This window comes from Dreissena polymorpha, chromosome 11, assembly GCF_020536995.1.
Source record: "Dreissena polymorpha isolate Duluth1 chromosome 11, UMN_Dpol_1.0, whole genome shotgun sequence".
NCBI lineage: Eukaryota > Metazoa > Mollusca > Bivalvia > Myida > Dreissenidae > Dreissena > Dreissena polymorpha.
This window is the reverse complement of record NC_068365.1, coordinates 75,045,879-75,319,110: the sequence shown is the minus strand read 5'-3', so window position 1 is coordinate 75,319,110 and position 273,232 is coordinate 75,045,879. Positions and strand designations below refer to the sequence as shown.

At 35.6% G+C, this 273,232-nt stretch overlaps 7 protein-coding genes and 3 long non-coding RNA genes across 35 annotated transcripts in view; 5 read left to right on the top strand and 5 right to left on the bottom strand.

Moving 5' to 3' along the window:
- Positions 1-34,631: 34,631 nt before the first annotated feature.
- On the bottom strand, positions 34,632-43,509 carry LOC127850144 (baculoviral IAP repeat-containing protein 3-like). Of its 6 annotated transcripts, XM_052382966.1 has the most exons (11): positions 43,384-43,509; positions 41,833-42,102; positions 41,148-41,577; positions 40,655-40,791; positions 40,344-40,401; positions 40,036-40,161; positions 39,535-39,716; positions 38,971-39,109; positions 38,536-38,625; positions 37,954-38,147; positions 34,645-36,392 (listed from the first exon to the last, which is right to left on the bottom strand). In XM_052382966.1, exons 3-10 carry the CDS (start codon positions 41,563-41,565, stop codon positions 37,957-37,959), a joined length of 1,341 nt encoding a protein of 446 aa, XP_052238926.1. In that variant the 5' UTR covers positions 41,566-41,577; positions 41,833-42,102; positions 43,384-43,509; the 3' UTR covers positions 34,645-36,392; positions 37,954-37,956. The 6 variants fall into 6 exon arrangements, with proteins under 6 accessions (XP_052238927.1, XP_052238926.1, XP_052238923.1 ...); XM_052382963.1 differs by lacking the exon at positions 43,384-43,509 and having other exon boundaries at positions 41,148-41,585; positions 41,833-42,286; XM_052382965.1 differs by lacking the exon at positions 43,384-43,509 and having other exon boundaries at positions 41,148-41,574; positions 41,833-42,286.
- A 1,037-nt stretch (positions 43,510-44,546) lies between these two features.
- Positions 44,547-79,895, top strand: LOC127850141 (uncharacterized). Of its 2 annotated transcripts, none has more exons than XM_052382951.1 (12): positions 44,547-44,695; positions 50,445-50,568; positions 51,165-51,292; positions 52,469-52,588; positions 55,684-55,763; positions 62,105-62,657; positions 63,883-63,956; positions 68,495-68,578; positions 71,446-71,578; positions 73,896-74,018; positions 76,562-76,692; positions 78,030-79,895. In XM_052382951.1, exons 1-12 carry the CDS (start codon positions 44,620-44,622, stop codon positions 78,147-78,149), a joined length of 1,746 nt encoding a protein of 581 aa, XP_052238911.1. In that variant the 5' UTR covers positions 44,547-44,619; the 3' UTR covers positions 78,150-79,895. The 2 variants fall into 2 exon arrangements, with proteins under 2 accessions (XP_052238911.1, XP_052238912.1); XM_052382952.1 differs by having other exon boundaries at positions 44,551-44,695; positions 50,331-50,568.
- Positions 79,896-81,145: 1,250 nt separating this feature from the next.
- On the top strand, positions 81,146-87,419 carry LOC127850151 (uncharacterized). Of its 4 annotated transcripts, XR_008035078.1 has the most exons (6): positions 81,146-81,890; positions 82,786-82,847; positions 84,722-84,814; positions 85,176-85,217; positions 85,763-85,966; positions 87,261-87,419. It is a non-coding gene; the product is annotated as an uncharacterized LOC127850151 (long non-coding RNA). The 4 variants fall into 4 exon arrangements; XR_008035079.1 differs by lacking the exon at positions 82,786-82,847 and having other exon boundaries at positions 81,146-81,993; XR_008035080.1 differs by lacking the exon at positions 81,146-81,890 and having other exon boundaries at positions 82,002-82,847; positions 84,741-84,814.
- LOC127850138 (uncharacterized) lies at positions 84,898-191,771 on the bottom strand. Of its 4 annotated transcripts, none has more exons than XM_052382946.1 (5): positions 178,322-178,409; positions 172,363-172,557; positions 168,349-170,012; positions 156,060-156,106; positions 84,898-85,947 (listed from the first exon to the last, which is right to left on the bottom strand). In XM_052382946.1, exons 1-5 carry the CDS (start codon positions 178,375-178,377, stop codon positions 85,708-85,710), a joined length of 2,202 nt encoding a protein of 733 aa, XP_052238906.1. In that variant the 5' UTR covers positions 178,378-178,409; the 3' UTR covers positions 84,898-85,707. The 4 variants fall into 4 exon arrangements, with proteins under 4 accessions (XP_052238906.1, XP_052238903.1, XP_052238905.1 ...); XM_052382943.1 differs by lacking the exons at positions 84,898-85,947; positions 178,322-178,409 and adding exons at positions 133,005-133,448; positions 191,550-191,771; XM_052382945.1 differs by lacking the exons at positions 84,898-85,947; positions 178,322-178,409 and adding exons at positions 133,005-133,448; positions 186,699-186,773.
- On the bottom strand, positions 92,597-132,499 carry LOC127850146 (zinc finger protein 679-like). Of its 4 annotated transcripts, XR_008035076.1 has the most exons (5): positions 131,984-132,499; positions 114,181-114,539; positions 113,312-113,928; positions 103,379-103,933; positions 94,657-94,795 (listed from the first exon to the last, which is right to left on the bottom strand). XR_008035076.1 is itself a non-coding variant. In XM_052382972.1 (3 exons), the coding sequence occupies exons 1-2, from the start codon at positions 132,495-132,497 to the stop codon at positions 103,416-103,418; spliced, it is 1,032 nt and encodes a 343-aa protein (XP_052238932.1). In that variant the 5' UTR covers positions 132,498-132,499; the 3' UTR covers positions 94,672-94,795; positions 103,379-103,415. The 4 variants fall into 4 exon arrangements, 2 of the variants coding, with proteins under 2 accessions (XP_052238931.1, XP_052238932.1); XR_008035075.1 differs by having other exon boundaries at positions 113,312-114,539; XM_052382972.1 differs by lacking the exons at positions 113,312-113,928; positions 114,181-114,539 and having other exon boundaries at positions 94,672-94,795.
- On the top strand, positions 157,767-162,117 carry LOC127850145 (uncharacterized). 2 transcript variants are annotated; one of them, XM_052382969.1, is made up of 2 exons: positions 157,767-158,219; positions 160,985-162,117. In XM_052382969.1, the coding sequence occupies exons 1-2, from the start codon at positions 158,003-158,005 to the stop codon at positions 162,103-162,105; spliced, it is 1,338 nt and encodes a 445-aa protein (XP_052238929.1). In that variant the 5' UTR covers positions 157,767-158,002; the 3' UTR covers positions 162,106-162,117. The 2 variants fall into 2 exon arrangements, with proteins under 2 accessions (XP_052238929.1, XP_052238930.1); XM_052382970.1 differs by lacking the exon at positions 157,767-158,219 and adding an exon at positions 159,189-159,441.
- Positions 181,557-182,760, top strand: LOC127850156 (uncharacterized). Its single transcript, XR_008035085.1, has 3 exons — positions 181,557-181,783; positions 181,983-182,071; positions 182,678-182,760. It is a non-coding gene; the product is annotated as an uncharacterized LOC127850156 (long non-coding RNA).
- A 16,234-nt stretch (positions 191,772-208,005) lies between the features above and the next one.
- Positions 208,006-273,232, bottom strand: part of LOC127850136 (PR domain zinc finger protein 4-like) — a 134,222-nt gene continuing 68,995 nt past the window's right edge. Inside the window, exons 1-9 of one of the 5 annotated variants that reach the window (XR_008035071.1) lie at positions 246,356-246,475; positions 238,326-240,655; positions 237,849-237,937; positions 232,813-232,924; positions 222,056-222,132; positions 221,635-221,820; positions 219,489-219,654; positions 215,949-216,009; positions 213,835-213,976 (exon numbers count right to left, since the gene is read on the bottom strand). Coding sequence is in view for 1 of the 5 variants with exons in the window: in XM_052382940.1 (XP_052238900.1) it covers positions 213,345-213,976 (632 nt within the window). In the remaining 4 variants the exon portion in view is untranslated. Of the gene's footprint in view, positions 213,977-215,948; positions 216,010-219,488; positions 219,655-221,634; positions 221,821-222,055; positions 222,133-232,812; positions 232,925-237,848; positions 237,938-238,325; positions 240,656-246,355; positions 246,476-273,232 lie in introns of those variants that run through there. The other 4 variants (XR_008035072.1, XR_008035074.1, XR_008035073.1 and 1 more) reach the window with 4 other exon arrangements.
- On the bottom strand, positions 225,181-228,728 carry LOC127850155 (uncharacterized). The gene is made up of 4 exons (XR_008035084.1): positions 228,591-228,728; positions 228,010-228,222; positions 225,873-225,995; positions 225,181-225,428 (listed from the first exon to the last, which is right to left on the bottom strand). It is a non-coding gene; the product is annotated as an uncharacterized LOC127850155 (long non-coding RNA).
- Positions 270,075-273,232, top strand: part of LOC127850143 (uncharacterized) — a 341,679-nt gene continuing 338,521 nt past the window's right edge. For 3 of the 6 annotated variants that reach the window (XM_052382958.1, XM_052382959.1, XM_052382955.1), the window contains exons 1-5: positions 270,075-270,161; positions 271,062-271,215; positions 271,659-271,747; positions 272,085-272,157; positions 272,723-273,229. In XM_052382958.1, coding sequence (XP_052238918.1) covers positions 270,090-270,161; positions 271,062-271,215; positions 271,659-271,747; positions 272,085-272,157; positions 272,723-273,229 — 895 coding nt within the window. In that variant the 5' untranslated portion in view covers positions 270,075-270,089. Of the gene's footprint in view, positions 270,162-270,264; positions 270,359-271,061; positions 271,216-271,658; positions 271,748-272,084; positions 272,158-272,722; positions 273,230-273,232 lie in introns of those variants that run through there. The other 3 variants (XM_052382956.1, XM_052382957.1, XM_052382960.1) reach the window with 3 other exon arrangements.

Below are 273,232 nucleotides of genomic sequence, written 5' to 3'. Positions count from 1 at the left end.
TGGCAGCAAACTGGAATGATGACTGTATTTGTGAATATAATCAAGAATTAACATGCTTTATAGATTCTTGACATGACTCTGGTGAACTAAAATTGCTTGCAAAGCATCTGGGACATGATGTGATAGACACACAAGGAATATATCAGTTGTCTTCAGTACCATGGAAAACTCTCAAAGGGATATATTTCATTAATAAAAATCTTTAAATTTTCCATACACATATATTTGAAAAACTAAATGCTATATTGTAACTAAGAGGGACAAAAGAAGAATAATTTAACAGGCAGCCATAGTAAGACCATATCTGATGTTGACTTTGACTAGTATGCTTGCATTAATGGCCTTTTATGCCCCCGGATCGAATGAACGGGGTATATTGTTTTTGGCTGTCTTTCTTTGTATGTGTGTGCGTGTCACGGTGTGTGTGTGTCCAAAACTTTTTACCAAAACTTAAACGTTTGATCATAACTTTTGAAATATTGAAAAACGCAACTTGATATTTGGATTACATGCGTATCTCATAGTGCTGCAACAATACGCCAAAAACCGTATTGCAATATATTGTCAGTTCAAAAAAACGTATTGCAATATATTGCTTACTTGTACCAAAATTATAACTTGCCAATTACCTGATAATCCCGTATATTCCAGTTTAAAAGCAAATTCTGGTATATATTTTCTATAAATGTGCTCAAGAATAACAAGAAACACAAACATTCGCAAATTTTCTTAATTATCAAATACATTTTGGCTTTCGTTACTATTTAAAGATGTGATGAAATAACGTCCAACCGCAGTGATTTTTTTTTGCTCAAATTTACAGCCGAATTTCGGCTGCTTCCCAATCGCAAAAATACATGTTTTTTTCCCAAAATTCTGACCAAAATTTCCCAAAAAAAGCCCAACTTCCAAAAAAAAAAAAAAAAAAAAAAAAATTTTTTTTTTTTTTTTTTTTGAATGAAGTCTCATATAACTTAATTATGATTTCTTAAATCTAGTTTCAACTTTATTTTTTAAACATCTTACAAAATATATAACTTGAATTTAGTCATTTTTGTCCATAAATCATTCCCAAAATTGCCACTTTTATTGATTAAAAAAAACCAAATTGACCAGACTCTTTTCTAGAAAACAGTAGGGGGCCTTGTGTTTCTTACAAACACATCTCTTGTTGTGAGTGTGTTTTGTGCTACAACCAATGTCCATGCCAAGGTGGAAACTCTCCAGTTCATGTTATTGTTTTTGTCTATTTAGCCCTCATTGTCATACTGTTAGTGTTGTCTGCTAATTTGTTGCCATTGTTGACTATTTTATATTATTGTGGCTTTTCTTCATTTATTCAATGGGAATTTTGGTCACTGACCAGCTTTTCATTAATTAAGTTCTTTTACCGAAATGGTATCAATAAATGCAATATCTAAAGGCAGTACATCACACAAGCTAGCATTAATATAAAGCGTAATTATACCCACTTACCATTGGTAATGGGGGCTATATAGGAGTCACTTTGTCGGTCTGTCCCGAAATTTCATCCGATCTTCACCAAACTTGGTCACAAGTTGTATCTAGATGATGTCTAGGTCAAGTTTGAATACGGGTCATGCCTGGTAAAAAACTGGTCACAGGGTCACTTAGTGCTTTTAAACACAAAGTTTGTCTGGACCATAACTATTTCATTTAGTCATTCATTGTTAGATTTTTAATTGACTTGGTTTTGATTTGTTCACCATCATGGGACCGTGTGTCGCGCGAAAGAATTGCGTCGATATCTCCAAGAACTTAGGTCAAGGTCACTTTTGGAGTTCAAGGGTAAAATGCTTGTCCGGGCCATAACTTTTGTCATTCATTGTGAGATTTTAAAATCATTTGGAACATTTGTTAACCATCATTGGAGGATGTGTCGCGCAAAGAATTTCATCTTGTCCGGGCAATAACTGTGTTGTTCTTTTGAGATTTTAAAATCAGTTGGAACATTTCACCATCATTGGAAGGTGTGTTGTGCGAAAGAATTACGTCGATATCTCCAAGGTCAAGGTAACACTTATGAGTTCAAATGTCAAAAATGGCCATAAATGAGCTTTCTGGGCCATAACTACGTAGTTCATTGTGAGATTTAAAAATCATTGGCACATTTGTTCACCGTCATATGACTTGTGTGTCACGTGAAAGAGTTACGTCAATATCTCGAAGGTCAAGGTCACACTTTGTTCAAAGGTAAAAGAAGGCCATGAATGAGCTTGTCTGGGCCATAACTATGTTGTTCATTGTGAGATTTTAAAATCATGTGTTCACCGTTATGGATGGTGTGTCGCAGGAATGGGCCATAACTACGTAGTTCATTGTGAGATTTAAAATCATTGGCACATTTGTTCACCGTCATATGACTTGTGTGTCACGTGAAAGAGTTACGTCAATATCTCGAAGGTCAAGGTCACACTTTGTTCAAAGGTAAAAGAAGGCCATGAATGAGCTTGTCTGGGCCATAACTATGTTGTTCATTGTGAGATTTTAAAATCATGTGTTCACCGTTATGGATGGTGTGTCGCAGGAAAGAATTATGTCGATATCTCCAATGTCAAGGTCATGCTTTAAGTTCAAAGGTCAAAATGGCCATAAATGATAATGGCATAATAATTCTTAAAAATAGTCATTAATTAGATTCTCTTGTGTGGATGCGGCACGTGGGGGTATAGGTCACGTCTGCAACAAAGCTCTAGTTTCTTTAAGTGTTGTGGCAGATAATTGAGATTATATTATTGTAAGTCTGTGTAATTTACAAATATGGTACTGTGCAGACTTTCACAAGCTGTCAACAAAATAGCATATGGCAACGTTTGTGTTCAACTATATTGATATTGAAATAAAAAGTGAGGTCAGGGAACTATGGATTGCTACTGTTGTTATGATGGAAGTATTGTTGACACTGGAATATTATGGTCTTCTTGAAATTTTATAGGTTGCCCTGATGTTGTATGCTGTTGAAAATGGTAAAGTCAATGAGTGGAAGGGAAGGCAGATGAAGGACATAGTAGTAGAAGGTTTGATTATAAGATTTTATTAATATAATTCATTTTACTGAATTGGGATGGAGAATTTTTGATACTTTCTCTCCTATGGCTGTCAGTAAATTCGACTGAATGATCATTCTTCAGAACAAAACAGAGCGCTTGAGAACAGACAAACGATGTAAAACATTGTTTGAAAGGCGGGGCCCTTGTTTTGGCCACGTTAATTCAATAAGTCTAAAATTTACGTGGTAAAAATAGGCAAACCTATTTTATGTGCCTTGAAAATTGTTTATCCTCTCAAAGAAATGCTAATGCAACAAAATACTTTTTAACAACCTTGAAGTATTGAAAATATTTACTGTCATATCAAGAGTGACTTCTGTTATTTTTTTCTATAACTAGTTATTTCTAAAATAAAAAAATCATTTTGTACAGATTTACCTCTTCCAATGAAGACGAAGATGGCCATCAAGAAGGTAAAATAGTTATTTATACCCATAATAGATCATTGGCCACTGTTCATTTGTATTATGAAAGTGGTCCATAACAGAGTCATTGTTATGGTAGCCCATTAAAAAAAAAAAGAAGTATAGGAATACCTTAAGATTTGGACACCTTATGAAATAGTTTATATGCTCAATTAGACATTTCTGTTTCTGAGTTATTTTAATGATTTAAAGGATAAATAACTTAACTTGCAAATATGAAGATTTTCTGATTTAATTGTAAGCAGGTCTATAACATATTTTAGTGGGGGATATGGTGTTGTTATTTTGTGTACATCTCATACCTTAAACCGAAAAGCATAAAAAAACACTTTTAGAAGTGCTTTTGGAAAACAAAACATTTCCTTTGTTATTTCTGTTATCATATAATAAAGGCTCACCTATTGATGATAAAGACATGACCCAAGTGTAGACTATATATTCTAGTACAATTTTTCCATTGTCCAAGCAAATATATATTTATGCCACCCTTCGAAGAAGAGGGGGTATTTTGCTTTGCACATGTCGGTCTGTCGGTCGGTCCGTCCACCAGGTGGTTCCGGATGATAACTCAAGAACGCTTGGGGCTAGGATCATGAAACTTCATAGGTACATTGATCATGACTTGCAGATGACCCCTATTGATTTTGAGGTCACTAGGTCAAAGGTCAAGGTCACAGTGACCCGAAATAGTAAAATGGTTTCTGGATGATAACTCAAGAACGCATACGCCTAGGATCATGAAACTTCATGGGTAGATTGATCATGACTCGCAGATGACCCCTACAGATTTTGAGGTCACTAGGTCAAGGTCAAGGTCACGGTGACCAGAAATAGTAAAATGGTTTCCGGATGATAACTCAAGAACGCATACGGCTAGGATCATGAAACTTCATGGGTAGATTGATCATTACTCGCAGATGACCCCTATTGATTTTGAGGTCAAAGGTCAAGGTCACGGTGACCCGAAATAGTTAAATGGTTTTCGGATGATAACTCAAGAACGCTTTTGCCTAGGATCATGACACTTCATTAGTACATTGATCGTGACTCGCAGATAACCCCTATTGATTTTCAGGTCACTAGGGTCAAAGGTCAAGGTCACAGTGACAAAAAACGTATTCACACAATGGCTTCCACTACAACGGACAGCCCATATGGGGGGGCATGCATGTTTTCTATAGATTTCAGCAAGACCCACCAATGGATAATAGACATACAAGACCCCACTGTTGACATTATATGTTTACAGGCATTGAGGAAGCTGTTAAAGACACCCACAGTCTAGAATCTATACAGGAGTCAGAGCCTCTCATGATACAACAGGCCAGTGTTAACTGTGCTGATCATATGCAATCTACAGGTTTCACTTTGGTTCTTTCAGAGTCCATGTCAACTGCTGACAGTGAAGAGCCAGGCAGTCTGACCCATGATAGGAGGGAGCCAAGTGAAGAGCCAGCCAGTCTGACCCATGATAGGAGGGAGCCAAGTGAAGAGCCAGCCAGTCTGACCCATGGTATTTCTATTATCATATAATAAAGGCCCACCTATTGATGATAAAGACATGACCAAACTGTAGACTATATATTCTAGTACAATTTTCTGTTGTCCAAGCCAATATATATTTATGCCCCCCTTCGAAGAAGAGGGGGGATATTGCTTTGCTCATGTCAATCGGTCCGTCTGTCCACCAGGGTGGTCGTCAGACGATAACTCAAGAACGCTTGGGCCTAGGATCATGAAACTTCATAGGTACATTGATCATGACTTGCAGATGACCCCTATTGATTTTGAGGTCAAAGGTCAAGGTGACCCGAAATTGTACAATGATTCTGGATTATAACTCAAGAACGCATACGCCTAGGATCATGAACTTCATAGGTAGTTTGATCATGACTCGCAGATGACCCCTATTGATTTTGAGGTCACAAGGTCAAGGTCACGGTGACCCGAATAGTAAATGATTTTCGGATTATAACTCAAGAACGCTTTTGCCTAGGATCATGACACTTCATATGTACATTGATCGTGACTTGCAGATGACCCCTATTGATTTCAGGTCACTAGGTCAAAGGTCAAGGTCACAGTGACAAAAAACGTATTCACACAATGGCGCCACTACAACGGACAGCCCATATGGGGGGCATGCATGTTTTCTATAGATTTCAGCAAGACCCACCAATGAATAATAGACATACAAGACCCCACTGTTGACATTATATGTTTACAGTCATTGAGGCAACTGTTGAAGACACCCACAGTCTAGAATCTGTACAGGAGTCAGAGCCTCTCGTGATACAACATGCCAGTGTTGACTGTGCTTATCATATGCAATCTACAGGTTTCACTTTGGTTCTTTCAGAGTCCATGTCAACTGCTTGCCAGTGAAGGGCCAGCCAGTCTGACCCATGATGAAATGAGGCAGCCAAATCCTCAAGGTATGAACTAATTTGAAGACGGGTTTCTCTGCATTTTCTATCATTATGTGACAGAGTCTTATGTCATGACTGTATTAAAGTAAATGAGTAGTCCAAGTCAAGTGTGATGCTCTAGACGACCTCCTCTGTGATCTACAGGGTTACAAACAATGTGCTTGTAAAGTCCTTGTAAAGGTACAAAGTAGGCAGTTTGCTATGGAAGTTAATGTTAGTACTTGTTCTTCCAAGAAATGATAGTTCTGCGAACTGTCAGTTCTTATATGTGTGAAAAATTGTTTTAAACTGGTGTTAAAACAGTTTCAGTTCATTTACCTCCTAACATGTTCAGGTTTTGTGCATTTTTATCAGGAAACCTTGCTCTACAATATTCAATCATTGTATCACTTGCGGTGTTCTGCCGTGAAATTTTACTGTTGGGGACCCTTTAGGATTACAAAAGTGGGGACAAAAAGAAAAAATATGGGGACACAGAAATATTTTTGTAGCAGAATTAAATGTGTGGAAACTAATAACCTTTAACTTGATTAAACTTGCTTAAACTTCTTACAGTCAGGTTGTAACATTGTTATTAAAACTGGCACATTCAAAAAAACTTTTTAACACTGTCAAACAGTTGTCAACATATTTACAAAACATTGAACAGATTTATGGGTCATTGGACTCCGCATGGCATGTCAAAGTACTTGTTCGATAATTAGAAATACCGATAGTAAACGCGTTTTCTTTTTGCTTTATGCACAATCTGCATTTCATTTGTTGTTGTCAACAGTGGACCAAGGACATTTTTGAAGCCAATTTTCTTGGAATGTACGTTTAGGGGCAGACTTTTTCGTAATTGCTAAACAATGTAGGGACTTGGGAAGACTCTGTTGGGTTAACAACCCAACAGAGTCTTCCCATTTTCTAATTTTACTTGCCGGAGGAAAAAAAAATAAATGGATTTTTTTTTCTCTGGCCTGTCACTTTAAGCCATTTTGATAGTTTCGGAAATTTCCTTGATATCTGATTGGTTGTTATAATCTCAACTTACCAATGAAATAGAGTGTTAATATTAAATAAATTAACCATTGCTGCGAATGAGTTTGTACAATGAAATAGTTTTTTTGGTTACAATTCACTCGATTACTTTACCGACTACAAATTGAATCGATTAGTTTTTATTTCTAATTCATGTGCGCCCGCGGACCCATATACAGAAACGGGTGGGGACAAATATTGTTTTTGCGACAATAACACAAGGGCGCATCCACGGCAGAACACGATTGTTATGTGATACTTTGGTGCAAGGATCAATTACAGTAGAAAAGTCAACAAAATAAACGCTTACAGTCACTGACCAATGAGTTTGCTGAGTGTATATTTTTCCCAATATTTGATTTACCCTCTTGGAAGTGTAGTTCAATTTTATAAACCAATAAAATCAGTTCGCCAATTATTGCAGGGCGAACAGATATGAAACGTGTGTGGATGTAAAGACACAATGTATATTTGTTTGTTGAATAATTTCACAACAGTTGGACTTTTCATTAGAATGAACACTTGATATATGCTTATGTTATTGTTGTTTATGTTGACTTGTTTTCGATGACTTTACATTGTCATATAATGAACAATCATAATTTGAAAAACTGTACAACAAGTTTTATTATTTTACTGTTGATTTTTTTATGACTGTTTTGATTTCATAGGAGCAAAAGAAATGAAATGGAGTTGATAGTTATATCCAATTGTATTCTTCATGATTTTTATTGTGATTGATATGTTACCTTCTATGTTTGGTTAAGTGTTATTGTTCAATTTTTTTCAATATTACACTTTAAAAATTCTAGAAACAATGACCAGAAATGTTTATTTTATTTGAAAATATTATTCTCTTGGAGTTATTCATTTTTATTATAATTCACAGAAAAGCAAAAAATGTTGATCTTTGAACATAAACATAACATGTTGATGACAAAAAAAGTTGGAATTATGTTTTTCGCTCTGTGTATGGTGAATTATGGTGTAACAACTTGATTTTGTATGTTACTTGCTTAGAATTGAAATTTCCCCTTTATGCGTGAATTATCCCCCTCTCAGGGGACCCGACCCCTTTCCCCCAAAACTGAAAAAAACACTGACATGATACTCATTGCTATTTTATTTTTTATATCTATTCTTGTTTTAGGGACAGGGACAAGAAAAGGAATGAAACGAAAGTGGGCCAGCGAAGAGAACATATGTTTCATGAACTTTTTTAGAGATGAATAAGAGAAAAAATAATGCCATCTGGCTCAAAAATAATGGGGTCCCTAAAAATACTTACCGGAAGAACAGTGGCCCAGATAAGGGCAAGGGTCCATAACATTATTATGAAAAAACAAAAATGGAAAAAGAATTGTTGAACTTGTGGAATATGTTTATGCCCCTGGTAGGGTGGCATATAGCAGTTGAACTGTCCGTCAGTCAGTCAGTCTGTCCATCTGGCCGAAAACTTATATGGCCATAACTTTTTCAATATTGAACATAGCAACTTGATATTTATACCCCTATTACAATTGGTAATGGGGGCTATATAGGAGTCACGTTTGTCGGTCTGTCCCGATATTTCATCCGATCTTCACCAAACTTGGTCAGTAGTTGTATGTAGATAATGTCTAGGTCAGTTTGAATATGGGTCATGCCAGGTCACTTAGTATGTTTTAAACTGTAAGTTTGTACGGACCATAGCTATGTCATTTATTGTTACATTTTTAAATGACTCGGTACATTTGTTCACCATCATGGAACGGTGTGTCGCGTTAAAAAAAAATTACGTCAATATCTCAAAGGTCAAGGTCACACTTGGAGTTCAAAGGTCAAATGCTTGTCCGGGCCATAGCTTTGTTTTTTATTGTGAGATTTTAAAATCATTTGGCACATTTGTTCACCATCATTGAACAGTGTGTCGGGCGAAAGAATTACGTCGATATTTCCAAGAACAAGGGCACAATTTGAGTTTAAAGGTAAAAAATGGCCATAATTGAGCTTGTCTGGGCAATAACTATGTTGTTTATTGTGCGATTTTAAAATCGTTGGCTCTTTTGTTCACCATCATTTGGACGGTGTGTCGCGCGAAAGAATTATGTCGATATCTCCAAGGTCAAGTTCGTAGTTTTAGTTCAAAGGTCAAAAATGGCAATAAATTATCTTGTCTGGGCCATAAATATGTCATTCATTGTAAGATTTTAAAATGACTGTACATCAATTTTGTTCAAAGTCATTGGAAGGCTTGTCATGTGAAAGAATTCAAGAGTTCAAAGGTCAAAATGGCTATAAATGATAATGGCATAATGATTCTTAAAAAATCGCCATAAATTGTATTATCTTGTTTTGTGAAGACAGCATACAAAATAATCAATCAATCAATGCGGTATGTGGGGGTAACAGACAAAGCTCCAGTTGGCATGCATGTGCATCTTGTGAAGCTGCACATATTGAGTGGTGAAAAGTGAAGGTCAAGGTAATTCTTCAAGGTTAAATGTTAAATATATTGCTTTTGTCCGTCCGTCTGAAAACTTTAAAATTGTGCCATAACTTTTGAGCTCACCTGAGTGCAACATGCTCATGGTGAGCTTTTGTGATTGCCTTTTGTGCGTTGTATGTCGTCAACATTTTGCCTTGTGAACACTCTAGATTCCACATTTATTGTCTGATCTTCATGAAATTTTGCAGAACATTTGTCACATTGATACCTCGACTGAGTTCGAAACTGGGTCATGCTGGGTCAAAAATTAGGTCACTAGGTAAAAAAAACAAAAAAAAAAACTTGTGAACACTGTACAAGTCCAATCTTCATGTAACTTTGTCAAAATGTTTGTCTAAATGATATTTTGGTTGAGTTAAAAATTGGTTCCGGTCCGTTGAAAAACATGGCCGCCAGGGGCGGGGCAGTTTTCCATATATGGCTATAGAGAAACCTTGTGAACACTTTAGAAGTCAAAATGTTTGCCTTATCATCATGAAACTTAATCAAAACATTGGTTTTATTTATATTTTGGACGAGTTCGAAAATGGTCCAGATCAGTGAAAAAACATGGCCGCCAAGGGGCGGGGGAGTTTTTCTTATATGTCTTTAGTTAAACATTGCTAACACTCTAGAGGCCACATTTATTGTTCATTCCTCATGAAATTTGGTCAGAAGTTTGGTCTCAATGATATCTTAGACGAGCTGAAAATGGTTACGTTTGCTTCAAAAACATGGCTGCCAAAGGGCGGGGCATTTTTCCTTATATGGCTATAGTAAAACGTTGTGAACACTCTAGAGGCCACATTTATTGTCCAATCTTCATGAAATTTGGTCAGAATATTTGTCTCATTAATATCTTGGATGGGTTTGAAAATTATTATGTTTGCTTGAAAAACATGGCTGCCAAGGGGCGGGGCATTTTTCCTTATAAAAATGGCTATTGTAAAATCTTGTTAACACTCTTGAGGCCACATTTATTTTCCGATCTTCATGAAACTTGGTCAGAATATTCATCCCAAAAAATATCGTGGACAAGTTAAAAAATGATGCTGGTTGGTTGAAAAACATGTCCGCCAGGGGGTGGGGCATTTTACCTTATATGGCTATAGTAAAACTTTGTTAACACTCTAGAGGCCACATTTATTTTCTTATCTTCATGAAACTTGGTCAGAAGATTTGTCCTAATGATATCTTGGATTAGTTCAAAAATAGTTTTGTTTGCTTAAAAAACATGGCCACCAGGGGGCGGGGCATTTTTCCTAATATGGTTATGTATCATGCTTTACTAAAACATTGTTAACACTCTGTAGGCCACATTTATTTTCCGATTATTATGAAACTTGGTCAGATGATTTGTCCTAATGATATCTTGGATGAGTTCAAAAATGGTTCTAGTTGGTGGAAAAACATGGCCGCTAAGGGGGCGTGTCATTTTTCCTTATATGGCTAAAGTAAAACCCTGTTAAAACTCTAGAAGCCATATTTATTGTACGATCATCATGACACTTTGTCAGAAGATTTGTCCCAATAATATTTGGACAAGTTTGAAATTGGTTCCAATTGCTAAGAAAAACATGGCCACCAGTGGGCAGGGCATTTTTCCTTATATGGACTTATAAATCTTCTTGAAACTTTGTCAGTATATTAGTTTAAATGATATCTTGGATGTGTATTTCAAGTTGACATTTAAAGCTTTAACTTTGTATGATTCTAAATATGTGTCAATGCTGTCAGTTGAATTTTGAAATGTGAAGTTTTACATTTTTTGTAGATTAAATAATTTGTAAAATGTTGCAGTTTCGTCAATCAGTTTTATAAGACATTGAGCTTTAAATATGATGCAGATTGTAAGATTCTTAATATCTTTCAATATTGTGGATAAGTTTGAGATATCAAGCTTTGAATTTTATGCAAAGTGTATGATTTTAAAATGTTTTAATGGTGTTGATCCGTGTAATGAAGATTGCATAATTTTTATGTTTTAATTCTGTCTATTGGTTTTCAAAATGAAAGACTTTGATTTTGTAAGTGCACTTTTATCTCCTGAAAGATTCTTTTCTAGTGTTTAGTTTATATTTTAAGGCTGTTTGCAAACTCGAAGTGAAAACAGTTCTATTACAATTTGGTAAGGACATGACATTGCATATCTGATTTTAAAATGTACTTTGCTGGCAACGTGTAATTTTCTGAAATGTCTTAGTAAGACTGTTGTTTGCAATCAAAAGGTCTGTGCTTCATATCCAGGGTAATGCATGTTTTTTGTCCAAATTTATGTCGATTCAGACATTGTTCTATGTAAATATGGGGTTTGCTTGAAGGTTCAGTCTATTTTTATGTCCCTCACTATAGTAGTGGGGGACATATTGTTTTTGTCCTGTCTGTTGGTTGGTTGGTTGGTTGATCTGTTTACGCCAACTTTAACATTTTGCAATAACTTTTGCAATATTGAAGATAGCAACTTGATATTTGGCATGCAAATGCATCTCATGAAGCTGCACATTTTGATTGGTGAAAGGTCAAGGTCATCCTTCAAGGTCAGAGGTCAAATATATGTGGCCAAAATCGCTCATTTTATGAATACTTTTGCAATATTGAAGATAGCAACTTGATATTTGGCAAGCATGTGTATCTCATTGAGCTGCACATTTTGAGTGGTGAAAGGTCACGGTCATCCTTCAAGGTCAGAGGTCAAATATATGTGGCCCAAATCGCTTATTTTATTAATACTTTTGCAATATTGAAGATAGCAACTTGAAATTTGGCATGCATGTGTATCTCATGGAGCTGCAAATTTTGAGTGTTGAAAGGTCAAAGTCATCCTTCAAGGTCAGAGGTTAAATATATGTGGCCCAAATCGCTTATTTTATGAATACTTTTGCACTATTAAAGATAGTAACTTGATATTTGGCATGCATATGTATCTCATAGAGCTGCACATTTTGAGTGGTGAAAGGTGAAGGTCATCCTTCAAGGTCAAATATATGGGTCAAAATTGCTCATGTTATGTTACTTCTGCAATATTGAAGCTAGCAATTTTATATTTGACATGCATGTGTATCTCATGGAGCTGCACATTTTGAGTGGTGAAGGGTCAAGGTCATCCTTCAAGGTCAAACGTTATATACGGGGACATGGGTTTCACAAACGCATCTTGTTGCGTATGCAATTAATTTTGCTTAATTTTTGTGATACCCCACCAATAGCGGAGGGATATTAATTTGGCGTTGTCCGTCTTTCCGTCTGTCCGTCCGGCACTTTTGTGTCCGGAACCATATCTTGGAAGTGCTTTGGCAGATTTCATTGAAACTTGGTATGAGTATATATATGGATAAGAGGATGATGCACGCCAAATGGCATTGTACATCCTTGAATAATAGCGGAGTTATGACCCTTTGTATTTGAAAAAATGCTTTTTTTGTGTGTCCAGAGCCGTAACTTGTATCCAGAAGTATAATGGCGGGGGATATCAATTCAACGAATTTGCTTGTTAAATCAGTTTTTATTTTCATGATAATCATTTAGTTCGTACTGCAACTTATGATGGATTGTTACTACTATCTCCAGTTATTTGTTTGTCATGGGTCCGTCACCATTTATCTCTTATTAGCTCATCTATTTTTTGAAAAAAAATTATGAGCTATTGTCATCACCTTGGCGTCGGCGTTGGTGTCCGGTTAAGTTTTGCGTTTAGGTCTTACTATCATGAGGGGACTGGGCAGGCCAAGTTAGATAACTCTGGCGTGCATTTTGACATAATTATGTGCCCTTTTTATACTTAGAAAATTGAAAATTTTGGTTAAGTTTTGTGTTTAGGTCCATTTTATTCCTTAAGTATCAAAGCTATTGCTTTCATACTTGCAACACTTACTAACTATCATAAGGGGACTGTGCAGGCAAAGTTATGTAACTCTGACTGGCATTTGGACGGAATTATGGGCCCTTTATACTTAGAAAATTGAAAATTTTGTTAAGTTTTGTGTTTTGGTCCACTTTACCCCTAAACTATCATAGATATTGCTTTCGTACTTCGAACACTCGCATACTATCATAATGGTACAGTAAAAGGACAAGTTGCATAACTCTTGTTGTCATTTTTACGGAATTATGGCCCTTTTTTGACTTAGTAACTTTAAATATATGGTTAAATTTTGTGTTTTGATCCACTTTACTTCTAAAGTATCAAGGCTATTGCTTTCAAACTTCAAATACTTTCATGCTATCATGAGGTTACTGTACCTGGCAAGTTGAATTTTACCTTGACCTTTGAATGACCTTGACTCTCAAGGTCAAATTATTAAATTTTGCAAAAAATGCCATAACTTCTTTATTTATGATTAGATTTGATTGATACTTTTACAAAACTACTCTTACCTGACATACCACAATAGACTCCACCCAAACCATTCCCCGTGCCCTGCCCCCCTCCCCCCCCTTAATTTTTTTTTTTTAAGATCATCTCACAAATGACCACCACACCCTCACACTATACCCCCGACCCCACCCCCCAATTTTTTTTAAGCGGTTAAAAACACAAATATTTATTATTTTTATTATTTTATGTTTGAAATACCGTCCAACCATCGCACCCAAGAATCCCCCCCACAACCCCCCCCCCCGGAATCCCCCTTATTGTTTTTTTTTTTGTTTTTTTTTTAAGATCATCTCACAAATGACCACCATCCCCTCACACTATAACCCCCCCCCCCCCCCAATTTTTTTTGTGAAACTGTTAAAAAACAAAAATATTTATTTTTATTATTTTATGTTTGAAATACCGTCCAACCATCGCACCCAAGAATCCCCCACCCCTCCTCCCCGATTTTATTTTATTATTGCATTTTTTTTCCCGCATTTTTGGAAGATAATGTAATAAATGTCCACACCACCACACTATACACCCCTCTTCACTCCACCCCTCCCTCTTTTGTGATTGAAAATGAAAGTCCCTTCACCTTTAAAAAGAAAATAGATGAGCGGTCTGCACCCGCAAGGCGGTGCTCTTGTATAATACTTGAATTGAGCATTTCACAATCTGACAATCATGCATATCATTTATTAGTTTCATAATAAAACGTCTGACAAGGGTCAGATAATTTTAACATATATTGTTGTTATAATTTGTCATGTGTTGTATGAATAAATGACACTTCCATGATAGAGAAAATTTAAATATATTTTTAGAGACATTTGTAAAATGAAAATGAAATAACTATACATTTTACAGTGGCTTGTCGTACGGCTAGACAAGAGGCTAGCCGCACGGCCCCGTACGGATAGACAATAGGTTTGCCGTACGGCTCTGTACGTATAGCCTTTCCTATGGATATTGTCTAAGTTAAAGACAACCATTTTCAGTGAACTGATATATTGCTTGTATGAGACCATATATTTATCCATTGTCTGAACGACAATTAAATTATTTGTGTGACTCCATTTCTGAGCAGTACCTTGGCCGTCATTGAATTTCATAATATCGATGCCGCAACTAATTAAAACAGTTTTCACTCCTTACATAGGAAAGTCGTCTTATTAAAGAATCAAATTAGAAACCGATTTAAATTGTGTGTAAGTCAATTTCTAGAACGTAACTTTGACGGCTGTCGTCATTAAATTTCAAAATATCGATGCCGCAACTCTTTAATACAGGTTTTTCACGCCTTAGGAACGTCGACTAATTAATGAATCAAATAAGCAACCGTATGACATGAAAGGAAGCCGTGAAAGATGAAGAATTTTTAAAGCGAGATTATACGATTTTTTCAAATATTTATTAATTTACATAAAATGTGTATAAAAAAAAACAACTTATTAAACATATATTTGAACATAAACTTAAATAAAAGTTAAGAAGAACATGTGTCGATATATGCAAAATAAGCCAGATATTAAATTCTGAAATCGAAAATGTATGTACAGTCGAATTCGCCAGCATGTAAATCGTGCATGTACGATGTGAATCTAAATTTAGTTTAACGGTTCATTTTTAGTGTGAGCGTCAGCTAACGCTAATGTTTTTGCAAATCGGTATGTGCGTAGAAGCCTTAAATGGGCCTTTTCACAGATTTTGACATGTTTTTAAGTTTGTCATTAAATGCTTTATATTGATGAATGTAAACATTGGATTTTTAACGCTCCAGAAAAAAATCAAAAATAAAATTTAAAAATGGAAAAAAAGAAGCCCGTACAAGGGCTCGAACCAGTGACCCCCGGAATCCTGGAGTAAAAAACGCTTTAGCCTAATGAGCTATCCTGCCAAGCATACATGAGAGGTGTATTCTATACCTGATATAAGCAATCTTCGTAGTTTCACAAATTTAAACGATAACAACAGAACTCTCCAAATTATTCAATCGTTTCGCGTTGCAACGCTCTATAATTTTTAGGTTTTTAAATCGTGAAAAGATGCATATAATGGCTATATTAGACCATGGTTAATGTTCAGTAATACTGATTCCTCACAAATATCATAACTAAAACGAAAATTTGCGAATCTGAAACAACTATTTTCAATTTTGTCAATTAACCAAACCGTGAAAAGATCCCTTTAACTATGACATGGAAAGACAACCACTGTCCGTTGCAGCAGACTACACATTCTACTAGCGTCTGCTAGGAAAGATAACCACCACATTTGCCTGTTTATAGTCCACCACTCACTGGTGCACTGCAGTTGGTGTATATGAGTAATAGAGTTTAACAGCTTGTAAGACGATATTGGCCAGTCTAGTGTTTATCATTGAAAATCTGCACATACTGGCTGCTTTCAGAGAAAACAGGGCTTAATGCATGTCAAATAAGATAAGCCTGTGCATACTGATTAGCTTGTGCAATGCAAACACGCTAAACAAGGACGACATGTCGTATTTTATAATGTTTAAAGGGTCTCTTGTACTGGGATGACAATTTATGCATAAGCATTTAGCCCTGTTTTCCCAAAACGAAGCTAAAAATGTATTTTTTATTAATGATTTAAAAAAAAACATCTGAACCTGTGCTTTAAGACACACTCTTTATAATTTTGAATGGATTGTGTCCATTCAAAACTTGCAATATAAAAAGCTATAACATAATTTTTTAAACTGATGTGCGTCTAAACTTATACAACAACGAACACCTACAGTGACGTCAGCGCTTTGATAAATTCCTGCAACCATTTATTCGCCACACGAACACTAACTAAAAATACGAATGCTTCAGTTATAGGCTACTATTCCATCTGTCCGCAACCGCATATCCGCATCCGCAAAAAATAAAACAAGTAGAAATGCACTGCACTTATTCCATTCATCCGTATCCGCACGCGAATAGGCGTCCGCAATAGAACGCTCAAGTGAGCATTCTTGGGCTACTATTCCATCTATCTGTAAATGTATCCGTATCCGCAAAATATACGGACGCTATATTCCATTTATCCGCATACGTCGAACGTATCTTTATTTTTGTATATGGATAAAACTAAAAATTATAATTATTGAGATAATTATAATGAAGGACAAGCTGCTAAGCGTGAATTTAAGTAGATATAAGGTACAAATCATCGTTCTGTCCGTAAAAGGATACAAATGGTAAATACCTGAAACATCTTCTTTTAGTGCCTTGGCTATGATTTTCCATACATTTAAACTTTAAAGTATAATCAGAGTCACGATATGCAGAACTGCGTTGGTTGTATAATTCCGGGTATTTTTTCACGAATTCGATAGATTTTCAGTTTATTTTTTAGATGACAGCTACTCTCATCGTGCTAAATGCCGTCCCTATCTCGTCCGCATCCGTTTGCGGATAAATGGAATATAGCGTCCGTATAACGATTTTGCGGATACTGACGCGGATACGGATGCGGATGCGGATTGGTGGAATACTAGCCTTATTTTAGGAAAATATGTACGAAATATCTTCGTCACAATCGGCTCGGGCGCTTATTTGTCTTTGCTGCATATTACTGATTAACAGCACTAAATGACAATTCTATACTTTATAAGCCGTACGGCTAGACAATCTCAATAGGAAAGGCTATAATACGTACAGCGCCGTAAGGCTAGCCTATTGTCTAGCCGTACGGGGCCGTACGGTTAGCCTCTTGTCTAGCCGTACGGGACTGTACGACTAGCCACTGCCTTTAGTTATTGGAGGTTCTTATGTATTATACCCAGTCGCAAGTGTTATAGGCTATACTCAAATCTTTTCGTCCGTCTGTTATTGGATACTGTGATGGGTTATGTATCACATTCAATGTTTTTTTTTTGTTTATAAGACAAAATCAGATTTTTTTTCAAAATACCTTCCTTTTAACTAATTTGAAAGCATTTTTACAGGTCCATTCTTGCGAAGCAATAATGCAAGTTAAAGAACTGGTTTTACAAGTCCCTATTCGATATTTATGACATAACTATGACTAAAATCTTCAGAATAGTTCAAAGCACGAAATGAATATCTTTCTGTTGGACATGAGGAAGTGGACCGAATATCGATGACTGGATCATTTTCCACGAAGGCACATAAAACTACAGTAAAGTTCCGCTACTTTCAGCTTGGTCTTAATAGCATGTCGGACTTCATAATTAACAGGGTATTTTGTTCTTTATTCAATACTTTGGGACCACGCAATCTTGAAAAATTGCAATTTACAGTGTTCAATGTGGTCTTAATAGCGGTACTCTTCTTGTACTAGGAATCGCTGCGTGTTTTAGTCATTATCTTTGAAATCCTTTTCGAAGCTATCATAAAAAACATTTATACTCGTGTCACGCCAGGGTGACATCACGTCAGGTTTAAACACAATAAGTAAATACATATTGTTATAACGTTTAAATATTCGTTTGACTTCTATTTTTCATTTCAATTTAATAATCCTATAAATGTTTTGTTTTTGGTTGTCATATCTATTTACCATTAACGATCCGCAACTGTTTTACCTTTACGTATCTTTGCAATGAAACTGTTATAGCGACAACTGTTTCATTATAGCTGCTTGCATCACACGGACACCACTGGGACCCGGTATGTCGGTATCAAGTATCACAGAGTATACATATATAAAAAAATAATTGGGTCATGGGGACCCAGATACGAGGTTTAAAGTAAAAACATGTATATGTTATTTGTCTGCAGAAATAACTAGATATATTAAGTTTTGAGTTATATATAGGTTGTTGAAGGTAATTCGCATAAAACACGCTATTTTTCAGTTGGATACTAGCATGGGAAAGGGAAGTACCCAACACTCCGGAAATATATCACAGACCCTATAGTTAACCCAGTATGAGTATATATATATATATATATATATATATATATATATATATATATATATATATATTAAATCGATTGTAACGTTTAAGGTTTAAACAGGGTGAGTTTGTTTTCTTAAACGATCGATGTCATAAAATAGGTTGACCATGTTGACCATATATTTTAAACTTGTCATCAGCTGAAGGAATTGTATTGCCAATCAGTTGAGTTACTTTGCAAAATCGGACCGGCATACTTGAGCGTGTGAATAACTTAGAAAAGTATTTGCTGAAACGTAATGATACGAATATAAAGATGTAGGGCAGTATAAAATAACAATATGTTTAAGTCAGCAGAACGCTATTAATGGCTAATGTAACACAACAAGACCTAAATCAACTAACCGTCAAGGTTGCATAAATAAGCCTCTCATGGTGGATATAAAAAGCCACAATTGTTTTGGATTTGAGTTGGATTAAATGACAGAATTAAATGTATTAATAACATGGGAAATCCTCGTCTATCGAAACATTCCGTCATTAACAACAAGTGACGACACTTTTTATTTAATAAAATAAAAATAACTGGGAAATCGACATGGGTTGTGTAGTTTGACTTCAAACACGAAAATGACAGTATTTATGTTATAATATATTATACGTATAGTGTGAATCTCAAAGTATTATATTTAGTGGAAACGTATGTTTGTGTCTTTTTTGAATATAAAAAGATTCAATGTTGTTTGTACAAAAACAGTTCAGCTCGAGTTAAACTAGCATATACATCGGATTCATTTTAATTTTGAATCGCGGGCTAGGCCCTTAAGGATCTTGCCGCCCGCTATATTTTTAATTATTAGACAAAACTATTATACAATCTCCAAAGTTACTGAATGTACTATTAATTAGAATATTGTGTGGACTTGTTAATAAGCCGAACAAAATATCAATGAAAAGTCCATCGGACTTGTGTTCGAAGTGTCATTCCTTCAGACAAAGTTAAATTGCCATAGTGAATAATCTTTTGGTTGTTGTTATTAGGGAACAAAAATACGTTTGAAGAGGTAGAGAATAAAAAATATACAGGACTGTAAAAAAGGAAATATATAAATATATAGTTATGAAAGTGTCTATAGGAGAAAATATGCCTAATTCGACTAAACCAGTTAATTCAACATAACATCGTTCCGATATATAAAAACAGGAACGCCAGCTTGTTTGTTTAGTTTGTCGAGCATGTTTGCATGTTTTTATTATAATTCACCTTCGTATGTAGTCAGTACGTGTGTCATTGTACTCGTCTGCCTGGATTATAAGAACGTTCAATGCCAAATATTTCCATTCTCATAAGCGCTGTTCTCCGTTGAAGGCTGGGCAAAAATCTTGCTAAGAGTGTCAATAATATCAGTCGGCTTTCTGCAAACCAGAAAACATACATTAGAGGGTTGAGACAGCATGTTAAAACATTAATCGCTTGACATATTACTTCAGTTTTGTCATTTTGTTGGAGCGTAACCTGTAAGATCATTGCCACAAGACCAAACGTTTCGGTCACTAGGATTGCGAAAAGCGAGCCGCTTGTTCGACGCTGGGACCTTGTCTGCAACAAATCGCGCGACATACAGTTCACCCTCCTGCTTTTATTCCGAATTACAATTTTAACTTTAATATAACATCCTAACGACACCATGAACAGAATTGTGAATAAACCCAAGGTCTCATACTGGACTTCTGACCGCTGCTGAAACGACGCAGCCAGAACCAAAAACGTTGCAGCCAAAAGCCACAAACACACTGTAACGATTCTTATAACAAACGACCTCTTGATTACAGAGTTAATGTGTGTCGCAGTAATGAAAAGGGCCCGCTCGAAACTCATCATACACGTTGTGATGAATCCGCACATCACAACAAAATTTGATGCTTGGAGAACAAACCTACGCTCGATGGCAGGCACAAGAGCCACACGCACAAGATAGAATACGTCGATAATAAGCAAGGCTCCAGACAGCAACCGAACGTTTTGGGGTATTCGTTTCACTTTGATGATCACCACCAACGATAATATATTCCATGTTATTGCAAGAAATGAGATTATCATCAAAACGAACTGATCCAACTCCATGTCTTTTATGTCCGAATTCCGTACAAACAAAGATACTGATTTTAAATATTTTATTTCTATTATTTATCGCTCTCCTTATAATTCTTCAAGAATGTTTTGTGCTTTTATTCTAATGAATTGTATTATAATAACATATTATCATATTATAGTAACAGTCTTTGCGTTCACATCTTGAAGTGAATTGTCATTGACAATCGTCTTATTTATATGACTGGATTATTGCAGCGTTACTTCATTGGTCGTACTTGTTAATACGCGCTAATGAAATTTTGTTACCTTTGACCATAATCTGCGTGATATTGTTTCAATCGACGCCTCTGCAAGTTCTAATAATAACAGCAACTATGAAAATCGATTCAGGGAGTGATTTTTCAAAGTTTTAAGCAAAAAAACGAGACTGAAGATGATAGGGAAAAAAGCCCTTCATTCCATGTAATAATAATTAAACAACATCTGACTTTTATAAAGATTAATACAATTATTTAATTAATAATGAAGAACGGCTTGCAAACATATGGGAAGTTTAAATATCTAGTAAGTGAACATAAATAATGTTCAAGTTTTCGATCCACCTTAATGCTTTCAAATACATTTCTTTCGTTATAGCATTTATCGTAGGGAAGAAAAAGCAAACGGTTTCATCAAAATTGTGTCAGGTTTCTATTTCATTGACAGTTTTTCAGCACAAACTCGGTGCGCATTTCAGCACGGATAAAGAATATGTGCAGAAAATGCATACTTCATGGAAACGCGGCTTTTTTAACAACAAATAATTAAAAACGAAATTCTAACCGGTATACGGCACTCACTCTGTAAATATTAAATTTAAATTTGATTACAATAATAAAATAAATAAAACAAATAAAATACAAATATGATGAACAGCTTATAATATTAAAACATTGGTTAAACAAAAAATGTGTAACAAGACTAGACGACTTGAATAGAACACTTTAATTGAACAAAACTTATTCCATGGCTTGACATTATGTGAATGCTTCAAAATATTTTCGAGATGTTGACTACAATTTTCATGAAGAGTAATGAACAACTTTATAATCTTATAAACAAACGTTGCAAATAAAAATAAGGTAAATTTATTATTAATGTCTAGCTTCAAGCTATAAAACCAACTTTTATAATAACTTGACAAAAAGTGCTTAATGCAAATGTAATTCGTATATGTTCCAAATTGATATACTAGTAGACGTAGAACATTTTAAGTTTGCTGATTACAAATATTTTCATAGGAAATGTAGTATTTTCTATGTAGTTTCCAAACAGGATACACTGGTTTTTTACAGAATGTTACGTTAACCATTATGCCGTATGTAGCGCTATATTGTACATGCTAACACCAGAGTACCACGAGTTCGCTCCTTTTTAGGAATATGGCCATCCTTCAAAATCCGATTCAATACTATTATCACGCTGCTATATATATTGTTACACAAATCCGATTTAAGCGGATAATGTTGAGTACATTTAAATCACTAAAATCCGATTATATGCTACCATACCGGATTTTGGATAAAAAAAGCAATTATGGAATAATCGGATGTTGTTTTTTTGATAATTGAATAAATGCTAAATGAAAAAAAGATGAATAAGGTACAATCCAAACTGAGGCTGCACGAATATCATATTGAACGGTCTCTCTAGAAGATCTGCTCAATAAAGGTGGATGGGGGAGTAAAAGCTCAATACCTCGACACACACACACACACACATTAATTTAAATATTAAAATGATGTTAAAGAAATACGCCATACCACTTTTAATCACTCATTTCCGACACAATGGTTGTTAGAACCCAATATTCTCTTTAAAATGCAACACAAACACTTCTTTAATATATTCAAATTTATTTGTTCTATCAACTGCATCTGGAAGAATGTTTCTTTCTGATTATGTCTAAAACGCAGAATTGATCCTTTTTATTAAACGACTGATTAATATTGATTGACCCAATTGAAATCCGTTTTTTTATATGATAGACCTTCCAAAATGTTAAAGGTTATATGAGAAACATAAATATACATTTGCAAACAAATCTCTGAGAACACTTTTTAGAAAGAGCTGTAATTTAATTATGACAAAATCAGTATCTAGAAAAGTGATGTTTGGATAATTTTATAAGTATAATTACCTTATTTTTCCAGCTGAATTATTCAGGAAATCCCTTTTAAAATGTATGAAACTGTGAAAAGGCTCGTGAAATATGTATTTCTCTGATCAAAAGTAATGAACTCAAAGAAATGATATATTGAAACAAACGAATAACGTATATTTGTGCAGGTTAATGCAAGGCTGGCTGTTTCAGAGTCCATTCTGGACACCTGAACCAACAAAGGCCTATCTTACATCTGTGCCTATTATGAGTAGAACTTAGGCTTAGCTTGTCTATAAACAATATGAGCCTAAATCTTGGAAAACCAGGCCTAAAGCATGTGGGTTAAGTGTCATCCCAGAAAAGTATTGTGCGGTTGGCATAGGCTGATTAGGGACAACACTTTCTGCCTACACTGGATTTTCGTTTGGAAGACACCGCCTTCAACCGAAAATTTACATAAAAGCGGAAAGTGTTATCCGGACTGCAGACTGCACAGGCTAATCTTGAATGACACTTTACACGCATGCATTAAGCCCAGTTTTCCCAGAACCAGACTCATATCATTTGTCATTGATGTATTTATGGGTTATGCACCTGATGTCGCAGGTTAATCCTCACTCAGGAGTACATGTTTTGCCCATAAAACAGACTCAAAGGTTTCCTATTGGCCAAAGGCTTTCAATCAATAGAGCCGCGTTCTGAGAAAACTTGGTTAAATGCATGTGCGTAAAGTGTTGTCCCAGATTAGCCTGTGCAGTCCGCACAGGCTAATCAGGGACGACACTTTCCGCTCTTATGGTATTTTTAGTTTCAATGAAGTCTCTCCTTACTAAAAATCACGTTTAGGCGGAAAGTGTCGTCCCTGATTAGCTTGTGCGGACTGCGCAGGCTAATCTGGGATGACACTTTACGCACATGCATGAAGCCCAGTTTTCTCAGACCAAGGCTAAAAAAATCCATAATTAAATATTTTGAACAAATAAACAGTTAACAATTACTCACGAGATGCCTATTTTTTGACAAAATTTGACAACCTGATTTTTATTCCTTGCTTAATAGTTTTCAGCAAAAATTTTATATGGTTTTTATCTTTGCAACATAACTATAACAACATTCAGTTAGTGCCGATATTCATCAATACAATGGGAATCTCTATAGTATTGTTTTAATTATGATTTTGAAATTGATCTCATTGTGTCATCTTTTTCTTTATAAGGGCAAGATGATAGTGTTGGACCTGATAGCCGAGGGAAAGCTCGCTATACGTGAAGACCCAGTCCTTCTATGGTCAGCCCTTTATCTGGTGTATGCTGCACAAATTTTGGAGGCACCATGGAGCTGTTTGGAAACATAATGCAATAAGACTTATTAATTTCTGACTATAAATAAATAATATTTATTTTCGCGGAAACGAGCGTTGTTGTTGTTTATAGTTCCTATGGATACGATAACGGAATATTTCAGTCGTTTTCGTTATGTACGGAATACGGATTGCCTCGAATGAAATGGCTATATTATAAGCTTACGAAATTTCCGTATCATGTGAAAACACGTCATCTCCTTCTTCTGCGATCAGTGTGAACGTTCACATCGACAACAAAATTATTAAGTTAAATCGCAAATCGTCTTAAATAATGCCCCGTGGAAGAAAAAGGAAATTAACGGAAAAGGTGAGGGAGTCCAGTGGAGGACGATTCCCAGTTCCTTCAACCGGATCCAGGTCGACGTTTTATCGATTTCGAAGAGATATTACGGGCATCTAAAATTGTTCTTCTAATAGCAATACACGTAACGTTGAGAGGCACGTTGTTAGCGGGTAATCGGCGTCAACTCTAAGTTGCCCGGTAAACGAAAATGCACAAGTTCAATCTCTTGCTTCGTCTATCAATCAGGGTCAAACCATGTACGGTTGTCTGGAGTTAACGCGCTTATCAAATGATGACTTGGCTGCACACGTGCCAGCCTCATTTAAACAACAAATAGCGAGAGGCGAATATGTCAATTTGGCCATACTGTTAAAAAGTGACTTCAAATTTCTCGGCTTTTTGTAACGGTAGTGTTTTGAAACTTTCGGCCCAGGGCACACTTGAACAGCGGCAAAAGGAGTGCAAGAATAAAATCCAAAACATCGAACTTTGGTCAGACGCTTTCTTGTTTTATGCGTCTATATACCTCATCAGCCAATAAAGTGCAAGAGATTATGCTTTACATGTGGACCATTCGCGAGTGTGCGTCACGTTAGGGGGATGGGGGGGGGGGTGCATGGCGAGAGTATGACGAACAGTTTCGTCTGCGCCAGGCCTTGCACCCTACGTCTTGGGCGTCGATCAATAATGATCTTTGGTGGCCATGCGTGCAAACAAGGGCCCCATACTGAGGACAGGGGACGCCAAAAGCTAATTACTCGTGTCACTATCATAACGAGGAACACTGCACGTGGCCCTACTGTCGGTTTACACACGCATGTTCAGAATGCGGATCTCAACATCCGGTCATTAACTGTCCTTTGCGACCCCGCCATATCAGCGTCACGGGGGCGCCCCGTTTTCAAAGGGGACGGGGATTTCATCGATTTTGGTCACGGCCCCAATGGCGCAGGAAAAATCGTGGCACCCCAAATAGGTTCTAAACCTGACGCTATTTTTCCTTGTAACCATGACGTACTTAATCTCGCAACATCGCCGGTGAATATCAAAATATTGCGTGAATATTTAGCATTGCATAATTCTTAAGATCGAGTTGATCTTTAAAATGGTTTACAAATGGGTTTTCAATGCATTATAACGGCCCCAGAGTCAATAGATTTAGTAAAAACTTGAAGTCTGCAATCAAACCACCACTATCACGTTTGGCATTTTTGTTCTGGAATTGTCTTGAAAAATTATGTACAACGTAACCATTTAGTTCTACATCAGAGTCCGATTTATAACATGATTCGTACAGAAAGCAAATATCATATTTAGTCAATGTCTTACAAGTCCTCACTCTCCTTCTTACCCTGCGTCAAACCTTGAATGTTCCACGATAGTACAGACAGATAATCTCCCGCGAACCCCTACTGCTGCACCGGATGCCCATCAATAAACAGCGTGTCGCACGACGCCGCTTTTTCTGGACTTCCGGAGGAAGCATGTATCTGATATAAAAGCCCTCAAGTAATACCCATATTCCACTCATAGTTCCAAATCGGTAAACAAGTTCCGTCATACAAACAGCATGCTCAAACGATCCCCAGTGAGTCAATGCGGCGAACTTAGTTCCTAATACGTATACCTATCACTTGAATGATAAACAAGGCAATATCTTTTATTTAATTATAGTTCCTAATTTGTGTGACTTTAGAACTTTCATTAAAATAATAGCTAAACGAATTTAATCTGAAAATAATCATTGAGTTACGCAAACACACAATACAAATATTGTAACAATTTATTTAGAGGAATACAGAGAAAGAACAAAACAAAGATAAACAAAACAAAGTTAGACATATATTATAGACGTAAATACACGGCTGAGCCGGGCCGGACAGTGATAATCGGCCTACAGGGACCATAACGGCCCGAGGGCCGTTTCCGACCTGGAGCCGATTATCTTCCACAATCCTTATGAATTCAATAGATTACGCAATTTATGACGTATTTCTGTGACGTGATTTCTGTGACGAAAAACACCAGTTTTAGCTATTCGGACGTGAAAGGTTTACTGTAGATTTATTTTAAATATTTTTGAAGCATCGAACGAAAACAAAAACGTATTTCGGGTTGTACATTTGTCGTGCATAATTGGAAGCTTTGATAAAATTTTTGTAATCGCTTCGACAAGTCATTCGATTTTGTAAATCGTGATTTTGGTGACAGTGGTTAGCATTCGCTACAATCTTTTAAAAAAGTGAGATTCAAAATGAATATAGAACACGGGCAGAATAACAGAAAACGGATTGCACATCGTTGTTATTTTATCATTATAAGCATCGGATTAAAGTTGTCATTGAGGTAAGTGTGTCTTTTACTTTTTAAATTTTGCTGTTTGGTGAATCCTGTTAAAGCTCAAATAGAGGCATCAACCAACTGTTTATGACATATTTAAACACAAAACTATATTAATATGTACGAGACATGTTTGTGCAGATAAATTAGACACGCATTGCACACGGTAAACAGTTTTATGTTTTAGCCCTATATTGGTATTGAACATTATTATACTTGTACGTGCAGAAGGAAAACGAAACCAGTGTCTGCGTCGGAAATTCATGAGCGTGGTAACCAAAGTTCATAAAGTACATGTATACGAGTTGTTGAAGTCTCTAAAATAACGGCTTTGTAATAAAATAAAGGCTGGTATGAAATTTGATCAGCCTGGTCATCGGAGATTGGAAATAACAACTCAAATACTGCCTGTGCGATTTGAATTGTTCATTTAACGAAGGACTTCCGAATAACAAAGCAATATGTTATAGTTTGAATAGCGATATAATGTTGGGCAGCCCAGAATCGCATTTTATAAATTTACAACGCCTTTGATCTGATTTTCTACGGAAACATTTTGGCCGAACTTCGGCTGCGTTTTCAGTTTCCATCACAATAGTTCCTTACTATTTTCCTACTGCTTTGTAATCAATTATACAGTAAAATAAAGGCCGGCGAGCACACAATGATATATGTCCATGTACACACACAACACATTTCATCAAAATCGCCGCCCTTCCAGAATCCTAACTAGTTCAACGCCAATATCAAAGAACTACAATATAACCAATCTTTGCAGCCAAGCATTCAGCTCTCTCGCCTACAAGATGTCTCTACGCGAGAAGACGGTTCCATCTTTTAGAACGGCATGGTGCAACGCTCAATGTATTGCCCGACGCTGCGCTAGCGACAACTGGCATCATCTGTGCGAGAGCATCCAGCACTCAGCCGACTGTGGGAAAGTGCGTGGCATGTACTGCGGTATCACGATGACAGCTTGCTCCGGTTGGATTGCAACACGCAAGTCCTCCACTTGGGAGACGATCACTTGCCACGTCAAAATATGAGGAGAGCTATTAAGAGCTATACCCAAAGGTTACTGCTGTCAGTGAGACCGCAATCGAAGCTATCAGTGACCCGACGGTAACGGACGAGCTTGACGCCTTGCCAAATGTCGAAACGATTGCCAAATCATTCGACTCGCTGATATATGGCGAATCCCCAGGAAGTGACGGCATCCATCTTTATGCGGAAAAACCACTCTACTCCAGCAACTGAATAATCATCTCCTCTAGTGCTGGGAGGAAAGCCCAGAACCACAAGACATGTGAGATGCCACCAGTTACGCTATACAAGAACACGGGTGACCGGAGTGACTGTAACAACTGCAGAGGCATCTCTCTATTGAGCGTGGTTGGGAAGCTCTCATAGTCCTAAACCGACTCCGGAACCTCGCAGCAAGGATATGCCCTATGTCCCAGTGTGTCATCTGGGCCGGCAGATCTACCACCGACACTTTTGAGGTAGTACATTATAACCGTTACTATGGTTTTAACTTTGTATTTCCGGGAACCTATGTTCTCATGAGAACTATGGTTCCCAAATGAAAACCACGGTTATTGCAAGCGGTTCGACGCATAATCCCAAGAAACTAGGTTTTTCATGAGAACCTAGGTTTTCAAATAAGAACCTATGCTATCGCCGTTTGATGCACATTTCATGATAACTTGGGTTCTGGTGAAAACCTAGGATATCGAATTAAAACTTGGGTTCTGGAAGCCATGTGTAATCTTCAACCCATTACACAATTGTCGATATTTGCCAAAGGGCGAAGAATTACATTAAACAAATAAAATATATGTTGGCTTTAAAACTTATGGCGAAAATAACACATTATCATCATGATTGATAAAAATAAATAAAAAAAAAATATACAAATAACACTAAAATAAAAAAATCCTTCAAAAATAGTCGTACGTAAGTACTTCACTTCAAACAATTTCTTCGCAACCACGTTTAATTAATATATTTCTTTAATATTAATCATGTTCTATTTACCATAGTGTACCCACCGTATGCATGATTGTTCACAACCGAATCAAAAAATATTTAGCCTGAGTGTTTCTTTCCAAAGTGAATTCAATGGAATTTGAATTGAAGCAAGAAGGAAAACGCTGTTTGTTTAAATTTAATTTAAATCAAGAATATTTTTTTAGAAGAAGCACTTGCTGGATTGCAAACGTTTGAAGAAACACACATTTGCATTGGTTATTTAACTTCAATACAGATATCAAAACAGATATCGAGAAGTGTTCATGAATTATATGATAACACATAATCATTTATATAAAAGAATATTTCAAGTTTTATTATAATTATAATGATTTATTTTCAATAGTATCTTGTTTTTAGTAGTACTGGTCAATATATATAATTTCCAAAAATTCAATACATGTTAACTCATGAAAGTCCGGATTGTCTCATCAACTTTCCGGTTGCAAACAGGGCACAACTTCACGTCACGTGCACAATCGATACACATCACGTGATGCGCGCATGGCAGAAACAACGCGTTTGATTGGTTTGTTTTGCATTTGTCGCAAGTCAACATGCTCCTTAAGCGTTTATTTTCTTCGACAAATGTATCTAGAAATATAAACATAACAATCAACTAATATTAAATAAAAATGATCCATTATAGTGTAAACATATTTTGCTAGATGTTATACATTTATATTGCACAAAAACCTATGTAATGTTTGAGATAAAAAATCAAAATTCATGTGGAAATTGATAGAATTCCTTTAAAAGCATTTCGGAAAGACGAACATATTAAAAATGTTTAAAGTATCTCTTCATTGCATCAAAATGTATGCGTCTCCAAATACTATCACTCACGTGGATCAATTATTTATGTGGTGAAAATTAAGGTGGTTTAATTTAATTTATTATATCATACATGTCTATTAAATTTATTAGTTGATTGAAGAAACAGTGAAGCAAATATTTTACTTTGATGTTGAACACATAAAAACATAATAACCTGACATAGTTCGACATGATTTTTCTTCAATGTCTTACTGAATCTGATCTATTTCATTTATTATATCATCAATGCTAGGGCAGAACACAAATAAATATATATATATATATATATATATATATATATATATATATATATATATATATATATATAGGTGTGAAATCTATTTAGTTATTTTGAAAATTAAGGAATCGACCATTTAAATCCCATATATAATACCATAATGACATTTAACAGTCATTACAAATAGAACATAGTTATTCTTTCGATTTGTTTTTATCAAGGACATTTTATTACACACACATATCTTCAACGACCCCGAAGTTCAGTTCATGTATTTGGATGTATATGTAAAATGTAAACAAACTTGAACGCTAAATCTATGGTTTTACTACACATAAACATTATAGTTCACATATGTAGTTTTATTCTTTGTTGTACTTGTTAAATAGAACTGTTTCAAATACAAACCGTCCAGTTTTAAGCGTTCTACGGATGTGTCGAACAGGTCTGCGGAAAAGCCCATTTCTGTGCAAGATGTTTTCAGCGATAACAAGTCAAAGCCAATGTTGATTGCGTTAGGACTTGCCGGTGGTCCGCTGGTTGTATTCTAGATTAAGACATGCATATAGCTCAAACAAATTGTCGTATTTGCTCTTTTTGACATATTGTTACCTAAACTGTACACATGTTCAGTTCATGACGGCCAATCGCGGAATTGCGCTTTTGAATAATTACATGAATTACACAGTTATCGTTTAATGATAAACTTACATTATGTAAGTTACATATTATTATAATTGTCATATTTACTGTTAAACAATGTAAGAATATTATATATATGCAACGATCGTGTTGAACGATGTTTCTGTTTAAAAATAAAATTAACCATTCAAATTTAAGATTGAAATCGGCTGAAAAGAAATCTGAGTGCAAAAAAGGTCGCAAAGCTCCTCAAAATAAATTTATTACTGACCGTAGATGCCACTTCTTTAAAGACATGTATAAACGTTATTACTTGATGTTCGATCGTTCACATTATCATTACCAGCATTGTAGTTGCTGCATTTGTATTTCGCTTTTCTCTATCGAGGACAGTTTCCCCGTTAACTATAACTGCATATTCACAATGCGGGAACCACTTGTAGTGCTCAGTCCAGGGGTCATCACTTTCATCCCAGTTTTGTAGTCCACCGCCACAGGAAAAACAGCGAACCTCGTCTCCAATGCCTGAAGATAACAAAAACATCATGTTAGAACCAACGTATTTAACACGTTCTTGGATGCGTACGCTGGATGTTTATTCGTTAATATAAAATGATATACTTTTATTAGTTAATACATACACGTTACGTATGTTCACATAAATGAAAGATATATCACACGATAATCTACTAAATGAAAATACACTAATATTTTAAATGAATTGAACAAACAAATATATAATTTGATCATTCATATTTTTAAATTACTTATGTATTTGTTTTATCAATAACGACTGTCCAATAAATATAAATATAAAACAAAATTAAACACTACGATGGTCATAACCTGTGTAGAAAAAACCAGCTTCGGCTATTTCCTATGGAGTTTAAGTACAACGGAAGTTGTTGTTTTCGAACGTCAAAAGGCGGGTGTCCAGGGTCCTGTACCGGGGATATTTGTAGACTTGATGTCATGCGTAATAAAGAATACTTCGTGGCGTGTAAATTATCATGCACATTGTACAATGTTCTATAAAAATACATATTGCAAATTAAATTGTTATACTTTACACTATAGATGGCTTAAAAGTTCCTATTGGCGCTTTAAACGAACATAACAAAGCAAAAAGCATTTTGAATCCGCGATTCCTTACCGATTCCCTCTGGGTGACATTGAATGCCATTTTCTGCCTTTATCGCACTGATTTCTTCCTGTTAAGAGAGTTTAATCTTTTACATTAAAGTTGTTTTTAGCATTTCAATCTTATGGTAAAGAAGGAGGACATCAACACTTAATAACAATTCAATGAATGTATCGTGTATTAACAAATATAACAAAGTTGGACCATATGTTAATCATTTGGAGGGTTGACTAAGGGTACAACTTTACATATTAAATAGATATTGATCAAGTAAGTACAACAGTTTGAAAATAAAATCCCTAAGCGTGTTAGTTTACTAGCTGATGTTTCAGTCCTTCTGGACCAAGCAAATCCTTTAAATACGGACATGTCTTTGCGTTCTTAATGTGTTCAACCAGTGGGTTATCCGCTATAAAGTACATGTTTATGCACGAAACAAAATCGTAATATACATCAGACAGCGAAAACACAATCAGAAACCTGCATACGTTTAAATGAGAAATAAAAAGCATAGCTCCGTCTACATAATATTCCTATTTTTGTGTTTTATCATATCATCAATATTGGTATAATGAGATGAAGAATTGTTTTCGATTACCATAAGCTGGTACTGTATAAAAGAATCCAGCGATGGTACATTCCTCAGCAGTCGGCGTTGTGTGAGACCAGGCCGAAAATGACTGCAATCTACTCACCTCCGTGCTGTATCTAGGATATCTTGGAGGTTTCAGTGCCATTGCAACAGGTACACTTTGCCTTGGTTGCGTGTCTTGAAAGGTGCGGTTGGAAAAACATTCTGGCATGTACCTACGTTCACCTTTACTCCTTGGGTTAATTGGCTGAGCATTGTAAGAGAACCTTTCTGCCGATTAGCTTCTGGCAACGTTATTAATTGTTGAATAATTGGAGAAACTGGAACTTGAAGCACAGTCGGTTGGTGGGTTCGATATCGTAAATCCTTGATTTGTTATGCCCTCTCTGCGTGACGAAAATCTAGACCATGATGGAGCAAGTATTGCTTTATCTGAATCCAGTTTACCCAATGAAATACTAATACCATGTTTCAATGCGTAGTTTGGTCCTTCGACCGGACAATTTTAGCATGCAGTATTCATCTTATGAGATGATCTATATGCATCGATTTAATAAATCTTGTCTATTTAATCCTCAGTAAATATTTATTATATACGTTCACGATTAATTTATCTTATAGTCCAACTACATAACATTAAAACTGGTTTATTTTTAAAAACCTGTACACTCATTTGATCAAGAATTGACTATTAAACTATGGTTCATGACTTCTTTCTCCCATGTAGTAAATAAACGTATCTTCAGCGAAGGCGTCGTGGTCGTTTAAAGTTGGTTCCGTTAACGGCCGACTAAATTTACAGAGCATGTTTTGCAAATCAGTATGTGCTTAGCTACGCTCAGGACGGTAACTCACTACGCTGGGAACGATTACCGCTGTCTGTCTGCACTGCCGACGACCAATGCTTAGGAGCGTCTGCTCTACTACTGCAGTGTGTGTATTTACCAGCTTGTAAGACGACATTTGCCAGTCTAGTGTTTATCATTGAAATCTGTACATATTGGCTGCTTTCAGGGAAAACGGGGTTTAATGCATGTCAAATAACATTAGCCTGTGCACACTGATTAGCCTGTGCAATGCACACAAGCTAATCAAGGACGACAACAGCGAACAACTTCAGTGCCTTCAGCGCTTTGATTGTTACACGATTTCGGTCCTTATTCCAGTTTTTATGGCCACTGAAAGTTATGTATCGCGTAAGTTAACTTTAAACAGCAATGTTTTTGCTTTGTTTAAACACTTTGCATAACCTTTGCTGCGTGTTATGTGAATCATAATGTCGCTACCCGAAATCAAAACAGCGATAGCAAAACAAAAAAGTCCAAGTATGAATTTAAAATGGTTGATTTTTATTTTAAATAAGAATCCCCTTTAATTTGTCATACAGTTATAACGAATGAATACATTGAACAATCAAATCATGAATTGTAAAGACTCTTTCTTATCAGGACAAACCAAAATAGCACAATCAAAATAATTTTAAAAGCTGTGTTCCAATATTAACAATAGAACTATGTATTGGCTTAAGCTTGATATATCAATCATGCGCCAAGGCATGAAGCACACTTCAATGAACGAATTATAAATCCTGAAAGGTTTTCCATGTGCTTTCAAGTCAATTGGTTTGCGCATTTCAACAAAACAACTATTGAATTTTAGTAAATTGATTTTGAAATGCTAATCTCACATTATGTGTTACATAAACTATGGTAGGTTTGATCGCTTACGTTCAAAATTAACAAATGCACATGCCATTACAACTCATAATTATGCATAAAACACGTACAATGATTGGGGTTTGTTATTTTTAAAACAAATTGAATGATATACTATACTATGGAATAGATAAAATGTAAGCACTTTAGTTGGGAATGAATTTTTATTAAACATATAAGTTTCATTTAAGTGATTGTTTTTTCGTGTGAATGACTAATTCTTGCGTACCCCTGGTACTAATTTTATTTGTTTTCCAAATTACAATTCCATTGCATGTACCTGACTATTATTTGGTCATATTTAATGACTTCATAATTATAGATTTTCATGAATATATTTTAAACAACAGGTTTAACTTTCCTTTCTAATGTTCTAAATCCGGTCCGAATATTTGTTATTTAATAAAAGGATCAATATAACAGAGAAATGGTATTATATCATTTAAGATTGCTGTTTGCTTTTAATATTGATTTCATTACAACATATTGAATGATATACTATACTATGGAATAGATTAAATGTAAGCACTTTAGTTGGGAATGAACATTTATGTAACATTTAAGTTTCATTTAAATGATTATTTTTGCGTGTGAATGACTAATTCTTGCGTACCCCTGGTATTCATTGTATTTGTTTTCCAAATTACAATTCCATTGCATGTACCTGACCATTATTTGGTCATATTTAATGACTTCATAATTATAGATTTTCATGAATATATTTTAAACAACGTGTTTAAATGCTCTTTCTAATGTTCTAAATCCGGTCCGGATTTGTTTTTTAATAAAACGATCAATATAACAGAGCAATGATATTATATCATTTAAGTTTGCTGTTTGCTTTTAATATTGATTTTGTTACAACATCAATCATTGAAGGATGCAACAGTTTCTATTAAAATGGAGTTTTCCAAAAGTATTTGTCACTTAGAATTAAGTATTAATAAATAAAGAAGCCCAGTGCAAATTCTAGAGGTTCGATAACTTTGCAAGCACATTGAAACCCTTCATTTAATCTCCCTAACCCAGCGGTTTAACATTATATACAGACGATAACGGTATCTTGAATATTTATATGCACATTGATATGGAACATTAGTACACATTTTGCTCGAGTTCGATTGGGTTATGGAAGTCACGAGTTCCTATTTCTATGTCTGAAATGTACATAGGGCGATTTATTTCGTAATTACATTTCTTAAGTTATGAATCCCTCAAAATCTGCAGTCAGACATTCTTCAAAATGGTTAAATTCTTTCATTCGTTTAATAGTATATATAAAATTGGACTCAACTAATCTTCTTCTAGAAAATTACAGAGTAGCGTCTTATCTCTTCATTTCAATCAAGAAATAAGAAGCCCAATGAATATGCTGTAAGTCGCAAACTTATATATGGTTTTACTTTCATTTAACAGTTAAATGCCAATATCAACCCGAGTCAAGTCAGCATAGAGACGGTTCGTAGTTAAAATTCTTTGTTCACATGTAATGCAAGATTGTTATTGGTTCGAACATTTTCGAATTTAATAATTCAACAAATTTCAACATATTTTGCTTTTTCAAATAATAATAATCAATATACAAGGTTCTTATTTCTGTATATAGTTTACATTCAATTGCAAAGTGATTCTCATCTTCGAGCATATAACAACTATTACCATGTCTCTCTTCATACGAAATTGGAGAAGGTTTTGAACATGCAGTCTATGTAAAGATACACAAAGTCTGCTTAAGACAGTTTTAAGCTTTTTTTGTTTTAAACCTTTTAGATAAGGTTGCTTTTTAATACCACAGTAGTTACATAAGACTTAGCTCTGGACGAATTATTTAGCTCATTTTGCCGGTTTTGTAGAAATTGGTCATGTAATCGTAACTTTAACACAAACAAAACACAGTTACTGCTGTCAGTGAGACCGCAATCGAAGCAACCAATGACCTGACTGTAACGGAAGAGCTTGATGCCTTGCCAAATGTCGAAACAATTGCGAAATCCTTCGACTCGCTGAGCTGTGGCAAAAACCCAAGAAGTGACGGCATTTCATCTCATACCACTTAATGCGATAAGACCACCCTACTCCAGCCACTGCATGATCTTCTGCTCTTGTGCTGGGAGAAAGGCGCAGTACCAAAATACATGCGAGATGCCACCATAGTCACTATATACAAGAACAAGAATGACCGGAGTTACTGTAACAACTACAGAGGCAACTCTCTGCTGAGCATGGTTGGAGGGTCTTTGCTCCTGAACCGACTTCCGACCTTTGCAACAAGCATCTTCCCTAAATCCCGATGTGCCTTCTGGGCCGGCAGATCTACCACCGACATGAACTTCAAAGAACGCCAACTGCAAGAAAGTGCAGAAAAGTACTTTATGAGGTAGTACATGATAACAATAATAGATTTTAATCATTTCTGCAACGTTATCACTGTATAGAGGCGGCGGTTCGGCGTCAGCAGATCTGTCAGTCACGAAAATAATTACTTTCCGGAAACAACTAAAAGTGAAGGAAGAACAATGCGCAAATTACATATTATATGCACGCATGTATTATACGTTTAGTCATAACACACTTTATTTAGATACTAGTAATTTGTTCAGAACAGTGATTGTAGTATTGAAGATGTTGAATCTTACGAATGTGTGCCGAGTTCAAAATTAAACAATTGTGCTTTCGGAAAAGCTTGACTTTGAAATATCGAACCGTCGGAGTTTACGAATATTGGGCCTTTCGAATGCGGCGGTCATCAAATAATTCACTTAAAATTGTTTATACGAAATTCAATGTGGGAAACTGGTCAATGAGTCTATAAAGCTGTTACTCTATATTGTAGGGAATAGTAAAAGAGTCGTCAGCATTAACTGTTGTCAACTGTGAAAAATATAACTACACTTCAGATAACAAGGCAAGCTCACGAGAACAGAGACAGAATATACAAAGTTATCGGACATCATTATAAGAAACATGAATATATCCTTAGTGATTCCAATTGTGTACATAAAATTATAAAACTAAAACGGCATATCAGTACCATCTTCGCTAAAAAAAAACATAATAAAACATGGACATAGAACAACAAGAAGAAATAATTGACAGGGAACTGAGTTCAAAGAAATATCGTTCGTGCAGGCAAAGGTGTGCATGTTTGATTTGGCACAAGATTCCAATCTACAGCGAATTCAAAGCTGTCGATTGCAATAGTTGCCATGTTACTGAAATGCAAATGCATTAATGAACATCTGTTTGGATCCGTGATGTATGTGGTGGTTTATCACTTCCTTAGTAAGATGAATCCGACAGGTATTCCGGTTTGGTCTGAAACATCAGCTGACATTGATGAAATAAATTAATTTAAAAATGGTGTATGTCGATATTTGCCAAAGGGTGAAGAATTACATTAAACAAATAAAATTTATGTTATCTTTGAAACATATGGCGGAAAAAAACACATAATCATCATGTTTGATAAAAATGTATATAAGAAAAATACAAATAACACTAAAATAAAAAACAATCCATTAAAAATAGTCCTATGTAAATACTTCAGTTCACACAATTTCTTCGCAACCACGTTTAATTAATATCTTTCTTTCATATTAATTATGTTCTATTTACCATATTGCACCCACCGTTTGCATGATTGTTCACAGCCGAATTAAAACATATTTAGCCTTAGCGTTTCTTTCCAAAGCCAATTCAATGGAATTGAATTGAAGCAAGAGGTAAAACGCTGTGTGTTCAAATTGACTTTAAATCAAACATAATCATTTTTAGAAGAAGCACTTTTGAAACATTTGAAGAAAAACACATTTGCATAGGTTATTTAACTTCAATTTTATAGATATAAAATAGATATCGATAAGTGTTCAGTAATAATATAATTGTATATTTCCAAATAATTAATACCAGTTAACTCATGAAAGTCCGGATTGTCTCATCAACTTTGCAGTTGCAAACAGGACACAACGTCAAGTCACGTGCACAATCGATACACATCACGTGATGCGCGCACGGCAGAAACAACGCGTTTGATTGGTTTGTTTTGCATCTGTCGCAAGTCAACATGCTTTGTAAGCGTTTATTTTCTTCGACAAATGTATCTAGAAATATAAACATAACAATCAAGAGATATAAAATAAAATGACCCATTACATTTTAAGCATATTTTGCTAGATGTTATACATTTATATTGCACATACACCTATGTAATGTTTGAGATAAAATTTCAAAATTCATGTGGAAATTTATAGAATTCCTTTAAAAGCATGTCGGAAAGAAGAACATATTAATTTTTTTATAGTATCTATTCTAGCATAAAATGTATGCGTGTCCAAATACTATCACTCACGTGATCAATTATTTATAATCTCAAATTAAGGTGGTCTAAAAAAATATAATATCATACATGTCTACTAAATTTATAAGTTTATTGAAAAAAAGTAAAGCAAATATTTTACTTAGGTGTTGAATACATAACAAGATAATAACCTGACATAATTCGACATGATGTTTCTTCAATGTCTTTCTGAATCTGATCTATTCCATTTATTATATCATCAATGGTAGGGCAGTGGTTACCTTAAATCAGAACACAAATATATACACAGGTGTGAAATATATTTGGTTATTTTAGAATTTAATAATTCGACCATTTAAAACCAATATATTGTACCATAATAACATTTAACAGTGACTAAAAATAGAACATAGTAATTCGTTCGATTTGTTTTATCAAGGACGTTTAATTACACACACATATCTTCAACGACCCCGAAGTTCAATTCATGTATTTGTATGTATTTGTAAAATGTAAACTAACTTAAACCCTACATCTATGGTTTTACTACACATAAACATAAGAGTTCAAATATGTAGTTTTATTCTTTGTTGTACTTGTTAAATAGAACTGTTTTAAATACAAACCGTCCAGGTTTAAGCGTTCTACGGATGTGTCGAACAGGTCTGCGGAAAAGCCCATTTCTGTGCAAGATGTTTTCAGCGATGTAAGGTCAAAAACACTGTTGATTGCGTTAGGACTTGCCGGTGGTCCGCTGGTTGTATTCTAGATTAAGATATGCATAAAGCTCAAACAAATTGTCGTATTTGCTCTATTAGACATATTATTACCTAAACTGTACACATGTTCAGCTCATAAAAGCCAATCGCGTAATTGCGCATTTGCATAATTACATGAATTACACAATTATCGTTTGATGATAAACTTACATATAATTATAATTGTCATATTTACTGTAAAATGATGTAAGAATATAATGTTTATGCTTCAATCGTGTTGAACGATTTTTCTGTTTATATATAAAATTCAATATTCAAATTTAAGATTGAAATCGGCTGAACAAATCTGAGTGCAAAAAAGGTCGCAAAGCCACCCAAAATAAATGTATGACTGACCGTAGACGCCACTTCTTTTTCATTAAATAAGATAAACATTATTACTTGGTGTGCGAACGTTCACATTATCATTACCAGCATTGTAATTGCTGCATTTGTATTTCGCTTCTCTCTGTCGAGGACAGTTTTCCCGTTAACTATAACTGCATATTCACAATGCGGGAACCACTTGTAGTGCTCGGTCCAGGGGTCATCACTTTCATCCCAGTTTTGTAGTCCACCGCCACAGGAAAAACAGCGAACCTCGTCTCCAACGCCTGAAGATAACAAACATATCAGGCTAGAACCAACGTATTTAACACGTTCTTGGATGCGTACGATGGATGTTTATTCGTTAATATAAATTGATATACTTTTATAAGTAAATACATACATGTCACGTATGTTCACATAAATGAAAGATATATCAAACGATAATCTACTAAATGAAAAGATAATAATATTTTTAATGAATTGAACAAACAAATATATCATTTGATCATTCAAATTTTTAAATTACTTATGTATTTGTTTTGTCAATAAAGACTGCCCAATATTTAAATATATAACAAAATTAAACACTACGATTGTCATAACCTGTGTAGAAAAGTCCAGTTTCCGCTAGTTCCTGTGGAGTTTTAGTACAACGGAAGTTGTTATTTTCGAACGTCAACAGGCGGGATTCCAGGGTCCTGTACTGGGGATATTTTTCGACTTGATTGCCTGCATAATAAATAATAGTTCATTGCGTGTAAATTATCATGCACATTGTACAATGTTCTATAAAAATACACATTGCAAATAAAATTGTTATACTTTACACTAGAGATGATTTAAAAGTGCCTATTGGCGCTTTTAAACGCACATAACAAAGCAAAAAGCATTTTTAATCCGCGATTACTTACCGATTCCCTCTGGGTGGCGTTGATGGCCATTGTCTGGCCTAATCGCACCGATTTCGTCCTGAGAGTTTAATCTTTTACATTAAAGTTGTTTTTAGCATTTCAATCTTATGGTAAAGAATGACATCAACACTTAATAACAATTCAATTAATTTACAGTGTATTAATAAATATAACAAAATTGGACCATATGTTAATTATTTAGAGAGTTGACTAAGGGTACAAATTAACACATTAAATCGATATTGATCAAGTAAGTACAACAGTTACAAGTTAAAATCCCTAAGCGTGTTAGTTTACTTGCTGATGCTCACCGCTTTTGGACCAAGCAAAGCCTCTAAATACGGACATGTCTTTGCGTTCTTAATGTGTTCAACCAATGGGTTATCCGCCGCGCTAAAGTCTTTAAGCCCTATTCCGCAATGGAAGCATCTAATAAGGTCACATTTTCCTGCAATACAAAGTAAAAACTTCATAAAAGAATAGCTCAATATGTGTCTTTCTCGTGTGATGTACATACAGGAGACGTGCATGCAATACAAATAAGAACAACGACAAAGAATCGTGTATTAATGAATTGTCCAATACGGTTGTTTCATGTTCATGTTAGTGAGACCAAATACCTTGGCAAATACCTTGGCACACATCAGACGGCAAAAACACAATCAGAAACCGGCATAAGTTGAAATGAGGTATGACAAGCATAGTTACCTCTCCTCAATATAACTTTTTGTGTGTTTTATCATATCCTTGCTTTATGAATAACAAGATGAAGAATTGTGTTTACGTTAAACATATGCTAGCTACCTGTATAAAAGAATCCAGCGATGGCACATTCCTCAGCAGTCGGGGTTGTGTGAAACCAGGACAAATATGACTGCATCCTGCTCTCCTCCGTGCTGTATCTAGGATACCTTGGAGGTTCCAGTACCATTGCAACAGGTACATTTTGCCTTGATTGCGTGTCTTGAAAGGTGCGGTTGGTAAAACATGCTGGCATATACCCACCTGTAGTCCTTGGGTTCATTGACTGAGCATTGTGAGAGAACCTTGCTGCTGATTGGCTACTGGCAACATTGTTAACTGTTGAATAACTGGAGTAACAGGAACTGGAAGCACATTCGATTGATGGGTTCGATATCGTAAATCCTTGATTTGGTATACCCGCCCTACGTGACGAAAATCTGGACCCAGATGGAGCAAGTATTGCTTTATCTGATTCCATGGAGGGTTTCTACTGAAATACTTAGACCATGTTTCAATGCGTAGTTTTGTCCTTCGACCGGACAGTCTTTAGGTACAGTAGCCATCTCACAAATGCATCGATGTAATAATTATTGTCAATTAAATCCTTATAAGATCCTAATTATATACGTTTACGATTCATTTATCATTAATAAGTCCAAATACATAACATTGAAACTACAAGTAGTTTGTATTTAAAAACTTTAAAACATTCATTTGTTAAAGACTAAACTATGTAACTATTTACCTATATATCGATATATCTCGCAATTGTTCGCTTTAATTTGACACAATCAATATATCATGTTACGTCGATGAGTCCACAATGAACGTCAATTTTTAAAGACGGCTTAATTCCTATATACCCCGTCGGTTGTCGGCAATCAACCCACTATCTTCTTCAGAACCTTTGTGGCAACAACGAGTTCAACGGCATTGTTTTTTTAGACAACGTAAACACAAAAGATGTTTGACTTTTCAGTTTTGTGATAACCTTTGTTTCCAAGATAAATCTCTCCTGAAAGTAGTATTCATCGAAAGTAAATCTTTAGTTAAAACAGCATCGTTTCGCTTGGTTTAGCCACTAAGCTTGTACGTTACGACAACAGCACACTAATCACACTTTCGTTAATCATTCTGTCGTCAACCGAATACAAAAAACCTTAAAATACCCGTATGAATAACACATAATTGGGTGAATTGTTAACAATTATCATCGTGGCGTGGTTAAACACTCACCACTTGTGTCAATGACGAATCAATACATGTATATTGATTGTTCACATGTATAGTATTTTAAAATCTACCATATCAGGTTAAAGTATGATTCGTTATCACAAAATAAATTGTTAGGGCGTTTTGCCAATATTAATAATACATGCTTTAATATACGGTAACAGAATATATGAATTATGCGCCGAAGCACGCAGAAAACTCCAATTAACGAAAAATACATTCTGAAATATCGCAAATACATGATTAAAGCTAATCTGACTCAAAGTTAAGAAATGTATTTCCATTCATATTGACTATGCTATGCTTTTCCATACTACGCTATACTGCACTACAATGCGCTACACTACACAACACAACGCACAACTACAAAACCAACTCTACTCTACTCTACTCTACTCTACTCTACTCTACTCTACTCTACTCTACTCTACTCTACTCTACTCTACTCTACTCTACTCTACTCTACTCTACTCTACTCTACTCTACTCTACTTTCTCTACTCTACTTTTCTCTACTCTACTTTTCTCTACTCTACTCTACTCTACTCTACTCTACTCTACTCTACTCTACTCTACTCTACTCTACTCTACTCTACTCTACTCTACTCTACTCTACTCTACTCTACTCTACTCTACTCTTCTCTACTCTACTCTACTCTGCCCCTACCCTACACCGTACCCTACTCTACTCTACCCTACCCTACTCTACTCTACTCTACTCTACTCTACTCTACTCTTCTCTACTCTGCTCTACTCTACTCTACTCTACTCTACTCTACTCTACTCTACTCTACTCTACTCTACTCTACTCTACTCTACTCTACTCTACTCTACTCTACTCTACTCTACTCTACTCTACTCTACTCTACTCTACTCTACTCTACTCTACTCTACTCTACTCTACTCTACTCTCCTCTACTCTACTCTACTCTACTCTACTCTACTCTACTCTACTCTACTCTACTCTACTGTACTCTACTCTACTCTTCTCTACTCTTCTCTTCTCTATTCATCTACAAATATTTTATATTATAAGATTGTATAATATAATAGTATACACTTACTTTTGAATTTAATAAATTCCCCGTAACTTGTACATGTTTTTCAAGCACTCGGCAAGTTCGTATATGACAATAGAATACGTGTGTTTGCGCTTGACATTGCAACAAAGCAACTATCTACTTTTAGTTAAGCGAGACGGCTATTTTATATTTTAAAAGCTAATTGTAAAACCAAGTTGTTCGGATCATCGATTAAAATGGTCGTGATATCCGATTTCAATTGCTGATCTCACATAATGTTTTACGTTAAGTTGTTTGAGGTTCGATTGCTAAAGTTTATTGCTTTAAAAAAATCCGCATATAGAAAAAAACATCATAACTTATCAGGACACATAAAATGCGTACTCTCGTACAGGTTAGTTGCTTTAAAAACTTTTTTCAATGAAATATAACACAATGGAACACGTTTTAAAAAGACCTTCGGTTATTGATCATAGCATTTAGAGAATTTAAAGGGGCCTCTTAACAGATTTTGGCATGTTTTGAAGTTTGTCATTAAATGCTTTATATTTATAAATGTAAACATTGGATCTAAAAAGCTCCAGTAAAAAACATTAATACGTACAATTATCGAAAGAAAAAAGTAACCCTCAATTGGACTCGAACTACTGACCCCTGGAGTAAATGAAGTAAAAGACAATCTCTTTGACCACTCGGCCATCCGTCCTCACACAATTTTATTTTTTTATGTATGTTATACTTTATATAAGCAATCCTCATAGTATCACAAAATATAACGACAACAACAAAACTCTCCAAATTATTCAATCGTTTCGCGTTGCAACTTTGTATATTTTGCAGGTTTTTAAATCGTAAAAAGATGCATAAATTGGATATTTTAGAGCATGATAAATGTTCAGTATTACTGTTTCCTCATAAATATCATAACTGCAACCAAAATTTGCGAATCTGAAACATTTTTTTTTTCAAATTTTGTCAATTTACCAGAACGTGAAAAGGCCCCTTTAATCATGAAAAGTACTTTCTTGAGTGTGAATTACTTATTGTTGCGCATAGATTTCATTTGTAATCAAATTTACCAATCAATTTTGTATCAAATAACATTTTTTCGCATAAAGATGTAACCACTGGAAAGAGTATGGAAATTTTATAATTTGAGCGTGGTATTTAACCCACCTTTTAAACATTTGTTATTTCGGCGGGAAATTTTCTAAAACAAAAACAACAGGATAGTTTACTTCCGATGACATTAGCCATACATTTTCGCGAACTTAACAAATGGCAACGAAATGGACCAAAAGATTGACATATGTAACGATAGGCCTGTACTTTTTTATGGGAGGAATTGAATATGGTATAGTTTCTAAATTTATTTTTTTTAGACTGAATTTTGATATTTAATGTATGATGTCTTATTATATTACTATACATATGACTCACTTATTATGAGTAGTTGCAATAATGCAACTCCCAGCTATATTGACACTCCGGGTCGCTGTACGTATCAAGGAATAATTTAGAATTTACTATCTATGGGTCCCTGAACTCGCAGATTTTAGACCAATGAGTCCCAGGCCAAAATTAATGAGTCCACCTTGAAAAAGAATGGGTCCCAAATTTTGAAAGATACCAAGTGGTGAAGAAAATATGTCTAAATCACACTAGCTCAATAACTATACTTGCATTAAACTTTTAATAATCTCAAAAACTTGTTGAAACCAAAAAAAAAAAAAATTCAGAGTTATCACTATCTTGTTTGCCTTCACATATGCTATAACATTATCTGTTACATGAATGTAACCTGTTATAACATTTCAACTCGATTCAAATCTATAATAATATTATTGTTAACATCCGAATTGCTAGCTTGATAATATTATTGTTTACGTCCGAATTGCGAGCCGTTTACCTACCATTATTAAAGTTTAGATTTGTTTGTTTTGGATTATTAAGCTTCAACACCTTATTTCGGAGGCATTTTTCGGTTTCATTTATGACTAAGTTACACAAAGTTAAAGCAGGTTTTCATCCTGGGACTCGAGAAAATATCAAAACACATTCTATTTTAAAAGTTGATTCTAATTGGTTCGTATTATACATCAGCGGCTTGACAAGAGCCAATCAAAAGACTTGCTGGAGTCTTCAAGCCTCATTCGGTTAAACTAAGCGTTCATTGCTACACTTTTGACTCGTACACAAGATGATTCATACCTATCGCAATTCGCGTATGCGTTAACGGATAAAGTTTAGCAATGCGTCTGAGTGGACGCACATATTTCAAAACGATGCGTCTATTTCGATATTTGTGCGTCATAGACGCGGGACAAACATGTAGATTATTCCATGCGTATGTACTCATAAAAGCTCAGAGCATTCAAGAAGAACTATCATTATGAGGTTGAAAATCGGTAGATTACGTCTAATTATTTGGACTATAATCTGTAGATTACGTCTTATTATTTGGACTAATGTTTAGACGTAATCGGTTCTTTCGGCCCCAAGCTCTTTCTGCCCTGTATGTTTCAGGCCCATTCAGCTCCAATTTTAGGCTCATTCGGCCCTAGTACATGTACCAGGCTTTTTGTGCCCCATTTTTAATTTGAATTAATCATTGAAAATATGTTGGTCTATACTCTTTAAAACTATGGAAAATTGTTTATAAATAACAGTATTATATTATCTTTATTGAAAATTATTCCATTTGAAAAAAGATTCTCTTGTCTTTTGCTTCAGGTACAGTATGTTGTCGTGGAAATGAGGCGTTATTATAGAATAGATACAAGAGTCTGAGACGGCTTTGAAAATAATCAAACTGTAAATTTATTTTTAGCTCGACTATTATATATGAAATAAATATAGTGGAGCTATCCTACTCACCCCGGCGTCAGCGTTTAATGAGCGTGCAAATGTTAAAGTTTGCGTATCACCCCAAATATTTTCAATGGCCCTTGACATATTGCTTTCATATTTTGCATATTTCTTTACCAACATGACCCCAACCTTAAAACAAGAGCAGACATTTGTCCTTTTTTGTCTTTGTAACTTTGAATATTTTGTTAAATTTTGTGTTTAGATCCACTGTACTTCTAAAGTATCAAGGCTATTGCTTTCAAACTTCAAATACTATCTTACTATCATGATGTTACTGTACCTTGCAAGTTGAATTTGACCTTGGCCTTTGAATGGCCTTGACTCTCAAGGTCAAATTAATAAATTTTGCTTAAATTGCAATAACTTCTTCATTTGACATCAGATTTGATTCATACTTTGACAAAACAACACTTACCTGACATACCACTACGGACTCCACCCAAACTATCCCCCACGCCCCACCCCAGAATCCCCCCCACCCAAAAAAATAAATCCTTTTTAACCAGGTTTTCCGAAGGAAAAAACTGGTTATTAGATTGGTGAATGCGGGCGGGCTGGCTGGCTGGCGGGCGGGCGGAACAAGCTTGTCCGGGCCATAACTTTGTCGTTCATTGTGAGATTTTAAAATCATTTGGCACATTCGTTAACCATCATTAGACGGTGTGTCGCGCGAAAAAATTACGTCAATATCTCCAAGGTCAAGGTCACACTTTGAGTTCAAAGGTAAAAAATAGCCATAAATGAGCTTGTCTGGGCTATAACTATGTCATTCATTATGAGATTTTAAAATCATTTGGCACATTTGTTCACCATCATGGGACGGTGTGTCGCACGAAAGAATCACATCAATGTCTCCAATGTCAAGGTCGCCACGACTAAAAATAGATTTATTTTAAAACAAACTTACAAAGGGGGTTATTTTTTTTTGTTCATTTCAAAAGTTCAGTTTGAGTTGTCTCCCTTTATCAGATTTTTTTTCACAATGAAAACCTGGTTTTGTGACAATTTTGTCCCTTGTTTTCTCTTTTTTAGGAAAGATCATTTATTAAATGACCACGCACCCACATTATACCCCTCTCCATGATGGCTTAAGTTATACTGTCAAGCACTCGACAGCTCTTGTTATTAAGTATATTTGGATAACTTTAAAGAGATAACAATAAGGAATACACATAAATTGTTCATTTTATGATTAAGTTCATTTACATCAGCATAATTATTATCATCATCATAATAATCATAATCAGAATCATCATCATTATAACCATCAGCATCATAATAATCATCATCATGATAATCATCATCATAATAATCATCATTTTCTTCATAATAATCGTCAGCATCATAATAATCATCATCATCATAATCGTCATCATAATCACAATCATATACCGGTATGTTATGCAATTAACACAAGTACCAAGTATAACATAGATAGAAAAATGATTTATGATACCGATGCACACATTATTGCACTTTTATACGTTTGTTCAATAATTTCATTAAGAACTGCTAAATAACCGGGGAAAAAAAACAATTGAATATAATATCAAACAAATACTCATCATTTACACCTTTAATCAAACGCAATATTAAACAAACAAACCAACAATCGATTCAATTAAAAGCCGGCACAATTTAACAATTAAAACAGACCACTAGCTAATCTAACACCCGCTGTGATTAATTAAGTTTGAAAGAAAACGTGTAATAAAATATAGGGCCGAATAAGCCTGGTTGATTTGGGGCCGAATTAGCTTGGGGCTAAATTAGCCTGAAATTTCGGACTGGGACGAAAAAGCTTGGGTCCGAAAAAGCCTGCTACAATTTATTTTAGCTCGATTACATAGAAAGCATTAGTTCTAGTAACTGTTGTAATTCAGTTGTCCTTTATTTATTCACATTTTTGTGAATGTATTAATCGAAGTTCACTCAATTTCTCTTTTACATATGGGAATTTTTTGGCTTAACATTTCAAGTGCAAACAGCCTTAACCCTTTCCCACCCGGAAGCAAAGTGAAATGGCTATGTGCAAACAGCTTAAAACCAGAACAGTCTGCAAGTAACTCACAGTATGTTCAGGTTTAATGCTGTTTGCTGCTCATCAGTATCTAAGGGTTGGAAATGAAATAAAAGTTGAATCTAGTAAAAAAGGTCTTTAATTAAATTTGACTTTCTAAGGGACTACAAATGCATCAAAAAACGTATCTTTTCTAAGGGATTACAAATGCGTCAAAATACGTATCTAAGTGGTAAAGGGCTTATGTGTAGGGGATCAATGTGACACAATTTTGCAGAATCATGGCCCTGTCCCAGTATTTCCATTAATGATAATTATAACTAGAAATGGCGCGGCAGAGGCCGACGCGTATCCCCACGCCGCATGTTTGACCCAAGGGCGCCCCAGGGTTGATCATGGGGCCATGCATAGTTGAGATTGACTGTATTGTCATAAGAGAAGTTCAGTATCAATTAGAAGTGAATGGGTGTAAAAATAAAGAAGTTATAGTAAAAGGCAATTTTGGGAGGGTGTGGCCTATGTGGGCGGGGTGCCCCAGGGTTGGTAATGGGGCCATGCATAGTTGAGATTGACCGTATTGTCATAAGAGAGGTTCAGTATCAATTTGAAGTGAATCAGTGTATTAATGAAGAAATTATAGTAAAAGGCAATTTTGGGCGGGTGTGGTCTATGTGGGCGTGGCGCCCCAGGGTTGGCAACGGGGCCATGCATAGTTGAGTTTGACCGTTTTGTCATAAGAGAGGTTCAGTATCAATTTGAAGTGAATCAGTGTAGAAATGAAGAAGTTAATGTAAAATAACCTAAATTTTTTTTATAGTAAATGGATTTTTTTGGTGGGTGTGGCCTATGTGGGCGGGCGCCCCAGGGTTGGGATTGGGGCCATGCATAGTTGAGATTGACCCTAATGTCATAACAAAAGTTCAGTATCAATTTGAAGTGAATCCGTGTAGAAATGAAAAAATTATAGTAAATGGAAATTTTTGGTGGGTGTGGCCTATGTGGGCGGGGCGCCCCAGGGTTGGGAATGGGGCCATGCATGGTTGAGATTGACCGTATTGTCATAGGTGAGGTCCAGTATCAATTTGAAGTGAATCGGTGTAGAAATAAAGAAGTAAATGTAAAATAACCTAAAAAAATGAGTGATAATTTCTGACGCGGCCCCACCCCAACCCCTATAACTTTTGACCCAGGGGTCAGATCAAAATTCCAAATAGTGCACCGTCGCACATATGCTCATAGCTACCATGTGTGTAAATTTCAAGGTTCTAGTGCTTTTAGTGTAGGAGGAGATAGTGGCCAGGACGGACGGACAGACGGACGGACAGACGGACGGACAGACGGACGGACGGCGGAGATCACCACAATATCCCCACCTTTTTTTCAAAAAGCGTGGGGATAACAAAGAACAAATCTGTAGTAATTGCTTTATGTGCACAAAAATGTTTGTAAATATATTGTTGTTTTCTTATTTATAGGCTCATCATAAAAAAACATTGGTGTTAGACCTATGAACATTAATCTTGTTACCACAATAAAATAAAAAAAATATGTTTTTTTATTTTTTTTAACCTTCGATTTCAATTGGGAATTTTAAGGCCCCATGTGGTGTTGTGGTAAAAATTTATTGTTTTATCCATTGGGAATGGGGCCATTGCCGGGCAAGTACTTAGAAAATCTACTTGCCCTGAACGTAAAGTCACTTGTCCAAACATGAAATATCACATTAACTGTAAACCATATAGTTTTTAATGAAGATCAAAATGATACACCACAAAACCTTTTTTTATTTGTGAACATTTGACAAAATGATTACAGCAATTATAGTCTAATTAAAGTCTAAATTTAATGCTCTTTGTTCTTTTTTGCACTTGCCTGGGCGGACAACAAGATTATAAAATAACTTGCCCGGCCCCAACTTTTAGCCAGTGACTATAGGACAACTGTTAATATTGAGCCCTGCTATTTATATACACGTCCACTTCAGCTGTGATCCTGCCTACCATATGGCTGTACTTGAGAACAGACTTTAATGCAGATGAGTGGCTATAGGACAACTGTTAATATTGAGCCCTGCTATTTATATACACGTCCACTTCAGCTGTGATCCTGCCTACCATATGGCTGTACTTGAGAACAGACTTCAATGCAGAGGAGTGGCTATAGGACAACTGTTAATATTGAGCCCTGCTATTTATATACACGTCCACTTCAGCTGTGATCCTGCCTACCATATGGCTGTACTTGAGAACAGACTTCAATGCAGAGGAATACATGTTGGGACTTCTGCTGTCGGGCTACAGCTTTGCCGCCATTATGTCAGGACCTTTACTTGGAAGGTGATATGAAGCATTCACAGGATCAGATTTAGTTAACCAATACCCACTTAGAAGTTAGATATGTATTTTGACACGTTTGTTGTCCCTAGAAAGTGAAATTTAATTACCGGTAAATACCTTTCTTACTAAATTCAAGTTTTTAAGGCTTCAATACCAACCCTAAGATGAGCAGCAAACAGCATAAAACTTGAACAGACTGCGAGTTACTCGCAGGCTGTTCTGGTTTTATGCTGATTGAACATAGCCATTTTCACTTGGCTTGCAAGTTGGAAATGGTAAATGTATTGGTCGCTCTGGAATAACTTTATGGATGTGCGTTAAGTGTTTCCAAGCTAAGCCCATGCCTATCTGAGAGGACACTGAGCCTAAACTTGATTTGCGCTAGAAGAGACTTTCTTTAAATGATAAATATTATAAAAGCTGAGTCTTCCCTGATTAGACTGTGCTGATTGGTCAATTGATAGGCAGTCATAAAAAACATGTGTCTTTAATGTAAAATATTGATATGATTTGGTGGTTTTATGATAAAATTTGCATAATACGTACAATGTATACATGTAAGAACAAACTGCCATAAAATATTCTTTGTGTTTTAGATGGTCAGACAGATTTCGGAAGCCAAAGATCCTGCTTATTGTTGGCATATTGTTTGAAGTGGTTGGGAACATCATGTACTTCATGGGGATATCCGTCTGGTTTCTGTTGGCTAGTAGACTGGTGGCAGGTAAGTTATCAGTCAGGGGTGTAGCTAGCAATTTTTGAGTTGTAGGCCCGGATATGATACATGAAAACGGGGGGTTCCCCTGATTTTTTTTTAATTCAATAACGCCTATGGTGAGATTTAAAGCATATCTAGATAAATAATAAGATAAGAAAATATAAGACTTTGACCTGTTTTTCTTTGATATTTTATGTCTGTCTGTCTGGCCGTCATTCTGTCCGTCTGTCCGAACACTTTTACATTCCCCATAACTTTTGCAATATTAAAGATAGCAACTTGATATTTGGCATGCATTTGTATCTCATGGAGCTGCACATTTTGAGTGGTGAAAGGTTAAGGACAAGATCATCCTTAAAGGTCCAAGGTCAAATATATGGCATCAAAGTGGCGCAGTAGGGGGCATTGTGTTTCTGACAAACACATCTCTTGTTATTCATGTTTTTACGTGGTTTGTTGGTTAATATTAGTGATTTTAATCATTGTTACAAGCATCAAAAATAGCATTGAATATTATTGTTATTTTGCACTTTTTTTGTTTTATTGGTTCCCATATTGAAACAGTGAACGCATTTCTATGAGACTCACATTTCGGAAAATTTACTCATTATTTTGACATCTTGAACTTTTGTTAATTTTTTTTCGAACTTTTCAAGTTATACCCCTTTGAAATGTAAACAGATGGTGGAAAAGTCAAAAACACATAGATTTTTTTTGTTTTGATGGATTGTTTTCCATTTGTGATCAACAAAATAAAAATATCACTCCAAACTGTGGTAATCTTAATTTCATGATCTCACATGAATTAAAATTGATAATCTACCAAAATGAATATTGCAAATAATCTCTTCACCATGGCTACAACATGCTTCGTTTTTTTTTTGAGGGGGGGGAGTTATAAATTTCTATTGTGAAAAAGCTCGTGATATGAAATTTGGGGTGTGAACCTTGATCTGGGAAAATGGGGCTTAATGCTCAGGCTTATTAGATAATTTGGGCCTAATCTGGATTATTGCTTCAAAGAGACAAATCAATAAACAAAAACTTTTAAAGTGAAAGGGTTTAGCCTGTGCAGTTTGCACAGACTGATCTTGGACGGCACTTAACGCACATGCATTAGTTTTCCCAGAGAATTACTCATATAAATATTCTAATACACTAATAATGTCATCCCTTTGCAAGGTGTGGGAGGTGGCGCTGAGGCAGTGTTGATGGCCGAGGTGACGCGGTACAGCCCTGAGGAGAAGAGGACTGGTATCATCTCCATCCTGGTAGCCATACGACAGACTGGTCTCCTTGTTGGTAAGTATTCTACAAACAACAGACTGGTCTCCTTGTGGGTAAGTATTGTACACACAACAGACTGGTCTCCTTGTGGGTAAGGATTGTACATACAACAAACTGGTCTCCTTGTGGGTAAGGATTGTACATACAACAGACAGGTGTCTTTGTGGGAAAGTATTGTACATACAACAAACTGGTCTCCTTGTGGGTAAGTATTGTACATACCACAGTCTGGTCTCCTTGTGGGTAAGCATTGTACGTACAACAGACTGGTCTCCTTGTGGATAAGTATTGTACATACAACAGACTGGTCTCCTTGTGGATAAGCATTGTACATACAACAAACTGGTCTCCTTGTGGGTAAGTATTGTACGTACCACAGTGTGGTCTCCTTGTGGGTAAGCATTGTACGTACAACAGACTGGTCTCCTTGTGGATAAGTATTGTACATACAACAGACTGGTCTCCTTGTGGATAAGCATTGTAAATACAACAAACTGGTCTCCTTGTGGGTAAGTATTGTACGTACCACAGTGTGGTCTCCTTGTGGGTAAGTATTGTACATACGATAGACTGGTTTCCTTGTGGGTAAGTATTGTACATACCACAGACTGGTCTCCTTGTGGGTAAGTATTGTACGTACCACAGTGTGGTCTCCTTGTGGTTAAGTATTGTACATACCACAGACTGATCTCCTTGTGGGAAAGTATTCTACAAACAACATACTGGTCTCCTTGTGGGTAAGTATTGTACATACCACAGAATGGTCTCCTTGTGGGCAAGTATTGTACGTACCACAGTGTGGTCTCCTTGTGGGTAAGTATTGTACATACGACAGACTGGTTTCCTTGTGGGTAAGTATTGTACATACAAAAAACTGGTCTCCTTGTGGGTAAGTATTGTACATACAAAAAACTGGTTTCCTTGTGGGTAAGCATTGTACATACAACAAACTGGTCTCCTTGTGGGTAAGTATTGTACATACGACAGACTGGTCTCCTTGTGAGTAAGTATTCTACATACAACAAACTGGTCTCCTTGTGGGTAAGTATTCTACAAACAACAGACTGGTCTCCTTGTGGGTAAGTATTGTACATACAACAGACTGGTCTCCTTGTTGGTAAGCATTGTACACACAACAGACTGGTCTCCTTGTTGGTAAGCATTGTACATACAACAGACTGGTCTCCTTGTGGGTAAGCATTGTACATACAACAGACTGGTCTCCTTGTTGGTAAGTATTGTACAAACAACAGACTGGTCTCCTTGTGGGTAAGTATTGTACACACAACAGACTGGTCTCCTTGTTGGTAAGTATTGTACATACAACAGACTGGTCTCCTTGTTGGTAAGTATTGTACATACAACAGACTGGTCTCCTTGTGGGTAAGTATTGTACATACCACAGTGTAGTCTCCTTGTTGGTAAGTATTGTACATACAACAGACTGCTCTCCTTGTGGGTGACCATTGTATATACCACAGTCTGGTCTCCTTGTGGGTAAGCATTTTACATCATAGGATGGGTTTCAAGGTTGGAAGTATATTGAGATATTTTTATGTCCCCCACCACTATAGTGGGGGACATATTGTTTTTGCCCTGTCTGTTGGTTTATTTGTTTGTGTTTGTTTGTTTGTTTGCTCCAACTTTAACTTTTGCAATATTGAAGATAACAACTTGATATTTGGCATGCATGTGTATCTCTTGGAGCTTCACATTTTGAGTGGTGAAAGGACAAGGTCATCCTTCAAGGTCAAAGGTCAAATATATAGCTTCAAAGCGGCGCAAAAGGGGACATAGTGTTTCTGACAAACACATATCTTGTTTTTAATTTGCAATGTATAAATACTGTTTTTGTAATACAAATTGATCATATTTTTGTAACGATCTTTCAACTTACCGGTACTGGGTTGTTATATTAGAGTTGTCATTGTAAAATAAGTCAAATTGTTCAATATGTACATATACTTAATGTGTTAAAAATGTTTTCAATTATCATAAGCATGTCATAAACGAGCTGTTTTTGGTTATGTTTATGGAACAAACTTAAAATCTGTATGGCTTCCAGTTTGTATGAAAGATTTCTGTAAAACATAGCTAACTTAAGTTAAGTCTTTATATACTTATAACTGTAAACCTATCATCTTATAATTGATATATATTTCAGGTACATATGACTCGATTACACTAAAATTATGTGTGTAATATTCAATTTGGGGGTCTCATATGGCATGTAATTTTTCCTTTTTCTGTGTGTACATAGGTACACTTGTTTAAATTATTTAAGATGAGTGTTTTTTTGGAAATACATTCTGGGCTAAGTGTTAGTTCATCATGCTGTCAAACCTGTGTAGACTCATAATGATTATTGATTGACCATTGCATTAAAGATCTATCAATAAACAAAGATGTGTGCCATTGCAAGTTCTTGTCAATTCTCGCGGCCCCTGAGATTTTAGTAAAGTGAGAAAGTGAGTTGTGTAATCTTATTATGATAATCTTATAAACACCTGTGCAGGCATTTAGTGTCCAAGCATACCAGTAAACATTCTTTATCCACAATAGGGAAATGGTCTCCCTTTGAGACAATGCGTATTTGCTAATGCAGATGTGTACCCAATATATTTTTTGTCTTACTTATATTATTTATCCGATATCAGTGAAGGTTAAATCAATATATTTGTTTTCTGTTTTACATTTATCTGTGTTATTGATAGATATTTCTTTCAAGATTGTGGTGTAGTTGAAATTAGTTTTTGTTATAGTTAGTTGATATTAACTTACAAGAAGTGGACGATGACAAAAATTTCTTTCCTGATTTAGTTCCTTGAATTTCATTGTTTGCTATAATAATGTGAAAATAATAATGTGTAAAATTATGTGAATAAAAAATAGATACTTACATATCATGAAGAACATTTTTAATTTTCTCAAGTCAAATTTCTTAGAATAATATAGTTCCCTTGGGTCTCTGGCCTTTTAAAATTGTTAAAAAACATAATTACTCACTGAAATTATATTTTTGCAAATTGTAAGGATGTGTGAAAGGAAGATTAATATAGTATATTTTCCGGATATTCAGATATGAATGATCAATTTTATTATTTTTCTAGGCCCCGGATTGAACCTGTTTTTAAGGGAAATGAATTTTAAAGTTGGAAGCTTTGAAGTAACCAAGTACAACGTTCCAGGGGTATGTACAATGTAGTTAGTATTTTGATGAGTTGAATTCATTTGAATTATATGGAATAATTAAAATTGAATTGATTGTCTCATTATTTTCATTGCGTCAATGCTAGTTTACATGTTAGCTTATTGTAAATTACGGTATGTATTATGTCTATTTTTGTCTCGCCAAAACACAACAAACATATTGAGCTTCGTTAATCAACTTTTGTCTGCTGTGTGTTGTGCGTGGTCAACATTCACATTGTTAGCACTCAAGAGGCAGCATCTTTTTCCAATCTTCATGAAACTCATCAAATTATATCCTGGCCGAGTGTGAAAATAGTCTGTTGAAAAACATGGTACCAGGCTTGTGGTTGTTTTCCTTATATGGCTAAAAGGAAACCCTTTCATTGTATTAGTTACATTTTTAGCTCATCTATTTTTTGAAAAAAAAATATGAGCTATTGTCATCACCTTGGCGTCGGCGTCTGCGTCGGCGTTGGCGTCCGGTTAAGTTTTGGGTTTAGGTCCACTTTTCTCAGAAAGTATCAATGCTATTGCATTCAAACTTGGTACACTTACTTACTATCATGAGAGGACTGGGCAGGCAAAGTTAGATAACTCTGGCGTGCAATTTGACAGAATTATGTGCCCTTTTTATACTTAGAAAATTGAAAATTTTGGTTAAGTTTTGCGTTTAGGTCCACTTTTTTCATAAAGTATCAATGCTTTTGCATTCAAACTTGGTACACTTACTTACTATCATGAGGGGACTGGGCAGGCAAAGTAAGATAACTCTGGCGTGCATTTTGACAGAATTATGTGCCCTTTTTATACTTAGAAAATTGAAAATTTTGGTTAAGTTTTGTGTTTAGGTCCATTTTATTCCGTAAGTATCTAAGCTATTGCTTTCATACTTGCAACACTTACTAACTATCATAAGGGGACTGTGCAGGCAAAGTAATGTAACTCTGACTGGCATTTTGACAGAATTATGGGCCCTTTTTATACTTAGAAAATTGAAAATTTGGTTAGGTTTTGTGTTTAGGTCCACTTTATTCCTACAGTATCAAAGCTATTGCTTTCATACTTGCAACACTTATTAACTATCATAAGGGGACTGTGCAGGCAAAGTTATGTAACTCTAACTGGCATTTGGACGGAATTATGGGCCCTTTATACTTAGAAAATTGAAAATTTGGTTAAGTTTTGTGTTTTGGTCAACTTTACCCCTAAAGTATCATCAGGCTGTCAAGCGGTCATACTTTTTCCTACTTTTTCCTACTACAGTCCAACCTGTCAATAAAGACCACTCAAGGGATTTGGTCGTTGTGGTCTTTGTTCACAGGTGGTCTTTATTCGCAGGGTCGATCGAAACTTTGCAAAATATGATAGTAGTTTTTTAACAGGTACCTTATCTATGTATGTGCTCTATTGTTTAAATGTTTGAATACTTATGCATGTATAATGAAATAAAGGATTGAAACACAGTTTTGTTATACATTTGTATATTTATTACATGTTGTATTTCTATTCCTTTATGTTTTCATTATTTATTTAATTTATAGGTCCAGACACAGGCAAGAGCCTTGCACTTGTGTCAACAAACCACTTATGCACTAAGTCATTCACTGACGCGAATTCCGACTCACGCTTAGGGTGTTTACTTTCACAGTTTACGTTCTCCTTGAATTCGTCCATAATCTCATGTTTACGCTTTAAAATGCTCTGAATTTGAGTTTTTCCTACACCAAGATCACTAGCCACTCGTCTACAACTGTGTCCTTTACCTAACAAACTAATGACCTTAACGCGTTCTTCCAACGTCAAGAACTTACGCTTGGAAGCCATGATGGTTAACTTGAACTGACAGTTTACTTTTCTATTATCTATGAACGTCTTATTACGGAGAAATTTAAGAAGAGAATGACTATCAAAATGTTTGTCTTTAATAGGCATCGTAAATGATATGAAACCGTTAATTTCCTTAATGAGTTTTTGAAAGCCCCAAATTTGTCTTTGATATTTTCGGCAATTAGTACATTAATCGCGAGTCACTTAAATACAAAGGCAAATTTTTACACTTTTGACAAACTGTCAAATGCATAAAAGAAGCAGGCGACTACCAATTAGCAATGCATGTTAAATAAACAAACAACTGCTATCGAGTGCAATAAACTGTCACTTGCCAATATCTCCATAGGGACCGACGAGTCCACTGGTAAGATGTGTATCACGTGACTACGCAGCGTCCTGGCCGCCATTTTGTTTTTTGAAAGTTGCGAAATCGTTGATTTTTATGATTGCAGTGGTCGTTGTAAGCTATCAAAATGGAGATTTCGGAATGTAAAAGTGTGGTCGTTGGTCTTTGTTCACAGGTGGGCTTTATTCGCAGGTTCAATATATAGTGAAATCGTTCGGGAGGAAATCGTTGTGGTCGTTATTGACTGTTGGTCGCTATTAACAGGCGGTCGCTCGGGCAGGTTGGACTGTATTTCCTACTTTTTCATCAGGATCCTACTTTTTCCTATTTTTTTACCAAATCTTCCTACTATTCCTACTTTTTCATTTTCAATGGAGAATATTTTTTTTTAAAGAGTTTACTTAGTAAACTTGCAGGATGAATGAATCTATGGCATGACTGTATCCCTGTTAATGTGCATTCATCTAGATGAGACCTGACAACCCATGCTGACTGTCTGCTAGCACCTCTTCAGGAGCATAAATATTTATTTCTTATGTAACTTTTAAAATTATTGACAATTTTTTTTTTAAGTAACAATAGTGCCTTGTTTACTTCCTTAGCATTTGTACACTGCAGACTTCACTACCTTACACAGTTCCCAGTGATGCAAGAGCTGAGGGAACCCATTGTTTATTCCAGTTTTATTTTGTTTCCATTGACAACAATTTGACCAAACCTTATGCATGTTTACATGATATTGCTGTTTGGAATGTAGAGATATAGAGATACATGCATTGTATGAGTGGTTATGTAATATGGAATTTATTACACAAGTTATTGGAAAAAAGATAAAACTGATGCTTTGCCGAGTTTTCATCATTTACAAATATAATGTAATAAATTCTGTATTACATGACAACGGATATGATGTTCTAATGATATCATAGGTACATCATGTTTAGTAATTAAAGATAAATGCACAGAGCCTAAATGCCCTGATACATTTTTATGCTCCCGGTAGGGTGGCATATTGCAGTTGTTCTGTCAGTCCGTTTGTCTGTCTGTCTGTGTGTGTGTGTCCGTCCGAAAACTTTAATATGGGCCATAACTTTTGCAATATTGAAGATAGCAACTTGATATTTGGCATGCATGTGTATCTCATGAAGCTGCACATTTTGAGTGGTGAAAGGTGAAGGTCGTCCTTCAAGGTCAAAAGTTAAAAAATACAATCCAAGGGAAGTAATAAGCTTTAAAAGGGAGATAATTTCTAAACCTGCAAAATGATATATTGAAATTTTATTTCAAAGCTGCGCAATAGTGGGCATTGTGTTTGGGACAAACACAATTCTTGTCTAATGATGCCATAGCTAGTGAGGTAACTTCAAGGTGTTAAAGCGAAGTATTAAAATTATTAAATGGCATTATTACACTCCCGCAAAGTCATCAATAATGTAAAAGCCATTATTTGAAACTGGAATAAACAATGTAGTGCAACTGTTTCATTGCCCAATCAATGCTGTCATAAAAGATGTCAGGTGATAAGGTCCTATCTCCAGTTGCATAATCTGCTCTGCAATGACCAGTCATTTTGAATGTAACTTAAGTCATTATAACTGCACCCTATTGTCAATTTAAAGGTTTCGCAATGTAGCTGTAGCAGAGCATTTACACTGCTTTATATACTAGTATTAATCTTGTACAACAAGTTGGTGTATCACTAAATAAATTTGGTCTTCTGCTTAAGGATATAACATGCACAATATAATTACCATTTTTATATCGATACACAGAAGACCTCTAACCACTTATTTGATGATACACCAAAATGAACAGCATCTAATTACATGTATACTTCTTTATCAGGGTAGCTTTGCTTGAAACTTAATTATCATAGATACACTATAAGTGCTAAAATTCCTCGTGGGAAAACAAAGTTTAACCCTTCATGGATGGAGAAGTTGGACAACAGTGGAAAAACACTGGGATCATGGTGCAAGAGAGATACCGGCAATGAGTTTGCAAGATATTGTACTGTCTGAATGAAGTCCATCATGTTGTAATTCTGGTGCTAATCAACTTATAAGTCATGCAGATGGATAAAAACACAAGGAAAACATGAAATACATGCATGATAATTCACAAAAGCGTTTGTTTGGAAGTGCCCAAAAGCCAAGCAGCTCTCAGGGTTGTGGGGATAAATCTATCTGTATGCAAGTACATCCATCACACAAGGAACAGGTACAAAAGGCTGAAATCTTCTGGGCCCTTAAGGTAGCTTCAAGTGGGTATCCATACAGAACATGTGATGGCACTCCTGCTCTGTTTCAAGCTATGTTTCCTTGACCTGTGTCTAAAAAATAAGTATAATGTATTCCTACTTTTGAGGGAAAAGTTCCTACTTTTTCCTACTTTTTTCCTACTTTTCTTGCAAAAGTAGTTCCTATTTTTTCCTACTTTTTGAAAAAAGGTCACTTGACAGCCTGTATCATAGATATTGCTTTCATACTTGGAACATTCGCAAACTATCATAAGGGTACAGTAAAAGGACAAGTTGCATAACTCTGGTTGTCATTTTTACGGAATTATGGCCCTTTTTTGACTTAGTAACTTTGAATATATGGTTAAATTTTGTGTTTCGATCCACTTTACTTCTTAACTATCAAGGCTATTGCTTTCAAAATTCAAATACTTTCATGCTATCATGAGGTTACTGTACCTGGCAAGTTGAATTATACCTTGACCTTTGAATGACCTTGACTCTCAAGGTCAAATTATTAAATTTTGCTAAAATTGCCATTACTTCTTTATTTATGATTAGATTTGATTGATACAAAACTACTCTTACCTGACATACCACAATAGACTCCACCCAAACCATCCCCCGTGCCCCCCCCGAATCCCCCTCCTATTTTTTTTTTTTTTTTTTTTAAGATCATCTCACAAATGACCACCACACCCTCACACTATACCCCCCCCCCCCCAAATTTCATTTTTTTTAAACGGTTAAAAAACACAAATATTTATTTTTATTATTTTATGTTTGAAATATCGTCCAACCATCGCAACCAAGAATCCCCCCCACCCCCCCCACCCCCATGTTTTTTTTTGTTTTTTTTTTGCTTTTTTTTTTCGCATCTTTGGAAAATAATGTAATAAATGTCCACACTCCCACAGTATACACCCCTCTTCACTCCACCCCTCCCTCCTTTGTGATTGAAAATGAGAGTCCCTTCACCTTTAAAAAGAAAATAGATGAGCGGTCTGCACCCGCAAGGCGGTGCTCTTGTTTGGTAAATTATAATTAAAATAGCTCATGAATTATTTTTTAGGATATCTGTGCTGACTTTAAAAGTAGTTTAATTTTGTTGAAAAACATGGCCTAAGGTGAGGGGGGCGGAGATTATATATTGAAATATTTAACTCTATGTTAGATTAGCTTGTAATGTTGTGATGAAGTGCAACCTTATAAGACAGGTTGAATAAGCTGATTTCTGAACATATATACTGCCATTATAAAGATTCAATGATAGTGTGATGTTCATGTTGGTTTTTATCATGAGGATCATGTTAATTTCTAATGATATTAAATTGCTAAAATTAGATGTGTCCATTACTTCATATTTATATTTAATTTTCGAGAAAATTGCATAGTTAAAACCCCAGTGAAACAGTAAGAATATGTGAATCTAATGTAACCATATGTCCAATGTAAAAATTATGTTATGACCTGTATTTGGAAGCTTTCCATTTGATCTATAAATAATTCACAAGTTACCTATTTAACATTTCATTGAAAGCCTATTTTGACTCAAGAGACAACCAGCTACAGCCAAAATAGTCCCGCATACATTTATCTCATGTTTAACTATGTACATAACATTAAACATTAAATGTTGAAAATGATGTCAATTATATTTTTTTGTCTAACATGACAGGATTAAATAACATATTTATGCTTCATTAATTACATTTATTCTTCTGAACTCCAACTTCTCGGAATAGTTTAGTTCAATTGGTTCACCATGGGACCATGGTCCTCTTGTTGTCTTTAACTGGTTAATACATTATAAATTGTTCTTGTTCAACACATCTTTTGAGCAAAAAAAGTAGTGATCACTAATTTAAAATTGTAAAACTCATACTTGCTTATATTTGAAGTAAGATTTACACAATATTTTCAGGCTTTCATGGCTTGTGTATGGATGCTACAATTATTCATACTTGTCTTCATGTATACTGACCTTCACGAGTTAAACTCTGACGAAGTTTCAACAAAAAGCGATGTTGACCTGCCAACCCCTGAAGGTCATTTCCAAGGCAATACAACAAACATTGAGTATGACGACGACATCTACAGGGAAATTAACGGGGCAAGCAATTGCGATGCCAAGGCATTAAATGGAGTAACAAATTCAAGGTCACCAACAGCGGATGATCTGATAGAAAATGCTGAAATCTTTATGACAGAATCAGAGCAAAGTTCAAGGTCGCACACTCCAGTTTCTGTTAATGGTGAGCCTTATAGTAGGACTCTGTCTGGACAAAGCAGCTCTGTGCCAGCAGATGGACACATAGCACCAAATTCAACAACTTTGGTGGCCAAATATGGATCAGTGGACCATGTGTGTGATGACAATCAGAATAAAAATAACAGCGTGGATCATTTTGACCAAAGACAAGCAAGTTTAGAAGACTATCTTCAGGGGAAATCTAAACTGAGATTTATTTATCAAGGTAAATATATGGGTTTGCCATTTATTTACATCATTGCTATGCATTTCTTTTTGTTGGCTCTGTCATTGTGTACAATATCACCAGCATATAATTTGTCTTTGTGAGAGCTTTTTTTTCCCTCTTTGACGATTGTAAATAATCTAGAAGTCACATAAGATGTTCAATCTTAATGACACTTATTTATTTAGAACATATATTCTTAATCTATCTTGGCAGAGTTGGAAAATGGTTTTGGTCCTTAAAAAACAGTTGGCTTTGCAGTTTTTCTTATAAATGCAGCTGTGGCGAAACCTTGTGAAAACTGTAAAAGTAAAAATGTTTTCCCATATTTATAAAACTTCTAAGAACCTTTGTTCTAATGATATCTAGGTCGAGTTCAGAATTGTTTCTGGTTGAAAAATATGGACTCCCGAAAAAGGGGCAGTTTTCCTTTAAAGGCAATAGTTAAACATTGTAAACACTGTAAAAGTTCAATTTCGATCCAAACGTTATAAAACTTGCACAAAACATGTGTTGTAATTATATTTTGGTGGATATTTTAAATGGCACCTGCAGTTTGCAAAAACTAGTCAGGAACAACAATATCTGCCTATAATGGATTTTTATGCCCTGGATTGAAAGATCGGGGGCATATTGTTTTTGGCCCGTCTGTCTGCCATTCATTTATTCATTCATTGTGTGTGTCCCAAAACTTTAACCTTGGTTAAAGTTTTGCAATAACTGTTGCATTATTGAAGATAGCTTCTTGATATTTGGCATGCATGTGTATCTCATGGAGCTGCACATTTTGAGTGGTGAAAGGTCAATTTCAAGGTCATCCTTCAAGGTCAAAGGTCAAATATATGGCTTCAAAGCGGCGCAATAGGGGGCATTGTGTTTCTGACAAACATATCTCTTGTTGTTTATAAAATACTTTATTCAAACAAAAAAATCCATAAAAGCGCAATGTGTCGTCCCTGATTAGTCAGTTCCCTATAAAGCCTTAAATTTCATTGAAACATGTTGTTTCTGTTGAAATCATAGTAATGTTGATTTAAATAAAAAGACCTAAGCTGTATTTATAGCTTAGAAAAGACTTACTTCAAACAAAATGACAATAAACTCGGAAAGTGTCATCCCTTATTTGCATGTGCGGACTGCTCATGATAATCTAGGACGGCTTTTTACGTACATGCATTAAGCCCAGTTTTCCAAGAACATGATTCAGTTATCCTCAATATTTCAGAGTATGTGCGTGAGGAGATTGTGACTGTGATAGCTGTGCAGTTTAACAGCTACTTTAACCAAGTGGCTCTAGAGGTGAGACAAATGTCTGTTTTGCTGTTTTAAGTTGCAACTATTTTCTATATTTGTGTCGCAGTTTGGGACAATAGGTTTTAATGCATGAGCATAAAGTTTATTCCCAGATAAGCCTGTGCAGTTTCCATATGCTATCAGGGTAGACACTTTCTGCTTTTATGGAGTGATTTGTTTGAAGGAGGTCCTTCTAAATGACAGGCCAGTCTAGGCTGAAAGTGTTGTCCCTGTTTAGCCTGTGCAAACTGAACAGGCTCAGCAACACCCTTCTCGAAAAAGTGCACTAAATGCGCATTTAATGCGCATTAAATGCACATTAAATACGCATTTAATGCGCATGTTATTGGCACCGTATTTTTTGCTTAACAAGTGCATTTTAATCTGTTAAAAAAAAACACTTTTTACTAGTGTGTTTATACATTTAAGTGTATTTTTTTTCCACGAAATAATACACTTAAGTGCGTTTATTATGATAATAAGTGCGCTTAAGTTTATTTTTAAGTGCATTTATACACTTGAGTGTATTTTAAGACATACAAATAATACACTTCATGGTCAAAGTAAATTTTTTAAAGCGCATTAATACACTTGAGTGCATTTCCAGTCATTCAAATAATACACATTACAGAATTAAAAGCAAATTATGTATTTAAGCGCATTAATACACTTGAGTGCATTTCCAGTCATACAAATAATACACTTATCAGTAACTAAAGTAATCTTTCAAGTGCATCAATACACTTGAGTGTATTTTAACTCATACAAATAATACACTTCATGGAGTATTCAAAGTGAATTTTTTAAGCGCATTAATACACTTGAGTGCATTTCCAGACTTACAAATAAAACACTTCATTGAGTATTCAAAGTGAATTTTTGTAAGCGCATTAATACACTTGAGTGCATTTCCACTGATACAAATAATACACCTTACAAAATTGAAAGTGAATTTTTTAAAGCGCATTAATACACTTGAGTGCATTCCCAGTCATACAAATAATACACCTTACAATATTAAAAGTGAATTTTTAAGCGCATTAATACACTTGAGTGCATTTTCAGTCATACAAATGATACACTTTTTGAAGTGTTGGAAGTGAATTTTTTAAGCGCATTATACGCTCAAGTGTACTTTTCATCACTTCAAATTAATATGCTTAAAAATTAACCAAATTTAAAAAAAATCCCAGCATTTTGAAGTCAGCATTCATTCTTTAAATGAAAGGTTAGTGTAAACACATACATAAAAAACAAAAAGTACAATTCAATAGATAAATACACACTTTTATTAGAATGTTAAACCTTAAAAAACAAAAACAAATGTTACATATCTACATAAAAGAGAGGATTCAAACGGGCTATTGCCTATCTGGAATTAACAATTGAAAATATCAAGCTCATACCAGTGATTTTTCTCCCCTGTGATTACCAGTAACTGATTAACAGCCAAATACAGATGGTTTCCACTTCAAAAATATTAAAGTTTTCCCCTCCTTAAGCTGAAATGTTTTTCCTACCATTTACTAGATTTTTATATATTACATTAATTCCAAATCCCTTTTTGATATGGACAAAAGCAGCACATTTAATTCAATCATATTCTGGATCCTAATATATGATAAATGAACAGTATTCATGAAATTTATATAAATCTATACCTTATTTTTAAGATCTTTATTTTTTTGTTCATTATTGCGCTAAAACATGCCCTTCTGAGAGCCAGTACGTACAGGTTGTTTTGAATTTCCAAAGAAAATCACTGCATACATGCTGACAATATTTAACAGCTTAGCCCCTGTCACTATATTTGTTGTTATACACTGTTCCTTACAAAGAATGCATTCATAAACAACCCTTTATAGAGCACTTCACCAGCTGATCAGGTCTGAATACTACTGTCATGGTCTGTGAGGCGCTTCTCGTGCATGATCTCATTTGAGATCAGGTCCTGAAAGATATTTTATAATGTAAGTGTTAAATATTGCTGTTATGGTAATCTTGTTTAACAGTTGCTATAAATATCATAAATTTAAATCAAAACAAGTTTGTTGGCTTGTTGTTTTTGTTTGTTTTTTTTTGCAATTTTAATCTCGTGATCACATGTGACTTTACGCTTTTCCTAAATAATTTAAAGAAATTACGTTTGATAGAAAATACTGTTAATAAATGTACTAATATATGTGGTCTCCTTTGGCTGTGTGGACTGGTCGGAAGTGTGACGTCTTTGAATTGCAATAACCTTTATTATATAGTTTTACCTCTCAACAAATCCATCTTTTCTTGGTCAAGGACAAGCTACAGGGCACGGTTTCCCACTCCTGTTCCCCTCAAGTTGGCCTGCTCGTGCAGGGTAAAACCTGGTATACATGTCCATACATCAAGTTGTCCCCTTTTTGCTTCCTTTTTTGGCAGGCGATGATGCACATTCTGTCCAATGGATCTTCCGATCAATGTAAATTTCACCTTGGGGTTTAACCTTCAAATATAAAATATTAAAGTTCTGATTAAATATGGGGGAAAGACATCTGTTCATTAATGACAAGAAATAGGTATAAATAAATTTTAAGATGACAATAACCATAAAATACAGCCATAATAATTCAAATGGTGTTTTTTTCCTTAAAATTGCATTACATTTACTCATCCAGTTACATTTCCCAGTGACAATACATTAATATGATAATGATCATAATTAATTTAATTAAAAAGAGATGCAGAAATGAAAATACAAACCTGTTACAGCTGTTCCTCAGCATTCCAAAAAAACAAAAACGGCAGTTGTTGATCACTTTAACCACCCACTATGAATCTTCTTTGCAACAAACTTATTGTTGATTTACACATTGTAGTAAATACACATTGTTTTCATCACACAATAGTTCATGTGCTGAAAGAATTTCAAGACATTTGACACTATAATTAATGTTGCTGAATTATACCTAAAAATTTAGCTCAATTTAAGTTGCTGAAACCAAATTGTTTACAAAAATAACTTCCTGTCCTCCAAATAACTTGCTGTGCTCCAGCCAATCAAAAGTGGTTTGTTTTCAAATAGATGGTCCCAGAACCAATCAAAATTCTATAAACACCCCTTTGTTTTGGCTAGATGGAGCACTGATAGGGATTAGTGTTTATGATGCTAATTGATCTCTTATCTGATCCTGATCTTATCTGATATTTATTGAATAATACACAGCACACTTAGCATATTATATTTAATTGTGAATATTTCAATATAACATACTGAATGGTGTTAGGAAATAAATATAATATTATAAATATTAATTAAATTGTCTTTTATAATGTATGTTAATAGTCAATGTGGTAGACATTAATTGAATTGGAGTTAAATATCAGTGTAAGAAAGTTCAAATACTTGTTTTTTATGTTGTGGAGATATAATTGATTCTGGCAAGCCCACATAATTTTTTTGACACTTTCAATTTTTTTAATTATTTACCCACAGCCTGATTTAGTTGTACTTTTCCCTTTAAAAGCTGCTCTACTGATTCACATATTTTATGAGCAGACAAATTGCAATAATAAGACCATAAACATTATGTGAAGATAAAAAGAATTCAGTACAATCCTCCTATTAAACACTATATCTCTGTCCTTTAACTTCAGTTATTTGCTATAGTGTTGCTCTTTTTTATGAAGATGCTCTAAAACTACACTTGTACAGAAAGAATATTTTTTTTGCAAATCAGAAGATACACTAATATGCACAAAAAATGCACTTCATTAAAAAAATGCACTTATTGCATAAAAAGATGCACTTTGTCTACAGAAGATACACTTAAAGTACAGTAAAATACACTTAAAGATAATGAAAATACAGAAAAAATGCACTTTAGTGCACTTAATTATGAAAAAAATGCAGACAAAATACACTTTTCGGTAAAAATGCAGAAAAAATACACTTTATAAAGCGTATTTTGTTAAAAAGTGTATTTTATTTTGAGAAGGGCACTTTACAATCACACATTAACCCTTTCAGCGCTGGAACCGAATTTTTAAGGCCTTTGCCAACAGTTTGGATCCAGATGAGACGCCACAGAACGTGGCTTCTCATCAGGATCCAAACTGTTTGCTATTCTGATAGTATTCTTTGAAAAAAAAAATCTAAGAATATGCTAATTTTAGAAATTCAGCAGACGGCATTTTAGCAGACGACAAATTTCCCAGCATGCAAAGGGTTAAGCCCCATTTTCCCAGAGCAAGGCTTATTTCAAGACTATTGTTAATGGTTACTTCCTGAAATTGCTTCCTGTATGTTGTACATGAATATTGAACATAGAAAATGACAAGGATAGTATTATAAGAATATTATTTCCGAGTTTTTATAAGTTGTTAATTTGATAAATCTTTGTTATTAGGCTGTATATGTTTAATTTAGGTAGAAAATTTAAACTTGTATATCTTTTACAAATCAGTTTTGTAAACAAACTTTTTTTTAAAGTTCATTACCTAAAAGAATTTTATTGTATACCTTAAAGATTTTGCTCTACTGCGTAATTGTTAATACATTTCCTTCTCAGACGATGGAGACCCCATTGTCAAACAAGTTTCTAGGCTGGGGGGAGCTGGAGAACAGTATCATGTACTGCCTGGCAGGGGTTGAGGTAGGTACAGGTATATTAGTGACAAAACAAAAACCTTTTCATGTTTGCTTAGAATGAAACTAAAATAACAAGATGTATAGCTGGCCTATGGGTCGGGTTATCCAAACTGACAGCTTTGCTCAGAATAACATTCCACGTAATTAACCTTGTTGTCTACAGGGTATATTGTTATGACTTTGATTCAGAAGATGAATACCATATAATATGTCGGATGCGGCTGTTACACTAAGTTAACAAAAAAAATGAGATGAACATTTGATATCAAACCATCTTTATAAAACAATTCCACATGTAATTCGTTTCATGTGACAAATCAATAATTTATAATGTGTGTAAATTTATCAAAGAAGCTTTTGTTATAAGCAATTTGATACTTAATAATGCTGTTAAAAAACTTCACTACCGCCACCATAGAACCTACGTTCTTACCATTGATTGTATTTATTTGTTTTCTTAAATGACTATTGTTTTGTATGTAATGTTATGTTTTTATACAGTGTTGCATGACAGAGAATGTGTGGATTTAAGCATAAGGACAATGTACTTTTGTATAAGTCTGAATAAACTGTCTGTCCGTCTGTCCATCTGTCTGTCTGTCTTGTTAAATGTATAACACCCTCATTGCTTTGCATTGATTGTTCCAATTGTGTTATACCAATGGTATTATATTTGTATAGGCTTGTTGTGTCTTTTTTGTTTATATCATGGTTTTTATGTCCCCCACTATAGTAGTGGGGGACATATTGTTTTTGCCCTGTCTGTTGGTCTGTTGGTTTGTTTGCGCCATTTTTAACATTTTGCAATAACTTTTGCTATATTGAAGATAGCAACTTCATATTTGGCATGCATGTGTATCTCATGAAGCTGCTCATTTTGAGTGGTGAAAGGTCAAGATCAAGGTCATCCTTCAAGGTCAGAGGTCAAATATATGTGGCCAAAATCGCTTATTTTATGAATACTTTTGCAATATTGAAGATAACAACTTGATATTTGGCATGCATGTGTATCTCATGGAGCTGCACATTTGAGTGGTGAAAGGTCAAGGTCAAGGTCATCCTTCAAGGTCAGAGGTCAAATATATGTGGCCAAAATTGCTTATTTTATAAATACTTTTGCAATATTGAAGATAGCAACTTGATATTTGGCATGCATGTGCATTTCATGGAGCTGCACATTTTGAGTGGTAAAAAGTTAAGGTCAAGGTCATCCTTCAAGGTCAGAGGTCAAATATATGTGGCCCAAATCGCTTATTTTATGAATACTTTTGCAATATTGAAGATAGCAACTTGATATTTGGCATGCATGTGTATCTCATGGAGCTGCACATTTTGAGTGGTGAAAGGTCAAGGTCATCCTTCACAAGGTCATGGTCATCCTTCAAGGTCAAACGTCATATAGGGGGACATTGTGTTTAACAAACACATCTTGTTTTGCAATCTGTTTTAACTTAAAGACCAGCAATGATGTAAGTTCTCTTCTGATAAAGTTTCACTTGGTAATATGGGGATAACGTTCTTTGTTTATTACATGGATTCATTAAATCTGCAGAACATGTTTTAATTGCTTGAAAGTCTTTTAAAAGGATTGATGTGTCATTTAAAGCTTTTTTCGTATTAAATTGTTTTAGTCAATACACTTCATAAAGTCCTTTCGGTAGCCTATAAACCTGCTTAGTAAAACTAATGTTTGAATTAATTTTAGAAACCTAAAATTTAATTGCAGTGTTATTTATTTGCTATTAAGGCTCTTTTGGTATAAAACTCTTTTTTTACAGGACATTATGGGACAGGAGCCATTTTCTGGATTTTATAGCACAATTCCGTTTTAATCATACCATTAAAAATTCAAGTGTAAAAAAAACACAATATTTTTATATCTAGTGCTACTTAGTTTGATAATTGCTGGTTCAAAAAAAACACACATAAAAAGTTTATATATATTTTCGTGTTTGTGCAACAATGGTCACTATGCTTAAGCTGCTGTAACAAAGAAATTAAAGAGTTTTCATTTTTACCTTTTGGAAAAGGGACTTTATGCATGAGCGTGTCATCCCAGATTAGCCTGTGCAGTCTGCACAGGCTGATCAGTAATGACTTTTTCTGCATAAACTACTTTGTCACTAAGAGGTGAATTCCTTTAAACGAAAAAAAAAACAACACAATAAAAGCTTAAGGTGTCATACCTGATTAGCCTGTGAAGACTGCACATGCTAATCTGGTTCAACACCTAGTGCACATATACCTGATTAGCCTGTAAAGACTGCACATGCTAATCTGGTTCAACACCTAGTGCACATATACCTGATTAGCCTGTGAAGACTGCACATGCTAATCTGGTTCAACACCTAGTGCACATGCTAATCTGGTTCAGCACCTAGTGCACATGCTAATCTGGTTCAACACCTAGTGCACATGCTAATCTGGTTCAACACCTAGTGCACATATACTTGATGAGCCTGTAAAGACTGCACATGCTAATCTGGTTCAACACCTAGTGCACATGCTAATCTGGTTCAACACCTAGTGCACATATACCTGATTAGCCTGTAAAGACTGCACATGCTAATCTGGTTCAACACGTAGTGCACATGCTAATCTGGTTCAACACCTAGTGCACATGCTAATCTGGTTCAACACCTAGTGTACATGCTAATCTGGTTCAACACCTAGTGCACATGCTAATCTGGTTCAACACCTAGTGCACATGCTAATCTGGTTCAACACCTAGTGCACATGCTAATCTGGTTCAACACCTAGTGCACATGCTAATCTGGTTCAACACCTAGTGCACATGCTAATCTGGTTCAACACCTAGTGCACATGCGTTAAGCCACATTTTCCCAGAGTATTGCTTAAATATAATTTCAGATAATTCTGGTGTTCCTATTCGTGACATGGCTGAGTAAGCGTCTGGCCGACAGGTATCTAATTCTCATTGGGACCCTGATCCTCACTGCGGCCAATGCCTGGATGATCTACGTGATACCTATTGCAGGGAACTGTGAGTTATGCGAAAATGGGTCTTATGCCATATTTGGCCAGCGTAGCTCCAGACCAGCCTTCACATCTGCACAGTCTGGTCAGGAGCTACCCTGTCTGCTATATAGTCATGCAAGGTTTTGAGCTCTCCTTAATTCATAAGCAGAAAGGGTAGCTACTGATTTAAGGTATGCTTGCCAAAAAGATCCATTTTTGCTTGATGCAATTCATATGCAAATGTATCGAGTCAATTTATACCCTTTCTAAATATGATTAGATTTGAACTATTAATTATTGATTATAAGTTTCTCAAAGATTATTAGAATTTTCTTTTATAATACTATTTCAGTAAACTGTCTGTTGCCAAATATGCTGTGGTTGGATTGTAATATTATTGTCCCCTACCAGTGGAACCGGAGGGGACTTATGGCTTGCGCTCCATCCGATTGTCAGTCTGTCAGTCACACTTTTCTGGATTCTGCGATAACTTTAAAAGTTCTTCATATTTGTTCATGAAACTTGAAACATGGATAGATGGCAATATGGAGATTATGCACGTCATTTCATTTTGTTCCTATGTCAAGAATTCTGTTTGCTATGGCAACAAATCTATAAAAAAATACTGACAATGGTGGAGTTTCACCGGTAGGGGACAATATTGCTTGGCAATCTCTTGTTTCATTATATTACTGTAGATTAATTCTGAAAGTCACCAAGTACTAATACATATACAAACAAGCACAAAATGATTAATATAACTTTCAAATTCAATCCCAATTAGGTATTGGAATATCAGGGTGCAGAATCAACGGGGTTTTCAGGAGTTTACACAGGGGATTGACAGAGTAATATCACATCATTAAGAACTTTATTTTTGCAAATATCTCAAGTTACTGAAATACATTTGCAACAATCTATAGTGCATAAAAGACAGTTTTTCTTGCAGTTTGTTGCGTGAAACTTTATTGTGAAAAATGAATGCATTAAAATTGAAATTTTTGAACAAGAACACATGCTTATTAAAAACAGTATTTCACATTGCCATAAGCAGCATACAAATCTGTTTTTATGCCACCGGTAGGGTGGCATATAGTGCATGTAGTTGAACTGTCCGTATGTCAGTATGTGTGTATGTCAGTCAGTCTGTCTGTCCGTCCGAAAACTTTAATGGCCATAACTTTTTCAATATTGAAGATAGCAACTTGATATTTGGCATGCATGTGCATCTCACGAAGCTTCACATTTTGAGTAGTGAAAGGTGAAGGTCATCCTTTAAGGTCAAATGTCTAATATATGGCATCTGTCCGTCTGTCCAAAAACTTTAACATTGGCCATAACCTTTTCACTATTGAAGATAGCAACTTGATATTTGGCATGCATGTGTATCTCATGGAGCTGAACATTTTGAGTGGTGAAAGGTGAAGGTCAAGGTCATCCTTCAAAGTCAAATGTAGGCGTCTGTCAGTCAGAAAACTTTAACATTTGCCATACTTTTTTCAATATTGAAGATAGCAACTTTATATTTGGCATGCATTTGTATCTCATGAAGCTGCACATTTTGAGTGGTGATTTTCAAGGTCAAGGCCATCCTTCAAGGTCAAAGGTAAAAAAAATAATTCAAAGCAGCGTTTTCATGAAGCTGCTCATTTTGAGTGGTAAAAGTTTAAGGTCAAGGTCGTCCTTCAAGGTCAAAGGTAAAAAAAAAAAAATTAATTTTTTTCAAAGCGGCACAAAAGGGGGCATTGTGTTTCTGACGAACACACCTCTTGTTTATGCACTAATTGAAATTCTTAAGAAAACTTGTTAACAAAAGTTATTTGAAATAAAACTTCACTTACCGTCAAATAAATCCAATAAAGTGAAAAGGTAGAATCCCAAAAAAGTTACGTGATCCTGCACCCTGAATATGTACCTTCCTTTATATACATAAATGTGTGACTGATATAAAAGGGTGATCACACTTGAAGGCAAATGAGGCCACGAACACGCTGGTTATTTGACAAGCAATTTCAAAATGCAGTGTTTGTTTCACTATGTACAGATTGGGGTCAGGACCTTTTTCATTGGGAAATGTTTTGTAGTTTTACTGAATTTGAACATTGTTGTTGTTGTGTTTTGCAAACACATATTATGAAAATGAGAATATAAGTATTTTCAATATTAAATTTACCATGGTTCAACTTATAGATCTGGATAGGGAGATGATAAATTGTTTTGGTTAAACCTTTATTTGGGAACTTTTGACAATCATTTGGAAAAATTAAATACTTTTTGCAATTTGAAATCGGGCAAAATGTAAGTCCAATAGTTGACTAAAAAATCCACTGTGCTTTTTGCAGATGACTCCCGGACCAACCTGTGGAGGCTGATTATTGGCATTGTGTTAGACATGCTGGCCCTTCCACTGCTGGTGTCTGGGTCCATAGCCTTGTACTCAAAGATCACAAGGAGGGAAACGCAAGGTCATTGTGCCTTGTTCTTGAAAAACAGGGCTTAATGCATGTATTTAAAACATTATCCCAGATTAGCCTGTGCAGTCAAAACAGGCTTAATACTAAATAGGGCGACTCTTCAGCCTCTTGTGGAGTTTCGCTAAGAAGAGACTTATTTTAAATGGAAAATTCCATTTAAGCGGAAAGTGTCGTCGCTGATAAGCCTGTGTGGACTGTACAGGCTTATCTGGGACGTCACTACTCACATGAAAGAAACCATATATCTTAGAGCGAGGAGCTAATTATGAATACTTGTTCCTCATGGGTTGACCCTGGTCAAATGGAGACTTTGTTTTTTCCAGTTGATCAGTAGTAAATTAACTTTATTACATGTTTTAAAAGAATGCGTTAAATTAAGTTAAGGAAATCAACAAATCTAGTGTTCAAAATGATACAGTATATCTTAGTTTGGTCCTGCTTTTACGTAAATGCAGGGGAAAAGAATAATACTTGGTGTTTATTCTAATTGAATCTGGGAATTAAAAATTTATATGCACTGTAGTTGGTTGTGTCACAAAGAGCGCTATTTTTGTGAATAATGTTACGATGTTTGGCATAAGTTTATGTTTCTTTTTGTGGATATTCATAATGGGCATACCTTAAATAATCAGGTAAAAAATGTAACTTGTTCTGAGAAAACTGGGTTTAATTCATGTGCGTAAAAGTGTCGTCCCAGATAAGCCTGTGCAGTCCGCACAGGCTAATCAGGGACGACACTTTCCGCCTAAACTTGATTTTCGGTAAGGAGGTACTTCCTTGAAACTATAAATACCATGAAAGGAGAAAGTGTCGTCCCAGATTAGCCTGTGCGGACTGCACAGGCTAATCTTGGACGACACTTAACGCACATGAATTAAGCCCAGTTTTCTCAGAACGAGACACAAATAGTTTCATTCTGATTTTCAATGTTAAATTCACTGTGTATAGTAAAATATAAATTAATCAAAGTAACACGCTTATTTAAAAGCTTTAATACTTGCATTAATGTCTTTAATCAATCTCAATAGCGTAAAGCTCGATATAGAAATCCCATTGATTGAGTGCATGTTTGTATGCATCCAGACTTAGCTCGCTGGACTGTAACATTGTAATTCAGTTTGCAATTGAAAATAACTCAGCATAATTGTTCATCATCATCATAAGATGTGTGTCTTTTGAAAAGCTTGCGTCAATTTTCCCTTAGAAATGAATAGTGCAATTTTAAAACAACTTGCCACAAACATCTGCCTTAAGGAGATGGCCTGTAGTGCTAATCCCAATAGCTGCTCTGAATCAGGTTTTCCGAAGAAAAAAACTGATAATTAAATTGGTGAATGTCGGCGGGCGGATGGAACAATTCTTCCAAGCGCAACTCCTCCTTCATTTCTCAACGGATTTCAATCAAACTTTCACAAATGATTGCTCTGGCGCATATTGTCGGGTTTTTTGTATGATTCGGTCGAAATCAAGTTGGTCACGACTAAAAATAGATTGATTTTGACACAAGGGGATAGGGTAACTAGGAACAATCAGTAACAATGCACATTTTGAATATTCTTCCTTTGTCAGCTTTTTTTTTCAAATTTGAAAACCTGGTTTTGTGACAATTTTGTTCTTTGTATAGAATGTAACTTTGTCGTTCAACATGCAATTTTAAATAACTTATTTTAAATGTTCACCATGAGGAGTCAAGTCAGTAGGTCACATGTATCAGCCATCTGATAACCGTAAAGGTCAATGTTTCTCTATGAAGGTCAAAGGTTAAAATTTGCCATAAAATATTTTGTGCGCACTGTTACTGCATCTTTCATCAAGTAGTTTTAAAATACTTCATCTAAAATGTTCATCTTCATAGCTCCAAGGTCGAAGTCACACTGAGAGATAAACGTTCAATTTTGAGTATCATACAGCCTGTCAGGGCAGTGAATTTCTTATTCATAATGATATTTAAAAAACAATAACTTATAACAATTGTTTACCATGTGAAGATAGCTCTCTTAGCTAAAGGTCAGAGACTCACATAAAAGTAAAAAGTGCAACATAAACAAAATACAGTTTGTGTGACATATATGTAAATCAGTCATCATGCTCTTTTACAAACTATTTACAACAAATGTTCACCATTTGGACTAAGAATGTAATGCACTAGGCCTGTGTGCTTTTGTCCAAGGTTAAGGGAACAGGAAAGGTCAAAAGTTCAAACATGTGTATTGGGCAGCTTGTTACATAATTACATGCTTTAAAGATAATGGGCTCATGAGGCATAAAATGTGATCAAGTTTTGAACAGTATACTTAATCAGTTTAGGAACTGCATTCATTTGTTCTATACTATACCTATTCTTTAACTTACTACATGTTATTCTCATATTTGTGTACAATATTGAGTTCAGTCAGCTTTTAAAAATTTAATAAATCATGTTTGCTGGTGGGAAAACTATAACTTTTATGATTTATATTAAAAATGAGTTGAGCATTGAAAGACAGATTTAAAAGTCACCTTAAGTTCTTTACTTTTTGTCTGTGCTATTACAGGCCTTAGTATGGGTTTGCGACGCAGCGTTGTTGGCATAGCAACCATACTGGCTCCACTGTGGGCGGGCTCAACAATATCTCTGCCCTATGTGATGTTCGGCGTCATGCTGGGACTCTTACTCATGTCCTCTGTAAGTGTGCAACCAGTGCATTTCAAGTATGGAATTAGTTCCTTGAAAATATTCAACCAGTTTCTTGTAAATATTCAACCAGTGGTGCATTTTAAACATGGAACCCGTTCCTTGTGAATATGAAACCAGTGGTAGGTTTTAAGTATGGAACCAGTTCCTTGTAATTATGCAACCAGAAGAAGAATTGTAAATTTTCAAACATAAAAATGTAAACCAGATACGCATTTTGGATATCTATATTTGAAAATATTTTACATGAAGCCTGGTATATGCTATTGTTGTTTAGTCATATAGTTTTGGATATTGTGATACTTCTTGCGTTTTAAGTGTAAAACCAGTTCCTTGTAAATATGCAACAAGTGCATTTTAAGAATAGAACCAATTCCTTGTAAATATGTAACCAGCGCATTTTAAGTATAGAACTGGCTCCTTGTAAATATGTAACCAGAGCATTTTAAGTTGAGAACCAGTTCCTTGTAAATATGTAACTAGAGCATTTTAAGTACAGAACCGGTTTCTTGAAAATATGTAACCAGCCTATTTTAAGTATAGAACCGGTTCCTTGTAAATATGTAACCAGCCTATTTTAAGTATAGAACCGGTAACTTGTACATATGTAACCAGAGCATTTTATTATATAGAACAAGTTCCATGTAAATATGTAATCAGTGCATTTTAAGTATAGAGCCAGTGCATTGTAAATATGCAACAAGTGGTGCATTTAAAGTATGGAACCAGTTCCTTGTAAATATGCAACAAGTGCATTTAAAGTATGGAACCAATTCCTTGTAAATATGCAACAAGTGCATTTGAAGTATAAAACCAGTCTTTGAAAATATGCTACCAGTACATTTAAATAATATCCTTTTAAATATGCAACCAGTGCATATCAAATATAGAATCAGTTCCTTGGAAATATAGCAAGCTGTACATTTTAAATATATCCTTGTAAATATGCGACAAGTGGTGCATTTTAAATATAGAATCAGTCTTTCAAATGTGTAAAACCAGTGCATTGAAAGTAGGGAATCAGTTCCTTGTAAAGATGAAACCTGTGCACTTAAAGCACAAAAGCTGATCCACATATTCAAAGTCTATCTCTTAAAATAATGTACGTGAAGCCTGCTTTATGCTTATATTGCTTAGTCGTGTAGTTGTGCATAAGGTGAATCTGCTTAGGGGTTCTCCATGTAGCTGACATAAAGATTGCATGTTAGTGTGTATGGGTCTCTTTGTGTCTGTTAGAGACTGTCAGGACTATAACGTTTATCATTCATAATGAAATTCTTATATAAAATGTTAACCAAATAACTGTTTTGTCTCTTTGCGCTTTTTAGGTGATGCTGCTGTTTTCATTTAAGAAGTTAATACCTACCAATGAACAACCTGTCAACAAAGCTGGCCTGGTAACAGCCACTGACAGTGATGACAACATTAGAAAACCTTTGCTTTCATGACCGTGTTAAGTTGAGTTTTAAGCTTCATGTCTTTATTACTTCAATTTGGAAACAGACAAAGCTGTCAGTTTATTAAGACATTTTTTTAGTTCATGTTATTCCTGGGTAGATCAAATACTGTTTTGTTTTTGTGTTTCTGTTTTTGCTGAAGTTGTTTACAATTACTTACTTGGCCATGTTCTGTACATCAAGTATTGGTTCTATCCAGATATTACATGATGTAATAGCAGAAACAGACACCGGTGACTGCATAAGGTAAAATCAACCTCAGGTATCTACTCATATTCAAGTACTAAGATTCAGTAAATAATCATATAAAGAGCAATCTCTGTGTGACTGTCAGGGGTGCCGTGGTTTAAAGGGATTCTATTGTGTGTAGTTTCACTAGTTGTTGCTGCTTTCGACTTTCTTCCATAGTTTTCATTTTATATGCCCCGAACTTTAAGGAAATGTTTGTTTATTTTCTAGTTGATGCATTTGTTGGCTTTATCCAAACCCTATCGACCCCATGAGTATTTTAAAGATTCTTTTCTTTTTTGTCTGGAAAAGGTGTTTTATTCTGTATCACATAGATTGTATCTACAAACTATTTGCACTCATTGTACCTTTTTACATATATGCATTATACCACTCGACCATACTTATTAATTTCATTAATGAATAACTAACATACTTAGAAACATCATACAAATATTGAGCATGAAATATGTGTCATAATGACTTATGTATTTTTCTGTTTGAATTTATACTCCTATTTTCATATGTTTACATAATATTTATAACATCATATTTATAGCATCTTATACTAAAACATTATGTAGGCTTCTCACGTCGTAAAATGTATAACCTGTGATATGTCATATGGGCTGTTTTATCATTGTGTTAATGCTTCATGAATACAGTTCATCTTTATTTGACTTAATTATTTGGACCGCAAAAGTAATGATACATGATTTTGTTTGGTATAAAATTCAGTCATGCTAGTCTATAACTAAACATATTATTTTGTGTGTCTGTTAGTCCAGTTATTGTTGACCTAAATTTTCATAAATTGTATCTTTATTAGAATGATATTTATATATGCACTTTGCTTGCCGGAAATTTCTTTGTTGACTCTGCTTCTGCTTGGTACGGCGAAGGGCCAGCTACCGCGTGGTACACCGGGGAGTGCGCCTAGTGTAATGGAGGGCATACCAAAATCCCTCAACTGTCTCTGTGTGAACAACTTTATTATCCAGGTGGTTCCACTCTGATTACTATTAGTGTTTTTGATCACAAAGCCTATATCATTATTGATCACTTGTTTGTCTATTATATTTGATGCTAAAAAGTCACTATATTGTTTTGCCTTAATAAGTCTTTAAACCCGTGCTGGATTTAAGTATTCAGTTGCTGGTATGGCTGGCACCAGCCCCTCGGCCACTTTGTAGAGCATCACTAGGCGGTTGATTTTGCGCCGTTCTTTGAGCGATGGTAGTTCTATTTGTTTAAGCATGTTGGTAGCACTGGCTCGAAATTTTGGTAAGAATAAGTTTATTGTTTGTTTGCTTTTATAGCAAATACGTGCATAATTTTTAACTTAAATTCTTTAGATAGTTTTGTGTATACCTGTTATATTCGTGCTGCTTTTGAATTATTGTACTTGTGAGGATATTGTTTTTTGGTGCCATACACAACTGCAAAGTAGAACTACAGTTTTTAGTTGCTAGAGGTATATATGTTAAGAAAAATAAATTCACTATTAAAGTCTTATTTTATATCATAATGCATGTAAACACGTCGTCAGTGATGATTAAAGTGTAATGATACAGTTTCGTTTCTAAGATTGCCAAGTTCAAAATTGGCAAACATTCTCAGATGAAGTTGTGGCGTGACTGTTCAGAAATACATGGGGTGTAACTCATGCCAGGACCTGGGGTTTTACTTACCCGCGAAGGGACGTGAATACATTCTTTCTGTGTCGAGAATCTCAGTTAGTTGAACTCGGGACAGTCATTGGCAGGAGTATGTTTATGTTCACTTATTACGGGCTAGAGTGTGTTAACTGACAGTCCTGATTTTACTTAAATAATGTTGAACACGGGAAAATGCAATCAAACTCAAAAACAATTACAGTGCTGAAAAAGCATGTCCAGTCGATGATTAGATGATGCTTTTTCACAGCCGTAGTCGGTCTCTTTCTCGCCTTCAGCATTAACATTTCGCAACTACATTGTCAAATGGGTCTTTAGTTGAAAATGAGCAACTGCATGATAATCTGTTAGGCAATTTCTTACTTAACATCGCGTGCGGAAAGTGTTTGATTTTCAAAAGAAAACGTAGTAATATTTGTGATTTGTTAATGAAACTAAGGCATTGAACAATGGAAGTAGGAGTTTAAACATAACGTGGATAAATATAGACAATATACATACATACTACTCAAGACCTTTCTCGAATTGGTGTGAAACGCACGTACCAACCACTGCACTACCGGACAGCCAAATAAAACCCTGTCATCATGATGTATGTGTATACTAGTTAATAGCCCAACAATAAGGGGGGGGGGTCTTAAACTTTTCGTTTAATATAACCTCTATTACAAGCATACCATGACAAACACACAGCATACCATGACATAAACACAGCATACCATGACAATCGCACTGAATAATATGGTAAAAACACAACACAGCATCACAAACACATAGCGTAACATTACAAACACACAACATACAAAGACCAACACGTCAAGCGCTCAACATACTACTGTAAAAAAAGACGTATCATATGATTTAAACCCACATCATTTCAAGAAAATAAAAAACCCCACATAATTTCAAGAAAATAGCCGATTTATCAATAATCGACAGGAGACGGACGAAGCACTCCATAAAAAAATCCAGAAATATTGACATGATAAAAATTTGAATTACGATCCGCTTTTTATAATTCCCTATTTTAACGCACATACGTACATAAGCAGTTGCATTATCCTTTAAGCGCATTACAGGTTTGCACTAATTATATTTCATCGTGAAACAAACAAGTTGGGGATTCAGTTATTTAGACATTTTCACATGTAGCTATTAGTTTTATTTTATCTAAATAGTGGTCACTTTTATTGATGTTTTGTAATTTGAATAGCGACGTTATGAGGCTAATGTTTATTTTAAGTTATTCAAGGTACATTTGTATTTGTTGTTAACTCATATGCGTGTATTATATGTATGTTGTAGAAGTGGCTGTATGTGTTCACCTGTTTGAACTAAGTGTAGTTGCTGATGCGCCAATACTGCTGTTTATTTTTGTAATTACGGTCTTTATAAGGGTTTTTGTTTTTCTAAGATTTGACCTTGTGACTTGTTTAACACGCACGTGACATTGCAATTGTCAAGATAAACTTTCTGATTTTTTCTTCAAGCTTAAGTCATAAATGTTGACTCTATAGAGTCGTTTAATACCTCTGTTTAACAATTGTAAGCGATGAACCAGTTTTTGGACTTTGGACGCACGTGAACCAGATTCTGACAAGGCCTAAACATTGTCAATGTGAACATTCTGAATAAGTTAAATCAAGGTTGAGCTATAAAAAGGTCAATTCATCAATGGCAGATACAAAACGAAACCGCGAATTTCGGTTCTAGTGATTATGCTAGCGAGTTGATGGTCTACGTGTATCTTATCTTGTTTAAGCAGATGCATATTTCAAATGATCCGTAGTTAAATTCACGAAAAAGTCAAGCTGCGTGGGTTGCGTTAGTAAGTGACAAACTCAATTTTTAAGTGAAAAATTCCTAACGTTTATCAAAATGAATCGCGTGTAGCATATTACACGTGAATTATATCATACACAAACAAATGGGTAAGCTAAAGATTTTGTAAAAACTTAAACAAAAACATGCGCTAAAATAAGCTACACAAGATAATGACACAGTTCAAAATGTAAAAGTTTCTGTTACATAACATCTGCAGACATTACTGACGTTACTTTTGACTGACCTCATTAAATTCAAGCGCTGTTACAACAACAACACCAACAGTCGACTCTACATGTTTATCGAGCTGGCGTTTGGTATTTGGATTTAAATTTTGATGCTATAAGATTACAGTGTGCCCGCACTTAAATGTTCGTGAATAAATATCGGCCAAGTGTGAAAGAAAGCGTCCTGTTTTGTCCACTTATTTCTTGAAAATAAAGAAAAAGATAAGTTCACTGATGATCAGTCACTTAACAGCCTGTTTTGTCCGAAATATATGCAAACAGTTTAAATATCCAGGATAAAATCACATTTAGATCCATGTGTAAAGCCTTGTATGATATCTTTACGTCTTCATGTGTTGATATCGTAAGTGTTTCGTTATCAAAAGCGAATCAAATTTACAGTTGTGGTAGTAGATTCAAGTATATATATATATAAATATATATAATGCATGTATTTTATGTCAGTAGGAAAACAATTCAAAGGTCAGACATAGATATAGATCAAACTTAGAGCATTGCTACAGTGGTGTAACTGCTTATTAAGTCCATATTTGATAGACCATTGTTTCACTTAGATGGCCATTATGGATTACTGTTTTTATGAATACTCGAAATATAAAGTGTTTTTCTGAATAAGAATAAATAAACAACTTCAAGACATCCGTAATTTAGGTATAAAAAGACAAAAACGACCGTGTTTATTCATCGACTGCAAAAGACCTCCTTCTGAAAGGGTGAGTGGACTATTTTAATTTGTTATGCTTTTTATTGATGATGTATTCATTTCGATAATTTTACAGTAACCGCTTATTGTTTTTGAAAAGTTTTGAGCGCGTATTTCGGCCATGTATTAATCACTTTATTCGGTAATTGATATTTTTTTACCAGTTCTTAAGGGAATTCGGTTTTAAACAATCTCGCAAAGAAAACTTATTAACAAAAAATGTTCCTTTATGGTATTCACAGATATACAAATTGTCAGTGTGGGTACGATGCCATTTTAAAAACAAAAATCTAAAGAAAATTGACAATCTAAACGCGTTTAGACGTCACAATATTTTAATTATTATACAGTGTGTTAGTGTCACTTCGACAGACGGCTTCAAAAAATATTTTGCATTACAATATATTACATATTCATTTGTTTATGAAAATATATATATATGACAAAGAATTACATTCACTCGATTTATTATTTTACAGTCGTGCGAATCTTCAGACGAAATGTTGATAAATAAGTTGAGCTCACGTTGACCTAAATAAGTTAATTATTTGTCTGATGCACACGACGACAGAAATATGTTAATGATTAATATTTGAAAGATACTTTCACCGAACTATGCTAATGACAAGTATTTAACGAGCCTTCGGCGCGAGATTATATAAGACACATAATCAGGTAAAACAGTGTTACAAATATTTATTCAATATTGACCAATGGTATCGAAACTTTTATCTGACTGTTCATAGAACTAATGTGACTTTAATCATGCTTAACATGAACGTCATTTCCACATTGACTGCTGTATGCGCAGTGAAATCGTTCAATATTGACCGCTGTATGCGCAGTGAAATCGTTCAATATTGACCGCTGTTTGCGCAGTGAAATCGTTCAATATTGACCGCTGTATGCGCAGTGAAATCGTTCAATATTGACCGCTGTAGCAGTGAAATCCCGCTGTATGCGCAGTGAAATCGTTCAATATTGACCGCTGTATGCGCAGTGAAATCGTTCAATATTGACCGCCGTATGCGCAGTGAAATCGTTCAATATTGAGCGCTGTCTGCGCAGTGAAATCGTTCAATATTGACCACTGTATGCGCAGTGAAATCGTTCAATATTGTCCGCTGTATGCGCAGTGAAATCGTTCAATATTGACCGCTGTATGCGCAGTGAAATCGTTCAATATTGACCGCTGTATGCGCAGTGAAATCGTTCAACAACTAGCGAATATATACATTAATTAAATGATGATAATATTTGTAAATTTATTATTACATAGATTTTAAGTCCAAGCTTTACAATTTTATCATTTTGGAAAATATCAATATAATTAAGTACAAAATGGAAGCATTTTAGGTTCTCTTGTCTGCAATTCTTGTTATCGACATCTTTTACACTAAGAGATTTTTTAGATCTGCAACTGTATTTTCAGTTTCTTTATGTTTAATGTAACTGCATTTTGCCATCATCAGCGCGAGTTTGCTAAAATGTTTATCAAATGCTATTTATGAACACTCAATACAGTAATGTAAAACATAGTTATAGAGTTAATATAGTGTGTTAATGGATTTTAGTTTAGAACATTCCTTTCGAAATAGCAATCGGGTACTTAAAACAACTAATTTAATGTAATTTTATATTATTGTGGTGTTGTACTTGTATTTAAAATTAATTTCGCATTCAATATTATAAATGCTTGTTTATATAAATTAATAGCATGGTCTGTGTTGTTTCAATAGCAATACTCAATTATAACATATCCCCATATATGCAAATAAACTGATGAAAATGAAAATGACTACATGAAAAAAGATCAAAATCTTCTATACTGCTCACCTATATTCTGGCATCAATGAAGCCTTTACCCGATGGCGTTTGCATTAGTTTTTCTACCTGCATCAAGGAGCTGAACATCATCCTACATGAAGGCTACACTGATCTGCGCTTTCTTGGTCGTCTTCCTGGCCACCTCGTCCGGTAAGTCAGCATTTTCATTGTGTAAACCACAAAGCGAAAACTTATCGTCTAATCCGTATATAAAAATAAAGTGAATGCCCATATCTTTACTAACCTATGTATTCTTAAATCTGAACTACAATTTAGAATTATTAGATTGTGATAAACCTGTTTTTGTATTCAAATATTCACTAAAAATACGAATCTTCAAGCAAACCTCTTGAAAACACATAGAAACGTCAGTTGATAAACATGGATTGTTTGCTATGCAAAATACATCAATACAGAATCGTAAACACCATTCTGTTAACATCCAGCTTGTTAGATGGACGTCTTGTTTTGAGTCATTGTATTTACACTGCTTATATATATTTAATTCCAGTCTTCGGAACCCCCGTCAACAATGGCAGAGGAATGGGTGGCGGTAAGTTAATCATTCCAAGAGCAGTGTAGAGGTCAAATGGAATTCCAATTCAATGATGTAGTTTACAGTCAGTCAAATGCTTACTCTATGAAAATTATATTGTCATTTTGTGAGCATAAATTTACAACTGTATTATATTTATGTATTACACAATAATTTCAGATATTATCATTATTACATCCCAAACGAACTAAATGAGCATACAACACATATACACAGTATTTCATTATTATTATTATGCTACAGTAGAGTATATTATGCACTTGTATAAATGTATTCATGTAATAAAACTAGCCGTGGCTTCATATCGCTAAGAGTGTGAAAGCGGGGGGGGGGGGGGTCGAGGGTCGGGGTAAATTTGGCATTCGTTTGAAGATGTTACGTTATCAATTTCAGACTGTAAACCGATCCTTTACCTTTTCATTTTACAAGTGCAGTTATATGCGGCACTGTTGGTGATTTTGTCAATTGTTATTATATCACAAACGAACTAACTGAGCGTACAACACATACACACGCGCATTTTCTCTCTGTTTATTCTGCAGTCATGGGCGGTAAGGAAATGCTGTACGAATGGGATGGCGAGATAGGCGACGATGGAATGATGTACGACTATGATGGCACGAGGACCGGTGGACAAATGGGAGACCGCAACGTAAGGTGTAGGATGTGGTGCAGATTCCGCATGAACGACAGCTGGCGTATAGTGTGCTGTCTGGGACTCTAGATACTAGAGCAACACAGAACAAGTAAGATGCTGGTGATAGTGTCACAGCAAATGATACTATTTGAGCTTCGGGAAAACTGGGCTTAATGCATATGCGTCAAGTGTTGTCCTACATAAGCATGTGTAACCCGCACAGGCTAATAAGCGACGACACTTTCCGCTTTTAAAGAGTTATGTTTCGCTTAAAGGAATACTCTCCTAAACGAAAATCAAGTTAAGACGAAAAGGGTTGTCCATGACTAGCATTTGTGGATTTCACAGCTAGTCTGGAATGGCACTTAACTCAAATGCATTAAGCCCAGTTTTCACAGCACGAGGCTCATTGCGTTCTTTATTGTAAATAAGAGATGCGAGCAAGCGCATTTAAAAGGACCTTTTTCACAGATTTTGCCATGGATTGAAGTTTGTCATTAAATGCTTTCAATTAAAAAATGTAATAATTGAATTTTAATAGCTCCGGTAAAAAAAGAATAAATTAAAATAAAAAAGAAACCCTCAACTGGTTTCGAATCAGTGACCCTTGTAGTAAAAGTCTAACGCTTTGCCCACTCGGCCATTCGTGCTCATACAATACGTGTTAAATATACTTTATATAACAAATCCTCTTCGTGTCACAAAATATAACGACAACAGCAAAACTCTCAAATTTATGCAATCGTTTCGCGTTGCAACGCTTTATAATTTTCAGGTTTTTAAATCGTCAAAAGATGCATATAATGGGTATTTTAGAGCATGGTTAATGTTAAGTATTACTGTTTCATCACATATATCATAACTCAAACGAAAATTTGCGAATCTGAAGCAATATTGTTTAAATTTTGTAAATTTACCAAAACGTGAAAAGGCCCCTTTAATAGATAGCTCATACGATTAACCTTCATACTTTGGTCTTGAAAATAACACCATATTAAGAATAATAATTAACAATAAATCTTAAGCACAAGTATATAATCACATGATGTTCATTGTAAATATACATACTTGGTTATGTTAATTGCAGATTGTCAAAAGACCCGTACAGTTCAAAAGAAGAAATCAAAAACCTGAAATATCACCAATAGAGACTGTGCTTTTTATTTAACAGTTTTAAAGTAAATACAAGTAATTAAGCACGAAGGTGTTTCTTGAAAGACGTCTATTTATCTGCAGAATCATAATAATTTAATATGTTCAAAATAGATCTACACTCGAAACTTATTTTATTATATATTATGATGATTGTATATCAGTTAAATACATATATCATGCGCACGTACGTATTTTGTTAGTCAGCCATTGATTTGTAATTCATCCATTAAACTCATTTTCACTTTCAGGACGAACAACCCAGATTACGGATTGGACTGGAACTCGATATCAATGTATCACTATATATCAGTATATTATGTGCAGTAACTTGGGGTTGTGTTATGCTAGCAACATTTGATAAATATATGTATATTTACTAGAAATAAATTGGAAGTTTAGCAAGGTTGCACTGCTGTTAAATTGTTCAATATGTTATGCATAGGACATTTTAATAGCACACGCTGTTGCGCAAATTAGCGGTAGTGAAAGTAAGCGTTAATTCGCACATTTAATTTCGAAGAACATTATTTTAACACGACTTTAAGTCATGAATGAAGAAAGCTGTCGTCAACGTAACACAATAAAATGTCTTTTGTCGAATCGGTCATTTATTTTCACTTTCTCGTTTTCAAAACCTAAGGCCAAACGGATTAAGTACGTGTTCATATATGGACCACCTACTCAATTTCTAACAAGTTAATCCCAAATTACATTAGACGCTTAAAGGTTAAAGGTGCGGTTTATAGGCTGCTTCGATATATGCAACTTCAGCCGACTTCAACATTAAACCCCCGATCACTGGGATTTAAGTCGTCCGTTTACATATACATGTATACGCTTACACGCTTCGTGATATGTTGCGTAATTCTAACAATTATAATTTTGTAATATAACCCGCGTCATGCGAAAATGGGTTATATGCCGAATGTTGTATGCGACCAATGTAGCTCTGGACTGGCATGCGCATTTGCGCCAGCAGCTACCCAGTCCGCTATAGAGTCACGCAGCTACCCTGTCCGCTATAGAGTCACGCAGCTACCGTGTCCGCTGTAGAGTCACGCAGCTACTCTGTCCGCTATAGTCACCAGCAGCTACTCAGTCCGCTATAGTCACGCAGCTACTCTGTCAGCTATAGAGTCACGCAGCTACCCTGTCCGCTAAAGAGTCACGCAGCTACCCTGTCCGCTGTAGAGTCACGCAGCTACTCTGTCCGCTGTAGAGTCACCAGCAGCTACTCATTCCGCTTTAGAGTCACGCAGCTACTCTGTCCGCTATAGAGTCACGCAGCTACCCTGCCCGCTTTATAGTCACGCAGCTACTCTGTACGCTATTGAGTCACGCATCTACTCTGTCCGCTATATAGTCACGCAGCTCCCCTGTCCGTAATAGAGTCTCGCAGCTACTCTGTCCCCTATAGAGTCACGCAGCTAATCTGTCCGCTATAGAGTCTCGCAGCTACCCTGTCCGCTATAATTCTCGCAGCTACCCTGTCCGCTAAAGAGTCACGCAGCTACCCTGTCCGCTATAAAGTCACGCAGCTTCCCTGTCCGCTATAGTGTCACCAGCAGCTACCCTGTCCGCTACAGAGTCACACGCAGCTACCCTGTCCGCTATAGAATCACCAGCAGCTAACCTGTCCGCTTTATAGTCACGCAGCTACCCTGTCCGCTAAAGAGTCACGCAGCTACTCTCTCCGCTATTGAGTCACGCAGCTACTCTGTCCGCTATAGAGTCACGCAGATACCCTGTCCCCTAAAGAGTCATGCAGATACCCTGTCCGCTATAGAGTTGCGCAGCTTTCCTGTCCGCTATAGAGTCACCAGCAGCTACCCTGTCCGCTATTGAGTCACCCGCAGTGACCCTTTCCGCTATAGAGTCGCGCAGCTCCCCTGTCCGCTATAGAGTCACGCAGTTACCCTGTCCGCTATAGTCACCAGCAGCAACCCTGTCCGCTAAAGAGTCACGCAGCTACCCTGTCCGCTATATAGTCATGTAGCTACACTGTCCGCTATAGTCAGGTAGCTACCCTGTATGTTTGTGTTCAACCGGTTTAACCTCCAAATGCGGACTGTACAGGCTGATCTGGAATGACACTTTGCGCACATGCATTAAGCCTGGTTTTCCAAGAGCGAGGCTGTACTGATCGTACTTGGTTTGGATCAGCTAGTGGCAATTATTTTAACCTGAATGTGTTTTGTTTTCTTCATTTCGGCTCGAATAAAATTGTTAGGTATAAATTGAATCAATACATTGAAGTTCACCTAAAACCTGTCTTAGTAACATTCACTAAAATGGTCTTCGAAACTTTCTTCGAAATAAAGTTTCTTAGTAAAAAATGTATAAGAATTAGAAAATTATATGTTAAATATCGTTTATATATCGTCTGCCAATATTCTACATCCGGTTATTTTCACACATTTAAAACACGCACCTGACTGCGAGACTTGTTTCGAATTTGCGGTAATATAGTCTATTTGCTAAGGCTAGTAAACTAGAAAACTAGAGTACTTTGTTCCATTTGTTAATATTTTTGCGGCGTATAACAATATGTTTTGAAATTCATATTGCAGATACACTTGTTATTTAGTTTCGACCAAGAAGTATGGTCTGTGACTCGTTCTGTCATGTTTATGTCATGTTCTGCTTTTTAACGTTATTTCAGACCGTCCCGTTTGTATTAAAAAGGACTATTCTCACTTACATGTACAACTGTAGACATGTGAATATCAACGACACACGTATGGTCTGAGGTTATAACACTATCTTTCTCCTGTGGACTTGACCGTATACACCATTTCAGGGGTGGTATTCCAGAAACATCTTAAGTCATTTCTTAAATAATTTCACTTTAGTTCAAAATTACAATGTTTTGTATTACTTTATTAGATAAGGAATCACGTGTTTCCTTTGGTATCCCTAAAATAACATTGACATAATGATGTTATTTTGATGTAATTCTTGATGCCAAAATGTTGCAATATGATATGAAGCACTTAAGAAAATGTCCCAATTTAAGGATAAGAATAATATTTAACTTACGATGCTTCTGTCATACTACCCCTGTACTATTTATTTTACGATAAAAATATAAGCCATTTTCCCTGAAATCAAAATTGCCAACATATCCCATTCTGATTTGTCGATTTTCTATAAAGGCATTGTGATCGTATAGCTTCGCAATGGAATGGTTCACATATCAAATCAATAAAGTGCAATTAACATTGGCTATTTAACACTTTCAGTAAAGCATGAATAAGATTTATGCTTGTGCGTAAAGTGTAGTCCCAGATCAGCGTGTGCAGCCCGCAAAGGCTAATCAGGGTCGATACTTTCCGCCAAAACTAGTGTAACGTAACGAATATCTGGGGCTTCGTTGAATAAATATATTGATCGAAATTTTTATAAACATACAATCTTCAAAAGGGATCACGCCTAGACCATCATTTCATTGCCTTGGGTATAAAACGTCAAACATTGGTCAATTTCGTATGTATTCGTTATGTGTCCGTTACATACGTCCTATTCAGGTTGCAATGATAAACACGTGACTTTGAACACGGCCCGTCAGAATTTGCACACGTTACAATCAACTGTTTAATTGTTTATATCTGTATTATAACTTAAGTAATAAGTCAGTATCACGTTGCCGAACATATAAGGCGCACATTTGTTTTGTAGAGGCTGCGGCCGGTACGCCGCATGTGTCTTGTAAGTCAGAATACAAGTATTGTACGGGCATTGACAAGAAATAAATCACTATACAAACAGAAATCGACGTTTATGTTATTGTGTTCTCCACAAACTATGCTACAATAGAGTTTCGCTAAGAAGAGACTTAATTGAAACGAAACATACGATAAAAGCGGAAAGTGCGAATTGCACAGGCTAGTCTGAGATGACTCTGATTAACTCTGATGCATTAACCCAGTTTTCCCAGAGCGAGGCTCTTTAATAAACTCAATATCCGTAGATCGACGGGAGATGCGGGCGCGCTGTCGGCCGCTGCTGCCTGGCTATACAAGGCTACTGGAGACCAGGCCTATCTGAATGATGCCAAAGGTTTCTTCCCGGCTGGAACCGCCTGGGGGTTCGTTTGGAAAGATAGGTCAATGTCGGCGCGGCAGTAGGTGGCATTCATTTTTTTCTACCATTGAATGATACAAAGTAGTCGTTATTACGTGCATGTTTCCAATTTGGTTACTTAAGTAGTCAATATTCAACTAGAATTTTGCACAAAAGCGACTTTTTTAACGACATGTGCAATACAAGCGGAAAGTGCAGACTGCACAGGAAAATCCTGTACGACACTTTTCTTACATTAATAAATCTTTGCCTTCCCAAAACGAGGCTCGTTTATAAACTCAATATCCGTAGATCGACGGGAGATGCGGACGCGCTGTCAGCCGCTGCTGCCTGGCTACACAAGGCTACCATTGACCGGGTGTAGATGAATTTTGCCATGAGTTTCTATCCTGCTGGGACCGCCTAGGTGTTTGCCGGGGATCGGCACAGCAGTGTCTTATATGTATTCTCCCCGAGTACTTTGCAATTTACCTAAGAGTAACCGATGTATTTTAAAGTAGAACTTCAGTCAATCAACTCAAACTTTGACGTAATTACGTTCACTTCTCCATTTAAGTTTCTCGGGTAAGAACAGTCAACATTAGCTGTGTCCGTGTAATTAAAGCATTTCCTTTAGTTGTTTCTAAATCATTAATTTGATCGGTTGGACCGCGAAAATGTTAAAACTCATTTATTATCTATAATTATTGCTTTACGAGGCAAACAAAGAAGGACGATTCCGGGATGACCTGGAGAGTTTTGTGCGCCGCTATATGGCCGGTGGGAGTGTTCCGATGACCTCAAACAGATTGTCCTACATAGTTAATAGGACCATACCGTTATGCAGGTACGTATATACATCTACATACACATTCGAGAAGAACAAAAAAGTATAAGGCGGGTAAAATTGAAAGGCGCCAAAGAAGAACAGGAATATAACATAAGATATGTCTTGATATATAGCCATAGAAGGAAAAATGCCCCGCCCCTGGTGGCCATGTTTTTTAAGCAACAAAAACCATTTTCGAACTCATCCAAGATATCATTGGGACAAATCTTCAGACCAAGTATCATGATGATCGGAAAATAAATGTGACCTCTAGAGTGTTAACAAGGTCATACATTTCAATATAATTTAAAATAAAAGTTAAGAAGAACATGTGTCGAAAAATGAGAAATAAGCCAGATATTTAATTCTGAAATTGAAAATGTCTCTACGGTCGAATTCGCCAGAATGTATATCATGCATGTACAATGCGAATCTTAATTTAGTTAAATTGTTGTTTATAAATTCCTGCAACGATGTCTATTCATAAGACACACGAACACTAACTCCGATCCTAGTAAAAAGACGAATTTTTCGGTTATTGAAGGAAAATATGTACGAAATATCTTCGTCACCATCGGCTCAGGGCGCTAATTTGTCTTTGCTGCATTTTATGAAATTCGTTTTCAATGTCTTGCCTAGTTTGTGTTATTGTAACATGTATTTATCAATATATTACAATTTAACACATATACAAATCGTAGAGTCTCGCTTTAATCGTTTGACAAAAGAATGCCAAATTTTTATTGTACAGAATCATCAAACAATAAAAAAATATTCAAAAGTTTGCTATCTTTGTATAAGAATGTAAAACTTTCATTTATAATCAATTCCACTTAATCTTCATGTGCTTAAACAATATTTTTAAAAAGGGAGAAAACTCTGTCAATTCAACATAATTTTTCGAAAGCCATTGTGCAGTTACTTCCCTTGACATGCTAAACTAGAGTGTTCACAAGCTGTTTTTACTATATAAATATAAGGAAAATGACCGCCCCAGCGGCCATGCTTTTTTACCGATCAAAACCATTTTCGAAGTCAACCGTTATATCCAGAAAGCACATGTTCTAACCAAGTTTCATGAACATTGGACCCAAAATGTGACTTCTAGAGTGTTCAGATGTTTTCACTACATGTATATACATATAGAGAAAACTGCCCCGCCCCCTTGCGGCCATGTTTTTTTCCCGATTTGGACCATTTTCGGACTCTTCCGAGATATCAATGAAACCAATGTTTTGACAGAGTTTCATGATGATTGTGCAAAAATAATGACTTCTAGAGTGTTCACAAGCTTTCTCTATAGCCAAATTAGGAATACTGCCCCGCGCCCTAGCCGCCATGTTTTTCTACGGACCTATCTCAACCATCCATGTCCACATTACCCACCCCGGGGCCCCACCAACATAGGCCTTGCCCACCGAAAATTGCCTTATTATATAACATCTATGCGGCGTGGGGATTCGCGCCGGCCTCTGCCGCGCATCTTCTAGTTGATAATTTATTGTGCCACATGAAGCAAAAATGGGTTTTTGGCTATACGGCCATTATAGCTAGAGACCAGTCTGCATATTAGCAGCTAATGAGACCATGAAACATTGCCTGACTTAAAAGTTGACACGCCCTGATTAGATTGCGCAAGTCTATATCGATGATGAAATAACTGGGGCACTGCTACTGTACTGTATTTTTGATCCCAGATGCACGATTTGGAAATTTTAATTGAGGGCCAGTAGGGGATGTTACACACCAATTATAATATGAAAATCCTGACTTTGTGGTTTCAAAGATTTTTGATGTACATGTATTTATGAAATTGCATGTTAATCCCTAGTGATCGACACATGCAATAGACTGAAATCATTTGAACATTTTAAAATTAGTGTCACCCAAGGATCAGTTTAACCAACGTTTTACACAATAACATCCTTCGCCTGTTTCGCAATCTAAATGAATCCAGTTACTTATATTACACAATAGAGAGTACAATAAACTGTTTACTAAACAGATGACATATCCTTAAAATCACTAATGCCGTAAAACTGCATCAATAGCGTTGACTTCATTTTCGTTGAATCGTAAGATTGGCACTTATTATTAATCATTTTATTACCAATTGTGTGTATTGTGTTGTTCATGGATGTTGCAGATTGAACATTCTAATTAACTTACACTCTCGTTTTCATGCATATCCACACAAGTCACACTTTTAAGGTCTTTCTACTGTATGTATCCTCATGTGTATCTTCAAGTAACCACTCTGGTTACAATGATAATCACAAACCTCACATTTGTGCGGTCTTTCTCCTGTATGTATCCTCATGTGAATCTTCAATTGACCACTCGTTTTACAAGCATGATCACACACCTCACACTTGTACGGTCTTTCTTCTGTATGTATCCTCATGTGTATCTTCAAGTTACCACTCTGGTTACAAGCATAATCACAAACCTCACACCTGTACGGTCTTTCTTCTGTATGTATCCTCATGTGTCTCTTCAAGTGACCACTCGTTTTACAAGCATGATCACACACCTCACACATGTACGGTCTTTCTCCTGTATGTATCCTCATGTGTGTCTTCAAGTTACCACTCGTTTTACAAGCATGATCACACATCTCACACTTGTAAGGTCTTTCTCCTGTATGTATCCTCATGTGTGTCTTCATGCTAATTTTTTTGTTACATGCATAACCACATAATTCACACTTGAATGAACTTCCGTATGTATGCAACCCCATGTGTATCTTTAGGTTATCACTCGTTTTACATGCATATCCACACAAGTCACACTTCTTCAAGTGACCATTGTTTTTACTCGACAAGTTCTTGTCTCTGATAAGGCCAAGTTCTCTGGCAATTTCATCTCCGTGCCTGATCAGCAGTTGCTCTCCTGTAGCAATAATATAACTTTTAACAACTTACTGATACCAAATTTGCAAATGTTCACCATTTTCTAAAAAAAATTAATGCCTCCACTAGACATATGCATATGACATGTGTAAATATTATTACATAAAATTAGTGGTGATTCTTTATTATTCTCAACATAATCTAGTTTTTGTTCTGAGACTGAAATATAGGACAGGTCAAACTAAAAGTTTTGGTTATTTTTTTTTTCTTCTTAATATTGGTATTTGCTGTATGAATTAAATAGAATGGTAGTTCACAACTGTTGCGACATGACCTCATACCCAACCAGACATAATGAGAAGCAGATTGTTCAATTACTTGCATTCAACTGACATTAGTGCTGTGTATTTATTTTCGTTTATATTGTTTTTCTAGGTCTGAGATTGCATTAGGACAGACAGACAGACATTGTATTTGACTTGCACAATGTACATCGTCAACATCCCATGTGGTTAGTATTGATTTAAGTCAACATGTAAATTCACAGCAAAACAATTGTCTAACACATGAATATATACATGTACAAAACAAATGCATATTGAATTACAGAGGATGAACAATTGATAAACGATTTAACAAATCCGATCTGATACTCAATGATTCCTTAACAAATACACACAGTTTTATCAGTTCAGACCTGTTGGTTGATTGTAGCAATTGTACATTACCAACTTTCATGACTAGTGAACACACTGGCAGCCACGTTTTTCAACAGACCAGAACCATTCTCATACACATCCAGGATATCATTTAAACAAATATTCTGACAAAGTTTAATGAAGATTCATTTAGCCATATAAGGAAAAATGCTCCGCCCCTTGGTGGCCATGTATTTCAAGCAACTGGAACCATTTTCGAACTTGTCCAAGATATCATTGGGACAAATCTTCTGACAATGTTTCATGATGATCGGACATTAAGTATGGCGTCTAGAGGGTTAACATGGTTTTACTGTAGCTATATAAGGAAAAATGCCATGCCCCCTTGGCGGCCATGTTTTTCCACCAACCGGAACAATTTTCGAATTCATCCAAGATATCATTGGTGCAAATCTTCTGACCAAGTTTCATGAAGATCGGAAAATAAATGTGGCCTCTAGAGCGTTAAAAAGGTTTTACTAGAGATACATATATCGAAAATTGCCCCGCCCCCTGGTGGACATGTTTTTGAACCAACTGGTATCATTTTTGAACTCGTCTAAGATATTATTGAGATGAATCTTATGACCAAGTTTCATGAAGATCGGACAATAAATGTGGCCTCTAGAGTGTTAACAAGATTATACACTAGCCATAAAAAGCCTCATAACGAAAAATTTCCCGCCCCTTGGCAGCCATGTTTTTCAAGCAAACGTAACCATTTTCAAACACAATCAAGATATCATTGAGATCAATCTTCTGACTAAATGTCATGAAGTTTGGAAAATAAATGTGACCTCTAGAGTATTAACAAGGTTTTACTAAAGCCATATAAACATGTAGCCATTTAAGAAAAAATGCCCCGCCCCCTGGTGGCTATGTTTTTAAAGCAACCGAATCCATTTTTGAACTTATCCAATATATCATTGGGACAAATCTTCTGAATAATTTTTATGAAGATCAGAAAATAAATGTGGCCTCTAGAGTGTTAACAAGGTTTTACTATAGCCATATAAGGAAAAATGCCCCGCCCCCAGGCGGCCATGTTTCTCAACCAACCGGCATCATTTTCGAACTCGTCCAAGATGTAATTGGGATAAGACTTCTGACCAAGTTTCATGAAGATCGGACAATAAATATGGTTTCTAGAGTGTATACAAGATTTTACTATAGCAATTTAAAGCCATAAAGGAACTAGAGCTTTGTCACAGATGTGATGTATACCCCCACGTGCCGCATTAACACAGACTATTTTGCATGCTGTCGTCACAAAACAAGAGAATCAAATTTATGGCGATTTTTAAGAATTATAATGCCATTATAATTTATGGACATTTCGACATTTGAACTCTTGAATTCTTTTGCATGACATGCCGTCCAAATTTATGGCCATTTTTTTACTTTTGAACGCCAAGTGTGACCTAGAGCTTGGAGTTATCGACATAATTATTTTGCATGACACATCGTCCAATGATTGTGAACAAATGTACCAGGTATTTTTAAAATCTCAGAATAAATGACATAGTTATGGCCCGGACAAGATCATTTATGGCCATTTTTGATCTTTGAACTCACAGTGTGACCTTGACGTTGCAGATATCGACGTAATTCTTGCGTGCGACACGCCGTCCAATAATGGTAAACAAATATGCCAAATGATTTAAAAATCTCACAATAAACAACATAGTTATGGCCCGGACAAGCTCATTCATGGCCATTTTTTACCTTTGAACTCAAAGAGTGACCTTAACCTTGGAGTTATCGACGAAATTCTTTCGCGCGACACACCGTCAAATGATGGTGAACAAATATGCCACATGATTTTGAAATCTCAAAATGAATGACATAGTTATGGCCAGGAAAAGCTCATTTATGGCCATTTTTGACCTTTGAACTAAAGTGTGACCTTGACCTTGGGAGATATCGACATAATTCTTTCACGCGACACACCGTCCAATGATGGTGAACAAATGTGCCAAATGTTTTTAAAATCGCACAATGAACGACAAAGTTATTGCCCAGACAAGCTCATTTATGGCTATTTTTAATCTTTGAACTCAAAGTGTGACCTTGACCTTCGAGATATTGACGTAATTCTTTCGCGCGACACACCGTCCCATGATGGTGAAAACTTTGCCAAATAATTTTAAAATCTCACAATAAATGATAAAGTTATGGCCCGGACAAGCATTTGACCCTTGAACTCCAAGTGTGACTTTGACCTTGGAGATATGGACGTACTTTTTTCACGCGACACACCGGCCCATGATGGTGAACAAATGTACCAAGTTATTTTAAAATCTAACGATAAATGACATAGTTATGGTCGGGACAAACTTTCGGTTTAAAACACACTAAGTGGCCCCGTGACCTAGGTTTTGACCCGGCATGACGCATATTCAAACTTGACCTAAACATCATCAAGGTACAACTTGTGACCAAGTTTTGCGAAAATCGGATGAAATTTCGGGACAGACCGACAGAACGACCGACCGACAAACTGACTCCTATATAGCCCCCATTACCAATGGTAATGGGGGTATAAAAATGCCCAACCCCTTGGTGGCCATGTTTTTAAAGCAACCAAAACCATTTTCGAACTCATCCAACATATCAATGGGACAAATCATCTCACCAAGTTTCATGAAGATTGGAAAATAAATGTGGCCTATAGAGTGTTAACAAGGTTTTACTATAGCCATATAAGGAAAAATGCCCCCCCCCCCTTCTGACGGCCATGTTTTTCAACCAACCGGTATCATTTTTGAACTCATCCAAGATATTATTGGGATGAATCTTCTGACCAAGTTTCATGATGATAGGACAATAAATGTGGCCTCTAGAGTGTTAACAAGATTTTACTATAGCCATTTATAGCCATACAAGGAAAAATGCCCAGCCATTTGGCAGCCAAGTTTTTCAAGCAAACGTAACCATTTTCGAACTCATCCAAGATATCATTAAGACCAATCATCTTACCAAATTTCATGAAGATTTGACAATAAATGTGGCCTCTAGAATGTTAACAAGGCAAATGTTGACGGCAGGACGACGGACAAAATGCGATCACAAAAGCTCACCATGTGATAATAGTCAATCTGTTTTTAGCTCACCTGAGCACAACATGCTCATGGTGAGCTTTTGTGCTCAGGTGAGCTAAAACAGATTGACTATTATAGTAACATGTGTTTATGTATTTCTTTCTTATATCAACATAAGTTGAACAATTACATACAAAATAAAATGTGTCCTCAATATCCGTGGCATAACAACAAAGACAATATCTTTCTTGTCTAGCAATAGTGTTTCCATTATATCTACCAGTCTGTATAAACCGAGGACTTGGAGTCTTTTAGACAACACTCAGACTTGGGAAGAATATATTTTTTATCCGAAAGGTTTTATTTCAATATTGCATATATGTACATATAAAGTATAACATAAAGTATAATAAACAAAACCAATCAAAGATGCAAAAGGTAATTATTTACATAAATTATTATATAAATAATTAAAAAAAAATAAACAAGGGCTGTTTGTAAAACGTGCATGCTCCCCTATATGGGCTATAAGTTGTAGTAGCAGCCATTGTGTGAATACGTTTTTTGTCACTGTGAACAACGGTGGTGGTGGTGGTGGTGGTGGTGGTGGTGGTGGTGGTGGGTGGTGGGTGGAGGGTGGTGGTGGTGGTGTTGGATACAATGCATTACAAAAATGCAGTTAGCCTTACATTTGGTAAAATTCAAATATATTACAAGGGAGGCAAATGCTGTAACAAAAAAGAACATGCATAAACGGTAGTTGTTTCCCTTGTTTGAACCATGCAAATCCTTAAAATGCCTATTTCCATGTGACCTTCACCTGTGACCTTGAAATTTGACCTAGTGACCTCAAAATCAATAGGGGTTATCTGCGAGTCATGATCAATGTACCTATGAAGTTTCATGATCCTAGGCCCAAGCGTTCTTGAGTTATCGTCTGACAACCACCTGGTGGACGGACCGACCGACAGACAGACAGACAGACCGACATGAGCAAAGCAATATACCCCCTCTTCTTCGAATGGGGGCATAAATATAACTTCAGTGGCTTGTAATTTTGAGCTGGAAAAAAAAACAAATATGAATATTACATAACAAGAGGGCCTGAAAGGCCGAAAGTCGCTCACCGGAGATTCCAAGAGGGCCTGAAAGGCCAAAAGTCACTCACCTGAAATAACAAGATATTATTGGGACAAATCATCTGACCAAGTTTCATGAAGATCAAATAAAAAACCTCAAAAGTGATAACAAGATTTTACTATAGCCATATAAAGAAAAATGCCCCGCCCCCTGACAGCCATTTTTTTCAACCAACCAGCATCATTTTTGAACTCTTCCAAGATATTATCGGCAGGTTTTATCTGATTTTGGGGAAAGGGCCTGACCTTTTTTGAGGGGAAAAAAATCGCGCGAAATGCCGGATTTTGGGGGGAAAATCACTCCAAACGCCTGATTTTGGGGAAAATAAGGAAAGTCTTAAATAATCAATTCAACATATTTTGATGTTTTTTAAACAAATTCAAGGCAACAGATAATTTAATTATGCAATATGTTATATTGTCTACACTGGATGATGTTAACTTATGTATTTAAAGTTAAAAAAAAAAATATATTTTTAAGGGGAAAAAAATGAAGTTCGAGGGAAAATTTACCTGCCGAGGGGAAAAAAATCCGAGGGGAAAGGGCCGATTTTCGGCGGGTCCCAAAGAAGGAAAACAAGCCCTGTATCGGGATGAATCTTCTGACCAAGTTTCATGAAGATCAGACAGAATGTGATCTCTCGAGTGTTAACAAGGTTTTACTTAAGCCATATATAACCATATTAGGAAAAATGCCCCGCCCCTGGTGGCTATGTTTTTAAAGCAACAAAAACCATTTTCGAACTCATCCAAAATATCATTAAAACAAATCTTCAGACCAAGTTTCATGATGATCGGAAAATAAATGTGACCTGTAGAGTGTTAACAAGGCTATACGTTTCAATATAATTTAAAACAAGGGCTGTTTGTAAAACATGCATGCCCCCCATATGGGCTGTCTGTTGTAGTGGCAGCCATTGTGTGAATACGTTTTTTGTCACTGTGACCTTGACCTTTGACCTAGTGACCTGAAAATCAAAAGGGACATCTGCAAGTCATGATCAATGTACCTATGAAGATTCATGATCCTAGGCGTATGAATTCTTGAATGATCTACCTAACAATGAAGTTTCATGATCCTAGGCGTATGCGTTCTTGAGTTATCATCCAGAAACAATTTTACTATTTTAGGGTCACCTTGACCTTTGACCTTGTGACCTCAAAATCAATAGGGGTCATCTGCGATGTCATGTTCAATCTACCTATGAAGTTTCATGATCCTAGGCGTATGCGTTCTTGAGTTATCATCCGAAAATCATTTTACATTTTCGGGTCACCGTGATCTTGAACTTTGACCTTGTGACCTCAAAATCAATAGGGGTCATCTGCGAGTCATGATCAATCTACATGTACCTATGAAGTTTCATGATCCTAGGCGTATGCGTTCTTGAGTTATCAACCGAAAACCATTTTACTATTTCGGGTCACCGTGACCTTGACCTTTGACCTAATGACCTCAAAATCAATAGGGGTAAACTGCGAGTCATGATCTATCTAACGTTGAAGTTTCATGATCCTAGGCGTATGCGTTCTTGAGTTATCATCCGGAAACCATGTTACTATTTCGGGTCACCGTGACCTTGACCTTTGACCTAGTGACCTGAAAATCAATAGAGGTCATCTGCAAGTCATGATCAATCTACCTATGAAGTTTTATGACCCTAGGCGTATGCATTCTTGAGTTATCATCCGGAAACCATTTTACTATTTCGGGTCACCGTGACCTTTGACCTAGCGACCTCAAAATCAATAGGGGTCATCTGCAAGTCATGATCAATGTACCTATGAAGTTTCATGATCCTAGGCCCAAGCGTTCTTGAGTCATCATCCGGAAACCACCTGGTGGACGAACCGACCGACATGTGCAAAGCAATATACCCCCTCTTCTTCGAAGGGGGGCCTAAGTTAAGTTAAGAAGAACATGTGTCGAAAAATGAGAAATAAGCCAGATATTTAATTCTAAAATCGAAAATGTCTGAACAGTCGATTTCGCCAGAATGTATATCATGCATGTACAATGTGAATCTTAATTTAGTTAAATTATTGTTTTTAAATTCCTGCAGCGATGTCTATTCATACGACACACGAACACTAACTCCGATCCTAATAAAAAGACGAATTCTTCGGTTATTGTAGGAAAAGATGTAAGAAATATTTTCATCACCATCGGCTCGGGGCGCTAATTTGTCATTGCTGTATTTTATGAAATTTGTTTTCAATGTCTTGCCTATTTTGTTGTATTGTAACATGTATTTATCAATATATTACAATTTAACACATATAAAAATCGTAGAGTCTCGCTTTAATCGTTTGACAAAAGAATGCCATATTGTACAGAATCATCAAACAATACAAAACATATTCAAAAGTTTGCTATCTTCCAGAATGTAAAACAATCATTTATAATCAATTCCACTTAATCTTCTTGTGCTTAAAAAATATTTAAAAAAGGGAAAAAACTCTGTCAATGCAACATAATTTTTCGAAAGCCATTTTGCAGTTACTTCCCTTGACATGCTTAACTAGAGTGTTCAAAAGATGTTTTACTATATAAATATAAGGAAAAAGGACCCCCTCCCCAGCGGCCATGCTTTTTTACTGATCCAAACCATTTTCGAAGTCAACTGTTATATCCAGAAAACACACGTTCTGACCAAATTTCATGAACATTGGGACTTCTAGAGTGTTCACATGTTTTCAGTATTTACATATAGAGAAAACTGCCCCGCCCCGTTGCAGCCTTGTTTTTTCACCGCTCTGGACCATTTTCGAACTCGTCCGAGAGATATCAATGAAACCGATGTTTTGACCAAGTTTCATGATGAGTGGGCAAAAATAATTACTTCTAGAGTGTTCACGAGGTTTCTCTATAGCCATATAAGGAATACTGCCCTGCGCCATAGCCGCCATGTTTTTCAACGGACCTATCTCGACCATCCATGTCCACATTACCCACCACGGGGCACCACCAACATAGGCCTTGTCCACCCAAAATTGCCTTATTATATAACATCTATGCGGTGTGGGGATTCGCGTCGGCCTCTGCCGGGCATCTTTTAGTTGATTATTTATTACGCCACATGGAGGAAAAATGGGTTTTTTGCTATATGGCCATTATAGCAGCATTAGCTAGAGACCAGTCTGCATATGAGCAGCTAATGAGACCATGAAACATTGCCTGACTTAAAAGTTGACAGGCCCTGACTAGATTGCGCAAGTCTATATTAATGATGAAATAACTTGGGCATTGCTACTGTATTGTATTTTTTATCCCAGATGCACGATTTGGAAATTTTAGTTGAGGGCCAGAAGGCGATGTTACACACCAATTATTATACGAAAATCCTGACTTTGTGGTTTCAAAGATTTTTGATGTATTTATGAAAATGCATGTTAATCCCTAGTGATCTACACATGCAATAGACTGAATCATTTGAACATTTTAAAATTAGTGTCACCCAAGGATCAGTTTGACCAACGTAATACACAATAACATCCTTCGCCTGTTTCGCAATCTAAATGAATCAAGTTACTAATATTACACAATAGAGAGTACAGTAAACTGTTTACTGAACAGACAGATGACATATCCTGTAAATCACTAATGCCGTAAAATTGCATCAATAGCGTTGACTTCATTTTCGTTTAATCGTAAGATTAGCACTTATTATGAATCACTTTATTACCAATTGTGTGTATTGTGTTGTTCATGGATGTTGCAGATTGAACATTATGATTAACTTACACACTCGTGTTCATGCATATCCACACAAGTCACACCTTTACGGTCTTTCTTCTGTATGTATCCTCATGTGTATCTTTAAGTAACCACTCTGGTTACAAGCATAAGCACAAACCTCACACTTGTACGGTCTTTCTCCTGTATGTATCCTCATGTGTCTCTTCAGGTTACTACTATCATAACATGAATAACCACATACCTCACACTTGTACAGTCTTTCTTTTGTATGTATTCTCATGTGTTTCTTCAAGTGACCACTTGTTTTACAAGCATGATCACACACCTCACACTTGTAAGGTCTTTCTCCTGTATGTATCCTCATGTGTGTCTTCATGCTAATTTTTTGGTTACATGCATAACCACACAATTCACACTTGAATGAACTCCCGTATGTATGCATACTCATGTGTGTCTTTATGTTACCAATCGTTTTACATGCATATCCACACAAGTCACACTTCTTCAAGTGACCATTGTTTTTACTCGACAAGTTCTTGTCTCTGATAAGGCCAAGTTCTCTGGCAATTTCATCTCCGTGCCTGATCAGCAGTTGCTCTCCTGTAGCAATAATATAACTTTTCACAACTTACTGATACAAAATTTGCAAATGTTCACCATTTTCTAAGAAAAATTAATGCCTCCACTAGTCATGTGCATATGACATGTGTAAATATTATTACATAAAATGAGTGTTGATTCTTTATTATTCTCAACATAATCTAGTTTTTGTTCTGAGACTGAAATATAGGACAGGTCAAGCTAAAAGTTTTGGTTTTTTTTTCTTCTTCTTAATATTTGTATTTGCTGTATGAATTAAATAGAATGGTAGTTCACAATTGTTGCGACATGACCTCACACCCAACCAGACATAATGAGAAGCAGATTGTTCAATTACTTGGATTCACCTGACATTAGTGCTGTGTATTTATTTACGTTTTTATTGTTTTTCTAGGTCTGAGGTTGCATTAGGACAGACAGACAGACATTGTATTTGACTTGCACAATGTACATCGTCAACATCACATGTGGTTAGTATTGATTTAAGTCAACACGTATATTCACAGCAAAACTATTGTCTAACACATGAATATATACATGTACAAAACAAATGCATATTGAATTACAGAGGATGAACAATTGGTAAACGATTTAACAAATCCAATCTGATACTCAATGATTCCTTAACAAATACACACAGTTTTATCAGTTCAGACCTGTTGGTTGATTGTAGCAATTGTACATTACCAACTTTCATGACTAGTGAACACACTGGCAGCCACGTTTTTCAACAGACCAGAATCATTTTCATACACATCCAGGATTTCATTTAAACAAATATTCTGACAAAGTTTAATGAAGATTCATTTAGCCATATAAGGAAAAATGCCCCGCCCCCTGGTGGCCATGTATTTCAAGCAACTGGAACCATTTTCGAACAAGATATCATTGGGACAAATCTTCTGACAATGTTTCATGATGATCGGACATTAAGTATGGCTTCTAGAGCGTTAACATGGTTTTACTATAGCTATATCAGGAAAAATGCCATCCCCCCTTGGCGGCCATGTTTTTCCACCAACCGGAACAATTTTCGAATTCATCCAAGATATCATCGGTACAAATCTTCTGACCAAGTTTCATGAAGATCGGAAAATAAATGTGACCTCTAGAGCGTTAACAAGGTTTTACTAGAGCCATATATATGGAAAATTGCTCCGCCCCCTGGTGGACATGTTTTTCAACCAACTGGCATCATTTTTTAACTCGTCTAAGATATTATTGGGATGAATCTTATGACCAAGTTTTATGAAGATGTTACAATATATGTGGCCTCTAGAGTGTTAATAAGATTATACAATAGCCATATAAAGCCATATAATGAAAATTTCCCGCCCCTTGGCAGCCATGTTTTTCAAGTAAACGTAACCATTTTCACACTCAATCAAGATATCATTGAGATCAATCTTCTGACCAAATTTCATGAAGATTGGACAATAAATGTGACGTCTAGAGTGTTAACAAGGTTTTACTAAAGCCATATAAACATGTAGCCATTTAAGGAAAATGCCCCGCCCCCTGGTGGCTATGTTTTTAAAGCAACCGAAACCATTTTCGAACTTATCCAAGATATCATTCGGACAAATCTTCTGAATAATTTTTATGAAGATCGGAAAATAAATATGGCCTATAGAGTGTTAACAAGGTTTTACTATAGCCATATAAGGAAAAATGCCCCGCCCCCTGGCGGCCATGTTTTTCAACCAACCGGCATCATTTTCGAACTCGTCCAAGATGTTATTGGGATGAGACTTCTGACCAAGTTTCATGAAGATCGGAAAATAAATGTGGTCTCTAGAGTGTATACAAGATTTTACTATAGCAATTTATAGCCATAAAAGGAACTAAAGCTTTGTCACAGACGTGACGTATACCCCCATGGCCGCATTAACACAGACTATTTTGCATGCTGTCTTCACAAAACAAGAGAATCAAATTTATGGCGATTTTTTAGAATAATAATGCCATTATCATTTATGGCCATTTATACAACTCATCATTTTTCATAACTATTCCTCTGTTGTTCTTTTCTTTTCTCTCTTAAAAAAAAATATATATATATATATTAGCGTATCTTGTATAATATGTCTGAACTTTATTGCTTTGTACAATCACAGGCTGTCAAGTGACCTTTTTTCAAAAAGTAGGAAAAAATAGGAACTACTTTTGCAAGAAAAGTAGGAAAAAAGTAGGAAAAAGTAGGAACTTTTCCCTCAAAAGTAGGAATACATAATACTTATTTTTTAGACACAGGTCCAGGAAACATAGCTTGAAACAGAGCAGGAGTGCCATCACATGTTCTGTAACAGTATGGATACCCACTTGAAGCTACCTTAAGGGCCCAGAAGATTTCAGCCTTTTGTACCTGTTCCTTGTGTGATGGATGTACTTGCATACAGATAGATTTATCCCCACAACCCTGAGAGCTGCTTGGCTTTTGGGCACTTCCAAACAAACGCTTTTGTGAATTATCATGCATGTATTTCATGTTTTCCTTGTGTTTTTATCCATCTGCATGACTTATAAGTTGATTAGCACCAGAATTACTACAAGATGGACTTCATTCAGACAGTACAATATCTTGCAAACTCATTGCCGGTATCTCTTTTGCACCATGATCCCAGTGTTTTTCCACTGTTGTCCAACTTCTCCATCCATGAAGGGTTAAACTTTGTTTTCCCACTAGGAATTTTAGCACTTATAGTGTATCTATGATAATTAAGTTTCAAGCAAAGCTACCCTGATAAAGAAGTATACATGTAATTAGATGCTGTTCATTTTGGTGTATCATCAAATAAGTGGTTAGAGGTCTTCTGTGCATCGATATAAAAATGGTAATTATATTGTGCATGTTATATCCTTAAGCAGAAGACCAAATTTATTTAGTGATACACCAACTTGTTGTACAAGATTAATACTAGTATATAAAGCAGTGTAAATGCTCTGCTACAGCTACATTGTGAAACCTTTAAATTGACAATAGGGTGCAGTTATAATGACTTAAGTTACATTCAAAATGATTGGTCATTGCAGAGCAGATTATGCAACTGGAGATAGGACCTTATCACCTGACATCTTTTATGACAGCATTGATTGGGCAATGAAACATTGTTTATTCCAGTTTCAAATAATGGCTTTTACATTATTGATGACTTTGCGGGAGTGTAATAATGCCGTTTAATAATTTTAATACTTCGCTTTAACACCTTGAAGTTACCTCACTAGCTATGGCATTATTAGACAAAAATTGTGTTTGTCCGAAACACAATGCCCACTATTGCGCAGCTTTGAAATAAAATTTCAATATATCATTTGGCAGGTTTAGAAATTATCTCCCTTTTAAAGCTTATTACTTCCCTTGGATTGTATTTTTTAACTTTTGACCTTGAAGGATGACCTTCACCTTTCACCACTCAAAATGTGCAGCTTCATTTGATACACATGCATGCCAAATATCAAGTTGCTATCTTCAATATTGCAAAAGTTATGGCCCATATAAAAGTTTTCGGACGGACACACACACACAGACAGACAGACAAACGGACTGACAGTACAACTGTAATATGCCACCCTACCGGGAACATAAAAATGTATCAGGGCATTTAGGCTCTGTGCATTTATCTTTAATTACTAAACATGATGTACCTATGATATCAATAGAACATCATATCCGTTGTCATGTAATACAGAATTTATTACATTATATTTGTAAATGATGAAAACTCGGCAAAGCATCAGTTTTATCTTTTTTCCAATAACTTGTGTAATAAATTCCATATTACATAACCACTCATACAATACATGTATCTCTATATCTCTACATTCCAAACAGCAATATCATGTAAACATGCATAAGGTTTGGTCAAATTGTTGTCAATGGAAACAAAATAAAACTGGAATAAACAATGGGTTCCCTCTGCTCTTGCATCACTGGGAACTGTGTAAGGTAGTGAAGTCTGCAGTGTACAAATGCTAAGGAAGTAAACAAGGCACTATTGTTACTTAAAAAAAAAACTTGTCAATAATTTTAAAAGTTACATAAGAAATAAATATTTATGCTCCTGAAGAGGTGCTAGCAGACAGTCAGCATGGATTGTCAGGTCTCATCTAGATGAATGCACATTAACAGGGATACAGTCATGCCATAGATTCATTCATCCTGCAAGTTTACTAAATAAACTTAAAAAAAATAATTCTCCATTGAAAATGAAAAAGTAGGAATAGAAGGAAGATTTGGTAAAAAAATAGGAAAAAGTAGGATCCTGATGAAAAAGTAGGAAATAGTAGGAAAAAGTAGGAAAAAGTATGACCGCTTGACAGCCTGCAATCACTATGTTGTATGATCATATACATGTATACATTGTATGTATTATATTGAATAAAAAAATAATAAAATCATTTATGGCAATTTTGACCATTGAACTCTTGAATTCTTTCGCATGACATGCCGTCCAAATTTATGGCCATTTTTTTACTTTTGAACTCCAAGTGTGACCTAGACCTTGGAGTTATCGACATAATTATTTTGCATGACACATCGTCCAATGATTGTGAACAAATGTACCAGGTATTTTTAAAATCTCACAATAAATGACATAGTTATGGCCCGGACAAGATCATTTGCGGCCATTTTTGATCTTTGAACTCACAGTGTGACCTTGACGTTGCAGATATCGACGTAATTCTTTCGCGCGACACAACGTCCAATAATTGTGAGCCAATATGCCAAATGATTTTAAAATATCACAATGAACAACATAGTTATGGCCCGGACAAGCTCATTTATGGCCATTTTTGACCTTTGAACTCAAAGAGTGACCTTAACCTTGGAGTTATCGACGAAATTCTTTCGCGCGACACACCGTCAAATGATGGTGAACAAATATGTTAAATGATTTTTAAATCTCACAATGAATGACATAGTTATGGCCTGGAAAAGCTCATTTATGGCCATTTTTGACCTTTGAACTCAAAGTGTGACCTTGACCTTGGAGATATCGACGTAATTCTTTCGCGCGACACACCGTCCAATGATGGTGAACCAATGTGCCAAATGTTTTGAAAAAATCGCACAATGTACGACATAGTTATTGCCCAGACAAGCTCATTTATGGCCATTTTTAATCTTTGAACTCAAAGTGTGACCTTGACCTTCGAGATATTGACGTAATTCTTTTGCGCTACACATCGTCCCATGATGGTGAAAAACTTTTCCTAATAATTTTAAAATCTCACAATAAATGATAAAGTAATGGCCCGGACAAGCATTTGACCCTTGAACACCAAGTGTGACCTTGACCTTGGAGATATGGACGTACTTTTTTCACGCGACACACCGGCCCATGATGGTGAACAAATGTACCATGTTATTTTAAAATCTAACGATAAATGACATAGTTATGGTCCGGACAAACTTTCGGTTTAAAACACACTAAGTGACCCGGTGACCTAGGTTTTGACCCGGCATGACGCATATTCAAACCTGACCTAAACATCATCAAGGTTCAACTTGTGACCAAGTTTTGTGAAAATCGGATGAAATTTCGGGACAGACCGACAAACTGACTCCTATATAGCATCCATTACCAATGGAAATGGGGGTATAAAAATGCCCAGCCCCTTGGTGGCCATGTTTTTAAAACAAACAAAACCATTTTGGAATCATCCAACATATCAATGGGACAATTCATCTCACCAAGTTTCATGAAGATTGGAAAATAAATGTGGCCTGTAGAGTGTTAACAAGGTTTTACTATAGCCATATAAGGAAAAATGCTCCACCTCCTGACGGCCATGTTTTTCAAACAACAGGCATCATTTTCGAACTCATCCAAGATATTATTGGGATGAATCCTCTGACCAAGTTTCATGATGATCATTCAATAAATGTGGCCTCTAGAGTGTTACCATGATTTTACTATAGCCATTTATAGCCATACAAGGAAAAATGCCCAGCCATTTGGCAGCCATGTTTTTCAAGCAAACGTAACCATTTTCGAACTCAATCAAGATATCATTAAGACCAATCATCTTACCAAATTTCATGAAGATTGGACAATAAATGTGGCCTATAGAATGTTAACAAGGCAAATGTTGACAGCGGACGACAGACAAAATGCGATCACAAAAGCTCACCATGTGATAATAGTCAATCTGTTTTAGCTCACCTGAGCACAACATGCTCATGGTAAGCTTTAAATTTGTGCTCAGGTGAGCTAAAACAGATTGACTATTATAGTAATATTTGTTTATGTATTTCTTTCTTATATCAACATAAGTTGAACAATTACAAACAAAATGAAATTTGTCCTCAATATCCGTGGCATAACAACAAAGACAATAGCTTTCTTGTCTAGCAATAGTGTTTCCATTATATCTACCAGTCTGTATAAACCAAGGACTTGGAGTCTTTTAGACAACACTGACAGACTTGGGAAGAATATATTTTTTATCTGACAGGTTTTATTTCAGTATTGCATATATGTACATATAAAGTATAACATATAGTATAATAAACTAAACCAATCAAAGATGCAAAAGGTAATTATTTACATAAATTATTATCTAAATAATAAAATTAAAATTAAAATATAACTTCAGTGGCTTGTAATTTTGAGCTGGAAAAAAACAAATATGAATATTACATAACAAGAGGCTGAAAAAGGCTGAAAGTCGCTCACCGGAGATAACAAGAGGGCCTGAAAGGCCCAAAGTCACTGACCTGAAATAACAAGATATTATTGTGACAAACCTTCTGACCAAGTTTCATGAAGATCAAATAATAAACCTCCAAAGTGATAGCAAGATTTTACTATAGCCATATAAGGAAAAATGCCCCGCCCCTGGCAGCCATGTTTTTCAACCAACCAGCATAATTTTTGAACTCTTCCAAGATATTATCGGCAGGGATTTTTATCTGATTTTGGGGAAAGGGCCTGGCCTTTTTTGAGGGGAAAAAAATCGTGCGAAATGCCGGATTTTGGGGGGGGGAAAAATCACGCCAAACGCCGGATTTTGGAGGAAATAAGGAAAGTCTTAAATAATCAATTCAACATATTTTGATGTTTTTTAAACAAATTCATGGCAACAGATAATTTAATTATGCAATATGTTATATTGTCTACACTGGATGATGTTAACTTATGTATTTGAAGTTAAAAAAAATAAATATTTGTTTAAGGGGAAAAAAATGAAGTCTGAGGGATAATTTACCTGTCTAGGGGAAAAAAAATCCGAGGGGAAAGGGCCGATTTTCGGCCGGTCCCAAAGAAGGAAAACAAGCCCTGTATCGGGATGAATCTTCTGACCAAGTTTCATCAAGATCAGACAGTAAATGTGATCTCTCGAGTGTTAACAAGGTTTTACTAAAGCCATATATAACCATAAAAGAAAAAATGCTCCGCCCCTGGTGGCTATGTTTTTAAAGCAACAAAAACCATTTTCGAACTCATCCAAAATATCATTAAGACAAATCTTCAGACCAAGTTTCATGATGATCGGAAAATAAATGTGACCTCTAGAGTGTAAACAAGGTTATACATTTCAATATAATTTAAAATAAAAGTAAAGAAAAACATGTGTCGAAAAATGAGAAATAAGCCAGATATTTAATTCTAAAATCAAAATGTCTGTACAGTCGAATTCGCCAGAATGTATATCATGCATGTACAATGCGAATCTTAATTTAGTTAAATTATTCTTTTTAAATTCCTGCAGCGATGTCTATTCATACGACACACGAACACTAACTCTGATCCTAATAGAAAGACGAATTCTTAGGTTATTGTAGGAAAAGATGTAAGAAATATTTTCGTCACCATCGGCTCAGGGCGCTAATTTGTCATTGCTGCATTTTATGAAATTTGTTTTCAATGTCTTGCTTATTTTGTTGTATTGTAACATGTATTTATCAATATATTGCAATTTACAATGTAACACATATAAAAATCGTAGAGTCTCACTTTAATCGTTTGACAAAAGAATGCCATATTGTACAGAATCATCAAACAATACAAAACATATTCAAAAGTTTGCTATCTTCCAGAATGTAAAACTATCATTTATAATCAATTCCACTTAATCTTCTTGTGCTTAAAAAAATATTTTAAAAAAGGGAGAAAACTCTGTCAATGCAACATTATTTTTCAAAAGCTATTTTGCAGTTACTTCCCTTGACATGCTAAACTAGAGTGTTCACAAGATGTTTTTACTATATAAATATAAGGAAAATGGACCCCCTCCCCAGCTGCCATGCTTTTTTACTGATCCAAACCATTTTCGAAGTCAACCGTTATATCCTGAAAACACATGTTCTGACCAAATTTCATGAACATTGGGACTTCTAGAGTGTTCACATGTTTTCACTATATACATATATAGAAAACTGCCCCGCCCCCTTGCGGTCATGTTTTTTCACCAATCTGGACCATTTTCGAACTCGTCCGAGATATCAATAAAACCGAAGTTTTGACCAAGTTTCATGATGATTGGGCAAAAATGGTTGCTTCTAGAGTGTTAACAAGGTTTCTCTATAGCCATATTAGGAATACTGCCAAGTGCGCCATAGCCGCCATGTTTTTCAACGGATGTATCTCGACCATCCATCTCCACATTACCCACCACGGGGCACCACCAACATAGGCCTTGCCAACCCAAAATTGCCTTATTATATAACATCTATGCGGTGTGGGGATTCGCGTCGGCCTCTGTCGCGCATCTTCTAGTTGATAATTTATTACGCCACATGGAGGAAAAATGGGTTTTTTGCTATATGGCCATTATAGCAGCATTAGCTAGAGACCAGTCTGCATATTAGCAGCTAATGAGACCATGAAACATTGCCTGACTTAAAAGTTGACAGGCCCTGACTAGATTGCGCAAGTCTATATTAATGATGAAATAACTGAGGCACTGCTACTGTTACGTGTATTGTATTTTTTATCCCAGATGCACGATTTGGAAATTTTAGTTGAGGGCCAGAAGGCGATGTTACACACTAATTATTATACGAAAATCCTGACTTTGTGGTTTCAAAGATTCCTAGTGATCTACACATGCAATAGACTGAAATCATTTGAACATTTTAAAATTAGTGTCACCCAAGGATCAGTTTGACCAACGTAATACACAATAACACCCTTCACCTGTTTCGCAATCTAAATGAATCCAGTTACTAATATTACACAAAAGAGAGTACAATATACTGAACAGACAGATGACATATCCTGTAAATCACTAATGCCGTAAAACTGCATCAATAGTGTTGACTTCATTTTCGTAGAATCAGAAGATTAGCACTTATTATGAATCACTTTATTACCAATTGTGTGTATTGTGCTGTTCATGGATGTTGCAGATTGAACATTATAATTAACTTACACACTCGTTTTCATGCATATCCACACAAGTCAAACCTTTACGGTCTTTCTTTTGTATGTATCCTCATGTGTATCTTTAAGTAACCACTCTGGTTACAAGCATAAGCACAAACCTCACACTTGTACGGTCTTTCTCCTGTATGTATCCTCATGTGTCTCTTCAAGTTACTACTATCATAACATGCATAACCACACACCTCACACTTGTACAGTCTTTCTTTTGTATGTATTCTCATGTGTTTCTTCAAGTGACCACTTGTTTTACAAGCATGATCACACACCTCACACTTGTAAGGTCTTTCTCTTGTATGTATCCTCATGTGTGTCTTCATGCTAATTTTTTTGTTACATGCATAACCACATAATTCACACTTGAATGAACTTCCGTATGTATGCATCCCCATGTGTATCTTTAGGTTATCACTCGTTTTACATGCATATCCACACAAGTCACACTTCTTCAAGTGACCATTGTTTTTACTCGACAACAAGTTCTTGTCTCTAATAAGGCGAAGTTCGCTGGCAATTTCATCTCCGTGCCGGATCTGGTCTTTCTCCTGTATGTATCCTCATGTGAATCTTCAATTCACCACTCGTTTTACAAGCATGATCACACACCTCACACATGTACAGTCTTTCTCCTGTATGTATCCTCATGTGTGTCTTCAAGTTACCACTCGTTTTACAAGCATGATCACACACCTCACACTTGTAAGGTCTTTCTCCTGTATGTATCCTCATGTGAATCTTCAATTGACCACTCGTTTTACAAGCATGATCACACACCTCACACATGTACGGTTTTTCTTCTGTATGTATCCTCATGTGAATCTTCAATTGACCACTCGTTTTACAAGCATGATCACACACCTCACACATGTACGGTCTTTCTCCTGTATGTATCCTCATGTGTGTCTTCAAGTTACCACTCGTTTTAAAAGCATGATCACACACCTCACACTTGTAAGGTCTTTCTCCTGTATGTATCCTCATGTGTGTCTTCATTTTAAGTTTTTGGTTACATGCATAACCACACAATTCACACTTGAATGAACTCCCATATGTATGCATCCTCATGTGTGTCTTTAGGTTACCAATCGTTTTACATGCATATCCACACAAGTCACACTTCTTCAAGTGACCATTGTTTTTACTCGACAAGTTCTTGTCTCTGATGAGGCCAAGTTCTCTGGCAATTTCATCTCCGTGCCTGATCAGCAGTTGCTCTCCTGTAGCAATAATATAACTTTTCACAACTTACTGATACAAAATTTGCAAATGTTCACCATTTTCTAAGAAAAATTAATGCCTCCACTAGTCATGTGCATATGACATGTGTAAATATTATTACATAAAATGAGTGTTGATTCTTTATTATTCTCAACATAATCTAGTTTTTGTTCTGAGACTGAAATATAGGACAGGTCAAGCTAAAAGTTTTGGTTATTTTTTCTTCTTCTTAATATTTGTATTTGCTGTATGAATTAAATAGAATGGTAGTTCACAATTGTTGCGAGATGACCTCACACCCAACCAGACATAATGAGAAGCAGATTGTTCAATTACTTAGATTCACCTGACATTCAGTGCTGTGTATTTATTTACGTTTTTATGTTTTTTCTAGGCCTGAGGTTGAATAAGAACAGACAGATATTGTATTTGACTTGCACAATGTACATCGTCAACATCACATGTGGTTAGTATTGATTTAAGTCAGCATGTATATTCACAGAAAAACAATTGTCTAAACATGAATATTATTACGTACCTCTGCTTTGAGGTAAACCGCTTTACATACTTGATTGCTTATACTATGTTATAGCTTTCAAATAGCTGATAATAAAATGTTACGCTTGTTCCATCCATTTTCAAATATGACACAAGTCGAAATAAATGTTCAAACAATAATTCATTTGTGCGAAGAAAATAATGGCAATAACAACCAGTTATATAGATAGCAACACAATGAAAGTTATTCCTAACCGCCAGCTTCGCGGTAATTATACTAGGGTAGTATTTACAAAGTTAATGGCGTGTGACGCACAATCAGTCAGTTCTGCGTTCATTCAGTATTTACGTAAATAATACAATAAAAGTGTTAAAAATGCTTTCAAAATCAGTGTTACTTAATGTAAACCATCTTCACATCAGTGGATTATTACTATAAAACTTATGTGATAACAACCAAAAGGTATTTACTTCGAAAAATGAATGTCTCTCTCGACCAAAAAATATGTATATCCTAGATCTTTACTTAAGCTCAACTGTCAACTATTTTGACTTATTGTTTAATACTGATGACCAAAATTGGTCAGTGACCAAGATTCTGGGCAATGACCAAGATTCTGGGCAATGACCAAGATTCTGGTTATTAATGACCCGAATTCTGGGCACTAGTGACCAAAACTGGTCAGTCACGTGACTGACCAAAAATAATGACCAAGAAAATGGAATGTTTCATGACGTCATTTACCAAATGTCATAAAAAAATGAGACAAAATGGCGCCTTATTTAGAAAAACAATGAAACATAAAAAGTATACAAATGGATGGCTCACTTCTAGATAAAAGTTCTGGTGATGTTCAGATTATATAGACTCAGTTGTGTACATTTGTCAATTGTTTTATATCGTCACATAATGTCACCAGAGTAGAATGTACAACTTAAAGGCAGTCAATTGAACAGGTACGTGCAACTGTTTCACCTGGGGTGTATCAATACATACAAAACAAATGCATATTGAATTACAGAGGATGAACAATTGGTAAACTACGTAACTTAAACGATTTAACAAATCCGATCTGATACTCAACTATTCTTTAACAAATACACAAAGTTTTATCAGTTCAGACCTTGGTTGATTGTAGCAATTGTACATAATTTTACTTAAAAACTGATTGATTGTTATAGTAATATTTGTTTATGTATTTCTTTCTTATATCAACATATGTTGAACACTTACATACACAAAGAAATTTGTCCTCAATATCCGTTGCATAACAACAAAGACAATATCTTTCTTGTCTAGCAATAGTGTTTCCATTATATCTACCAGTCTGTATACAGCAAGGACATGAGTGTTTAGACAACACTTAGACTTGGGGAGAATATATTTTTTATCGAACAGGTTTTAATTCAATATTGCATATATGTAAATATAAAGTTTAACATATAGTATAATAAACAAAACCAATCAAAGATGCAAAAGGTAATTATTTACATAAATTATTATCTAAATAATTAAAGTAAAATTAAAATATAACTTCAGTGGCTTGTTATTTTGAGCTGGAAAAAAACAATTCTGAATATTACATAATGTAACAAGAGGGCCTGAAAGGCCCAAAGTCGCTCACCGGAGATAACAAGAGGGCCTGAAAGGCCCAAAGTCACTCACCTGAGATAACAAGATATTTTTGGGACAAATCTTCTAACCAAGTTTCATGAAGATCAAAAAATAAACCTCTAGAGTGTTAACAATATTTTACAATAGCCATATAAGGAAAAATGCCCCGCCCCCTGGCAGCCATGTTTTTCAACCAACCAGCATCATTTTTGAACTCTTCCAAGATATAATCGGGATGAATCTTCTGACCAAGTTTCATGAAGATCAGACAGTAAATGTGACCTCTAGAGTGTTAACAAGATTTTACTAAAGCCATATAAGGAAAATGCCTCGCTCCTTGGAAGCCTTGATTTTCAAGCAAACATTATTTTCGAACTCATCCAAGATATCATTGAGACCAATCTTTTGACATAATTTCATGAAGATTGGACAATAAATGTGGCCTCTAGAGTGTTAACAAGGTTTTACTATAGCCACATATAGCCATATATTATAAAAAAACAGTGGAGCGATACAGGGCACCATGGCCCTCTTGTTTACTTAGTAAACAAGAGGGCCATGGTGCCCTGTATCGCTCCACTGTTTTTTTTATGCGAAAAAGGCGTGCAATGCGCATGGGTTGAAATGTACTCAAACATGTGACTTTCTCTTTCTATCCCTCGTCCCACTGGGCGCTTAAAGTTGGAAGGGTGAGCATTTTTTATATATGGAAAACGTTACTACTGTAACTAAACAGACTGAAAAGTCCAGGTATTGTGTCACAGGTCCTTTCCTTATAACATAGGTACATTTATCTCTCCAAAAGATATTGTCGTTCTTTCTATTTCATATCTTTTTAGATGATGAAGATCAAATCTACGCATGTTCTACATGTACAAGATTAATGAAAGTTCCTTCATTCAATCATGAATCTTTTTCCAAAATTCCAAAAAGTGTTTGTAGGTTTGAAAGTTTCTGTTACTTATATAGTTCATGACATATGCAAAATACCTTAATGACATAGATCACATGAACTTTACTTCATTCTTGAGGCATTAGTGTGTGTAGCAGGATTGTTAACATGGTGAAAAAATTGTATACATGTATATTGTACAAAGAAGATATTTGCCTGAGGAAACATAAAGTTACGAGTTTTTCAGGTTCATAAGGTGCTGAAAGGCAGTAGGAATGATAACTTTGTAGAGGTTGTTTGTTAAATAAAGTAAATGTTTATGAGACAAAAAAATGAATTATAATTCATCAAGATGTTGCGATCATGGCAACACTACTTGCATATGGCGTAAGGTTTAAAGAGATATCATGACAAACAATTAGCTTGACCTAACTTTCCTTTGCTTTTCCATCTGACATTGGTTACCTGTCATGTTTGTTTTTGAAAAATACTAGGATTGCCATATATTGAAATTAGGTATCTGACCTATTCTCTGATATGTTGCTAGTAATAGACTTAGCGGACAGTCATGTTATAAACAAGGGGATTGTTCGCAGCATTAGTAGAATATACTTTTAATAGATACATCTTTTTTAAGTTGGATTCTCCTTACTTTTTTGCTACTGAATATTAAATTCACTTAATTACAATGTAACAATTTGTTGTTAAGTTTATCTTGAACAAATATTTTTTTGCAATCTGTTTATAAATCATAAAATGTCATTCAATTTTTTTTATATAAAAAAGGGCCTATAATAAAACAAGCAAATTCGTTGAATTGATATCCCCCGCCAATATGCTTATGGAGACAAAAAGTGTTATATTTGACACTCAAAAAAGCATTTTTTCAACATACAAAGGGCCATAACTCTTTTATTATCCAATGGTGTACAATGCCATTTGGCGTGCATCATCCTCTTATCCATATATATACTCATACCAAGTTTCAATGAAATCCGCCAAAGCATTTCTAAGATATGGCTCCGGACACAAAAAAGCATTTTTCCAAGATACAAAGGGTCATAACTCTGTTATTAACAGATGGTGTACAATGCCATTAGGCGTGCATCATCCTCATATTCATATATATATACTCATACCAAGTTTCATTGAAATCCGCCAAAGCGCTTCCAAGATATGGCTCTGGACACAAAAGTGCCGGCCGGCCGGAAAGACAGCCGGACGGACAACGCCAAAACAATATCCCTCCGCCTACTGCAGGGGATAACAAGAATTTTGAGAATGTTAACATAAAAGAATAATACTTACCGTTTGGTGAAAACACACAAAACAATACAAATTTTTTATAAATGTTATATACAAACAAGGTTAATGGACTAAATATAAACAAACACAATTGAGTGTTCTTCTTGTGTTAATGATGTATTAAACGGAGTTAAATTAATATAATTTTTTATAAAATTTGTTTACCTTTCAATATCTTGCATTTCACATCTTTAGTTCAATGCTATTTCAATTAACTGAACAGCGTTACAAACATAACAAGGGCTGTTTGTAAAACATGCATGCCCCCCATATGGGCTCTCCGTTGTAGTGACAGCCTTTGTGTGAATATGTTTTTTGTCACTGTGACCTTGACCTTTGACCAAGTGACCTGAAAATCTATAGGGGGTCATCTGCCAGTCATGATCAATGTACCTATGAAGTTTCATGATCCTAGCCATAAGCATTCTTGAGTTATCATCCAGAAACCATTTTACTATTTCGGGTCACCGTGACCTTGACCTTTGACCTAGTGACCTGAAAATCAATAGGGGTCATCTGCGAGTCATGATCAATCTACCTATCAAGTTTTATAATCCTAGAAATAAGCGTTCTTCAGTTATCATCCGAAAACCATTTTACTATTTTGGGTCACCGTGAACTTGACCTTTGACCTAGTGACCCCAAAATGGATAGGGGTCATCTGCGAGTCATGATCAATGTACATATGAAGTTTCATGATCCTAGGCATAAGCGTTCTTGAGTTATCATCCGGAAATTATTTTACTATTTCAGGTCACCATGACCATGACCTTTGACTTAGTGACCTCAAAATCAATAGGGGTCATCTTCGAGTCATGATCAATGTACCTATGAAGTTTTATGATCGTAGCCATTAGCGTTCTTGAGTTATCATCCGGAAACCATTTTACTATTTCAGGTCACCATGACCTTGACCTTTGATATAGTGACCTGAAAATCAATAAGGGTCAACTGCCAATCATGGTCAATCTACCTATCAAGTTTCATGATCCTAGGCATAAGCGTTCTTGAGTTATCATCCGGAAACCATTTTACTATTTCGGGTCACCGTGACCTTTGACCTTGTGACCTGAAAATCAATAGGGGTCATCTACGAGTCATGATCAATGTACCTATGAAGTTTCATGATCCTAGGCATAAGCGTTCTTGAGTTATCATCCGGAAACCATTTTACTATTTCGGGTCACCGTGAACTTGACCTTTGACCTAGTGACCTGAAAATCAATAGGGGTCATATGCCAGCCATTATCAATCTACCTACGAAGTTTCATGATTCTAGGCATAAGCGTTCTTGAGTTATCATCCGGAAACCATTTTACTATTTCGGGTCACCGTGACCTTGACCTTTGACCTAGTGACCTGAAAATCAATATGGGTCATCTGCGAGTCATGATCAATCTACCTATCAAATTTTATGATCCTAGGCCTAAGCGTTCTTGAGTTATCATCCGGAAACCATTTAACTATTTTGGGTCACTGTGACCTTGACCTTTGACCTAGTTACCTGAAAATCAATAGGGGTCATCTGCGAGTCATGATCAATCTACCTATCAAGTTTCATGATCCTAGGCCTAAGCGTTCTTGAGTTATCATCCGGAAACCATTTTACTATTTCGGGTCACCGTGACCTTGACCATTGACCTAATGACCTCAAAATCTAAAGGGGTCATCTGCGACTCATGATCAATGTACCTATGAAGTTTCATGATCCTAGGCCCAGCGTTCTTGAGTTATCATCTGGAAACAACCTGGTGGACGGACCTACAGACCGACCGACATGAGCAAAGCAATATACCCCCTCTTCTTCGAAGGGGGGCATAATAAAGCAGAATATGCACAGATCCAAAGTTATAAACAGATCCACTCTCATATAAATCAAATCATGTTTGTCTATTTCCATGTTGGAAAGATCCTCTTCTAAATTGTTTTACTTCGCGAGTAGACTGAACTCCCAATTTGCAAACAGAAACACTGGTTTCCGTGACACAAATTCACTGTGCACATTTCTTAATAAAATATGTGTTTCTTGTACCTAAAACGTTGTCTTTTTCGTTGACAAACACATTTCATTAACTCTTGTTTTTTCACTGATGTGAACCACTTTCGAACTCATCCGAGATATCAATAAAACCAATGTTTTGACCAATTCATGATGATTGGGCAAAAATTGTGACTTCTAGAGTGTTCACAAGGTTTCTCTATAGCCATATAAGGAATACTGCTCCGCGCCCTAGCCACCATGTTTTTCAACGGACCGGAAACATTTTTGAACTCAACCAACATATCATTTAGACATTTTCACAAAGTAACATGAAGATTGGGCATCAAAATTAATGTGACTTCTACAGAGTTCACAAGGTTTTTCTTTTTTTTAAACTAGTAATCTAGTTTTTGACCCAGCATGACCCAGTTTCAAACTCAGTCGAGGTATCAATGGACAAAGGTTCTGACCAAGATCAGACAATAAATGTGGCCTCTAGAGTGTTCAGAAGGCAAAATGTTGACGACGAACATCGGACAAAAGGCGATCACAAAAGCTCACCACGAACATGTTGTGCTCGGGTGAGCTAAAAGAAATAACCTGTTCTTGGCAGCCCAAGATATCAATGAAACAAATGTTCTAACCATATTTCATGAAGAATGAACAACAAATGGCCCATGGCGGCGATGTTTTTTTTTTTAAACAGATCTGAACCATTTTTTAACTCGTCCAAGATATCATCGGGACAAATCTTCTGACAAAGTTTCATGAAGATCCGAGAATAAATGTGGCTGCTACATTGTTAACAAGCGTTGAAGGAAAATATTCATGACGCACAACGGAAGACAGACAATTGACAAAAGGTGATCACAAAATTTCACCATGAGCAAACAAGAGGTGTGTTTGTCAGAAACACAATGCCCCCTTCTGCGCTGCTTTGAAGCCATATATTTGACCTTTGACCTTGAAGGATGACCTTGACCTTTCACCACTAAAAATGTCCATGAGATACATATGCATGGCAAATATCAAGTTGCTATCTGAAGCAATATAGAAGTTATGAGCATTTTTTGAAACCTAAATGCGAAACCTTAACGCAAAGTGTGAGTTTGTGACTGAAGGACAGACAGGCGGACGGATGGACGGACGGTCCGATCACTATACGCCTTCCTTCGAGGGCATAAAAATATTATGCTCATAAAGACTGTCACCATGTTTGAAGATAATATTATTAAAACTAATTGAGTAAACTAAATCAAAATATGATATAAACATTGGCACTCAGCAAGTGTCATTCAGATTGAACTAAAAATGTGACTAAAAGTATTCACAACTTTTCACTGTAAACAACTGTAGACATACAAAAAACTATCAACCCCTTGAGAGCCTTGTTTATAAACAAACATGAACTATTTTTAGACTCACCTTGAAATTATATTTCCAATTAAAAAATCAATAAATCGGTTTTAAAACACAAATCTTTGATAATGTGGGTTATTGTATTAAACAATAAAATACAGTTTATTTTAGCAGAAGTGTAGACCCTTCAAGGTATATTGAGCATACTAGTTTGTTGATGAATAAAGAGTGGTCATTATCTACTGCACTAATTATGTTAAGGTAAGCCAGTGCATTTAACTGGAGTCAAGGTTGCCATGGAAACAGTTTCATAGCACAGTAGTCGGCTGAGATTATTGATTTCCCCAATCCAATTGACACGACGCCTTATCTATGATCCCTCCGCCCACTTAATCATGTGGCTCAGCGGGTAGCAAACCTAGTCAAGCTTACACCAAAATGGTTTCATTGCCTATATACTGCATGTAGATTAACGCGATATTCCGGATTATTTTTATGGACTTTTTGACACCATATGACACTTGTATTAGGGGTTTGTGTCATTTAGTTATTCTGCGAATGCAAAAAAATATACGTTTATATAGAACATCAGCTAATTATAACGGGTTTTTCGGTACATGAATAACGCTCTCAAACGCTTGCGCGCTGACCAAAATCGAACCTGTTATTACGTGTGATGTTGGTATTAGCAATAAATTAACACTTCTTCAACGACATTTACATATGTTATTTACGAAACATTTCCACTCGTGTATTTGACACGAAATAGCGCTTTAAACTGGGATTTCTGTGAAGTTTTACACGCTTTCTGACACCGAGTGTACCAAAATCCTACATGTTATTACGTATAAAAGTGATATTAATAATATTAAACATTGCTTATGGGACATTTATAAATCATTATAATTGAAAGTGCAAGACAGCACAATAAGTTTGGTCATTGTCATATATAAAGTAGCGCTGTATGAAGGGGAATTCAGTAAAACTACCTGTATCAGACGCTGGCGCAGGTACCGACTTCTCCCAAGTTCAGCATTTATTGGTTATATCAGTAATAATAAATCTTATTATGTGGCATTTATCGATTCAATTCTATTAAAATAGAAACATATAATCAGGGATGGAAATTAACGGTTGCCCGTTCGCCCGGGGCGAGTACTTTTTACGTCGGGCGAATGAATCTCAAAAGCCGGTAGTCCGTCCTGGCGAATAGCTTTTTAAAAAGGCCGTTCTGAACAATCGATACATTGCACGGTATTTCTCAATAACATTTACCCCTCTGGCGTGAAATGGTCTCAGCCAATTAGATCGCGCCGTTCAAAACATCGAATACCCATAAAGTTGACAGCGTCTGACGTCACGATTTACTACTACTACGATGTTTTCTACAATCGATACATTGCGCGGTATTTTTCAATACATTAACCCCTCTGGCGTGAAATGGTCTCAGCCAATCAAATCGCGCCGTTCAAAACATCGAATACCCATAAAGTTGACAGCGTCTGACGTCACCATTTACTACTACTACGATGTTTACTGCGCTGTGAACTTTCTGTTCGAAATGGCTGCGTCGTAATAAATTTCAATATGTGGCAGTTCATTCAAGGCGTGTCTCAGCCTGGAAAAACCACCCTACTGAAAAACGCAAGTATAATCATGATTATGATCAAAATAAACGTAAGCGCGAATTTCAGTTAGGGTGGTTGGAAACTAGGCCTTGGTTGACAAATGATCACGAAAGCGGCATGAAATGCAAATATTGTATTGAACAAGGCATGCAAAATTCTTTTGTAACGGGTTGCTCCTCATTGAAAATCGACAGCATTAAGAAGCACGAACAATCTGATGGGCACAAGCGTGCCGAGGCTATTGCGTTAGCAAAGAGCAAGCCAAATTACAATTCTCAAGCTGCAAAAACTCTACAAACATTAAATGCTCAAGTTTTCAATAAACTTTGTAACATGTTCAGAACCTGTCATGCGTTGGTAGTGAACAACAGGCCATTATCTGACTTTGAGAAGATGTGTAAATTAGATGACATGAAAGGGATGCAGCTAGGCGAAACCTATAGAAATGGAAAATCTGCTCAAGTTTTTGTGAATGCGATTGCTACAACAGTGTTTGATAGAATCTCAACAGAAATTTCAAAAAGTAACTTCCTATGCTTAATAGGGGACTGCAGCACGGATGCTGCTATTCAGGAACAAGAACTCTGGTACTTAAGAACTGCTACTGCTGGTAAAATTGTAACATATTTTTTAGGAGTGCATAAACCAGAAAAAGCTGATGCGACAAGTCTTGTTGGTGGAATAAGGCATTTAGTAAGCACAAACATGTCGTTGGAATGGGATGATGTTTCCTCTAAGCTGGTGGCTCTATCATGCGATGGAGCAAGTGTCATGTTAGGATGCAAAGCAGGAGTTGGGGCACTTCTTCAAAAAGAACAGCCATCATTGATTAAAATCCACTGCATGGCCCATTGACTTGAACTTTCTCTCAAGGACATGGCAAAGTCTACTAAATTGTATATGAAAACTGTTGACACACTCCTGCTGGGCCTTTATTTGTTTTACCATTATAGCAGTTTAAATAGATCAATGTTGAACAGGAGTTATGAAGCTTTGAAGACAGCTGGTGATGGCCTATTGCTAATGCCTGTGCGTGTTGGAGGAACTCGATGGATAGCACACACCTTGCGAGCAGTGACTAACATAATTGCAGCTAACAAGTTTATAGTTGCACATCTTCAGCAGGTAATAAAGGAGTGAATGTAAGATAAACTCATATAAAAATGGTGATCTTTGAACCTGCAGAAAACATTATGTTAATGTTCTTTAGATACAAAATACATGTGTAATTAGTCGATGCACAATGATTATAATATACATTAAATTTTAAGCAGCACATTTTAAATATAGAATAACGAGTTTCAGTGTATTAAATTTCTCTCTTATCCAGCTGATCGAGATGTCTTTGAAAGTCAGCAGTGATGCGAAGGCTAAAGCTCGAGCTTTCCTCAAGCTTATTGCAGTCCAGAAGCGTTGCGTACCCCTTGTACTACCTGCTGGATGTCCTTACTCCCTTGAGCCGGATGTTGAAGATGCTCCAGAACAGACAGGCTGTCCTTGGGGTTCAGCATGCAGAACTCTCTTCAACTATTGATGTCATCAACAAGTACACAGACAGGTAATTTAACTTAACTTTAATTTAACTTTTTTGTGTAAACATGTAATTTAAAACGTGTTAGCATATATCTTAAATGTATTAAAACAAAGTTGATATTCACTCTTTACAGTGATGGTCCTAATTTGAGGAAGGTACAATCACAGGATCCTGTTTTCAATGATTTGAAGGGTTCTGATGATGAATTTGTATGTGCCAGAAAGCACATGAACCCACTCATTTCCAAGTGTATAGAGGAACGGTTTTCGGAATTCTCTAGTCCTGGTGTTGTTCATGCAACTAGAATAGCTGATATAAGTGAATGGCCTAAATCATGGGAGAAGCTTAAAGGTGCAATGTTTAACAAAAATGGTTTCAGTTGAGTTTAATACTTTTGAAGATAAAGTATTGTTTGTTGTTGCCGTTGTAGTTGCTCCAAATTTAAGGAGGATGAAATGTTCATTCTTTATATTGTTAACACACTATTTGCACTTTCATTTACAATTAGTATCACAAATGTTTTAAAATATTTGAGTTTACCCAATCAAATTCATTTAAAGTTATTATAATCTTATAATTTAAAAATCAATCCTGTTCCATAATAAAACATAAAACAAATTAACACAGTCACCAAACCAGTAATGATTTTCCGCATGATGCTGCCTTGCGTTTTGTAAATCTTATTTATCAATAATAAAACATATTAATTTGGATAGTGTTTTAATAATGTTCAATGTTTACCCTTTAGACTATGGTGACCAGGAGCTTCAGGTGCTATTGCAGCATTTCAGCCCTACTCTAGTCAAGGCTGGAGTAAGACCTGCTGAGGCTGAAATGGAGTGGACAATGCTCAAGAAGGAAATCCTCAGGTGCTATTGAGTTTAAATCTTGTTGTCACTGATGACTAGGCAATTAGCAATGAAACAAAAAAATATTAACCATTACTTTTGATAGTTCTGCATTATTTATTTATTTTCTTCTATATTTATTAATAAATATTTAATAAATAATTTCTTTGAAATAAACTTAATTTAAAACAAAGGTACTAAATGCTAGCCAACAGCTATTTAGCGCAATTACAGTAGTTTTTACTGAATTAATTTAGTAAATTCTGGTTTAAATACTTTTTCAGAAAGATTTTTAATTTATGAAATATGAATTGCATCATTTATGTTTAACTTCAGCAACAAGCTGGCTGACTGGATCTCTGTGAATGATGTGATGGCACAAACGTTCCCAAATACCTTACCTGTCATTGACCTCATCTTGTCCATATCACCCTCCAGTGCAGAAGCAGAGAGAGGGTTTTCACAATTAAAGCTATTGAAAACGAGACTACGAACAAGAATGACCCAGCCAGTACTGAATAATCTCTTGTGTATCAAACTCGAGGCTCCAGATGTAGAGCACTTTGACCCAACTGATGCGGTTCACAACTGGAACACTAGTGGTATTCGCATGAGGAGACCCATGTTTAAAGACAATAAGTCCAAGGAGCAAATACATGCATACAATGTGGTCAACATTGATGAAGTAGAAAATGGGACTGACAGTGAACTGGAATTTGACTTGGTGTCTAGCGACTCGTCAGATTCTGATTCGGATGAATCTGAGGTCTTTAATCGCCTGTTAAGCTTTAACGAACCTATGTAAATTATTAGTAGAGCTGCAACATTTCTTTTCATGTATTGACATATGTAACCAAATGTGTTTTCGTGAAATTCTCTTTTGATTCATGTATATCATGTGTCTGTGGCAGACTGTGAAAATTATTTACAGTGCCTCAAAATATGATGCAGTTAAAATTATTGCATTACAGCATGTATCAAGACCTTCAAATAAAAGAACTTACTTAACAAGAAAGCTTTGTGTTAATTACAGTGGTCTTGCCTAGTAGGGGTAAACATTAATCTAAAAATGTACATGTAAAAAGTGTGCGTTTGAGGTTAATGATCACATTGTAAGCTTTAACGAAATTGTCAGGTCATGAATAAGTTAAAACAATGTATACAATTTGAAAATTATGTCATTTTATTACCTAGCTGTCTGACCAAACATTGTACGTTCATTAAACAACAAACATGTATATAAAGTATTAGGAAAGTTCTGGGCTCTTAGGTTTTTCGCTGGGCAACCTAATTTCAGAAGTTGGTTGCCCGTCTGGGCAACCAGCCATATAAAGTTAGTTTCCATCCCTGATAATCGTTTTCACTTGTTTCTGACACACACAAAACTCGATTTATAACGGGGATTTCGTTAAGTTACGCAAAGTTGGTACAAATCTTCTCTATCATTCTACAAGCACACATGATATAATTCATACTTAATAATGCGTAGTTATTTCTAACATAACATTTGCAGTTTTGTAAATAAATAAATGCTCCATAAGGGTGATCTCGGTAATTCTACACATTAAAGCTTCCACTTGCTCTTGTCAAGACCGCATTTCCCCATTTGAAATGGTATATATTTAATTAATCTAACTTATGGATACCGAATGTCAGAGTTACATTAAACCTATTCACACCGTTTTTGCCTTATTTCATTTCCGCTTTTTTTCCCGAACAAATCAAATGAAACTCATTGAAAAAAATGAGAACTAGGTATTCGATCTCAAAGGTGGATAAAAAGCGTTCATTGGTGACATCACATTTCTGCACATGTGTAGATACCGTTATTAATATAATATATCACGTGTCACCTTCTAATAACATGTATAATTGCAATAAAGTGCATTACTATCAGAGTAATAAAACACAGCACAAATTAGGCTTCATGCTGGGTTTTATTTCTCTTTAAGTAATGCAGATGAACCTCGCTTCTGTATATTAATGACCTAGTAACTGATAAAACTATTTAAAAAAAACGTGAAATATTATGTGATAACATAAACTATTTAAATCTGCTAGTATATCCGATAAAAATATATTATAATTGTCATTGACAGTGTTGACGTTCAGTTGTTCGTGGTGACGACCGCATGCATTTATACATCTCTTACACTTCTCAAGATCTCTTTTCGGCTTTGGAAACGATATAAATTAAATGTCACCAACTAATCTTTCAGGATATCGATTGTCCGAGTTACATAGTCCCCATCGACACCGTTTAACCATTTTAATCTCCTTTTTTTAAAGAGGTAAACAAAAGAAACTCGCTTAAGTAAAAGTGAACCTATACATAGCTTGTCTAGAAAATGGCGGACAGTTCGTTGCTAACTAACGCGCCCGATTATTCGATCGCTGATTGGTAGATCAGTTCTTAGATAAGAACTTGATTGACAGGCGGCGTCATGTCAATTGATCTTAGAAGAAGTTCAATCAATACACCAAAACACAGTTGGTTAACTTGGCTTATCAGTAAAGATCAAAGATAAGGCTCTACAGTGCATTAGTACATGTACAGTTATTTTATGACATAGAAATAATAGGTTTATTAAGCGCATGCAAACTACTGTCTTTATGTACACCATGTTTAATGAAGGAAGTCCCAGGTTTATACAAGGGAGTTAACTATAAGAAAGTATGTACAGGTTATCTTTCTTTAACATTTTTGCATATCAGAACTAGACTGTTCACATGTTTTCACTATATACATTTCACTATATACATATAGAGAAAACTGCCCCATCCCCTGGCGGCCATGTTTTTCAACACATCATGACCATTTTCGAACTCATCCGAGAAATCTATAAAATTGATGTTTAGATTTTTTTATGATAATAAGGCAAAAAGTTTGACTTCTAGAGTGTTCAGAAGCTTTTTTTACTAAATATAAGGAAATGGTGGCCATGCTTTTTAACTGATCCAAACAATTTTCGAACTCAACCGTCATATCCAGAAAACACATGTTCTGACCAAATTTCATGAACATCGGACCAAAAATGTGACTTCTAGAGTGTTCACATGTTTTCACTATCTACATATAGAGAAAACTGCCCAACCTCCTGGCGGCCAAGTTTTTTCACAGATCTGGACAATTTTCGTACTTGTCCAAGATATCAATGAAACCAATGTTTTGACCTAGTTTCATGATGATTGGGCAAAAAAGTTTTTCAATGTACCGGAACCATTTTTGAACTCAACCAACATATCATGTACACAAACATTTTGACAAAGTAACATAAAGATTGGGCATCAAATGTGACTTCTACAGTGTTCACAAGGTTTTCTTTTTTTGACCAAGCAACCTAGTTTTTTACCAAGCATGACCCAGTTTCAAACTCAGACGAGGTATCAATGGGACAAATGGTCTGACCAAGTTTCATGAAGATCAGACAATAAATGTGGCCTCTGGAGTGTTCAAAAGGCAAATGTTGACGACGCATGACTCACAATGCACGACGGACAAAAAGCGATCACAAAAGGCAAAATATTTAGACAATATTGATCACAATGTAGATATTAAATAAAATGTCATTATACTAGAAAAATATGCATTTTGAAGTATTTACCCTTTAAGTGTTTTGAAACCAAGGGGTCTAACAAATTCTATAGCAGAACTAAAAATAGATTGGGAAACATGACTCAGCAGGTTAAACAAGGGAGATACTGCAAAATTGTGTACATGTTCTCTTTCTTTCGACTATCTCTTAGTGGATAGGCTTACCATAAGTAATAACGACTAAAACAGTTATGTTAATTATGAAAATTCTGTGTTATGAAAAATTAAATAATACAGTTAATGGTACATAATAAATTATTATTAATAATGACATAATAAAACCAAACTTTACTACACAGGAAGCAAATGTTCTGACCAAATTTCATGAAGATTGGGCAACTGAAGTAAACAAATAAGAGGTTATGAATTAATGGTGTTATTTAATTTTAAGAATCTATAGATTATTGCAAGTTTAATATGCACAATAGGAAGGATATTAACTTAACATTGTCTTCATTGTAAGAATACATTAAAGCAGCACTTTATAATATAACTAGAGTGTTAACAAGGTTTTCCTAGTGAGTCATATATGAAAAAATGCCCCGCCCCCTGGCGGCCATGTTTTTCAACCAACCGGCATCATTTTCAAACACGTCCAATATATCATTGGGATGAATGTTCTGACCAAGCTTCATGAAGATCGGACAATAAATGTGGCCTATAGAGTGTGAACAAGATTTTAAAATAGCCATATATAGCCATACATATAGATAAGGAAAAATGCCCCGCCCCTTGGCAGCCAAGTTTAACAAGCAAAGGCTATCATTTTGAAGTCATCCAATATATCATTGCGACAAATCATCTGAGCAAGTTACATGAAGATTGGACAATAAATGTGGCCTCTAGAGTGTTAACAAGGTTTTACTTAAGCCATTTAAGGCAAAATGCCCCGCCATCTGATGGCCATGTTTTTCAACCAACTGGCATCATTTTCGAATTCTTCCAAGATATTATTCGGATGAATCTTCTGACCAAGTTTTATTAGGATTGGACAATAAATATGGCCTCTAGAGTGTTAACAAGGTTTTACTATAGCCATATAAGGAAAAATGCCCCGCCCCTTGGCAGCCATGTTTTCCAATCAAACGTAACCATTTTCGAACTCATCCAAGATATCATTGAGACCATTCTTTTGACCAAATTTCATGCAGATTGGGCAATAAATGTGGCCTCTGGAGTGTTAACAAGGCAAATGTTGATGGTGCATGACCAACGACGGACAAAAAACAATCACAAAAGCTTACCATGAGCACATTATGGCTAAAAACAAATTTCTTTAGATTTGACCAAAAATTTGACTTCTAGAGTGTTCACAAGTTTCATTATATACATATAGAGAAAATTGCCCCGCCCCCGGCGGCCATGTTATTTTACCGATCTGGATCATTTTCGAACTCGTCCGAGATATCAATGAAACCAATGTTTTGACAAACTTTCATGATGATTGGGCACATATTGTGACCTCTAGAGTGTTCACAAGGGTTCTCTATAGCTCTTTAAGGAATACTGCCCCGCCCCCTGGCGGCCATGTTTTTCAAGGGTCCGGAACCATTTTTTAATTCAACCAACATAATATTTAGACAAACATTTTGAGACAGTTACATGAGGATTGGGCATCAAATGTGAGTTCAACAGTGTTCACAAAGTTTTTCTTTTTGTGACCTAGTGACCTACTTTTTGACCCAGTATGACCCAGTTTCGAACTCAGTCCAGGTATCAATATGATATATTTTCTGACCAAGTTTCATGAAAATCGGACAATAAATGTGGCCTCTATGGTGTTCACACGGCAAATGTTGACGGCGCAAGGCGCATGACGCACGACAGACGACGGACAAAAGGTGATCACAAAAGCTCACCATGTGCTCATGTGAGCTAAAAAAATGATAAAAAAGCCAAACATGAGAACAAGTTATCTTAAACTTGGGTCATAACTCTGCTTAACTAAAAAAAATCAAAACAAAAATAAATGATTCATATGGTGGTAATGTTGTGAAGATTTATCCCTCTAGTAGCAATACGTTTTGAGTTATGTGGAACACTAATTCCAACAGATGAACATAAGGAAACCCAAGAGGAAATGTATAAGCCATCCTCTTGGAAAATACAAAATATTTTCAGTTAATTTTAGAATACAAATATACTATAAAAGATGCAAATTCCTACTTAATAAATCAATAAAGCTTACCCTCATCTGTCTCATGGCTGCTAGATTGTGGTGTCTCTACTTCCATAGCTGTGTCTGTCTCTGGCACTTCAAGTTTATTCTTGAAAGCTTCAGAAGGCAATTCTCCATTCGACTTTGGACTTTCGATAGAGTTTGGCTGATTAACAGCAGGAGCATATCCTTTCTTTAGAGTTTTCGGCAAAACATCTTTAGCTTCATCAGGGGCCTTAATAGGTGGAGAAGGGGTCTCATGCTCTGCATTTGCGTCCATGTAACCTTTGTTTCGAGAACAAAATATTTTATGATATTTCCTAGAGGGTGTAGTTCTGACCTTTGTAACAATTTCGTCAACATTGATTGGTTCTTCTTTCGGCTCTTCATAAAGGACATGTTTTTTGTCCCTGCTGTTACGAATTGTGTAGGGTTCTTGTGAAATCTTTTCAATGTCAGATGAACTTGGAATGGGAGATTCTAATTCTTCTTTTACAGAACTGTTATCATGGGAATTTGTGGTTTCCTTTGAATCTTTATCCATGTCAAAAGGATCTTATATCCGGTATCTTGCTACACCTCTTATTTTTAGTTAGCTTTTCAACTGGTATGTTTTTGGATTTTGTGAGATCTTTAACATTATTCATAAAATACTTTGATTGTGTATTTGACTGTTTTTTTTCTGAATCAGCAACTTTTGGAGAACACACAACAATTAATGTGGTCCCTGAATCATGTTTCAGCACATTCTTATGCACAACTTTACCATTTAAAAGACTACCAACTGGATCCTTGGGTTGAATGTTTTCAGTGAATTTTGAATAAACTTCAGGATTAAGATATTTGCTACGGAATCGCACCATAACCTCATTACCATCTTTGTTAGTAACATTTTGACTAGTAAACATGTATTTTCTAGGCCTATTAAATTTGATTTTTTCAACTTCGGTAATAATGCATTCTGCAGGTGTTTCACTTGCATTCGAAGATCCATCATCAGATTCAATGTACAGTCCTTCATCTTCATCATCTAGATCCACAGATTCTGTGTTTTTAGGAACCACTAGAGTGGTGTCTTTTCTTGCTTTAATATTTTATCAACTTTTACGAAAGAAACATCTGGTGATTCTGTCCTAATTTTCCTTCCAGATGACTTACAGTATGCTTGTACATTTACCTTTTTAACAGTAAATTCATCAACAGCATTGTCATTTAGTTCTGACTTAACAGAAGATGGTTTTCCAGGTGACTTGGTCAGCGTCATCCGAATAGCTGGCTTGAATGGATCTTTATCCTCTTCTTGCAGCTGTTCCTTTTCAGAATTCTTGCAATCAGCTCTTTGCTTTACATAAGACACATTTCCCCATTTGGCCTGCTTGGGTTTTGCAAAGACTTCATCAAACACTTTGCTCGCAGCAGAATCTTCATTTGGAGATTTGCCATATGTTTTGCCACCAAATCTTCTTACTTCAGCCTTTTGATATTCTTGGCTTTTCTAAACAGCAGAAGTAAAATGAAGAACAACACTAAAAATTATTCAGAATAACAGTAAATTAATATATATCAGTGTTTTTTTTAACTATTTTGGGAATGGGGATGATTCCCTTTTGATTGTGAAAACTTGCGGCGTTTTGACTAAAATTGGGAAATTACCCGTAGCGTTGAAGTTGTTTTGCTAAAAAATTCTTCAAAATTGAGATTACAAGTGTTTTCAGTATAATATTTACTAAGGTTGAACTCATATGGATGGTAATTGAACAAAATATTGAGATCTAACAAGATGTGTTTGTGAAACACAATGTCCCCCTATACGACGTTTGACCTTGTAGGATGACCTTGACCTTGACCCTTTACCACTCAAAATGTGCAGCTCCAAAAGATACACATGCATTTCAAATATAAAATTGCTAGCTTCAATATTGTAGAAGTGACATTACATGAGCAATTTTGACCGATATATTTGACCTTGAAGGATGACCTTGACCTGACCTTTCACCACTCAAAATGTGCAGCTTCATGAGATACACATGCATGCCGAATATCAAGTTGCTATCTTCAATATTGCAAAAGTATTCATAAAATTAGCGATTTGGGCAATATATATTTGACCTCTGAACTTAAAGGACGACCTTGACCTTTCACCACTCAAAATGTGCAGCTCCATGAGATACACATGCATGCCAAATATCAACTGTTATCTTCAATATTGCTAAAGTACTCATAAAATGAGCAATTTTGGCCACATATATATTTGACATCTGACCTTGAAGGATGACCTTGACCTTGACCTTTCACCACTCATATTGTGCAGCTCCATGAGATACACATGCATGCAAAATATCAAGTTGCTATCTTGAATATTGAAATACTGCAAAAGTGTACATTAAATGAGCGATTTTGACCCATATATTTGACCTTTGACCTTGAAGGATAACCTTGACCTTTCACCACTCAAAATGTGCAGCTCCATATTACAAAAGTTATTCCAAATGTTAAAGTTGGCGCAAACCAACCAACCAACCAACAGACCAACCAACCAACAGAGCAACAAACAGGGCAAAAACAATATGTCCCCCACTACTATAGTGGGGGACATAAAACTTTTTTTTTTCAAACATGCCATTGGGAATTCTTTGTTCCCATTTGGGAAAAATATATACTTTTTTCATCTGGAATGTGGCCCGATTACCGGACCTGATTTTGAATGAAACAAGATATGTGTTTGTCAGAAACACAATGCCCCCTATTGCGACGCTTTGAAGCCATAAATTTGGCCTTTGACCTTAAAGGATGACCTTGACCATTCACCAATGAAAACGTGCAGCTCCATGAGATACACATGCATGCCAAATATCAATTTGCTTTCTTCAATATTAAACAACAGCTTTCAGAGGACAGCACGCTCGACTATTCGAGTGCTTGACAGTATAACGTAAGCCATCATGGAGAGGGAGGTATAATGTGGGTGTGTGGTCATTTAAATGATGATCTTTAAAAAAAAAGAAAAAACATTTTTTTTGGGGGGGGGGGAGGGAGAATTCTGGGGTGGGACGTGGGGGATGGTTTGGATGGAGTCCATTGAGGTATGTCAGGTAAGTATTGTTTTGTCAAAGTATGAATGAAATGTGATCATAAATAAAGAAGTTATGGCAATTTAAGCAAAATTTAATAATTTGACCTTGAGAGACCGCGAGGGACAGGGATGTATGTAGCCAGTCAAATATCCAAGTCAGACATCAATGACAACCAAGGCCCATGGTTTATCAAAGACATCATAGCCAAAGTTCATCATGTATCTATGGACATAAGTCAAAAGGTTTGTAATGAACCCTACCATATTCACAAATTTGTATAGGAAAGAAATGATAATTATATATTTAAACAAGAGGGCCATGATGGCCCTGTATCGCTCCAGTGTTTTTTCTTTGCGAAATAAACGTGTAATGCGCATGGGTTGAAATGTACTCAAGCATGTGACTTTCTCTTTCTATCCCTCGTCCCACTGGGCGCTTAAAGTTGGAAGGGTGAGCATTTTTAGATGGTCGCTTTAGCAACCGTCTAAAGTGCTTGATGTAAAATTCAGGTCGATACGGCCTAGGTATGATTAGCCCAATTCCCGCTTACTACCCGCGAAGAAAGAGTTGTATAATTTATGCAAGAGGTTTGAGTTCTCCAATTATGTTTATTCACAAATGGAAACATTATATTAATATCGTGTTAAATGCAATAGTTTCGAATGGTGTTTTATAGAAAAGAATTTAAAAAAAACAATGATCGTATTGTACGTGTCGCGGAGAAGATTGTTTATGAATGATTAAAATAGTCTGTGTGACGTATTTTCGCTCATCTCATTCATAAATCTGAGGCTGGCGATAAACAAAGGGGAGTCCGGTGAGAATTACGCACTAATATAAGGTTACGCTTGTTTATATTCACAGGTCTCAATTAATAATACGTTGACCACGAGTTCAACAATTATTACAGGGATACGATAGTCAACATAAAAAATGTTTCATTATCGCTGAAACTGTTAAAAAACATTTAAATATAACAATATAAAGAATATTCTCTAAAAAATGTAGTCTTGCTGTTTTGAAATAAGGTTTGGAATTTTGGTTTCTAAATAGCTTTATTCAAAACAAAAGTTTAATTATAGTGTTTTTTACTTTTTAGTCGCATATTTACTGCATTATAAAGTGTGTTATAATAGGCAAACCATACATTAGTAAAATTCAATCTGCCTTCGCACATAGAAGGAATGGGTCAATTAGGTGCTGCGTTTCCTTTGCTTACTTCAGTTAGAGGTCAATTCTTTACGTAATAGCAATCACAAGGCCCCGGCTTCAGAGGACTTGCGGAGCGTTCTTACATAATAAAAGTCGTAGTCGCATGGTATTTGCGTTTAGCGTCCTATTTGGTCGCGTGGTTCTTTTTTCGCGGTTGTTTTGGCATTCATGATATGAGGCTATTAATAGATGCGCCTGTCGATAAACAAAGGAAAGTTTACGGGCGATAACAACCCAATAGGTTACGCTCTCACATACAGCTCAATGACGTAGTACAGGTCGTAAATTTAGAGATTTGGGAAAAAGTTGACGCTTATTTATATTCTCAATTTATAAAACGTTGAACATAAGTTCAACAATAACTTCAGCGATACGATAAAAAATCATAATCGCTAAACCCGAAAATAACAAACAATTTATAATAATAATACGAATGACCTGTTACATAACCTCGTTCATGTTACTACATCCGGTATTTCTGGAAAGCGTTCTTGGTTCTCAACAGATAGCGGCGATCTTTTGTATTTACGGGTGCTAGCAACGCAATAGTAGAAGGTTAGTAGAAGGTTTAGCTTGTTTATATTCACAGTTCTCAATACATAGACAGTTGAATATGAGTTCATCAATTACTCAGGCATACTATAGGCAACCTCGAAGATGCTTTATAATCGCTAAAACCGAAAACAACTAAATATAATATATTAAATATATTTATAACAATAAATGTCTTTTAAAAATGTAGTCGGCGTATACGCTGACTTTGAAATAAAGTTAGCAATTTACTTTTCTAAATAATTAAATACAATTAAACAAAAGTTAAACTATTGTGTTGTGTTTTTCACTTGTAAGCTGCATATTCACCGCATGAAATGTGCATTAGCATTGTCAAACCACACATTAGTGTGAGTAAATAAAAAATATACTACGGGAGAGCACTTCATATGTGTTCTCATTTGCCTTGTTATGAGTAACTTTCTTCATTATCGAAATATATCGTATGTTTATATTCGATTTTAACGCAGTTTTCTTTCGACACATTTAAATCACACGTCAATAGCGCCGTCATGCGAAAATGGGTCTTATGCGTTTCGGCAAGCGTTTGTTAAACCCAACATGTGCTCTTGCGCAGTCAGGCCATAGGCGATGCTGTTCGCTTTAAAATCACTCAATATGTTATGTTTCTCCTTACCAGAAGGAGGGATAGCTGAGTGGGCTATTTATATGATGGGCGCATATGGAATAAGACCCATTTTCGCATTACGAGGGTCATTACAAATCTCATTGCGAATTGAAAATGCCACATTTAAAAACAATGCTTTTTGATACAAAATTGAATTCAAAATAGCAAACTTGTTAATAATGGCAGCCTATCCACACATAAAGGAATGATTTCCAGACGTGCTGACCAAGTACGGCAAACATTGTGGTATGATAATTAAACGATTTTCTCTTATCGTGACACTATACTATTTCGCTAATGATTGTTTTTTCATCTTGGAGGCGAAATTGAAATTCTGCGAGATGGATTGTAACGCGTAATTGTAACAGGGCCACAATTTGTGTCGTTTGAGCATACAGAGAGTAGTCCGGAATTCCTTACACTGAACAGTGCTACATTCTTTGAATTGAGCACATACGCAGTGTTGTAGCAAAAATTCAGAGGTTGTATCTCGAATCAGCTTATTAAATATTCGAAAATATTCATGCGTGTCTATTGGCGTTATGTAAAAGTCACTAAGATGAAAACTGAAACAGCTTCGCCTAAAAGCACATTAGTGCTCTATACTTACGTTTATGTTAGCGTTGTTGACACCGTGTAAACTGCTCGGGTAACAAGTAAAGCATAAACAGCAATGTTTATATACTTTTATTCCTCCATATACAAGATACGAAGATTATTGTATATTTTGAATTTGTATATGGTGTCAAAAATCAAAAGTTTTGTACACGGAACTTTCATTATGAATTTATATTCTTGGTGAGATAGTCATTTGATATAAGAAAAAAATATTCCTTTAATATGATGGTGACTGCAAATTTTCTTTATATTAAGTTCTCATTACCATTTTCATCATACTTTCTTTGCTTTCAGAACTTCCAAAAAAGCATGCTGTTTTTATTTTGTCTGAGTTATTTCTATGAAATAATAAGGATGATAAAAAGTGCACACAAAACTCGACCCGTGCGCTATGACACACACTTTTTAAAGTTGAATGGCGTGTTTTCATTTCAAACTTGCGATTGATTTTGAAAAATGAATTGCGTGTTAAATTATGCAATAGCGAACATCTTCAGTGCCTTCAGCGCTTTGATTATATATGGAAAAAGTTACTACCGTGTTAACTAAACAGACAAAAAAGCCCAGGAATTGTTGCACAGGTCCTTTGCTTATAACGTAGGTACATTTATCTCTCCAAAAGATATTGTCGTTCTTTCTATTTCACATATTTTTAGATGCTGAAGATCAAATCTACGCATTTGATTTGAAACAGATTCACAAGACCCATAGGAATCAAAATGCCTTTACCCTTTACCAAACAACATATTTTGGACTTTCCCAATTTGAAAGAGATTGCAGACGTCAATTGAATTAAAATGGAATATGAAGGAAATGATCAGGTAGGGTAGAAATAATTGTGATAAAAGGAGAAATTGCTCATCAACCCACACATCCCTAAGACCAACAGGCCTGAGAATATTATGATAATCTAAAGATTATTTCTTTATATTTATAAATGTATTTAATTAAGTAATACATTTGACTTCTAAGATCAATTCATAACTTATATTAAGAAAATTATAAAATGTTCAGAAATATATATGGATTGTTGAACAATTGACAATCATTTGAACAATTCATGATCAGTCACGATTCACAAATGGAACAATGAATCATTAGTTATTAAAAAGCAGCATATACGATAGTTAAGAACATTGCACTTCATTAATTTCAACACCTTCTCTTTGAGTTTACCGTGCAGTATCATATATTGACTTTCCTTGAAATAATTATGTTCATGGAAGTTGTGTTTTTAAAATCACTAATATATTGTTAAACTGGTTTTAACACTTAAACAAAAAAGACATGAAATTAACATGTCATCCAAAATATTTTCCTCCGGATATATGGTAACTTTCGACATATTTAAATAAAACCCGACTTTTTTCAGTTTATAAGAAAAACATTCATAACACATATTCTTACTTCAATGCCTTTGTAAGCAGTCACCATCTGACCTAAAATGGCACTAAATGACAGGGTTTTATCTCATGGTTACAAGATGTTGATGTTGTTGTTGGTCACAGCCAAACAGCCGCAGTAATCTCCACTGGTAAACGCCATATGTTCAGTTTTGTGACCCCCGGGGCCGGGTCAAATTTGAGCCCAGGGGAATAATTTGAACAAATTTGGTAGAGGACTATTAGATATCACTACATACCAAATTTAGTAGCCCTAGGCTCTATAATTAAGAACAAGAAGATTTTTAAAGTTTGCACAAAATAGGCCTTATTTAAGCATATGTTCATTTTTGTGACCCCTGGGGCAAGGTCAAATTTGTTCCTAGGGGCATAATTTGAACAAACTAAGTAGAGAACTATTAGATGTCACTACCTACCGAATTTGGTAGAAATAGGCCCAATGGTTATGGACAAGAAGATTTTTATAGTTTGCACAAAATGGGACCAATATAAGCATATGTTCAATTTTGTGACCCCTGGGGAACCGTCAAATTTGACCCCAGGGGCTTAATTTAAACAAACTTGGTAGAGGACTATAAGATGTCATTACATACCAATTTTGGTAGCCCTACGCCATACAGTTATGAACAAGAAGATTTTTAAAGTTTGCACAAAATAGGCCTTATATAAGCATTTTCGATTTTTTGACCCCCCAGGGCAGGGTCGAATTTGACCCCAGAGGCATAATTTGAACAAACTTGGTAGAGGGCTATAAGATGTCACTACATACCAAATTTGGAAGCCCTGGACCCAATGGTTATGGACGAGATTTTTTTTTAAAGTTTTCACAAAATAGGCCTTATATAAGCAAATTTTCAATTTTTTGACCCCCGGGGCAGGGTCAAATTTGACCATAGTGGCATAATTTGAACAAACTTGGTAGAGGACTATAAGATGTCACTACATACCAAATTAGGTAGCCCTATGCCATACGGTTATGGACAAGAAGATTTTTAAAGTTTTCACAAAATAGGCCTTATATAAGCAAATGTTCAATTTTTGACCCCCCGGGGCAGGGTCAAATTTGACCCCAGGGACATAATTTGAACAAACTTGATAGAGGACTATAAGATTTCACTACATACAAAATTTGGTAGCCCTAGGCCTAATGGTTATGGACAAGAAGATTTTTAAAGTTTGCACAAAATAGGCCTTGTATAAGCAAATTTTCAATTTTTTAACCCCCCCGGGGCAGGGTCAAATTTGACCCCAGGGGCATAATTTGAACAAACTTGGTAGAGGACTATAAGATGTCACTACATAGCATATTTGGTAGCCCTAGGCCTAATGGTTATGGACAAGAAGATTTTTAAAGTTTGCACAAAATAGGCCTTGTATAAGCAAATTTTCAATTTTTTAACCCCCCGGGGCAGGGTCAAAATTGACCCCAGGGGCATAATTTGAACAAACTTGGTAGAGGACTATAAGATGTCACTACATAACAAATTTGGTAGCCCTAGGCCTAATGGTTATGGACAAGAAGATTTTGAAAGTTTGCACAAATAGGCCTTATATAAGCAAATTTTCAATTTTTTAACCCCCCGGGGCAGGGTCAAATTTGACACCAGGGGCATAATTTGAACAAACTTGATAGAGGACTATAAGATGTCACTACATGGCAACTTTGGTAGCCCTACAACCAATGGTTATGGACAAGAAGATTTTTAAAGTTTGCACAAAATACCTGCCTTATATAAGCAAATTTTCTATTTTTTAACCCCCCGGGGCAGGGTCAAATTTGACCCCAGGGGCATAATTTGAACAAACTTGGTAGAGGACAATCAGATGTCACTACATACCTAATTTGGTAGCCCTATGCCATACGGTTAGGGACAAGAAGATTTTTAAAGTTTGCACAAATAGGCCTTATATAAGCAAATTTTCAATGTTTTGACCCCCCGGGGCAGGGTAAAATTTAACCCAAGGGGCATAATTTGAAAAAACTTGGTAGAGGACTATAGGATGTCACTACATAGCAAATTTGGTAGCCCTAGGCCCAATGGTTATGGACAAGAAGATTTATAAAGTTTGCACAAAATAGGCCTTATATAAGCAAATTTTCAATTTTTTGACCCCCCGGGGCAGGGTAAAATTTGACCCCAGGGGCATAATTTGAACAAACTTGGTAGAGGACTATAAGATGTCAATATATACCAAATTTGGTAGCCCTAGGCCTAATGGTTATGGACAAGAAGATTTATAAAGTTTGCACAAAATAGGCCTTATATAAGCAAATTTTCAATTTTTTTACCCCCCGGGGCAGAGTCAAATTTAATTTGAACAAGTTTGAAAGAAGTTCACCACAGGAACATTCCTGAGAAATTTCATCAGATTTGGACCAGTAGTTTAGGAGAAGATGTTTAAAGAAAAAGTTAACGCACGGACGCACGCACGGACACATGCATGCACACACGACGGACACAGGACCATGACATAAGCCCTGCTGGCCTTTGGCCAGTGGAGCTAAAAAAACCTCGACAAATCAATAATTTGATTTATAAATAATCAAAATACAAAATCTGTACAGTAACTGTGAAAAGAACTTAAATTCTGGGTAAGGAAATATATAATCTGAGATTTATAATTATATAAATTTCTTCCCTTGCAAATAATGGTCTCTAACAAATTTCTATTTTAAGTAGCAAATACTTAAAAGCCACTACCGTGACTGTAGATTCACCATTGAAAAGGTGCAGCTCCATGAGATACACATGCATGGAAAATATCGAGTTGCTATGTTCAATTTTGAATAATTATCGCCTTTTAAAGCTTATTACTTCCCTTGGATTTGTATTTTTGACCTTAGTCCTTGAAGGGTGACATTTACCTTGACCTTTAACCACAATGTGTTTGTCAGAAACACAATGCCGCCTGTTGCGCCGCTTTGATTATTTATCAAAAATATATAAATTGGAAGGTCAGATAATTATGTCCATTTAAAGTATATTTGTTTCCTTGGATTGTTTTTTCTGCCTAGTGACCTAGTTTTTGACCCGGCATCACCCATATTCAAACTTGACCTAGATATTATGAAGATACAACATCTGACCTAGTTTCGTAAAGATCGGATAAAAACAATTAGAATTAGAGAGCGGAAACTGATCTGGACGGACTAACTACCTGACTGTGTGACTGACGGACAGTGCGATTTTAATATGCCCCCAGAACCTATGTTCTGGGGGCATAAAAACACCACTGCTATTAGAACAATGATGTCCAAAGAGGATAATATGAATGAACAAGAGATTGCCAAGCAATATGGTCCCCTACCAGTGAAACTCCACCATTGTCAGTAATTTTGTTTATATTTGTTGCCATTGCAACCAGAATTCTTGACGTAGGAACAAAATGAATTGATGTGCATAATCTCCATATTGCCATCTGTCCATGTTTCAAGTTTCATGAAAAAATATGAAGAACTTTTAAAGTTATCGCAGGATCAAGAAAAGTTTGACGGACTGACTGACAGACTGAGGCATAGAGTGCAAACCATAAGTCCCCTCTGGTTTCACCCGTAGGGGACAATAAATAAAATGATTCCAAGGTTGTCGATGAAGTTCCACTGTTGTACTGTGATCAGTTCACATTATTGCATGAAAGTTAACTTTGACCTCATCCCATGTTTGTTGACACTTATTTTTCATCATAGACTACAGACCTCCAGATAAGGGTCATATTTTCGTAATTACAAATTATTTTCAAGTCCGTTACGTATTTATTTTAAAATCTTGTCATACCATTAAGAATTACAAAATAAAGTTGCGAATATTATTTTTACATCAATTCGTGTCGATTTTTTTGAGAAAATTTCGCGTATTAAATATCTTTTCGGTGCTTATATAGAATGGTTATCGGGTTTGTTTAACAAAGCGCATTTTTTCCAATAAAAGCGGCATGTACAGTCTCTCTGTCAAAAACAATGGCGGCGCCCAGAGAGCGTCTTAAAAAAACTGCAAAGCCTGCAAAAACATGCTTTAACATATTGTACGCAATGTGAGCCGAAGTTGAATGTTAAGAAAGACATTATAGAAAAGATCTTATACGATGTTGTATGTTCAGTTGCTGACACAGTCGGAAAAAGCTAAAAAAACGCGACATGACGGGTCCAAACTTAAACAAAAAAAAACATTGAACAAGTGGAAGGGACAATTCCCGTGGCTAATGGTTGAAAAGATTGATAGGGGGGACCGGCTTTAATTGTGAAATATGTAAAAATTCATCAAAGGCATGCAATCTAAGCACAGTTTGGGCATATGAAGGTATTTGAAAAATAAAATTGTATAATACTGACTAGTCACTAGACACTGTTGAACTTGTATAAATAAAGTTGCTAGTATGTTTATTTAGTTTTTTTTGCATGAAAATAACCATTATTATATATTTTTAGGTCATTTAGAAAAGTTAAGAATTATTTTCCAAAACTTAGTAGCAACGTTAAGAATAAAATTTCAGAGTTAAGAATTATTTTTGAAGATCTGGAAGTAATGTTAAGAATTTCACAAAACCTTATCTGGAGCTCTGGACTATAAAGAGTGTCATGTGATCATCAGCTAAAGAGTGTCATGTGATCATCAGCTAAAGAGTGCCATGTGATCATCAGCTAAAGAGTGTCATGTGATCATCAGCTAAAGAGTGTCATGTGCTCATCAGCTAAAGAGTGTCATGTGATCATCAGCTAAAGAGTGTCATGTTATCATCAGCTGACCCACTTTATTTTATAAGGCCAAATTTTACTATTTCCATAGTGTGGACTATACTATATTCAAGGTTGGATTTAGGCTTAGAAGTCAGTAATTTTTAATTAAATCACAGTTCATATCAAATTTAATTAAAGATTTAATTTAATTTAATTAATTAATTAATTTAATTCTTCTTTTTTAAAGACCTGCAAAATATCTACGATCACCTTTCCACACAAAAATAAGATGCTGATCCTACATTGCCACACCAATTCAGTTCATAATTTAACAGTTGATTGCATTTAGCACAGCAGATCCGTAATATCGGGATTTGGCCTATTTAGATCACCTTTGTGATTTATACTCATCACAATATAACTTGTTTGGTATTTTATTTATAAGGGTGTCAATTGTCCCAAATTAAAAATCCGGACAATAAGGCTCGGGGGTCTGGGAACACAGGTCTCCAACTGAGATAAAGGGCAATCCCCCCCTCGAGCCCTCTCTAATTGTACCATTTTATAGTGTTTCTAGTAGCAATTTCTGGTGAACACTATGCGAAATATTATTTATCAGACCCTCCGCATCATCTCATGTTTATTCATTATTATAGGTTTGTTAATTATGGATGTAAAAAATTACCGGTAATTGAATCTACGAAAAATACTGTATCCAAAAACGACAATCCGAAAAATGTACATTTTTTTCCCATTAAATAAAATGTGCATAGGGTTTGAATGCCAAAAAATGATAATCATTTACCTACATGTAGCAAATACGTAATCAATATATAAATTGGTTTAAATATTGCTTTACAATATGCTATTGAACTGCTTAACTTTGCTAATCGATCACTTAGAATATCACTTGGGGGACCAGCGTTTTTAAAGGGGAAAGGTACCTGTACCCCTACAATTGGGAATTTTTTAAGTCGTGATATCTTCAAACTAGGAAAAAATGAGGCGGGAAATCAATGAATCAATGAATTGGGAAAAATTTGAGTCGCAAAATTAATGAATTGGGAATCTTTACAAGAGCTGTCAGAGTGCTTGACAGTATAACCTAAGCCATCATGGGGAAATTGTTCATATTCAATAATTTATTAGACAATCTTTCAAAAATAAAACAAGATGTGTCTGTGAAACACTATGTCCCCGTATATGACGTTTGATCTTGAAGGATGACCTTGACCTTGACCCATCACCACTAAAAATGTGCAGCTCCATAAGATACACATGCATGTCAAATATAAAATTGCTAGCTTCAATATTGCAGAAGTGACATTACATGAGCAATTTTGACCAATATATTTGACCTTGAAGGATGACCTTGACTTTTCACCACTCAAAATGTGCAGCACCATGAGATACACATGCATGCCAAATATCAAGTTGCTATGTTCAATATTGTAAAAGTACTCATCAAATGAGCGATTTTGGCCACATAAATTTGACCTCTGACCTTGAAGGATGACCTTGACCTTTCACCACTCAAAATGTGCAGCTCCATGAGATACACATGCATGCCAAATATCAAGTTGCTATCTTGAATATTGAAATATTGCAAAAGTGTACATTAAATGAGCTATTTTGACCCATATATTTGTCCTTTAAACCTTGAAGGATGACCTTGACCTTTCACCACTCAAAATGTGCAGCTCCATGAGATGCATATGCATGCCAAATATCAAGTTGCTATCTTCAATATTGCAAAAGTTATTGCAAATGTTAAAGCTGGCGCAAACCAACAGACCAACCAACCAACCAACAGACCAACAGACAGGGCAAAAACAATATGTCCCCCACTACTATAGTGGGGGACATAATAAGGAAAAAAAATTGCAGGGGGTTTGGGGGGGGGGGGGTAGGGGGGGTGAGAGGGGGGTATAATGTGTGGTGTGGTAATTTATTAAATGATGTTAAAAAAATAGGGGGGTAGGGGGGTAGGGGGGTGGGGTGAGAGGGGGGTATAATGTGGGGTGTGGTAATTTATTAGATGATGTTTAAAAAAAGAAAAAAAATTGGGGGGGGGGGGGAGGTTGGGGGGGGGGGGGGGGGATTCTGGGTAGGGGGGTGGGGTTTTGTTTGGGTGGAATCCATTGTGGTATTCAGGTAAGTGTTGTTTTGTCAAAGTAATAATAAAATGTGATCATAAATAAAGACGTTATGGCAATTTATTCAATTATCAAAGTGTAAAAGGGCCATAATTATGACAAAATGCTTGATAGAGTTGTCTGCTCTTGTTTATAGGTTGGGGTCATGTTGGTAAACAAGTATGCAAGATATAAAAGCAATATGTCAAAAGATATAGGAAATATTTGGGGTAGTACGCAAACTTTAACATAGATTTATCAATAATCAGTGCCCCAGATAAGCTGCGTATCTGCGTCTTTCACCCTATTAAAATGTTAAAAAACGCAAAGAAATACAATATCATGCGTATTGAAAACGCAACCAATTTGACTTTTACGCAAATTCGTCAAATTTGATGCGTACAATAGCTTCGATCGAAAATGCTTTGCTCATTTTCGGTATTTTCTCTTTGGAATTATTTTCGAAACGCGGCGACGCTTTTATTCAGAAAGCGCCTGGATGACGGAGCAGGAAATCAGTCAAAGTTATTTAAACGCTCTGTGGACTAGAGTTCATAACTTAATTACAGCGTTTACGACAACATACATGCGTTTTCAATATGATTTAATCCGTCGCTCATTGTGCATGTATTTGTAAAGCGTCTGTTCTTTCAGTTTCTACTACAATGCGAAATAAAAATGTCTAAGAGAGGTCAAAAGACGTCCGCGATTGTTGCGCCAAAATATCAGTCGATCACAAACTTTTTGAACCAAGAAAGCAAGAGCCAATAAATGCCGAATCATTCGTGTTAACATTCTTTTTAAGTTTAAAGTTTATATTATGGAATGTTTCAAGGGTTAAAGATGTTATGAAACATCTGTTTATTAAAGTTAATTATAATTGTTTACAGTTTTATTGAATCAATACAAGTATGCAGCTTCAACAGATGAAAAGCAGAAATGATTATAAGGTATGCAATTATATAACTAAGTTTACCCTATTTCAAGAATGAAATCACCCTATTTTTCAAAATCAATGGGTGAAAACCCTATTTCCCAAATAATTATCTGGGGCACTGATAATATGCATATTCTAAGTATAAAAGGGGCAATAATTAAGACAAAATGCTTGATAAAGTTGTCTGCTCTTGTTTATAGGTTGGGGTGATGTTTGTAAACAAGTATGCAAAGTATGAAAGCAATATGTCAAGGGACAATGAAAATAAATGGGGTAGTACCAAAACTTTAACATTTGCTGCATATTCTAAGTGGAAAAGGGGCCATAATTATGACAAAATGCTTGATAGAGTTGTCTGCTGTTGTTTATAGGTTGGGGTCATGTTGGTAAACAAGTATGCAAAATATGAAAGCAATATGTCAAGGGACAAAGAAAATATTTGGGGTAGTACGAAATCTTTAACATTTGCATGCTAACGCAGCGCTGGGGTGAGTAGGATAGCTCCACTATATATATTTCATATATAATAGTCGAGCTAAAAATGTGATTTTGGACACATATATAAGACCTCTGACCTTGAAGGATGACCTTGACCTTTCGCCACCCAAAATGTGCAGCTCCATGAGATACACATGCATACCAAATATCAAGTTGCTATCTAGAATATTGAAAAATTCAACCCCAAAAAAAACACAATAGTGGGTGGGGGACATAACAATAGCCATTATATGCATCTTTTGACGATTTAAAAACCTGAAATTTATAAAGCGTTGCAACACAAAACGAACAAGGGCTGTTTGTAAAACATGCATGCCCCCCATATGGGCTGTCAGTTGTAGTGGCAGCCATTGCATGAATACGTATTTTGTCACTGTGACCTTGACCTTTGGCCTAGTGACCTGTAAATCAATAGGGGTCATCTGCCAGTCATGATCAATGTACCTATGAAGTTTCATAATCCTAGGCATAAGCATTCTTGATTTATCATCCGAAAACCATTTTACTATTTCGAGTCACTGTGAACTTGACCATTGACCTAGTGACCTGAAAATCTATAGGGGTCATCTGCCAGTCATTATCAATGTACCTGTAAAGTTTCATGATTCTAGGCATAAGAATTCTCGAGTTATCAGCCGGAAACCATTTTACTTTTTTGAGTCACTGTGACCTTGACCTTTGACCTAGTGACCTGAAAATCGATAGGGGCCATCTGCCAGTCATGATCAATGTTCCTATGAAGTTTCATGATCCTAGGTTTAAGCATTCTTGAGTTATCATCTGGAAACCATTTTACTGTTTCGAGTCACTTTGACCTTGACCTAGTGACCTGAAAATCAATAGGGGTCATCTGCCAGTCATGATCTATGTACCTATGAAGTTTCATGATCCTAGGCCTAAGCGTTCTTCAGTTTTCATCCGGAAACAATTTGGTGGACGGACAGACGGACCGACCGACGGACGGACTGACATGTGCATAACAATATACCACCTCTTCTTCGAAGGGGGGCATAATTAATAATTTGGAGAGTTCTGTTGTTGTCTTTACATTTTGTGAAACTACGAGGATTGGTTATATGAAGTATAAAATACACCTGAACTTGTATTAAAGGATGGCCGAGTGGGCTAGGTGGGAGACTATTTACTCCAGGACTCCAGGGGTCAGTGGTTCGAGCCCTGCTGAGGGTTACCTTTTTTTTTCTTGTTTAAATTTTATTCTTGATTTTTTTACTGGAGATTTTTATATCCAATGTTAACATTAATCAATATAAAGCATTTAATGACAAACTTCAAAACATGCCAAAATCTGTGAAAAGGCCCCTTTAAGGGAAAAGCTCCCAATGACGGGAGTGATGGGCAGTCATTTTTACACATTTGTAGTACCTTGGAAAGTTCAATTTAATTAAAGACCTTTCATACAAAATTCAAGTTTTAAAGGCTTCATCTCCAAACCTTAGATACTGATGAGCAGCAAACAGCATAAAATCTGGACAGACGGCGATTTACTTGCAGGCCGTTCTGGTTTCATCCTTTTTGCATAAGCCATTTTCATTTTGCTACTTATGGGGGAAAGGGTTAAGTGCGCGCATAAAAAACAGACAAAGGGCAAGGCGGCAATTATTTTGCAAATACAGGTCGGATTTTTTTAATTCTTTTTAATTGTACAAACATTTAAGGTTCTCCCAAAATATTAAAGCACCAGGATACTGTTCTCAAACCCTCCATTACATGATGCTAGTTAGAGAAAAGCTGTTAAAAAATGGCATATAAACAACAACATTAACGACTTGCTAAACGCTTTTTACGTTTAAAAAAAAGCTGCATTAAATATATAGGCTATGCTGATAGAAGAACCACTTGATATTGCATATTGTAATATTGCGTAAACACTAGTAATTTACCAGTCATTTTCTTGTGCATTTTGAAAATTAAATTGGTAATAATTAATTTCAAGCATTATGATTGCATATACAGTTATAATAAATTATCATTTATAAATTTGTTGTTACAATAATATACAAATAAACCTGCATATTTCTGCCCATATTGCTGATCTATACGGTTATACTATCAACCAAAAACCAGTTTAATGTTTCAAGTCACTGTGACCTCGACCTTTGACCTAAAATACTGAGAAACAATAGGGTCATCTGTCAGTCATGATCAATGTCCCTATGAACTTTCCTGATCCTAACCCTAAGCATTCGTGAGTTATCATCAGCAAACTATTTTACTGTTTCAAGACACTGTGATCTTGACCTTTGACCTAGAGTACTGAAAATCAATAGGGGTCATCTGTCATTCATGACCAATGTCCTATGAACTTTCCTGATCCCAGGTTTAAGCATTTTTGAGTAATCATTCGGAAACCACTTTATTGTTTTGAGTCACTGTGACCTTGAACTTTGATCTAGTGACCTGAAAATCAATAGGGGTCATCTGCCGGTCATGACCAATGTCCCTATGAACTTTCCTGATAGCAGGCCTAAGCATTCTTGATTTATCATCCTGAAATCATTTTACTGCTTCAGGTCACTGTTGACCTTGACCTTTGACCTAGTGACCTGAAAAACAAAAGGATTCATCTGCCGGTCAGAACCATTGTCCCTTTGAGCTTTCCTGATCCTAGTTCTCAGCATTTGTGAGTTATCATCCGGAAACCATTTTACTGTTTCAAGTCACTGAGATCTTGACCTTTGACATAGAGTCCTGAAAATCGATAGAGGTCATCTGTCATTCATGATCAATGTCCCCATGAACTTTCCTGATCTCAGGCTTTAGCGTTCTTGAGTTATCATCCGGAAAACATTTTACTGTTTCGAGTCACTGTGACCCCATTTTACTGTTTCACTGTGACCTTGACCTTGACCTTTGACCTATTGACCTGAAAATCAATAGGGGTCATCTGCTAGTCATTATCAATGTTCCTTTGAACTTTTCTGATCCCAGGCCTTAGTGTTCTTGAGTTATCATCCGGAAACCATTTGTTGGACGGACCGACCGACATTTGCAAAAAAATATACCCACTCTTCTTCGAAGGGGGCATAATAAATACATAATAGTACAAATGGATATGCGCTCTTTAAGTGATAATGTTATTATAGGGTGCAGAATCACGTGACTTTCAATGGAAGTAAACAAGACGGTAAGTGGTGCTAAATTTCAAATAACTTTTTAATGCAATTTTTCTTATAAATCTCAACTAGTGCATAAAAGACAGATTGTTATGCTGCTTATGTCAATGTGAAGCACTTCACAATTAATTTATTTGATAAGCCTGTGTTCTTGTTCAAAATTCTATTTGTACTACCCGGTTATTTCCCGCGTAATGTGAAATTTTCTCACCGATTTCATACGTTTTCAATAATTTATTCTTACACCTTAAGATATCGGCTTAAACTGCAAGAAAAACAATTTTTTATGCACTAAATATTTTTGCAAATTTATTTAAATAACTTGAGATATTTGCAAAAATTAAGTTCTTAACGTTGTGATTACATTCTGCCCAGCCTGTGTGAAAACGCCTGAAAAACTCTGTTGATTCTGCATCCCTATTATGTATTGTGTATATCAAGCAGCATATGGGGAGCTACACGATTGAAATCAGAAATAGATGATTTCTTAAATATTCCACTTTATACTAATTCTCAACATACATCTAAATTAAAATAATATATATGAAGGTAAATATGTATAAGAAAGTGTATTTTGTCATAAATATCATATTATAGTATAATTTATATATATATATATATATATATATATATATATATATATATATATATATATATATATATATATATATACAGGGATCATATTTTCCCGCAACATCAATTGGTCCGGATATAAATGGGGAAAAGTATCCGAAAATGTATATACAAAATCATGACAAATTACGTTAATATATATACCATTGATTTTGCCATTCATGAAGGTGGTATAATACATGTACAAGTAAAATTTCAATGTTGTTTCGTGTCCTGTTTTATCAGACTTTTTTCATCGTTGTCAATATTATTAATCTGTATAAGTCTATACAAGAAGATTTAAATTGTTTTCGGCTCGATAATAGCTTACAAACATGCACTGAACCAAACAAATGTCTGTGCGTAGGTTGGCTACTGACAACAACAAACGAAATAATTAAGAAATAATTTGTTGTCAAATAACCCACAGCCGATAGTTTAGATGCGTAGGGATTTAATCACGAGAGCGAAGCATTTGAAACCACGCATCTAATTTTCCGGTCGTGAGTTATTCAACATAAAGTATAAAGTACACGAATTATTTCGATTCCAACACGGTTTTACTAAAGATTTATTCAATGTATATTAGTTTTCTTGTGTACTATTTTATGTGAAGTTCCGCCCATAAAAATAACTTTCGGCTGTTCTGTCGATCAGATCCGCGACTTTCATTCATAATTATATTACCGGATTATTACGCTGGTGGAAAATGTATCGGCATGTTTTGTTTAGTTACAGCACGTGCATTCAGACGTGTCTTTTTATCTTTAATCCGCTGTACACAAGTTTTTTATTCTTGGTCTGACGTGCAATAAACCGGTCCTGACCGGTTTAGAGACTGCAGCGAATGGTTTATCACACCTAATCGGAGATACAGTACAGCCAAAGCGGCACAAACATAATCCGCGGCTACGCCACGGCCAGATTATTAGTCCGCGGCGGCCGAATCGTGTGTTCACGCGGCGTATCGCCGTGGCACTTGGCATCGATCCGCGCAACGACGCCGAGTCTGTATTAACCTCGCGTACTTTCGCGGAGTAAATCCGCCGCATACGTACGCGGCGGATCGAGTGAAAAGATATCCACCTACATGTACATACATGTATGTGTAGCGTAGAATTAATTACGCGCAACTGTTTATGTTTCGTTTGATTATCATTATTATATTTGTAATCCGAAACACACTTCAGAATTTTAATGCTAACGCGTCCTTTGGCAAATTCTAGCGTCAAATAAACAGTGCTAAAATATCCTTTGTTTCATAAAAAGCGCGCGAAAATTATGCAGACATGTAGAACGTCGTTTGGAAAGTTTGGGTGTATTTTGTGTTGTATAAATACATGAACATCACATCAGGCGTAAATCGCGTGTTCAGTGGAGAAAAAACCGCCCCGATTAGACGTTATTTCATCATCTCTATAAATAGTAACAAATGCCCAAATGTATTTGATACTTAAGGAAATATCGAGAATGTTTGTGTATCGTAAATATTTACCAGCATTTGCTTCAAAACTGGAATATACGGGATTATCGGGTAATTAGTAGCGATATAAACTGTATAATATGAACAAAATAAAACGTGTTTATATACGCATATTCAAACAATAGTTGTAATAAGCTGATAATTTACAAAACTACAAATACGTCGTCACCGTCTTGATTATTGATGTGGCTTCAAACTGCTAATTTTCTCAGCTAAAATATTATAGCGGAATCAACATGCAATTAATTTATAAATCCACCATATGCTGGAGCCTTGACCACTTGTATGTGCGAAAACATAATTACGTGACCTTGTTTATGTGTGAAATACATACGCTACGGGCGGGAAACAAACTTAATAATTGGACTTAATAATTGGACACATTAACTATGCTTACATGTATATGCTAATACAATCCGCGCACAATAAATTTATTATGATTTTAATTATTATTATAATTGTTCTTTCAAAATTTGTTAGCTACATGTAACTAATAATTTAAAAAAAAATAATTTATGATCGCATTGACTCGGCATCATGTCGCGGACCGCGGAATGCCTCGGCGGACAGATGCGAAGTTTCGCGGCGAAATGCGACTTGCCGCCGCATACTGACGCGGCTTCAACGACTGACGCGGCATCGACTCGTTTCGCCTTGCTGCCGCGGATCGCGAAATACGTTTGTTCCGCTTTGGCTGTACTGTAAGAATGTCATTAGGGTGTGTTAGCATGTACACTGTGTAATCGATTTCATGACATGGGAATTTTAATAGAAAACAGAATCGGACCGACTGTTGGGATTTTAAATAGGTCTTTCATGACCCCAATTGGTCTAGGACCGACAAAACCGAAAAAAATATGATCCCTGTATATATATTATATATATATATAATTATTTTGGTAGTTGTTCTAACATCCATGTGCATTATAACAAATATACATGTAGTAACCAGAAAATAATTTTTTGGAATGATGCAATTTTAATTTTATAAAGATTTTAAGAGGGGAGATGTTAGGTTAAATAATAAAGGAGGGGGAGAATTAATTAAATATTTGTAATTTGAAAGAACTAATTCTATACACATATATAAGTGTAACATTGAATATGAAATCTTCCGAATGACAAGAAAACAGCAACATAATGTACTTAATACTAGTAGTAGTAGTAGTAGCAGTAGTAGAAGTAGTAGTAGCAGTAACAGTAACAGCAGCAGCAATAGCTACTACAATAAAATGTGATATCTCGATACTATTTGGATAATCATATATTTGGCAATATCCGCAGAAATATGCAATCTAATTTGTATATTCGTTTTAACAATAGTCATTAATAAACAAGGGCTGTTTGTAAAACATGCATGCCGCCCATATGGGCTGTCAGTTGAAGTGGCAGCTATTGTGTGAATACGTTTTTGGCACTGTGACCTTGACCTTTAAGCTAGTGACCAGAAAATCAATAGGGGTCATCTGCGAGTATGATCAATGTACCTATGAAGTTTTATGATTCTAGGCGTACGCTTTCTTGAATTATCAACCGGAAACCATTTTACTGTGTCAAGTCACCGTGACTTTGACCTTTGACCAAGTGATCTGAAAGTCAATAGGGGTCATCTGAGAGTTATGATCAATGTACCTATGAAGTTTTATTATCCTAAACGTAAGCTTTCTTGAGTTATCATCAGGAAACAATTTTTCTAAGTAGAGTCACCGTCACACTTGACCTTTGATCTAGTGACCTGAAAATCAATAGGGGTCATCTGCGAGTCATGATCAATGCACCTATGAAGTTTCATGATCCTAGACATAAGCGTTCTTGAGTTATCATCTAGAAACCATTTTACTATTTTGGTCACTGTGACCTTGACCTGATTAATGTACCTGTGAAGTTTCATTATCCAAGGCATAAGCGTTTTTGAGTTATCATCCGGAAACCATTTTATACTATTTCGGGTCACCATGACCTTGACCTTTGACCTAGTGACCTGAAAATCACTAGGGGTCATCTGCGAGTCATGATCAATGTACCTATGAAGTTTCATGATCCTTGGCATAAGCGTTCTTGAGTTATCATCCGGAAACCATTTTACTATTTCGGGTCACCGTGACCTTGAACTTTAACCTTGTGACCTCAAAATCAATAGTGGTCATCTGCGAGTCATGATCAATGTACCTGTGAAGTTTCATGATCCCAGGCATAAGCCTTCTTGAGTTATGATTCGGAAACCAATTTAATATTTCTGTTCACCGTGACCTTGGACCTAGTGACCTCAAAATAAATAGGGGTCATCTGCGAGTTATGATCAATGTACCTATGAAGTTTCATGATCCTAGGCCTAAGCGTTCTTGAGTTATCATCCAGAAACCATCTGGTGGATGGACATACGGACGGACGTACATACAGACGGACCTACATACGGATGGACCTCATGAGCAAAACAATATACCCCCTCTTCTTCGAAGGGCATAGTAATGAGTTATATTCCGGTAAATACAACAGTATTGCTTTTTAGGAATTATAACAGGTTAAATTAAAAATCCACAAGAAAATCACTGGTAAATTACAGTGTTTTAACAACATTACAATATGCACTATCAGGTTATGGCTACTATCAGCATACCCGGTATGCTAAATTTATATATTCACTCAAATGCAGCTTGTATTAAAACTTTAAAGGTCTTGAGAAAGTCCTAAATGTTGTTATGTTCAGAAATTTTTTGTTTACATATTTTCTCTTACTAGCATCATGTTATGGAGGGTTGAAGAACAATATCCTGATACTTTGGGAGCATTGTCTATACATTAAGGTTGATCCAGCATTGAAACTTTGAGTAAATTTCGAAAAGCAGCTAAAGACAAAAACCACAACATTTTGGGAGTATACATGTACATGTACATTCTTTGGCCGAAAGACAGACCATTACTCTGCCAAAACGTGTTTCAGCCAATATTCCTAAGTTTATGATCATCACGCATGAAGGTAATTAAACTATGAATGTTTGAGCAAGATCCATCAAGTAGCAAAGAGTTTGAAAACACAAGCTTCACGGACAGATGGACAAAAATACGATGGACCAGTGCAATAATTAATACCACCCTTTCCTTAGCTTCCAAAGAGTTAAACTAAATACTAGTAAGTTATACGTACCTTTTTTACAATTTTCTTCACTTGATCACTCTCTATCGCAGCATTCACTACAAACATTAGATAAAAATTAATCTAACGTAATTACTAAGAAAGAAAATAATAACTTTTTGACACATTTTTTGAGAAGCGGATATTTGGTACAAGTATCAAATGTGTTGATTTTCTCTATTTGACACACTTATAGAATTTTCAACATACTGTGAAATAAAATATAAACTCGGACACTTATGTTTGTAAATTTGAGTGGGTCCACTCAACCCTGAAATCAAATGTGCAACAATTATTCAAGTCTTAAGTAAACTCTTATTTTAGAGATTCTAAAGAATCCCCAAATATTAGCAGTGATTATTTTTGCCAGTGTCGTTTGGATTGGGAAATTGAGCAGGATAAACCGTGAAATTGAGAAAAATAGCGCAATAAACCATGAAATTGGAAAAAATGAAAAATTTATATCAGGTTTCGCCGAGCTAACTGGAACAAGCAAAATTTACACACTCAATCTGTGCAGAAAGCGTTTATTTTTGTTATAAAATTTAATTTTCTCTCATTTTAAGGGAAACTAAGGAACCAATCGACCGCACCAGGTTTTAACTAGCAGTTTTTTAGCGGTTAAACCGTCCCGGTAAATACTCCTGAGAAAGTGGTCATTACTGGTCAATACTGGTCGATTGAACTTTACCCCCAATTTTGAATTATATTCCATGCTTGATTAAACAAAATTGATAATATAAATTAAACAGACATGTTGCCAATAATGTCTTAAGCTATTAATACCCACTATGTTAGAGCTGTTCATGCAATTTGTAGGCCAATCTCTCTAAAATTTTGCAAGTTAGTCAAAATTGTCCATTTTTCGGAGAACTGAATATTAAACCATGATGTGCATTATTAAAAATTATATTAAATGTTTTTGAGATCAAAAAATATTATACACATATGAACATGTCATCATCATCACATCATACAGGAATCGTCAAAATGTGTGTTGTTGAACTGTCACAAATTTATCAGGTACCGTACATTCGCGGCCATAAGTCTACCTCGGCCATAAGTCGAGGGGTATAATGTGGCTAGAAAAACTTGTTTTTTTGCCTTGACTGCAGTGCTCCAGCTAGCAATAAATAGAGGGGCGCTGCGCCCCTCTAAAATTTGCCCCCTTAAAAAGCGCCCCTCTATTTGTCTGTCAATTGCCCTTTTGGTCTCTACAGTAAATCCCTGTTTTCAGGCCGTATAAATCGCCAGAAACATCAACATGAATACACAGGATACACCCTTAAGTTACCGGTACATGACTGCCTGGGGCGTGTTAAGTCAACACATTATGAACAAACATGCCCCAAGGGCATGATTTGTTATCCGATCACTAATTTAGTAATTAGCCTTTTGTTGCAGACGATAGTAACATGCTGTGAGAGATTATCTCTGAGGTGGTGTCCAGTCATTACACCCCCTGGACGTTACACCCCTGGTCATTACACCCACCAAGCCTGGTCATTACACCCACCAAGCCTGGACATTACACCCACCAAGATGTAAACATAATTGATTAGGTTCCTAAGGTGTGATCACACCTACCATGGGGCACACTTCACTTGATTAATGATGTTTCTGCTTTAATGTGTGTCCAATGGGGGTCTGTCCAAGTGTTGTTTATTGTTTGTTTGTCTGAATGTCTGTCTTATTGATGTGCAGTGTTAATTCGGAAATAACAATTTTTTGGTGTGAAAAACATTTTTATTTGATCTTTTCAAATAATTTGTTAATTATCAAAGTGTAATAATAACACCTAAAATTAAAGGAGTTTGTTCACACCATTATTATTAAAATTCATTTGAAGATGTTGTTGTTTGATTTTATGAATTCTAAAGAATATTGCATCTTTATGTCGTGGCAAAAGAATATCAAAACATCAAACGTAACAAAGTTAATAAGACAAATACTCAATGCAAATTGTTTTTACTCATTGTCCCCATATATACCAGAACAATTTTAGAGAATATCATACTATAGGTATATATTGTTACTCTGTCAAAATGCCCCCAAAACAAATATTTTTGTGTATTGATTCAAATTGTAAAAAAAAGCATGTTAATAGTTCTGATTTTGCTGTTTCATGTGATAATTGTGGATTATGGCAGCATATTAGATGTGGTGATACTGGTAAGTCATTTTCTTCTTCCTATTATAAACATTCTAGATCATTTGAGCTCCATGACATCATGCGATTTTGGACCTTAGGGCATTTTCCGTTTTTATCAAATGGTCTTGTAACTGATAAATAATTTAAAACACCAACTTGGTTTAAGCTTATTAGCTGCCCCATTCTTGACCAATTTATTTTTGTTAATACTCATTTATAAACTTTAACCTACACAATTATATAACTTATATAATTATTAGTCTCTATAAAAACATATCCATTAATTTTTAATAATTAGATAACTATTTGTTACATTTTAATCAACTACATCATGTGGAAAGTTTGGAATCCTAATAATACTTTCTTATTTTTACATAAATGAAATTCAATTTAATGGTCTTATGGACATTACTGGGTATAACTTGGTATCTGTGTTTTATCTGTTTATATAACTTATATAATTATTAGTCTCTATAAAAACATATCCATTAATTTTTAATAATTAGATAACTATTTGTTACATTTTAATCAACTACATCATGTGGAAAGTTTGGAATCCTAATAATACTTTCTTATTTTTACATAAATGAAATTCAATTTAATGGTCTTATGGACATTACTGGGTATAACTTGGTATCTATGTTTTATCTGTTTATATAACTTATATAATTATTAGTCTCTATAAAAACATATCCATTAATTATTAGTAATTAGAAACTATTTGTTACATTTTAACCAACTACATCATGTGGAAAGTTTGGAATCCTAATTTAATACTTTCTTATTTTTACATAAATAAAATTCAATTTAATGGTCTTATGATTTACATTTTATTAACAAAAATATAATTTTTCTAAAAATATGATATGATATGTAACAGAATGGTATTTATGCAGGAAAAAGGAAATGGGTAGAGACATGAGGGATTATACATGTAATATATATATTTGTTGTCATACAAATAATTAAGTTTATCTAATGTTGCATTAAGACTCATGCCCCAATTTAGTGTTTTAAATCATTGACACAGTTTTGTGTCATCATTTATGAAACACAGTTTGTAAAACTAACAGTAACACTGGGCCAAACACTGGGCCACTTAGATAAACATTGTACCTATTTGGGCCACATTAGGGCCAGACAAAGACCCTCTAACTGTTTATTAGGGGCCATAAAAGATACACAGACTATTGCCAATTAGGGCCCTCCCATAAACTGTGAAAACATGCTTTGATTGCTACAGTAAGTGACAGATTCCTGTTAATTGTGTTTCAATATAAAAAAGGATTTCTTCAATGATCCCTCATTATCAATTCTGACTTTAAAGTTTAATGATATTATAATTAATAAAACAACTGTCACTTTAAAGTATGCAGTAAAATTTTATATATCATTCTGTGACAATATGTTACTTCTATTTCAATATCTAACAAACTAACTGAAACCAACAGATATAGGATAGTTTTACTTTATTAATACTTGCTTTAAATTAATAGCAAGTTACCTCCTTTTGTTTGAGTGATATGAAATAGCCTAAGGGCAGATTTGCTTCATTGTCAATATCAGAGACATAACACTGCATGCATTTTATGCACTGCTAATCAAATAGATATATCAATAGATAAGTGAAATACTATGGTTACTACAATAGTAACAAGGGACAAAATTGTCACAAAACCAGGTTTTCATTGTGAAAAAAAAATCTGATAAAGGGAGAAAACTCAAACTGAACTTTTGAAATGACCAAAAAAAATTAACCCCCTTTGTAATTTTTTTTTTTTTTTAAATCCAATTTTAGTCGTGGCGACCTTGACATTGGAGATATTGACGTGATTCTTTCGTGGGACACACCGTCCCATGATGGTGAACAAATGTGCCAAATGATTTTAAAATCTCACAATGAATGACATAGTTATGGCCAGGACAAGCTCATTTATGGCCATTTTTGACCTTTGAACTCAAAGTGTGACCTTGACCTTGGAGATATCGACGTAATTATTTCGCGCGACACACCGTCCAATGATGGTGAACAAATGTGCCAAATGATTTTAAAATCTGACGATGAACGACATAGTTATGGCTTGGACAAGCTCATTTATGGCCATTTTTGACCTTTGAACTCAAAGTGTGACCTTGACCTTGGAGATATCGACGTAATTATTTCGCGCGACACACCGTCCAATGATGGTGAACAAATGTGCCAAATGATTTTAAAATCTGACAATGAACGACATAGTTATGGCCCGGACAAGCTTATTCCGCCAGCCCGCCAGCCAGCCAGCCAGCCCGCCCGCATTCGCCAATCTAATAACCAGTTTTTTCCTTCGGAAAACCTGGTTAAAAACCTGGTTAATAAAACTTAAGTAACAGATGTGATACACTGAGATAAAGATATTGCCTTAGTCCTTATATATTATAGGCCGTTTCCAAAAATAATAAAGAATTATTTTTTATAGCTTTAAAGATTTTTTTTACAATAAATTACTTACAAAAAAAACGTATCAATTTCAGAATAATGATTGATTTAATATCGTATTTGATTAAAATCTTCTTTTGTGATGTTTAAATGCTATAATTTTCAAACGACCAGTATTGATCAGTAATACCCAGTAATGACCAGTACTTACTTTGTATTTAACCGGGTATTTACCGCCAGCCCGGTCAATACTCAATTGACCGATCAATATGCCAACCCTGATATAACAGTATGCAAAATTAAAAAATTTGAATATATCATAAATACTTGTTGCACAATACATAGGTGTTTTAAATTTGTTCTGTACAGGAATCAGCAGGAAAGAGTATAAGCAGGCTGTAGAACAAGGGCTTGACATTCCTTTCAAGTGTATCCCCTGTCTTCTGCAAGAACAAAATGTTATTAATGATGCATCACGAGACGACACTCAGGAAATGGAGCCCATGGACGTCCAACTACATGATGACCTTGAACCTGAGCCTTCACTTGTTGATCTGAATGAGTCTCTTGATGATGCCACACCAGAGGACACTCACGAAATGGAGCCCATGGACGTCCAACTACATGATGAACCTGAACCTGAGCCTACACTAGCTGATTTGAATGAGTCTACTACCATTGAGTCTGAACCCGAGCCTGAACCTGAGCCAGAGCCTGAAATTGTCAACGCCAACGACAGTATTACCATTGACACACCTTTTGAGCGTCCCCAAGAGATTGTCGAGAATTCCATACAAGAAGCGCCACTTAACACGTCGATCGTAGAAGAGCAACCCGTGGTCTTCCACCATCTCCCAACAGGTAGCAAGCACGGCAACCCTATCGTCATCAGTACAGATGGATACTCGTACTCAGTCTTTAAGACGTTGAAGAATGGCGGTACAATCTGGCGATGTAGTGTCAGGAACAAGAATGTGAAGTGTCAGGCGAAGCTCACAAGTAATGGCGACAAGTTTGCTCGAAACAGCACCAACCATTGTCATCCCGCTGATCCAAGTCTGCTGTACAAGAAGGAAAAATCTGTGAAAATCAAGGAAGACTCTTCAAACCATCTGTACCACTCCGCTATGGACTTGGCGAGAACTGCTCTTTCTGACAGGGGTACCCGCCCAAACCTGCCAACAGCAGAGTCCCTCCAGAGGAAGGCCAACCGTCACAGAAAGAGCCAAAGACCGTCAGAGCCAACTAACCTGGAGTTTGCAGTGAATCAAGACTATCTGAACTGCGGGGACTACATCATAGCCGACCTGCGTGTTGACAGGGAACGGCACATCCTCTTTTCCACACCAAGGCAACTGGAAATACTACGGTCAACCAAGCGCTGGTTTATGGACGGGACCTTTAAAGTAAGTGTTTATTTAATTGTATATTCTCTTTCAGGCTTTGGGGATTTTAATAGTACCAATACATATGGCAATTATTTTATTTAACTATGTTTTATAATTGAGGCAGGAAAGCTGTTATGACATCACACATCTTAAATTAATAAAAGGATAAAAGATGATTAAGCTTGAAAAATGCATCTTGATTACGATACACAATTCAATTTTAATGTATGATACTTTAATATTGTCATATAAATGTATATGAATTAAGATTGTGTTTTGTTTATTCTAAATATTTATTTTATTTATCTTTATTTTTATTTCTTCAAGTTTTTTCTGTCTGTATATTCTTGAAAAAAAGTATTTATTATTTAGATGCATATTGTTACAGTCATTAAATAATTTGAGCAACCATTAATCTCATCAGTGTCATCTTACATGACAAATCCAATTAGTGGTTCATAAGTTGATAACACCTTTCTAATCTAATCAATATCTTGGTGGGTGTAATGTCCAGGCTTAGTGGGTGTAATGACCAGGCTTGGTGGGTGTAATGACCAGGGGTGTAACGTCCAGGGGGTGTAACGACTGGAAATCCCTGAGGTCACGGTTGGTTAGGCACAATCACACTCGAATGAAATCAAACTCAGCACTATCGAATTTTTTTAAACTTCTGAAGTCTTTGGCTATGATTTTTTGTTTGCAAAAATAGTGATTTGTAATTCAAAATACCATTTAAAATTTGAAAATTAATAATCTTTTTTAATGCGAATATGCGGTTAATTTTTAGTCCGAAATTACGACATGGAAAACATATTTGTGTTTGGATTTTATTTCTGAACTTTAGAACACTTTCTGTCCTCAATCATGATGAATTTTAACATGAATAGGGGCAGACAGTTGTTATTTCAACAAATAAAGAACTTGTTTGGAAGGAGGATTTATCCCTCTGCAAGTAAAATGTAATTTTGATATTGTCATATATTTTCGCGACCTAACAAAACTGTCAACATTGTTGACATTAGTTGAAATAATGTGTTGTAAAATAAATATATCCTATTAGTAACAATAACAATGTTTCATTTTATTCTCCAGACTGGATGCTACTTCATGGTGGCATTGATCATTGTTTGGACTTTAAATTTGTCAATATCGATTTTTGTTTGAATTAATATTATTTATTGTGGACAAACATTGGTTCAAAGTTATTAATAGCAACGAATTTAAGTGGTGACAGTCACAACGTTTTTTTGACCCAGTGAAACCCCTGAATTTATTTCATGTTTTCTTTGTTTCTTCTACAAGGCCACTGATGCTGAAACTGGAACCTGAAAGATTAACATGCAGTTCAATGATGATAGGTGATAAAAAAACATCAAAATTCCCCCCCCCCCCCCCCCGACACACACACACACATCGGAAAGAAATATGATATCTACATATCTCTAATGCGTGTAGTCTGATGCTAGCCCAAGTCGGTTATGAAATTGGAAACTAAGTTGTTTTCCTTAGCGCCAATGTAGATAGTAATATATTTATTATAATTTCATTACACAAAATGAGGAACAGCATACAATTGGTGAAATCATCCAATGCACTAATGTTTACAATTCATAAGTATATAGTATAACCAAAGTATATACTTAAGTATATTTATAACCAAATGCCCTATTTTCCAAAATTACGCGTGAAATGTGCCCTTTTGGAGGAAGCTCCCCTCTATTTTGAAAAGCTGGCTGTAGCACTGTCAATGACTCTGCCATAAGTCGGGGGGTAAATTTCCTCAATATCTCGGACATGTTTAAGTGACGTTTTATTCATGGTTCTGAAGGCTTCTGTACCGGCAGTTGACATTTTTTGGGATATTATTAATAAGAATATATTTAAAACAAAACATTCAACGTTTCAATGATTTATTATCACGAAAAATATATTTTATTTTTCAAAATCATAATAACATATCATTGATTATTTCGAACTTGATATATATTTCACAAATCAAAATTAGTATCCCATTTAACGTAATAACTTTCACTGTTTATATTATGAGCAGATATTTTTGTATTCAAATGTTAGTGCTATTGATTTGAAAATTCTGTAAAATCTTGAACGCAGAAATTCATTATATGGTCAAAATCATTGTAACTTGCTCTCAAATAATCAACAACGCTTTCGCCATTATGCGTGAAACACATGAATTTACCAACACTCGCATCGCTCGCTATTCGACTGTTATATACATATTCGTAAATCACGTGATACCCGAGGAATATTTTCTGCGTTCTGGAAAAACGTCTTATCTGATAATACTAAGCAGATGATCCAAAGTAATTGTGTATTTGATATGTCCAATTACACTTTTTAATAATCCAGGGTGAGTGCGTAATATTATTATAATCAAACAATGAATAAAATCTTCACTCAGATAAGATCTATTTATTTACGAAACGATTATGCATTAACTGTGGGACAGTTGTGAATAAATCAACGAAACCACACCTTCATCCAATCAAAAAATATATCATGTGAAGTTGGAAAATAGCGATTGGTTAAAGGCGTATCCAACGATCAAGTAATTATTTTTGATTGGTCAGAAGTAGTTTGTAGCAGAACCGTTGTGCATATCATTAACGGATAACTGTTTTAGGCGTGACGCAATAAAGACAAATGATCGAAAGGATGCCAACACTACACTTTACACTTTGATCTTAGTCAAAGGCCGAGAAGCGATAATTGGTGGCATAAAGACACCTGCAACTGTTGACAGTTTGTATTTACACGGATTAACTTTAAATGTGTACAAGTGTCAGCAGTCGATTTACTATTGTTCTTACCAGACACCGGGCGATGTATCAATAGACAAATTGCTATGTATAATTTTCACCACTTTACCGTATGTCACAAATGTTTAATATTTTTGAAGTTATTTTTACATGTTTTTATTTGGACTTATTACGAAGATTAATAAATTAAAAACCAATGTAAACATGAGTATTTTGTTATCTGCGGACATTTAAGTAAAAGACGAGTCGGCCTTACCGTAAACAATCATCATTCCTCCGCTTCAGAGATTTATTACTTTAAAAAAACGGCACAGAAATATGTTTTTTATTTTTTATTTAGTACCTCATCCATAAGTCGATTTGACTTTTAAAGTCAATTTTGGCAGCGTTTTTAGGTCGACTTATGGCTGCAAATTTACGGTAATGTCTTAATCTCCATGGAGAAACCAGTAACAAACAACTAACTTGGCAGCTTTCTGGATTCCTTAACGTTCTCTGAGCTTTGTAAGGATGATACAGAAGTTGGAGAAGATTCTTAAATTATTAATGTTTATTTAAGAAATAATTATCAAAAGAAATAAATAATTGAAAAGACGAGTCTATAGTTAACCCACAATTGAAAAACATTATTTGTTGGCAAAATCAAGATCTTTGATTGCTTATTCAGTTGAAGACCAATTGAACTTTTAAATATGAAAGGATAAAAAATACAGAAAGGAGACAAGTTAGAAGTAACTATTAAATTAATAGCAAGTTATCTCCTTTTGTTTGAGTGATATGATATAGCCTAAGGGCAGATTTGCTTCATTGTCAATATCAGAGACATAACACTACATGCATTTTGTTACCAATTAAGGCTTAGGGGCCAAATTTATATCCCTACAATACACAGGAGTTCTGTTTGTTCATCTGCTTATAAAATAGATATATCAATAGATAAGTGAAAAACTATGGTAACTACAATAGTAATATTAATACTTTAGTAACAGATGTGATACACTGAGATAAAGATATTGCCTTAGCCTTTATGTATTTGAGGCCTTTTCCATAAATAATATGTATTTGTGGCCGTTTCCATAAATAATAAAGAAGTAATTTTGTGCAGCTTTTAAGATTATTTTTTTACAATAAATAACTCAAAAAAAGTTTATCAATTACAGAATTATGAATGATTTAATATAGAATAGCTTAAAGTCTTCCTTCATGATGTTAAAATGCTATAATTTTAAATCGACCAGTATTGACCAATAATGACCAGCATTGACGGGTTTTTACCGGGTATTGACCGGTCAATGTGCCAACCCTGATTAATATGATTATAAGTTACAGAATTAAAATTGTTTTTGAGCGCATGTTTGACAGCATTTTATTATTAGAAATTTCTGCTTTTATTTCTTTTTACAATGAAGCCAATTATGTTTAGTTAATATCCTTTCACATGCATATTAAACTTTTTGAATACAACATTTTAACATACAATGTAGCTAAGTGCATTAAGTTCAATACTGATTTTTTTAAATTTACATATCATAATTGGTATACATAACCAAATATTAACAAACACGCTTTAGTGTTTGTGTTGTGTAAAATTTTAATGATGTATATTAAAAAGAGTTAAATTAATATATTTAATTTGTTTACCTTTCAAAATCGTGTATTTGACATCTTCCTTTCAATGCTATTTCAGTAGACTATACAGTGTGACAAACATGATGATGATAAAGCAGAATATGCATATGAATCTGATAATACACAGACCCATTAACATATAAATCAAAATAATCATTTTTATCTCCTTTCATTTTCAAACTATACCGTAATTACTCTTAGTTTTCGGACATTCTTAGTGGGTTTTTTTGCAAAAAAAGTTTTTTCGTGACTCTGAACTTTCGGACATACGGGTTTTTCTCCATAATGAATGTATCTCAATTTTCGGACAGTTTATTTTACCGAGCTTTCTACAGACTTCGGCCCTGTTTTCGCTTATCTTGTAACACTTCGATCATGGATTTTTACAAAGGGATAAAGGTCATAAAACTTTGCAGATGCCTGAGGGCAATGGACTATTACATTTGCATAATTCGGTACATTATCAACCATGCAAAACTGTAAAAAGTAATGGATATACCCAACAGCATTTGAAACATTGTTGCCCGAATATTTTTTATTTTTATGTTTTTGTTCTACATGTATAGCATTTCAGGTAAGAGTTAGCAAACCTGTGAAGTTGTATGTATTTTGTAAAAAGAACAAGAGATGTATTTGTCAGAAACATAATGCCTTCTACTGCGTTGCTTTGAAGCCATATATTTGACCTTTGACCTTAAAGAATGACATTCGATCCGGGGGCATAATCAAGAGCACCGCATAACAGGTGCCAACGCTCGGCTGCGGGCGCATTTTTTAATTAATGAAAGCTTGTTAGAATTTAAAAAAAATTTTTTTAAAGGTCACAGTGACCTTGACCTTTGAACTAGTGACCCAAATATGGGTGAGGCGTGTAGAACTCATCAAGGTAAAGCTACATAATTATGAAGTTTCAAAGTTGTAGGTGGAAGCACTTTGATTTTATAGCCAATGTTCCAAACCTTGACAAAATGTTAAGGTTTTAGCACGACACGGACGACACGACACGACAAGCTGGCTATTACTGGTATATGACAGTGCCTCGGATTTTCTGCGAAAAACAGCAGAGCTTAAAAAAGAGTTTATCACAAGATAATTATTGTACATTGATGTATTGCATTCATTCTATAATCTAATATAATAATTATTTTAGACACCTTAATTAATGTCTCTGTATTTTTTTTTATATTTTTCGTATCTTAATTTTTGAACATGAAAAAAAATAAAAAATTTAAGTGTCCAAAAACTTGAGTAATTACCGCACTTGTCTTAAATGTTTTCCCTTTGCAATTAGACTGAACTCCAATTTTCCAAAACTGGTATCTGTGATACACATTGACTGTGCAGATTTAAATAAATATTTGTTGTTTGTATCTTAAACCTAGTTTTTATTGTTAACTGACAATTGCATTACATTTTTCCCTAATTACATGTATGGTATGATACATGTATCTGCAGTTAATTTGATTGTTATTTGTTATTTTTGCCGTTTATCGTAATTTCTTGTCTGCTTGCTGCCATCTTTAATGATGACATTAAAAACAGGCCTGCTCAATTGTGATACTTCAACTATCTCCGGTATCATCCGCAATATAGAGATGTGTAAAATTGTAAATATTCCACTAAATTTGCAAACCAATACTTAGGTCAGTTGTCATTCGGGTACAACTCAACATGCACTGTTGGCACTTGTTCTATGACATAATAGCTGTATAACATAATAATTTTTGGGGTTTATTGGGAAATGTGGCTTTTTCGGGGGGAAATTTTGGTCAGAATTTTTCAGAAAAAACATTCATTTTTGCAATTGGGAAGGAGCAGAATATCGGCGGTAATTCCGTGCACAACAAATCACTGATTAGATCAAAAGAACACACCAGATTTGATTTTGTGAATAAAGCAAATAGCATGTCAACGAAAATAAATCAATCTACATTACCTCTTGTTGAAGCACCTGTGGGCTGGACTACGCCTCTTGACGAACCTTGATCTCTAACCCTCTTTGGTGACGGATGAGTTGACTGATGGCTATTTCTTTTCCTTTTGTTTCTTCCAATGAATATCTCCACACAGTCATCATCAGATGATTCAGCAGATTCTGCTGCTAGATTTGAATTGATCTCAGATGTCACTGCAAATTCTGTCCTTTTAGAACTTACAGACAAAGACATTCCATCTCTCTGACTGTCAGAAGTTCCTTGTAATTGATTTGATTTTGAATCACAACTAAGTAAAGGCATTGGCACATGCAGAGCATTCAAAGGTAATATTGCAACTTTTTGGTCCATACTTTCAGTTACATCACTTGACAAGCCAATGGATTGGTTTATGGGAACGTCCTTTTTAACTGATTTACTAGCCCTTTCACCCACAGCATCAGTAGATTTACGACTGTCAGCTGTCACTGAACTGCCAACAACAGAAGGGATGCTTACACTCGTAGGCAAATCCTGAACTGGTAAAGTGCATAACAAATTTGCGTCAGTTTTGGAAGCAAAATTAATGGCAGGAGTTAAATCAGAGAAAAAATGTTGTACACTTGGCAACAAGTTTCCATTTTCAAAAGCTAATAAATCTTCTTTAGAACCAAACAGGCTAAGCTGCAATTCGTTTAAAACCAAAAGCTTGTTTTCCTCAAGTGTTTGATCACCAGTATCCTGTTTTTCATCAAACACTGGTTCGGCCATGCCCCCACAATGCGGGATCTTAACTGTGGTTACTAGTTGTGGCTGCTGGTGCTGGAAGTATTGGGGCTGTGTACTCTGAGTTGAAGAGCTTGGCAGAGGAATATTTACTACCTGGGTAGGGTCAGTAGGTTGGCTGTCAACTGTAGGCCATGAAGGAGACACAACAGATGGCACAATACCTGAACCAGGGTTACAAATACACCCATGCTGTCCATTTCCATGCAAAGTGTTTTTGTCCAGAGTTGAGAGAACTGGTTTAACATCGCTTACACTTCCATCTATTGAATGATCATTATGATTCTCAGAAGGCAGGCCATACCAGCTCTGCAAAAAAAGTCGGTCATCAGCTTCGGTTGAAGCATCTGATGGACTCAGTTGGTAATTTGGCATTGTTTCCACATTTGAAGTGCATACAAGCGCATTTGCATGCAGAGATGAATTGCTTGCAATGGGAAAATGCTGTTCTGCAGAATTCTCAGTCATCATATTCTGAAGTAAGGAAACACTTCCTGAATGACTGAAAGGGGCAGTCTGAACATGCATAACTTTACATTGATCCATCTGTAAACATCCTGTTTGTTCATGTACTAAATTGAAGCTATCTTGTTTTTTGTGATCTGAATGTATCTCGTCCCCTTGAACCTGTTCTAATTTAACACAAGCAGAATTAAAACCAGCAGCCGTATTATACCATTCATCCGTCTCAATTTTGACACAAACAGAGTTATCTAGCGCTCGGTCTGAATTTAAGGTCTCCACACACACCCTAACTGATTGGGTAGTGGAATAAAATCCCTTTATAAGCCTACTGTCGCTTTCCGTGTCCTTTTTCATGGTATTGCATTCTGTCACAGGTTTTTTTCTTTTGTACTTTTTGGAGGCTGACAGAAGAGGAATTTTCGGTGTCCGTGTCATTCTGCAAATAATTTACAGATAACGCGTTCATTCATAGGCAGATTCATGAGACAGATATAATCACAACACGTATAAATGTGTGAAAATATTGCCACTCCCTTGACAGTTGCAATCATAAAGTAAAGCAAATACTAATCTTGTTACCTATTTTTTTGTGTATAAAAAACAATATTGTTTTTTGCATACTATTAAAACATCTATCATCTTCTATTTTTAAAATTCAGACTTAACTAGAGCTCTGTCACAGTTGTGACGAATACCCCCTAGTTTGGTGAAGATCGGATGAAAACTTCTTGAATTAGAGAGCAGACACCATGCTTAATGTTTAAAACGCACTAAGTGAGCCCATGACCTAGTTTATGACCTGCCATGATCCATGTTCAAACTTTGCCTAGACATCATCTAGATACAACTTCTGACCAAGTTTGGTAAAGCTCTAATGAAAACTACTTGGATAAGAGAGTGGACACCATGCTCAATGATTAAAACACATTACATGCAATTGACCCCATGACCTAGTTTATGACACGGCATGACCCATATTCGAACTTTACCTAGACATCATCTAGATACAACTTCTGACCAAGTTTGGTGAAAATGGGATGAAAACTACTTTAATTAGAGAGCGGACACCATGCTCAATGTTTAAAAGGCACCAAGTGACCCGGTGACCTAGTTTATGACCCGGCATGACCCATATTAGTACTTGACCTAGAAATCATCTAGATACAACTTCTGACCAAATTTGGTGAAGATGGGATGAAAACTACTTGAATTAGAGAGTGGACACCATGCCCAATGTTTAAAACGCACTAAGTGACCCCGTGACCTAGTTTATGACCGGGCATGACCTATATTCGAACTTGACCTACACATCATCTAGATACAACATCTGACCAAGTTTGGTGAAGATCGAATGAAAACAACTTGAACTAGAAATGGCGCGGCAGAGGCCGACGCGTATCCCCACGCCGAATGTTTGACCTAGGTGTGCCCCAGGGTTGGTAATGGGGCCATGCATAGCTGAGATTGACCGTATTGTCATAAGAGAAGTTCATCATCAATTAGAAGTGAATTGGTGTAGAAATGAAGAAGTTATAGTAAAAGGCAATTTTGGGTGGGTGTGACATATGTGGGCAGGGCGCCCCAGGGTTGGTAATGGGGCCATGCATAGTTGAGATTGACCGTATTGTCATAAGAGAGGTTCAGTATCAATTTGAAGTGAATCGGTGTAGAAATGAAGAAATTATAGTAAAAGGCAATTTTGGGTGGGTGTGGTCTATGTGGGCGGGGCGCCCCAGGGTTGGTAATGGGGCCATGCATAGTTGAGATTGACTGTATTGTCATAAGAGAAGTTCAATATCAATTTGAAGTGAATCGGTGTAGAAATGAAGAAATTATAGTAAAGGCAATTTTGGGTGGGTGTGGTCTATGTGGGCGGGGCCCCAGGGTTGGTTATGGGGCCATGCATAGTTGAGATTGACCCTAATGTCATAAGAGAAGTTCAGTATCAATTTGAAGTGAATCCGTGTAGAAATGAAAAAATTATAGTAAATGGAATTTTTTGGTGGGTGTGGCCTATGTGGGCGGGCGCCCCAGGGTTGGGATTGGGGCCATGCATAGTTGAGATTGACCCTAATGTCATAACAAAAGTTAAGTATCAATTTGAAGTGAATCCGTGTAGAAATGAAAAAATTATAGTAAATGGAAATTTTTGGTGGGTGTGGCCTATGTGGGCGGGGCGCCCCAGGGTTGGGAATGGGGCCATGCATGGTTGAGATTGACCGTATTGTCATAGGTGAGGTCCAGTATCAATTTGAAGTGAATCGGTGTAGAAATAAAGAAGTAAATGTAAAATAACCTAAAAAAATGAGTGATAATTTCTGACGCAGCCCCACCCCAACCCCTATAACTTTTGACCCAGGGGTCAGATCAAAATTCCAAATAGTGCAGGGTCGCACATATGCTCATAGCTACCATGTGTGTAAATTTCAAGGTTCTAGTGCTTTTAGTGTAGGAGGAGATAGTGGCCAGGACGGACGGACAGACGGACGGACAGACGGACGGACGGACGGCGGAGATCACCACAATATCCCCACCTTTTTTTCAAAAAGCGTGGGGATAATTAGAGTGCGGACACTTAATATGGACCGACCGACAGACAAGCTCAATCCTATATACCCCTCTAAACTTCGTTTGTGGGGGTATAACAAGACCTTGTTACAATGATGGATAATATTTCAAGACACTGCATGTTGTAATCTGTCACAAGTTGTAACAAGCAAACTCGTTGAATTGATATCCCGCGCCATATAAATAAACAAGAGGGCCTGAAAGGCCTATTTGCTCACCTTTGTGATCTTTCGTTAGATGATGCAGACCCTTGGGAATCTGAAGGGCTTTTCAGACCCTCAAAAATAGGTTTACCAGAGTTCTTAAGAACTCCATCACCACCACCCTTCTCTGAAATCCTTTTCTGCCTTATCATCTCCCTCCTGGCAGCATTCTTCTGCTGATAAGAACGTTTTTTTAGCTTGGGCATCCTCCTGAGAAAAAATATGTTTCTCATGTGGTGAAACAAGACTGAAGACATTTTACAAATCAAAGTACATGTACTGACAGTAATGATGTGACGATGCTTTTGAAAAGAATGTATATAAACGCATCAATTAAAGTTTATCTACATCACCAAAATTGTGCATGTGGGTACAAACATTTTGGGTACGAATCAAAAATGGCTACAAAAATTGTGAGTGCAAAAATTGTGCCAAATAACTTGGTTAAAAAAAAATTGGGTCGGACAAAAAATTTGGGTAACCCAAAAAATTGGGTTCGAAAAAAAAAAGGGAAACGAAAAAAAATTTGGTACGAAAAAAAATTGGGTACGAAAAATTTTGGGTGAGAAAAAAAATTGCAGTACGGGGAAGTAGTACCCGTGGGGAACTTGACCCATTCAGCGAAACTGGGAGACTGGTTACATTCTCGATCAATATAACAAGAAATATCTTTAAAAAGATATCTGTGTATTTTCTGTACCAAATATCATAAACAAGAGGGTCTGAAGGGCCCATAGTCGCTCACCTGAGATTACAAGATTATTTGGACAAATCTTCTGACCAGGTTTCATGAAGATCGGAAAATGTGGCCTCTAGAGTGTTAACAAGGTTTTACTTTAGACATATTTAGCCATATAAGGAAAAATGCCCCGCCCCTTGGCAGCCATGTTTTACAAGCAAACGTAAGCATTTTTGAACTCACCCAAGATATCATTGAGACAAATCTTCTGACCAAATTTCATGAACATTGGACAATAAATGTGGCATCTAGAGTGTTAACAAGGCAAATGTTGACGCCGCATGATGGACGACGGACATAAGACAATCACAAAAGCTCACCATGAGCACATAGTGCTCAGGTGAGCGAATAAATAAAAAGAGATAAGTTAGCAACTTAATGCTCTCCCTTGTTGGAGCACAAAATCTCTAACCTGTAATTTCTTAGTACAAAGATGTATACATAATTCTTGAAAAAATGCTGGTCAGTTTAGGGGTTTAGCTTACAACCTTACATGAAGCATTTGTGTAACCTTGACCTTGTGAATCGTATGACCTTACATGAAGTACACATGTATATTATGTGACATTGACCTAAACCCTAGACATGAACCTTGGCCATAACCCTAGGCATATCTTACATATGACACACAGCAAGGAAGAAGATGGAGAAGAGTTATGGAACGTTAAAATAATGGCTAAATAATAAATATTTCTACAAATGTGTGACCTTTGATGTATGCGTCAATGATTGTAAATGGGCGATAACTGTTAGCGTCTACCAAAAGACATACTCCGTCCCAAGCCAATTATCGCTTAATCTTAACAAATTTTGATCTTGTTGACTCAAGTCGGTATATTCCCCCGGGTCAAATGTGACGCATGACATAATTTTCTCATGAGTCAAACAGGGGTCTTCGGCAATTTTCAAGAGTCAAAACCCGGGAGCTCGGGTCAAAGGAGAGCTCTGGATACTCAACGGCTGATATGAACGGGTAGCAACAGATTTTTACCAAAAAATAAAATGTTTGAATAAAATTTGCAAAACTGTCTTTGTTTGTGTTTGTGCACTTCTACATTGAAAGCTTACATTGGGCTGTTGACCACATAACGGATAGCTGGTAAAGGGAGGTGTCCGCGGTTAACGGTAGGTGTTAACAGGGACTTCTGGTTGTTTTCCAGTTTTGTCAATGTTTTAGCGCCTCCATTGCAGGTTTTTTTCCCACTTTTTGTGAAGATAGCCCATGGCTTTGGAATTGGGAATTTTATCGACATTTTCATGAAATTGGGAAAATATATTCATTAGCCTTTTTTTCCACACCAAAAGTCCACTGATTAGGGAAATACTAAATTTGATATAAATCTTTATAATCATTCAAACAAGGGCTGTTTGTAAAACATGCATGCCCCCCATATGGGCTCTCCGTTGTCATGAGAGCCATTGTGTGAATATGTTTTTTGTCACTGTGACCTTGACCTTTGACCTAGTGACCTGAAAATCAATAGGGGTCATCTGCCAGTCATGATCAATGTGCCTATGAAGTTTCATGATCCTAGCCATAAGCATTCTTGAGTTATCATCCGGACACCATTTTACTATTTCGGGTCAACGTGACCTTGACCTTTGACCTAGTGACCTGAAAATCAATAGGGGTCATCTGCGAGTCATGATCAATCTACCTATCAAGTTTCATGATCCTAGGAATAAGCGTTCTTCAGTTATCATCCGGAAACCATTTTACTATTTCGGGTCATCGTGACCTTGACCTTTGACCTAGTGACCTGAAAATAAATAGGGGTCATATGCGAGTCATGATCAATCTACCTACATGTATCAAGTTTCATGATCCTAGGCGTATGCGTTCTTGTTATCATCCGGAAACCATTTTACTATTTCGGGTCACTGTGACCTTGACCTTTGACCTAGTGACCTCAAAATCAATAGGGGTCATCTGCAAGTCCTGATCAATCTACCTATCAAGTTTCATGATCCTAGACCTAAGCGTTCTTGAGTTATCATCGGGAAACCATTTTACTATTTCGGGTCACTGTGACCTTGACCTTTGACCTAGTGACCTGAAAATCAATAGGGGTCATCTGCGAGTCATGATCAATCTACCTATCGAGTTTCATGATCCTAGGCCTAAGCGTTCTTGAGTTATCATCCGGAAACCATTTTACTATGTCGGTCACCGTGACCTTGACCTTTGACCTAGTGACCTCAAAATCAATAGGGGTCATCTGCGAGTCATGATCAATGTACCTATGAAGTTTCATGATCCTAGGCCCAAGCATTCTTGAGTTATCATCTGACAACCACCTGGTGGACGGACTGACAGACCGACCGACATGAGCAAAGCAATATACCCCCTCTTCTTCGAAGGGGGGCATAAATATCAAAATAAATGTTGTATTGGCTATGAATATTTGGCACAACTGATAATTACACTGGTCGATAACTCTCTGAAACATGTTGCAGCATATTCAGATTTGGCCAGATATAACACCTAGGTTCATTTATTATCGCCAAGCAGGCTGTTGTCAGCCTGACAGGGGGATTGTGCTTTATGACCACAGAACAGTTAACACTAATTAGTTCTGCTGATAAGCCGATGGCTAAAATCTAGCCGTCCTGGGAGTAACTGAGTAGAACTGTATGTACACATATCAAAATAATGACACCCTATTGTGAAAAGATGCAAGAAATTTATCAATGTTATGTCTCCTTTATGGATGGATGTTATAAACTGCACTAAATCAAAGTTGCCATGGAAACAGTTTCATTGCACTGTTCATTTGATACAACAAAACACAGTTGGTACACTTGGCTCATCTAAAGATAAAAAACAGGCTCTCCAGTGCATTAGTATATGTACATGTATAATGACATAGAAACAATAGCTGTATTAAATTAGATGCATTCCACTTCCTTTATGTACAAAGAATTTATGAACGAAGTCCCACATATTTATTTGCATAGTTTTATAAGTAGTCTTAAACAGATTTTGACTTTGGTACGATTGTTGGACATTTTGGGTAGTAAAATAATTGTACATACGAAAAAATTAGGCGAAACAAAATTTGGATAAGAAAGACACAAAAGAACAAGAATATGAAAGAAACAAAAATTAGGTTTGGAAAAATGTTCTTCTTTTTTTGGAATGCTACATCTTTTTACACTGCAATGTGATTGAGAAAACAAAGTGGTGTGATGCATATTGCTACATGTTATTGTAATTTATTTCAAACGGCAATACCAAATGTGCCCTCTTGATAAGACAACAACAAAAAAAAATGGGGGGGGTGGGGGGGTGGGGCGTGTGAGGGTAGAGGGTGAAAGGGGGTATAATTCGGGTGAGGTAATTAATAAAATGTTTAAAAAAAATGTGATGGGGTGGGACGGGGAGGGGGTAAGGCGGGTAGAAGGGTGAGAGGGCGTAACAATGTGGGGTGGGGTAATTCATAAGATATTATAAACAAAAATTGGGGGGGTGGGGGGTAGGGAGGAGTGAAAGGGGGGTATAATGTGGGGTGTGGTAATTTATAAGATGTTTAAAAAAAAATTGGAGGGGGGGGTGGAGGGGGGTAGGGGGGGGTGGAGGATGACAGGGGATAATAATGTGGGGTGGGGTGATTTATAAAATGTTTAAAAAAATGGCGGGGCACGGGGGATGGTTTGGGTGGAGTCTATTGTGGTATGTCAGGTAAGAGTAGTTTTGTCAAAGTATCAATCAAATCTAATCATAAATAAAGAAGTTATGGCAATTTTAGCAAAATTTAATCATTTTACCTTGAGAGTCAAGGTCATTCAAAGGTCAAGGTAAAATTCAACTTTCCAGGTACAGTAACCTCATGATAGCATGAAAGTATTTGAAGTTTGAAAGCAATAGCCTTGATACTTAAGAAGTAAAGTGGATCGAAACACAAAATTTAACCATATATTCAAAGTTACTAAGTTAAAAAAGGGCCATAATTCCGTAAAAATGACAACCAGAGTTATGCAACTTGTCCTTTTACTGTACCCTTATGATAGTTAGCGAGTGTTCTAAGTATGAAAGCAATATCTATGATACTTTAGGGGTAAAAAGAAACCAAAACACAAACTTAACACCAAATTTTCAATTTTCTAAGTATAAAGGGCCCATAATTCCATCCAAATTCCAGTTAGAGTTACATAACTTTGCCTGCACAGTCCCCTTATGATAGTTTATAAGTGTTGCAAGTATGAAAGCAATAGCTTTGATACTGTAGGAATAAAGTGGACACAAAACTTAACCAAATTTTCAATGTTCTATGTATAAAAAGGGCACATAATTCTGTCAAAATGCCAGTCAGAGTTAAATTACTTTGCCTGCACAGTCCCCTTATGATAGTTAGAAAGTGTTGCAAGTATGAAAGCAATAGCTTTGATACTTCAGGAATAAAATGGACCAAAACACAAAAATTAACCAAAATTTTCAATTTTCTAAGTATAAAAAGGGCACATAATTCTGTCAAAATGCACACCAGAGTTATCTAACTTTGCCTTCCCAGTCCCCTCATGATAGTAAGTAAGTACCAAGTTTGAATGCAATAGCATTGATACTTTATGAGAAAAGTGGACCTAAATGCAAAACTTAACCGGACGCCAACGCCGACGCCAAGGTGATGACAATAGCTCATAATTTTTTTTCAAAAAATAGATGAGCTAAAAAATTAGGAAAAAACAGGTAAAATTATTTTAAAATATAACTTGAAGTAAAATTATACAAATTTATCTATATTCCATACATTTTATTGGTCTTGCATTTCTATGGGTTTTCACGCCAAAAACAAAAAAATCTCAACATTTGATTATTTATTGTGTACTGTCCAGCGGGTGATAGTGTTTGTTCTAGTGTCTAATTGGCACTCTTTGTACGTGTTCAAACTGTGAAAAGATGTGACAATAACAGAAACAACAGGATGGCGCTGCAAATTAAGTGCGAGAAAAGATCAAAGGGCATTGACAAAAAATAACAGTTTGCATATATTTTTCGGCGTTTACTCAGATGGTCTCTCACAACAAAAATTGTCATGGTATTATGTTTTACTTCTATCAGTAACGATACAGATACGGCGTGTTTGAGTTGAAATGGCCTTAAAAGAAATATCAAATTGTTGGTGATATAATTGTTTTAAAAATACCAAAGAAACATTAAACCAAAAATCAACAGAATTCAATGCTTTACGCTACGCAGTTTGTATAAAAAAAATCAATACTTGCACGCTCTTATACCTTGACCTTATACATTGCCGCATAATTTTCGCGCTCTTTGGTCGGGAAATATACATGATGACTATATTGGAAGCATTTGTAAACGTCGCGTTAACATTAAAACATCAGAAGTGTGTTTCAGATTATAAATTATCATTCTCATTTGGGAATTTAACGGAACATTTATACTTATGGTATATATGTTTTGAAATGAATATTAATTTGTAACAACGCTTTACGTGTCGCAAAAATGTTTTGATAATATTATGCATAAATAGCACAATTTCCAGGAGGAAACGGTTTTTTACATGAAGGCGTATGACGCAATAAAACGTTTTTTGTAAGATCGTATTGAATTCAATCTAAACTAGAAATGGCGCGGCAGAGGCCGACGCGTATCCCCACGCCGAATGTTTGACCTAGGTGTGCCCCAGGGTTGGTAATGGGGCCATGCATAGCTGAGATTGACCGTATTGTCATAAGAGAAGTTCATCATCAATTAGAAGTGAATTGGTGTAGAAATGAAGAAGTTATAGTAAAAGGCAATTTTGGGTGGGTGTGACATATGTGGGCAGGGCGCCCCAGGGTTGGTAATGGGGCCATGTATAGTTGAGATTGACCGTATTGTCATAAGAGAGGTTCAGTATCAATTTGAAGTGAATCGGTGTAGAAATGAAGAAATTATAGTAAAAGGCAATTTTGGGTGGGTGTGGTCTATGTGGGCGGGGCGCCCCAGGGTTGGTAATGGGGCCATGCATAGTTGAGATTGACTGTATTGTCATAAGAGAAGTTCAATATCAATTTGAAGTGAATCGGTGTAGAAATGAAGAAATTATAGTAAAGGCAATTTTGGGTGGGTGTGGTCTATGTGGGCGGGGCCCCAGGGTTGGTTATGGGAACATGCATAGTTGAGATTGACCCTAATGTCATAAGAGAAGTTCAGTATCAATTTGAAGTGAATCCGTGTAGAAATGAAAAAATTATAGTAAATGGAATTTTTTGGTGGGTGTGGCCTATGTGGGCGGGCGCCCCAGGGTTGGGATTGGGGGCCATGCATAGTTGAGATTGACCCTAATGTCATAACAAAAGTTCAGTATCAATTTGAAGTGAATCCGTGTAGAAATGAAAAAATTATAGTAAATGGAAATTTTTGGTGGGTGTGGCCTATGTGGGCGGGGCGCCCCAGGGTTGGGAATGGGGCCATGCATGGTTGAGATTGACCGTATTGTCATAGGTGAGGTCCAGTATCAATTTAGTGAATCGGTGTAGAAATAAAGAAGTAAATGTAAAATAACCTAAAAAAATGAGTGATAATTTCTGACGCGGCCCCACCCCAACCCCTATAACTTTTGACCCAGGGGTCAGATCAAAATTCCAAATAGTGCAGGGTCGCACATATGCTCATAGCTACCATGTGTGTAAATTTCAAGGTTCTAGTGCTTTTAGTGTAGGAGGAGATAGTGGCCAGGACGGACGGACAGACGGACGGACGGACGGCGGAGATCACCACAATATCCCCACCTTTTTTTCAAAAAGCGTGGGGATAATTAAAATACGCTCGTCAAATGAAAGATGTGTCCCACATTATGCACTGTACTCTTTACACTTCTGAAAAATGGCGTAGTCATATGTTTGTGTTAATGAAATTCTCAAACATATTAACCGACATAAATGTTTAAGATTATTTTTCGTAAGTGATGTAATTATGTTGGATTAATTTATAATTGTGAACATTAGAAAAGCGTTATGTATACAGTTATCGATACGATTCAGTTTATATGCATGAATTGGCAAATCATCAATGTCACAGCTATCCACTGCGATCACGGCGAATCACCTCAAAATTGAGGGGAATCAGCGCGAAGATTATCTTGCTCTCGCGCAACGGCAGAGTGACTAATCATGTGATATCGCTGTGATTTTCCACTCAAAAAGCAAACTGTCCGCCTTGACTCCGCGAATAAGGCAACAATCACAGGTCGCGTAGTGTAATGTTCTTGGGGTGTGTATGGAACTATGGGCTTTGCTTGGTTAAACACGCTGTAAATAAATATTTATTACATGGATTTAACAGGAATTGAATAAATCCCTGAAGGTAAATCGTGTATTGCTGCAGTTTGCTACTTTAATTCAGAAATTATTTTACTTGTTTCCTCAACCACTCGACTTACCGTTATTGGAGGATAATTGAATTTTTTATTGAGAATTAGCTTTGTTTTAAACTATTTGTTTGGTTTGAATATTTTTTATTTACAATATTGCAAGTGTGTTTTGATTTGACAGTGTTCAGTGTTGTGTTGCTTTTTTCCATTTCATTTTTCTTATTATCATTATATCAATATATTTGAGTTGGATTACGTGATGTTTCGGTCCTATGAATCTCAGTCCGGTCTTGCAAGTTTTTTAAGTCCACCTGTGTGGCAATAACCACGCACCTGCTGCGCAAATTATTGCACAATCGGTGTTCAGGCAAACAGTTGACTGAAAAATGTGGGGTGTTTTTAACGCTTCACTACGAGCATTAAAGAAGTAATCCAAATGAAAAATTTGCATATGTGGGAGGAGATATGTCCAAAGAAGCGGTATCTGACCTTGCCATGACCGGAAAAGAAAAAATCATTGCTCAAAAGTGAAAGTAAAAAATTCGAAGGCCAATATTTTGCAGAAAGAAGGCAGATTCACTTGAAATTAAGCTTTCAATAAATCAATTATTGTGTTTTTTAATAAATCCTAACCATTTGTATCAGGTATATGCGCGTGAAATAATATATATTTATTTATTTCCAACACCACTATACATGTGCAGTAGAGTTACTCCCCTTTGCGCGGAATTATCACATTGTTGTTACGGTGGATTCGGGAGCGATCTTTTCAGCAGTTTTACGGATACAGTACGATAAACACAGTATTTATTTGGCAGGAAGAGAAATCGTCTCATCTGGTATCGATGCAGGTATGAATTCACTTAAATCACCTAAATTATTGTGTTAATTATGTCAAAGAAAATCTGTTCCAGATCGTACCCGCGCCATGTCGTACCTGACTTGTCTTCATTTGTAACAAATGTAAAATGTAACTTCTGTGATTGATCATAATCATAAACTTCAAAGCTAAGTTACGTTATTAGTTTTAAGTTGATTATACATTTAGAGAGCATTATCATTCACACACCATCTAGTTATTAGTTTTGTTAACATGCTAAAACTGCTATAATTAATTTCAGTTCTTCTTTCATTTACATGATTAATATACAAAAAATAAATGGATATTATTATATATAAAGGTTAGGTTCTAGAATTAACCTTTGCAAAATTGAGAATGCAATGCTAAGACTCGGTTATTATGTGTCGCAGGTTTTGTGCATACCGGTATTGAAATTTTATTTTATTTATATTTTATTTTATAGAGAACATGACTGACAAAGATCTATTTGACAGTGATTATGATGGGAGTTCACAAATACATGAGCACAGTTACATTGTGGTAAGTAACATTTTAAGCAGTTGCATGTTGAAGACATTGAATTTGATGGTTAACAATTATATCCTGAATTCAAACTTAATTATTTAATAATACAGAATATACACATGCCCCTACTGTAAGAAATAATATTGTGGGAAATGTAATTTGTAAGTATGATGACAAAAATATGTGTATGTCTGTTTATTTGCATAGATATCAGATTCTGACGAGACACAACCACCTTCACCTTTTGGTTGACAGGAATATTCCAGTGAAAGACCAGTTGTTCAACAGCCTTTTTTACAAACAGTATGTGTGACTGCATCTTATTATTAATTTTAATATTACTTTTAAAATTAAATTGGAAGTTACTTCATTTGGCAAAGGAATTCCAGTTATTTTATCATATGGCGCTACACTAAAAAGATTACTTTAATGAATGAAATATTAAATGCCCATACAATTGGCTAATTTTGATCTCAGCATGATTTTTAGCAAACTTTGAAAAAAAGAAACATTGAATCAGTAAAAGCTTGTAGAAAACATTTTCGGTTAAATGTTCTGTTCTTTCAGTTTGTCAGTATCACTTAATTAATATTTGCATGCAGTGCACTATTATACTTCAGCATCTTTGGAGTTCCTTTCATGAAGAAAACAAGCTCATAATTAATGTATCGACAATTATTTACTTAATCCAAGAAGTTGTTTAAAGATATTGAGCTGTTACATACATTTGCATATTATGAGTTCAAAACTTCTTAAAGTAATTATTATTCTAATTTTTTAATTATATTTTTATATGTTTATCTTTTTTTTGAATAGGTGTGTGTTAAACTATTCTAACAAATAGTGTTTCTGTTTCATCTTACAAAAGTATATAATATTTAATATAGCAATGCATTGTCGTTCTTTCAGAATTCCTGGTGCTGCCATTCCTAATCAACCGACATATCAGAATTCTGGATAAGAATTCAGATTACAGGCAGCATATTCAACCGTAAGTGTTTTTCCTGTTCAATTTGACTGCTAGTTAACAAATAAAATTTTGTTTAAGAGAAATAATATTACTTTGACAATGTTCTTAAATACCAGGTTGTATCACATTTGTATTGGGTGGGCGCATGGGGCAGTTGTACATGTTTTGGATAATGTTTTTTTTAAATACTTTCCAAATAAGTTTTTGTTTTTTTTAAACATTTATTCTTGTTTTGTTGTACATTATTTCAACCGTGATATTGAATCACATGCAAATTTGCAATTTAGAAAAATCAACTTTTTATTGTCCATTTCAGGAATTTTGGGTCCTGCGTTGGTGGGGGGGTAATGTGTTTCTGACCAGAATCCTGCCGGACAATCCAACTGCAAGGACATTTAACATAGCTGAAATGTATCTGTAATGAATTATTAAAAGTTTGGATAAAAAATGTGTTCAATAATTGAAACAAATTTTACACCCAGGACAGACTTTTTTTGAAAAAAGAGAAGAAAAATGACAATTTTTACACAAGGGATTTTTCAATGTTTCCGCATTCACTAACATTACTTTAGACACTGTAAGATAGACAAACCATACATATTTGGAAATGGTTTACTAATATCTATCAGAAAATGTATTATTTTACTGGGTTTATGCACGGACTCTAGATTACACGGATAAGAAACGGGACCGTTACGCCAAATATCTTATTGTGTCTAAGTCATGTGACCGTGTCGTAACTATCGATCTTTTATCGAAGCGCCGAGGTTATACTATTGATTTACCCACTCACGTATTTTGTTAAATTATAGTTTCATTTCTAGGCCGATTTTGACAAATTATATATTAATTAGAAAGCTTACGTAACGTAGTTTTCAGATATATAAATATATATTAAGTTCCTTCTGATTTCGGCAGCCCGGCGAGTTATAACTTTAACTTTTGCAAATATCATACCGTTTTGGAGTTTTAGAATCTAGATTTACGGTTGACATGTTCGTACCTTATACCGATTTGTAGCGTTTATATTTGGAGTTCAGTTTTAAAAATAACATCTTGCTTAGGAGAATAGAATTCTGCATATGATACAGAAAAAAAATGGTTTAAAAATGAAAGCAAGTAATGAATTAAGGGGGAAGAAAGTAGCGAGCGGTCATAACGAACCGAACTGATGCTAAGGTCTTGGCGATTATGCTTTTGTTTAGATACCGTTCATTGAATTTCCTTTGCCATGATTATTACATTTTTTATGAAATATATTGAAATATTTTGTTCTAGAGACATATCAATAAAGCTAAGTATTAATGAATCTTAATAAATTAACGATTTCAGCTCTTGATTATAACAAAGAAAGGGTGTTACTTTTATGATGAAACAGCGTATATAGCGGACCCTCTTGATATTTTTCGGCTTTGCATACTTCAAATATAATGGGTGTCAAAACATTCATCGTTTGTTGTTTATTATCAAAAAGGTAATTATGTAAAATTATATGAAAGGTTATTAACCATAAATTATCAATTAATTAAAATTATTTAAAGATTCTTGAAAATCTAGGTCAACTGTCTATGCATGTATATTGAAATTATATCTTTATAAGTTATCAGAGTTATAAATATATAGAATTCTAAATTAAAACTCTGTATTATATGTATTTTTCGGAAAGATTATTTAACCCCGTTGTGGTCAAATGAGAATGCTGTTTTTAATCATGTTGTTCCGTACACTACCATACACTCTTTATAGGACAACGAAATGACGGAGTTTTTTACCGGTACCCACTAAATACGTTAAATGTTATGTATTAGATTTTTTTTTTTAAATGTACATGTATAGGTATTAAGCACTTATAATTATTATGATTAAGCTGGCTGACATCTATACAGTATTTAGTTTATGGCAATCTGTATGGGCAGATGACTATAAATGTTTTCAATACGCTACATATCTTATAAACGCAAAATTTAGTATTTGGCGTTACATTACTCCAAGAAATGACTACTAATACCACGAGAAGACATGGAGGTATCACAAAAAGTGTAAACTGACCAGACATTGCCACCTGTGGTTAGGGACCAATATACAAGTATAGGTCCCTGCTGTGGCGTATGACACCATCGTGTTATTTAGTATTGGTCGGCAAGTATCTGATCATAACGAGATAATTGGTTTGTGCTGAACACAGGGGCAATAAAACCACAGATCTATCAATAAACAAGATTATTGAGATATCTTTTATTGAACACCGCGATAAAAATGCTCAAACCACGGACTCTAGATTACACGGATAAGAAACATGGCAACATTCTCAGAATCATCACTGCTATATGTGTAATCACCTAACAATTCGTCTAAAAATAATTTATATATTTGAGTTGAAGACGATGTACTGTTGTATAAGTCTGAATTAACTATCTGTCTGCCTGTCTAAATCTAAGCCGTCATCATCTCGGTGAAAAAAATCTGATTTTGAATAGTTGGACATAATGCCCTGATGTCAAAATATGAAATGATCCGCGTAACACCGATTTTCAAGAATCTTTAATAAATTGATAATTTAAGGTAAATAACATTTCAAATAATTATACATAATTACCTCGTTGATAATAAACAGCAAACGATGAATGTTTTTGACTACCATTTTATTTCAAGTATGCATGCAAAGCCGAATAATATCGAGAGGGTCCGCTATATACGCTGTTTCATCATAAATTTAACACCCTTTCTGTGTTATAAACAAGAGCTGAAATTGTTAATTTATTAAGATTCATTTATAATAAGCTTTATTGATATGTTTCGTGAACAAAATACTACAATATATTCCATAAAAATATAATAATATGGCAAAGGAAATTCAATGGCTGGTTTCTAAACAAAACCATAATCGCCAAGACCATAGCATCAGTTCAGTGCTTAAGGAACGCGCGCTACTTTTGTCCGCCTTCATTCCTTAATTACTTTCGTTTTTAAACAACTTTTTGTTCTATCGTATACAGAATTCTATTCTCCTAAGCAAGATGTTATTTTTAAAACTCAACTTCAAATATAAACGCTACAAATTGGTATTAAGTACGAACATGTCAACCGTAAATCTAGATTCTAAAACTCCAAAACGGTATGATATTTGCAAAAGTTAAAGTTATAACTCGCCGCGCTCTTGAAATCAGAGAAAAACTTAATATATATTTATATATCTGTTTACAACGTTACGTAAGCTTTCTAATGATATATAATTTGTCAAAATTGGCCGAGAAATGAAACTATAATTTAACAAAAGACGTGAGTGGGTACATCAAAATGTATAACCTAGGCACTTTGCTGTACGCTAATTGTAAAAGATCGATAGCCACAACACGTTAAAACGCGCGGTGGTTAAACATAAAATGTGTATTTCTTGTGTTTAACTCGCTATAAATCCATTAATAACAACGGGAATATACTAAAAGTTATATTTTTTTGAAAGAGAAATTAATAAGCAACAAGATAATGTATAAACTCGGATAAATAGTTTTTGCAAAAGATTGAATTTACTACAGTAAGGGTCAAATACTCGATTCATCTCCTATCAATATACACTCCGTGGTTTATGTCAATTTTCAAAATCAGTGGTTATCCTACCGCAACCCAAATTCGACGACACCTAAATTCGACGATGTTCTATTTGTATTGATTAAATGGATGATTATTGTCTTGGAATCATTTTAAAGTAATACAGCCGAGTTTAAAATTATTATTTTGTGCTATTAAACATTTCATTATTTCTTTCATTATTTGCTAAATATTGCTTCATGTAACCGTTACATCGTCGAATTTGGGTCACACTGGGATATTGCTACCTGTGGACCATAAATACTTTTGGGAATGTCTGTTTTCCCCTGTTTATTATTCTTAGATTTGATACATTTGTAGAACACACAATGACTAAATATAGTTTTTAAGAAGGAAAACTGTTGGCGTTACCCGTATTTTTAATGTTATGTGAAAATAAAAAGAACAAGATCTTGCAACTTTTATCTTCTATGTTTTGCTTACACCGGAAGCAGGAATTTTTGTGGAACAATACGGTCACATTTCAAAACGGTTGTCGGCTCTTTCGGCCACAAGCTCTTTCGTCCCCGTTTTTTTAGGCTTATTCGGCCCCGTTTTTTCAGGCTCATTCGGCCCAAATTTCAGGCTCATTCTGCCCAAGTACCAGGGGTTTTCGGCCCCATTTTTAATTTGAATAAATCGTTGAAAATTTGTTGGTCGATACTCTTTAAAACTATGGAATATTGTTATTATATTATCTTTATTGAAGATTATTCCATTTTAAAAAACATTCTCTTTTGTCTTTTGCTTCAATTATGTCGTCGTCGGAATGAGGCGTTATTATAGACTAGATACAAAAGTCTGAGACGGCTTTGAAAATAATACTAGATCTTACTATAAATTTATTTCTGTAACATATACTTGGATAACTTTAAAGTGACAACAATAAGGAATATGCACGTCTCAACAATTCAATACAGTATCGTATTTATTTCACATAAATTGTTCATTGTATTAATAAGTTCAATTACATCATCATTATAATCATCATGCCATATTTTTATGTATATATGCCCTGCACTTAACCATATTACAATTTGAATGTGTCTGTAAATAGCTATACACAGCTAATGTTAAGCAGTTACTTCTGTAAACCGACTTTAAATAAAAGTTTGTATCTTGTATCTTGCCTACATCTTGTTTGCAAATTTCGTCATAAATTACGTTACAAAATAAGGGAAACTATGCATAATATATTTGATTTATGAATTGACACTAATGAACGAAACTGTTATTGTTTCATAGACAATTATCAATTTATTTTCATAAGCAATCAAAGTAGCAATGTTCTGTCGCGGAAATGCCTACAACGTGTTTGCAAACTTTGTCATAAATTATGTTTCAAAATAAGGGAAGTTGTACATAACATAATTTATTTATGAATTCGCACTAATGAACGAAACTGGTATTGTTTCATAGACAATTATCAATTTATTTTCATAAGCAATCAAAGTAACAATTTTTATTCTAATTGACAACATACACTTGTTTCTGTTGTGAAACACATCGTTAATGCATTAAACAGATGTTGTTTTCTTTTCTTACTCCGAACAACTCATTCATTATCGAATGAAGCCATTGTCTAGCACACCCGCACCTATGCCAGGTTTTATGACCGTTATCAGGTTGTTAAATACATGTGTGATGTGTATTCGGATCAACAGGTCATAAAAAGGTAGATATAAGATTATAAATGGTAGATTTAAGATTATAAATAAATTATAAAAAATATCTCACAAAAGAATTAATGAATGTTCATGCTTACATAGGAAAATAATTTATATGTAGAAAATCTTAGGTAGTCAGTTTGCATAGACACCTGTATTGCATGTGTGATGTTGCCATCTATCACAGACGTCACACGTGATGCCATGCTCCAAGGAGCGGACGGCCTTGTGACAAAATAGGCATGCGTCCTCCATCACTAATTTTCGATCACAAGCAGTAATATATTATTTAAGAAATGAATGTAATAGGGATGCAACGGGTTACTAAAAAGGGGTTTACATTTTGAAGTCACGAGTATATGAACCGGTAAATCGAAATACTAATATAAAATGGTTAAAGTGTTTTGGGAATTTTTCTCAAAAAATATATACTGGCGAAAATTTGTACATAGATAATTAAAAAATATTCAGTTAAAGTAAGATAACAACATAGGGGGTCACTGGCCTTTTTTTGGATTTTATATAGAATCATGAACATGCACTTTTCCATTATAACTAATCGATTTCTACACATGTAAAAAACTAACAATAATAATTGATACAAATTAAATCTTATACATTTTAGACAGGTTTTAAGCGTTGGCACAGCGATTTACATTGAATTAAAACAAGTATCACCAAAGCAATGCATTATATAACATAAATGATGCAAAATCGATTGTTAAGTGTTCCATACACTCGATAAAACCGATAAAATCTTTCCTTTTGAGGTATAAAACATGTTTTAAAAATCGAAACTTCTTAAATGTATTTTAATGCATGTTTTCAAAATAGAAACAGATCAAAAGATAAAGGTTACCGCAATATTATTGAAATGTCTATATCTACTTTAGTAAAACCTACAATATTCAGCCGACACTTTTCACAAAAGTGACAATACATTGCACAGTTTGAATCCATGCCATGCATGTTCATACCATGCATACCATGCATGTTCATGGTGTTGAAACAGCTTTTGCTAAACTAGGAACCAAGGGTAAACAATTACTAGTATATTAAGAATCATTGTGTACACACCGGTCTTACTAACGTCACCATATGTATAGAATGTATTAAGAATAAACTACAAGCCGCTAAATGCGAAATAGTGTCTCGTAGATAATGCGTTCGTATTAAGGTGCGACATAAGATTGCTTTTATTTGTTATGATGATATCATAATTTAAACTGAACGTATAATACAAAAAAATCAACGTTACACATCATCTTTTGATAGTTCAGAGTGTACATTAAAACAAATATTACCACAATATACACATTTTAGTATATTTTACGGTGATCGAGTTTTAGTATTATCGACACACAAGTCTTGCGCAATACCCATTCAGGGTTCTTGGAAGACAACTATTTAATCGCATGGCTGCTCACGTTTGCTTATAATAACCAGACAAGTTTCATGAACATTTGACTTTTTGCAGTATGCCACCATACTATTGAATGTACATGTGCCCTTTACAAAACCGAAAGTACAATAATGAACGCATACTGGTACTTTATTAATAAACACGTGTAAATGCTGTTTTTAAACTGTGTGCATCTCAATCATGTTATGCCAGGCTTTTTTAATTTTAAAAGATATAAACTATATTTGTTTCTGTTTATTTGTATTTCATTGTTATCGAAAAAAAGCAATTGGATAAGAAATAAACACATTAAAGTTATACAAGATTAATTTTCATTGTATGTTTTCCGATGGTTTATAGAGAAATATCAGTGAATTAAAACCGATATTTCACTAAATTCGCGCACTGAAGATGCGCGCTCTCGAGCATTGTGCGCCCCGGGCTTATCAGTAAACATTATCGCACACATTAACTGGTCCACAAAGTTAGGAATACTGTTTTTGATAATGTCGACCGTAACTGATATTACGGAATGATGTTTTGCCTACATTGGTAACAAAATTAATAACTGATATACTATTTTGTTCTGGACAGGTTAACTTGTTTCATAACGATTTTATTTTGGATGTTTTGTTTTATAATAGACTTTATTTCATGGCTAATTGATATAGAATCGTGTTGTGATATTAAGTCATAAGTAATTTGTTGTATTTCGATTTCGTTTATTTTTAAAATTGAGTGTTACTTTAATTAGTTTTCATATTTAAATGAAAGGCTTCCTGTAACAGACTTTGAACAAGTTCATGTTCTCCTGTACAATAACTCCATCCTAATTAAAATTACTAAATGCAAGCTTTGTTTATGGGCTGTGCTCTGTGAAAAAGGGGTTTTATGCATATTGGTAAAGTGTCGTCCCAGATAAGCCTGTGCAGTCCAAACAGGCTAATTGGGGACAAAACTTTTCGCTTTTACAATATTGTTCATTTAAAGAAAGTCTCTTCTTAGCAAAAATCTGGTTTAGGCGGAAAGTGTCATCACTGATTAGCCTGTGAGGACTGCACAGGCTAATCTGGAACAACACTTTACACACAAGCATTAAACCCATTTTTCACACAGTATGGTAGATATATTTTTAGCAACAAGGACCTTAAAATTGAACCAACTGGTCCTTAACGCTGCCATAGGCCAGATATCGATGGTCCCCATTTAAAATTCCGAACTTACAAAATCACAACTACCCAGGAAGGCTATTGTTTCATTTTCGTGTGACATATTGCGTGTGAATTACTTGATTCAATAATGTCAAAGTATGAATTATTTAAAACAAAATCCACTCACCCATCCCATTTTATTTCAAAATACGAATGAAAATCTTAAAACTGTTTTGTGCTCAAAATATCTGATAGTTCCATCGAATATAGTCAATGAGTAACGTCCACATCTAATTATGCCAATTTTCATTGCCTCGGCCGATGTCTGAGCATAATTGTATTTTCGCACTCGCAGCCGATGTCATGACCATCTAATAAGTAGCCGCGGCCGATGTCTTGAGCCGTTTTTCAAACCCCACTCGAATTTAAACGTTGATAAAAATGTTGTGTGTTCATGTGGGATGCTGTAATTTGGAATAACCGAAGAGAAATGATTAAATATTTCAATAAAATGTTGTTCATATTATCTTTGGTCTAATGTTGTATATTTATCTTTGAGTCTAGAATCCTGAGAGAGAGAGAGAGAGAGAGAGAGAGAGAGAGAGAGAGAGAGAGAGAGAGAGAGAGAGAGAGAGAGAGAGAGAGAGAGAGAGAGAGAGAGAGCGAGAGAGAGAGAGAGAGAGAGAGAGAGAGAGAGAGAGAGAGAGAGAGAGAGAGAGAGAGAGAGAGAGAGAGAGAGAGAGAGAGAGAGAGAGAGAGAGAGAGAGAGAGAGAGAGAGAGAGAGAGAGAGAGAGAGAGAGAGAGAGAGAGAGAGAGAGAGAGAGAGAGAGAGTGGTGAATTTTGTTTGATTTTTGACCACATTCTAACGGATTTCTTTAAAAGTAAGCAGCTAGGAAGGTAAGGATTACGTTCACAAAGTCATTCTTACTTAGTCTCTAAAAGAACAAATGCAAATCTGCTCAATTCAATACGTAAAATATAAATAATAGGTAAATACTTACATGCGTTAGTCGTTTGCACGGTGTGATTTTTCCCTGATCGCTGACAGACACTGGGTCATAAGTCGTCCGTTAACATCTTGGCGCAGTATGCAGCCACGGCACATTGGCTTTTTTCCCCTCACAGGTACCCATTTATACACCTGGGTGGAGAGGAGCAGATGTGGGATAAATTTCTTGCTTAAGGAAATTCCAGTGGTCAGGGCGGGATTCTAAGCCGGGACCTCTCGATTCCTAAGCCAGCGTCCTACCATTAGACCACTGCTCCCATTATTATTTCCATTATTTCCATAATCACAGTTCGGCATTTTATCATATGGCCGGGTTGGCGTGTTGTGGTTAGGCGGTTCGCCGTTTTCTGTTGCTCTGGTTTCCTCCATACCATTGAGAAATTAAATGGAAACAAATTGAATGCGTTTTAATTCCCATTGATAACTGTTTTATTTGAGTTGCAATGCTATGAGGTTAAATTTTATTTACACTTAAATGTATCATGAATATTGCTGGACAAAGTGCGATGTTGAGCGCTCTAAAACCAAATTAAATCCCCGTGCTTAGCATTGACCGTTTCAAGGTGGTAACCCCAGCTTTATTCTACTATGTATGTATGTTGTTCCGTATTGTTCCGTACTGTTTAGGCAATTGGTTACTTACCATCAGTAAAGGACCATGAACGTGTGCATAATAGTCATGCAATACTGCTGGAGCAACTGGAGTTTCACTTGTAATACTGTAGTAGAAAAAGTGATATGAATATAGTGGACGCAGCTGCTGATAATTTGGTGAGAAGTTTAGCTCATACTTTTTAGTTTAAACATATTTATTTCAAACAATAAATATTGTTATTATTCGAATTACATAAAACATATATACAGTTAACATGTTTAAATAGGATGGGAACGAAAGACAATGTCTTATATAGTTCTTCTCCTTATACAAATACAATTACATGTTGTTAGACGAACATAATTGGTTTTTTATGATTTCACAATAATAAATGCATGCAAAAAAAGAAAAAGAAACTCTGAGTATAGAGTTTCATTTTTTTAAATGAAAATAAAAGGAAAACAAAAATGTTATAAGTTTACATTTGAAGGGTGAAGGAAAGGGACTGACAGAATATATAGAGAATGCTAGGTTAGCATTGAATACAGAGAAGTTTATGTTGCGAGGCTTAGAACGCCGTGAGCGCGAGCCTTGGCGAGCGCTTTCGGTGTTCGAGCCGAGAAAAATAAACTTCTATGTATTCAACGCTAACCTAGTATTCTTTTTATTCAATTTTTTTTCAACGTGACATTTAACATAAATAGATCTAATAACTTTAACAATAATTTAATTCAGTGTTAAAAGCGCTTAAAATCTAACGAATGTAACCATGCGTAGTGATATAAATGTATTTGTTCTGGAACGCAAAATAGTCTTTAAAAAATTCACACACAAACTGTAAAACAAGTAAAAATATCACCATATGCCTCGATTCAATTTTACGCAGTATGCGAATTGTAACACATTACCACATTGAAAAGAACACTTAACTTTACTATAATTCGTTTTATTTTCGAAAGAACATGATCAAAATCCAATATGGCGGCGATTGCTCCTTACAAAATGATGTCGATGTCAACATACATGTACACCATCGACGACCTTGACAATTTCGAAGAGTAAACTGACAATTGCAGCGACTGACACTTTAATTGACAGAGGAGTACGTTTTCCGACTTCAAAAGGCGAATTTAAGGACGCGCAGAACGTGTTTTTTATATAATGTTATGGGCATGCCGTGTGTGATCCGATGCATCAATGGCGCCCATGTTAAAATCATTTCCCCGAGAACAGGGAACGACAAAAGTACAAACAAAAACAAAAACACGTTCGAACTAGTTTCTTACCTTTAATTATCCTTTAAAATCCATCTAATAATCCATTTAACTCAATAATTGACGATTTTGCATCTAGAATCTTTAATAATTATTGTAGCCTAGCTAAATAAAGACCCTTATGCCATCCTATCACTATATTCAAATAAGTTTACGAACTCAATAAACTGTCTTCTTTGTCACACGCTACGTCATGTACTCTATGTACATTACTGCTCTTAAAATGAACCGAAGCAATTTATCAAATAATAGCCGTTGGTAAACTCGGTTGCATTTGCAGATATCTGCATAAAAACATAATTATGTTAAAACTTGCACACTATTTTATTTGTCTATGGTAAATACTCTTATTGTACAAGAAAATAATTTAATATATAAATACACAAAGAATGGAAAAATTCCATTACACAACATATAACGAGTGGATAATACCCGTATATAAAAATGGGACGTTCCGAATTCCAGTGTGGTGCTATTTTTACCATCTTATATTTTACACAGCTCTATGCCTAACATGAATTAAATCGGAAAGCAAATATTGCAGATTATTTATGAAATGTGCGATATTTGTATGGCTTGTTGCACATTCTTAAATGTCAAACGTATATGCATGGATTATAAACAATGCACATTACACGAAATAACACGAAATAAGGAAAATGTGATAAATTGACAATTCAAATATGTCGATATACAGTACATGTAGATCTACATGTGAAATAAGTCGTGTGTATAATAAATCGTCAAAAATCTTTTTAGGAAAACGACGCAATAAGTATGTCATTTTATGACGCCATCAATCAGCCGATTCATTATACGGATGGCGACAAATTATGTCATATGACTAGATTGAAAGGTTGAAGGTCGTATAATTTTGAAGCTAAAGTTTTCTCGACTTTATTTCTTATGAAAAAATATTCAGTGGTAAAGTAAAAAGTAGTCCGTGCACGCGAAAGGTATATCCCACAAGGTTAAATACAGGCTAGTATATTCCATAAGGTGTTATACCGTCAATGTCGCGTTGAAAATGGGATGAAGAAAGTTTGAAATACATGATTATGGCAAAAGAGGGAACGAAGGTTGAGAGTCGTTCTGTAGCATATTAAGAATCCAATCGATTGCTTTTCAAAATATATTTGTGAACTGCATCAGCTATTTTAGTATTTGTTAAGAAGTCACGAGTGTTGTCTCCATATAGAATAGTCTCAATACAGGGAACAGAATATACGGATATTGAGTTAAGAAGTTCATCGCGAATATGTGCATACTGAGTGCATTCGAGGAAATAATGTGACGTCGTGACCGCATCAATAATTGACATTACGGGAATGTTATAATATTGCGTCTGAAACTATGTTCATTTAAAGTACTACACTGTTCTTAGGCGCGTTGTAACATTTGAGATCGTCTTTCGCCGTATGAAAATAGCGGATTTGCAATCGGTTGATCTGTGCAAATGAGCCTTTTGAAAGAATTGATCGATTCAGCGTTTTTGGCGTCATCGGGGAGATTATTCCATACAGATACAGTGGACGGAAGAAACGAATTTGTAGATGTGACGAATTTCTTAATGAGTAATTGTTACTCGACCCAACTGTTGCGGGCAAAAGAGGCTGTAAGTAGTTTGGAACATTGTTCGAGTTCATTTTGTACATTAATATTAGTTTATGTTAGTGTCTTCGTTGACTGAGAGTTTCCCATCCTAATTCATTTTAAACTTCTTCTAATGAGACTAGACGTGTACAATCGGATGTTATTCGCGCGGCTTCGATTTTGGATTTTTTCTAGTTCATCTTTTTCATATTGCGTACAATTATCAAATACAGCGTCTGAGTACTCAAGGATCGGTTTTATAAACGATACATATATTTTCTCGAGAGCTTTTCTATCAAGCATTATTTTTAATCAACGCATTATATGAACTCGTACTCATGCCCTTTCCTTTACAAATGATATATGTGCATGCCATGTACTGTCATTGGACAGGAAAACACCCAAATGTTTATGGACATCAACAACAGGAATATCAACGTTTTGCATAGGCAATGGTGGAAGAGTTGGTTTATTCATTTTGCGAGAAATCAGAATTGATTCGGATTTTTATGGATTAAAGCATACCAACCATTTTTCAGCCCAGCTGGAAATTGTATTAATGTCAGACTGCAATACGGCTGCAGTAACGTTAGGTGAATTTACGACCATGAAAAGACTGGTGTCATCAGCGAACTAATTTATGTGTGCATTAATATCTGAAACGATGTCATTTATATACACTAAAACATAAGTGGTCCTAGAATAGAGCCTTGAGCGACTTAGGCGAGAATTCCAATAGAGGTTGAATGCGATCCTGGTAATATTACTGTCTGTTTACGATCGGTAAGATAATTTGACAAAAACGATAAAAGATTTCCTCGAATGCCTGCATGTTGTAATTTGCAAAATAGACCTTTGTGCCATACTTTATCAAAAGCTTCACTGATTCAAAGAATACAACTCTGACCTTAAGGCCATTGTCTAGGGCTCTGCATCATAGATATATGTAAGCTGATTGACAGTGGAGTCACCAGGCAAGAAACCGGATTGAGTGGGAGCAAAAAATTCGTTCGCACGAATAAAATTAAATATGTGTTTATGTAATATCCTCTCAAAGACCTTCTCAGTAGTATTTAACGGTGATATTGGACGATAATTAGACACTAGGGATGGATTGCCTTTTTAAAAAATTGGGCACACATTGGCACTTTTCCAAGACGAAGGCATTTTGCAAGTTCTTAAACAAGAGTTAAACAAATCACATAAGTGGTAGCTTAATTGAAAAATTGCCTCTTTGAGGATTCGGTTATCTTTTCATTGGGACCGGTCGCTTTTCCTACATTTAGACATTTGATTGAGTCAATAATCTCCTCCCCTGTTGTATATATAGACTGAAGGCTGTTAGAGTTTGCATGTTGCATATGTGGAAGATCATGGTTGCTTTCATCAACTGCACACTGACTTGCAAAGTACTTATTGAGCATATCAGCTTTACGTGTATCCTCCACAACAGACATATTGGTTTGAACATCATAAAGGGGCGGAATTGAGCTATTTGTGTTACTGGGAATACGTTTTCGAAGTGTTGTCCACCAGTCTTTAGCGCAGAGATCGGATGACTTGAGTTTTTGTGCAATAATTGTAAAATATTCAATTTTCGCATTACGTAAAAGTAGCGCAACCTCATTCCTGACATGACGGAAATTTTACCAATTATTTATACTGTTAAATTGTGCTTTTCGGTATAGACGTTTACGTTTACGGATTTTTCTTTATGTTATTGTTTATCCATGGAAGATCTCGAGAACGGATACACACATTTTTGTTAGGAATATATGTACGTGCAATGTTCAATATTGTTTCAGTTATGTTTTCCGCGTAGATATCAACATCTTCGCATTTACTAGATGCCAATTGGTATCTGACATTAATTGTCGAAGTTTAGAATAATCCCCAATGTCGTAACGCCAGATATGACGATAAAACGTTTTTTATCTTGGTTTTGTAAATTTTAATGTCACAAAAACAGGGCAGTGGTACCGAACAGTTTGATCTAAAAAGGGTTCGCCTGTTCCAGAAAGAAGTACGGTATTCCGATTGCTTACAAAGATAAGGTCAATTATGGAAGATGAATGCTCAGTATAATGTGTTGGTTCGTTTTTAAGTTGCGTTAGGTCATGCTGTTGACATAATTCATTAATTGTTCGTGCAGTCGATTCAGCGAGAGCATTACTGTTAAAATCACCTTTTATAAAATCACCTGTTATAATAATATCATTTATTCGTATTTCTCTGGCTAGCGCAATGGTGTCTTCTATGGAATGCATATATGATCTATCCGCTCTTGGCGGTCTATAAAATACACCAAAAAGAATACATTTATTTCTTGAGGGAAACTCTTTAATTCAACGTTATTTAATTCAAGATCATGTCTGCGTTTGAAAGCAATACTTTCATTTACGTAAATAACAACGCCACCATGTGAATCGAATGGTCGATCTTTACGAATTGGTTGGTAGAAGCCATTGAAGAGAAGATTAGAAGATGAAATGGAACTATTAACTTTAATAATATTTGATTGCATTTTCTTTCGTACATGCATTCATACAAATATACAAACGGTGCATACTGCATAGAATAGATATACTACAAATTGATGTTATCGAATGTATAGAAAAAAGCAAAAGGGTTTGGTCACAAGTTTTAACAACATTAGATGACGACCCTTCCCAGTATTTCCGATTCGGTGAATTGGGACATTCAAAGTGCACATCGTTAGCGTAATATAAACAATTCAGTAAGTGAATAAATATATTTTAGCTGACGACAAAAACATTTGCGAAAATGTATTAACAAAAGGTAAATGTCATTCACTGTTTAACACTCCAAATGGTTAAGAGAAAAAACATGTTAACTAAGTTTAAAGAGAATGTAATAATATAACAATTAACTAAACTAAACATATATATATACAACAGAAGTGAAAACAATAAAAAACAATAATTAATTGCTCCACAACAAAGAATACAAAATAACAATACATTGCTCCGCACAATCCAGATCTACAAACTACAAAATAGCACATAATCTGCAGCGAAAATGCTTGAACACTGAAATACAATGAACAATCGAAAAACAATGAAAATGTGTTTACAGTCAAATATTTTTATTTTTCATATATTTAAAAATGGAACTATTTAACCATGTTCCAGTAAAACTAATTATATCAAATTCACGTAGACATGTGTAAAAAACATACTTTGCATGAGACTTTGAATGTTATAATGCACAAAACTTAAGTGTTTTGTTGCTGAATCATTGAAGTGGATAAAGAACTGTTTGCATCTTTGTAAAGAGATGCATTAGACAAAGAGGGCCCTGGGTTCGGATGTGCATCACCTGATCGTAATAGAACTAAAAAGAACCAATAGCATACTAAAACAATCAAGAAGCGTTTTAGTAGATTCTTTGCCCAGCAATATTCATGATACATTTAAGTGTAAATAAAATTTAACCTCATAGCATTGCAACTCAAATTAAACAGTTATCAATGGGAATTAAAACGCATTCAATTTTTTACCATTTAATTTCTCAATGGAAGGGAGGAAACCAGAGCAACAGAAAACGGCGAACCGCCTAACCAGAACACGCCAACCCGGCCATATGATAAAATGCCGAACTGTGATTATGGAAATAATGGAAATAATAATTGGAGCAGTGGTCTAATGGTAGGACGCTGGCTTAGGAATCGAGAGGTCCCGGCTTAGAATCCCGCACTGACCACTGGAATTTCCTTAAGCAAGAACTTTATCACACATCTGCTCCTCTCCACCCAGGTGTATAAATGGGTACCTATGAGGGAAAAAAGCCAATGTGCCGTGGCTGCATACTGCGCCAAGATGTTAACGGACGACTTATGACCCAGTGTCTGTCAGTGATCAGGGAAAAATCACACCGTGCAATCGACTAACGCATGTAAGTATTTACCTATTATTTATATTTTACGCATTGAATTGAGCAGCTTTGCATGTGTTCTTTTAGAGCCTAAGTAAGAATGACTTTGTGAACGTAATCCTTACCTTCCTAGCTGCTTACTTTTAAAGAAATCCGTTAGAATGTGGTCAAAAATCAAACAAAATACTCCACTCTTTCTCTCTGTAAAACTCTAATTACACAGGATTTAGACCAAAGATTAATATGAACAACATTTTATTGTAATATTTAATCATTTCTCTTCGGTTATTCCAAATTACAGCATCCCACATGAACACACAACATTTTTATCAACGTTTAAATTCGAGTGGGGTTTGAAAAACGGCTCAAGACATCGGCCGCGGCTACTTATTAGATGGTCATGACATCGGCTGCGAAAATAAAATTATGCTCAGACATCGGCCGAGGCAATGAAAATTGGCATAATGAGATGTGGACGTTACTCATTGACTATATTCGATGGAACTATAAGATATTTTGAGCACAAAAACAGTTTTAAGATTTTCATTCGTATTTTGAAATAAAATGGAATGGGTGAGTGGATTTCGTTTTGAATAATTCATACTTTGACATTATTGAAACAAGTAATTCATACGCAATATGTCACACGAAGATGAATCAATAGCCTTCCTGGGTAGTTGTGACTTTGTAAGTTCGGAATTTTAAATGGGGACCATCGATATCTGGCCGATGGCAGCGTTAAGGACCAGTTGGTTCAAGTTTAAGGTCATTGTTGCTAAAAATATATCTGCCATACTGTGTGAAAAATGGGTTTAATGCATGTGTGTAAAGTGTTGTTCCAGATTAGCCTGTGCAGTCCTCACGGGCTAATCAGGGATGACGCTTTCCTCCTAAACCAGATTTTTGCTAAGAAGAGACTTTCTTTAAATGAACAATATTGTAAAAGCGAAACACAGGCTTATCTGGGACGACCCTTTACCCAAACGCATAAAACCCCTTTTTCACAGAGCACAGCCCATATACAAAGCTTGCATTCAGTAATTTTAATTAGGATGGAGTTATTATACAGGAGAACATGAACTTGTTCAAAGTATGTTACAGGAAGCCTTTCATTTAAATATGAAAACTAATTAAAGTAACACACAATTTAAAAATAAACAAAATCGAAATACAACAAATTACTAATGACTTAATATCACAACACGATTCTATATCAATCAGCCATAAAATAAAGTCTATTATAAAACAAAACATCCGAAATAAAATCGTTATGAAACAAGTTAACCTGTCCAGAACAAAATAGTATATCAGTTATTAATTTTGTTACCAATGTAGGCAAAACATCAGTCCGTAATATCAGTTACTGTCGACATTATCAAAAACATTATTCCTAACTTTGTGGACCAGTTTATGTGTGCGATAATGTTTACTGATAACCCCGGGGCTCACAATGCTCGAGAGCGCGCATCTTCAGTGCGCGACTTTAGTGAAATATCGGTTTTAATTCACTGATATTTCTCTATAAACCATCGAAAAACATACAATGAAAATTAATCTTGTATAACTTTAATGTGTTTATTTCTTACCCAATTGCTTTTTTCGATAAGAATGAAATACAAATAAACAGAAACAAATATAGTTTATATCTTTTAAAATTAAAAAAGCCTTGCATAACATGATTGAGATGCACACAGTTTAAAAACAGCATTTACACGTGTTAATAAATAAAGTACCAGTATGCGTTCATTATTGTACTTTCGGTTTTGTAAAGGGCACATGTACATTCAATATTATGGTGGCATACTTCTGCAAAAAGTCAAATGTTCATGAAACTTGCCAGGTTATTATAAGCAAACGTGAGCAGCCATGCGATTTAAGTTTTCTTTCAAGAACGCTAAAGTGGTATTGCGCAAGACTTGTGTGTCGATAATATTAAAACTCGATCACCGTAAAATATACTAAAATGTGTATATTGTGGTATTATTTGTTTTAATGTACACTCTGAACTATCAAAAGATGATGTGTAACGTTGTTTTTTTTGTATTATACGTTTATTTTAAATTATGATATCATCATAACAAATAAAGGCAATCTTATGTCGCACCTAAACACGAACGCATTATCTACGAGACACTATTTCGCATTTAGCGGCTTGTAGTTTATTCTTAATACATTCTATACATATGGTGACGTCAGTAAGCCTGGTGTGTACACAATGATTCTTAATATACTAGTAATTGTTTACCCTTGGTTCCTATTTTAGCAAAAGCTGTTTCAACACCATGAACATGCATGGTATGCATGGTATGAACATGCATGGCATGGATTCAAACTGTGCTTGTCACTTTTGTAAAAAGTGTCGGCTGAATGTTGTCGGTGTTACTAAAGTAGAAATACACATTTCATTAATATTGCGGTAACCTTTATCTTTTGATCTGTTTCTATTTTGAAAACATGCATTAAAATACATTTAAGAAGTTTCGATTTTTAAAACATGTTTAATACCTCAAAAGGAAAGATTTTATCGGTTTTATCGAGTGTATGGAACACTTAACAATCGATTTTGCATCGTTTATGTTATGTAATGCATCACTTTGGTGATACTTGTTTTAATTCAATGTAAAATTAAATTTGTATCAATTATTATTGTTAGGTTTTACATGTGTAGAAATCTATTAAATATAATGGAAAAGTGCATGTTCATGATTCTATATAAAATCCAAAAAAGGCCAGTGACCCCCTATGTTGTTATCTTACTTTCACTGAATATTTTTGTATTGTCTATGTACAAATTTTCGCCAGTATATATTATTTGAGAAAAATTCCCAAAACACACTTTAACCATTTAATATTAGTATTTCGATTTACCGGTTCATATACTCGTTACTTCAACCCTATTACATTCATATCTTAAATAATATATTACTGCTTGTGATCGAAAATTAGTGATGGAGGACGCATACCTATTTTGTCACAAGGCCGTCCGCTCCTTGCAGCATGGCATTACGTGTGACGTCTGTGATAGATGGCAGCATCACACATGCAATACAGGTGTCTATGCAAACTTACTAGCTAAGATTTTCTACATTCAAATTATTTTCCTATGTAAGCTTGAACATACATTAATTTATTTGTGAGATATTTTTTTATATTTATAATCTTAAATCTACCATTTATAATATTATATCTACCTTTTTATTACCTGTTGATCCGAATACACATCACACATGTATTTAACAACCTGATAACGGTCATAAAACCTGGCATAGGTGCGGTGTGCTAGACAATGGTTCCATTCGATAATGAATGATTTGTTCGGAGTAATTAAAGAAAACAACATCTGCTTAATGCATAAACGATGTGTTTAACAACAGAAACAAGTGTATGTTGTCAATTAGAATAAAAATTGTTACTTTGATTGCTTATGAAAATAAATTGATAATTGTCTATGAAACAATTGCAGTTTCGTTCATTAGTGTCAATTCATAAATAAATTATGTTATGTACAGCTTCCCTTATTTTGTAACGTAATTTATGACAAAATTTGCAAGCACGCTGTAGGCATTTCCGCGACAGAACATTGGTACTTTGATTGCTTATGAAAATAAATTGATAATTGTCTATGAAACAATAACAGTTTCGTTCATTAGTGTCAATTCATAAATCAAATATATTATGTATAGTTTCCCGTATTTTGTAACGTAATTTATGAGGAAATTTGCAAACACGATGTAGGCAAGATACAAGATACAAACTTTTATTTAAAGTCGGTTTACAGTAGTAATTGCTTAACATTAGCTGTGTATAGCTATTTACCGACACATTCAAATTGTAATATGGTTACGTGCAGGGCATATATACCTTTAAATATGGCATGATAATTATAATGATGATGTAATTTAACTTATTAATACAATGAAAAATGTATGTGAAATAAATACGATACTGTATTGAATTGTTGAGACGTGCATATTCCTTAGTGTTGTCACTTTAAAGTTATCCAAGTATATGTAACAGAAATAAATTAATAGTTAGATCTAGTATTATTTTCAAAGCCGTCTCAGACTCTTGTATCTAGTCTATAATAACGCCTCATTCGGACGACGACATAATTGAAGCAAAAGACAAAGTTTTTTTTAAATTGAATAATCTTAAATAAAGATAATATAATAACAATATTCCATAGTTTAAAAGAGTATCGACCAACAAATTTTCAACGATTTATTCAAATTAAAAATGGGACCGAAAACCACTGGTACTTGGGCAGAATGAGCCTGAAATTTGGGCCGAATGAGCCTGAAAAAACGGGGCCGAATAAGCCTAAAAAAACGGGGCCGAAAGAGCTTGTGGCCGAAAGAGCCGACATTGTATTGTTCCACAACAATTCCTGCTTCCGGTGTAAGCAAAACATAGATAGAAGATAAAAGTTGCAAGATATTGTTCTTTTTATTTTCACATGACATTAAAAATACGGGTAACGCCAACAGTTTTCCTTCTTAAAAACTATATTTAGTCATTGTCTATTCTACAAATGTATCAAATCTAAGGATAATGAACAGGGGACAACAGACATTCCCAAAAGTATTTATGGTCCACAGGTGGACTTAAAAAACTTGCAGGACCGGACTGAGATTGATAAGACCGAAACATCACGTAATCCAACTCAAATATATTGATATAATGATAATAAGAAAAATGAAATGGAAAAAAGCAACACAACACTGAACACTATCATATCAAAACACACTTGTAATATTGTAAATAAAAATTCAAACCAAACAAATAGTTTAAGACAGAGCAAATTCTCGAAATAAAATTCAATTACACTCGGGTTGGGAAGAATATTGTTTTGATCCAACGGGACGTTTTATTTCAATACTGCATATATGTAAATACAAAGTGTGACATATAGAACCATTATAGAAAGCAATCAAAGATGCAAAAGGTGCATAATTTACATATATTGTTATCTAAATAATTAAAGTAACTTCAGTGGCGTGTAATTCTAAGTTGGACAAAACAATTATGAAAATTACATAAAAAACTAGAGCTTTGTCACAGACGTGACGTATACCCCCACATTTTGAACGCTGTCTTCACAAAACAAGAGAAGCGAATTTATGGCAATTTTTAAGAATTAAGAATTATTATGCCATTATCATTTATGGCCATTTTTGACCTTTTAATTCAGAGTGTGACCTTGACCTTGGACAAAACTACATAATTATTTTGTGTGACACACCGTCCAATGATGGTGAACAAATGATTTTAAAATATTACAATAAACAACATAATTATGGCCCGGACATGCTTATATATAGCCATTTTTGACATTTAACCTCAAAGTGTGATCTTGACCTTAGAGATATCGACGTAATTCTTTCCCGCGACACACCATCCAATAATGATGAACACATGTGCCAAGTTTTTTGAAAATCTCACAATGAACGACATAGTTATGGCCCGGACAATCTCATTAATGGCCATTTTTTATCTTTGAACTCAAAGTGTGACCTTGACCTTGGAGATATCGACGTAATTCTTTTGAGCGACACACCGTTAAATGATGGTGAACAAATGTGACAAATGATTTTGAAGTCTCACAATAAATGACAAAATAATGGCCCGGACAAGCTCATTTTTGTCCATTTTTGACCTTGAACTAAAAGTGTGACCTTGACCTTTGCGATATCGACGTAATTCTTTCGCGAGACACACCGTCCAATGATGGTGAACACATGAGCGAAATGATTTAAAAATCTCACTACGAACAACATAGTTATTGCCCGGACAAGATTTCGGGACAGACCTAAAGACAGACCGACCGACAGACTGACCGACAAAGTGATTCCTATATAGCCCCCATTACCAATGGTAATGGGGGTATTATAAGACAGTTACAAAACAAAACAAGATAGCTTAAAGGCCCAAAGTCGCTCACCTGAGATAAAAAGAAATGACCTTTTCTTTGCAGCCCAAAATATTAATGAAACAGGACCACTGCCAAGCAATATAGTCCCCTACCGGCTCCACCATTGTCAGAAATTCCACCATTGTCAGAATTGTTGTTGTTGCCATAGCAACCAGTATTTTTGACATATGGATACTATGAAATGACGTGTTTAATGTCCAAATTGCAATCTATCCATGTTTCAAGTTTCATGAAAAAATATTTAGAACTTTAAAGTTATCGCAGGATCCAGAAAACCACCATTTTCAGCAGTATTTCTAGTCTATTTGTTGCCATAGCAACCAGAATTTTGGACGTAGGAACAAAATGAAATGATGTGCATAATGTCCATATTGCCATCTATCCATATTTCAAGTTTCATGAAACAAGAGGGCCTGAAAGCCTTAAAGTCGCTCACCTGAGATAAGAAAGATATTATTGGCACAAGTCTTCTGACCAAGTTTCACGAAGATCGGAAAATAAATGTAGCATCTAGAGTGTTAACAAGGGGTTACTATAGCCATATAAGGGAAAATACCCTGTCCAATGGCAGCCATGTTTTTCAACCAACCGGCATCATTTTGAACTCATCCAAGATATTATTGGGATGAATCTTCTCAGCAAGTTTCATGAAGATCGGACAGTAAATGTGGCCTCTAGAGTGTTAACAAGATTTTGCTACAGCCATATAAGGAAAAATGCCCGCCCCTTGGAAGCCATTTTTTTTAGGAAAATATAATTATTTTCGAACTCATCCAAGGTATCATTGAGACCAATGCCGGATATGCGTTATAGGCATATAGGCAAGATAGGCAAGAACAGTATACATTTAAGACGAATTTCATCCAATACAGCAAAGACAAATTAGCGCCCAAAGCTGATTGTGACGAAGATATTTCGTACATAGTTTCTTACAATAACCGAAGCATTTCTCTTTTTATTAGGATCAGAGTTAGTGTTCGTGTGTCGTATGAATATATTTCGTTGCAGGAATTTAAAATGAACCTTTAAACTAAATTTAGATTTACATCGTACATGCATGATATACATGCTGGCGAATTCGACTGTACAGACATTTTCGATTTCAGAATTAAATATCTGGCTTATTTCGCATTTTTCGACACATGTTCTTCTTAACTTTTATTTTGATTCATATTGAAATATATCTATAATAAGTTTTTTTACACATTTTATATAAATTCTTAAATATTTGACAAAAACATATAGTCTCACTTTAAAATTCAGAGCATACAGCTGATAACAGAGGAGTAGTGTGCATACTCGAGATAAGTTCCAACAGTAAAGCAAAGACTATTATCCCCACTCTTTTTGAAAAGCGTGGGAATGTTAAAGTAATCTCCGCCGTCTGTCCGTCCTGGCCACTATCTCCTCCTACACTATAAGCACTAGAACCTTGAAACTTACACACATGGTAGCAATGAGCATATGTGCGACTGTGCACTTTTTGGAAATTTGATCTGACCCCTGGGTCAAAAGTTATGGGGGTTGGGGTGGGGCCGGGTCAGATATATTCACTCATTATTATGCCCCTGGTATGGTGCATTGGCCATAACGTTTGCAATATAGAAGATAGCAACTTGATATTTGGCATACATGTGTATCGAATAGAGATGCACATTTTGAGTGGTGAAAGGTCAAGGTAAAGATCATCCTTCAAGGTCAAGGGTTAAAAAAAAACAAATCCAAGGAAAGTAATAAGCTTTAAAGGGAGGTAAGTAATGAATCTGCCTAATGTTTTTTTTAATAAATCAAAGCGGCGCAGAAAGGGGCATTGTGTTTCTGACAAACACATCTCTTGTTTTATGTTATATTATCCAAGAGAAGTAGTAAGCTTTAAAGGGAGGTAAGTAATGAACCTGCCAAATGATATAAAAAAAAATTAATCAAAGCGGCGCAGGAAGGGGCATAGTGTTTCTGACAAACACATCTCTTGTTTTATGTTATTTTACATTAACTTCTTCATTTCTACACCGATTCACTTCCAATTAATACTGAACATCTCGAATGACACTACGGTCTATCTCAACTATGCATGGCCCCATTACCAAACCTAAAGTGCCCCCTGGGTCAAACATGCGGCGTGGGGATACGCGTCGGCCTATGCCGCGCCATTTCTAGTGTTATCAATGCAGGCCGGATTGCAAGAAGCGTACATCGCTATCAATCAAATATCGGATCTGATGGTCAACGACAAGTTGTTACAGTTTGTTCAATGTCAACAAAAGAAGTACCTCAGTTTAAAAGTATTTTTATTATTACGTGGCGTTTCGATTGATTCTGCAACATGCCTTATTTAATATAACAACCGTTGCATTTGTATCAATATTTGACTTAAATTATTTGCACTAGGGCTCACTTTTATCTTCTTTTGAGAAATGCAAAACTGTGCAGTAAATATTGGAATAATAAAGTCTACCTGAATGTAAGAGGCACTTTGATTATTTTATCACAAAAGGAACATAACTCTTGTAGTCCAAAACAGTTCATTGGTGTCCTCTGATGAGATCTTTTTAACACAAACTAAATGTATCAATGGCATTTTGTATTGTTCAACATTCAAAATGACATGACTTTGGTGTGAGTGGCACATTATTGCCTACTTCTACTGAAAAAAAAACATGTTGCCTCACATGATTATTTGCATTGTTATTTCACAGAGAGCCAATAGCACAAATGTTGTTTGTCCATTTTTTTTGTTATCCATTACAAAGCTATAGTTGCCATATTTAGTTTAACAATTTAGACAATTTTTATGTAATTGAGGTAGCTTTAGTTTATAAAGTCTTTTGTATCGGAAATGGTCATCATAAAAACCGAGGGCGAACGATGCAGTAGAAATCCCGTGGATGTCTTGGTTCCCATTTTCAATGATTTATTCTTGAAATATTAAATATATAATAACAATGAGACTTCATAAACATTATAATCAAATCAATAATCGCTATTGAGTCTTTTATTTAAAGCAAATCAACCGTTGTCTCTCAGTACAGGACGATACATACAAATAAGACAAAACAAATAAATAAACTAGGTCTTTGAAGAGTCCATTTAAATAATGTGTGTTTTTAACTGCTTGATGGTAACACAAAAAATGATAAAACAACACATGTGTACATACACATTAAGCGTGTAGCATCTTTATTTAAATTAAAGCCAACAACACAATATCCATCACAATTTAATAACGCGCTATTTCAAATACATTACAGCGAATTCATTACTATTGTGAAAGACATTATCTAATGAAATAAATACCAGCTACATTCCATCTTGGTTTAAAAATTTCATAACGAACGACGCTGTTCCGGTCCCGAAAAGAAGTTTTATGGCCAAATTTGACCCTTGACCTCTTCGTTTTACCTGGTCCCTTGAGTTCCACGCAGTACATCGTCTTCAGATTGAGAACATTTATGGTAAGTTGTTTTAAGTCAGGTCAAGTTCGGAAGCACGCACACATGCATGAAAACACGCACATACATAAACGTGACCATTGTCGCTGAAATATCGCGTTTCTGCATGCAGGCGCGACGAGAGTGAGACCTAACTGCAGTGTTCTGGATTGGCTTTTTTCCAAGAGTCCATCAGTACGGTTAAGCAACCATTGAATGTGATGTCAGATAATGTTATTTTAAGAAATAAGTGTACAGTAAATATTACACGAGTGTGTGTCGCATGAGTTGCTGCGTGATATTGTAAATCACGAGCTTGATGCCACTGTAACACCATAGCGACGAACTATTTCATTTATTATCTACTTATATAAAAAATATAAACGCGAAAACTGGTGTTCTAAAAAAACGTAACACTATGTAGAACTCCACATGCATGCTCGACTTATACATGCAAACGTGATGTCAATGTGACATGAAATAACAAGTACCTACCATGAAGTAAGAACATGGCACCAATAAAACCAATGAGAACGTGCTATCATTAAAGAACGCAGACATTTATATTTGAATGTTAGTTAAAACGCTATGTCCGTAATACACTTTTGGGCTTACATACCAATGAAGAGCATTACAAATGCTTTGTATCCTGTTTTGTTTTTAATTTCGAATGATGGCGATTGCTGAATAAAAGAAATATGCTAACATTTGTCTTTCTCATGGTCAAAAGTGCCATTTTGGCAGTCTTTTCAAATCCATAAAAGAATTCTTATGAATTTGTCATTTTGCCAAACTGTTAAAAGCCCCATTAAATACGCTTGCTAGCCTGTTTGCAATTAGGGGATGAAATCATTACTTATATAGAGCCTTATTCAAGTGTTAGTCCCCGGGAATCAGTCGAGTGTGTATATTTCAAGTTTATGAGGTCCTTACGCGCCTTATGCAGCATTATGTGAGAATTATTAGCGTGTCCCAGCATCAGAGAAGGCAACCATGTGACAAACAAGAAGGCGACATCCATTCCGAGACAGGTATATTTCGGCGTTTAATTCTTTTTATTTTTCGTTTAAATACCGCTCACTTTCCAGAATCCATCCATTCAAACAATAACTTGATTTGCGTGTATTTTGTATTTTATTATTAAATTGCACCATATAGAACAAAAAAGGATCTAATGCTATGTGGCCATTATAGCTACAGACCGGTCTGCGTATTAGCAGCTAATGAAACCATGACACCTTGCCTGACTTAAAACTTGACAGGCCCCGACTAGATTGCGCAAGTCTATATAAATGATGAAATAACTCGGGTACTGCTATTTTTTACCCCAGAGGCACGATTTGAACATTTTAGTTGAGGACCAGAAGGCGATGTTTTTGTTACAAACCAATTATTATATGAAGCCCTGACCTCGTGGTTTTAGAGATCTCTGATGTTTTTATTAAAATACGTGTTAATCTCGGATGATCTACACATGTAGTGGACTAAAATCATTTGAACATTTTAGAACTAGTGTAACCCAAGGATAATTTTAACCAACAAAATGTACGCTTACATCCTTTGCCTGTTTCGCAATCTGGATAAATCCAGTTACTAGTATTACTCAAAGAAGAGTACAATAAATTGTTTTCTGACAAGACAGACGACATATCCTGTTAAGCACTAATAACGTAAAACTGCATCGATAGCGTTGACTACATTTTTGTAGAATCGTAAGCATTAAAACAAGATGTGTTTGTGAAACACAATGTCCCCCTATATGACGTTTGACTTTGAAGGATGTCCTTGACCTTGACCCTTCACCACTAAAAATGTGCAGCTCTATGAGATACACATGCATTTCAAATATAAAATTGCTAGTTTCAATATTGCAGAAGTGACATTACATGAGCAATTTTGACCCATATATTTGACCTTGAAGGATGACCTTGACCTTTCACCACTCAAAATGTGCAGCTCCATGAGATACACATGCATGCCAAATATCAAGTTGCTATCTTCAATAGTGCAAAAGTATTTATAAAATAAGCGATTTGGGCCATATATATTTGACCTCTAACATTGAAGGATGACCTTGACCTTTCACCACTCAAAATGTGCAGCTCTATGAGATACACATGCATGCCAAATATCAAGTTGCTATCTTCAATATTGTAAAATTACTCATAAAATGAGCAATTTTGTCCACATCATTTTGACCTCTGACCTTGAAGGATGACCTTGACCTTTCACCACTCAAAATGTGCAGCTCCATGAGATACACATGCATGCCAAATATCAAGTTGCTATCATGAATATTGAAATACTGCAAAAGTGTACATTAAATGAGCGATTTTAACCCATATATTTGACCTTTGACATTTAAGGATGACGTTGACCTTTCACCACACAAAATGTGCAGCTCCATGAGATACATATGCATGCCAAATATCAAGTTGCTATCTTCAATATTGCAAAAGTTATTGCAAATGTTAAAGTTGGCGCAAACCAACCAACAGACCAACCAACCAACCAACCAACAGACCGACCAACAGACAGGGCAAAAACAATATGTCCTCCACTACTATAGTGGGGGACATAAAAATAGCACTAATTGTAAATCAATTTATTACCAATTGTGTGCTTTGTGTTGTTCATGAATGTTGCAGACTGAACATTATAATTTGCTTACACAAATAATAGTAATTTCAATCCATAATATTCACGCCTTCTAAAATTGATGATAATGAAGATAAGATTATGGTAAGTTTTACAATGACTGTATTTGAATAAGACTAATTGGAAATTGTCGCTCCATCCACGCCTTTAAGGGTCCTTGTCACAGATTTTGGCATGTTTTGAAGTTTGTCATTAAATGCTTTACACTGATAAATGTCAACATTGTATCTAAAAAGCTCAAGTAAAAAAACAAGAATAAAATGTAAAAAAGAAAAAAGTAGCCCGCAGCAGGGTTTGCAGGGCTCGAACCAGTGACCCCCGGAGTCCTGGAGTATAAACCAATTAGACCGCTCGGCAATCCTGCCAAGTATGCATAATAAATATATTTTATACTTTATATAAGTAATCTTCGTAGTTTCACCAAATTAAACGACAACAACATAACTCTCAAAATTATTCAATCGTTACGCGTCGCAACGCTTTATAATTTTCTGGTTTTTAAATCGTCAGAAGATGCATATAATGGCTATATTAGACCATGGTAAGTATTACTGTTTTCTCACAAATACCATAACTATAACAAAAAATTGCGAATCTGAAACAACTTTTTTCAATTTTGTCAATTTACCAAAACGTGAAAAGATCCCTTTTACAGTCATTCAGTACCAGTTATCCGCGAATTATAACAATCAACTAGTTAAATAGCATGGCATATGAGGATCAAGTTACTATAACCTTTTAACAAATGACAAAGTTAATAGTTCGACCTCATGCAAGTGACAACTAAGTTAACCGCCTCTCCCTACCGTGATTTATTGTGGACAACTATTACAAGGAAAACGGCACTATCGGCGCATTTTTGTCATAGTCATAAATCACCGAATTAAATTAAATTGTTGGCAAAATATTCTTTTTATTTAAACTACGAAACTTCTTCCTGAGGATCGAGTGCTTATGGTTATACAGTATTCTTAAGAACTTAAAAACAATTTGTTCTTGCACTTAATTTCCTTTAGAATCACATGTGATCGCAATTTTCTACCACTCAATATTTCATTTATGACATGTATACCTATTGATCTACTTAGTTGAGTCTGTAGAAATATAAACAAGGGACATAATTGTCACAAAGCCAAGTTTTCAAATAAATATATTTATGACTAGCGAGCTTTATCACAGACGTGATGCATACCCCCACATGCTGCATTGACACAGAATATTTTGCATGCTGTCTACACAAAACAAGAAAGCTAATTTATGGGGATTTTTTAAAAGTTATTATGCAATTATCTTTTATTGCCATGTTGACCTTTAAACTATTAAATTCTTTCTTATGACACGCCGTCCAATAACTGTGAACAAAATTAATGTACAGATTCATTTTAAAATCTCACAATGAATGACATAGTTATGGCCCCGACAAACTTGTTTATGGCCTTTTTTACGTTTGAACTCAAAGTGTGACCTTGGCGTTGCAGATATCGACGTAATACTTTCGCATGACACACCATCCAATAATGGTGAACAAATATGCAAAATGATTTTAAAATGTTACAAAAACGACATAGTTATGGCATGGACATCGTCCAAAAATGATGAACAAATGTGCCAAATGGTTTTAAAATGTCATAATAAATGACATGGTAATTGCCCAGACAAGATCATTTATAGCCATGTTTGACCTTTGAACTCAAAGTGTGACCTTGACCATGGAGATATTTACGTTATTCTTTCGTGCGACACAACGTCCAAAGATGTTGAACAAATGTGCCAACGGATTTTAAAATCACACAATGATCCACATAGCTATGGCCCAGACAAGCTAATTTACGACTGTCTTTAACCTTTGAACTCAAAGTGTGATATTGACCTTGGAAATATTGATTTAATACTTTCGCGCGACACACCGTCCAATGATGGTGAACAAATATGCTATATGATTTTAAAATCTCACAATGAACGACATAGTTATGGCCCGCCCGCTGACATTCGCCAATCTAATAACCAGTTTTTTCCTTTGAAAACCTGGTTAAAAATAACACTATGATTTTTAATTGTGTCAAAATACTTTTCACACTGATAGTAATAGGTATTAGTTAAAACAGTTAATTAATTAAACATAAACTTTGGATTGACCCCTAGGCTACTATAATTATTTTAAGCCCACTCGCTCTTCTGTATGTACCCTAATGTGTGCCTTCAAGTTACCGCTCCTTTTACATGCATAACCACACACCTCACGCTTGTATGGTCTTGAGTATGAATGCACACTCATGTGTGTCTTTAAGCTACCACTTGTTCCACATGCATATCCACACTCCTCACACTTTTACGGTCTTTCTTCGGTACGTATCCTCATGTGTGTCTTTAAGTTACAATTTTTTTTACAAGCATAACCACAAGCCTCACACGTTTACAGTCTTTCTTCTGTATGTATCCTCATGTGATCTGCCAATTTATATCTCCTTTTAAATGCATAACCACACTCATTACACTTGTACGGTTTTTCTTCTGTATGTATACTCATGTGTGTCTTCAATTTACCACTTGTGTTACAAGCATAATCACACACCTCACACTTGTACGGTCTTTCTCCTGTATGTATCCTCATGTGTGTCTTCATGCTACCACAATGGTTACATGCATAACCACACACCTCACACATGTACGGTCTTTCTCCTGTATGTATCCTCGTGTGTATCTTCAATTTACCACTCGTTTTACAAGCATAATCACACAACTCACACTTGTACGGTTTTTCTCCTGTATGTATCCTCATGTGTGTCTTCAAGGTACCACTTTTGTTACATGCATAATCACACACCTCACACTTATACGGTCTCTCTCGTGTATGTATCATCATGTGTCTCTTCAAGTTACCCTTTTTGTTGAATGCATAATCACACAATTCACACTTGTACCGTCTTTTTTCTCTATATAATTTCATGTGTGTACCATTGTTTTTACTCGACAACATGTTATCGTCTCTTATCAGGCCAAGTTCTCTGGCAAATTCGTTTCCGTACCAGATCAGCAGTTCCTCTCCTGTAGCAATAATATAACTATTAACAAGCTGTTCATACTTTTTTGCAAATGTTCACAATTTTCTAAGAAACCTAAATGCCTTCACTAGACCTGTACAAATTGCAAGTGGTAATTTTATTGTTAATACTTTATTCTTCTCAACATAGTCTAGTTTTTATTTTAAAACTGAAATATAGGACTGGTCAAGCTAAAAGTTTTTGTTAAATATATTTATTTTTCTTAATATTTTTAAATGTTGTATGAATTAAATAGAATGGTAGAACGGAAAGAAATGTGTTCACAATTGTTGCGACATGACCTCACACCCAACAGACATATTGAGCAGCAGGTTTTTTCAATTTCTTGGATTCACCTGACATTAAGTGTTGTGTAAATATCTATGTTTATATGATTTTTCTGGGCCTGAGGTTGCATTAGGACTGACAGACATACATTTTATTTGACTTACACAATAAACATTGTCAACATCACATGTGTTTAGTATTGATTTATGTCAACATGAATATTCGCAGAAAAAAACAAGTGTCAAACACATGAATATATACAAAACAAATGCATATTGAAGTACAGAGGCTGAACAATTTTTAAATTATGTTAAACGATTTAACAAATTCGATCTGATTCTCAATCATTCCTTAACAAATAAACAAAGTTTAATCAGTTCAGACCTATTGGTTGATTGTAGCAATTGTGCATACTTAAAATTTGATGGACTATTATAGTAATATTTCGTATGTATTTCTTTCGTATATCAACATATATTGAACTAACGCATAACATGAGCACAGCATAACGGGTGCCAACGCTCGGCTGCGGGTGCATTTTTGAAGAAATCAAAGCATGTCAGATTATTTTTTAGAGGCTACAGTGACCTCAACCTTTGACATCTTGACCCAAATATGGGTGTGGCGTGTATAACTCATACAAATGAAGCTACATATGAAGTTTCAAAGTTGTTGGAGAGCCAATGTTCAAAACAAGATTTTACTATAGCCATATAAGGAAAAATGCCCCGCCCCTTGGAAGCCATTTTTTTCAAGCAAACATAATTATATTCGAACTCATCCAAGGTATCATTGAGACCAATCTTCTGACATAATTTCATGGAGATTGGACAATCAATGTGGCCTCTAGAGTGTTAACAAGGTTTTACTATAGCCATATAAGGAAAAATGCTTCGCCCCCTGGTGGCCATATTTTTAAAGCAACCAAAACCATTTTTGAAATCATCCAAGATATCATTGGGACAAATCTTCTGACCAAGTTTCATGATGATCGAAAAATAAATGTGACCTCTTGAGTGCAAAAAAAAAGGTTTTACTATATAAGCCTTAAAAGGTAAATAAGCCCCCGTGGTGTCCATGTTTTTCAAGCAACAGGTATCATTTTTGAACTCGTCCAAGATATTATTAGGATGAATCTTCTGACAGAGTTTCATGAAGATCGGACAATAAATGTGGCCTCTTAGAGTATTAACTAGAATTTAATATAGCCTAATATAGCCATATAAGGAAAAATGCCCCACCCCTTGGCGGCCACGTAACCATTTTCGAACTCATCCAAGATATCATTAACACAAATCTTCTGACCAGATGTCATCAAGATTGGACAATAAATGTGGCATCTAGAGTGTTAACAAGGTTTTACTAAAGCCATATTAGGAAAAATGCCCCGCCCGCTGACGGCCACGTTTTTCAACCAACCGGCATCATTTTCGAACTCATTCAAGATATTATTAGTATGAACCATATTCGAACTTGACCTAGATATTGTCTAGACACAACTTCTGACCAAGATTGGTGAAGATCGGATGAAAACTATTTAAAAAAAATAGAGAGCAAACATAGCAGTGGACGCCGTTCGCCGCCCGCCAAACCGCCAAGGGTGAAACTATAATACGACCTGTTTTTAAAAACGGGTGTATAAAAATGCCCCGCCCCTTGGCAGCAATGTTTTTTCAAGCAAACGTTACCATTTTCGAACTCATCCAAGATATCATTGAGACCAATCATCTGAGCAAGTTTCATGAAGATCTGAAAATAAATGAGGCCTCTAGAGAATTAACAAGGTTTTACTAAAGCCATATTAGGAAAAATGCCCCACCCCCTGGCGGCCATATTTTTTAACCAACAAGCATCATTTTCGACCTCGTTCAAGATATAATTAGAATGAATCTTCTGACCAAGTTTCATGAAGATCAGACAATAAATGTGGCCTCTAGAGTGTTAACAAGATTTTACAACAGCCATATAAGGAAAAATGCCCCGCCCCTTGGCAGCCATGTTTTTCAAGCAAACGTAACCATTTTCGAACTCGTCCAAGATATCATTGAGACCAATCTTCTGACCAAATTTCATGAAGAGTGGACATTAAGTGTGGCCTCTAGAGTTTTAACAAGGCCAATGTATCTATACAGTGTATGTATTTATATATATATATATATATATATGCATTTATTTATGCAGTTCTTGGGAAGAAGTTGAAATAATACCTGGAATGTTCGACCATTTATTTAAAGTGACAGTTTGCAGCAAGCTATATATATGGGTACAACAGGTTTTTATTTAGGATATTACTGAAATTCCGGTTGAAATCGGTTCAAAACAAACAATATAGCGATTTTTATTTTGGGGTCGATCAAGGCAAAGTACGAAAACAACCTAATTAATATTTATGATTCGACACGTTAATTCCAACCTAAACAAACAATTGCAGACATGGGCAAATTTAGTGGAGAAGGTAAGAACAAATGCAAATACATCTGTTACAGTCGGAAACTAAGTTGCAACGCTACGTTTTTGCTAAATCTATGTATTTATCTTCCATATGCTAATAATGTTTAAAGAAAGCTAAATATACATGTATATACATATCCCCCTGGGGAGTGTTCAATTTAGATCCAAGGTGCTTAATTTGAACAAACTTGGCAGAGGACTATTAGGTCTCACTACATACCAAATTTGGTAGCTTTTTGCCATACGGTTATGGACAATAAGATTTTTATAGTTTTCACAAAAAAGGCCTTATTTATGCATATGTTCAATATTGTGACCCTCGGAGCAGGATCAAACTTGACCCCAGGGGCATAATTTGAACAAACTTGGTAGAGGACTATAAGATGCCACTACATACAAAATTTGGTAGCCCTAGACAAAATGGTTATGGACGAGCAGATTTTGAAAGTGTTCACAAAATAGACCCTATATAAGTATATGTTCGATTTTGGGACCCCTGGGACAGGGTCAAATTTTACCCCAGTGGCATAATTTGAACAAATTTGGTAGAGGACTATTAGATGTCTCTACATACCAAATTTGATGGTCCTAGGCCCGATGGTTATGGACAAGAAGTTTTTGAAATTTTTCACAAAATATGCCTTATATAAGCAAATTTTCAATTTTGTGACCCCCCGGGACAGGGTCAAATTTGACCCTAGGGGCATAATTTGAACAAATTTGAAAGAGGTTCACCCCAAGAACATTTGTGAGAAGTTTAATCAGAATTGAACGTGTAGTTTAGAAGATGTTTAAAGAAAAAGTTAAAGCATGCGCGCACGGACGAACGCTAGGACGCAGGCACGACGGACACAGGACCATAACATAAGCCCCGCTGGCCTCTGGCAAGTGGAGGTCAAAAGCAGATGCCATGCTCAATGTTTTAGACGCACTAAGTGACCCTGTGACCTAGTTTTTGAACTAGCATGGCCCATGTTCGAACTTGACCTGCACATCATCTAGATACAACTTCTGACCAAGTTCAGTGAAGCTGTGATGAAAACTACTTTGAATTAGTAAGCAGACAACATACTCAATGTTTAAGACGCACTTAGTAACCCCGTGACCTAGTTTATAACCCTGCATGACCCATATTCGAACTTGATCTACACATCATCTAGATACAACTTCTGAGCAAGTTTGATAAAGATAGGATGACAATTTATTGAATTAGAGAGCAGACACCATGCTAAATGTTTAAAACGCACTAATTGACCCCGTGACCTTGTTTATGACCCGGCATGACCCATATTCGAACTTGACCTAGACATCATTTAGATACAACTTCTGACCAAGTTAAGTGAAGCTTTGATGAAAACTACTAGAATTAGAGAGCGGACACCCCGTGACCTAGTTTTTGACCCGGCATGACCCATATTCAAACTCAACCTAGACATCATCTAGATACAACTTCTGACCAAGTTTGGTGAAGACCAGATAAAAATACTTGAATTAGAGAGTGGACAACATGCTCAATGTTTAAGCACTAATTTACCCCGTGACCTAGTTTTTGCCCCGGCATGACCCATATTCAAACTTGACCTAGACATCATCTAGATACAACTTATGACCAAGTTTGGTGAAGATCGAATGAAAACAACTTGAAATAGAGAGCGGACACTGAATACGGACTTCGTTTGTGGGGTAAATTAAAATTTGTCCCGAGTCCCGATTTTAATGTGGTTTATCTCGAAGTGCAAATAACTGCCCCAGTGTCGACAAAGAAGAGAATTTTTTCCTTTGATACTTCACCGTCCCGCTTCGCCCGGTTGCTCCCGATTCTGTGAGGTAGATAATTGATCCGTTAAGTGCACCAATGATCACACGTGTGTAATGTCATTAACCATTAACACTTGAGTTAGGCCTGTCACTTAACTATCACTTTAACTGCTATTAAAACACAGCCTGCCAAAAGGCCGAAAGACTAATTGTTTTTACAAACAACATCCCTATATGCATTGAGTTATATTTTTGCGTATATAAAACGTCGCTAAATTTAAGAACTACAAAATGTACATATACAGTTCAGTATTCTGGAACGAGATTTACGCATGTTCAGATGGAAAACACTAGTCTTGAATGAACGTCAATTGCATCATTACTTTAAATAGCAACATTAACGGATGTTTACTCGACAGTTAAGAAAAATGATAACCATATGTGTTTATGCAATTTTGTTACACTTAAAACTTCATTTAGGCATTTAAATAGCAAATTTAATCAAGCCTCGTAAAAATGCGGATTTATCAGGTAATAGATAGGGTAGCAAAGAGTATTATGCCACACGGTGATGGCTTTAGTTAGACCACTATTACTAAGCAGGTATATACATGTTAAAACAAGGTAAATTTTCGTCTCAATTTTTCTTTGAAAACGCCATATTGTATACCTCGAAATCCCGTTATCTCGATATTTTTTTCTTGTTTCCGCCGACTTCGAGATAACGAGAATAGACTGTATTTAAAGTTCATTTTTTGCTATACGATTCATATGCAAAACAACGATCTATTCCGCAAACTGTCACTTTAATTCTCTAAGGTATTCAATGTTGATGTGGCCTTGTGCTATGGGGAAAATCTGAGAACCCGTAAATCATTCCTTTCCTGAAACAGGGACATGCAAGCTAACTCACATGGACTGGTACAAGGAATCGAATCGGAAGTGCCAACATGAAGCTGCTCTTACCAGACAGAACCATATGGAATATTCTGATCTTAAGTCATACAATATGTATGTACCTGATGAAATTGGCTTCCATGTGCAGTAATAGATGCCTTCTTTATACTGGATTGCTACAAGGTTTTTATCTGCCTAATTCATTGGGCAGTTAACATATCTCATCCAGTTAGACGTGGCCTTGTTCTGGGCATCCATAAAGTGGCTCGCTTTGCCTTCCTTATAGATCTGAATTGCATAGAATCTTACTATTAACAACAAACAGATAAATAAGTTTGATAAACGAGAAAACATTATACCTTATATACGCGCTATAAAGAGCAACATGCCATGGTTAGACTGGAAACCAAAGAATGCATTTATAACTAATCAGCAGCAATGACCATACATTATTTTCTACAGCGGTAAGCACAAACAGACCAAGCAATTTGTTCTTAATTTTAAAGTTTCATTAATGTAAAATATTACAGTTCTTTACATCCTTAATTTACGTCCTTTTTGTTTATAATAACTCGATTGGTTTTACAAAATGTGAAAAATCCATAAATGCCAGCATGGTTATATCAAACCTGTAATAGTGATGCAGACTAGAAATGTGTCACAGATACTGACACCCAAACAACATATGCATGGACACAGACACATCAATAATAGCAGATAAACAAAAAATATGCCATAATTCAGCCGAAACTGTTGCAGTTGAAATTTAACTCATCTACACACTAATGCTCGTTTTTTCATTGTCAGCTTGGGTACTACTTAAATGTACCCGGTTACTCTTACCATAAGTATACTTAAATGAGCCCCAGGTAAGACTGGGGGACAAAGCATTTTGAGGAAGTTTTTTAAAACCAGACAAAGGACCCTATTCTGCCAAAACTTGTTGCAGCAAAAATTTCTTTCATTACAACTATCTTCAGAAAACAAAGATAACTTAACTCTGAAAACATTAACAAGTTCAACCTTGTAGTTAAAGAGGAGTTGAAAACCAAAAGCGTTGTGACTGTATAATCCACAGTGGTAAAACAAACAACAGCCATAATTGTGCCCAAATTTGCTGCGTTCCTTTCATTGCAATCACCAATGCATTATGGCCATTCATCTTTGAAAGTTTGAGAAAGATTCATAAATTAACAAGGGCTGTTTGTAAAACATGCATGCCCCCCATATGGGCTGTCCGTTGTAGTGGCAGCCATTGTGTGAATACGTTTTTTGTCACTGTGACCTTGACCTTTGACCTATTGACCTGAAAATCAATAGGGGTCATCTGCGAGTCTCGATCAATGTACCTATGAAGTGTCATGATCCTAGGCAAAAGCGTTCTTGAGTTATCATCCGAAAATCATTTTACTATATCGGGTCACCGTGACCTTGACTTTTGACCTAAAAATCAATAGGGGTCATCTGCCAGTCATGATCAATGTACCTATGAAGTTTGATGATCCTAGGCGTAAGCATTCTTGGGTTATCATCTGAAAACCATTTTACTGTTTTGAGTCACTGTAACTTTGACCTTTGACCTAGGGGGGCATAATTAAATATATTTTTCTAAGGGACTAGAAATGTGGGAAAATTATTACGTAGCTAAGTGGTAAATGGTTAAGTCCCCAGTCCTTTCTTTACAATCATCTACACACATTAATTTAATGATTAAAGTCATTAAACCATTAAAGCCAGATCCACCCAGTAATAAAGGTTTGTTGAGATTACAAGCTTTGGAATGAACAGACATCCTGAGTGACAGACCGACAAGTATATTGTTTAAACCTTTTCCACAGAGATGCGTTTTTTATGCATTTATGCGTTTTGTATGCATTTATAGTCCCTTAGAAAGTTACATTTACTGACATACCTTTCTTACTTAATTAAAAGCTTCATTTCCAACCGTAAGTTACTGATGAGAAGCAAACAGCATAAAACCTGAACAGACTGAAAGTTACTCGCAAGCTGTTCTGGTTTTATGCTGGTTGTCAAAGCCGTTTTCACTTTGCTTCTGAGTGGGGGAAAGGGTTTATGCCTCCCACTAAGTGATGACATAATAAACATTACATTCCCTGCATAGACTGCTATATAGATAACGCATTTGTTGCAAATGCTGCTCTTAATTTTTAACAATTTGGTCTTTGTTTAATTATTCTTGCATTTTAAACCAATAAAAGTATCAAAGCAACAAACTAAGCACCACTTTGAAGTAACCTATACCTATACCTGCCAGCCATATCCTGACTTATGGTTTTCAGTTACGATATCGCCTCCATACGGTCCAAAGATGATCCTGGATACCAGTCCCACCTTGGAAAACACTCCAAGACCAGCTCCAGCTATTTTGGACGTTTTGATTTCAAGGCAATCTGGCAATGTATGGTCAGCTTTAAGAGGGTCCCCTTCTGGCACCTGCACTTCATATTGAAGTATATGATAATTGTGTTTTAAAATAATAAGGGAATATTAATGGTATTTAAGATATTTAATAAATTAACATATATTGATAAAAATTTCTTACATTTATTACCAGTAATACACTTTTCGATTAATGGTCTCATTCACCCATACTAATATGTTTGTTTTCCTTATTTTCTCTACCACATGTTATTTATGTTTCATTCAACTTTTAAGAACACAGCTTCACCTCTTTGTCCTGTATGTAGTTGTATATTCCATGGACAGGGCAGCACCCTTTAAACTCCTTGTTGCATTCTCCACAGTCTAAGACAGTGAAATAATCACAAGGCAACAATCAAATTAAGTAAACGACTAATATCAGCTGCTGGAACATAAGATTTAAAAAGTACCCACTTATATTTATTATGAATATTACAAAGCATCTAATTAAGAAACATATTTGAAAGAAAGACTTTGCATTACAACATCCTTTATTATTTCTATTCCCAGGGTAATCAGTTCATATAGGTTTGATATAGTATTCTTTTACTTTCTGAGTTATTGGCAACACATAATCTGACAGAAAAGCAAATATATTCCCATCTGAATGTAGGAGCATAACAAGGGAGCCATCTTGGCTTTGAAGCAATCACCTGATACAAGCTACAATTCTCAAAATAGGTCAATCCTTTGACTAGTGAATTAGTTTTTTACTTCATGTGACACAGTTTTCATTAAGGCCTATATATGGTAAAGAAAATAATTAACAACAAGTTTAATACAAAAAATAAATGTGTTTGTCAGAAATACTATGTCCCCTACTGCCCCGCTTTGAAGCTATATATTTGACCTTGAAGGATGACCTTGACCTGTGGACCTTATTTGTGACCACATCTGACCAAAATTTTAACAAGGTCAAGATGAAGCGTATTGTAACAAGTGTAACTTGTCACAAATATAGTTGGTCTAATTAATATATTACATTGTATTTATTTAACAGTTGAATAACATTATTCCAATGAATAATGTCATGATATTTATTCTTATTGTATGTTACTGTGGTCAAATGAATGATGTAATTTATTCTTACGTAGCTTAGCATTTGCTCAAGTTCAATGAGGCATAATTAATATATTTATATAACGGTTATATCATAACCAATATTGAAATGTGGTTTTATTACTGGGACAAACGTAATTATTTACATGCTGTTATTTAAGATTTTGCTTATATTAGTTATATAAGTTGGAACAGGCCACCCTTTATTAATATAATATGTTGTTGTTTAAGCCTGATGGCTGAATGGGGTTGTTTTTGTAAATGCATTTAATGCAGTTTTTCTCATTTTATTGAACTCAACTTACTTGTCAAGTGTAATTCGCATCCGCCATCTTGTTTGGAAGTTGTCACTGTCCATTTTGTAAACCGGCGTTTGATATCATATTTTGGTCTATTTAAACCATATGTGGTGCCATTTTATTCCTTAAATATTGTTCTTTCTAAATATCAAGTAAACGCCACATTATAAATTGTAATCAATTATAGTTTCCCATCAACAGCTAAATTTTCTCTGAAATGTTTATTTTAGAACGCCAATGTTACTTTGTAACAATTGTTTTCATTGGTCCAGATTTTGTTATGTGCAACCTGATTGGCTGATACTGTCTATATAAAGGCGAGCCTCAGAAGGCGGTGTCATTCAAATTTCCAACTCTGAATCAACAACATCAAAAAGTAAAAATAAGATAAATAAAATATAATCGTAAATTTAAACTCCAAGTATATCCAAATTATAACAACTTGAAATTAACTGTCAAAGGGTGAGCCTTAGATGTACTTTATTAGTCACGTTATATTTACAAATGTTGTTAAACTTAAACTTGTTTAGTGTGCCTGGTGATCCAGACTTTTAAAGACGGAAAAATAGAACTTTTAGTGAACCGTCAAAAGCTTTCGTTTATCTTTTCAACGACCCAAAACATAATTAACAACTCGCCATCATGACGTCTATTACAAGTGGTGTCAGAAGTGGGATCTCTGTCCAGAAATAACGTTGTAAATCAACGGGACAGTTTACCTACGCCTGCAGACGTCATTGAAAGCTATTTATGCATGAAGCGTTCTAAAAATAGCTTTACGTGGGAAACCAGTTTGAGGAGCGGTTAAAGGGACAATCGACGCAAATAGAATAAAAAGTGCAAACGTGATAATTAAACGTTACCGTATTTACATGTAATAAAATTGATATAATTGAGTACCATTACAATTAAAGAAACATAATAATTATTAGTAAGGGTTAAGCTTACCTTGTTCTTAAGAATAAAAATTTTGCTATTGAAACTTTAACCCATAATTACAACTTTATTTTTAATTCAGCGGATTTAGAAGTAAATGAAGTAGAACAATGAATAATTTGATAGAATATTAGGCATTATTTTAAACAAAGGTGAACACAACACAATATAATTCTTTATTAAAGATAGTCATTTTGTGTATAGAATTTAATTAGCAAATCGTAATTTAACAATATCATGGCCGAATCAGATGATGAAGAGGTCTTCATAATGAATCGTGGACAAGGAGACGACATTCGTGAGCTACCGAAATCGTCATCTGACGATGAGAGGTCAATCTTGTCTGGTGAAGACGTTCCTCGTCTGTTTCGTCGCCGACCTGCTCGTCAATGCTCAACAGTGTCCATGAAGCCGGAAGTGTACAACGGCGATGGTGATTGGGAGGTTTACCTCAATCATTTTGAGTTGTGTGCTGAGCTGGGTAACTGGGGTCCCCGAGAGAAAGTTTTAACCCTTGCTGCAAGCCTACGTGGTCAAGCGCAATTCTTCTATGTGACGATCAGCAAGGAAGAGCGTGGCTCATACCTGGGGCTTACACATAAGCTGGGCCAAAGGTTTGGTCGAGCACGTCAACAACCAATGTGGATGTCTCGCTTGGAGTCCCGTAAGAGATCTCCTGAAGAATCTGTAGCTAACCTGGCTGATGACCTTAAATGCATGACTCAGCGTGCATACCCAGGCCTCGATCATCAGGCGCATGAGATGCTTGCGCTAAACCAGTTGTACAAATCGATCAGCCCAGAACTTAAGTTCAAGTGTATCAGCGAGGGTTGCCAGTCTGTTACGCAGGCGGTTGCCCTAGTGGAGATGTACGAGAGCATCGTGGACGGCGGTGCTAGACGTAAAGCATCCATTTATATGGTGGAAAATGTGCCGGAACAGCAAGCGAAAGTCGACAAGTCGAGTCAGCCACTCGAGAAGGCGGTACAAGACCTACAAGAATGTGTGCGGAAGCTGATGATGGGTCAATCTACAAACAAGAAGCCTCCATACAGTAATGCAAGGTCTGGTCCCAGACTGTGCTATAACTGTCAGTCGCAACAACATATGATTCGAGACTGCCCCACGCGTCAGCGACCAGCCTACAACAGCCAGCGTTCAATGGGTTATCAGGCACCACAGAGGATGGGGTATCCAGCACCTCACCAGGCACCGTACACACAGCCGACTGTCGTAGGTTTACCGGAAAACGGCAGGCCGTCAACCCAGTAGGGTCTTCGTTGATGGCACAAAAAAAGGCCCAGCAGCAGCCATCAAGCAACTCAACTACAACAGAAAGTACAAGCAATTACGACAATGGATTTTATACCTCTTGTCAAATAGGAAATATAAAATTAGATCTTTTAGTTGACAGTGGGTCATCCTGTACCTTACTTTCATTTAGCAAATTTAATGATATTAACGACAATATACGACCCAAATTAACAAAAGCAGACTTTTCAATGAAAGACGTTAAAGGATCTAACATTTTAATTCATGGGGTGGCAACGGTAAATTTTAAACTTGGGGAGGGGGAATATCAACAAAACGTTATAGTTTGTGACATAACACCAGATGGTATTCTGGGTCAAGACTTTATGTTAAAATATGTTAAACAAGTAGATTATGAAAGATATATAATTCAAACTAGGCATGATCAAATTCACTGCTGGGTGGGAAGAAAATCATCAATGGTGTGTAGAGTCCTGGTAACCACAAAAGTAGACATACCGGCACATAGCAGCATGTGGGTGTCTGTAAAAATCCCTAGTCAGGAACACTTGTCACCAGTAGCCTTAGTTGAACCAGTCGCTCAAAATCAGCCTGTGCAGCTCGTCTCGGGTGTAATCCAGACTGAAACAATGAACGATGTCAAATTAAATATCGTCAATTACAGTGATGAAAGTGTAACATTATATCCTAAAACAGTTTTAGGTACTTGCATGTCAGTGACTGAAGACAATTCAGAAAACTTTGAACAATGTCGCAGCATAACTAAGGACACAGTAGACAAACAAAATAACGTATTGCCAGACTTTCTGAATGATTTACTTCAAAGAAGTTCTAACAATTTAAACGAAAATGAAAGTGAACAATTAAAATTATTATTAATACAATATCAGGATGTTTTTGCGAAGGACTCTTCAGATTTGGGTCTCACAGACCTGTTAGAGCATAAAATTGTTCTTAAAGAAGGCACCCAACCTATTCGACAACAAGTTAGACGAATACCGGCCATCCGAAAGGAGTCTGAAAGGGCCGAAATCCAACAAATGTTATCTGACGGGATCATAGAGCCATCTATAAGTCCATGGTGCAGTAATCTGGTCATAGTAAATAAAAAGAATGGAAAACCGAGGATCTGTGTAGATTACAGAAAAGTCAACGAAGTACTAAAACGGGACTCCTACCCATTACCCAGGATGGACGAGTGCCTGGATGCATTGGCTGGTAACTGTCTATTTAGCACAATGGACATGGCCCAAGGCTACTGGCAGATTGCCATAGCCAAAGAAGACAGAGAAATTAGTGCCTTTGCTTCCAGTCTTGGCTTGTTTCAGTTTGTGCGGATGCCCTTTGGGATGTCTGTGGGACCCAGCACGTTTTGCCGTTTAATCGGAGAAGTTTTAAGAGGTCTCCAATGGATTGAGTGTGTGGCGTATATGGATGACATTACTGTACCAAGTAAAACAGTAACAGAAAACCTTACAAGGCTTGAACATGTGTTCCAACGATTAAGAGCAGCCAAATTAAAATTAAAGCCATCAAAATGTGTATTCTTACAAACCTCAGTTCCGTTCCTGGGCCATGTGGTCACAGCAGAGGGAGTAAGAACAGACCCAGAAAAAGTAAAAGCTGTTAAAGAGTGGCCGGTACCTAGGACGGTCAAACAAGTCCGCAGTTTTGTAGGGTTAGGAGCTTATTATAAACGGTTTGTTGAAGGATTCAGCGAGATTTGTAAACCGCTCTTTAAGCTTTGTGAAAAGAATCGTAAATTTGAATGGACCAACTTGTGTCAATGTGCGTTCGAAACTTTAAAAGATAAACTAACCTCAGCTCCTGTTCTGGCTTATCCTATAACTGGTCAATCTTATTTCTTGGACACAGATGCATCCCAAACATGTGTGGGAGGTGTTTTATCGCAAATCCATGAGGGCAATGAAAAAGTTATTGCCTACATGAGTAAGACCATGAACACCCATGAAGTAAAATATTGCACAATGCGGAAAGAACTATTGGCCGTAGTAACTGCAGTAAAACACTGGAGACCGTACATCCTGGGGCACAAAGTCTTGTTAAGAACAGACAATGCAGCAGTCAGCTGGATGAAGAGTCTAAAGAACCCAACTGGGCAGGTTGCTCGGTGGCTCGAGGCAATCGAATGTTTTGAACTCGAAGTTCAACACCGACCAGGACGCCTCCATACCAACTGCGATGCTTTGTCTCGTGTGCCATGCAAAGTTTGTGCTCGGCAAGAAGCAGTCTGAGCTCCATTCATGTAACAGCTCAGACCCAACATGCATGGTTGCCAGCAAGAAAAGCACCGAACAAGCATCCAGTAGCAAAGCTGATAATGACCAGACACCTGCTACAGATTGGGAACCAGATATGCTCCGTCAAAAGCAACTATTAGACCCTGATATCATGCCCATCCTTTGTAGTGTTGAGTCAGGCATAAAGCCAGACTGGGCGGATATCACTGCACTCTCCAGCAAAGGAAAAACGCTTTGGCGCCAGTGGGAAAGACTTAAAATTGTTTCTGGGGTTCTTTACCGTAAATTTTATAATGAAGAAGATACTGTAACATTACAAGTAATCGTGCCAGATAGTTTGCAAGAACAAACCATGCACAATTATCATGACCTACCTTCAGCGGGCCACCTTGGTTTAGAAAAATGCCTCTTTCGTATTCTGCAGTGTTGTTATTGGCCAGCGTTGAAAGATGACCTTCAAAAGTACATCCACCAATGTGATGTGTGTGCTTCTCGGAAACCAGCACCCAAGGTCAGGGCTCCACTAGGGCAAAATCCAGTATACAACGCAATGGAGAAGGTCTGCGTGGATGTTACTGGACCACTTCCTGAAACCAAAGATGGTTTTAAGTATATCCTAGTAATAAGTGATTGGTTCACAAAATGGGTAGAGGCTGTGCCAATTAAAGACCAGTCTGCCAAAACAGTGGCCATGGCATTGGTGGACAACTTCATTGTGCGGTTTGGGGTACCTCTTTCTGTCTTGTCTGACTGTGGAACCTGTTTTGAATCAAAGCTTTTTGGAGAGATATGTTCTCTTTTAGGAATCACTAAATTAAGAACTTCAATACGTCGACCACAAGCAAACGCTGTGGTCGAGCGATTTAACAGAACTTTAAAATGCATGCTGTCTAGTTTCTGCAGGGAAAACCAAACTGAATGGAATTTATATTTACAACAAGTCTTAATGGCTTACAGGTCTTCACCTCACGCCAGCACTGGGCTCACACCAAACAAAATGGTTTTTGGAAAAGAGGTCCTGTTGCCCATGGCTGTTGTCATCGGCACACCGGAAGAAGAATCAACTTCCCAAGAAGACACACATGAATATGTGCAACACCTTAAAAATAAAATACAGTCTGCACACAATATTGCAAGAATTAACTTAAAAAGGGCCGCAATTTATCGGAAAAAGCATTACGATTTAAAGTCGGAAACAAGAAAGTTAGAAGCAGGGCAGGCAGTATGGTTGTATGATCCCTCGAAACGGACTAGAGTGGACACTAAGCTAACACCAAAATGGAAGGGGCCATTTCTTGTAATTAAACGTATTGACGATCTTACATATTATGTTAAGAAGGGAAAACTGAAAAAGTCAAGAGTTTATCACATCGACCATTTAATGAAATATAAAGGCTCGCACTTGCCAAAATGGTTTTCAACAGTAGGAATATAAATAAGTAACATTAAGGTGGACAGTCTTACATAACTGAAGACATGTGGTTGTTTATTGAATTTATATTGATAACATTAGTACTACAAGTTTATGTTTAACATTATAGTACAGTAAATGTATTCAAGTCATTAATGAAAATGACAACTTAAATATAAACAGTGTTATGTGAAATGTAAACTGTGAACATAGCTTTTGTGTGTGTTGACATAGAGTTATAATTCATGTTCATTGAACAGTTATTCTAATGTTATTTATGAAATTTTAAAATTTAAATGATAATAAGAGGAAATCACTTGTGGAAGGAAAGGAAATCAGTTGTGGAATTAAGAGGAAGTGAATGAAAGTAATGGGGAGAAGTATGAAATAGGTACCAATGGCATATTAGGATGGAATTATTTTATTTTATTAGGTTGGCCAACCGACTCTTTGCTCTAGTCTGTATTGGATTAGCTACCCATAATGACTATGAGACTTTTTAGTTCCTTACTTGTAGTTAAGACGGCCATCGTGGTTCAAGGAGAAAATATTACTTGAGGAAGTGTATAATTCCATCAGATGAAGGATTTCCTGAAAATCGAAATTATTATATTATGAACAGTGATCACCAGGCAAAACTATTATAACTATGCAATGTACAATGACTTTTTGAATTGACCTTATGCTAAATATACAAACATTTTAGCATTTAAACATTATAATATAATGAAACGGATTGCAATGACCAATATTTAAAAGAAAACTAGTCTTTTAATGGAAAAAAAAAACAAGACTAACATTTTACATGTATAATATTTACAACATTACAGATGCTACAGCAACTTTGCTGGTTATGCCCTGCGGTTCTACATTCAAGAAAAGAGCTTAAAAGCCATGTTGGGACGGAACACCAACGTTTGGACATAATTTGCCCATGGTGTGTAGAGGATGTGCCAACCATTATGAGTCGCCCATATGATTTGAAGCGACATGTTGGGCGCTGGCACGAGGCCATTGCTGATGGCTTAAATCAGGACATCTTCACGGAGGCCGGAGCATTTTATCTAGCTCTATATCCCAAGGACTACAGCAAGGTTGTAAAACCTCTCGTATTCACAACCCAGGCGGCCAAGGAGGCAAGAGAAGCAGTAAAGGTGTGGCGGGAGACTTCACAGGCCCCAAAACTTAAGAAAATGGAAGACTGGGAGGCGGGCTGGAAGTTAGCAGAGGGGAAACAGCAGACACCCCAACCATACAAGAATCAGGGAGTCCAACTCCTGGGGTTGAAGCTTATAGCCCTACCAAGCCGGCCATGCTCCCCACAGGAGGAAGACACCCTGTACCATTCCCAAAAATGGAAGAGACCACAGTATACACTGCTACGCCAATCGAGGGACCGGCCCATCCATTCAACTCAGCCACGACAAGGCCACCCGTGGAGACATTTCTCCCAGAGACGCCTCTGCTGGAGGAACAGAACAAACACATGCAGGAGGAAATGACCCTACAGCAGAGGGCTCTTCACCTCCTGACATGGGGTTGCATGCCACTTGTTCCTCCGGCAAGGCGGAACTTGGACCGGTTGCCAACCGTCCAATTCAAGGGCCCCTCTTTCACTATGGACTGGCCCCCAAAAGACTGGCGGCTGATGAGCCCGGCAAAAAGGTTGGCGGTTTCCCAACATGTGGCCAACATGTTGGACTCAGTAGAAGGGATTCCAGTTACAGATCCTGATCAAATCATGGACAAGTACAATTTCCTTATATTACCTGGCAGCATTCCCCATCCAAGGTCCACCTCTGAAAGAAGGATGAGGATAGCCAACTACGTCCTTCTGTCAGATATGGTAAAAGGGCGTTCCACTAACATTCTCATCCTTCAAATGCTGGAACAGACTTTTGGACATCGGGACACATCTACAGACGAATTCCTGACTGTGATAGAGGGGATGGAAATATTATTTCAACATTTATAATAAATAACAATGTCAAGTTCAACCAATAACAAGACATGAATCAAATTTTAAAATGTATCATTTCAATAGATATAAGTAAACAAGTTTCTTTAAGGTACAGGGGGGTGAATGTAACAAGTGTAACTTGTCACAAATATAGTTGGTCTAATTAATATATTACATTGTATTTATTTAACAGTTGAATAACATTATTCCAATGAATAATGTCATGATATTTATTCTTATTGTATGTTACTGTGGTCAAATGAATGATGTAATTTATTCTTACGTAGCTTAGCATTTGCTCAAGTTCAATGAGGCATAATTAATATATTTATATAACGGTTATATCATAACCAATATTGAAATGTGGTTTTATTACTGGGACAAACGTAATTATTTACATGCTGTTATTTAAGATTTTGCTTATATTAGTTATATAAGTTGGAACAGGCCACCCTTTATTAATATAATATGTTGTTGTTTAAGCCTGATGGCTGAATGGGGTTGTTTTTGTAAATGCATTTAATGCAGTTTTTTTCATTTTATTGAACTCAACTTACTTGTCAAGTGTAATTCGCATCCGCCATCTTGTTTGGAAGTTGTCACTGTCCATTTTGTAAACCGGCGTTTGATATCATATTTTGGTCTATTTAAACCATATGTGGTGCCATTTTATTCCTTAAATATTGTTCTTTCTAAATATCAAGTAAACGCCACATTATAAATTGTAATCAATTATAGTTTCCCATCAAAAGCTAAATTTTCTCTGAAATGTTTATTTTAGAACGCCAATGTTACTTTGTAACAATTGTTTTCATTGGTCCAGATTTTGTTATGTGCAACCTGATTGGCTGATACTGTCTATATAAAGGCGAGCCTCAGAAGGCGGTGTCATTCAAATTTCCAACTCTGAATCAACAACATCAAAAAGTAAAAATAAGATAAATAAAATATAATCGTAAATTTAAACTCCAAGTATATCCAAATTATAACAACTTGAAATTAACTGTCAAAGGGTGAGCCTTAGATGTACTTTATTAGTCACGTTATATTTACAAATGTTGTTAAACTTAAACTTGTTTAGTGTGCCTGGTGATCCAGACTTTTAAAGACGGAAAAATAGAACTTTTAGTGAACCGTCAAAAGCTTTCGTTTATCTTTTCAACGACCCAAAACATAATTAACAACTCGCCATCATGACGTCTATTACAGTATGACAAAGATTCTTCAAGATTGACTATTTAGGCAACTTGTCATATGGTTACAAGGTAATTCTGAAATTTGACCCTGCGACTTAGTTTTTACCGCACTTTAACTATAGTAATTCCTGTTAGATATTGTTATATCAAAATTCTGACCCAGTTTTATCAAGATTGAATCTTAAACAAATGGTAACTAGGTGCTTAACATTTGACCTGGTGACAAACTTTTGACTCAACTAAACCCAACTAAAATTTTGCCAAATATTGCAAAGTTAAGCATTTTGACAAAGTTTCATTAATTTTTATTGAAAAAATGTACCTTCTAGACTAGAAATACAGATTGTGTAGGATTTAAACAATTTGTACATGACTCGGGTTGAAAATGGTTTCTTTATTTATAATATAAACCCATTAACCAATTTTATCAAGATTGGACTGAGCTGTAACACGCCAAATGTTGAGTATTCACAACATATGATGCAAAACTTAAGAATAACCACAACAGCTTAAAAGAAAGTGCTAAGGGAGCTAAATATGAATATGTTTGTTGGTCATTAGTAAGATGATTTAGTCCAGGTAATTTGTTCTATTTATTTCTAGAGCTTACATAGAAAATGGTCTTTATCTGGAGGTTCCAGATTCATACAGCTGGCAGGGTTCCTCTCTTGAAGACTGAACTCAGTCTTGTCCTTTTCTGAGCTCGTGGCATTCTTCAATCTCTGCAATCGTGTGTAAGACGGAGAATATTGCTTACATTTAACACATTATATTCTGATAATTATTATCTTTTGCACAAAACAAACAAGCGTCCCATGCTACAGCTACAAAATACCTCATTCAAAAAAATCTTTAAAAAGAGTCTATTGCGCAAAAAGAAAATGCCAGCATGGCTATGTACTGGTAAATTTGTATCACGGCTTGCTTTGACATGTTCTTTATCGAAAGTAATACAATACAAAATTGAGGCTTCCTTGAGCAAATATTTTATGTTGCTGGTAAGGGATCTTTATTATTTGTTAAGCTAATGACTAAGACCACTAAATAGATTAAATCTAACAATGCTTGTATTATTGCAAAGAAATGGCAATAGCTATTGGATTCAATATAGTTTGGGAGGCATCTGGACAACGTTGAAATTCTATGACTGTAGTAAAATATTTGCATGAATATTGCCAATTACATGTATATTAAAATAATAATATGGAAAGTTTGAAAATATAAACCAGAAATGTATCAAAAGCACAGATGCCAAAGCTTCAAATCCACATCTTTGTGGGGTTCCTCCTTTCAACTTTTATTGATGCAACCACGACGGTAAGTGGTGCTTTTTTTTAAACTTAAAAAAAAATCCTAAGAATTTTAACTAGTGGATAAAAGACAGATTTATATGCTGCTTAAGGTACACAAATGTTTTGGGAAATAAATCAGAATTACTTTATTCAAAACTAGCCTGTGTTCTTGTAAAAAAATTCCTTATGTACTGCATTGTTATGCTTCACCCAACGTGAAATGTTGCCACCGATATCAGACGTATTCAAGGCTTTAATCTTAAACAGTGTACATTAAGATATGGGAACAACCTGCAAGAAAAACTTTTATGCTGCTGCTCTATCTTTTTTGCAGTTAACATGTAAACAATCTTTATTAAGCAGTCAAAAAAACTTTAATACAGACCATTGTCAGAAGCACATATTAAATAGTGACCCTGAAATAAGTCTGCAACATATTTATGCCCCAATATCTCTTATGTCTGAAAAAAAATGAAACAAGGGACAAAATTGTCACAAAACCAGGTTTTCATTGTGAAAAAAAATCTGATAAAGGGAGAAAACTCAAACTGAACTTTTGAAATGAACAAACAAAATTAACCCCCTTTGTAAGTTTGTTTTTTAAAAAAATCTATTTTTAGTCGTGGCGACCTTGACATTGGAGATATTGACGTGATTCTTTCGTGCGACACACCGTCCCATGATGGTGAACAAATGTGCCAAATAATTTTAAAATCTCACAATGAATGACATAGTTATGGCCAGGACAAGCTCATTTATGACCATTTTTGACCTTTGAACTCAAAGTGTGACCTTGACCTTGGAGATATCGACGTAATTATTTCGCGCGACACACCGTCCAATGATGGTGAACAAATGTGCAAAATGATTTTAAAATGTGACAATGAACGACATAGTTATGGCCCAGACAAGCTTGTTCCGCCCGCCCGCCAGCCAGCCCGCCAGCCCGCATTCCCCAATCTAATAACGAGTTTTTTCCTTCGGAAAACCTGGTTAAAAAAATATGCGAAGGACAAATGATGGTAAAAATGCTTTTTTTAGGTAGCAGCAATACGTTTTTAGTGTAATATTTTGCTAACAAGGGATTACAACAACTGTGAAAGAAGATAACAAACACATCCAAAAAATGACGCTAACAACTTCCAGTGTTAATTTTCACAATTATAGGACCGGGTCACTTGGATTGGGAAATATTGCATACTTTCGCCTAAAATTGGACAATTAATGTTGTTGATTTTTTGCTTACAAAAACTTAAAAGTGACTTCAATATTTTATTTTCTAAGGTTAAACTTAAAGAGCTAGATTTTGAGATAATTTGAGGCTCACACTCATTAAAAAATATCTTGTTTTGGAAAACTTCAAATGGGAAGTATTAGGTCCCATTAAGGAAAAATATGTACTTTTTTCCATTGGGAAAAACCAAACCCAATTTCCAACACAAAAAAACACACACACTGACTTCACACACTAGTTTGTATGTTTGTTAGATTGCAGGCTTCTCACGGCAATAGTTTTTTTGAGTTACTCACGACAGAGGTAACAACAAAACGTAATTAACAGAAAAAGAAATAATTGCGAATATGTAAAAAATATCTGAAACAGGCGATGTGTTTGTGAAACATTATGTCCCCATATACTTGACCTTTGACCTTGAAGGATGACCTTGACCTTGACTTTTCACCACTCTAAATGTGTAGCTCCATGAGATACACATGCATGCCAAATATGAAGTTGCTATTTTCAATATTGCAAAAGTTATGTTAAATGTAAAATAATTCTTTGTTCAATTTGACCTGATTGAACCTAGTGACAATACAGACATTGTTTTTTCCTCAAATGACCCAGTTTAAATCAAAGCCAAGATTTTATTGGGACACATGTTCTAACCATGTTTTGTGAAAATTGGCCAATAAATGTGGCCTAAAGAGCTTTCAAAAAGTTTCGCAATAACCATATGTTGAAAACTTTACTCACTTCCAAAGCGGCCATGTTTTTTAAGGAACCCAGCCAAATTGAGAAATTCAGACATGATATCATTCGAGTAAATGATCTGACCACAGTTTCAAGAATTGTCAGAGTTTTAACAAGGTTTTACAATAGCCATATAAAGCAACTGTCCCGCCCTCTGGCAGCCATGTTTTCCAACAGACCGCATCAATTTTTAAAGCCATAAAAAATTTGCAGTCTTATTTGTTAATTTGTTTAACAATAGTCATCAATAAATAATTAGTTATTTTCCAGTTAATAGAATGGTATTGTTTTTCGGGAATTATAACAGATTAAATTGTTTAATAAAAGCTGCGCCATGAGCGCATGATACGCCCGTCGTTCGCCAATGAAGTAGTAAGGTAATAAATAACCCTTTGAATCATTTTTTTACTTCAGTTTATTTGTATTTGAATACATGGTTTATTTTATAAGTACATGAGCATGGAAATCACGAAATTTTGACGAACAAAGTCCCATAACTCTGGAACGACAATTCAGAATTCCGTCAAAAACGAAAGGGGATCAGGGTTTATCAATATTAAGATTGTGTTGAAATTTGAAAAAAATCCATCGAAGGATATTTGAGCTACAGTAGGACATTCAATGAAATCACGAAATTTTGACGAACAAAGTCCCATAACTCTGGAACGACAATTCAGAATTCCGTCAAAAACGAAAGGGGATCAGGGTTTATCAATATTAAGATTGTGTTAAAATTTGAAGAAAATCTGTCAAAAGATATTTGACGTAGCGTACGACATTAACAGACGGACGGACGGACGGACGGACGGACGGACGGACAGACGGACGCGGGGTATACCATAATACGTACCGTCATAGACGGGCGTATAAAAAATCCATCGGGGGATATTTGAGCTACGGTAGGATACATGAACAACAATAACATTTATGGTCACAGTGACCTTGACCTTAGAATGAATGACCTTGAAATGACCAGTGGTCATCTAAGTGTGCTTGCAAACCTTCATGTCAAGTTTGAAGACTCTATGTCCAAGCATACCAAAGTTATAACAATTTTAACATTTTAACATTTAAGGTCACAGTGACCTTGACCTTCAAATGAATGACATTGAAATGACCAGTGGTCATCTTCTAGTACTGGCCAATCTTTATTTCAAGTTTGAAGACTCTAGGTACAAGCATACCAAAGTTATAACATGAAATAAGAACTTTAACATTTTTACATTCAAGGTCACAGTGACCTTGACCTTCAAATGAATGACCTTGAAATGTCCAGGGGTTACTTACTAGTTCTGGCCAACCTTCATGTCAAGTTTCAAGACTCTAGGTCCAAGCATACCAAAGTTATAACAACTTTAACATTTTTACATTCAAGGTCACAGTGACCTTGACCTTCAAATGAATGACCTTGAAATGTCCAGTGGTTACTTACTAGTTCTGGCCAACCTTCATGTCAAGTTTCAAGACTCTAGGTCCAAGCATACCAAAGTTATAACAACTTTAACATTTTTATATAGCTACAGTAGGACATTCAATGAAATCACGAAATTTTGACGAACAAAGTCCCATAACTCTGGAACGACAATTCAGAATTCCGTCAAAAACGAAAGGGGATCAGGGTTTATCAATATTAAGATTGTGTTAAAATTTGAAGAAAATCTGTCAAAGGATATTTGACGTAGCGTACGACATTAACAGACGGACGGACGGACGGACGCGGGGTATACCATAATACGTCCCGTCATAGACGGGCGTATAAAAACACAAGAAAAACACTGGTCAAGTACAGTGTCTTAACAACATTACAATATGCACTATCAGGTGATGGTTTCTATCAGCATATGAATATATATTCAATAGAGCTTGCATTAAAAACTTAAATAGCATTGAGCAAGTCCTAAATGTTGTTATAATCTGATACATATTTTTAAAACATATCCTCTAACTAGCATCATGTAATGCAGGGTTGGAGAACAATATCCTGATACTTTCAGTTTTATATTTTTGGGAGCGCCATCTATACATTAAGGTTAATCCAGCAGTGAAACTTTGTGTAAATTCCAAAAAGCAGCTTAAGACAACAACCACAACATTTTGGGACTATATATTCTTAAGCCGAAAGACAGGCCCTTGGCCGTGATTCTGCCAAAACGTGTTGTAGCCAATCGTCCATGGTTTTGAGCATCATGCATGATGTTAATGCAACTGTGCTCGTTTAAGCAAGATCCACCCAGTAATAATGAGAGTTTGAAAACACCAGCTTCACAAACGGACAAACGTACGATCGACCAGTGCAATGCTTTACACTATCCTTTCCATAGTTTCCAAAGTTTAACCATAGTTTCCAAAGTTTAAAACTTAATACCAGTAAATTATATGTACCTCCACTTTCTTCACTTGAACACGCTTTCCGTCTAATTTCACCTTAGCTGCTTTCAGAAAAGGGGTAACAGTCTGTGTTGCAGCATTCACTGCAAATACATGTATATCATAACAAAACAAATCTAACGTTATTACTACTTAAGATTTCAGACAACCTCTTTTTTTACCAAATAATATCTTTTTGACACTATTTTTGAATACCGGATTTTTGGTATAAAGTATTAAATGTATTGATTATCCCTATTTGACACACGTATAGAATTCAACATACTATGACATAAAATATTAGTAAGACACTTATTTTGGTATATATTTGTGTGAGTCCGCTCAACTCTGAAATCAAATGTCCAATGAATATTGAAGCCTGAAGACTTATATCAGAGATTCTAAAGAATCTCCAAATACGAGAAACTAACCGATTTGATTTAGTGAATCAAGGAAATATCGTGTCAACGAAAATTAATAAATCTACACTACCTCTTGTTGAAGCACCTGTGGGCTGGGCTACGCCTCTTGACGAACATTGATCTCTAACCCTCTTTGGTGACGGATGAGTTGACTGATGGCTATTTCTTTTCCTTTTGTTTCTTCCAATGAATATCTCCACACAGTCATCATCAGATGATTCAACAGATTCTGCTGCTAGATTTGAATTGATCTCAGATGTCACAGCAAATTCTGCCATTTTAGAACTTACAGACAAAGACATTCCATTGCTATAACTGGAAGAATTGCCTTGTGATTGATTTGAATTCGAATCACAACTGATTAAAGGCATTGGCACATGCGGAGCATTTAATGGTAATATTCCAACTTTTTGGTCAATACTTTTCGTTACATCACGTGACAAGCCAATTGGTTGGTTTATAGGAACGGCCTTTTTTACTAATTTACATGCCCTTTCACCCCCAGCATTAGTACATGTCACTGAACTGCCAACAGCAGAAGGGATGCTTACAGTCGTAGGCAAATCCTGAACTGGTAAAGTGCATAACAAATTCGCCTCAGCTTTGGAAGCAAAATGAATGGTAGGAGTCAAATCAGAGGAAGAATGTGGTAAACTGGGCATTAAGTTTCCATTTTCAAAATCTAAACAAACTTCTTTAGAACCAAACAGGCTAAGCTGCCATTCGTTTAAAACCAAAAGCTTATTTTCCTCAAGGTTTTGATCACCAGTATCCTGTTTTTCATCAAACACTGGTTCAGCCATGGCCCCACATTGCGGGGTCTTTACTGTGGTAACCAGTAGTTGCTGCTGTTGCTGGTTGTATTGGGGCTGTGTACTCTGAGATGAAGAGCTTGGTAGAGGAATATTACCTTCCTGGGCAGGGTCTGTAGGTCGGCCTTCAACTGGTGGCAGTGAAGGGGTTAAAACAAATGGCAAAATGCCTGAACTGGGGCTAAAAATACACCCATGCTGTCCATTTCCATGCAAAGTGTATGTGTCTAGAGTGGAGTGAACTGGTTTAACATCGATTACACTTCCATTTATTGAATGATCATTATGATTCTCAGAAGGCAGGGCATACCAGCTTTGCAACAAAAGTCGGTCATCAGCTTCCTTTGAAGCATGTGATGGACTCAGTTGGTAAGTTGGCATCGTTTCCACATTTGAAGTGCATGCAAGCCCATTTGCAAGCAGAGATGAATTGCTTGCAAATCGAAGATGCTGATCAGCAGAATTCACAGTCATCATATTCTGAAGTAAAGAACCACTTCCTGAACAACTGGAAGGTGCCGTCTGAACATGCAGTATGTCCGGTGTTTTTGAATGATGAGTCCATAATATTTTTCCACATACAGAATTTGCTGTTCTTTTTCCATTCTCTGTATTTGTATTTACATACTGCTTAACTTTACAAAATACATAATTGTGTTCAGTTGCTGTTCTATTTCCATTGTCTGTGTTTGTTTTTACATACTGTTTAGCTTTGCGTGTACAAAATGTACCAAATGCATAATTGTGATCATTTGCTGTTCTATTTCCATCGTCTGTGTTTGTTTTTACATACTGTTTAGCTTTACCATATACAGAATTGTGATCATTTGCTGTTCTATTTCCATTGTCTGTGTTTGTTTTTACATACTGTTCAGCTTTACCATATACAGAATTGTGATGATTTGCTGTTCTATTTCCATTGTCTGTATCGTTTTTTTCATCCTGTATATCTCTACCACATACAGAATTGGGGTCATTTGTTGTTATATAACTCTGGTCTGTATATAGATTTAGAGACTGTTTTGTGTCCCTGCATACAGAATGGAGCTCATCTTGTACTGTGTATGCATTTGAATTGACAGTCTTGTTTTTGTTCACACATAAAGAATTTACCCAAGCTTGCCTTGGTGTGACATCTTGTTGCATAACTTCCGTTTGTTCTGATTTCACACATTCGGAGGTGAAGCCAGCTTGTTTGGGGTAATCTTGATCCATCCGTAAACATCCTGTTTGTTCATGTATTATATTGAAGCCATCTTGTTTTTTGTAATCTGGATGTGTCTCTTTACTAGGAATCTGTTCTTGTTTGGAACACGAAGAATAATAAACAGTAGCTGTATTATAGCATTCATCCGTCTCAACTTTAACACAAACAGAGTTATCTAGAAATTGGTCTGCATTTAAGGTCTCCACACTTACCCCAACTGACATAGTGTTTACGCTAGTTTGGGTTGTGGAATCAAATCGCTTTATAATCGCACTCTCACTTTCCGTGTCACTTTCCATGGCACTGCGTTCTGTCTCATGTTTTTTTGTTTTGTACTTATTGGAGGCTGCCAGAATAGGACTTTTCTGTGTCCGAGTCATTCTGAAAATAATTTGCAGATATGTTAATTCATAGGCAGATTCCTGTGACAGATATGGTTACAACACTTGTAAATGTGCAAAAATATTGCCAATCCCTTGACAGTTGCAATCATAATGTATAGCAAAAACTAATCTTGTTTTATGTATAAAAATGACCTCATTTCACAGTAAAACAGATCGACTGATGGATATTCGAAGTCACGTGTCACGTGGTCATCTAGCCTAATATCTTTTGGGATGTTAGATTACCTGGTTATTGGGCTGATTGAAAGGCATGTCACAGGATAATAAATAATACCTTAGACACTGAATCTGTAACAATTACAAATTAGACTCTAAGGCAGGGGTTTCAATAATATTGTTTAACCCTTTGCATGCTGGGAAATTTGTCATCTGCTAAAATGTTGTCTGCTGAATTTCTAAAATTAGCATTTTCTTTGATTTTTTTTCAAAGAATACTATCAGAATAGCAAACAGTTTGGATTCTGATGAGACACCATGTTTTGTGGCATCTCATCAGGATCCAAACTGTTTGCCAAGGCCTTCAAAATTAGGTTCCAGCACTGAAAGAGTTAAGGAGGCCAACTTGTAATTGAAGTTGGGTTCTCATCAACTATAATTGCATACATGCAAGATTGTCTTTGTTTTGCGAGGTCTGCACCAGAGTTTGTGATGGTTAATTGATGGAAATTGGCAGTAATTGCTGATGATTTTGGTTTGATATCATGACACTGGCATAATTTATTAGATATTAAAAGAATACCACCACGATTTGTGAATTGCATGTCTGTATTTGGGATAGTGGCAGCGTTAGTTGAATGTTAAATATAACATATAAAAGCAGGTGTGTTTGAGTAAAATCCCTTTTGACTACATTTCTAAGTTTCCAATTGAGTTTTATTGTTTTGTTTGGTTATACATGTGCAATGTATATGCATGAAATTTGATGATTTCAATATTATTTAGACAGATTTACAATGCAATCAATTAACTATTCATTTTTAAGGTCATTCTATTGGCCCTTTTATTTTATTTCCATAAACGATGAAATACACCTTTTTTCCTGTGGACAAAGAATTAAATTGACAATATTTACATATCTCAGTAAAACGTTAAATTAAACGCTATCCCTTTTCTGGCTGCAAAAAATGTGGCATACATGATAGATTTACCAGCCTTCATTACAAATGTTGCAGGACATATTACCTGAAAGATACTTTCAAGCGCCCAATTAACACCCTTAGCATTAAAAGGTTTTGATTTATTTAAAATACCTATATAAATACATCTTTACTCTTAAAGATAACAATAACACTGTATGCAGCTTCTGTCAAATTTAAACCTTTCCCACTGAGATGAATATTTTGACACATGTATAATCCCTCCGTTAGAAAGTTAAAATTAAGTAAAGACCTTTCTTACAAGATTCAAGTTTTTAAAGTATCATTTCAAACCCCTTAGATACTGATTAGCAACAAACAGCATAAAACCTGTAACCAACAGGCTGTTCTTAGCAGGTTTAATGCTGTTTGCACATAGCAATTTTCACTTTGCTTCTGAGTGGGAAAGGTGTTTAAAAGGATATACATGTAAACTTTATTGCCTCCAACCCAACAATTACTAAAATTCTTATACTTTATTATATTTTTATCTAGTACAAACAAAAGACATCTTTGTTACCAAATTGTAAATGGTTGGGTCCTAATGTTAACATGATACCTTGTATATCAACGCGGACCATTTTACTGGTACAACCCTTTCTCTTCCAACACAATAACAGCATTTTTGAGGGATTCTGCAGAGCTCCAGATAATGTTTTGGGAAATTCTTAACGTTACTACCAGATTTTCAAAAAGAATTCTTAACTCTGAAATTTTATTCTTAACGTTAGTTACTACTAAGTTTTGGAAAATAATTCTTAACTTTTCTAAATGACCTAAACATAAATAATAATAGTCATTTTCATGCAAAAAAATAAACATACTAGCAACTTTATTTATACGAGTTCAACAGTGTCTGTTCAGTATTATACAATTTTATTTTTCAAATACCTTCATATGCCCAAACTGTGCTTAGATTGCATGCCTTCGATGAATTTTGACATATATTTCACAATTAAAACAGGTCTCCCCTTCAATTTTTTCAACGATTAGACACGGGAATTGTCCCTTCCACTCGTTCAATGTTTTTTTGTTTTAGTTTGGACCCGTTGTGTTTTTTTTTTTTAGCTTTTCCGACTGTGTCGACAACTGAACATACAACATCGTATAAGATCTTTTCTATAATGTCTTTCTTAACATTCAACTTCGGCTCACTTTGCGTACAATATGTTAAAAGCGTGTTTTAGCACGCTTTGCAGTTTTTAGGACGCTCTCAGGGCGCCGCCATTGTTTTTTGACAGATAGACAGATACACGCCGCTTTTATTGGAGAAAAATGCACTTTGTTAAACAAACCCGATAACCATTCTATATAAGCACCGAAAATATCTTTAATGCGCAAAAAGAACTCAATAAAAATACGAACCAATGTAAAAATAACATTCGTAACCCAATTTTGTAATTCTTAATGGTACGGCAAGATTTTAAAATAAATACATAACAGACTTAAAAATAATTCGTAATTACAAAAATACGACCCTTTATCTGGAGCTATGTTCTGGACTATGCTTGTGTGTATTCAACCAGACCACAAATTTACGGTTTTATTTTTTTTTATCAGCCAAAATAGGTGTCTCTGACATTTTTTATTTTATTTTGTTGATTCATGAATGTATAAAAATGTTAAGCTATCACAGAATCAATATTTCCAACTTTAATAATTAATAGTCCTTGACTCTTGAGATTTGAGGTCTAAGGAAAGCCCTGTTAATTGGTAAAAAAAACATAATACCTTTGTATTGGTAACTGTTAACAAATTAAAGATTCTATAAACAATGCAAACACGTTAATTGAAATGTAATTGCTTTGCGCGTCATGCATATTTTTCAGTAACTTAAAATACACCGTTGGTCACCACTCAGGGCTCTGAAATTAACAGAGCGTGAACTTTCTTCGCAATACATCTGCCACTTGTATACAGAGTTTGTTAACTTATTTGTTTTGAAGTGCTGGTTTTATAATGCCATAATACTCGTTTTAATGATCGTTTTAACCCAAATTTACACTGCAAAATAGTCGGCAGTTGTGAACACTTTTACTTGCAGAATTTGGTGACAGCAAAAATTACGTGATAAATTGAGCATGAATCCAATGAGAAGACAAGAAATGATGAGAACGAGGCATAATAAATGTTGTCATAATACTCGCCAAAATTGGAAATGTGAAATTGTTCTTTCTTTAAAAAGTTTTATCATAAATTAAATTGCGTTTTTGATAGTAAAATCATATATAGACTGTTAACGAGCGAATTTTCAGTTTAATAATAATAAATAAGGCCGCCATGGTCAAGGATAAGGCGTTCAATACGGATGTCACCCTTTATGTACCAGTCCCCTTATGTACCACCCCTTTATGTACCACTATCTGATCCTTTATGTACCATATATATAATATATAGAGATAAATAGTATATGGTTTAATATGAAGGTGTGTTAATAATGAAATGTATTTTGTGACATATTATTTATGAAGTTAGAGTAATATTTTGCCATAGATTATATTTTATGCCAGCTTGTGTGTCAGTGACTATCTTAGTATAATTTATTAGCCCCAGTAGTAATAAATGATTCATATTCTTACCTGAAATTAAAGTATATTATAAAAATCCATTTGTCACTATTTATCCTGACTAAGTCTAACTAAACTGTAAAAAATAAAATTATTTCCTTTTGTAATGATATTTAGAGAATGACCTTAATTTTCAAACTGTGAAAAATAAAAAAAAATCCTTTAATCATGTTTACAAAAAATATAACTGGTGGTGTCATCAAAGGATGTCTATTTGTGGTATAAATAAAGTTATTAGGTACCTATGTAATTATAAAATTATCACGTTCATTTTCAAATAAAAAATCAAAGACAGGATAAAGAGAAAGTTTTCACAGGTTTCAAGTAATTAAGGTAAGTGTTGTTGCTCAATTGTTAAAGTGTGTATATATGCTGGTGATATTCAATATGTAAAACCATACCAACATTATTTTTTATGTAAAATTAAATAAAAGTATAAAAGTTTAAATGTTGTTGTTAATTGGTCTAATTATTTGAGGAATGTGTCACTTCTGAAGAAGGACCCATTTGGTTTGGGATGTTTACTAAAAAAAACATGACATTTCACACCTGGCATAGGTGAGGAATGTAGAGCTGTTGACCACCAGACAGTGTCATTAGTCTTCAGCATAGGTGAGGAATGTAGAGCTGTTGACCACCAGACAGTGTCATTAGTCTTCATTAGAGATACTGTAACCATTGCATAAGGTTCATTTCATTTTAGCTTTATCATTTTATTTTTGCTATTGGAAATAAAACAATGTATGAATGTGAACAAATTTCAATTCTTATTCATATTGAGAATTTTTATTTTATTTTGTACATGTACATTTAAAATTCAAATTTTTGGTTCTTTACAATTGAAACAAAATTAGAAATAACTACTTCTGTGAACAATTTCGACTTATAATTCTATTTTTTAATTTGCTACAGTTTAGATTCAAATATAGATTCAAATTTTTGGTTCTTAACATTACATAATGAATTGCAATAACCAGGGGTTTTTATCTGATTTTGGGGAAAGGGCCTGGCCTTTTTTGAGGGGAAAAAAATCGCGCGAAACGTCGAATTTTGCGGGAAAAAATTGTGCGAAAAGCTGGATCTTGGGGAAAATAAGCAAGGTCTAAAATAATCAATTTAACATATTTTACTGTTTTTAAAACAAATTCAATTAGATAATTTAATTATGCAAGATTTTTCTAGTTTCTACAGTGGATCAGGATAACTTATATATTTAAAGGAAAAAACAATTTTTTTTTATTTTTTTTTAGGGGAAAATGAAATCTAGGGGAAATTTTACCAGCTGAGGGGAAATAAATCCGAGGGGAAAGGGCCGATTTTCGGCGGGTCCCAAAGAAGGAAAAAAAAAACCTGATAACAAAATAGATGTAACATATAATTTAGAAATATTTTACTTAGTAAGAACTGAGTTACTAAGTTACTCAGTTTTATTTAACTTTTTTTTGGTTCTTAACATTAAATTATGAATTGCAATAACAAAATAGATATAATATTTAATTCTGCAATATTTTACTTAGTAAGAACTGAGTTACTAAGTTACTCAGCTTTATTTAACTTTTTTTCCACATTTTTAAAACTTTTCTGATAGCAAGAAATAAATGATTCAGTACAATGAATTGCAATGTTATAGTAGACAATATTTGTTTAACTCAAATTGACTCAATCAACACTTGTATTTGCACAGGTAATTAATGCCCATTCATACTGCTATGAATGAATGGACAACACCTACACAATATATAGGTGGTACATAAAGTCTCAAAGTGGTACATAAAGGGACTGGTACATAAAGGGACTGGTACATAAGGGGTCACACCCGTTCAATACACATGGATATGGACCGTCCTGACCCGCTTTATTTTCGTACGCTAAATAATTGCTCATATCGGAAATACGTTTGTTCTTCAATGCAAACACTACTTTGATGGAAAAACAAACATCGCATATTGTTTAAAACTCATAATAGTAATCAACCTCATGTCTGTATTGTTTATTTGAAACACTTTTTTCTTGTTTGTTTTGCTCAAACCGGAAGCAGGAATTTTTATGGAACCATACGGTCACATTTCAAAACGGCTGCAACGCTTAGTCTGGTTCCCAAGGTAAAACTAATTTTACAAAATAATATTATATTCAAATTTCTATGTAATTAAATGTTAAAGCGTTCTGTTTTATGTCTATGACAATATTGTGTACGTGACATATATAAACGTTAACTCTAATGAGCATGAACTAATATTAATAACAACACAACACGTGTTACTGCTATAAGACGTTTAAAGGGGCCTTTTCACGTTTTGGTAAATTGAAACAATTAAACAAAGTTGTTTCAGATTCGCAAATTTTCGTTTAAGTTATGATAATTGTGAGGAAATATTAATACTGAACATTTACCATGCTCTCAAATATCCATATTTACGGTTGTCAATCACTAATCGTCCTGACAGTGTTCTATATCCTGTATCTTGGTTTATGATCGGGTTATTGCGGGGATCTGGGATTGACAGTGGTTCCACTTGGGGGCTATCATGAGGGTATTCATCAGGCTGCAGAACTAAGGCGTCAATGTCTCGCAGTCTAGCGTGTTTTGTGCAACACTGACCTGTTTCTGCGATACGTGCCACCATCGGCCGTTTGAACTACATGTATGTTCGAGCGGTCACTGTGAACTTTTATGACCCTTCCAACTATCCAGATTTTCCGAAACTTAATACAAACTCTGTCATAAACTGATAAAGGCGCTAACGTTCGCGATGTTTTGTCGAAGTTGTTTTTTTTTGTGCCTTAGATTGTATCATTCATGAGCGTACCTGTTTGTCATTGATTACTGTTGGTTGCAGTGCTTTATTTGAGATTGGTACAAATGATTTGGTTCGAAGACCAAGTGCTACTTGACTAGGTGTGTAACCGCACTGTAACGGGGTATTGCGATATTCGATTAGTGCTAAGTATACGTTGGTTTTCGTATGTAATGCTTTTTCATCAGCTTTTTAACTGTCCATACTGTCTTTTCGGCAAAACCATTGCTTTGTGGATGACCTGGCGAGGACGTTCTGTGTTCGAATCCCCAACAATCGGCGATGTTTTTTTAATTCGGCGCACGGAAATTGAGGGCCATTGTCCGATATCAGATTATCGAGAATTGGCGTTCTTGACAGGTGTTTTTGCCATTTCGTTGTATGTGATCGTGTGTTTGGTAAATGGCCAATTCCAAAGATCCTACTATAGTAGTCGACCGTTAACAGGTATTCTTTTAATGCGGTCGTTATTAAAGATTCTGGGGCATATCCATATCTGTGAGTAAGGCAAGTCGGGCAATTAGTGTCGTAATCGGTTATTTGCTTAGACATGCCAGGACAAAACAACGGATCTTTGGCACGTTTAAATGTCTCCGTAATTCTCTAGTGTGACGAATGAACTTTTTGTACCAGTTCATTTCGCAGAGACTTTGGGATAACCCATTTGTGACCTCTGAATATCAGACCATCCTCCGAGCTTATTCAGTACAGAGAATCATGCCACGAAAAGTGCTCATTCAGGCTGGCTTGGCTGAAGCATATTTACAGTTACCGCTGATGGGCCACATGTGGGCTGTGGTCAATCTCTCAGCATGGTTGGGTAATTAGGGGCCATAAAACTGTCATACAACTGCACAGGACCGGTGTGGTTTCAAGTTGCTTCCAAGTACTGTTTAACCAAGTATTCTAATAATTCTTCTTGTAATAAAAACCTTAAACAGTTTTACATGTTTTCACGCTATATGTTTAGACTGATAAGTTAATTAAAATACAGTAAAATATATAATTTCAAGATATATAAAATACATGGAATATTTCAAAATTCAGAATTCATATTCATAAAAAATAGGTACATGTATGAACAATATGTACTGGAGTATTGACATTTGAGACATTTTGCTTCATTATTAATTTCAAAATGTATTGTTTGCAATAAAAACAAAACAAAATATCCAGACAAAAATGTCACACAAGTTTATTCACAGATCAATGCAGTAATTAAGCTCACAGTGTGCATTGTTTTGCTAATCATGCTAAAAGGTCACATTTAAAGATATTTATTCGAAGTTAACACTGACATAACACTAATCTCTGGCAGTTAACTACATTTTTGACAAGGAACTGACAAAAATGCTCATTATCGACACAGTGCATCCTTCGATGTTGTATGCACGAGATTTTAAACATAAAAGCTTATATCTATTAAATTTTAAAATATAAAGTTAAATGACATGTTGAAAAATTTCTCAACACTACGAGTATAATAAAATGTACAAACAAGCAGAGTTAAAATTGTCCTCAATCATTTATAACTTAAGCTTAAGCTTAAATCTGTTCTAGACTCTCCAAAAGATACAACACTTTGTGTACAACGGAAAGCTCATTGAATGGTTCTTTAATTGTTTCTCAGGTTCTACTAAACATAAATCTTTTCTAATACACATATGAAAAGGTATAATCATGTATTGCTTTAAATGAGTCCTGAATAATATTGATAAAGACCACGTATATTCTATTTAAGAGATAATTTACAGGCCAAGTGAACAACTTACACATTACACTATTACAGAGTTATAGTACTAAGCAACTTCAGTCCTTAAGACGCCTTGAACGACTTTTCCAAAAATAAGTATACTCTGATCAGACAGCTCCTACAGGACGTACTTGATTAGGTTAAACTACGTTTGCTAATGTATGAGCAAACAATGCTTGGCAAAAATATATAATGACATAAATTATGCAATACACATTTTTGTTATTTTTGTTTAAGTATACAAAACAAAAATTATTTGAAAATTCATAGACAACTGAGAAAAATAAAAGTGGATCTGCAATGGTAATAATTTCAAATGTTGCAATATACTTATCTTGATTTAAAATTAGAGTCTACTTTCTTTCATTGCATAATGTTAAACATACAAGACTATGTTACATTAATAAATCTGTCTCTCATAACTTACAATAATTATTTATTGTTAAAGGGGCCTTTTCACAGACTTTGACAGGTTTTGGAAGTTTGTCATTCAAAGCTTTATATTGATAAATGTAAGCATTGTATCTAAAAAGCTACAGTAAAAAATCAAGAATAACATTAAAAAAAGAAAAAAAAGAAAACCCTCAGCAGGGCTCGAACCACAAACCCCTGGAGTTCTGGAGTAAAATGTCTACCACTTCGACAACTCGGCCATCCTTCCTGATACAATGTCGGATGTATTTTATACCTTATCTAAGCAATCCTCGTAGTTTTCAGATGTCCGTAGAAATGATTGTTGTTGAAAAAATTCACACAATTGCCTCGCAATGTTTATTATGCACAAGGTATAAAATCTCGATTTCCGACAATTTTTTGCATGTGCTTCCACGAGTAGTGAATAAAACACTGTGTAGCTGTTTAATACTAGAAACGCAGAAGGTACCTCAGAAGTGAAGTTTGGGCATACCAGCCAACTTTTTATCAACTTTTATGGCCCCTAAATTACTCTAATCATGCTGGGACGCTGACCGCAGCACACAATAATGGGCATTTTGCCATTATCTGTAACTGTAAATATGGTTAGAACTGACCAGCCTGAATGAGCGTTTTTCATGGCATGATTCTCTGGACTGTATTCGTCACGGTGATTGAAATATTCCGCATTCGACCGCATTTGCTCGCAGTTTCCGGTCAGCCATCGGTTATAGCCCGTTTAAACTTAAGATCCGTTATTTCGGTACGTATTATTTGGAGTCTGCGAACTGTGACGGATATTTGTTTACATACCGTGTGCACGTGACTATCAAGACGTTCAGTTATTTCGGGATATGTGTCTGGCAACGCGTGTCTTGACAAGCAGTCACTCACCGGCAATGTTTTGCCGAGTACGTGCTGTACATTGACCTGGTATTTGGACATTACAAGAAGTAATATTGATAGTCGCGGCGGTGCAGAAGCCATTGTCTTTTTCATTATTGAAGAAAGCGGCTTGTGATCGCAGTAAACAATTTCTTCTCTACCGTACGTGAATTATGAACTCGTTTCAACCCAGAAAGAATCGCGAGAAGTTTCTGAATGACGGCGTAACCAATTTCCGTTTCCGTTAATGATTTGTTGGCATACGCAATTGGTCTCTCGTCTTGCATAAGACAGCAGCCTTAACCATATTTGCTCGCGTCTGTTTCCAGTACCAGGGGTTTGTTAGGGTCATAATACCCTAGAACTGGCAACTGAGTGGTGATGTCTTTAACCATTTCATGTATGGCGTCCCACAGGAACTCTGCCTCTATTAAGGAGGCTCCTTATGTGTGCGGTGGCCTCGGCTAAGTTTGGCGCAAGTTTTGCAATGTAATTTACGAGTCCTAGCAAGGTTTCGACCTTTTCGCGGCTTTCTGGGGTCGGCAATTTTGAGATTGCCTTAATTTTCTTCGGGTCGGCTTGTAATTGTGTGTCAGAAACAAAGTGACCAAAGAATGGTACTGACTTTACCCCGATTGTGCATTTAAGCGGGTTGAATTTGATACCGCGTTCGCGTACTCGTATCAATACCAGTGTCAAGGTTTGATCATGTTCCTTTCGGGTGCGACCCTAGACCAGGATTTCGTGAACGAACGGGTAAATACCTGGTAGCCCCTCAAATATTTCGTAAATTTGTTGACAAAATATGTCGCTGGAGGCCTAAATTCCCTATTGAAGGCGCAAGTAGCGGTACCTTCCAAATGGTGTTGCAAACGCAGTATGGTACGACGATTCCTCGTCTCGTTCCACACTCCAGTATGTGTGTGTTAAATCCAATAAGCTTAAATGTGTTGCGCCTGACAATTTTGCGACAACGTCTTCAAGTGTAGACGTTGCATAATGCGGACGTCGTATCGCGTTATTGAGTTGTCTTGGATCTTGGCAGACCCGCAATGTGCCATTGGGTTTATCACTAACCACGATTGGATTGACCCAGTCTGTCGGTTCCGATACAGGCCTTATAATTTCGTCTTTGACCATTTCCTTAAGTTCGGAGTTGAGGCGAGATTTTAAGGCTTCCGGTATGCGTCTTTATGGCGTTACCACTGGAATCGCATCTTCGCGAATGTGCAATTTGCTTTTGCCCGGAAGAGCTCCGATATCTCTAAATAGGACGCCGTATTCAGACATGACATATTCCTTAGTCATATGACGGTCCTTTTGTTAATTGACCTCATCTGTTAATTTCAATACACCTAAATGAAGCGAAGTTTGTAAACCCATTAGGGGCTGTAAGCTGTTCACAATGTAAAATGTAGCCTGCGTCTCTGATGCTCGGTATTTGCATTTGAGATTTATTTGTCCAAATACACGTATTTTATCGCCTGATAAGGAGGTGCATGCAAGTCTAGTGTCAGGGGCGTTTATTTGGGCTTTGATATTGAGCGATTCGAAATGTTTTTGAGAGATTGTGTTCACGCTTGACCTGGTATCAAATTTTAATTGTTCTAACGTTTACGAATACCGTATTAGCAGCAGAAGAGACGGCGGACGATTGTGGTTTACTTACCGTATCTATGTAATAAGGTTGTATCCATTAATCACACGAATAATCGTCATGTGTATTTTCACTGTCACTGTCACCATTATCGACATCGTACACGTATTTTGATTTACACACTCGTCTCCAATGTTTTTGCATGTCTCTCCCAATGCGGAGCACTGTCTCCGTTCTTTGTGCGGCGGGTTGCCGCAGCGCTCGCACCGTCGAGCCCGTCCATTTCCACGATTACGAGCTTTCTGCTGTGCTCTCCTATTCGATGGTTGATCTTGATTGGCTTCTTGTTGAATTCCCCTCTGTACTGGGTATCGATCAAGTGCTCGATCTCCTCTTGCGCCACGTACGTGTCCTTTTTCACGTGAGCTAATGAGGTGTATATCTTTATGGTTGATTAACGACATTTGTTGTCTGCAGTATTCGAAGTTTTGAGATATCTGTATTGCTTCGTCAAGCGTCAGGTTTTCGCATTCATTTATAAACTTTTCTCGGAGTTTTTTTTATTATTAACACGAAACACAATTCGATCTCGTATCATTTCATCTTGCACTATTGCTGGTAATCGACAGTCAGTAATTTTAAGTTTGAGCCTTGTCACGAATTGTTCATTGTTTTCATCATTCTGGTTTTCCTTGTAGAATTGATATCTTGCAAAGACTGGATTTAATTTGAGTTTCACGTGTTTTTGGAATTTGACAAAATATTTTTAGTTAAGTTTTTCTTCTGTCAATGCACATGCTTGTGCATTTTTCTGGCCTTTTCCATTGACCTATATAAGCAAGACTGATATCTGTTCCTCTTCTTAATTTTCTTTTAATGGCCAAGAAAATATTAATTTGATGTGTCGCTCGGAATTTTTCCAACGTGGATGGTAGGTTCGAACTGTCCCAGTCCATAACTGGTGGTGTTATTCCAGATAGAGCCATTTCATAACTGTCCGTATGTTATTTAATACAAATTCGTTAACTCGTTTTTAGTGATCCGATTTTTCGTAGTTACAATATATCTGTTCTGACAGAATGTTTTATGTTTATGACACTATTGTGTATGTAAGGTTAACTCGAATGAGCATTAACTAATGTTTATAGCAACACAGCACGTGTTACTGCTAAGACGTTTAATATAGAAGTGTGGCATTAGAAAACAAGGTACTCGGTTAACGTTGGCGGGAGCCGTAGTCTGTTTCACAATATAAATGGTGGTACCTTTAGTGTATTTCATAATAGAACACATTCACTGATACCAAATATCAGTACATGAATGTTTATTTACGTATCTTTGCTTTTACCAATAATAAACGCATATTTTCGCACATGTACATTCCATATAATTGAGTCTTCAAGTAAAGACTATAAATGTACATATGTTGTAGCAGGAGAAACACACACGATACAAACAATCGCTATCATCGTGGCATAGTGGATGTGGTGTCCACCTGGCGACCGGTAAGTCACAATGCGGAAATTTTCCAGCGCCACGAACTTAAACCTTTCAATATTTTAACCTTTAAAAGCCACAGACGTTGAAGCTAATCCTCAACCTTATCCAAAGAAGCATAGTTCAACAGACCCAACATCCCTTACATTCGTGTCGCTTGTTAGATCCGTTACCTCGGTCGTAAGTAAAGGACCCACTAAGATGTTCCACATTAAATTTGGGCATACTATCGTTTTAAGTAATAAAACTTTAGTATTTATCATACAATTATACATTAAAACCAGCGATGAATGTTAACCACCTTGATATAAACGGCATGTCGCGTGTAATTTCTTGACGAAAAGGTCAATATCACAATAAGATGTCATGGTTTCATTTTTTAAGTACATTTAACTGCAAAATATGTTCACTATTCAGAGACCCGCTTGGAGATAGAGAGCACACAATACAACCTATTTGCTAATACAGTTGTTTACACAAAAGAGTTTTAGGCTAGTAGTCCATCTATCCGCATCCGTATCCGTATCCGCAAAATCATAATATATACTATATTCCATTAATCCGCATACGTCGAAGGTATCTTTCTTTTTTGGGAAAAAAATATATGGATAAAACTGAAAATTAAAATTGAGATACTTATTTTAAAGGACAAGCGTGAATTTAAGTAAATATAAGGTACAAATCATCATTCTGCCTGTAAAAGAACACAAAAAGTAAATACTTGAAAAATTTTCTTCTCGTGCCTTGGCTATGCTTTACCAAACATTTGAAGTGAAATCAGAGTCCGATATGCAGAACTGCGTTGGTTGTATAATTCCAGGTAATTTTCCGCGAATTCGATTAGTTTTTCAGTTGATTTTTGAGATGACAGCTTCCCTCATCGTGCTTAATGCCGTCCGTATCTTGTCCGCATTCGCATTAGAATGCTCACTTGAGCGTTCTTTGGCGGACACCTATTTTGCGTGCGGATATGTGGATGCGGATGAATGTAATAAGCGCAGTGCATTTCAACTGTTTCAATTTTTTTGCGGATGCGGATATGCGGATGCGGATGCGGATACGGACAGATGGAATAGTAAGCCTTATCAGGTATGGTTTTTTTTAAATCAATTTTTAGCTCCACTGGCCAGAGGTTAGCGGGGCTTATGTCATGGTCCTGTGTCCATCGTGCGTGCGTCGTTGCGTCCGTGCGTGCGTTAACTTTTTCTTTAAACATCTTCTTCTCCTAAACTACAAGTCCAATTCTGATAAAACTTCTCACAAATGTTCCTGAGGTAAACCTCTTTCAAATTTGTTCAAATTATGCCCCTGGGGTCAAATTTGGCCCCGCCCCGGGGGTTAATAAATTGAACATATGCTTATATAAAGCCTATTTTGTGCAAACTTCAACAATCTTCTTGTCTATAACCAGTGGGCATTGTGCTACCACATTTTATATGTAGTGTCATTTAATTGTTTGCTACTTTGTTTGTTCAAATTATGCCCCTGTGGTCAAATTTGACCCTGCCCCAGGGGTCACAAAAATGAACATATGCTTATATAAAGCCTATTTTGTGCAAACTTTAAAAATCTTCTTTTTCATAACCGTAGGGTCTAGGGCTACCAAATTCGTTATGTAGTGACATCTAATAGTTATCTACTTAGTTTGTCCAAATTATGCCTTTAGGGTAAAATTTGACCCTGCCCCGGGGGTCACAAAAATGCACATACGCTTAAATAAGGCCTATTTTGTGCAAACTTTAAAAACCTTCTTGTCCATTACCGTTTGGCATAGGGCTTTCAAATTTGGTATCTAGTGACATCTAATAATCCTCTACCAAGTTTGTTCAAATTAAGCCCCTGGGATCAAATTTAACCGTTCTCCAGGGGTCACAAAATTGAACACATGCTTATATTGGGCCTATTTTGTGCAAACTATAAACATTTTCTTTGGTATATATTAAAATCTTAAAGCTCTCTACGAAGTTTTTTTCAAATTAAGCCCCTGGGGTCAAATTTGACCCTGCCCCGGGGGTCACAAAAATGATCATATGCTTTAATAAGGTATAATTTGTTTAAACTTTAATAATCTTCTTGTTCATAATTATAGAGCTAATAAACTTGGTAGGTAGTGACATCTAATAGTCCTCTACCAAATTGGTTCAAATTATTCCCCTTGGGCTCAAATTTGACCCTTCCCCGGGGGTCACAAAACTAAACATATGCTTATATAAAGCCTCTTTTGTGCAAGCTTTAAAAATCTTCTTGTACATAACCATTGGGCCTAGGGCTACCAAATTTGTTATGTAGTGACATCTAATAGTTCTCTACCAAGTTTGTTCAAATTATGCCCCTGGGGCCAAATTTATCCCTTGTAGACTCCCATTAAAAAGTTGTTCAAGAAAATTTGATTCGTCAAAAACCATGGCCACAGAGAGTCGTTGAACTTTGCATGCTTATGCGTTTTTGCTATTTATTCATTATGGGGTGAATAAACTATTTTCTTCTCAAACTAAAAGTTTATCATAATACACATGGAATAACTTTTTTAAGTATAAGAGATAAATGCATACCTGTCGAGCGTGGAAGGTAGACCAACATGTTAACTATCCATAAATGTTAACCCTTTACCAAACGACACATGTTGGACTGCCCCAAATTGAAAGAGATTGCAAACGAGAAATAATATTGTAAAGGACTATTTATAAATTCGCTGGGTCGGGTAGAAATCATTGTGATAAAAGGACAAAGAACCTCTACAAAGTTATCATTCCTACTGCCTTTCGGCACCTCATGAACCTGAAAAACTCGTAACTTTATGTTTCCTCAGGCAAATATCTTCTTTGTACAATAAACAATTTCTTCACCACGTTAACAATCCTGCCACACTTATGCCTCAAGAATGAAGTAAAGTTTAGATGATCTACGCCATTAGGTATTTTGCATATGTCATGAACTATATAAGTAACAGAAACTGTGAAACCTACAAACACTTTTTGGAATTTTGGAAAAAGATTCATGATTGAATGAAGGAACTTTCATTAATCTTGCAAAGCATGCGTACATGTAGATTTGATCTTCAGCATCTAAAAATATGTGAAATAGAAAGAACGACAGTATCTTTTGGAGAGATAAATGTACCTACGTTATAAGCAAAGGACCTGTGCGACAATTTCCGGGCTTTTAAGTCTGTTTAGTTAACACCGTAGTAACGTTTTCCATATATGAAAATGCTCACCCTTCCAACTTTAAGCGCCCAGTGGGACGAGGGATAGAAAGAGAAAGTCACATGCTTGAGCACATTTCAATCCATGCGCATTGTACGCTTTTTTTCTCATAAAAAAACTGTAGAGCGATACAGGGCCATCATGGCCCTCTTGTTAATATTATTAATATCACTTTTTTAATAACATGAAGGATTACGGTACCCGCTCGGATTCAGAAAGCGTGTACAACTTAAGCGAAACCCCAGTTAAAAGCGCTATTCGTGTCAGGTACATGTGAAAAAAAATCGTATGTATTTTCGTAAATAACATGGGTAATCACCAATATTTAGGTGTTAATTTATTACAAATACCAAAATTACAAGTAGTAACAGGTAAGATTCCGGTAAGCGCGAAAGTGTTTTGGAGCGTGTTAAAACCCCAAATGCTGTTTTTGAATTGTGTGTATCTCAATCATGGCATGTTTAATTTTGAAATTTACTATATGTTAATAAGCATTAATTGCTTACATACTGCTTATCATTGAGGTGATAAAACGCAACTTATCACAAAATATATATATATACTGATTGTATATAAAAAGAAAACAGTCTGTCTCTCAACAAAGTTAATAGAGTAAACGGCAACTGATGAAGTCTTCTAGGTCACTGTATAAATAGTTAAGGTATGCCATTATAAAATTTACTTCAGGCAAAAATAGTTGCATATGTTTCGAGATTAATTGATGTAACAAAGATTGTATTTACTTAGACGTTCTAGGAAGTTGTCATGACGATATTTAAGAATAACTTAAAGGGTTATTTATAAATGTTTGCCATCATTATGTATAACGGTTTAATAGAAGAATATTAGCACAACGCAGATAAAAATTTACAACGCCTTCCTCAACGAATTGAAGACCACACTACGAAAAGCATGGTTCTAATCGCTTAAATGAAATCAACGCCGGAGAATCTTCGAAAAGACACTTCGTGATGCAAAATGGACAATATAATTGTGACGTCTAACTATGGAATGATGCAGCGGTTCATCTTATTGTCGTGCAAATATAAAGCATCAGGATTTCAAGCTTATAAATCTGTCGCCGTTAAGACATCATGGGGAACTACCATAGCTATGACCTTGTAAGAATTTTGATCAAACGAAGACCTAAATGTCCCAAGAAAAAACGATGGCAACAAATTCAAAAACAACACCACAAATGACTATGCGATGACGACGGATTCAACAGTTACAACAATAACAGAAAAAACAACGCGATGACGGTTAGTTCAACGACAAAAACAACAGGTACAACAATAGCCAGCCTCAATGTGAACCTTGGTACACAGATCAACGATATCCGACCGCATACAAATGACACGCTTATCTTCTTTACGGCTGCGATGGACCCAACTTGAAAGAAACAGCGTATTTACTTCGTGCCATTCACATACTCAGCTTGGCAACGTGCCGATCTTCTTCACGGTTGAACCGACCTAATAACAACAGCGTGTTCGCCGCAAGAAACATTGTGATGTTCCATCTCCAACTCCCGACGTATAGCCAGCCAAACGATCAACGCCATTTGACCTGTAATGATGTTCCACTCCATTTCCAGTGACATTTAAATTGATTAACATTACCTAAACTTATTTATTTCTGCTGTTGTCTTTGAATATAAGTATTTATTTAACATGTTATGTATTTATTTCTTATATGTGTACATTTTCATGAAATGGGGTTAGAATTATTTTATGATATTTTAGATCATGAATGATAAATTGTTCTTTAAAACTTAAAAGATTTTTTATGTCATGAAATGTGTAAAATCTTATTATTGAGGGTAAGGTATGTGACTTAACAAGTTAAATATTATATTAAATAGAAGTATACAAAATATTATACGCATTAGAAAATTGTAAACAACAAAAAAAATCAGTTGGCTAAAATTGCTACTATAAGCAATATCTTACATACAAAGAGACCAGATAATTAATGAATTAGCGAATACATGCTACAGAACGATATCAGATGACCAACACAGATGGTAATTATAAATAATGTCAAAACCGACCAGAATAACACACCAAGTTAATTAATCATTGCTTATTACGTTAATTAAACAGGTATGCGGTATGCAACCTGCAGTTAATCATGTTACTTCTCTACATTTGGGCATGTTGTTGTGCACAAGATACCGAAATCGACACGTCAGCATTGGGTGTTCCAATCTATATTAATACACTGTTCGTCAGTAGAGGTTAGTTAGAGCAAGAGTCGGCCGGTCAGTTCGGTCTCACAAGTTGTTATTGTCATGGGTTGTTTTGACCAGAATAACACACCAAGTTAATTAAACATGGCTTATCACGTTAATTAAACATGTATGCGGTATGCAACCTGCAGATTTAATGTTGTATGATTTCATAATAATAGCGGACTACCTTGCCGTATTTGTCTTTCGCATATCAATTTACTTCTCTAAATTGGGCAAGTAGTTGTTCACAAGATACCGAAATCGACACGTCAGCATTGGGTGTTCCAATCTATATTAATACACTGTTCGTCAGTAGAGGTTAGTTAGAGCAAGAATCGGCCGGATAGTTCGGTCTCACAAGTTGTTATTGTCATGGGGCCAATAGGCCATTACGTTTAACTTACAGTTTAGATTATTTTACAAACATTGGACACGTTGTGTAGAAATTAAACCGATAGAAATAAATAGTTATGAACATTGAAAAGGACTTTGTGTATGTTTATTATTATGTGTATCCATGACTATGCCACAGATGTTATGTTAAAGTTACAGTTGTTATTCGGAATGAAATCAGGACGATGAGCGGTATTCCGCGCCGTTTATCGCAGACAAGCTCTCAGTGTCGAACAAAAGGCGTGCTTTTCGCAATCGTTGTGACGGAAACGTTTGGTCTTGTGGCAATGATCTTACAGATTTCACTCAAACAAAATGACAAAACTGAAATAATGAGTAAATCGATTAATGTTCTAACATGTTGTCTCAACCCTTTAATGTATGTCTTCTGGTTTGCAGAAAGTCGACTGATATTATTTATATTTTTGCTCTCCAAATTCCTAGTTCATTTGTGGGACAGAAAAACTAGACAACAATAAATGGATTGAAAAGGGCTGGTGCAGAAGCTCCAACCGACATTTATTAATTGTAGCGTACTTCCCCTTTTGTTAAGCATACTGGTGTGAAACCTTTGATATCGAATTTACTTACTGCAGTGTAACCTATTCTTTTATACGGAAGTTGCATCACTCTTCAACAGGATTCATCACTGCGCAGATGCTTTATTCTTGCATAATATTTTGTATGCCATACCATATTTCTTGCTTGCATAATATGATATGCCATGTTGAGATTGTCTATACCCTCAGAACTTGGACTTTGTTGTTCGTCCAACTTTATGGGACTATGTTGCATATATTTACTGATTTCTTTTCACTAATTTGCTTACGCTTTCAACAATTAATAAATGTCGGTTGGAGCTTCTGCACCAGCCCTTTTCTATCCGCTTAACAAAAGGGGAAGTACGCTACAAATATAAATCAATTTATAAATCCTGCGTCTTATAAATTATAATTTGACATTCCTATCGAGATTGTTTCCAAGCCTTCAACGGAGAACAGCCATTATGAAAAGGGACATATTTTGCATTGAAAAATCAGCTCAAATTGGTCAACACAAACAATCATACACGTTATGTAAACATCCGAATGTGCATTATAATAAAAACTCCGATGACAACATGCTCGACAAATAAAACAAAAAAATCCGATCGTTCCTATTTTGTTAACGCTGAATCTTGAACGTGGTTATATCGAATTAATTGGTCAAAACGAAGACAATGTCCGAATTGGCTATTTCTATTATATATATTTTTTTCAGTTTATCTCTCGGTATTAAACTTTTTTAAACACTCATTATTCTACGCTCATCGCGAAACGTAAAAAGGTACTACACCTTGGTTTTATTATAAACACTTTTCAAATTTTGCCATTATGTCGGCCCGTTTTTGCAAAATATTTCTAAGCATTGACATGTGTCAAAATATAGTTAATATGGTCAACAGATTCGATGACGTCGATAACTTAAATAAATAAATGAATAAATAATATATATATATATATTAACATTTGGTGTAACGAGGGGACATTCTTTAAAGGAATATCTGTTCGATATACAAGTTACGTAATATGTGAAATGATTTATGTTTGGTACATTGCGATTTGACGTGTAGGTCTATATAATTTGCTGTCAACCACGTTGTATTTGTCCTGACATATGCATTCAATTGTTAATTTGTAATGGTGTATTCAACTACAACATTGAAATACTAATAATTGAAAGTATACTGTCATCTTGATAAAAATGATTTGTTGTTAGCATAAACAAACAGCGATGTATACGTAACCGAATTTCAAAAGGTTCGACGTAGGGTATGTCGAAATAATGTTATATTTTAGTCGCGTTTGCATTCCCCTCGCCATCGAGTTAACGAGGTTGATCAGTACATACCCCAATATGTCGGCGTGTTGTAATCTGAATGTAGAAATTTATAAAGAAATACGCATTGCATTGTTAGAGCTTGTTAGATTTTTGTTGTTGCTGAAATTTCCCTAAAATAGGAAGATCTTTCTTAATTTGTAAAATGTTGGCTTATTTGCCGTTCATTCCAAGAATGACATGCAAATTATTGTTCATGCAAGCATAAAATTGAATGAAGATGACAAATATATGCCTTCAGCTTGCAATTGTGCATTAAGTTGGAGTATGTTATAAATGGAGTATGTTATAAATGATCATTATATATATATATATATATACGAAATGATCATTATATATATATACGAGTCGCGTCCTGAGAAAACTGGGCATAATGCATGTGCGTAAAGGGTCGTCCCAGATTAGCCCGTGCAGTCCGCTAAGGCTTATCAGGGACAACAATTTCCGCTTTTATGACATTTACCGTTTAAATGAAGTATCTTCTTAGCAAAAATCCAATTTAGGCGGAAAGTGTCGTCCCTGATTAGCTTATGCGGACTGCACAGGCTAGTAAGGGACGACACTTTACGCACATGCATTATATATATATATAATTATACTCTATTAATATATATATATATATATATATATATATATATATATTACTATACATGTTTGAAATGAGAGTATACATTGTCCGTTTAGCATTATTTAACCATGTTGTTGACAGTGATATACATTCGCACCTGCGATCTGACTGTACTGTATTTATATGGATGTTATTTATATCATTAAGCGCGTTATTGTGCTTTGTGAAAGTTTCATTTAGCCGGTGATTGAAATACGGTTTCAGATAAGTATATACAATTCGCATTTTTCTTAAGTGTATATTGTAACTTTACTATTATCATCACCATGCTATACATTACAATTTATTATTCGAGTGGTGCACATTTATATTTTATGGAGACTCTAACCCAATAGAGTTTAGAATTATGGTAACCCTGACCGTTGCCACTTAGTTACTCAGCCCATTTTCAAAATTATTGTATCCCTGGCCGATAATACCATTTAAGAGCCGCCTATATTTGTGATTATAATTCTAATCTGCATTGTTTTATATCATTTGTTAGTTACGCTCTCTTGAAACTTTGTTTCGTATAAATGTCTTGAAAAAAGTAAACAAAAATCGATCTGGTTCAGAGGTGTGAAAAGTATTTATGAATGAGGGATTTATATCAATACTTTGAGAGATGATTTCAAACAGTTATGACGAGTACACACGCAAATAGTACATAAATACATACTGTTTGTTAAATATTGGCCTAGTACTATTAACTGTAGAACAGTATTATACAAATATCGTAAAACCAAGCACTGGATGATTGAAATGAATGATACAAACTTTGGGTTTTAAATGTAAAATATTTTATGATTGAATACGGATTTTTCAAAGTTTTTGCAAATCCCAATTTGACGAATTTGGACACTTTTAATAAAAAATGGCGTGGCAATGTACATAATTCTTTGATTTAGATATATATACTGTTTTAAACATTTTTTTCATGTTAAGACTGTTTGGATTTATAACTCATACATTTTCGCTTGTATTTGGTAGAATAATGGATTTATGCCCATCCTTTTAGCATTCAGGCAGGAAGGTATTACTGAAATATTATCACTCGTTTCATATCACGACAAAACAATTAACGAGTCAACAATCTGTTGTTACGTTCAAAGTTGATTGAGACCAATGTGTTAGTTTGAAATTATTGATGCATGTAAATATGTAAGGGAAGCATTTAACCAATCCTAGTCTTTTTTAAATACCAAAGAAATGTAAACATTAAGTTGTATGTATTGCTTTGAAATGATTTTCAATCTTTGACTAAAAACGCGTTCTTTTGGTGTGAAAACAAATATTTTGAACAATAGTTAGGCATAATAGTATAATATCCATAGTATATAAAAAGCAAAACTATCTTTACTGCCTTGTTAACTTGTTTAAATAACTGTTGTTTTGCGCTGTATTTTGTTTCAGAATTTTCGTGAAACCCATTGTTTTGTTGTAACTTATTATATGCGAAAGACGATAAATAAATGTATAAGTCGTAATAAACTGTATGTTTTGTTCTGTTGCGTTGTTTTAAGAATATCTTCAAGCCAATACAAACAGACTGACATTTAAACCAATATTATCTTTAAATCGTTAGCTATTACATACACTGAACAGGTATCACGCCTTAATACATATGTTGCATAGTGTAACTAGATACAGACTATAGATTGCTGCATGCTTGAATAACCTTACTATTACATTGTACAGTGATCTGATAAGCCAGTCTCACTTGAGCCACCAACGTAGTAACATCATTAAATAGTAGAGCGCACATAAGTGTTTGTTATTACTATGTTTATTCACATAAGTGAAATAACAAGTACGCATAACATCAACATAATTATGAAACATGGTGTCAGAAGTATTTGAGTGATTTATCCACCTCACATAAATTTAAAAAATGGATTTAAGTGGGATCCAAGCTCCGCGAATGGACTGGAACTCGTCCAATTTACCCGAAGTATTTGACAAATTTGAACGTCACGTGAAGCTCATGTTTAGTTGACCTTTGAAGAAACAATCAGAGGAAGAACATGTATCATATTTCTTATTGTGGATTGGTGACAGAGGACGTGACATTCACAGCACGTGGAAAGACATTTCGCCAGAAAGTGCAGAGAAGATGAAAATATATTATGAACGTTTCAGAAATTACGTGCAGCCAAAGTTAAATCCAATTTTTGCCCGGTTGCAGACACGTAATTGTTAACTCTGACCATAAGCCCTTATCTGCGATCATGAAGAGGCCATTACATGCAGCACCACCTCGTTTGCAAAGGAACATGCTTAGTTTGCAAAAATATGACCTTGATGTAAGACATGAGAGCGGGAAAGAAGTTGCCATCGGCGATATCCTGTCACGACAGCCAATGTCAGACTGTTCTGAAATCAAAGTTATTGACCTACACGTTCACACGGTGCTCTTGAGCATGACCTATACTGACCGAAGTCTAGAAAACGTGAGAAACGAGACAAGAACTGACCTACAGATGATTGCCCTGAAACAGACTATACTTTGAGGATGGCCAAGTTCTAGGTCAGATTGCCCTGACTTGATACGGGAGTATTCAATCACAGGGACGAACTATCGAAAGCCGATGACCTAATTTTTAGAGGGCAGAGACTGGTCATTCCCAAGCGACTCCGACCACACATGTTAGAACAAGTTCATTGAGGTCACATAGGCATTGAAAAAAGCACACACAGAGCCTTAGATGTTATGTTCTGGCCAGGAATGTGCAAGCAAATTACTGAGTACATAATGAGCTGTACAATTTGCTTATCGCATAGAAACTCAAACCAAAAAGAACCGTTAACACCCCATGAAATTCCACAGGGTCCATGGCAGGAGGTTGTCACAGACATATTCCATTTTGATGGAAATGACTACTGCAGCAGATACTTTGAAATAGACAAACGTCCGGACATGTTGTCCACAACAGTTGTCAGAAAACTGACGTCACGCTTCAGTACCCATGGCATTCCGATGCGTATTTTCAGTGACAACGGACTTCAGTATACATCGGACGTATTTCAAAATTTTGTCAAATTATGGCATATTGAGCATGTCACATCTAGTCCACATCATCCAAAGTCAAACGGACTTGCTGAACGGACAGTACAGACTGTGAAAAGACTTCTACAAAAAGCAAAATACAGTGGCAATTAACCATACTTAGCCTTTCTAGAGTATAAGAACACTCCAGACTCAGATTGCAATCAATCACCAGTGCAGTTGCTGATGAGTAGGAGAACTAGGTCAATTATGCCTACAACGATTCCCCAGCTTCTTCCCAAAGTCGTTTATCCAGACTTTGTCCGATCTTCAATTCAAACTTCCAAAAATAAACAAAAAACAATTATGACAAAACCGCAAAACCACTCCCCAGATTACATTTGAATGAATCTGTGAGGTTCCAGGTAGGAAAACTCTTGAAATAAGCTAAGGTTATCGAAATACATTATGCTTACTCTTACATAATACAAACACCTTATGGTCAGGTATACAGGAGAAATCGCCGCTACCTTATCAGAACCAATGAGGATTTCCCACAGATATAAGATTTTACACCTGTTGCAAAAAATCATTCAAGCACTGATAAACAGGTCGAACAACCAACAAACAATAGTGCACTGAATATTCAACATCCCTCTGTACCTGTAGATAAGCCAATTTCACCTTATCAGACACAATCAGGTAGAATAGTGCAGCCGAGTCAGCGATACGCAGAAAATGAATGGACTAAATAAATGTTCAGAATGTTGTTTATGTTTATGGTTATGTTACATTGATCAACACATCAAATTATTAGTATTAACAAGTTTAATATATATATATGTGTGTTATTGCTGGTCGTTTTATGTGCTTATTAATATAAACATAAATATTTTAACATATTTTTATTGAAGAGAAATTTCCCTCTTAACAAAACAAAGGGGATGTTGCATAGTGTAACTAGATACAGACTATAGATTGCTGCATGCTTGAATAACCTTACTATTACATTGTATAGTGAGCTGATAAGCCAGTCTCACTTGAGCCACCAACGTAGTAACATCATTAAATAGTACATAAATATATTGTTAAATAAACAGCCCTATATTTATTACCAAGGGGGGAGTGTTTAACAACGTTTCTATTTATATTTTGTTTGTGGTCTCATGGAGGAATTACTTTTAAGATACTATACATTGGCAAAGTATAAAAATCCCATTAAAAATAACATATTATACTTAAATATTACATTAACATATAACTATTTACGCAAAAAAGTCAGTGTTCAAAGTAACACAATTTTGTTTGAAATCTCTTCAGAGTAATGGCCTTTGTCGTACATAATCATACAAATTTACAACGTGCTGCGTGCATAGCCCATATGTTGTTTATGTTAAGGCGATGTGACAGTGCCATCACATGAACAGATAGATAAAATAGTCTTGTTAGGGTTTTTACTATTTAGGAATTTAAAATACACATTAAACAGCTTATTATTTAGCATGACATGGGCCTAAAATAACTTTGACAATAATACAGCATTAACAAAGACATTATATGAATTGATATCAAACCATCTCCCCCTAACACACTAATATAATAATAAATGCAACAAGATGTGTTTGTGAAACACTATGTTCCCCCATAAATTTGAATTTTGACCTTAACCTTTGACCTTGACCTTTGACCTTGAAGAATGACATTGACTTTGACGTTTCACCACTCAAAATGTGCAGCTCCATGAGATACACATTTATGCCAAATATCAAGTTGCTATCTTCAATATTGCAAAAGATATGGCAAATGTTAAAGTTTGACGCAAACCAACAAACAAACCCACAGACAGGGCAAAAACAATATGTCCCCCACTATACATTGGTGCACATTAAAATATTGACTACGCCTTAGAACAAAGAATTATTATAATGTAAAGCCTATTTTTATATTATGTCAGCTGTATTTATTATTTTATGTGTGCAATACGATCGAAGCTTTTTTATTACTTGTATTACATTTTGGTTATCATATTAATCATTAAACCTTTAGTAAGAAGATCTATTGTATGTAGTATATTTGTTTTGAGGGCCGTATAAAGTTTACGCTTATAATACTACTATAGTAGTATACTGCGTTTATTTTCATGTTTAACGTTGTTTATGTCGCGATTAAATAACATTACGTCTTAATTATTTTTTACAGAAGAAAGTATCCATAACTACCAAACATATGAAAATAAACCGACTCATTAGATTAGATTTAATTGCTTTTATTTTAGAATAAAAACAAGTGCACCGTTTGACATATTCTTAAAGTATGCAGATAGCAGGGATGAATTATAACGGCCTAATTGAATATCGACCTATTTGTATACAATCTTAACGTATAGTTTGTTCCCAGTTGATAGAGCATATAACTTATTATGCGAGATTGTGCCGTCGATCTCCAGCCAGGGCATAACGTGTGTGCTGATTGGCCAAGAAATGCTTTATATGGTCATTCTTGACCTACATTTGATTCATGTAAGGCATGTGTCAGTTACTAGCATACGAATGTGCACTTATTACTTGTATGCCACCTGACAAATGAAAAGTGTTAGTTGGGTTACTGACCGCCGCAAAATAAAGCACATTCTTTTGAAAATAGCGTTCTATACTTGTAAGAACTGTGTTCTTATTTATGTCTAAAGTTAAAAACTCGTAATAATAGACAGAAAAAAATAATATTAAAACTGCCTAGGAATCTTCAGCAGAAGATATTTTATTGTGTTGTACGCTTTTCAAGTCCATTATTTGAGACAGTTAGCGAAATGATTGACAGAAAAGCTTAGAGCTCACATCACAACACAATGGTTGGCAATATTGACAGCAAAGTATAAAGCTCACATCACAAAACAGAGTATTACAACATTGACAGCAAAGCTTAAAGCTCACATCATAAAACAGAGGTTGACAACATTAACAGCAAAGCTTAAAACTCACATCAACACTCAGAGGTTGACAACATTGACAGCAAAGCTTAAAGCTCACATCATAAAACAGAGGTTGACAACATTAACAGCAAAGCATAAAACTCACATCAACACTCAGAGGTTGACAACATTAACAGCAAAGCTTAAAACTCACATCAACACTCAGAGGTTGACAACATTAACAGCAAAGCTTAAAACTCACATCAAAACACAGAGGTTTACAAAATAAACAGAACAGCTTAAAGCTCACATCACATCACAGAGACTGACAACAGTCACATAAAAGCTTTAAACTCACATCACAACACAGAGGTTGACAACATTGACAGCATACCTTAAAATTCACTTTAGAGAACAGAAAATGACAACATTGACAGCGAAGCTTAAAGCTCACATCAAAACACAGATGTTGACAACATTAACATCAAATCTTTAAGCTCACATCACAACACAGAGGTTGACAACATTAACAGTAAAGCTTAAAGCTCACATCACAGCACAGAGGTGGACAACATTAACAGCAAAGCTTAAAACTCACATCAAAATACAGAGGTTGACAACATTAACAGCAAAGCTTAAAGCTTACATCACAACAAAGAGGTCGACAACATTTACAGTAAAGCTTAAAGCTCACAATACAACACAGAGGTTAACAAAATAAACAGAACAGCTTAAAGATCACATCACAACACAGAGGTTGACAACATTTACATAAAAGCTTAAAACTCACATCACAACACAGAGGTTGACAACATTGACAGCATACCTTAAAATCCACTTTAGAGAACAGAAGTTGACAACATTGACAGCGAAGCTTAAAGCTCACATCAAAACACAGATATTTACAAAATTAACATCAAAGCATTTAGCTCACATCACAACACAGATGTTGACAACATTAACAGCAAAGCTTAAAGCTCACATCACAACACAGAGGTTGACAACATTAACAGCAAAGCTTTAAACTCACACCACAACACAGAGGTTGACAACATAAAAAGCAAAGCTTAAAACTCACATCATAACACAGAGGTTAAAAACATAAACGGCAAAGATTTAAGCTCACATCACAGCACAGAGGTTGACAACATTGACAGCAAAGCTTAAAGCTTACATCACAACACATAGTTTGACAACGTGAACATACAAGTTTAAAGGTCACATCACAACACAGAGGTTGACACCATTAACAGCAAAGCTTAAAACTAACATCATAACACAGAGGTTGACAACATTAACAGCAAAGCTTAAAGCTTACAACACAGAGATTGACAACATTGACGACCCAGAGATTGACAAAATTGACGACACAGCTTGAAACACACATTAAAACACAGAGGTTGACACTATTAACAGCATGGCTTATAACTCACTTCACAACACAGAGGTTGACAACATTAACAGCAAATCTTAAAACTTACATCACAACACAGAGGTTGAGAAAATTAACAGCAAAGCTTAACACTCACATCAAAACACATAGGTTGACAAAATTAACAGCAAAGCTTAAAACTCACATCACACGACAGTGGTTGACTACATTAAAAGCAAAGGTTAAGTGTCACATCATAAAACAGCGGTTGACAACATTGGCAGCAAAGCTTAAAACTAACATCAAAACAGAGAGTTTAACAACATAAACATTAAATCTTAAAGCTCACATCACAGCACAGAGGTTGCCAACATTTACAGCAAAGCTTAAAACTTATATCACAACACAGAGGTTGCCAACATTGACAACAAAACTGAAAGCTCACATAACAACACAGAGATTGACAACATTGACGACAAAGCTTGAAACTCACATCAAAACACAGAGGTTGGCAACATTAACAGTAAAGTTTAAAGCTCACATCACAACACAGAGATTAACGACATTGACGACAAAGCTTAAAACTCACATCACAACACAGAGGTTGAAAACATTGACAGCAAAGCTTAACTAGATAATTTGATTATCTTATGTGCAGTGCGATTCGACACTTTATCTTTACTAGGGACAAGTTTGTCGACAAGTATTATTTTTTTGTGATTAATACGTTGTGCATATAACGCCTTCTAATTATAACACAAAACGTGTTCTAAATTATACGCCATTTTAAACAAACACAACGCATTCACAATTTGTAACTAAGTTATTAAATTGCGTTCAATCGATTACACTTATTATTGTTAGAAAATACAAATATCCAGAACCAAAATATTCAAACATTGCTGATAAATTTAGAAAAATGAACAAAAACTTGATATTCATAGGATTTTAATTAAAACATCACAACCGCGCACTTGTTTTTTTCCTTATAAAAAAAACAAACACTTTACGGATAAATTTGCATGTATGCGAAGTAGTGAACATATGCATTACATAAGTTTAAACGTTGTAGCAAAGTGAAAAATGAGTAGACTTAGATAAAACTGTTAGTTACGGATTTTACCTCTTAATAAATGCTTTGTTTGTCTTAATTAAGTCTTGAGATATTTCAATAAAGATACATGCACATGCTCGCAAAGATAACCTTGTGGTTACAGTTAAGAGACTGGAATCGAATCGGAACATGGAATATGGTGTGGACAAGTTCGCTTGTAACAGTCAAAATTTAGTGCACATAGATTGAAGCGCAGTTAATTGGAAAATAATTTTCTTATCAATTAAAGTTCCGTTCAAAATTAAGAACCTAATTATGTACCTTTTCAATTTAAAGCCTGTTCTCTGGTTTGCCGTCTTATTCCATAATGGAAATCTGGAGAATATGGGCGGTTAAGTAACGTTTACGTTCTTTACAATAAAGACTACATTAAAACAATTATTTATGAACAAACACATTTTTGCTATGATTAGTTAATATATGAAATAAATATTGGAACACAATGTGTTTTAAAAAGCATTTATGCTATCGTATTTTCATAATTATTTGGGAAAAATACTTTTTTCGTCAGCTAACAGCCTGATTTTATAATAGTAATTAGTTTTAAAAATCTCTTTAGTAAGTCGTTTTTACACTATTCGATGACCAGCTTTGATGTCAGAAAGTACATTGTAAGATTTGTATTAGCTTATTCTTTCTTAACGTTTTTGCATTATTATCTACGTATTCTACAGCAGTACATACGACAACAAAACAACGTAATCAATAATTAGCAAGCTATATCCGATTTTTCTTCTCAGCACTACAATATTTTCATGCATATACAAAGTGTGTATGAATACCAGCTTTAGTTTGAAAATAGTCAGGTCCATGGTTATTAATTATTAAAAATTAATTAAAACGATGAACCAACACATCTGATAAGTCAATGTTTTAACCGAACAAAAATAACATATTTGTTGATCTGATATATTTATATTAACACATTAAGGCTAAAAACGAGAAACTGTTGTTTTTTAACAACAACAACGGTAATATACGGTTTTATATGTTGATATTTATAATAGACCTGCACATTCGTAGATGTTATAATTTTCAGGATACAGGATCAACAGAAATGAACAGGCGTGCCAGTGTGGTTTTGCTGCTTTTGATCTGGATCCCTATTGTCAGGGGCGATTTCCCGTGCCTTTGTTGCTATTCTCTCGAGGCGTCTGTGTACCAAGAGAAAACTCTGAACGCCGGAACGCTTGGTAAGGGATTGTATCTTAGGAGACAAACAAACGTCAACAGCCGTCAATTGCTTCTTAAATCAGTCGCAAAACCATTGTTTCTATTAAGTCACTAACATGTAAATCAAACATAAACTTTAAATTTTACAATAATAATTAAACCTGCAAATAATCATGATATTTTGAGGACGTAATTAGCAAATCCTTTTATTATTAAACCTGCAATATGTCGCTTCATAAGCAATATATCAATGATAATTTACACTCCTTACTTATCTTTTTAAAATTATATAAGAAGGTTCCACGATGAAATAAGAAATTGTAAAATTGTATAGGCATTATGCACTGTTTACATTTATACCCAGTTAGGAATTGCAATAAGCTTTCAATACTGCAATAATAAAATTATATAAATGCGCGTATTTTACAATTATGTCGATATAAAAAAATAATATTTTTTTAAGGATATATGTATGAGTTTGATTGTAAGCCATTGTACGACAATTTGACCATCCCAGACAATTCATGGACTGCCATTCAGTTTGAACACAAGGTACTCATGACTGCAACAACATTGGAAACATTCATATTTTACCTGCAATGGTTTAGACTATATATACAATTATATGATAATTATATTATTTTATTTAAACACTCATGGTTGTAGTTCAAACATCGGTAGTTTGTACGTCGTGTGGGTGTTCAAGATTTATTTTAACGTTAAATCTTGTAGCTGTAAATTCGCATTTCTTCGTTTGTTCAAAATGAGTTATAAAATATAAAATATCATGGTCAAAACGTATTAATAGCAAATAAAAAATATATATAAATACATAAATAATATAAAGAATTTATATATTTTGCTTACAAATGCATACTGTTGTTTCCAGATCGGTTATGTCCCGATGACACAGGACCAGGTGATTCAGCAATGCCCGGGAAGTATCCCTACAGGGGACCAAGGTGAATATACATTGTTCATACAAATATACCGACACATAAAATTATATCATTGAAACGGTTCATGAGATAATACTGTCCGCATACATTGAACACACATTTATGCCTTCTGTGATAACATGTTCAGGATGACAATCCATAAATATTTCGTAAGTCAATATGTTTTTGTTTTGTTTTTTCAATTGTATATTTCGAACTTTATATGTGTTATGCACATTGTTTATAGTAATACATTACCATTTCTCAATTAGTTGCAATGTTGCATGTAAGCAAATAAATATAAAATGTGATTCAATCCAAGCATTGCGTATAAATATCTTACATATACGTAACAAACAAAATGATATAAAGTAATGAGTTGGGTTACAGATGCGATCATTGCTGTGTGTTATTGTTTATATAAGTGTTTTATGTACTTCTATGTAAAACAATGTGTATTTTGTGAACAAATATATGTAATCTAAACAAGAATAAATACCCTGAGAAATATTGACAAAATCTCGAGGTAGGTTAATAGCATTTGTAAATGAAGGAACGAAATCCTCTAAATGTTTGTATTTGTCTTCAGTGGCCGAAACGTCGTCAGCTACCACGTCTACAACGCATCTTTCTTCGACTGAGTCACCAACAACTCATTCTCCTTCAACAGGACCACAAACAACATCCCCTCTAACAGCACAACCAACTTTGCCACAACCATCAACAGCGCAATCGATTAAAACCCAGCCACCGACACACCATAATATAACAACCCAAATTACTTCAACCTATATACATGAAACACAACCAATTGAAACACCATCGCCTTCGACTTCACAACCTGCAACACAATCACCAACAACACAAACACCAATCACGCAACTTTCAACACATATCCAACCGATTACATTACAACAGCCTCTATCAACAACCAAGCAATTTACAACAACCCCTTTTCTCATAACATCCAAAGAATCTACAATACAAACGACAAAACCAACCGCGCATCCTTCTTTGACGACAATTCACATCAAACCCCCGTTGACCACCTTGCATCATGCTAATACGCATATGCCGTCAACGACGCATGCACCAGGTT

What these genes read in the sequence shown, in the direction of transcription:
- LOC127850141 (XM_052382951.1), top strand. Translation starts at nt 44,620, where the DNA reads ATGGCAACGAAATGGACCAAAAGATTGACATATGTAACGATAGGCCTG. An exon ending in TATGGGAGGAATTGAATATG is followed by an intron (nt 44,696 to 50,444) that starts GTATAGTTTCTA and finishes CGTCCACTTCAG; the next exon opens with CTGTGATCCTGCCTACCATA. An exon ending in TCAGGACCTTTACTTGGAAG is followed by an intron (nt 50,569 to 51,164) that starts GTGATATGAAGC and finishes TTTGTGTTTTAG; the next exon opens with ATGGTCAGACAGATTTCGGA.
- LOC127850145 (XM_052382969.1), top strand. Translation starts at nt 158,003, where the DNA reads ATGCAAATTGTTTTTACTCATTGTCCCCATATATACCAGAACAATTTT. An exon ending in TATTAGATGTGGTGATACTG is followed by an intron (nt 158,220 to 160,984) that starts GTAAGTCATTTT and finishes TGTTCTGTACAG; the next exon opens with GAATCAGCAGGAAAGAGTAT.
- LOC127850146 (XM_052382971.1), bottom strand. Translation starts at nt 132,497, where the DNA reads ATGGATAAAGATTCAAAGGAAACCACAAATTCCCATGATAACAGTTCT. An exon ending in CAGCCATGAGACAGATGAGG is followed by an intron (nt 94,796 to 131,983) that starts GTAAGCTTTATT and finishes TTATTGCTACAG; the next exon opens with GAGAGCAACTGCTGATCAGG.
- LOC127850144 (XM_052382966.1), bottom strand. Translation starts at nt 41,565, where the DNA reads ATGGAATCAGATAAAGCAATACTTGCTCCATCTGGGTCCAGATTTTCG. An exon ending in ATGCAGCAATTACAATGCTG is followed by an intron (nt 39,110 to 39,534) that starts GTAATGATAATG and finishes ATCTTAATCTAG; the next exon opens with AATACAACCAGCGGACCACC. An exon ending in ATCATGTCGAATTATGTCAG is followed by an intron (nt 38,148 to 38,535) that starts GTTATTATCTTG and finishes TTATATTTCTAG; the next exon opens with ATACATTTGTCGAAGAAAAT.
- LOC127850138 (XM_052382942.1), bottom strand. Translation starts at nt 178,377, where the DNA reads ATGTATATTTCCCGACCAAAGAGCGCGAAAATTATGCGGCAATGTATA. An exon ending in CGGCAATGTATAAGGTCAAG is followed by an intron (nt 172,558 to 178,321) that starts GTATAAGAGCGT and finishes ATTTTTTCTCAG; the next exon opens with GAGGATGCCCAAGCTAAAAA. An exon ending in TCTAACGAAAGATCACAAAG is followed by an intron (nt 170,013 to 172,362) that starts GTGAGCAAATAG and finishes AATTATTTGCAG; the next exon opens with AATGACACGGACACCGAAAA.